Consider the following 272,746-nt stretch of genomic DNA (forward strand, 5'->3'; position numbering starts at 1 on the left):
TCACCTACAGCGGGCTCCACCCCGTTCCCCAAACAGGACCAGCTTAATCCAATTTTTGCCCCTGCCGTTCCCTGCCTGGATTGCCCATCCAACTCTGTACCTTTCAGACTTAAATGTCACCTCCCAGAAGAGGATCCCCTGGACAGCCCTATTTAAAGTAGCCACCACCCCATTCCCACCACCATCAACTATTCCATTCCCCTTTCAGAAACTTTATCAGGATCTAAAGTTATCTTGTCTATAATTTGTCATTTAATTGTCCATCTTCCCCACTAGGGGGAGGTCTTGTGCTGTTTACCATGAAAAATTCCAGGGCCCGGAAGTGTGCCTGGCACAGAGGGGACACTCCATAAATTATGTTGATGAAATGCATAGAGGCGATTCAGAATTTGGAAGCAGTGATATTACAGGGGAGATTGGGGGTATTAGAGAAACATATTCATAGTGGAGCTGGGGGACATAGAAGAGGAATAGATACCAGGAATTTAGGTGATAAAAGAGGAACTGGGGCTCAAGGGTTACATTAGAAAACAAATGAGGGGGTGGTAGAGGAGGACTTGGGATGTTCCATGGAATACATTGTTATTTGCAGAATTATTAAACGCCCAGTGCCTCAGTCTCCTCATCTGTAAAATGTAAATAACAGTAGTATCCATCTCATAAGTTTCTTGGAGGAATAACTGAGGTAACACATGGCATGTGTTTGGAAGACTGTCATCATCAAAATTATTACTGAAGGTGAAGCAGGAGTTGGGATACACAGGGTCCTGCCTCCCTGCCCCACCCCGTCCCCCAACTTGGCCTCATGCACCTGGGAAGAACTCTGGGTTCCAAAACAATGGTTTGAAATCCAGTCTGCTGAAGCACGCCATCTCAGACTATGGGCCTGTGTTTTTGTAGCAACAATTGGCAGGAGACGGGTAGCAGTAACTCTTCTCTGTGTGGATAGTAAAGAACTCTCTTTGGGGCTCCCCTGGTGGCGCAGTGGTTGAGAGTCCGCCTGCCGATGCAGGGGACACGGGTTCGTGCCCCGGTCCGGGAAGATCCCACATGCCACGGGGCGGCTGGGCCCGTGAGCCATGGCCGCTGAGCCTGAGCGTCCGGAGCCTGCGCTCTGCAACGGGAGAGGCCACAACAGTGAGAGGCCCGCGTACCGCAAAAAAAAAAAAAAACTCTCTTCATAGCTCCCCATATGGCCCTCTTCACTCATCAACATCCTATGCCTGCCCTCCATGGTGATATTTAATTAGCCCTGAACGACATTGTGCCAGGTGGTTTACCTAGAGGATCACCCCAAACACCCCATTGTGCCCGTTTTCCAGCTGCGGAAATTAAATGAGGTTCAGGAACTTGCCTAAGGACACAGCAGAGAGGAGGGTAGTTTCCCGCTCAAACTCCGCCCCTGCACTTTTTCAGTGGTTCTCATTTTAGCAGAAAGAGTGCTTGGATGAAGCCATGCACAGCAGGCTCCCAATACGGCTGTCACGCATTTGTTGACGCTCCTTCTCGCTGAACCTCAGTTTCTTCATGTGGAAAATGGGGATAATAGTAACTAACCAAGGCTGTTTTGAGAACTGAAAATAATGTGCTTATACTTAGCCCATGCTAAGTACATCAGTAACTGGATGTTACTATATATCTGCCCTTCCCGTTTCTTTTTGAAAGACTGAAGCAGTGGGTTGACGTTTGAGGGGAATTTGGTGACGCTGCAGAGGGAGTGAAGACTCCCCTTTTCAACCTCCTGAGAAAAACCAGCCACGGTACCCGAAATGCACTACGCATGCGCATTCAGGTGGCCGGAAGCGCCGCTGCCCCGAGTCCTCCAGTAAATGGAGACCCCGGTGAACCGGCAATATACCCGGGCCGAAAGGTGAGGCGGCGAAGTTTGGGAAGATACGGGTCGCATCTGAAAGGCACCGGGGGAGCCAGAGGTCTGGTCAGTCCCTAGTTGAAGGGACTCCCTTCATGCCTCTCCCCGCACACACAGACTCGGGTAATGGTCTCGCCCGATTCCCGTTCCCTTCTATCACTCCAGGACATACCAAGTTTCCAGCAGAGGGGTGGGAGGAGCGGGCCTGAGTGAGGAAGGGCCCATTTGGCGGGTGAGATCATTGTCACGGAAGTCAGGAGAAAAATGGGGGGAAGGGGGGAAAGAGGGTCCAAACAGTTGGGAGAAGAGTGGAGAGGCCTTCAGGAGACCCTTGTGTGCAGGGAGCGGGGCCTGGAAGACCTTTGCCAGGGAAAGAAGGCGGGGATCTCTGGATGGGCGAGTTCATTGGGTGGGGAGGTGGGAGGTTCTGATGACGAGTTCATTGTGTGGCCGACTGAGGGGGATGAATGGTTGGGAGAGACCATTGTTTGCATGGGGAGATTTGGGCAGTGCTTGGGAGTGACCTCTGCGTGTATGAATGCGGAGGGTCACGGTGAGTGTGTGCGCGGGTAACAGGTTTGAACTGTGCCTTGAAGCAGGAGTTAGATTCTGACAGAGGCTCTGAGATGTGGGCCAACAACAGGTGCAAACGCCCCATGATGGAAGAGTTAAGGATCCACTTGCAGAAGGAGGGTCTGCCCATTGGAATGTAAGGTCCGTGGGCAAATACATCGAGAGTGATGCTGGAGAGTATGCAGGGGACATATCAAAGGGGACTGGACTGCCAGGCTGAGGGGCCTGACGCTGTCCCACGATCCTGGGGAGCCATGGGAGGGTTGTGAGCAGGACTGGAGCAAGATAAGCTCTGGGTGTAGAAAGACCTGTCTGGGGCTGTGTGGGAGACGGACTGGATCGGGGAGGTTGGAGGTGAGAGGCCAGAGAGGAGGCTGGGGTGATGATCCCGGAGGAGAGGAGAAGACCTGAGCTGGGACTTCCCTGGCGGTCCAGTGGTTAAGACTCCGTGCTTCCACTGCAAGGGATGAGGGTTCGATCCCTGGTCAGGGAACTAAGATCCCACATGCGTGTGGCGCAGCCAAAAAACAAACAAACAAAAAAAGACCTGAGCTGTAGCAGGGGCCATGGGGACAGAGGGCAGAATAAAAGGCAGAAAACGTGGGAAGGTTGGGAGACTGACAGATCAGGGAGGGGGTAGGAAGGAGGAGGACGGAGGGATGAGAACTCCCTGGGAACCTGACCCAGCGACTGGGTGGCAGTGAGGCTGCTGGGACAGTGATGGGCACAGATGGGGACCCCAGGAGGAGGGGCGTGCTTGGAGGAGGACTCTGAGGTCTGCACAGATGTCATGAGTGTGAGGGGTCTGCAGTCATCCAGGGGGCTTGGAAGTGAGGTTCTGGTGCTGTCAGCTGTGGTTGGCCCTGGGTACTGTGAGGCTCATTGGGCTATCTGGGGAGAGGGAAGTGAAGTGAGGAAGACAAAGGTTCAGTCCAAGAGGCCATATTGTGAAGGGCCTTGAATGCCAGGTTGAGGGGCTCAATTTTTTTTTTTTTTTCTTTTTTAAAGATTTATTTATTTTTGGCTGCATCTGGTCTTAGTTGCAGCGCCTGGGCTCTTCGCTGTGGTGCACGGGCTTCTCTGTAGTTGTGGTATGCGGGTTTTCTCTTCTCTAGTTGAGGCACGTGGGCTTAGTTGCCCCGCGGCATGTGGGACCTCAGTTCCCCGACCAGGGATCGAACCGGGCGTCCCCTGCTTTGTAAGGTGGATTCCTTACCACTGGACCACCGGGGAAGTCCCGAAGGGCTCATTTTTCTACTGGGGGTTCTGGGGAGCCATGGGAAGAAAGTGAGCAGGGAAGAGGCAAGAGCAGCTCTGGAGGCCAGAAAGACTCCTCTAGGGCCACGTGGGAGATGGACTGGAGAGGGGAGACTGGAGGCAAGGAGGCCTGGAGGAGGCTGGGTGAGGACATGCATGAGCTGCTTTCAGGGCTATGGGGTTGGAGAGTACAGTGTGTAGCTGTTGGTGGAGGCCATGGGAATATCTGCCGTCCCTCCGAGGAGGGTCTTGGAGAGAGAGGGCCTCCCTGGGCCCCCAGGGCAGATGAGACTTTGGAGGAGACCTCTCTCCCAACTCCAGCAGCTTAGAGAAAACCCTCACTGTCACCTCTCTTCTCTCTTCCTCAGCCCCCTTGGAGCTGACCAACGGCAGCCCCACCTCACCCTCACTTCAGCCTCCAGAGCCAGGGACTGAGTCTGGGACAGACCGCACCCAATGAAGGCGGGAGGTGGAGAAGCGGGTCCTGGAGACCCCCCAGACTTTCTGGGATTCAGTCCATCTCAACTGAGGATACACCATGAGGAGCCTGAGGTCCCAGAAGAAGAGGTGAGCCCCCCGACGCCCACCCACCCCAGGAGTCAGGTCTCAGCAGGAATAGAGATTTAGGCAGCTGTGAATTTGATTCCCAGATCTATTGCTTCCTGGCTTTGTGTCTTGGCCCATGGACACGCTGCTCTGAGCCTTAGTTTCTGCTTCTGTGAGAATGAAACCTTCCCTGTTGTGGGGATGCCAGGAGATGGTGTCCGATTCACAGCAGTTGCACAATGAATGTATTCATTATTTCTGTAGCTAGAACAGTGATGGATGTATGATTGTGCTGGATCTCAAACTTGAGAGCCATTGGAGAAAATGAGGGCTCCCTCGCTCCCTCCTCCGTGTACATCTTTCAGGTCTTTGCTTCAGTGTCACCTTCTCAGCGGGCCCTCCCAGGCCATCCCCTTTAACGTGGCATTCCCATCCCACCCCAGGCATTTCCTATCCCCTTTCCCTCCTTTACTTCTCAGGCTTTCATGAAACGTTTGCCTTCAAGCTAGTCTTCATAAAAAACCCTAACTCTAGGGCTTCCCTGGTGGCGCAGTGGTTAAGAATCCGCCTGCCAATGCATGGGTCCCCATCTATCAAATGAAGATTCATTATTACAAGGGTATGATATTGTGGGTTCAAATCCCACCTCTGCCTCTTACCAGCTCTATGATCTGATCCGGATATTTCTTAACTTCTGAGCCTCAGTTTTGTCATCTGTCAGATGGGGATTATAAAAGTCCTCACCTCATGGAGTGAGTTCAGGGAGTTAATACACACAAATTGCTCAGAACAGTGCCTACACCCTCTAAGTATCAAATAAATATTAGCTAATAAGGTTATCTCTAACACCATCCCCAAATTCACAGATGAGTATGGATTTGTGAGGGCTGCTTTAGTGTTACTTTCCAGATTCAAATCTTGACTCTTCCACTCCCAAGCTCTGTGACCTCGGGCAAGTGACTCACCTTCTCTGAGCTTCAGTCTCCCTGCAGAAGACTGGGTTATTGTGAGCACTCAGTCTGGTGCCTAGTATCCAGAAGGTGCTGCATAAAGGCCAAATAAAAGGTGTTTTTTTTTAGCTGTGTCCCCTCTGTGGGGTCTTGGCTGCCAATGGCATGTATTGGTTTCCCATGAAACCAATCACCACAAATTTGGTGACTTAAAACTACACACATTTATTCACTTACAGTCTGGAGATCAGAAGTTCAAAATGAATTTCACTGAGCCACAATCGACGTGTCAGCAGGGCTGTGCTCCCTCGGAGACGTTAGAGGAGAAGCTATTTCCTTGCCTTTTCTATCTTCTAGAGCTGCATTCCTTAGCTCCTGATCCCTTCTTCCATCTTCACAGCCAGCAGCTTAGTATTTTGGTTCAGTAGTCACATCACCTTCTTCTTCTGCATCAAATCTCCCTTTGCTTCCCTCTTATAAGGACACTTATGATTACATTCACAGTCACCCAGATAATCCAGGATAATCTCCCCATCTGAAAATCCTGAATTTAATCACATCTGCAAAGTCCCTATTACCATTTAAGGCAACATTCACAAGTTCTAGATATTTAGGACCAGGATATATTTACAGGCCATTATTCAGCCTACCATATGACAGAAAACCCCAGCTCAAACTTGCTTAAGCAACAAAAGGTAATATATTGCCTCACCTAACCAAAGAGTGGAGGAAAGGATGCTTCAGGTGAAGCTAGATCTAGGTGCTGTCTAGATCTAGGAAGCTGTCTCTCTCTTTTCTTGGGACTGTTTTCCTCTATGGATATTTCATTGCCAGGTTGACTCTTCCCACAGGGTGCAAAAGATGGACACAGGCAGTTCCAGGCTCACATCCAAAGATAAGTGCTATGGAGAAAAGTAAAGCCAGGAAGCAGGTAGGAAGAATCGGAGGGGTAGCATGAGTTTTGATTTCAGACAGAGTGGTAAGGAGAGGCCTCAGGGAAAAGTGACATTGGACCAAAGACCTGACCAAGGTGAGGGAGGAACTGTGCGTCTGTGGAGGGGAAGAGGGTTCCAGGCACCAAGTCCGTTGAGGAGGCCTTGAGTGTGGCCAGAGCCTAGTGAGCCAGAGGAGAAGGCAAGAGATGAGGTCAAGGAGGGGACGCAGGCGGGTCATGCAGGGCCTCCTGGGTCGTGAGGACTTGGGCTTTTCCCTGAGTTAGAGGGGAACCAGGGGAGGCCTCTGAGCTGACTTAGGTGTTAACCGGCGCCTTCTGGCGGCTGCGTGGGGAACAGACCTGAGGGGTGGACGGCTGAGGCAGGGAACCCAGGGAAGAGACCGCAGCAATAGCCCGGGAGAGAGATGATTTTGGCTCACAGGAGGGTGCTGGCTGTGGAGATGGTGCGAAGTGGCCCGATTCTGCCTGTATTTTCAAGTTAGAGCCAACAGGCTTGATGAGAGATTAGATGAAGGTGTGTGAAAAAGGGGTGTCAGGTTTTTGCCCCGAGCACTTGGAAGGAAAGAAGGAGCTGCCTTTTCCTGAAATGAAGGCGTCAGGAGGGACGGGACGGGGGGGGGGGGAGTAGAATTTCAATCTTAACCCATTTAATCCGCATTGCCGCTCCAGGAGGGCGGTCCCGTTATCTGCCCATTTTACAGATGAGGCGGCTGCAGCCCCAAATCCACAGTCATGTCTGGGCAGGGGTGGGATGGGGGGATGACCCGAGGACTAAGCCCATTCTTCTCTTCCAGGCGCCCGGAGGAGACGAGGCGGAGGCTCCGGCCCTGGTGCAGCTCATCGACGAGCACGGGACGTACTCGACTGCGCGCCTGGTTCCCGACGTTTCTGCGGAGGAGCGCTCAGGTAAGGAGGAGCCAGGCTCGCTTCGCAGCGGCTCCGAGGGCCGGGAGGGGCTGGCGCGGCCCAGGCAGTTCAGCTGCGCGGCCTGCGGGAGGGCCTTCAAGCGCGCGTGGGAGCTCCTGAGCCACGAGGTGGTGCACACGGCGGCGCGGCCCTTTCGCTGCGGCCTGTGTGCGGCCGCCTTCAAACGGCACTCGGACTGCAAGGGCCACCGGCCGGTGCACAGCGACGAGCGGCCGCACGGTTGCGATGCCTGCGGCAAGCGCTTCAAGCGAGCCAGCAACCTGTAGGTGCGGAGAGGGGGGCGGAGCCGACGAGAGGCTGGGGTACGCGACAGGGGCAAGGGAGAGCGGTGGACCCGAGGTGGGCGGGGCCTGTTGCGAGGGGCGGGGCCTGCGGGGAAAAGGCAGGGCAAGGCAATGGACCTTAGGTACGGCCAGGTATGAAGGGAGGGGTGGAGGTTTCTGGGACCAGGTTGAGCAGGGCCTTGGACTGGGGGTGAGCGGGAGCCGGTGGGGAGAGGCAGAGCCCACCGGAAGAGGGAGAGCAGAGCTGGGCCTGAAGGGAAAGTGGGCGGGGTGACCAGGAGGCCGAGGCGGGGAGGGGTTAAATGTATGTGGAGGTGAGCTAGAAGGTAGAAGAATCCCAGGAAAGATGTGAGGGGAGAGGCTTAGAGAAAGTGGTCTTGGCACTCAGGGAGGTAGCAGCTGGGATGATCATGAGATGATAGGAAATTGGGGATGGGTTTTCGAGGAAGGTAAGAAGGAGATAGGGGTCAGATTTGGAGGAGAAGGTAATGGAAAGGGAGGCTTCCATGGCTGGGGAGGGGTGGGGAGGCGGGAGGTGTGTTGAGGGCCATGATGGGAGGAAAGGAGAGGCTGGGAGTTAGCCTGGAGGCAGCCCAGCTCTCAGAGCTACCCTGGATCTCTCCTGTTACTGGATGCTGCCGTGACCCTCTCCTGCTGCCCCTTCTTGTGTGGCCAAGGGGACAAGAGAGCCTGGGATTCCCTACCCAAGGGGCCCAAAGGCTGCTTCCAGGGCTCTCTGGATCCACCATCCCCAGGGTGCACTTTGCCCCACCTGTGTGCACAACCTCTAGGCTGGACGGGTGGAAGGGAGGCTTGGACTGGGCTGTCCTTTTGTGGGTGCGATATCCCCCGAGGCCTGGGAAACCCCCGCCAGCTCTCCTGAGCCACCAAGTTCTAGTGTGGAACTCTGAGGATTCCAAAGAAGATAAATTTGAACCTGGCCTTCCGGGTCATTGTGAAGGTCTATTTGTCAGAGGGGGGAGGAAGAACGTATTTTATTTAATAGTTTGGTTTGTAATTTTAAAAATTTTAGACAATTGGTATGTGTATCTTCATTTGGTCTCTTTCTCGGAGACCTGCAAGGAGTAGGGGTGAATCTACCTGGAGAGGCATGTCCTGCAGCACCTCACTCCCGGTGCTGTCCTCTTCCCCAGGAGCACCGCCGCCTCCACATGGGCGAGCGCCCCTTCCCCTGCCCGTCCTGCCCGAAGCGCTTCAAGACCCCCTACAAGCTGCACCACCACGAGCCTCTGCACGCCCCTTCGCGGCCCTACCCCTGCCGGGACTGCAGCAAGGCCTTCACGGCTGGGCCGGCCCTGCTTCTGCACCGGCGGCAGCACTGTGAGGACAAGCTGCACTCCTGCAGGGTGTGCAGCAAGCGCTTCACCCACCGCCACAGGCTGCGGGTGCACGAGCGCGTGCATATGGGCGATCGGCCCTTCGTCTGCCCGCTGTGCACCAAGGCCTTCAAGCAGTCCAACGCGCTGGCCTCTCACCTCTGCGTGCATTCGGTCGAGCGGCCCTACCCTAGCTGGGTGGCTAGCTGCTGCCATCCTGGACAGCACAGGTCTAAGGTATGAAGGCATGAAGGGTGCCCGGTAGTGGCTGTGACATTTGAAGAATTGCCACTGATGCCCATGTAAGCCACTTAATATACTTAATATTCTTGAGAAGGACTTTGCAGAGGGCCTTTAACAAAACCTTTTTTTTTTTTTTCCCCCTGCAAAGCCAAGACGAAAGTTTATAAATCTCATTCCAGGGTAGCAAGTGCACATACCCAACCGAGCACACTGGTTATGTGGTATAAATGTACATGGTGATAACTTTAATCAAATCAGAGCTGCTACCATGTATAACCTGTTAGGTGGCCCTGTAGCTGTGTCAGTGTTCCTCATTTACTAAAATGTCAATGTGGTAATGAGGTCATCTGGTGGTGAGGATGTCCCATTGGTGGCTTGTGGCATAAAGAATATGAGGGTAGCCACAAATGCAGGTAGGAGCTGTAGGAGCCTTTCTTGAATGTGAGCGCTTCTGGGTCCTCCTCCACCACCTGTACGTAGACCTTTGGTACTAAGGCCTTGCTGGTGACTCTTGTCAAATTTAAAGAAGTTCACAGATGGATGGATAACTGTTCACTGTGGACACCCTGGGTTATGTCCTTGCAGGCATAGCACAGCACAACCATTGGTGCTGAGATCTTCTAGTTGGTGGTGTATGGCGTTTTAGGAACAATCATTTTGCCAGACATGGGCGTGACCTGCACTTAAGGTGGGCGTCCCATCTCTGTTGGCTGCTTCTTGGTCCCCATCTGTCAGATCAACTTGTAATGGTTGGAGGCCTTTCCACAGCACCCACAGTGTTCCCTTCGACCCTAGCATCAGCTCCATGAGCCCTACCTTTGGATGGACATCCACTCTCATAGACCTTGCCTTGCAGGTGGCTGGAAGTGTGATAAGATAGCTTATGGGATGGTGGCCACAGTGGTGTCCACAATATCTGAGTCGTCCCATCCCAGCTCTGAGATCAGCTCTGCAGACAGTATTTTTTTAAGCCAGTAATAGCCCAGGTATCATGCAGCTGATTCCAAAGATGTCCCTTGGGTGCTGAAGAGGTCCCCTGGGTACTGAAGGTGTCCCCTGGGTGCTAAAGATGTCCCCTGGGTGGTTTGTGGGATTTTTCATGACATCAGTATTGCCTCCCACCCACCCACACCCTACTCTCAGCCCTTCACAGATGTGCTCTCTGAAGAGAGAGCTGAACTTACGAACAAAGTTCAGCCCAAGGAAGTGTGTTGCGGTCACTGGGGCTGTGATCTTGGTGATTTGGGACATTTCCAGAACACCTTCAACTCTCCCTCTCCCACCTCTTGGTCTGGCCTCAGCTCCATGGATTCTCACCTTCTGAATGCTGTTTCTTTCAAGTCCCCAGCTTCACCTCCATAATGTGCTAGAGGTCCCCCCCCCCCGGGAATTTATGTAAACGCTTAATAGCATTGGGGGAGGAGCTAGGGATTTGCCTGGGAGGCATCATAAGGTGGGTCCTATCCATGTGGCATCACAGTTTAAGGTCAAGTCCTTAAAGGTCTTAGTCCTCCCCGCCCTAATATGCAGCTGTGCCTTTGACAGGCTTGCATTTTAAATTTTATCAAATGTCTTATTGGCATCTATTAAGATGATTCTGATTTTTCTCATTTGACCTAATAATATGATAAACTATAGTACATTAAGAAGAGCAGAGATATCCTTATATTCCTAGAATAAATCTCACCTGCTTATAGTATCCTCTGTTTTAATGATTTCTCTTCACCAATATTTTATTTAAGCATCTAAATTCATAAGTGAGGACTTCCCTGGTGGCGCAGTGGTTAAGAATCCGCCTGCCAATGCAGGGGACATGGGTTCGAGCCCTGGTCTGGGAAGATCCCACATGCCGTGGAGCAACTAAGCTCGTGTGCTGCAACTACTGAGCCTACGCTATAGATCCTGCAAGCCACAACTACTGAAGCCCACGCGCCCAGAGCCTGTGGTCTACAACAGGAGAAGCCACCGCAATGAGAAGCCCGCGCACCACAACAAAGACCCAATGCAGCCAAAAATAAATAAATAGATAGATAGATAGTTAGATAAATAAATAAATAAATAAAAAAGCAGAAACCTGTTCTGGGGGAAGATATCATGTGGTACATTTACAGTCATTTTATCTATAACGTCAGACTTAAAACTAAAACTTCATCAGCAGGGGTAGAAGCAGAAAATTTGATAAATAATTAGGAAAAAAAAAACTGATGATGGAAAGAGATCAATATATTACCCAGATTGGAATGAGCAGGGAACACTTCAAATTAACTGTGGCTAAGCTGCTAAAGAAAATAGGGAAGATCAAAAAGCAGATGAAATAAGGGCACATTTCAACAGAGAATTGGAATCTAGACAAGAATCAAATCAAGATTTTGGGCAAATGCAAAATCTGAAACTAAAGTTAATTGAATAGGTTTAATTGTATACTGGGTCCTGAATAAGATGATAAGATGGGACTCATGAATACAATGACAGGTCAATAGGAAATAGCCAAATGGAAGCATGGAGAGCAATTGAAAAACAAAACAAAACCAAAAAACACACAGAAGAGAATAAATGATAAAAGATATAAGGAACATATATATATATGAATATAAGCCATACATACATATAACTTAAGTACCAAAATGAGAGGAGAAACACATTGAGGGAGAAGCAAAATTTGAAGTAATAATGGCTAAGAATTGTCCAAAACTGATGAAAGACATTAACTCAAAGATTCAAGAAACTCAGCAAAATCCAAACTGGAAATACACAAAGAAAACCACACCTGGGCACATCATAGTCAAACTGTTGAAAATCAAAGCAAGGACTAAATTTTTAAAGAAGCCAGAGGACATTCAGGTTTGTTTCCATGTCTCGGCTATTGTGAATAATGCTGCAATGTACATGGGAGAGCAAGTATCTCTTCAAGATTCTGATTTTAATTCCTTTGGAGAAATACCCAGAGGTGGGATTGCTGGATCATATGGTATTGGGTTGGCCAAAAGGTTCATTTGGGTTTTTCCATAAGATGTTACAGAACAATAGTTCTGTTTTTAGTTTTCTGAGAACCTTCCATACTGTTTTCCAAAATGACTGTCCCAATTTGCGTTTCCACTAATAGTGCACAAAGGTCCCTTTTTTCCATATCTGGTTTTGATTTGCATTTCCCTGATAATTAGTGATGTTGAGAATGTTTTCATATACCTGTTGGCCATTTGTGTATCTTCTTTGGAAAAAAATGCCTATTTACGTTCTTTGCCCTTTTTAAATCCGTTTTTTCTTTCTTTCTTTTGCTATTGAGTTGTATGATTTCCTCTGATATTTTAGAAATTAATATGCATACATAAAATTAATCCAGCTATTCACATACACTTGGTACAATTTAATGTATGGCTGTTACATCTCAATCAAAAGAAGGAAATGCAATGAACTTGTGCTAGCCCACTGGATAGACTAGTGACCTAACCTTTGGCCAGTCCCTTCTTTGTCGTGAATAGTATTTTCTTGAGAGAGGTGTTTTTCATAGATCAAAGAATCCTTAGGAAGTCTAACAAAATAAGTAGTTTACCTGTCCTGGAAGAGTGCCATTTGTCAAAGTTCATTAAGTATTTGTTTGTTGGTTTGTTTTAAGTTTTCTTTTTTTTTTCTTTTTTTTTTTTTGCGGTACGCGGGCCTCTCACTGTTGTGGCCTCTCCCGTTGCAGAGCACAGGCTCCAGACGCGCAGGCTCAGCGGCCATGGATCACGGGCCCAGCCGCTCCACGACATGTGGGATCTTCCCGGACCGGGGCACGAACCCGCGTCCCCTGCATCGGCAGGCGACTCTCAACCACTGCGCCACCAGGGAAGCCCTGTCAAATAAGAATTTTAAACACTGGGTTTAACAGACAGAGGCCCCTTCTAAGTACTTTACAAATATTAACTCACTTAATGCTCACGACAACCCTATGAAGTGGATGCTATTAGTCCCGTTTTGTAGCAGGGGAAACTGAGGCACAGGGAGGCTAAGCAAGCTGCCCAAGGTCACAGCCGGCTGGGGCCGGGCGAGATTCTACCTCGTGCCGTCCTGCACCGGACTAGGTGGGTAGGCTTCCCTGTACTGGTGGGGTCTTGAATTTGGGATCTTGTCCGTCCTCCCCCATCAGGATGTGAGCTCTGGGTGGGGGCACCTCGTCTGGTGCACACAGGCATTTAAAGAACATTGTGGAATCAAGAAGGGATGAGTGGATATCTTAGGATGGCCACATCCCTTCGTGACCGCCTGCGCCCTCCTGCCGTGCTCTGCTCGGGGAATTCTATTCGTGGTCAAGACGTTTAGTCCCAGTAAACTCGATCCTCGGGGCGAGGGGGGACCCCAAGGAAATCACCAGCTTGGGCTGAGTCAGGACGGAGAAGAATCCGCTCACAGCGGGGCACGGGCGCCACCTGGCGGCGGAGTTCTGCTAAGACAGAGCCGCTGGGAGACCCGGAACGTTTGCTTTGGGTGAAGTGGACTCGACATCTGAAAGGGAGTTGATATCGGGTGTTATTAGTGGGCGGTCGTCTGAAAATCAGTGTATGATGATGGGTGCCATCTACCAGTGGCTTCCAAACTTTTCTGGCCGTGACGCGCAGTAAGAAATCATTTCACATTAACATGGTTTCATCAAATACCACCCTGTACGGCATGATGTTTTTTATTCAACTGTATTCCTGTTTTTAAATGTCGGTCAGATCCCCTGATCACACCTCCAGGGATTCCCCCTCTGACTTCAAGATGAACGGAGCTCAGAGAGGTGAAGACACTTGTCCAAATCCACACAGGTTGTATGCGACAGTGCCAGTTTCTGCCTCAGTCCTAAAGCACAGAAATCACTAAATGCTCCAAATTTCACTGCTATTGAGTACAATTTAATTTAGTCCTTTCTCCATTTTGCCAGTAAGATTGAGCTGCACTGGTCTGCTTTTTCTTATTACTGTATAATGTAAATGAATGACATTCCCGAGCTCAGGCTTAAAAAATGCAAGTCTTCTTATGTTACAAAATGAATCTGAGACGGCAATAAAGAACCTACATTGAGGTGGCACTCGCAGCATCATTGCCAACACCACTGTCACCATCACCACCATCACCATCGTCACCACGGTCGTCATCATAACCGTCACATCCCCTTCTCTGTCACCGTCAGCATCACATCGTGATCATCATCACTGTCACCACCTTCATTCACCATCATCATCGCCATCCCCACTACGGCCATCACCAACATCACCACTGTCACCGCCACAAAAATCGCCCCACTTGAAAGCAGGTATCAGCAGCCCACACTTTTTGTCTCCTAGCTACAGCCTTGGCCCAACAAGCCTGCGTCCTCCATCCCTCTCTCCACCCTGAGCCACAGGGGATGTGACTATGACCCCGAGGGTAGTGCTGTCTTACTTGGGAACCAAGAGGATTCTGGGTTTGATTCTCTGACTTTTCTTTAAGTGACCTCAGTTCTCTTCTGAGCTTGTTGCCACAAGGTTGACCATCCATAGATGGTGAGCCCAGCCCCTGGACCAGGGGAGGCTCTGCCCAGTGTAGCTCTAGGACCCTTGAGGTGGCTGAGACTCGGGGTGGGGTGTTTAAGGCTGAACACCTCCTGCTATAGGGGTTTGAGACCACTTTGGGAGGGGACACCTGAGGGTCTGTGTTCTCTGTACTCATTGTCCTGCCTTAGAGAAAGAGGAAGTCCCTCTGGGATGGCAAACAGGGCAGGTTGTCATGACTCTGCCCCCTGCCAAGATGAGACTTCCCAGGTCCCAAAGGAGAAAGTGAGAATGACAGCCTAACTTCCAGAAGTCCCATCCTAGGGAGTTGCCATTTCCATCGCCTTCCTGAAATACCCGTTTTTAAATTTCTTGTTCACTGTTATATCCCCAGAGCCTAGTACCCTCTATGGCACATAGTAAGTACTCAATAAATGTTTGTCAAATCAACGGGAAAAGAGATGGAGCGTCCCCCTCCCCTGCAACTGTTAGGGAAGAGATGGGATTCTGCATCATATCGTTAATTCAAAGGATCTGATTTGATACGGTGTGAAGGGGAGAACTTTTACAAAATTATTAACTTTGTACTGTGCACTAAAGAGACTTTGAAAATTAATAATTCATTCCAACATCTCCTGTTCCTTATGAATATTTCTCAGAAATGATTTCAACAAAAATGTGTTCTACCATGCCCCAAACTGTAGGAGTTGTGGTCAGGTCCAGTGACTATTCCCTCCAGAAGAAGGCTTTCACCCTGCTGGGTTGTCTTGATCATTTGAGGCCCTGCTTTTAACATCCTGCCTGTAAACTGAATAAATACAGGTAAGCTTTCTCATTAGATCACAAGATCGATAGCCCTTTCCCTCACGATGGGAAACTAAATCCCATGACTCTGATGGATTAATTATCTTACAAACAGAACTAGTGAGCCCACGTTTGTACTAAATTAGCAAACGGTGCCAGGCCCACCGATGACAACTTCCGGGATGGCTGAGAGTAGAAGGTGGCGACCCCTGCTCGCAGCCCCGACAACACACAGGCGAGAGTCACCTCCAATTTTGTCCCATTTTTTGAGTCCAATTTTGAAGATGGTTTTGTGTTCTTAAAGCATTCTTATAAAGCCTGTGTGTTGAACTGCATTTGTGAGAACAAAATGAGTTCTAGGTCCCTTATTTTTCTTTAATACTTTCTTTCTGTTGTTACTATTTATATTGTTTGTATGTCTTGATAAAAGCTAATTAATCAACGACGTGGTGGGCAATTTGGAGTTTTTTTCTTTCCTGTGCAATGTTGAGGTAGCAAGGTTGACATGCTGCTTTCAGTCCCCTCTCTTGAGATATGAAGAATTCCAAAATATAAATTAAAAAATTTTAAAGGTACACACTGAGATTCTGGGGTTGCTTCTTACTGCAGCATAACCCAGCCTATCCTGACTGATACAGTTTCTGGTTCTCAGTAGAGCCTGAAATGTCCAAGTCTCAAAAAAAAAAAAAAAAAGTGAGTAAATGAATGAATGGCAGGGAATAGGGACAGGGTCATACATTTTCTCCTGGGCCAAAGGTAGAGGAAACAGTCATGTCTTATGCTCACTCACTCACATATACGCTTGTAACCAGGCTGGGGTAAAAATCAGACTCTGGCCTTTATTTCCTATGGTCACAGTCCATGCTGACCCTGATGTCTTTGCCCCCATCCTTCCCCCACTGGTCAGTACTGGGGACTCTTGAGGACAAGGAATGAGGAGCTACAGAGACAAGGACATGAGATGCGAGGAGGGCCTGGGAGATGGAGGAGAGGAGAGGGAGTTAGAAATGGGGAAGCCGAAACAGGAGGTGGGGGGGATAATCAGAGAGGTCAGAGTAGAGATGGGGAGACAAACATGGAGACAGGACAGAGACACACTGAACGGGAAGCCTAGAGAACAGAAGATTAGGGAACCGAAAGGGAAGGGCAGGTTGGAAACAGAGAGGGGGACCAGGCGACAGATGACGGGGAGCTGATGGGAAGAGATGCAGAGACATAGTGAAGGGGAGATGCAGACAGGTGTGCAGGCAGGTCACCCAGAGCTGGGTGAGAAAGATGGAGAGGCATAGGGGAAATTAAGAGGCAGAGACCCAGAGAAGGCCCTGCAAGGAGCCAGAGGCCGGGTTGGGGCTGGGTGCCCCTAGTATTTGCTCTGGGAATCTTTGCTGGTGGCGGAGACCCGGCCGGTGCTAGAGGCAGGGCCAGTGCTTGAGACTTGGCCTCTGCTGGACTTGAGGCCTCCACTCGATTCTGACTCAGGGCCTTTGCTCTCCGGGCCCCCAAAGCTCTCGTGGCCTCTGCTGGACCCCAAGTATCCAGTGGACCCCGGGTAGCTGCTAGAGTTGGGGGATGTGACGATCGCTCGGCCCTCAGTCGAGCCCCGGCTGGACATAAGTCCCCCAGTGACGGGTCTGGTGGAGCCGAAGGCCGCGTGGCCTGCGCTGGAGCTGGGGTCCCTAAAGCTGACACGGCCGACATTGGAGCTGGTGGCGCGGCCTCCGCTGGACGCCAGGATGCTGCTAGCCCTGTGGCTCGTGAGGGAGCCGGGGACAGCGCTGGGGCTCTTGGGCAGCAGGGGCAGGCTGGAGCTGGCCTGGGTGCTGGAGAGGGTCACGCTCGGGGTGCTGTCCACCTTCGTGACGGCCTCAGCCTGCTGCTTCAGGTACTGACCCTTCGCCTGCTCCCGGGCCTCCAGCTGCGGGGGAGGCGAGTTAGGGCCCCGGAGGAGGAAGAGCCGCCCCGCACCCGCGGGCACCCGTCCTCACCGACTTCACCACGTAGCTCAGCAGCTCCCCCTCGCTTAGCGGGTAGTCGTCGTTGGCCTCAAAGCCTGGGGGGTCCTCACTAAGGTGGGTGGAAGGCAGGAAGGGACTCTACTCCTCGACCTTCAGAAGGCCGATGGCGTCTCATTGCTAGGCCCTGAGACCCTCAGCCGTGCGCCGGGCTCTGAGCGCCCTTTCCCCTTCGGGTCCACCCAGGGCCCCATCGAATGTCCCTGGAGCCCTTACTCCTGATTCCCCCGAAGTACCCACTTCATCTTCTACTCCCCCCGCCCCCGAGCCCCACTCACCCTCCAGTCCCGGGGGCCCACCCACACCTGAAAACCCTCCCTTCCCTTGTCTCCTCTGCCCCCCGTGGAAGCTCCCTGACCCTTGCCCTCTGGCTCACAGATGGTCAGGGGGCTGAGGTGGGGCCACTTTCTTGGGAAGATCCTCGGGGCTCTGGCCCAGCACCAGGAGGGCAGCGTCAGGCAAGCTGGCAGAGAGGTTGTTCTGGAGGGTGGAGAAGCCAGTGGTCTGCTCAGGCCCGTCTCCAAGGCCCTGGCACCCTGTCCCCCCTCTGCACCGTCTGCACCCCAACCTGGGTTTCGAGGAAGGCCTGCACCGTCAGGAGCTCCACCAGCCGCTTCTCTATGAGGCCCAGGAAGAGGCCTATGTCCCGGTCTCTCATGTGGGTCTTGACCCCTAGGAGGTCATCGATGACCGTGCTGTCACACTGGGCCCTGGTGAAGAGGTGCTGGATATCTGGGGTCAGAGGGGACAAGCCATCATGGATCCGGTGCCCACGGGGTGCCACCCTCTCCTCTCCTCAAGGCCCTGCTGCCCAAGCAAGGCTCAAAGATGCGAAGGGACTTGCCCAAGTTCAGACCCACCGGGTTCCAGATGACAGAGGGCAAAAGCGAGGCAAGTCCAAGGAAAACGTGACAAGGGCACCTCCACACGGCCAGTCCTCTGCTCACGGCTCAGAGTCACCCAGCTTCCACCCAACCCAGCGAGTCCACAGCTCAGGATGTGCTTCTCCCACAGAAACACACACACGTGCTCCACGGGAGAAAGCGGAGGGAATTCACAGCAGCACCAAGGCTGTGACCCGCTCTCACAATTGGCCTGCTTGTATTTAGTTAACTGGTTATTGTGAATGAAATAAGATGCACCCATGACCTTGACAGAAATCTGCACCCAGCCTGTGGCATCCCTACCACCCTCCCCTGCCTCCCCCACCTGAGCTGCAGGCTCATATTCAGTTTCCTCCTGGGGTCCCTCTCCGAACAGTCCGCAATACCGCTCACACTGAGGTTAGGCTCACCCCCCAGAGCAGTTCCTCCTCCCAGGTTCCGCATTGCACCCTCACCGGGCCAGACCCCTGGTGCCTCAGCCCTCACACCCCTGACACCTCTGTGCTCCCTCTCTCCCTCTCCATCCTCATCCCTCTCCCTCCTATCCACCCCCCTCTCCTGCTCACAGCCCTCCCATGGCTCCCCAGCACCCCCAGGAAAAAGCCTCAGCCTGGCATCCATCTAGGATCTGACCCTCTTCAACTCCCACCCACGCCCTCTCTGCACGAAGAACCTGCCTTCCTTGCATGCACCTCCGAGCCTTGGCCCCGCCTGCTGGGAGCATCCCCTCTCCCCAGTTGTTTGGTTAAATACTCATCCTTCAAAATCGGCCTCAAGCATCATGGCTCCCAGGAGACCTCCCCTGTGAGCCCAGCAGAGCCAATGTCATGGGCACAGGGCCCTGTGCCGAGAAGGAGCCCACGTTTGGTTTGATGCTCTGCTCTTGTCTCTTGAAATTCTTGCCAGTTTGTAAACAAGGGGCCCCGCATTTTCATTCTGCACTGGGCCCCCCAAATCCTGGTCCTGCACTCCACTCTGAGTTAAGGCATACCCTTCCTCCTGCAGGGCCCAAGGTGTCCTCCCTCCCAGCCCCTGGGTTACGAGTATCCAGAGCCCGTGTCAGCATCTTCCCCGCCTCCCCCTGCCGGTCCTCACTACCTAGCACAGGGCTTGTCACCGCAGTCCCTACAACAGAGGGAAAGAGGGTCTGCCAATACCTGAGCTCCGACCGCGCAGCACGAGGTGGCCCTCCTGCTTGCTCCCCACCACCACTGCCACCTCCCAGTCTCTCTCCATCCCTCATCCCATCTAATTCTCATGCCGACCCTACAAACTAGGCACTGCCATTCCACTTCCGGAGGGGCTCCAACAGAGGAAACCACACACCAAAGTTCACAAGTGGTGGAGCTGGGATTCAAACCCAGGGCTGCCTGACTCTCATGGACTCCACACTGGAAGGATGAATGGATGATGGATGCAGGATGGCTGGATGAAGGATGGCTGGCTGGCTGGATGCAGAATGGATGAAGGATGAGTGAATGGATGGTCGGATGGATATGGGACAGACGACAAGGGAGTGCACAGAGTGGTCCGCGGAATGTCTCCGCGTGGCCGGCCCGGGCAGGGCTCTCCGCCTGCTCATCGCATCCTTCCAGATGAAGAAGCCGGGGCGGGTGCTCACCGGTCTTGAGCTTCTCCAGCTGCCCGCGAAAGTTCTGGAAGCGGGCCTCCAGGTTCTCGGCCTCCGTGTGCACCTCGTCCACGCGCTGCTGCAACTCGGCCAGCTGCTGCTCTTGCCTCGAGCGACGGTCCTCCTCGCTGCGGCGCCCGCTCTCCAAGGCCTCCTGCATCTACAGGGGCAGGGGCGCGACGCTGGGCCCAGCTCGGGAGGGGGCGCGAACGTGGGTGGAGGAGGGGAGGGGGAGGGGAGGGGAGGGGGAGGGGCGGGTCTCGCTCACCTCCTTGATCTCCTCCTGCAGACGCTCCAGCTCTGAGTTCTGCTCATTGATGAAATTGAACTCTGCGAAGTTCCGCTCCTCCACTGGGGGCGAGTCAGGAAAGGCAGGGTCCAGAGAGACAGAGACCAGCAAACGGAGAGACACACACAGAAAGGCAGAGAAAGAGATGTTGAGAAAGGCAACAAAGACACAGAGACAAAGAGAGACAGAGACGGAGAGATATAGGCAAAGAAATAGACACAGGGGCCAACAGAGAGAAATACAGGGCAAGGCAGAGCGACAGAAAGAGAGAGCGACCGAGAGAAAGTCACAGAAATGCCGAGAGAGACACAGAGAAACAGAGAAGTGAGGGAGAGCAAACGGTAAAGGTGAGTAAAGAGAGAACATTAGACACCGGGAGAAAGACAGCAACAGGGACACGGAGATAGGCACAAAGAGGCTGAGAGGAAGATTCCCAGGGTGACCCGCAGGCCCAGGAATGAGGGAGGCGGAGGAGGGAGGGAACGGGGAAGGGGGAGACGGATGGGGGAGGCGGGAAGGCAGACACGCCAGGGAAATTGGACAGAAAGAAAAAGACGGAGATACACTCAGTGAGAACAGAGAGATGCAGACGGGTGGAGACACACAGAGAAGGAAGCGGTCAGTAGGCCCGAGACGTGGGTGGGAGAGAGACTGGGGAGAAGGCGGGGTAGAGAGAGGGGCGGAGGCAGGGCGGACGGGAAGAGGCGAGTAGGGCGGAGCCTGATTCCTGGTCCCTCCAGCGCAGGTGGAGGAGTCCCCAGGGCCGAAGCGGAGGCCCTCGGTGACCGAGACAGAGCACAGTCTGCACTGGATTCCGGGGGGCTGGGCGCCGTGCTCCTGCCCCCCCCCTCCCCGCCCTTTCCATCCCCACCCCCTACCCCCAGGGACTCACACTCCAGGTACTTCTCCACCAGCAAGTCCGGGTCGCTCTCCCCGGTCAGCTGGGACAGTTTCTTCAGGGCGTCTTCGTAGCGCAGCACCAGCTTCTCCTGGGAGGTCTTCCGGAGGCCTTCGGCCACCTCCCGGGCTGGGGGGTGAGGGGGCAGTGAGGTCGGCGTCCGGGGCGGCCACCAGGGCGGAGGGGCCTGGCTGGGCACGCTGGTGGGGAGGGGGCAACAACACCGCAGCCGCGCAGACCCCGCCCCTCCAGCCCCGCCCTCCGGCCGGCCCCGCCCCGCGGCGAGACCTGGAGCGAGCCGCTCCGCCCCTCCCCTGGCCCGGCCTGCTGCAGGCAGAGGTGGCGGCCCCAGCCTCACCCCGTTGCTCGCGCTTCTCCACGACGGCGGGATCCGGCTGCCGATCGCTGTTCTTGAGTTCGAGGAAGCGGTGCAGCTGCTCCAAGTGCGCGATCTGCCGCTGCAAGATCTGCACCTCCGTGTCGTTCTGGGCCACCTCCTTCTCTGCCCTCTCCCGCAGCATGCCTAACTTGGCCTTCGCCTCCTCCCTGGGAGGGGTGGGGGGTTAGACCCGGGTCAGGGAGATTGGAGGTTGGATTTGGGTTCATCCTGGGGCCCAGGGAGGGGCGGGGTCAGCCTGGGGTTGGAGGGTGAATGGGGCAGGGTCAGTCTTGAGTCACAGGGACGCGTGGGGTCATCCTGGGGTTGGGGGTGGTGGTGGATGGGGCACAGTCAGCCTGGGGTCTCAGGGATGGGACAGAATCAGGTTGCCGTTACCCAGTGGTCACAAAAGGCAGAAAACTGTCTAGTTTCCTAGGGGTGGGTCAGGATGGGTTTATGGGGCAGAGTCAGGGGGCTCACTCACTGAAACTCCCCTGGCCTGCTTGGCCGAAGGTGGAGCTTTTAAGCTTTTAAACGTAGTGCAGCCAACTGTAAACTCAGAGTGCCCCAAGCCTACTTCACAGGTCACAGGATCAAAGGTCAGAGGGTCATTAGGTTGGGAGAACAGCAGGTCAGTCGCCTCAGGTCCCTGCCCATGGACCATTCTAGCTCCCCTTTCCACACCTTTGCCAACCTTGGTTGCCTCGACTCAGGGCACTAGCTTCTTGCTCTGTTCAAATTCCTCTGAGGCTTACTCAGGTCGGTCCTCCTTGGTGGGAGTCCTCTCCTGGCACCCACCAGCCCTAGCCCCCGGCGACCCCTCTAGCAGCCCCTCAGGGATTAGGACTCACAGTTCTTTCTGTGCCTTGGGCTTCAGGTCAACAGAAAGGCCAGGAAGAGGGAACCCAACTTCCCAAGAGCCTGGCCCTGCAGGAGATGCTCTAAAGCAGCACACCATAAGTCCCCACAGCAGCCCATGAGGTAGATACCATTATTGTTGCCATGTCACAGTAGAGGAAACTGAGGCTCAGAGAGGGGAAGTGACCTGCCCAGCTCAGCCAGCAAGGAAGCACTGGAGACAATGGCTGGTCTGACAGAAGTGTTGGTCCTGACAGCTGCCCCCTGCCTTTAACGGAAACCACCCTATCTTTGCACCCGGCTAGGCTGCCCACTGCAGTCAGCTGGAGGATTGTTGGCAGAGGCTAGATCCTGGTGATGCAAAGACAGACCAGCAGACCATCACTTGTGGGACGTGGCAGAAAAGATGAGCCGGACCAGTCAGATTCTCTCCTCAGAATCTGAATTGGGAAATGCTAAGAAGGGGACAGCGGGAAGCCGAAGCTAAAAGGGTGTATAGAGAGAAGCCACAAAAGGTCATGTTATGAAGGCCAAGTTAGGAAGAAGCCAGAGCTATGCGTGAACAGAAGCCATGAGTCAAGGCTCTGAAGAGGTCATGGAGGACCACAGGTAACAAATTACAGAATCAGCCATAAAAAGGCATGACGTACTGAGAGATGCTACAACGTGGGTGAACCTTGAAAGCACTGCACTGAGTGAAAGGAACCAGACACAAAAAGGACACGTTGTATGATTCCATTTGCATGAAACAGAAAAGTAAATTTACAGAAAGGCAGATGTATAGGTAAATCGTTGAGACAGGAAGGAGACTAGTGGTTGCCAGGACGTTGGGGAAGAGGGAAAGAGAGAATAACCGCTTAATGGTTACAGGTCTCCTTTGGGGGTGATGAAAACAGAAGTGATGATTGCACAACATTACCAAGGTACTAAATGCCACTGAATGGTACATTTTAAAATGGTGAATTTGGGGACTTCCCTGGTGGTGCAATGGTTAGGAATCCGCCAGCCAGTGCAGGGGATACGGGTTCAAGCCCTGGTCCAGGAAGATCCCACATGCCGTGGAGCAACGAAGCCCATGCGCCACAACTACTGAGCCTGTGCTCTAGAGCCCGCGCGGCACAGCTACTGAAACCCATGCGCCTAAAGCCCGCGCTCCACAGCTAGAGAAGCAACCGCAGTGAGAAGCCCGCGCACCACAATGAAGAGCAGCCCCCGCTCGCCGCAACTAGAGAAAGCCCGCGCGCCGCAACGAAGACCCAATGCAGCCAAAAATAAATAAATAAATACATAAATTTTTAAAAGGTGAATTTTATGTGCATCTTAACTCAAAGGAAGGAAGGAAGAAGGAAAGAAAGACAGAAGAAGGGAAGGAAAGACGGAAAGAGAGAGAGGAAGAAGGAAGGAAAGAAGGAAGGAAGGGAGGGAGGGAGGAAGGACGGAAAGAAAGAAAGAAAAGAAAGGAGGAGGGCTTCCCTGGTGGCGCAGTGGTTGAGAGCCCGCCTGCCGATGCAGGGGACGCGAGTTCGTGCCCTGGTCCGGGAAGATCCCACGTGCCGCGGAACGGCTGGGCCCATGAGCCATGGCTGCTGAGCCTGTGCGTCCGGAGCCTGTGCTCCACAACGGGAGAGGCCACAACAGTGAGAGGCCCGTGTACCGCAAAAAAAAAAAGAGGAACAAAGAAAGAAAGATCACAGAAACCATAAGGTAGATTTGGACTATAACCGATGTCATGAGGACTCATGAACCATGATAAGCAGAAGTCATGTGGTAGAAACAAGACACTGAATAGAAGGTAAGAAACCACTTGGAGCAAGAGAACAGGGCTGAAGCTCAGAAAGGAGCAGAGATGGGCTAAGAGAGAGCATGGAACCCAGGAGAGCCCAGAGGCAGAGAAAGACGTCCATGAGCAGAACAGCTGGGGCTTCTAGACTCCACACAACATGATCCTTTATCTGAAGGTGGCTTGAGAGAATCTCTGTCCCTTTCAACCAATACTGACAAATATCAATCTAATTACAGTCATTCACTGATGCTTCCTACGACCTGGCCCCCTGCTATGTGCACTTACTTAAGTCTCTCTATTTTTTTTTAATATTTGTTTATTTTTGCCGGCATTGGGCCTTAGGTGCAGCACACAGGCTTCTCTCTAGCTGTGGTGCTCAGGCTTAGTTGCCCCGAGGCATGTGGGATCTTAGTTCCTCGACCAGAGATCGAACCCGCATCCCCTGCATTGGGAGGCAGATTCTCAACTACTGGACCACCCGGGAAGTCCCTTAAGTCTCTTTATTTATTTATTTGGCCACGCCCTGTGGCTTGTGGGATCTCAGTGCCCGGACCAGGGATTGAACCTGGGCCATGGCAGTGAAAGTGCGGAATCCTAACCATTGGACCGCCAGGGGATTCCCCTTAAGCCTTTCTACATCCCTATGTGCTACATGCCATTAACAGACTGGGGTTAAAGAGGTTAATTCACACACCCAAGGAGAGGGACCTTGCCCGAGAAGCTGGGAAATCAGTGGAGGTGGGAGAGAAAGGGGCACCTTATAAAAAAAAAAAAGGATGTTCTGACAATCTATTTCTTGAGTTTGGAACCTTCCCACCACTTCCTTAAGAAAATGCATGGACTGAGTCATCTAGGATGCCTCCAGGGGCCCTACCTGATGGTGTAGGCAGAGGTGGAGGAGACCATGAGGGTCCTGACCGTGTCCCGCAGGTGCTGCAACTCCTGCCAAGAGAACAAAACAGATACCACTTCTAACACCCTCATCCCTGGACGGCCCTCCTTTAAGCCCCACATTTCCCCAATAAGAAGTGAGGCTCCTGGGCCTTAGAAACTTGGACCTTCCTCATTAGCGGCAATCGGTGAAAGGGATTTTAAACAGGTACCAAGTGAAAGGAAAGCCAGATTGATGAGTAGGAAGCAACGAAGACCCAACACAGCCAAAAACAAACAAATAAATAAATAAAAAAGGAATGCAGTGAAACACCCAACCCAGAATATTCCTAAGAGTGCTGACCTAACTTTGTGGTGAGGGTCAGAAATTTGTGCGAATTTCATGATTGTGACCACGCTAATCTGTTTTCTAGTCCTATGGAAGTGTCTTTGCACAGTTAGGCGTAAAAGGGTTATTTCAGGAGAAAGACAAGAGAAAATTTTATATATATATATATATATATATTTTGTACATATACATAATGTGTATATATGTATTAATGTATATAAACATATATACACACATACATATACGTGTATAATGTGTGTATATATTACTGTAATACGCACATACATGTATATGTATGTATAAATACATGTGCATGCGTACGTGTGCACGTGCACACACACAACACACAAACACATACACTTTTGTAACAAGAAACCTAGGACGGATAACCAGAAACTATGGGGGCTGAATGGGAACGAAGTGGAAGAGATGGTGAGGAAATGATGTTTCTGTGGCTTACCTTTTGGCATAGTTTTGATTTGGGAATCCCTGTCGACGGTTTCCATATTCATAAAGAAAAATTAAATCAACAAGGAGAGGGGAGAGAACTAAAACCAAATACAAACAGAAGCAAGTGAACCTAACTGTATTTCAAACAAAGAACAGAACCACAAAGAAGACCAAAAAAATAGGAACTAATCCCAGTGACTTCTGAATACAATAATGTGAGATAGATAAATAGATCGATAGATACCCAGGCCCTCAGAGAACAAAACAATCTGCAAACAAATCTTGAACGCTCAGGTTCAGGGGGTGTTAGTACAGCTATAGCAATTCTGAACCTCTCTTTTTTTTTTTTTTTTTTTGCGGTACGCGGGCCTCTCACTGCTGTGGCCTCTCCCGTTGCGGAGCACAGGCTCCGGACGCGCAGGCTCAGCGGCATGTGGGATCTTCCCGGACCGGGGCACGAACCCGTGTCCCCTGCATTGACAGGCGGACTCTCAACCACTGCGCCACCAGGGGAGCCCATGAACCTCTCTTATGTGTTTTGTAGGATTGAACAAGTGAGTACGTCTATAAACGCTGTTGGGAGCCAAGGTTCCCACTGTGGGGAAGAAAAAGATAAAATAGGGAAGGTTCAGGAATAACCCAGGGGTGATGGATTGGAATGAGAGGCACCGACATGAACTCACAATTTTAAAATATGTGCGCGTGTTTCCTAGCTCCAGACAAAGGGCCCCAAGGCAGGGACACCCCAGTAGCAGTGAGGACCCCTAGTGCCTGTAATCTGGTTTCTCAGCACCAAGAGAAGAAGCAGCAGGACTCCCCACTAGGAAGAATCAATACTCCATGGAGAGATGCTAACTTGAGAGGTAAGGCTGATCAAGTACAAGGGAATCTGGACTATCTTCCTGTGCCAGAAAGTAAGGAAGTGTTCAAAAAAAACAAAACAGATGGGCTTGTCAAAAGGACAGAGAAGCCAGCTCGAGGGGGCTCCCACCAGTCACATCTGAGACAATGCAAACATCATGATAAGCACTATGGACTATAACCCAGAGAATCAAGTAAGAATACATGAATGCTTCCTGGTAACCCATAAATATACTTAAGAAGTTCTTCCTTAAGTAAAATGCCATCTTATAAATGAAGAAGAAAGGAGAGAGAAGAATCACCATTTGGTAGCCATTACAACAATAATTATTCAGGCAAAAGTCACTAAGGGATGCTAGAACAATTGCGTGAAAATGTATCAGGGAACAGGATATTTACATAGTCTCAAAGAACCTCCCTGGACTCAGTCATTACAAAGAGGAAAACTCTATATTGGAGAAACCTGGCTGACCAAGCAATCGAGGTCAACGTTACTAGTTATGGGACAAACTTACATTATGTGCCTACTGATATAATGCCCGCAAATGACACAATACCACCTCTGTGATATTCCACCAAAAATGCACAACTTGAATCTAATCATGGAGAAAGAGCAGATCAATCCACATGGAGGGACGTCACACAGCACAGCTGGCCTGGATGCTTCCAAAATGTCAAAGTCATGGAGACAAAGAAGGGCCGAGGGGGACTTCCCTAGTGGCGCAGTGGTTAGGAATCCGCCTGCCAATGCAGGGGACACGGGTTTGATCTCTGGTCTGGGAAGATCCCACACGCCGCGGAGCAACTAAGGCAGCAAGCCACAACAACTGAGCCTGTGCTCTAGAGCCCACGAACCACAACTACTGAGCCCGTGTGCCACACCTACTGAAGACTGCGTGCCTAGAGCCCATGCTCCACAACAAGAGAAGCCATAACAATGAGAAGCCTGCACGCTGCAACGAAGACCCAACGCAGCCAAAAAAAAAAAAAAAAAGAAGGGCCGAGGGACTGTTCCAGATGAATGAGGCCAGGACAACCAAATGCAATGTGGGATCCTGGCCCAGAGCCTGTAGCAGATAATTAAATTAGCTATAAAGGACATTGTTGGAACAATCATGAACTTTAAATATGGACTGCTTAGAATTGTAACAATGTTCAGTGCCCTTGGGTAAGGGCACTTTGTTTATATAAGAAAATGGTCTCGTGCTTAGGAAATACACACTGAAGTTCTTAGGACCATAATGTCTGCATCGTACTCTCAAATAGTTCGGCAGTTGTGATAATAAATTATTGTCAGGAAAACTAATTACACACACACGGAGACAGACAGAGAGTAAATTTGGCAAATTATCAATCTTGGTAAAGGATATATAGTTCTTTGTACTATTCCTGCACCTTTTCTGCAAATTTGAAATTATTTCAAAGGAAAACTTAAAGAAAGAGAGAGGGAGAGAATAAAGGAAGGAAGGGAGGTGAAAGGAGGGAGGGAGGATTCTTCAAAGGACTTCAAAGGTTATTGAGAAACCCATGGAATGTAAATGGTCCTGCCTGCGCCTTGGTTGCCCTGGGTGATAACACTCAAAGTGACATCTCTGCTTTCTGCAAATCTCAATGAGGCTGCTTTCTTTGCTGGGGGTAGCCCGGAACATTCTCAGGTGTCCATTCCCTCCGGACTAAAGTAAACCTATGGCTCCGGGCGATTCCGTACTTGAGGCCCGAGTGTTGGAGCAAGTAGGGTGACTCTTGCATCCTCCCCTGCACTCCAGCTGGGCCAAGGGGTCCTGGGCTTCAGGGCCACTGACCTTCTGCAGCTTGTGGTCCACATTCAGATAGCGGTTCCTCTCGATCTGCAGGAGATCCAGCTCCTCCCGCAAGGTTGCATTCCGAACCAGCTGGTTGTCAAAGCGACAGGTGACCTGGAATGGGGGTGGTGGTGTGGGAGAGGATGCCAAGAGTCTGTCTGAGGCCTGGCCTGCCTCCCTCTTCCATTCTCAGCCGAGAAGGGGGCACTTGTCAGGTAGGGGGCCCATTCCCAATTTGGGGGCTCTGAGAGCATCGCCACCCCCCCCAAGACCCAAGCATCAGTCTCCTTTCCTGGGAGACCCTCCATCCCTCCAGGATCTTGTCTCCTAACCCCACTTAGGGAACGCACTATTTTAGGCCACTCTGCATCCAGGAATCTGGTCCACCGTTTCTAAAACTTGACTCCCATGCTCAGTTCTTCCCCCAAGAGTTCAGGTCGGGAGAGAGCCAAGAGGCTGACCCTCACCCTGTCCAACTGGTCTTCAAGGATCTTGACCCTTCGCTGGCTCTTGACCTTCTGATCCAGGATGCATCCCGAGGCCTTGACATCCTTCCCATGGGCAAAGATCCGGCTCTCCCATTCCTGGATCTGGAAGAAAGAACATGGTGCCTATTTGTAGACTGAATGCGGGAGAGATTGAGGGAATGAGGGAGATGAGAGGGAGGGTGAGTGACTGAGCGTGATTGACATCTGCAGTCCTTGTGGCCCCAGCCGTCTGCTGTACCCCTCTTCTGAGGTGAGTACCCAACCTTTCACGTGGATCTGACTTCCAACCATAACGAGCCGCCCTGCCGGCCACATGACCCAGGTCCAAACAATCCACTTAGAGATGGACGTGTGACCCAAGCTGAGCCAGCCTGACTCCTTTCCTGATATTTTGGGAGAAATGTGTGATCTGGATGGATGCGACGCCACACACAGTAGACAAAGTGGAGACAAGAGGCTGAGAATGAGACAGGCTGGGACCTGGGACCCTTTGCTGCAGTGCCTGCACCTGGACAAACGTCTCCTCGAGCAACAAAATACAAAGGAACTATAAGGGACTAAAAACAACTGCGTGCATGTGCAGTTAGGGCAAATTCTGGACAAGAATGTACAAAAAGACCAAAAAAACCCAGCTGCCACTTCTGAAGAGTCAGGAACAAAAAAAGGGGTTCAGGAGCAAAAGCAAGGTACTACGCGTGCCCCCTGCAGTACACCACCAGAGGGGTGGGCAAAACACCTAAGCCACTCCTCTGGCCCAACCCGTGGACACACCCCTACTGTCGCCCCATAGAAGGGACAAGCTCGCCCCACCTCTGGGAGCAAGCAAGGGAACCTGTTACTTGTTTTTGCTCCCTGCTCCTGCAGCAGGGGCCCCAGTAAAGGCCTGTCTGAATTTCTTGTTTGGCCTCTAACCAATTTCTTTTATTTTATTTTATTTTTTTGCGGTACGCGGGCCTCTCACCGTTGTGGCCTCTCCTGTTGCGGAGCACAGGCTCCGAACGCGCAGGCTCAGCGGCCATGGCTCACGGGCCCAGCCGCTCCGCACACGTGGGATCTTCCCGGACCGGGGCACGAACCCGCGTCCCCTGCATTGGCAGGCGGACTCTCAACCACTGTGTCACCAGGGAAGCCCAATCAATTTCTATTGACTGGGCAAGGCCAAGAATCCCGGTCTATACCAAGAGGAGGGGAAGATAAGCACTGATGCCTGAAACCAACTTCCAACCTGCCCTTCTCATTCCCGTATTCATCTTGACTTGTTTGGGGTATGCTGTCTTCCCAACTAGACTGGAAACTCCACGAGGGCGGATTCTTATCTTTTCTGTGCTTGACACAGAGTTGGCATGCAACAAAACATGCAGACTAAATGAATAAATGAATGGCTTGATACTGTGTTTCCCGATTTGTGCAGCACCATGGGTTGAACTGAGTCCCCTGTAAATCCGTATGTCGAAGTGCTGATCCCCAGAACCTCAGAATGTGACCTTATTTGGAGACAGGGTTTCTACAGAAGTAATCAAGTTAAAATGAGGTCACTGGGTTGGGCCCTAATTCTACACGACTGGCGTCTTTATAAAAAAGGGGAAATTTGCACAGACATGCCAACAGGGAGAATGCCAGATGAAGGTGAAGGCAGATGCGGAATCTTAAAACTATAACAAACTAGTGAAAATAACAAAAAGAAGCAGACTCACAGATATAGAGAACAAACTAGTGGTTACCAGTGCAGGGGGAGAGGTAATATAGGGGTGGGGAGTTGGGGGCACAAAGGATTGGGTGTGAAATAGGCTATAAGGATGTATTGTACAACAGGGGGGATATAGCCAGTATTTTGTAATAACTGCAAATTGAGTATAACCTTTAAAATTGTATTACAAAATTTTTTAAAGGAAAAAAAAGATGAACGCAGAGATTGGAGTGATGATTCTACACAAAAAGGAAGGCTAAAGATTGCCAGCAAACCAGCAGAAGCTAGACAAGATGCAGAGAACAGATTCTCACAGCCCTTAAAAGGAACCAACCCTGCCAACATCATGATTTTGGACTTCTGGCCTCCAGAACTGTGTGACAATAAATTTCTGTAGTATAAGCCACCCAAAGAAACGAATACATGCGCCAAGGCACCCCAGAGCATTGCAGCAAACTCAGAGGGGCAACCACGGGGATATTTTAAAATTTGAGGGAGACACATTGACATTGGTCAGACACCACATGAACCTGGAGCTCAAGGTAGTTCCCAGGTTCAACGTGAGACGGTGCTACATTCCTTTTGGTGACGTCCCATCTTTCTTTGTTGTTGTTGTTGTTTTGTTTTCTGAGGTTTTTTTTAAACCACGCCACATAGCATATGGGATTTTAGTTCCCCGACCAAGGATTGAACCAGTGCCCCTTGCAGTGGAGGCGCAGAGTTATAACCACTGGACCACCAGGGAAGTCCAATGTCACATCTTTCTTTCTTTTTTTTTTTTTAATATTTATTTAGGCTGCCCCGGGTCAGTTTCAGCACGCGGGATCTTCGCTGTGGCATGTTTCTAGTTGCGAGATGCGGACTCTTGGTTGCAGCATGCGTTGTGGGATCTAGTTCCCGGACCAGGGATCGAACCCAGCCCCCCCGCATTGGGAGTGCGGAGTCTTACCCACTGAACCACTAGGAAAGTCCAATGTCACATCTTTCTGAAACTGAGTTTTTAGCAGTTGCTGTAATAAAAATCAAATACCCCAAAACGGTACCATTGGGGGAAACTAAGCAAAGCGTACAAGGACTCTCTCTGCATTATTTCTTCAAACCACAGGTGAATCTACAATTACCCCAGGAAAATTTTCAATTAAAAAAAAAAAGCAAGTACTGCACAGAAATCAGTGTGGAATGAGAGTGGTGAGTCCACTCTGACTCCAAGATCTGAAAAGTTGCAAAGTGGCCAATAGGCACAAACGTGCCACAGGTAATTGTGGTTTTTAAGAACGAAACACAATTTTTTTCAATTTATGTATATTATTTTTTCAAATGGTTTCTAGGTTGTTAGGATGCAAACATTTATTGGGTTGTTTGGTCCAAACTGCTATAATAGAGCTGTTAGCAGTGCAATACTGGGGCCCCCTTGGACAGCTCTTGAGAGCTGATTGTTACATTTTCAGGAATTACATGAGTTAAATTGTTGGTAGTTTGAAATTGGCCATTATATCAGTTTTCCATTTCTGCAGAAAAATTACAGTCGCCCTTCAGTATCCACAGGGGATTAGTTCCAGGACTCCCCTCAGATACCAAAATCCAAAGATGCTCAAGTCCCTTATATAAAATGGCATAGTATTTGCATATAACCTATGCACAACCTCCTGTATACTTTAAATCATGGCTAGATTACTTATAATACCTAATACAATGTAAATATTATGTAAGTAGTTGTAAATACAGTGTAAATGCTATGTAAATAGTTGCTGGCCCCCCAAAATTCAAGTTTAACCTTTTGGAAATTTCTGGAATTTCTTTTTTTTTTAAAAAATATTTTCCATCCTTGGTTTGTTGAATCCACATATACAGAACCCGTAGATATGGAGGACCAACTGTACCACAAACCCTGTGGCTTAAAACAACACCTATTTATTATCTTGAAGATTCCATGGGTCAGGAACGTGACACAGCTCAGCTGGAACCTCTGCTCAGGACTCACAAAGGGGTCACCAGGGCCACGGTCTCATCCAGGACTCACCACGTGGTTGATGGCAGAATTCAGTTCCTTGTGGTTGCAGGACTGAGGCCCTCAGCTCCTAGGAGCCCCCAGAAGTTCCCTGCCATGTGGCCCTCTCCACAGCATGGCAGCTTCTTCAGTCTACTATGGTGCAGTATTAAATAGCATAACCGGGCTTCCCTGGTGGCGCAGTGGTTAAGAATCTGCCTGCCAGTGCAGGGGACACAGGTTCGAGCCCGGGTCCAGGAAGATCCCACATGCCGCGGAGCAACTAAGCCCGTGCACCACAACTACTGAGCCTGCGCTCTAGAGCCCGTGAGCCACAACTACTGAGCCCGTGTGCCTCACCTACTGAAGCCCACGCGCCTAGAGCCCGTGCTCCGCAACGAGAAGCCACTGCAGTGAGAAGCCCGCACGCCGCAACAAAGAGTAGCTCCCGCTCGCCGCAACTAGAGAAAGCCCGCGTGCAGCAACGAAGACCCAACACAGCCAAAAAAATATAAATAAATAAATAGCATAACCTCATCAAGGGAGGGACAACCCATCACCTGTGCCAAATTCTGCCGTCACGAGTTCTGCTGCCACTGAAGTGGAGGGGATTCTATAAGGGTGTGACTCACTGGGGGTCATGATAGGGTATGTTCACCTCAGCCTAGATGAGAACGTTGATGTTATGAAAATCAGAAAATGCTCATTGTAAATCAACTATACTCTAATATAAAATTTTTTAAAAAAGAAAATGCTACACATCAGGGTGCTTTCCCCCGCTAATTGCTGGTTTCCCAGCACACCCCTGTTAGATGTTTCTTTGGGGGCTAAAAAGTTTACTAAGAAATTAAGGGCTCCAGGAACAAAGAAAGTTTAGGTGAGATAGGCTGGGACCTGGGACCCTTTACTGGAGTGCTTGTACTTGGACCTGGACAAACGTCTCCTCCAGCAACAGAATACAAAGAAACTGTAAGGGACTAAAAATAACTGCATGCACGTGCAATCAGTGGGGCAATTATGAACAATAAGACAAAAAATGGCCACAAACCAACGGCCACTTCTGAGGTGCTGGGAGCAAAAGCAGGGTACAGCTCTTGATGCCCGCACACAGCACCACCAAGGGGGTGGGCAGACCGCCTAAGCTTCGCCTCCTGCCCCACCTACCCATTCACCCTACCCTCACCCCATTTAAGGAACAAGTTCACCCCACCCTTAGGGGAGCAAGCAAGGGAACCTGTTACTTGTTTTCGCTCCCTCATCCCAGACCAGAATTCCTGGTCTGGCCTCTTATCAATTTCTATGGATTAAAGGGTCCAGTCTTGGGAATTCCCTGGCGGTCCAGTGGTTAGGACTCGGTACTTTCACTGCCGTGGCCTGGGTTCAATCTTTGGTCGGGGAACTAAGATCCCTCAAGCCGCGTGGCACGGCTTAAACAAAAAAGCAAACAGATAATATGCATTTCAAAAAATAAATAAATAATGAAGATGCCAATATTTGGCCACTGAAAAAGCTTGTGCAGTGTTGGGGGAAAAAAAAAAGTCCAAGAATCCGAGTCAATAACATAGGTAGTTCAAGGAATTCTTCCCAAGATTAGAAAACACTCTCCTTCAATTTTTAAAAGTATTCAAATGTTGCTCTTTACATTTAAGTACCTAATCTAACTAGACTTGATGTTTTCAGATGATGTGAGGTAGGAAATTTTTTCTCAGCTTTGTTGAGGTATAAATGACACACAATAAAACTGCATATATTTAAAGCAGACAATTGGGTAAGTTTGACATAATCGAAGGAGTGAACATACCAATCACCCCCAAAGTTTCCTCTTTGCCATTCCCCCTGCCACTTCCTTCCTACAGCCCCCCACTCCCATGCAGTAACCCAGTTAGGCCAGTTTGCATTTTCTAGAGTTTTAGTTTATTTTTTTAATTTTTATTTTTTTATTTTTTTGCGGTACGCGGGCCTCTCACTGTTGTGGCCTCTCCCCTTACGGAGCACAGGCTCCGGACGCGCAGGCTCAGCGGCCATGGCTCACGGGCCCAGCCGCTCCGCGGCATGTGGGATCTTCCCGGACCGGGGCACGAACCCGTTGTCCCCTGCATCGGCAGGCGGACTCTCAATCACTGAGCCACCAGGGAAGCCCTCTAGAGTTTTAGCTTAATGGGATCACATAGTATATACTCTTTTTTTGAGGGGAGGAGTTTGGCTTCTTTCACTCATAACAATTATTTTGAGATTCATCAAAGTCTTTGGGTATATCAATAGCCCATTCCTTTTTTTTCTTTAAATTTATTTTATTTATTTATTTTTGGCTGCGTTGGGTCTCCGTCGCTGCACACGGGCTTTCTCTAGTTGTGGCGAGCAAGGGCTACACTTTGTTGAGGTGCACGGGCTTCTCATTGCGGTGGCTTCTCTTGTTGTGGAGCATGGGCTCTAGGCGCGCGGGCTTCAGTAGTTGTGGCACGTGGGCTCAGTAGTTGTGGCTCATGGGCGCTAGAATGCAGGTCCAGTAGTTGTGGTGCATGGGCTTAGTTGCTCCGCAGCATGTGAGATCTTCCCGGACCAGGGCTCAAACCCGTGTCCCCTGCCATGGCAGGCGGATTCTTAACCACTACACCACCAGGGAAGCCCTACCCTAGCCCATTCCTTTTGACTGCTGAGTAGTATTCCACTGTATGGATGTACCACAATTTGTTTATCCATTCACCTGTTGGTGGACATTTGGGTTGTTTCTGTTTTGAATTTTACAAATAAAACTGTTATGAACATTCACATACAATTTGCTGTAGGAACATGTGCTTTCTTTTTCCTAGGGTAAATACTTAGGAGTGGAAATGGCTGAATCATACGGTAGGTGGACGTTTAGTTCTTTAAAAACTGCCGAACTATTTTCCAAAGTGGTTGTCCCATTTACATTCCCACCAGCAGGGTGTGAAAGTTCCAGTTTCTCCACATCCTCACCAACAGTTGGCGAGATCAGTCTTTTAAATTTTAGCCATTCTAATAAGTGTGCAGAAGTAGCTTGTGATTTTAATTTGCATTCCCCTAATGACTAATATTTCAACGTGCTTGCTTCCACGTTATATATATTTGGTGAAGTGTGTGTTCAAGTCTTTTTGCCCATTTTTCCTATTAGGTCGTCTGTTTTCTTATTGAGTTTAAAACTACTTAATATATTCTGGATATAAGTTCTTTGTCAGGTACAGGCTTTGCAAATATTTTCTCCCCATGTAGGACTTGTCTTTTCATTCTCTGAACAGACCCTTTTAAGGAGGAGAAGTTTTAAAATTCTATGAAATCCAATTTATCAATTTTTCCTTTTATGGATCATGCTTTTGGTGTTGCATCTAAGAAATCTTTGCCTAACCCAAGCTCACAAAGATTTTCTCCTACACTTCTTTCTAGAAGTTTTATAGTTTTAGGTTTTACATTTACGTCTATGATGGGTAACATCTTTTTTTCCTTAAAAAATGTTATTGTGCACAGAAAAGTGCATAGATCACATATGTACAGTTTATTATATATATATGTATTTTTTGTGTGTGTGTGTGGTATGAGGGCCTCTCACTGTTGTGGCCTCTCCCGTTGCGGAGCACAGGCTCCGGACGCGCAGGCTCAGCAGCCATGGCTCACGGGCCTAGCCGCTCTGCGGCATGTGGGATCTTCCCAGACCGGGGCACGAACCCGTGTCCCCTGCATCGGCAGGCGGACCCTCAACCACTTGCGCCACCAGGGAAGCCCTATTATATATTTTAAAAGTGAACATCCTTGAACCACCACCCAGGTCAAGAACTAGAATACTGACAGCACTGCAATCTAATCACTACCATCTTCCCCTCCACAGAGGTACCACTCTCCTGTCTGTGTTAGTTTCCACTGCTGCTGTAACAAAATACCACAAATTTACTGCCTTAAAACAAAACAAATTTATTATCTTACAGTTCTGGAGATCAGAAGTTGGAAATCAGTCTTACTGGGTTAAAAATCAAGGTGTCAGCTGGGCTGTATTTCTCCTGAAGGTTCCAGTGGAGAATCCATTCCTTGCCTTTTCCAGTTTCTAGAGGTTGGATTCCTTGGCTTACGGCCACTCCAACCTCTGCTTCTGTTGTTACATCTCCTCTCTCCATAATCACATCGTCTCCTCTGACCCTGACCTTCCTGTCTCTCTCTTATAGGGACCCTTGTGAGTAAATTGGGCCCATTCAGATAATCCAGGATAACCTACCCAACTCAAAATCTGCAATCGTCACGGGGTCCAGAGATGATGACATGGACATCCTCGGGGAGTCATTAATCTGTCTGCCATACTTCCTTAAGTGAAATTCTTTATAGTTTTATCACCCAGGTATAAACCCCCTAAATAAAAGTTTGGCTTGGCCTGGTTTTGAATTTTATGTAAATGAAATAATGCTGTCTGTATATTTTATGCCTTGCTTCCTTCAAATGTTTGTGAGATTCATCCACAAACATTTCATTGTAATTTTTTATTGTTGTATACTATGTCATCATAAGAATATACTACATGGGACTTCCATGGTGGTCCAGTGGTAGGACTCCGGGCTCCTAATGCGGGAGCTCAGGTTTGATCCCTGGTGAGGGAACTAGATCCCGCATGCATGCCGCAACTAAGAGTCCGCATGCCACGACTAAGAGTCTGAATGCTGCAACTCAGAAGTCCGCACGCCACAACTAAAAAAAGATCCTGCATGCTGCAACTAAGACCCGGCTCAGCGAAAATAAATATTTTTCAAAAAGAGAATATACTACAATTTATTTATTCATTCAAATATTCATGAACATTTGGGTTATTTGCAGTTTGGAGCTAGATGATATGAATAATGCATCTATCAACATTGTTTTCATGAGTCCTGGTTCCAGGGTATAGACTCAGAAGTGGAATTGTTGGGTGGGAGGATGGGTTACTGACAAATCTAAACCATTTTCTACTGGGAAATGACTTTGGTTTACTTCCTTCTAACACCGTTTCCATGGAAACATGCTGGGCTAATGTAAATACGGAACGCCAGCTGTGTTCCCAGGCAACAATGCTGATTACAAAAATGGCCCCTGATTGGTGAACTATATCAGATTGGAAGGATTATGAGTGGACTCATAGACCCCAAAGGCCTACATGACCAGGACTGAATAGAAAACTGGTTTCTCTGTGGGGTGTTTCTTACAATGGAATACGTTCCTTGTGGGGTCTTAGAAGCTGCCCTGATGATCTGTTACAAGAGGTGGCTCATGTTGTATATAAAACTTCCCTATGCCAGGGTGAGCAACACCCACCCGTACAGTATCATCCAACTGAAGATGCTGAGAAGCAGGCCCTGGACGCTCAAGGAAGATGTACTGGATGCTGTTGTGCAAAGATGCTGTTGTTTCTTGTCCTCTTTCCTTCTACAGAGTTAAGTGAACCTGGTGCCAAGTGACAGCCTATTGGATCCTGTGAGTGTGATGGTCAGGTAAAGCCCAAGACTGCTTCTGGTGACCGTCCATGCGGAGTAGATGCAACCCCAGATCGCAGGGTATGTCTCTCTTCAAATTTAATAGATAATGGGGGAAAAATACTTTTCAGGATACTCATGACAATTTAGACTCCCACCAACTGGTGGGGTCTTAGCAACCAACACTTCATAAGAGTTCTCACCATTCCTTCTTTCCCCAGCACTTGGTATTTTTGGACACTAATTTTTGAAAATCTGGTGAGTGTGTAATGATACCTCCTTATGGCTTTCATTTGCCTTTCTCTGAATACTGATGAGTAATAATTCTTCCATTCATTGGACATCTGAATTTCTTACTTGGTGATGTGCCCACTCAAGTCCTTTGACTGTTTTTATTTCTTTAATTTTTTAATTTTTTATTTTTTTAATTAATTTATTTTTGGCTGCGTTGGGTCTTTGTTGCTGTACTTTCTCTAGTTGCGGTGAGCGGGGGTTACTCTTCGTTGAAGAGCACGGGCTCTAGGTGGGTGGGCTTCAGTAGCTGTGGCACGCGGGCTTCAGTAGTTGTGGCTCGCGGGCTTAGTTGCTCTGCAGCGTGTGGCATCTTCCTGGACCAGGGCTCAAACCCGCGTCCCCTGCATTGGTAGGAGGATTCTTAACCACTGTGCCACCTAGGAAGCCTTCCTTTGACTGTTTTTAAATTGAGCTGACTCTTTAATGATTTGTAAGAGATCCTTATATGTCCTTGACGCTAGGTTCTTTGTCAGCTATGTCTTACAAATAACCTTCAGTACTGTGACTTAGTTTGCACACTCTTTATGGTTCTTTTGATGAACAGGAGTTATCAATTTTAAAGTCATGGAATGTATCAATCTTTTCCTTTAAAAGTAGAGATTTCTGTAACTTAAGAACTGTTCTGCACTTTCACACATTTAGACCTTTGATTCATCTGGAATTAGTTTTGGGGACAGTGAGAAGTAAGTGTCTGGTTTCATCTAACAGTATGGATATCCAATTTTCACAGCACCATTATTAGAATCCTCCTTTTCCCATTTCTTGAAGTCAAATATCAAGTGTCCACATATGCATAGGTCTCATCCCCATCTCTCTGTTCTGTCCCATTATCCCACTTGATTAGCCCTGCATCAATTATAAGAGATTTATTTATTTATGTCGCATCGTGCTGCATGTGGGATCTTAGTTCCCCAACCAGGGATCGAACCCGTGCCCCCTGCATTGGGAGCATGGAGTCTTAACCACCGGACCACCAGGGAAGTCCCATAAGACCTTTATAATAAATCTTGATAACCGATAGAGCAAATCCTTCCATATTGTTCTTCTTTTAAGTAAATTTTAGTCATCTTGTTCATTGCACTTCTCTATAAACCTTAGAATCTCTTTATCAATTCCATCCATTAAAAATAAAAACTTTTAGTGTTTTGTAGGGATTACACTGATTCTATAAATCAATTTGGAGACCTGACATTTTACAACACTAACTCTTCCAATCCGTGAATATGGTATATTTCTACATTTATTAAATTCTTCTTCAATATCCCTCAATAAACTTTTACAATTTACTCTATCGAGGTCTTGCACACTTTTGTTAGATTTCTTCCTAGGTACTTCTTGTGGCTATTATAAATTTGTCTTTTCTTCTTCTATTTTCTAATAGTTATTGCTAACACAGGGAAATATTAATTTTGTATCCAGCCACATTGTTAAAATACCTTGTTAAGAATACCTTGTTAGGGCTTCCCTGGTGGTGCAGCGGTTGAGAGTCCGCCTGCCGATGCAGGGGACATGGGTTCGTGCCCTGGTCCGGGAAGATCCCACATGCCGCAGAGCGGCTGGGCCCCTGAGCCATGGCCGCTGAGCCTGCGTGTCCGGAGCCTGTGCTCCGCAACGGGAGAGGCCACAAAAGTGAGAGGGCCACGTACCGCAAAAAAAAAAAAAAAAAAAAAAAAGAATACCTTGTTAAAATACCTTGTCTCTTAGTACGTTGAAGTTACAAGACACAATCTGACTTCCAATGTTTCTTTTGAGAAATCAGTTGTCAGTCTAACTGTGGCTCCTTTGAAAGTAATGCCTTTTAACAATTTTCTGGCTGCTTGTATATTTTGGAAATTTCCGTATGTCCTGCATAAGCGTGGCTTTTTTGTTCATCCTGTTTTGGACTCTAAGGCATCCTTGAATCTGTGGATTCATTCTTTCATTGGTTCTGGAAAGTTCTCAGATATTATCCTGTCACACATTACCTCTGTCCCGTTCTCTTTCTGTTCTTCTGAAACTTTTATCAGACAACTGTTAAACCTTCTCACTAGATCTGCAATTGTCTTGACCACCCTTCCACATTTCTCATCTTTTTGTCTCTCTGTGCGAGATTCTGGGTGATTTCTTTGGAACAAATTCTTTCTTCAGTTTTTTGGGGGGTTTTTTGGGTTTTTTTTGGCTGCATTGGGTCTTCGTTGCTGCGCGCGGGCTTTCTCTAGTTGTAGCGAGTGGGGGCTACTCTTCGTTGCGGTGCGCGGGCTTCTCATTGCAGTGGCCGCTCTTGCTGTGGAGCATGGGCTCTAGCATGCGGGCTTCAGTAGTTGCAGCATGCGTGCTCAGTAGTCGTGGCGCACAGACATGTGGGATCTTCCCAGACCAGGGCTTGAACCCATGTCCCCTGCATTGGCAGGCGGATTCTTAATCACTGCGCCACCAGGGAAGTCCCTTTCTTTGGCTTTTATTTGGCTTATTGTCTATCTCCCCAGTAGAATGTAAACTACATGAGAGCAGACCCTTGTCTGTTTTGTTCACTACTGTGTCTTCAACACCTAGAACAGCACCTGGCACTTAGTAGGCACTCAACAAATATTTGTTGAATGAATGACTATCACCAGACAACTACATCCTTTCTTGAGCTCATGAGGAACTTTACAGAGCTCTATTCAGAGGACCCCACCTGACCTACAATTCTCCATAATCAAGTTTCTTAGGGCAAAGGAATCCATGGAGTCAAGATAATAAGATCATCCCGGTTGGACCTGTCTCTGGTGAGTTCCCATGAAAGACTAAGGAAAGCCAGCTCCGGCAGCCAACGCACACTAAGCCACTGTACTACCATGAAACAGCCAAAATTTTGAGGTGTGTAAATCAGACATAATTCAGCTTCCACAAGGCAGCTCAGGGTGATATTGAGAGCTGAACAAACGGACTGATTGAAAGTCAAATGTAATAAAACTATAGAACATGTAGTAGACAGAAAAATGCCCCTCACCCTCCTGCCCAGACGTCCACATCCAAATCCCTGGAACTTGTGAAGATGTCACTTAAAGTGGCAAAAAGGACTGTATTTGTGTGTTTATGAACTGTGTCACAATGAGTTGTGGTCCTAAAAACTGAAAAGAACACTGGCCTAGAAAAGTCACATTGTTTGCAGGGCCAAACAACAAGGTCTTGAAGCAAATAGGAAAAATCTGTCTAGGGAATTCCCTGGCAGTCCAGTGGTTAGGACTCCGTGCTTCCACTGCAGGGGGCAAGGGTTCAATCTCTGGTCAGGGAACTAAGGTCCCACATGCCACACGGCACGGCCAGGAAAAAAAAAATCTGTCTAGACTCTGCTGAGTTACCTACATCCTCTTTTTGCAGATGAAGAAACTACGGCCCAGAGAGGTGAAGACTTGCCCATGGTCACATAGCGCTGATGTGCCAGGACCAGGATTCTAATGCAGGTTTCACTGACTCCAGAAGGTGAATCTTTCCCCCTTAACCACCTTTTTTGAAGGTGTGGGGCTGTGCTAAGCACTAAATACTCATATTCCTACCGGAGCCTGAACACAACTCCCCCAGGGAGATGCTTTCAATAACCCCATTTTTCAGATGAGGAAGGTAAGGCTCAAAGAGGTTATGACACATGCTCCTAAGTAAGATCCACCAGGTCTGGTCTCAGAACCCACCTGCCTGTCCAGGGCTCTGGTCTGCTCCTGCAGCTCCTTGACCTCAGCCTGCGCCCGGACCTGGCACTTGAGCAGGTGACCCATGTTTTCCAGCTTCTTGCTGTCCTGCAGCCGCGTGACGTGGCTCTGGGCAATGCTGATCTGGACCTGCAGTTTGTCCCGCACCCCCTCCAGGCGCTGGATCTCCTCACTGCCCAGGCAGGGAAGTGGAGGGGAAGCCAGAAAGGGGCAGAGCTCGGCCTCACTAAAGTCCAGACACACTGGGCCTTCCCTCCCCCATCAGCCCCAGGAGGAGGCCAGCACCCACCTCCTCAACAGCCCCGCCCCAGCTCCAGGGCCCCAGGTGCTTGGCTCACAGTTGCTTGTTGATGCGCTGGTGGACCTCCTTGCTGTAGGCTCGCCTTTCACCCTCCATCACTTTGCATTGCCGCTGCAGTCTGCTCAGCTCCCAATCCACTGAGGTGGGACCAGGCCAGGGAGGGACTCCATAGGAATCCAGGTTCCAGCCCCTCCCTCCCCAGCACCTAGGAATTCTGGCTCCCTGAGGGTCTCACAAACTTCAACTGAACTGCAGACCCAGTTCCCAACACCACTCTAGGGCTGCACCTCAGTTCCTGTATCCCTCAAGCTCCCTCATCCCTTCACACTTCCTGTACCCCAAGCCGACCTTCGCATTTTTCCCCTAAACCCACTCCTACCCGGGGCTTGGGCACACATGTTTCCCCACTAGAGGGCACTCCTCGGAGGACTCACAGTCCTCAGGGACCAGAAGCACAGGACCTGGAACTTGGGAAAGCTGAGGACAGGTGTCAAGACCCCCGGGGCACCACTGCTGTTCCCTCCCTCCCCTTCAGCCCACTGCCCAGCCTTCCTCAGCCCCACCTCCCGCCTCCTCGCTCTCAGTCCATCCCCCTGGCTCAGGCCTCATCCTCCCCTTTCTGGACCGTCCCCCCATCACCCCAGCCTCCTCCCTAACCTCCTGGCCTCCCCTCACAGCTCCAGAGGTCTTTCTATACCTAGAGCTGTCACAGGCCTCCCTGGCGCGCCAGCATCTCCAGGACAAAGTCCCAGTTCTTCACCCTGGTGTTCAAGGGCCCACAGACCCGACCCTACCCACCTCTCGGGTCTCGTCCACTAGCTCCCCATCTCTCACGGCCCAGTGGTTCTCAACCAGGAGCAATTGTGCCCCCTTAAAGACATATGGCCATGTCTAAAGACACTTTTGATGGTATGGTGCGGGGGCAGGTTGGGGGGTGCTACTGACATGAAGTGGGTAGAGGCCAGGGATGCACTGAGCATCCTCCAACACACAGGACAGTCCCCCGGATAGCAGGGAATGATCTGACATCTGACCCCAAGGGTCAACAATGTGGAGACTGAGAAAGCTTGCTCTAGTCATATGCTGTTCTCTCTGCGGAAACACTCTTCCCTTCCTTCTCCTGTTGGTAATTCCTGAGAGAAGTTCTGGGCCCCGCTCAAACTTCTGCAGTAAGTCTTCCCGGCCGTTCCACTCCCCAGGCTTGGCCCGCCCATCTGCCCGGCTCCACCTCCATTCTGGAGCCTGTGCGTTTCCCCACTAGAGGGCGCTCCTGAAGTCCCTCCCTGTCCCCAGTGCCTTGTTGCACAGGACCTGAAACACGGGAAAACCGGGAAAAGAATGAATGAAATAAAGAATGTATGAATTACCCGTTCCCTCCAGGAAGGCCTCGCTTCCATGCTCGGAACGAGCGCTCCCAGCAGAGAGTCCTAAAGGCATCTTGGCCAAAGAGGGTGGGGCTCCTGTAGGGGTGGGACAGGACCCCTTCAGACGGCGAGCAGGAGAGGGCTATAGGAGGAGGGCGGGCGATGAACAGCGAGGGGCTAGGAATTGGAAGAGAGTGACCCCAGAACTAGCTCTGGCCTTTCTTTGAGTCTCAATTTCTCCAGTGGGTTGGAGTGGGACATCTCTAGGGTCTCTTCCCATGCCTCTCCCGACCTCCCACCTCTCACATTCTCTGTCTTGCGTCGCGGCTCTGACTCTGGCGGGGGGTCTTCTAGGCTCTCGGTATCTCCGAGGCGGGGCTGTTTGCGGAGGGGGCACAGAGAAGGGGAAAATCCCCCCAACCCCGTCGGCTGAGGGGAGTGAGGCCTGGTCCCTACCTGCTGGGCTGGAGTGCCTGACATGTCCTGGATGCTCCAAGCTCACTGTTGTGGTCTGGTTACTGGGGAGATGAGGGGCCAATGAGGCCTGAGGACAGCAGCCGGGGAGGGACCAAGGCCACCGAAGAAAGCCGTGGGAGGGGAGACTGGGGAGGAGAGGCCGAGGAGGCCACGAGACCTGCGGGGAGCTCGGGTGCTATGAGCAGATGAGTTAGGGGAGCCCTGCGAGGGGCGGGGCTAGAGGGCTGCGATGGGCGCGGCTTCGGGGTCCTGCCAGGGGCGGGACCTGTGGGGGCGGGACTGTAGGCCTTGCGAGGGGCGGAGCTGTAGAGGACTACGAAGGGCGGGACTGAAAAGGCCTCTGAGGAGAGGGACTGGGTGGGCCTGAGGGGCGGGGCTTCAGGGGACGGCAGAGCTGCCGGGGCCGGAGAGGGTTGGGGCTGGCGAACCTCAGCAGGGAGTCAGAAACCCGTCCAGGCCGGGGCTTCGGAGCCTTGAGAGGGGAGGGGGAAGGATACCTGTAGAGGGCGGGGCTGAGGGCATTGTGAGGGGTGGGGCTTCGAGGGCTGAAAGGGGCGTGGCTGGAAGAACACGGGAGGGGTCTGGTGGGAGGGCGCCGGAAGAGCGCGGATTCCCAAGACTTGTGGCGGGGGTGGGGGACGACTAACTCGGAGGCACTCAGGCTCAGAGATCCTGGGGAAGGAGGTCGAGATGGTCTATTTGGGGAGCACAGGGTTGTGAGGGCTGGGCTGTGTTTCCAGGAGGGAGAGGCAGTAGCTAAAAGAGCCTGTGGAGGCAGGGCTGGGAGGGAAACGTCTGAAAGGCTTTGGAACTGGGCCAAGGTCCTTCGGGACGGGGCGTGAGAGATGCGTGTCTTAAGCTGATTAAGACCACGTTATTTTGAGGATTCATCAGCAGGCACGCGGTGCCGATGCCGGAAATTGTGAGGGGGGAGGAGCGCTCACCGCCGCCTCAGGTCCTCGAAGCGGCTGACTACGCATGCGCGGCCAACGGCCTCGGGAGAGGCAGCCAAAAACCCACAGCCGCTTTAGAGGTCCGCGCACTGAGAGGCGGAAGTGGGCGGGGCCTAGGGCGCTCCGTGCCGCGCCTGCTTTCCGGCCACGCCCCCATGGCGGCGCCCCTAGCCCCGCAGGGCACGCCCTGTTGACGGCAGGCTGTTGCCCCCTTGACGACAGGCGGCTTACCCCGTGGGCCTCTACAGAGCGGCAGTAGGCACCGCTCCCTGCAGGCTGGGTGTGCCCGTTGCCTGCGGTTTCCTGTGGGAGGAAGCGGCCCGCGGGCGCTCAGCTCGTAGCTTTGGAGGCCCAGGAGGGGGAGATCCCCCCACCGCCCTCGGGTCCCCTGATTCTCCCCCTTCTATAGGGCCCTAGCATGGGGGACCCCCTGTCCCGAACACCCCCGGGGTGCCCAACTCTGGCGCTGATTCCGCTCTGGGAGCTTGATTCAGAGTCCTAGCCTCCTGTTCCCCACCTCCCCCCCTCAAATTCCATCTCCCTAGACCCTAGTCCCCAGACTCCTCCCAGGACCCAGGTCCAGTCCCCTTGCCTCCTTGAAGAGCATACGATCTCAGTCCCTCATTGTTCCCCCAGTGACCCAGGCTTTCTAACTTACCTGGGGAACTGATTTCAGACCTCCAGTCTCTTGTTCTTCTCAAAGATGTAAACTGGAACTTCTTTATTCCCCACCCCCAGGGACCTTCATTTTGTACCCCCAACTTTGTAGTCTTGGGACCCAATGGACCCAAGATTTTGCCCCTTCCCCAAATCCTAGAGACCTTGATCTTGGGTCTCCCAGTACTGAATCCACTCAGGGCCCCAGTGTCTGGTATGACAAGCACATAACAACAGTGCTTACTTGGTGCCGGGCACTCCTCTAAGAACTGCTCCATGATGTATTTACTATTATTATTTCGATTTTACAGATAAAGAAACTGTGGCATAAAGAGATTAGTAACTTGCCCCAAATCACAGCTAATGAGTAAAGCAGTTTCAATTTGAATCCAGCCAGCGTATCTCTATAGAGTCTGTGCTATTGTGATTTCCAGGTGTCCCGAGTACCCACCCAGTCACTGAACTGCCCTTCCCTCACCCCCTCAGGGAGCCCAGATGACCAGCCATTCTCCCTTCCTCTAGCTCTGGCCCAATCAGATACCCAGACATCCCATCGTTCAGTTCCCTTCCCTTGTACTGACCCAGGATTTCAGTTCTCCAGCTCTTAATTCCATATTCCAGATATCTGGTTCCCTGTCCCTCATTTTTCACCAAGCACCCAACCCTGCCAAGAGACCCAGGTACTTAGTGGTGATCACCCCCCACCGTAATTCAGTAACCCAAGAATTAAATAACAATGATAACAATAATAGTTGACATTAAGTCCCTGGTACTGCACTTCTGTTTAAAACCCTCCACTGGTTTCCAACTGCACTTAGAATAAAATCCAAACTCCTCCTCTAGGCTTCAAGGGCCCTCTTTGATTTCCCTTCCTACCACTCTCTCTCGTTCCCTATGTTCTGGCCACACTGGCCCTTCTGTCTTCTTCTCAAACAACCTGAACTTGTTCTCAAAGGCCTGTGCACGTCCTCTCCCTGACCCGCATTCAGATGACTCCTGTCTGCAAGTCTCAGCTCAGATGTCACCTCCTCAGAGAGGCCTGGCCAGATCACCCTTTTAAAGTAGCCTCCCATCATTAGCAGTCTATTTTATTTCCTTCAAAGCCTTTATCACTATCTGAAATCTATCTTCTTCACTGATGTTTTGTCTTTATCGTCCCTCTCCCTCAACTAGAAGGGAAACTCCATAAGAGCAGCAGGGCTCCCATCTGTTTTCTTCATTATTAACTCCTGGTTCATAATAGATGTCCAATGAATGTTTGATGAGGAAAGGAATAAACATGTTAGGTGTGTTAGTGTACTGGTATTACCTTATTCGTTTAGAATAAGTATCAGAATTATTATCAGTATTAGTATATTGTCAGTATTATGAGTAGTATTGTACCCACCTCATAGATTAGGAAACTGAGGCTCAGAGAGTTGAAATAATTGGTCAAGGTCCCCCGGGCAGGAAACAGTAGCCCTGGGTTCTTAACTTCCACCTCCTGCCCCCTTCTGGAGTTCCACACTTCCTCATTTCCCATCCCCTGACCCCCACCATGGTGCCAACGCCACCAGCCCTCACCTCACTCCACGCTGCAGGAATCTGGCCTCATCCCTCAGTCTCCCATCCCTCTGAGGATTCATTCCTAAGCCCCATCAAGGAAAGCAGACATCAGTCTCAGGACCAGTCCCAGAGCAGAGGCCTGAGAATCAAATCCTCCCATCCCTGATGCTTGCCCCACCTGAGGGCCCCAGCTCTGTTCCCTTCCTGCCAAGGACGCATCATCTCAACCGCAGGAGGGAGCCCCAGAAGATGCCTGTCTGGGGGCAGTGGGTGGGGGCCCAGAGAATGAGGAATCCGAGTGCCTGGGCCCTCCCTCTGGCTGCAGACCTCAGCTGGGTGTGGTGAGGGTGGGTATAAAAGGGTCAGTATATATTGAGAGGAGCAGAGAAAGAGAAACCAGGAGAGTGAGGAGAGAGAGGAGGAAGGAGGTACAAACAGTGAGGACAGGACCGAGAGAGACGAGAGGCAGAAGGAGAGAGAGAGGGAGAGAGGGAGACGGGGAGAGAAAGAGAGTTCCGGGATTGGAGGGGAGAAGGAGGGAGAGAGCAAGAGGGGAGAGGGAGGGAGGGAGGGAGAAAGGCGGTGAGAGGCGGGGGCCTCGACAGGGTGGAAGGAGGGAGGAGAAGGGCGGGGCACGGAGGCCCAAGCGAGGGACCAGACTCAACTCTGACTTTTTCCGCCGCGCTCGGTAAGTTTCCAATCCGTTATTCAGACTGGGATTCTTTCTTTACCTGGGTGTGCAGCAGTTTGGAAAGGAGACCCCCAGCTTGGGAGAAGCTTGGAAATCCTGGTAATTTAAGAAGTGATCTCTTTGCACTTGGGGTGGAGACTTGGGAAGGGGTGGAGCCCGGCAAAGTTTGAGGGTTCCCAACAGAGCCTCCCCACCCGAAAACTTCCTGCCGTTTTTTTCCTGTGTCTGTCCACTCCCCCCGAGGACCCTGAGGTCAGGGCTTCTCGTGAGAACAAGCAGAGTCTGGGGACCCTTCAGCCACCTCCCCTCACCCCTCTCCCGCCCTTTCTGGACACTTGAAGGGTCATGGGAAGCTGGCTCCTCCTTCTTGGGCCTCTCCCCACTCCCAACACGGATCTTGTCCACTTTCCCTACAAGGTGTCTAGTAGACACTAGTCTGGCAGCAGGGTGGGGTGCGGACATCATAGGCATAGCCAGGGGCTGGGGTTTCCCTGGTGTTTGGGAGGCAAGGGGGCGAGATGAGTCACCGACCAGATGACTCACCGGGTCCCCCTTCCTCCCCCCACCCCAGGAGAGGAGTGGGGTGACTCAAGTATGCCTGATTCTGGGGGCAGACCCCAGCTTCTGATGAATCTGAACAGGCGGCAATATGAATTTTCAGAACCTGGCCCATAGGTGCCCAGGGACAGGGCTCTGAGGAGATGGGGGCCACATTGCTAGTCTTACTCATTCCCAACCCGAGAGTCCATCCCTGGCCCCCTGCAGGCCCTGGGGAATTCAGGAGTCCGGGCCCCGGGCCCCAGCCCCCTCCTCCTTCAGACCCAGGAGTCTGGAGCCCAGCCTCCTCCTCTCTCAGACCGGGAGTCCGGGGCTCCTAGCCCCCTTTTCCATTAGACCTGGGAGTCTGGACTCAGCCCCCTTCTCCACCAGAATTCAGACATGTCCCCCGCCCCTGTGCCAACCTCTTGACGTGATGGTCTCCTGACGTCCCCACCCAGGCTTCCAGCGCAGCCATGTCACTCCTCCTGCTGGTGGTCTCTGCCCTTCACATCCTCATTCTCATCCTGCTTTTCGTGGCCACTCTGGACAAGGTAAGCTTACTTGGAGTAGGAGCCTCCCGCTCTCCTGCAGACTCCTGCCACGCCCCTCCGCTAGTCACTCTGGCCCCGCCCCCTTTCCCTAGCACTCACCCTTCTGAGCTCTGCCTCCACCCTACGTGCCTCCCCCCGGCCCCACTTTCCTACTAAATCCATGCTTTCCCATGGCACCTTGCCCTTTTCCTAACCCTTCCTAGTCTCCCTAACTTTGTCCTTGTTCCTCTGTCCATCCCAGTCCTGGTGGGCCCTCCCCGGGAAGGAGTCCCTGAATCTCTGGTACGACTGCACATGGAACAGTGACAACAAAACGTGGGCCTGCAGTAATGTCAGCGAGAATGGTGAGGGGTAAGGGGCATTGGAAACTGGTCTGCAAAAGGGAGGGGTAACCCCAAGTATCCTCCCGGGACCAAGGATTGGGAACACCCCAAGGTTTGAGTGGGCGGGTCTGGGTCCCCATGCTGAGTGACCGAAGCTGATGTATGATGACCCATCTATCTGGATGGTAGGGGGAAGTATGCTCATATTCTAAAGAGGATGGGCTAAAAGCCCCACTCCCTGTGATTCAGAAGGAATGGAGGCCACATGCTCTAGGTTTAAAGAAAGGGGGGAAAACTCCCAAGATTCTGAGAAGACATGATTATGTTTCCAAAGTTCTAAGGAGACAGGTGTTCTGAAGGGGTGGCTGGGACCAATCTTTCCAAGTTCCAATGGGGTGGACCACATTACGTTTCTAAAGAGGTGAGGCTGAATCCTTCAAAGGTTCTAAAGAAGTGGGGCCAGGTGCATCTGAGTTCTAAAGGGGCGGAGCTGCGTCCATAGAAATTTTGAAGTCAAGGTGAAAGATTAAATGCTTTTTGCCTAAGAGCAAGTAAGAATTTTTGCTCTCCTTCTATACAACATTGTACTGCAGGTAGCCAAAGCAACAAGGCAAGAAAAAGAAATAAAAGGCATAAAGATGGGAAAGGAAGAAGTAAAAATGTCTTGATTCCCAGTGAACATCTTTATATAGAAAATCCTAAAGAATCTGCAAACAGCTTCTAGAACTGATAAGGGAATTTAGGAAAGTTACAGGAATTGAGGTCGATATAAGTGATACTACTAAGTATCTAAGGTTATATGTCTCTAAATGGAAGAAGGGTTGGTGGGGGCAATGATGAGCAAGCAGGTGGAGCTGGAACTCTGGACCTGCTGTGACTTCCACCTCTGTCTCCTATTGCAGGCTGGCTGAAGGCGGTACAGGTCCTCATGGTGCTTTCCCTCATCCTCTGCTGTCTGTCCTTCATCCTGTTCATGTTCCAGCTCTACACCATGCGGCGAGGAGGGCTCTTCTATGCCACTGGCCTCTGCCAGCTTTGCACCAGTGAGCACTGTTCCCTGGGAATTCAAGGGAAGGGAGGAGGCCTGTGAGGATGTGGGGGGAGGGGGAGGAGCTGAGAATGGACATCTGATGAATGAAAACAATTCTCAACAACCCAAAGACCACCTGAGCTTCCTCCCTTGGCTACCTCTCTGCCCCAGGGACTTAGGGGAGTTGTAGTTTTCAGTGACTTGGTGGTTTGTGGTGTGCAGCTCTGAGTTATGGGGGAACGGGCACTTAGGGCTTCAAGGAGCCAGGGCTGGGGAAGGGGGTGTGGACAAATAATTTAGATCCCAGGGATGAAGGGGTGCCAGCAGGGATAAGTAGCTAATTAATACGCCAGGAGAGAACTCTGAATCATAATAGTAGTGGTTTTATAATGTCAGCCAGCTGCTGTTTCTTGTGGACCTACTATGTATCAGACACTTCAGGGAGTTTTATGTACTTTTCAGTTTTTTGACTTCAGGTGCAAAGGACTAAGTTAATCATAGTCATCAGTTTGGGGGAACATTATCTTTCTAGGTTCCCTCTCGTTCTATTAATTCACTATCTGTGCACTTGGCTTGTAGAAAGGTGCTCAAAAGTATTCCTTGAATGGATGGATGGATGAATAGGTATTTTCGTCCCATTTAACGGATGAGTAAGGGGGGCCCGAAAAAATTAACTAAATTGCCCAAGGCCAGTCTGCAGTGGCCCCGAGGCACGGCGCTGGGGGAGCGAACCACAACTCCCAGCAGGCAGCGGTGCTGCGCACTCGCCTTCCCGCGGCTTCTTTGGCCCGTGGGTTGTTGGGAAATGCAGTCTTCTTGTGAGGGTCCTGCGTGACGCGTGGTTCCCATCTCCCCACAGGCGTGGCGGTGTTTACCGGGGCGCTGATCTACGCCATTCATGCCGAGGAGATCCTGGCGGAGCGCCCATCAGGGGGCAGCTTCGGTTACTGCTTCGCCCTGGCCTGGGTGGCCTTCCCCCTCGCCCTGGCCAGCGGCATCATCTACATCCACTTGCGAAAGCGGGAGTGAGGGCCGCGCGTCCCCTCGTCTCCCCAGCCGGCTCCCGGCCCCTCCACCTCACCCCGAAGCCCCCACCCCGCCTCCAGAAAATAAAACCATTTAACCGCTCGTTCTACCTTTGCCTCCTTCCTTCCTTCCATCTTCTGGGACCCAGGCTGCTCGTGCCTGATCTTTCCTGAATGGGGACAGCCCCCATCAGCAGCAGCTTGGTCTTCAGAACGTCTAGCTCCAGGCCCCCATCTCTCTCTAACTTGGGATACAGGAGCCCGCGGTCCCAGCAGCCCTTCTTCCCCTTCCACAGACCCGAGGGCCCCGGGCCCTCCGGTCTCAAAACTCAGGATTCCTCCCAAGACTAGACCTTCAGGCACTTCTAGGTAAGAACCAGGAATCTGTGTTTCCAGTCCTCTCTCCTTGTCCAAGGGTCTCTCTCAACCAGCGAGGCTGTGTGTCTTGTTCTAGATTGCTGTTAGACAGGCTGGGACCTGGGACCCTTTGCTACCTTGCTTGCACCTGGACAAATATTTCCTCCAGCTACAAAATACAAAGAAACTATAAGGGACTAACTGCGTGCATGTGCACTTGGGGCAAATTCTGGACAACAAGATACGAAGAGACCAAAAAGCCCAACTGCCACTTCTGAAGAACCAGGAGCAAAAGCAGGGTACTGCGCGTGCCCACTGCACGCACCACCGAAGAGGTGGGCAAGCCACCTAAGCCACTCCTCTGGCCCAAACCCTGGACACACCCCTACCCTCACCCCATAGAAGGGGCCAGCTCACCCCACTTCAAGGGAAACTGTTGTTTGTTCTCTCTCCCCCCTGCTGCAGCAGGAACCCCAATAAAGCCTTGCCTGAATTTCTTATCTGGCCTCTGATCAATTTCTATTGATAAAGGAGGCCAAGAACCCTGGTTGGTAACAGTTGGGTCTCTTTTTTTTCTCCCTCTGACCCTTCCTCTGAGAAGACTCTTTTCCATTTCCCTCTTGGAACCCAACCCCTCTTCTTCCCCCACCCTCTCCAAATGCCACCTCTAATCCATATGACACCTTAGTAAAAATTAGATGACACCCCCGTTCTCCAGGCTTACTCAACCCCACATCAAGACACACGTGGGACGGGGAGAGGCTGGCTTTTACACCAACCCATCTCCTGGCTGTGTGTCTTTGTGCAGTGAACAATCTGTCCTATCTTCTGTGTTCAGAAGACTCAGTCTTTTGGGGAACCAGGGCTCTGCTCAGGGGTCAGGTCCTCCCTAAGATCCTCTTCTGTGACCCACAGCCAGTCTATTTCACCAACTCCAGGCCCAGTCTCTCTCTAGGACTACAGCTTTCTTTGCCCGGGACCCACCCAAAATGCATTCCCCCAAGACCCAGAGCCTCTTCTTTCCAGATTCCAATGCCTTCCTTCCCTCCAACCCCTGCGGCTACCCCACTCATCCAGATTTATGAAACATGATTTATTCCTTTGCGAGAGGGGACAGGGGAGAAATTGATAGACCAATAAATATTGCACAGGCCACTGGTGGAGGCAAGATCCAGGCTGAGGTAGTTTCTGTAGAAAGGCTGAGGGACCTGGGCAGGGAAGGCGCCTGAGTTTTGTTGTTGGGCCTGAGTGGACGTGAGCCTTGGGGTGAGGATAGTTTCTGGTTCCTCCTGGCCCAGCTTTCTGCCTGGCACAAGGCTCCCAACCCCTTCAGCCTGGACAAGCTGATCGACAGTTGACCAAATGGCCTGCCTTATAAGTAGCTGCAATTGATAGAAAGATCAGGTCTCCTCTAAAAATTCTGATTGGTTGCTTCCATGCAGGGACAACTGGCTGCCCTAGGTTGGTTGTGCCCAACAGCTGTCATTGGCGGTTTGCCAGAGAACCGGGCTAAAAGGCTCTCATTGGACGTGGGCTGGAGCTCCGCCTCGGTGAACACGATGGGCAGTCTGCCCGGTACAGGCTAAAAAGACAAGTGATATATAGCCTCGGGAGGGCACAGTTTAACAGCTGTGCCTGGTGGTTTGTAGCGTTGCAGAGCTGTGATTGGCTGGCACCACGTTTAAATGTTTGTGGGGCGGGAGACCAAGATGGAACAGAAGCAGGGCCTAAAAGCTTTGATTGGCTGTTCATCCGAAGAGGGGGCCTAGCAACAGCAGGCTGCTTTGATGGGCGACTTTGTTTAAGAAAACAGAGTAACGTTAAGTAGTAATGAGTAACTGGAAGTTGTGGAGTGGTGAAGCATCGTAGCCATGATTGACGGCTTGTCGAGGAGGCGGAGCTTAGTTCCCAGCCAGCTGGCTGGGCGGGGCGGGACAGAGAGGTTTCGATAAGGGGTCATCAGTGCTGGGTGGTGCGGCCTTGGGGGAAGTGATAGTAGCCAACGGGTCTAGTTTGGGAAAACCCGGGGGCGGGTACATCCCGATGCTGGGGGTCAGGGCTTGCAGGTGGGCCAGGGCCCGAGTTCCGTTGAAGGCCACGTCACAGCCTGACTGGGCTAGAAGCCAGTTCTCCACCTCCGACTGGAGCCACTGGGAGGTCTCTGCAGAGGGAGGCAGGTGTTGTGAGGAGGTCAGACAGACCTGGAAGGACTGAGAGGGGGCAGCAGGGAGGGCGCAGCACAACGAATAAGAGGGGTCTGGGTTTGGGAGAAGCCTAGGGGAGTGGGACAAAGCCTAGGAGGCTCAGCTTTGGGGCTCTCATCTGGGGACATGCCAGGGACTCTTGCTCAGGGCGCTTACACAGGTAACGGATAAGGGTGTCTTGTAGGAAGTGTTTGGGTTCACGTATAGGAAGAAGCGGACGGGGAGTGGGGAGCATGCCACAACAGGAGCCTGATCCAAGACTCCTATCGAGGTTGAGGTTAGGAGAGGGAAGTCACCCCAGGGAAGAGCAGAAGCTGGGTCAGGGGTCCCGAGTGCTGAATCGGGTTCACCAGTGCGAGCCGGGACTGGGAGGTGGGCATCGTGGGGATGGTGTCTCACTGGGGCAGGGCCACTTGGGACTAACGGTAGTCTCAACCCGTTAGGGGCAGGGTGGAGTTTGCTCCGGGTGGGGCCACGTCTGAGCCGGGCAGCATTGGGATGGGGCGGGGCCTCGCGGGGGCGGGGCTGAAAAGGGGCGGGGCAGTGTGGGGCCACCTGGCACTCGCAGTCCTACCTTCTTCCGGCTGGCCCTGCGTCCCCCGGGGCCGCCGGGCCAGGAAGCTATGCGCCAGCATCACCTCCTTGGTGTGCTCGTCCTGCGCGCGCAGGGCCAGGGCGCTGAGCAGCTCCGAGTTGTTGGACGTGCTGCGGTAGTAGAGCATGTGCGCCAGCTCCAGCGCCTGCACGTTGCGCCGCTGTCCGAACATCTGCAGGCCAGACGAGATCCGGGAGGGTCAGGGCCGTGCTGGGGCTCCACACACACACTCCCCCACCCACCCAGCACGCACCCTCACCCATATACACACCCCTGGGTCACTTACGCTGGTACAGTCCTTCCCGAGGGCTCCAGGGACCTCCCCAGACGTCTTCGGTTCAGGTCCCCAGGACTGGGGCCTGGGTATTTGGATGTTTAGCCCACATGCTCTCGCCCCTGGTTTGCTCATCTGAGCCACGTATTAATGAATGTGTTCGAGGATTTCCGGACCATAGGAGTTTTAGTGTCGGCACTTTTTGTTACAATGATTTTTTTTTTTTTTTAATCCTTATCGTCTAGACACATACTGAAGTGTTCCCAGATGACGCGTGCAGGATCTGCTTCAAAATAATCCAATGGTCGGGGAAGCGGTCTTTAGGTGAAACCTGATTGACCGTTACTACCTGTTGACGCTGGTGCTGGCTACAAGGAAGCTTATTATACTATTCTATTTCTGCATCTGTTTGCACTTTTCCATAATTAAAAAAAAAGGTTTTAAATGTTAAATTGTCAAAGAGAAGTGTTAACAGACAGCGAATACTTGATGAGCCGTTTTCAGAGAAGAAGGGAGGGAGCGCCAGGTCTGGGGCCCAGCTGTCTATTGGCTGCCCCCCTTCCCCACCAGGAACAGCACATGCAAAGGGAGAGAAGAAAAGAGAAGCGGGGGGGAGGAGCTACAAGTATATTTTGGTAGAGCTGAAGCTTAGAATTGTGTCAGATGAGGCTGGGGAAGCAAGGTCTCCGATGCCAAGTTGTGAGCAAGGGAGAAGCAGGGCCAGCCCCGGGGCCAATGGGGATGGGCCGGAGGGGACCAACGGGGGCGCTAGGAAGAGGGTCTGAGCTGGAGCCAGGATAGAGGAAAGGAGATGGGCACAGAGACTTGGAGAGGGGGGGCAGGAAGGATGGGCTGACGACTGACGGGTTGGGGGGCAGGACCAGGGCGACTTCCAGGGGTCTAACCAGTGACTGGGGGACAACGGGGTCAACCACAGATGGAGAACCAGGAGGAAGAGCAGGTGTGGGAGAGATGCTGCCCTCCACCTGGCCAACTTGGCTGCTTCAGGCTGAGCACAGAGCACCCCGATCTAGGAGATGATGGGGAGCTGCTTGTGGAAACCACGGAAGTGGACGAGATCTCTCGTGGGTGGAGGGGTGGAAGGAGAAAGAGGGACGTGTATCCTGCGGCAAAATCAGCCTCCCAGGTGTTTGATCTGAGCATCTGTCCCAAGACGGGGAACTCGGGAGGACAAGGGGGTTTAGGGGAAGATGGATGCTGTGCGGGCAGCTGGACAGAGGCCAGGGAGACCCACATTTAAGGCATGGAGGGAGTTCCCTGGTGGGCTAGTGGCTGGGATTCAGTGCTTTCGGCGCCATGGCCCAGGCTGAATCCCTGGTTGAGGAACTGAGATCCCACAAGCCAAATTAATAAATAAATAAATGATAAAGTTAAGGCATGGGGGCTCAGCCTGGGGCATGGGAAACTGTCTAAGGGATGCAGTAAATTAACTAGTGAACTGGGTTTAAAACCGGGTGCTTCAGAGCCCAAGAGGCTCAGGACCCTCCATCCCCACGGGCCACTGAGAGGTAGCACGGATGGTCCTCCCTGGGCTAGAACTGTGTATGTCCTCCCCAGAGCAGCTCGGCACCCTCCCCTCTGTTGTCCGTGGTTGCCACACACCCTCTATGCTTACAGCCCTTCCATAGCCCCCTGCCCTGAGGATGAAGTCCAGGGCCACTGCCTTGGCATTCAAGGCCCTCGCCACTCCCTCTGGGGCCTCGCTTCACCACGCTGCACCCCAGACTCCATCACTGTGAGATCCCCCCAAGCTGTGCTCACCCAGCCCCCTGAAAGGCTCAATCCCCGCCTTTCAGAGCTTCCCTCCAATCCCACCGGACCCTTGGTTCTAGGTAGGAAGTGCTCCCCCCACCCCTGCAACCCTCTCAGCCAGCGCAGGCTGGTTATTATCTGTGGGATTTATTAACCAACCAGGCTACCTACGAGCCCATTGGGATGGCTGAAAACAGCCTGAAAACCAAGGAGCCAGCAAGTAAGTGATCGGGCACAACAGCAACTTCATGCCAGTCCACGTTCCTGGGGCCAATGCCACCCCTGGGGAGAATCAGTAAAAGGCAGCCCCTTGAGGCCACCTCAGCCTCGAGACAGAGCTCGCGGCTCAGCAAGCAAAGCACAAGCTGGAGTCCAACCCCCAGCTGTCCCTTCGGCCACGCATCCTTGGATGGTGAACAACCTGCACAACTGGATGAGGCGGCCCTGTGCTCACATGTAGCGGAATCAGGAAGGGAGCTTGTTAATAATACAGGCCCTGTTCCCAGAGTTTCCAATTCAGTCCATATGGGCTAGAACACAGGAGGCTGCATTTATAAAATAGCTCCCCTGGTGATAGTGACACCTGGCCAGGATGGGGAAGCCCAGACTCAGGAGATAAGAGCACAGTCAGTAATAACAGTAATAATGGTAATGGCGAACTCTCATATAATGCCTTCTGTACTATGTGCCAGGCTCTGTTTTCCGCACTGTAGTATGCGCATCAATTCATTTACTCCTCACAACAACCCCCACTGTCATCTCCACTTTAAAGAGGCACAGAGAGGTTAAGCAGCTTGTTCAAGGTCACACAGCTAGGGACTTCCCTGGAGGTTCAGTGGTTAGGACTCCACACTTCCACTACAGGGGAATGGGTTCGATATCTGGTCGGGGAACTAAGATCCCACATGCCATGCGGTGTGGCCACCAAAAAAAAAAAAAAAAAGTCACACAGCTAGAACACGGTAGAACTAGATTCAAACCCAGGCAGTCTGGTTCTAAAACACACACCCTTCCCACGTCACTAAGCATGCAGTGAGTGGCCGTGAACACTTGTATCCCACTAGCCACATGCCAGCCCTGTATCCAGTGTTCCTCACAGATTCACTCATTTCCTCCTCACAACAGCCCTACCAGGCAGGTCTTGCTATTATACCCATTTTCTAGATGAGGAAATCGAGGCACAGTGAGATCAAGAAACCTGCCCAAGGTTGTGTTGAGTAAATAAGGAAAGGAAAGGAAGCACAGCATGAAGCAGGAATAATCCACAAAAAGAGAAATAAAACGATAGGGTGGCCTGACCTGGCTGAACACCAAGGAGCAGGCTTGGTGGGGTGGGCCGCTTACCTTGGAGGCCCGCAGGCCCATGAAGGCAGTGAAGAGCAGCAGCAGCAGGGAGGTGGCCATCTTGAGGTCGGAGAGCACCACCATGCCCACATTGACGAAGAACACCACACCCGAGACGACCAACGTGAAATTGAGCAGGGCCCGCTGTAGGGTGGGCGTGCGCACCTTCAGCTCGGGCAGCAGCTGCTCCAGGCCCTCCAACGGTATGTCCTTGAAGCTCTTCAGCACCAAGTGCCCCCGCTTCGCTCGGGCTGCTAGCACCACCCGCTTAAAGTATCTCCTGATGGCCAGAGATGGAGGGGCAACGATGGTCAGGACCACCCCAGGGCGCCCCACTCCAACCCTAGGACACTCTCTCTGGCTCTGTAGTCACATCATCATTTTAAAAGCTAATTAACAATGGTGGGAGGAAAGTCAGACATAAGTGTCCAACAATAAGGGGTCAGTGACATGATACAATCGCTTATTATTGGACACATAGGTTGCTTCTGATTTTAAGAACTTGAAAAATGAGAGCTAAGATTCTTTAGTTAATTATCTTTTTTATTATTTGTTAATTGAAGTATAGTTGATTTACAATATTGTGTTAGTTTCCTGTGTACAGCGAAGTGATTTAGTTGCACAGGGAGTTTATTACTTTAGTTAATTTTCAAATTCAAATTCTATACATATTTCAGAGTATCTGTTAGGTGCCAGGGAGTGCTATTTAGCTCTGGAGAGACAACACTGAATTTGTGGAGCTGCCTTTGTTGAGCTTATGGTCCAGCATGAGAGACAGATAATTAAACACAGAGTCTGCGCGTATAAGTATGTCCTTGGAATAGATTCCTGGAAGTGGAACTACTGGTTTAAGGGATATAAGAGACTTTTTGTCTTTGTTTTTTTTTGTTTTTTTGCAGTACGCAGGCCTCTCACTGTTGCGGCCTCTCCCATTGTGGAGCACAGGCTCCGGACGCGCAGGCTCAGCGGCCATGGCTCACGGGCCCAGCCGCTCCGCAGCATGTGGGATCTTCCCGGACCGGGGCACGAACCCATGTCCCCTGCATCGGCACGCAGACTCTCAACCACTGCGCCATCAGGGAAGCCCTTGTCTTTGGTTTTTGTTGTGTTTTGTTTTTGGATTCGTAACTGTATTTGATACACTGATTTCCAGAAGGATTGGGTGACTGACAGGTCCATTGGCTGACTGTGAGAAGGTCTGGCTCTCCTGACCCTACTCTGTATTTGAATATCTATTAAAAACATAATGTTCATCAGAATCCTGGCGGTACCACTTTTTCAGAATTTGGTCTTCCCTCTCTGAGCCTCAGTTTTCCTCATTTGGAAAATGGAGAAAAATGTCCTTACCCTTTCTCTTCCCCTGGGAATTGTAGTTCTTACTTCTCCTTAGAAAGAAAAGGCAGTATTTGATTCACCTCTCCCCCTTTCTTGGCTTCCCACCCGGGTCCCAGACACCCAAATCCAGACACTGACCTGTCAGTCCCCTCTCGACTCTAACCTTGCTCCCTCTCGCTGTAGCTGGGGAACCAAAGGCCGCCTCACCTCTCTGCAGGGGGCGACTTGAAGAAGCCATGCTTGAAGCCCACGCTGGACTTACGGGGCATCTGCCCGACTCGCTGGCCCAGGGCCCAGAACTGCATGTAGATATACTGGTCCAAATTTATCGTCACCTGCCAAGGGGGAAGAAGGAAACAGGGGCAGCTGAGCATAAGCTAGGGTGTGAGTGTGGAATACTCAAATTAGATGCCCCTGCCCCCGATGATCCCCTGCCCCACTTCCCAGGCTTATCATCACCCAGTGTGTAGGCAGAACAGCCATGTATGGCTGTTCATGTTGTATACTGCACAAGGGCACACCACCCAAGATGGTGCCATTCACATCACAGTCATCTTTATTACCGTATTTCCTAGAATCTAAGATGCCACTGATTTTAAGATACTCTATAATTTATTATTTTATGAAGCAACTAAAAGGGAAAATATATTGCCAATTAAACTATTTCACACTACCCCCCCCTTGTAAGTCACATCCCAATTTCAGAGACAGTAAAGTATGACTTCAGAAAAAAAGCACATCTTAAAAATCACTAAAATGTGGAAATCTGGAAGATTTTAGTATTTTTATTATAATTTTGTTGACTTTCTTTTTTCTTTTGGCCGCACCCCATGGCTTATGGCATCTTCTTAGTTTCCTGACCAGGGGTGGAACCTGCACCCCAGCAGTGAAACCGCTGACTCCTAACCACTGGACTGCCAGGGAATTCCCTAATTTTGTTGACTTTAATGGTATTTTGTACTGATATTATTTATTATAGTCAGCCCTCCATATCCGTGAGTTTCACATCATTGATTCAACCAACTACGGCATGGAGAAAAAAATTTTTTAATTCCAGAAAGTTCCAGAAAGCAAAACTGGAATTTTCTGTGTACCACCAACTACTTTACATAGCATTTACACTGTATTAGGTATTATAAGTAATCAGAGATGACAAAGTATGCAGGAGGATGTGCATATATATAGGCAAATACTATGCCATTTCACATAAGAGACTTGAGCATCCGGGGATTTTTATATCTACAGGGGTCCTGGAACCAATCCCCCCCATACCAAAGGACAGCTGTATTGGTTTTCTGGCAAATGGTGATAAAGTCTCTAGTCCTAAGAAGACCTGTATCTTATGATACTTTTCCAACAGATGGCAGTGAAGTGACCTGAGAAAGAGGCACCTTTTTCTAATTCACCAAAGGTGCCACAAGTGCTGGTGCCCTGTGTTCAGGACTACAACTCCCAGCAGGCTCTGCTTCCCAAAGACTCCACCCCTACCCCAAGGCATCCTGGGAGTTTTGGTTCTCCTCTGGAAGACAAGCACCTGGACCACATCCTGAGGGTGATGGACCACCAGAGCATAGGCCAGGATGTCCTCTGAGAGCGGGGAGAAGTTGGCCTGGGCCAGCAGGGGCTCCAGAGCCCGAAGAACCTCCTGTTCATTGGACAGACGCTGGGGGTCTGTAAGTGAAGGCTGCTCAAGGGTCTCCCTGTCAGGGTTGATGGGGTCATACAAGGCCTGAGGAGAGAGTCAGAGAGAAGAAAAATGAGCTAGGTCACTGCATGAGGGATTGTGGGTACACATAAGGATGTTCCTGGCCCCATCCTTTAAATGATGGGGTACCCCATGGCTTGATTCTAGGCCCTCTTCCCTTCTCTTCCCTCAAGCTCACTCTAAGTCGCCTCGCCATCCCCTTGCCCTTAAACACCACCTCTGCGCAGATAACTACCTAACCCACATCTCCATTTCGGACCTCTCCTCCAAGTTCCAGACCTAATACCCATTTCCAGTGCATGAGCTCTGTCCTCCCCTTCTGCCACAGTAATAGAGGTGAAGGTGGCCATGGGGCTGCCCAGATAGACTACATTTCCCATCTTCCTCTGAGAGGCTAGGTGTGGCTAGGAGAATTCATCAATAGAATGTGAGCAGAAGTGACAGGTACACCTTCTCCCTCACTTCTTGTCCCCCCTGCACTTTACACTATTTCCTTGTTCTACCAGCTTAGAATGCTCTTCTGCCTACAACCCAGTTCTGAGCCCACAGAGATGAAGACTGTGCCCTAAGGGGATGGCAGAACAACAAGATGGAAGGAACTTGGATCCCGGCATCATCTCATGTGGAACAGAGCTGCCTATCCACCTTGGTCCACTTACCACAAGGCTGTTAAGTGGGAGAGAAAGAATCCTCCACCTCCTTTAAACTATTGCCTTATGGGGTCTGCTTGTTATAGCAGCTAAGCCTTTATAGGAACTAATACAAACTCTCCACTTGACATTTCTTTAGGGATGTCACAGTTGCCTCAAATCCAACATCAAGCCCACAAAATAACATCCTCTAATCCCTATCTTCCAACAAAATAACAATTCGAGGTGTCCCCTCCCAAAGGTACCAGACCTAAATTGTACCATTGTAGATGCTGCAGACCTAGACATTTATCATCTTTTCATAAGGAAATAAAGGGTATAGAACAGCACCATCCAATAGAACTTCCTGCAATGATGGAAACATCTCCATGTGCACTATCCAATAGGTTGCAGCTGGCCACAGATGGCCACTGGGCACTTGAAACGTGATGGATGTAATTGAGGAATGGGATTTTAAATTGTTATTTAATTTCAATTATTTCAAATTTACACAGCCACGTGTAGATAGTGACTATCATATTAGACAGCCCCAGGCTAGGGTAAGGGGTGCTTTCTTCTAATTTGCACATAGACCCTGGTACAGACATCAAGGTCAGTGTGGACATCCACTCACACAGACCCTCGCCTTCACAGCCTGAATTCATCCCTGCACAGGGGGGGAGAGTGTCTGACTCATGACCGTCCCCACCACCCCGCTCTCAGGCCCTCTATGTCCCACACTGGGGTCCTGAAACTCCTCCCCAATCCCCTCCCCCACTCCACCCCACGGTGCCCCCCATCTTCTCCATCTCAGAAGAGGCCAAGCCCATCCTTCCAGGTGCTCAGGCCCAAAGCCTTGGGTCACCCTGGACTCCTCTCTTTCTCCAGCCCATCAGCAAATCCTGATGGCACCACACTCAGAATATTGATAGATCCAGAATCTGAGCACTTCTCACCCCCTGGACTGCTGTGGTGGCCTCAGTGCAGGACTCCCAGCTCCCAGCTCCCATCTCGCATCCTCACCCCCGTCTGTTCCCGGTACGGCCACCAGAGGGCGCGTGTCGTCATCTAAATCTGCTCACGCCTATTTTCTGCACAGAGCCCTCCCCTGGCTTCCACCTCACCTAGAGTCAAAGCAAAGTCCTCACTGTGTCCCACAAGGCCCTGCAGGATCTGGCCCCGGGTCCCCTCTTTGACTTCATCTTCAGCCCTGTCCCCCTTGGGCACTCAGCTCTAGCCCCACCAGCCACCTTGCTGTTCCTCCTTACACACCATGCACACCCCTGCCACAGGGCCTTTGCACTTACTATTCCCACAGATCTCCATATGGCTCACTCTGGCCTCCTTTAGGTCTCTGCTCAAATGTCACCCCCTCACTGAGGCCTTCCCTGACTACCCTACCTAAAATTGCAAAAATACCTCTGATTTCTTTTTCTTCTTAATTAGGGTTACCAGATTTAGCCAAAAAGAAATAAAATGCAGGACATCAAGTTAAATTGGATTTTCAGATCAACAACAAATAATTTTTTAGTTTAAGTATGTCCTATGCAATATATAAGGATTATATTACATGGACATAATTATACTTAAAAAAAAAAACTATTCATAGCTTATCTGAAATTCAAATTTAACTGGGTATAGAAGGTTGAATAGTATCCCCTAAATATTCATGTCCCCTTGGAACCTCAGAATATGACCTTGGGCTTCCCTGGTGGCACAGTGCTTGAGAATCTGCCTGCCAGTGCAGGGGACACGGGTTTGAGCCCTGGCCTGGGAAGATCCCACATGCCGTGGAGCAACTAATCCCGTGTGTCACAACTACTGAGCCTGTGCTCCAGAGCCCACGAGCCACAACAACTGAGCCCGCATGCCACAACTACTGAAGCCCACATGCCTAGAGCCCGTGCTCCGTAACAAGAGAAGCCACAGCAATGAGAAGCCCACGCACCGCAATGAAGAGTAGCCCCTGCTCGCCACAGCTAGAGATAGCCCGCGTGCGGCAACAAAGACCAAATGCAGCCAAAAATAATAAAAATAAAATAAATTTAAAAAAAAAAGAATACGACCTCATTTGGAAATAGGGTCTTTGCAGGTATAATTAAGGTAAGGATCAAAGTGAGATCATACTGGATTAGGGTGGGCCCTAAATCCAATGAGAGTGTCCTTATAAGAGACAGAAAAGGACACACAGAGCAGAAGGCAATGTGAAGATGGAAACAGAGATTGGAGTGATGTGTCCACAAGCCAAGGGTTGCCGGCACCCACCAGAAGCTGGGAGAGAAGCATAGGATGGTTCCCTTCCTCCGATTTTGGACTTCCAGCCTCCTGAGCTCTGAGAGAATAAATCTCTTGTTCTACGCCACCCAGTTGATGGTAATTTGCTATGGCAGCAGTAGGAAATGAGTAAACTTGGTGTTCTGTACTTTATCTGGCACCCCTATCCAGGGTACTTAGCACCTCTTAACATATTTTACTTCTTTACCTTGTCAAGGGTCTGTCTCCCTCACTAGAACATGACGCCATGAGGCAGATACACACATCTCAGGCTCACCGCTGTGTCCTGGGGGCTGGAACCATTCGGGGGACACAGTAGGTGCTCAGTAAATATCTAGTGAGTGAATTCAATGAATAAATGCGTAGGAGAAAGGAGGAGCAGAGAGAGGTCACCTACCAAGGTCACCCGCACGCCTAGTGAACGACAAAGCTGGCGCCTGAACTGGGCTCTTCTTGTTCTTTGCCTGGTTCCTCAACGGACTTAGGTCACCAGCAAATGGTCACCCGGTGTGTCTCACTCATCTTTGGTGCTTCTACCCAACCCTCTCAGTGTCTCCATTTAAAATCTGCTGCCTCAGTGAGAATGTCTGTCTTCACTGTATATTCTTTCTGTTTCAATATATTTAAATGTTTATATAATAATATATTTGTAAATAACTTTTTGAAAAAGTGCCCCGAAGAAGAGCTTGGAGGCCAGGAGACAGGGGTGCAAATCCGAGCTCTGCCGCTTGGGACCTGTATGATCTTGGGCACATCTGGGCCCTCTTGGAGCTTCAGTTTCTGCTTCTGCAAATGGGGCTGATGGCAGCTGCTCCTCGGTTCTGCAGGAAGGAGTTGATGAGCCTGACACAGAGGGGCCGATGTTGCCCCTCATCGAAGCAAAGAGGAGAGCTATAGAGGGGCAGGAGTGGTAAAGGGTTAACTCGGCAGGCCTGGGTTGTCCAAACCCTGCACATTCCAAAGAACTGGTGGGCTTCTGGGAGGGAACCTCTAAGCCCTTGGACTATCCTGCCTGATAGGAGTATCTTGGTTTACCAGGGGCTTGGGCCACACCTGATAGTCTGTGCTAACAGTGTAATTCATGGTGGGGCCATGAAGTAGCAGTGTGCTCTGGAGGGGCCGGAGACTAAGTAACTAAGATCAGCCACGAAGGCAGTCAGCCACGCCTGCCTGACCAACCACCATTAAAAACCCTGGACACCAAGGCTCAGGTGAGCTTCCCTGGTGGGTGATACCCTGTGTGTTGTCATGCACCACTGATGAGAGAATGAAGCACTGTTCCTGTGACTCTGCTGGGAGAGGACCACCGGAAGCTCTCACCTGGTCTGTCCCGGACCCCGTCTCCTTGCCTTTTTCCTTTGTGATTTTGTCTGTTCTCCTTTTGCTGTAATAAACTAGTACTGGGAGCGTAACAGCTTTACTGAGCTCTGTGAGCCCCTCGTGAAAATCAGTGAATCTGAGGGTGGTCCTGGAGATGCCCAACACAAGATCCTAGAGCAGGAGGAGGATGCTGGGAATTTGGCTTCCACCGTTTCCTGGAGTTCGGCTTCTCTCTGACTTCTCCTTGTTCAGCCCCCTCACTGCTTCCAGTTCCCCTTCCCGACCTCCGGACTGGCACTCACTCCTCAGGACTAATCCCCCTGGTGGTTGCATGCAGTACCATCTAGATACTTCCAGGGTTATTTCTTAGCCCAGCCCCTTCCCTTGACCTCCAGCCTGTGGGCATTCAAGTCCCTCTCTCTACTGGGCTGTCCAATAGGCAGCTTACATTTCTGAGTCCAAAACTGAGCTCTCAATCTTCCCCACAGACCTGTCTCCTGCCCCCGACTCTGTCTTCCACGTCTCAGTAAGTGGCAGCTGCATCCTTCGGGAGGAGCAGACCTGAACCGCTGGAGGCCCCCTTGACTCCTCTCTCTCTCAAGGCCCCACCCACACAGCTGAATGCTGATGCCTTCGGACCATTAGCAACGTCTGACCACTTTTCACCACTTCCACTGCTATTACCCTTGTGGGAGCTGCCATTATCTCTCACTTGGACAAACATAATAGACTCTTTAATAGATCTCCCTGCCTCTGACCGTCTTTTCCCTACATGGCAGCCAGAAGGATCCTATTGACACCCAAATCAGCTCGTGACCCTCCTCTGCTCAGAGCCCACCTGCGGCGGCTCCCAGCTCACTTAGCATAAAAGCCAAGTCCTCTGCATGGCCCACAAGGCCAGGCACAATTTTCCCCCACTCCTTCTCTGCTCTCACCTCTTGCCCTCTCTCCCTCCAGCCAGTGGTCCCATTGCCATTCCCCCAACACTCCAGGCCCTCTCTCACCTCAGGGCCTTTGCACTTGCTTTTCGCTCTGCCTGGAATGTCATTCCCCAGACACCCATGAGGCTCGCTGCATCGCTTCACTCAGGTCTTAACTCACCTGTCACCTCCTCAGAGAAGGCTTCCTTGACCACCCTGTCTAAAACAGGTGCCCTTCTCGTCCCTTTCTATTCCACCTTCAATAGCACTTACAACTCCTGGGTATCATATTTTACAATTATTGATTTATCATCTCCCCAACTGGAATGTCACTTCCACAAGGGCATGGCTTCATCTCTTCTGCTTACTGCTGCATTGCCAGTGCTTAGAACAGGGCCAGGCTCCAAGTAAGCCCTCAGAGAATTTTTGCTTAATGAATGGATAAGCAAACAAGGATGACAGGGCCAGAGGGGCCCTGTCCTCACCTGCAGCTGGGCCAGGATGTGATGGTAGTGGAACAAGGTGCAAAAGTTCACGTGGGCCACGAACTCCTCCAAAGCCGCCTTCTCCGCAGGACTGGAATGGAACTCCTGTTACCTCGGGAAGCAAAACTTCTCTTTAGGCCTCTCCCTACTTCCTCATGGGGAGGAATTCTTTCCTGGGCAACCCAGACAGACAATCAGAGCTCTGGGCTCTTTAAAATTTGGGCGTGTTTTAGAAGGGACAAGGGATGATCAATTTCACTGGCCAAGTAACTGAGGTAGCTCCAGAGAGTGAAAAACAGATGACTTGAAGAGCTAGATGTTCAGGTTCCCGCTTTGACACTTACTGGCCAGGAGTCACTCCTTATTTGTGTGCCAGGCGCTGTTTGCTGGCATGATATCATCCTCTAGAGGAGGCAAGGAGGTTGATGGAATTATAACCCTCATTATTCAGAGGGGACACTTAGATTCAGAGAAGTCACTTGCTGAGGGCTACACTGTCTGTATAAAGAAAAGCTGAGACTACAATCCAGGCCTATCTGACTCCAGAGCACACATACTTAACCACTTCTTTATGCTTCCTATCTCGGTGCCCGGGGTGAATGTCATCACTTCTCTGAGCCTGTTTCCTTATCGACAACAGAGGATCATACCCTCTTTCTCAAAAAAGCAATGGTGAGAATGTGATGTGATTATGTGTGTCTGTATATATACACGTGTGTTTATGTGTGTGTACATATACTTTTGTGTATGGATAAAGCCCAGCACAGGACTTAGTCCATACAGGTATTTAATCAATAATTATTAAATGAATGAATGATAATACAGGATAATCACAAGTATGATGGCAATAGTGGGGTAAGCTGTTAGGGTCGAGCAAGTGCCTACTTGCCTCACCCTTGTCCCCGCCCTGCTGTGGAGTCAGATCTGGGCCACTAGTCATGACCTTGGGTGAGTCACTGACCTTTTCCTGATTCAGATACCTCATTTGTAAAATGAGAATGATGGTGGTACCTCTCTTATTGGGTTGTTCAATAATTCAATAATATGTGGGAAATGTTTAGCACAGTGCCATATGATAAGAGCTCTGTGTGATATCATTATAATTATAGCTTCGTAGGTATAATAATTATTATTAGGCAGTAGTAATAGTAATGATGAGGATGATTATTATACCCATTTTGTAGAGGGAAAAACCATGCCCCAGTGAGTGCTTGTTCCAGCCCCCAGAACAAGCCGGAGTCCGGAACTGCTGCGGCACCTATCTGCATCTCAAAGGTCAGTCCCCTGCATTCCAACTCACTCCACGCCCACCTGGGCCTATAAAGGGAATAGGAACTACAACTCCCAGGGGGATCCAAGGCAGCCCTCTATAGCATGAAGGGCTGTACCGCCGCGAGGCCTGCCGGGATTCGTAGTTCCAAGGCTCTTGGACCCGGGGCGGGCTGTACCTTTATCAGGAGGCGGAGCAGCTGCTCTTTGGAGAACGGGATGAACCGCTCGCGGTACTGCTGGGACCAGTTGCGGGGTTCCGTAAGGTTCCACATCTTGCGGTACTCCCCCATCTTGGCCGCCAGCGATGACAGGGCCCGGGGGTGGTCGAGGAGCGCGGGCAACAGGGGCCATACTCGGACCCTGGATCCCCAGAATCCTCGGGTCACATGCAGCATGGCCAGACCCTTTCCCCGCAGCCTAAACGAGGGAAATGGGCATAAGTCAATGGTCATCTGGGGGTAAAGGCGCCCTCTCCACCTCCGTGTCCCAACTTCCAGGGGCCGTTTCTACCCCAGGAAGGGCGCAGAGCCCATCCGCCCGCCTCGTAGGCCCTTGCTGTGCGTCCCCTCCCACAGTGCTCAGTTGGCCTGAGTCCTAGGCAGGGGTCAGAGGTCTTCAAGTCCTGGAGCGTATTGCGGTCCCAGAAGCCCTGTGGTGGCACAACTAGTCTCTGCGGGGTCTAGGCGGCAGGTGGATCTTAAGCGCATAGGATATGCTCGGAAGGCTACATAGGGGTGCAGGGCCGCCCACCCCCGGCTAGGCAATCCTTCACCCTTTCCCTCACCTTAGCCAACGTTCAACTGTCATTGAGCCTCCTGCGCATGTGCAGAAAAGCGTCCTGGTCCTTCGAGGTTCGGCTTCAGTCCGCAGTAACACGCATGCGCAATGCCTAGGTAATTGAGAGAGGTCCATCTTTCCTTCTTCTAACGCCCTGTGTCGACTGCGCACGCGCAATCTGCCTGCCTCGCTCCACAACTCGCTTTCCTTGGACTCGGCGCATGCGCTGCAGAAGTATCTCCTTGTCCAAGAGCTTCAAAGGGAAAGGGGCGGGGCGGGCGCCAGACTCCCGGGACTTCCGGAACCGTGCAGGGCTTCCGCGCGCTGCCTGCCAACGGCGGGCGGCCCAACGTCCGCTGAGGCCGCGCCCCTGCTCCTGTCAGCTCCAGAGTAGGCGGGGAAAGAGAGGGGGCGGGGCTTTGGCTCAGCCAATCAGCTCCAGCAGAGAAGGAGCGAAAAGGCGGGAAAAAGAGGAACCAAAAGAAGGCTGAGGTGGTGCCAGAACCAGGAGGGGAAGGTGGGCGGAAGGAAGAGCGGTCCTCAAGGTGACGTTGACCCGGCCTCCAGAGTAGGGGTGACCCTTTGTCAGGCAGCATCACCCCCAAGTGTCACCACCCCCATTCCACGTCCTTAAAGGGAAGACCCCGATTCTCTGAAGGTAGCTTAGTGCCGGGGGCACGGCCTCCTCATTCTGAGGGGGCAGCTGAGTTCCGAGCCCATGTTCCCTACACATCTGAGGTCCAGACCCCCGACTTGAGGAAATGCACTTTTATGAAGATGGACCTGAACTCTAAGGGGAGGCCCTGATTCTAAGGCAATCACCCGCAATCACGAGGACAGCCTAAAATCTACCCTGAGCTGCTTGGGGTCTACACTACGGGTGCTGTCACCCCAAAGCCTGAAAGGGATCCCCCTGTTTCAGACCTCCCCGGGGTTCTGTTCGCCATTCCAGCACGCCTAGTCCCTCGAAAATCCCATTAACACAGTCCTTAAAATGGGCCCTCTGGCTCCTGTGTCAGGGCACCACCCCAGTATCCTGCCTTCTCCCCTCTCCTCCCTAGCCTGGCAGGCATCTCCCCACTCGGCACCTCCACCTCTGGGGCCCTCCTCAGCCTGCATTCCTGACTCCTGGGACCCCAGCAGCTCCCTCACCCTGTGCCCCTACCTCTGGAATTCTCAGAAGCCCCCTCCCCCGGCACCCCAATTCATGGGACCCTCTCATCCTGCGCCCCGATCTCTAGGACCCCTACCCCAGCATCTCCTTCACCCATGCACCGACTCCTAAGAACCCTCACCCTATATAACCCCATCCTGGGACTACAAGGACCCTCCCATCCCCTGCCCCCTACTCCTGGGACCCCTGGCAGCCCCTTTACCCCGCACCTTGGACTCTAACCATCCCCCCTCCATCCCTCTTGTCTTGCAGCAGCTGAGCCCCGGGGTGGGCCTAGAGCCTCTGGACGGTAGTGCCCAGCAGGCAGCGCCCAGCATTACTGCTCTGGCCTCCCAGGGCCTGGGCAGCAGAACAGCAGGCATGCACATCCCAGAAAGCCTCCAGGACCTGGCCAACAGTGAAGCCGTGCAGTTTCTCAAGAGGCCAAAGACGATCGCACGGAGCTTGGCAGGGGTGAGGCCCTCCTGTAGCCCAGCTGCCCCGTGGGTGACAGGAAGCAGGTGTCTCACCTCCCAGACCCAGTGCAGAGAGAGTAGGGGGGGGGGGAAGAAGGGGTTAGATGGGGAAAATGAAGCCAAAGGGAGCTCATAACGGAAGTCACCCTTTACTGAGCATCTAACTGTAGGCCCTGCGCTATTCTGAGCACTTATTAACTCTCACGGGAAGAAACAACCCTGCAAAGGGGGTGCTATGGAGCCCCATTTTTGAGAGAAGAAAACTGAGGATCAGAGAAAGTTAAATAATTTTTTTAAGGCTGTGCTGTCCGATTTGGTAACCACAAGCCACATGTGGCTATTCTAATCTAAACTAAATAAAATAAAATATTCAGGGAATTCCCTGGCAGTCCAGTGGTTAGGATTCCACACTTCCACTGCAGGCGGCCCAGGTTCGATCCCTGGTGGAGAAACTAAGATCCCACAAGCTGCATGGTACGTCCAAAAAAAAAAAAAAGAAAGAAATCATTCCTCAGTCACAGTGGCCACATTTCAGCCTGGCGGCTCTCATATTGGACAGTAAGGATCTAGAACATTTCCATCATGGTGGAAGGTTCCATTGGACAGCGTTGGCTAAGGTCACACAGTAAGAGGCAGGGAATCAGACTGGGGTCTGTGAGATGCCAGAGCCCATTCATTTCCACCTCTCAGACAAGGGACCAGGAGAGGAGCAGGGGCTGGGGCCTCTGGGGGGAAAGATGCACAGAGGTAGGAAGAGAATAAGAATATGTAATGTAGACCTAAGATGCCAGAGGGTAGGTGGTCACTATGGCCAGGCACAGTGCCAAGCAAGGGATTTACCTGCATTCGTTTCATCATTACCACATTCGCGAAGAGTCAAGACACCTGGGGTCAGATCCTCATTCAGCCCCCGACTTTGCTGTGTGACCTTGAGCCGATCACTGCTCCTCTCTGGACCTCAGTGCTTGAGGAGTTAAAGCTGTGACTGTGGGCTTTACGCTGTGCAGCCTCCACGGCACTCCTCTGACAGAGTTGGGAACCGAGGCCCAGGGAGATGATGAGATTTGATCGGGGTCAGGAGAGTAGGTGGGATGCCCGGGATTGAATGCAGGGTCCTATTCCAGAAGGATCGATCCGGCCTGACCGAGAATCGTGGTTCGACCACATGGTCTCCATGTAGAGCGACATCCTGCCCTGCTTGCCTGGGTTGGTCCTGGCATAATTATCAGCAGCACCTCCTTTGATTCTCAAAAGTGCCCCGTTTTATTTGATAACTTCCCTGGTGACCCCAGGTCTGTGTGACCTTGAGCAAGTGACTTGATTTGTCTGAACCTCCACACCCTCCTATGTATAGTCCTTCCCGCTCACCAGGAAAGACTGTGTGTGAAAATGAAATCAAGGCCCCTAAACTGATTAGTGTGCGCCTGGCAAGTAGCCATCTTTCCTTCGATAGCGATTATTATTGGGACCAACTTGTGATCGAGGAGAGAAGGATGGGTTTGGGGGCCATAGGGTGGTGGGGACTCGTGTCCATCGTCGTTCTCAACCAAAGGAAGAGGTGAAAAACGCATTCCACATCCCAGTTCCAAGTCCCTCGCTGGCCTCGCTCTTCAGCTCCTCACCACGACCCTATGGCGTGAGCATCATTACACCTGTTGGACCCAAGGGGAAACTGAGGCTCACAGAGGTTGAGCGACTTGCCCAAGGACGTCACCCAGCTGGAGAGCGAGTCAGAAGGATGCACGGGCTTGGCTTCTGATGCTTCAGAAGGAGGGGCGGGTGGCGAGGGAGAAGGGAGTGGGGAAGGGCTGGGGGGAAGGGCCTCCGACTGTGCCAGACGTTTCAGTCACGGACTTTGCCTGCCACCTCCCTCCTCCCTCCCGCCCGCCCTCTCCTCCTTCCCCCCTGGCCCAGTTCCTCGGCAGGGAGTCTCCGGGCAGCTGGTCCTCCCATCCTTGTCCTTCTCACGGCTGCCTGCCAGCTGGTGCTATAACTAATGAATCTTTGCTCCCTCCCTGGGGACAGGCCAGGAGGGGTGTGGAAGGAGGTCTGCCTCGGGCTTCAGAGGCTTAGGGTCCCTCTGGTCCAGCCAAGCCCCCTTCTTGCTTGTCCAAGGTTTTTTGGGTCAGTGGACAGACAGCCCGCGGGCCTGGAAGTCAGGGGGGCTGGATTCCAACCCCCTCCCCCCATGACTAACCTTGAGAGGACGCTTCCCCTCTCTGGCCAGTCATGAGAACTGCCATCAGGGCCAGGCGTCCGCGTCTTTGCAGCACAGAGACAGACTGGGAAACTGAGGCTCCAAGAGGTGAGCAATTTGCCCAAGGCCAGCCACCCAGCTGTCGGAGTCAGACGCGGCTGGCTCTTTCCACTGCACAGTCACGGCTTTCGATTTATCACCTGTGAAAGGGCGATGGCTTAGTAACCGCGACCACGCGGGGCCCCCGGGGCTGCAGGGAGGGGGCGAAGGTAAAATGAATCCGGGCTCAAAAATGATCAATGGGCCTTCCCGTCCTTGACCTGGCTCTGCCTCGGACCAGCAGGGCAAGACGCTCCCCTTCTGCAGACTCAGTGCTGCAGCCCTGAAATGGAACGGATGTGAATACCCTCCCTTAATGCTAAAGTGCTGGACAAAAAGAGGGACTAGTCATTATTATTATTATTATCTGTTCTTTTTATTCAGAGAAGGCAATTAAGGCAAAGGAGAGAGGAGAATGGGCAGAGGCTGTAGAGTTTAGGGGTGCATCCTCTGCCTCTCCCGTCCCCCCTCTGAAGGGCAGCGCAGGAGGAAAAAAGAAGGGCCAAAGTCATTCACTCTTTCAACACATTTGCAGAGGTCCAGTCTGGTGCTGGGTGCTGGTTGTAGAGAGAAGGGGCCCACATGCACCCTGTCCAGGAGGAATTCAAATTCTAATGAATTACCTTCCCCTTGTCTCCTCCCCTCCCTCCTGTCGCCAACACTACCACATCCAATCAATCACCAAGTCCACTGTTGCGTCCTAAATATCACTGGCTTCCCCAGAGCCCTGGCCTCAGCCTTTCTGCCTGGGCCCTCCCATCCATCATGACCAGGGAGATTTTCTCCAACTCCCTGTCTGACGCTGGCCATCCTCTGCTCAGAGCCCTTCCATGCATAAAATTAAGTCCAAGCTAGAAAATTAATTTTTGCCAGGGCTCCCAAGTCCAGGCCCCTCGGTGTGGTGTTCAAGGCCTCAGAGGGTCTGGTCCCTGTGTTTCCAGCCTCACCTCATACCAGACCCCTCAGATGAGATTTGCCTCCAGCCCCTGCAGGAGCTTCCCTCTGCAGCATCTGGCATTCGCACACATGGTTTGGCCTGCCTGGAATGCCCTTCCTCCTGTCTGCCTGCAAAACTCCTCATTCTTTTTTTTTTTTAAGTTTTATTGGAGTATAATTGATTATAGTTGATGTTGTCTTAGTTTCAGGTGTACAGCAAAATGAATCAGTTATACCTGTACATATATCCACTCTTTTTTAGATTCTTTTCCCATATAGGCCATTACAGTCTATTGAGTAGAGTTCCCTGTGCTATACAATAGGTCCTTATTATCTATTTGATATATAGTAGTGTGTATATGCCAATCCCAAACTCCCAATTTATCACTCCCCAAAACTCCCCATTCTTTAAGGTGCAGTTCAGGTCTCACCTTACTTCTTCCTAAATCCGGCCCCCTGACTTCAGTTCCTGCTCAAACCTTGACTCTCTCCCTGAGCGTAGGCCCCAGCCTCCTCCCCAGACTCCCAGCCTCCAGTCTCACTCACTCCAGTCTACCTCTGCATGGCCCCACAGGGCTCTTCATACACCCGGAGCTGACCCTGCCCCTCCCCTGCTCTCAGCCATTCCATGGCTCCCTACTGACCCCCAGACAAGATCCCACTCCATAGCCTTTCTCACCCTGCAGCATTCCTTACAGACCTCACCGCATCCAGAAAGCCCTCCTGGACCGGCTCCCACCCACATCACATACACACACCAGTTCCTTGCATATCTGGTGTGGCCCCTGCCACGCTGCATTGTGACCATCTGGGACAAATCGCTGGGGCTTCAGATCGTCACTGAATCTCATTGATGGGAACCTCTGCCCTCGGGGCTTCTGGTCCAGCCGGTGGCAGCATATACAGCAGGGGTTAAAGCAGACTCAGGAGCCAGACAACTTGGGTTCAAATCCAGGCACTGCCTGTCACTAGCTGACTGACTTTGGGCCACTCTTCACCCTCTGTGTGCCTCAGCTCCATTATCTAAGAAAACGAGGGTGTTAATAGTGCCCACATCCTAGGGTGGTTGTAAGGATGACACAGGCTAGTGCTTGTGGAGTACATCGGTGGTTTCATAAATGAACAGGGTTAGGTGGACAGTGGTACCCCCGTGTGCTATGTGCAGTGTGTGCACAGACAAAGGTGACAGGGCTAGCATATCGGTGAGGCTGCATTTGCTTTTTTTTTTTAAATTTTATTTATTTATTTTTGGCTGTGTTGGGTCTTCGTTGCTGTGTGCGAATACCTAGTTTCTCTAGTTGTGGAGAGCAGGGGCTACTCTTCATTGCAGTCGCAGGCTTCTCATTGCAACATCTTCTCTTGTTGCGGAGCCTGGGCTCTAGGCGCACAGGCTTCAGTCAGTAGTTGTGGCACACGGGCTCAGTAGTTGTGGCGCACAGGCTTAGTTGCTCCACGGCATGTGGGATCTTCCCGGACCAGGGCTCGAACCCGTGTCCCCTGCATTGGCAGGCAGATTCTTAACCACTGTGCCACCAGGGAAGCCCCGCATTTGCTTTTTTTTTTTTTTTTTTGGGCTGCGCCGTGTGGCATGTGGGATCCTAGTTCCCCAACCAGGGATCAAACCCGTGCCCCCTGCAGTGGAAGTGCGGAGTCACCACTGGACTGCCAAGGAAGTCCCAGGCTGTATTTGCTTTAAAAAAAAAAAAGCCTTGGGAGTTCCCTGGTGGCCTAGTGGTTAGAATTCAGCTCTTTCACTGCCGTGGCCCAGGTTTGATCCCTGGTTGGGGAACTGAGATCCCACAAGCTGTGTGGCGTGGCCAAAACAAAATATATTAAAAAAAAAAAAAAAAAGCCTTGAAGCAAAAGGTGAATGCTCATTAGGTACTGAGTGTTTATTACACTTCTCTCTGTACGTTTGGAATATTTCACAAATTCCTTTTTTAAAATGGAGAGGAATTAATGGAGCTGGGAGAGAGGAGGAAGAAGTGGCTGCCAGAGGGAAAGACTTGAAGGCAGAGATACTTATTGCCCTCTCTTCCCGAATCCCGGGCACGGTGCATTTCATATTGGTACTTGGGTTTGGGGGCAGAAGGTGAGCGTGAGCGAGGCAGGGGTGAGTGGGGGGGAGATGAGGGGCTGGGACTCTGTCCTGGGGGTGCTGGGGAGTCATGGGGGTGCGGGGCTGGGAGCTGGGAGGGGCAGGGTGTGGAAAGAGCCCCTGTGGGGCCGTGTGGGGAGACTTGGAGGCAGGGAGGCCGGGGAAGAGGCTGGGGCAAGGGCCCAGTGGGGAGGATGAGGCCTGAGCTGGGATGGAGGAGAGGGGCCGAGGGGCAGCGGGAGGATGGCTCTGGGAAGCTCTGAGGATGTGACCGGGAGGGAGGGGTCAGAACCACCGGGAGGGTGTACGGCAGGGCCCCCACGCCCAGTGATGGGGACCCGCCCGGGAGGATGAGCCGGTCTGGGGAGACGCTGAGCTCTGCTCCGGCCCCTGGGGACCCCCATCCCGCACCCACAGGTCTTCTCCCTCATCGTCTTCTCCTCCGTGCTGACTGACGGCTACCAGAACAAGACCAACTCTTCGCAGCTCCACTGCGTCCTCAATAGCAACAACGCGGGCTGCAGCTTCGCTGTGGGAGCTGGCCTCCTGGCCTTCCTCAGCTGCCTGGCCTTCCTCGCCCTGGACGCCCATGAGGGCCGCACCACCACCAGCCGCTTCAAGACGGCCTTCCAGCTCCTGGACTTCATCCTGGCCGGTGAGCCCCCCGGGCACTGCCCTTGACCACCCAGCCGGCCCCGACCGTCCTCCACACGTGACCCAAAGCTTTGCCCCTCACTTCTCAAAGCTCTTCTGCGCCCGCTGTTTCCTCCCGGGGAATCATTGCCCATCCCTTAGACTCAGGGTAAGGGTCATCTCTTCTGACCCCCAGGCTAATTCTAGAAGCCTCTCTCCTGCCCAGCTTTTTCCTCGCATTCACCTCCCTTCTTCACAACCTTTGTTGAAAAGCCACCAGTGGCAGTGGCCAGCGGTTGGGTGCAGAGCGCAGAGTCAGACAGACCCAGGTTTGAAATCTCACCTCTGGTGCCTCCTCAGTGTGTGGGTTTTCTCCCCTCTCTGAGCTTCTGCAGAAGCTGGGGTGAAAACTCCCACCTTCAGGGTTTTTCTGAGGATGAAGCTCGAGAAAGGACTCCTGCAGTGATGTTGATATTTACCAGGCATATCCCCTGTGTCAGGCACCGCTTCAAGAGCTCCCCGTGGCTCTCTCGTTTCTTCCTCAGAACCACCCAAGGAGGGAAGTCCTGTTCAGATTCCTATTTCACAGAGGAGGAAACTGAGGCTTGAGGAGGTTGTGTAATGGCTGCCGAGTGGCAGACCCAGGCTTCCAAGCCAGGCCTGGCCTCCTCACCAATGCCGAGCACCCTAGATAGAGCCCGGCACACAGTAAGCGCCAAATAAATGCTCGTTCCTTTTCCTCAGGCCCCAGGCTCCTTCCTCTCCTTTTCTGCACCTGCCCAGTTCCAGCAACTTAGGGCTGGGAGGGCCCCTAAAGGTCACCGAGTCCAGCGCTGTCCAAGAGAAGGTTCTGTGAGGACAGGAATGTTCTGTGCCTAGACTCCCCAACACGGGAGCCACGGGCCACGTGTGGCCGCCGAGCACTTGAAGTGTGGCCAGTGCCACCAAGGGGCGGAATTTTTTTAAATTCTATTTTAATCGATTGGAATTTTTGATCGAGTGAAACATAAAAAGCTGCAAGTGGCTGGCGAGCCCCGTAGTGGACGGCACACCCCACTCCAGGGGTTGTTTTGCGGCCGGCTGGGAGGGAGAGGCCACGGCAAGACCCGAGGCCCCAGCCACCCTTCCTGAGCGCTCTCTCCCCAGCTCACGCCCCTCCCACCCCACCCCGCCCCTCTTCTCTCCCTCGACCCCCCAGCCCTCTGGGCAGGCATTTGGTTCGTGGGATTCTGCTTCCTGGCCAACCAGTGGCAGCATTCGCCGCCCAGACAGTTCCTCCTGGGGAGCAGCAGTGTCAAGGCCGCCATCACCTTCGCTTTCTTCTCCATCCTCGTCTGGGTGAGGAGCCTCCTCCCTGCAGGGCGGGGTGGTGTGAGTTAAGAGGGCTAGAACCTTCCACCCAGCTCCCCAGGACCTCCGCAAGCCCCTTTTGTGACTTTGGGCAAAGAGGGAAGAAGGCGCCCCTTCCTCCCAGCAGACTCAGCCCAGTGTGGGCATCATGCAGTGAGCTGTGGCACAGCTCCCACCTGGGCCGACCCCACCCAAGCCAGCCTCCAGCTCGCCCTCCTCTGCCCACAGATACTCCAGGCCTACCTGGCCCTCCAGGACCTCCGAAATGATGCTCCAGTCCCCTACAAGCGCTCCCTGGACGACGGCGGCGTGGTGGTGACCTCTCTCTCCCCGCTGTCCGCCACCAGCCCCGTCAACACGCCCACCACCGGTCCCCACAGCCTGAGCTACACCAGCTCCGCCCTGTCCCCCCATCTGACCACTCCGAAGGCCCCCCGCCTCACTATGATGCCCGACACCTAGACAGCCTCATCCACACCAGTAAAGAGAGACTCCTCCCTCCAGAAGAGTTTCTGAAAACTGCCCTCTGTCCTTCTCATATCTGTTTCTCTCCGGTCCCTCGAGTGCCACGGGGAGGGGGGAAATCCTATGGGGTCTCCTCAGGGGTTTCTGTAGCGGGTCCCACTTCCAATCCACCTCCTGGACTCTCCCTCTGGGCGCCACCTTGATAGCTAGGGGCGGCGACGGGAGGGAAACCCTTTTTTCAGGCCTGTGACACAGCGAGCCCTTTACTCCTTGCACTGGCCACGGGAGGGAGGCACGAGGTGCCCCACTGTACAGCTGAGGAAGCTCAAGTTCAGAGACAAGATGCTTCCGCCCGTGGAGAGGGCTCTAAGGAGAACGAGGGCCAACACTGGGACTGGCCCTGTCTCCAGGGCCCACATCCTTTAACTCACCCCAGCTGACAAGGGACCCACTCAGACCCATGCGGTGGGAGGAGTGGTTAAAGGAACAGGGGATGGCAAGTCCATGACTGAGGTCAGGGGAGATCCTTGTCTTCAAATATTTGAAAGCTTGTCTTAGGGAGCCCCGAAACTAATCGGAGACTCGTGCTTGGGCCACAAAACGCTCCTGCCTGCAGGGACCCAGCAGGTCACTCCAGTGGGTGAAGTACCCATGAAGCAAGTGGGGGGGCAGGGGCCGAGCCTGGGAAGGGGCAGCCTTCACTCAGCACCCAGCGTTCAGTACCACAGCCCGGGGGTGTCCAGAGCAGCGCTGTCCAGGACTTTCCTAGTGGTCTGGCGGTTAGGACTCCACGCTTCCACTGCAGGGGGCACAGGTTCGATCCCTGGTTGGGGAACTAAGATCCCACATGCCACGATGCAGCCAAAAAAAAAAAAAATTATAGAGCAGCGCTGTCCAATGGAAACAAAGTGTGAGCCATGGGGGGCAGCATTTAAACTTACCAGCTGGCCACGTGAAGAAAAGTAGAATGAAACAAGTGAAATGAATTTTCATATATTTTATTTAACCCAGTATATCCAAAATATGATCATTTCAACATGTCATCAGTATAAAAAATTACTAGCCAGGTAGCTTACATCCTACTGCACTAAGTTTTTGAAATCCTTCGCCTGTTTTACAAGAACAGCACATCTCAATTTGGGGTCACCACATCTCAAGTGCTAATGGTCACTGTATTGGATAGTGCCGCTCTAGAACCTTCTAGTTTTTCTAGAACAACCGGACATCCGTTTCTTTTTATGTGGAATTAGTTGGCAAGGAATACAAAAAAAAAAAGCTTAATGTTAGGCTGGCCAAACCAAACACACCCACACAGGGGCCACAGTGGCTGCAGAGCGTTCATTTACAAACTGGGAAAAGCAGTGTGAGTTGTGGGGAGGCAAATGTGGGCTCCGTGGTCCCCTTTTTGGGTTTCCTGTGTGGCAGTGCTCAGGATGCAGAAAGAAGTAGGCCGTGGTCCCTGTGGGCACTGGAGGAAACGGCAGCCATGTGGTGGAGTGGGCAGGGTTCCGGCATGGCAAACGGGAGGACCCAGAGCTCTGGTCCTCGCTCTGTCACTAGCTGGATCACCTGGAACGTGTCACTGAATCTCTCTGGTCCTGAGCGGGGCTGGCTGTCAAACTAGAGACTTGGACCAGATTTAGATTGATGGTTTGAGGGCTGCGTTCAAAGAGGTGCCCCCTCCCGACCCTGAAATCAACCCAGGCAGCCCTGCTCCTGCATTTTCCATATGAGGCTTCTGGACAAATTCCTCTAAACAGAAGGTCCGTTGGCTTAGCTTACAAGAAAGAAAGAAAAAAAACCTTTGAAAAACCCCACAGCAGTGGCTAAACATACAGGATCCAGCAGCAGAAAGCCAGGGTACCAACCCCACCCCTGTGGCTCACCCGGCTAAGCCTCGACTTCCTCCGCAACAAAGTGAGGGTGCTCTGAGGGTCCCACGAGCTCACCCGTGTAACGCACATTGCCTGGCGCTTATGAGACGCTCGGAAACGCCAGCTACCTGCCTCCTGAAGCTTCCAGAGCCATCCTACGGCAGAACTGGAGGCGGCTAAGGAAAGTCTCAGCAGACATCTAGGGCATTTGGCGAAATCAGGGGGCAAAACTCCAAAAGGTTACAAGGGCCAAGCAAGTAAACCAAGTGAAGGAAACAGGCCAGGTGTGAAGCCAATCTGGAGGGAAACATGGAAAAGATTTGCCTTTCCTTTGAACTTCACAAAACCACAGAACAACAGCGTCAGCCCAGTAAGAGATGGTATCAAGCCCTCAGCCAAGTCCTGGGGACTTGGTGATGGAGGGAGGGGAAGTTCACGTCCCAGCCATTCACTCCAGCCATCTGCTGCTACCCAGACACGAGGACCTGGCATTGTCAGACTCATGGGGTTCTTTTCAAGAGAAGCCAGAAATCCCGATTTTAATGTGAAAATCTGGTTTTTAAAGGCTCTCTAGGGAGAATTGTCAGGGAAGTTCTGTGCCAAGATAAGAAGAATCTTCGAGATCTTTTTCCTCCACAACCTCTTCCCTGGTGGAGTCATGAGGAGTCAGGGTGCAGCTCAGAGTCTCAGGAAGCCCAGTTTCTCATCTCCCTGCTCCTCTCAGGCCTGGATCGCCTGCGGATGGCAGACGGGATAAAGCCGAGGCAGAGAGAGGGGCCGGGGTGCCGGGCGGACCCCACAAACGCCAGAGAGAGGGCAAGGAGTAGCCAAAGAGAGACATCGTTTTCCTCAGTTTATTTCAAGAGAACAAAGAATCAACCATCAATTCTGTACAAAAACATGGCCATAGAGCCACGGTGACCCTTGGGCCAACCCCCTTCCCATGCGCCCCTAAATTGCCAAAAAACAAGGACGTGACCAAAAAACCCAAACTCTGGAAAAAATTATTATGAAAAATCAGGGGAGAACTTCCCTCCCCTCTTCCCTCTCCCCAATGCAGAAGTTTGGGGGGGGGATGGGAGGTTGTGTCCTTGACAACGGTGGGAGGTCTGGCAGGCGTGTGTCATGTGTCCGCAGATTTAGTGTTTGGCAACCAGTGGGGCTGATGGGTTAGGATCCAGAAGGAAGCCAGGGGGCTCGGGGGAGGGAAAAGATCTCCAACCCTGCCGTGCCCCACAGGACACTCGAAAACAGTTTATAAAAATTGGGGCCAGAGAGTAGAAAAGAAAGGAGTCATCAGAATCAAAACCTAAATAGTGGAAAGATTTTTTTTTTTCTTCTCTAAAAGGCAAAAAAACTACAAACGGCCCAGGTCCTGAGCTGCCCCAAGACTTGGGTCCTCCACTGCCCCCTGAAACCTGGCAGGAGCAGGGCTGGGGAGTACCGAGAGGTGGGTTCTTAAAAAAGTTCCCCTGGATGGGAAGGCTCTTCGTCTTTCGTCGCCTTCCTCTGCCTCTCGCAGCTGCCCCGGAGAGGGATGGCGAGGACCAGGGCTACGCCGGCAAACTCAGCTTCTTCCCCTTGAGGACTGGGGGGAGAGAAAGGGGGGCGGGCATGACCAAGGGGTCCCTCGTGGAGGGGACAGCCTCCCACGCCCACAGCAGGGGCTTGGATGCTGGGCTAGGCAGAGATGCAGGAGGGGCAGCCCCAGGACTCCGGATTATCAGCTGGGGGTGGGGCCGGGGACCAGGCTCCCGGCTTAGGGGCTGAGCCATGGAGCCCCGGAGGAGGCCCCATTTCCCCTAATGCTGGCTGCTCCCCTTCCATCCTGGAAGGGCTGGAGGCCTTGGCTCTCAGGGGGCGCTGGGGTCAGAGGGCCTGGCAGGGCTGGCTGGGCGAGACCACCCGCTTCTGCCCTCCCAGCCTTAATCCTCAGGGGGCGTGGCTGCCTTCAGGCCTCTGTCCTCCTGTCTCCTCTTCCCTTCACACTGACTGACTGAACTTCCAAGGTCTTTGCTTTAATCATCGTCTCTAAAAGGCCTCCCCTCGACCACACCCTCTCCATGTAAAGTAACCCCCTCACCCTCCATCATTGTTCACCAACACATCCCTGGTTCCTTTCTGTCACTGCCCTTCTCACTGTCAGCAATCATCTCTCTTGTTTATTCACCACCTCCCCCGACTACAATACAAAGGGAGGGGAGGGCCTTGTCCATCTTTTCTCCTAAGCTCGTATCCCCAGAGCCTAGCCCCAGCCAGGGACATAGACAGTGCTCCATAAATTTGTTGGTTGAATGAATGAATGAATCTTGGTGGGCCTGAGTCCCTGAGGGTAAGGACAGAGGTCCATGAGCAGAGAGGAGGCCCTCCCTTCTCTGAACGCTGCTGGGGCCTGGGAGACGGGAATTCTGGATCTGTTACGGGTGTGAGACTGAAAGACTTTGGATCTGGAACCTTGGGGCAGGAGGAGGGCTTAGGACACATTCCAAGAGAGGAAAAGTCAGAGGCCACCCCTGCCTGCCCCTCTCTTTGTCCTGTCTTCCCTCGAGGGATACAGGGCTGGGGAGATGAAGCTGGGGCCCCAGGGAGGGTGGGAGCTGGGGAAGGAGCAGGCTCCCTACCGGCCGGCCCCCCACGCTGGCTACCTTTGGTGATGTAGAGGTAGAAGAAATCACAGTAGAGGACCGTCTGGACCAGGCCTGCCACGATGGCGATGAGGTCGAAGAAGCCTTCGAAGTGGTAGCGCCAGATCCAGTTGAAGAGATAGAGCGTGCGGTAGACCCCCAGCGCAAACAAGTAGTGGCTGGTGATGGTCTCCGCCTCGCCTGTCTTGCTCACCATGAACAGCTGCGGCAGGATGGCCACGGACTCCAGGTAGATGGAGAAGGTCCAGAGGATCTGCGGGGAGGCCGGGGCGTGGGAGCAGAGGGCAGGACGAGGCGGGAGGGGACAGGGCAGAGGAGAAGGGTGAGGATGGTGGACATTGTGGCTACAGGTGCAGTGATGTTGGAGAGTGGGTGACAGGTACCACAACGCCTGCCGGGCACTCACTGTGTGCCAGACACCGCTTTCCTGCCCCACCTGTATTCTCTCGTTTAATCCCCACGATGACCCCATGAGGGAGGTACTATTATCAGCATCCCCTTCTTTTTTGTTGTTTTGTTTTTCGGTTGTGCCGCAAGGCTTGAGGGATCTTAGTTCCCCGACCCGGGAGGGAACCTGGACCCCGGCAGTGAAAACACCAAGTCCTAACCACTGGACCACCAGGGAATTCCCAGCATCCCCTTCTACTGATGAGGAAACCGAGGCCCAGAGAGGGTAAGAGGCTTGCCCAGGACGTAGCTAGGAAGCGGCAGAGCTGGGATTTGAACCAAGTGTTCTGAGCCGGTGTTTGTGAGCACTTTGAATTTACACCCCTCCCAAGGGCAGCCCAGGTTGGGATCTTGGCTGTGAGATGTCCCTTCTATGAGATCTTGGGCAAGAGACCCAGATTCTCGGAGCCTCTGCTTCCTCACCTCTAAAATGGGGATGATTCTGGGAATTCCTTGGCGGTCCAGTGGTGAGGGCTCCGTCTTTTCACTGCTGAGGGCCCAGGTTCAATCCCTGTTTGGGGAACTAAGATCCCACAAACCACATGGCACAGCCCTGCCCCCCATAAAAAAAGGGGATAATTTTCCTGCCTTGGTAGGGGCGACATTCAATGTGCAATCTTTAGAGACATAAATCAGACTGTGTCACTCCCTGGCTTAAAACCCTCTTGTAGCTACTTCTTATCACATCCAGAATAAAACCCAAGTTCCTAACCTTGGCCTTCAAGGCCCTCCTCAATCCAGCTTCATCTTCTACTCCCTCCCCTCGCCCTCCAGGCTACAACTACCTGGGCCTTCCATCTGGTCCTCCAACACACCAAGCTCCTTCCTGCCCCAGGGCCTTTGCACTTGCTGTTCCTTCAGCTCTTCCCCCAGACAGTCACATTCTGCCTCTTCCACCTCCTTCCAATCTCAGCTCATCAGTCACCTCCTGAGAGAGGTCCTCCCTGACCATCCTTCCCCCTGGATGGTCACATCCCCTGTCTTATCTTCCTCCTGGCAGCTCTGACCAGACTGTGAGCTCCGTGAGGTCCAGGAGCCTACGTCTTGGGCACCCTGTGGGCCCAGCACCTGGCACAGTGCCTGGCACATATTCGATGCCTGGATGAATGCATGAGCGATTGGAAGCAAGGTCCCCAAGTGCTTGTCACAGGCCATCATTTAGGGAGCAGTGACAAGCATCATTCGTAAGCAGGACAGGGCATCCCAGGAGGGAGAGACGAAGAGATGGCAGGCAGCTGTCGGCCCCTTTTCAGTCCTCAGCTCCCTGAAAGTCCCACCTGGGGTGAGTTGTGATCTGTAGACCCACCGAACCTCTGCTCAGACAACAAAGCCAGCTGGCAGGTGTGGTTCCTCCTGGGTTGTTTTGGTTTGTGGGAAGGAAGTGGGGACCTTCAGGATGTATTCCTAAGAACTGACGTTTATAGAGCACTTACTACATCCAAGGCACTGTTCTATGCACCTTATGGGTATTAACTGGCTTATGCCTTAACCCTATGAGGTAAGTCCTATTGTTATCCCCCTTATACAGATGAGGAGACTGAGGCCCACGGGATCAGTAACTCGTCCAAGGCCACACAGCTAAGATGTGGGTGGAAACAGATTCCTACCCAGGCAGCTAGACTTCAGGGCTTGTTCCCATAATTACTCAGAATCCACCAGCGAGGTTCTTAGTGTATCAGGTTAGTTGAGGCTCTCGGGAAACATACCCATTAAATTGGTACATACCGATTGTTAGCCTTGGGGAGTAGAATCATGACGTAAGAGGAGAGGGAAGGTCTATTGCATTTTACTTTATCTATTTGTGACGTCTGAATTTTTAAAGAATTGTTTCCTTCTATGATTAAAAAATAATTTTTCAGCATGCACCTATTGATAGCATGGGCTTTGAAAGCAGGCAGACCTGGGTTCAAATTCTGTGAGGTCTCCCCTCTGAGCCTCACCTCAGTCCTCCAAGAAATAGGGATGAGTATGCCCACTTCCCCAAGAGGCCGACGGATCAGACGGGATGATGACGGATTTGGAATGGCCAGCTCAGAGCAGGACACACAATTGGTGCCAATACTTTGCACAAGTGACCTCCCCACCTCTGAATGAGGGAACCACACAAGCTGGAGTCAAGAATCCTGGGTCCTGGTCCGGCCTCCTCCACCTGGAGCAAGCCCCACTGCCTTCCCCCAGCCTCGGTCTCCCCATCTGCAAAATGGGCCCAGCTTAGTGGGTGCTCCATGCAAGGCGATGCTGATGATACAGTTGCAAAGTCCAGGCCCTGCAGCCAAGCTTGGGGTTCCTGCCACAGTGCAGTGCAGCCTCCCTCTGACATTTCTGGGACCCCTGGGTCAAAGTCACCCTCAGTCACCCTCAGTCAGATTTGTCTAGCCTGCAGGGTGCTTTTAGAAATAGATCTGGAATCTGTAGCCAAAACTGTAAAGTTTTCCCTCAGGAAAACTCCTGAATTGTGGCTTGTGTTGAAAACATCATCACATCTGGCTGCTCAGTGGCGGCTTGCAGAATCTTAGTTCCCCGACCAGGGATCGAACCCGTGCCCCCTGCCTTGGAAGTGTGTAGTCTTAATCACTGGACTGCCAGGGAAGTCCCAGGGCCAGCTTCTTACAAGGCAGGAGTGAGTGGTCCTGGGGGAGGAAAGACTGCTCTGAATTTGATTCCTGCCAGCCCCAGGAGGCAGATCACAGATTTAGCAAAGGCCCTCTCGAAATTCCTCCCAGGAATTTGTACAGGTCCCACCAAAATGCCATGCAATAAAAACCATGACAGCTAACATTTAGGAGTAAAAGGATCCACATGGTCCTAAACACTGCAAGCACTGAACAAACATGGACCGCACTTCCTACCTACTGCCAGACACTGCGCTTTACCAATATTAACCGCTCATCAAAGCCTATGAAGTAGGAACTGATTATCCCCATTTCACAGACAAGAAAACTGAGGCACAGAGAAATTACATGACTTGCCCAAAGTCTCACAGCTGCTAAGTGGGCTTCAAATCCCAGTTCTCTGGTTCTAGAGTCTCTGCGTCTAACCACTACATGATGCTGTCTAATCTCAGTAAATCCTCACAATGACCTGATCTCGACTTTACAAATAGGGAAACTGAGGCACAGAAAGGTCAAGTTCCATGCCCAAGGTCATGCTAATAGAAAGTAACAGATCCAAATCCAAGTAGCCTGGCCCCCAAGAGCCCCATTTCCAACTCCTGAACTATTCATTAGGCCAATGACTTTGGAAGAGTCATTTCAACTCCCTAAGCCTCAGTTTTCTCATCTATAAAATGGGGCTGCTATGAAAAGTAATGAGTTAATGTACGTGAAATGCTGAGAGCATCTGGCACATAGTGAGTGCTGCTGCTGTTACATTACTATCATCTGACTCCAGAACCCCTGTTTTGAACTTTATGTCCTAAAAGAAGGAAGTCTGAGCAAACCCTACAGAAGGAAGCCTCTGAGTCGGTCCACTGTCAACTGCTCTTCTCCCACAGCCCACCCCACCACTACAGACCCTGCAGGTGGCCTACCTCTAGAGGAGTAAAGTCATGGTTGACCAAGAACGCCAGGATGGCCGTGGGGACAACAAGGAACTCCACTCGGAACGTGTCGTGGTTCCCATCGTAAGTGGCTTTGAACTTGCTGTAAATCATCCAGACCGTGGTGAAAGAACAGGCGATGTAGACCACCTGTCGAAGGGGAGGATGCGGAGGGTGCTTCAGCTCCAAGCACAGGGTCCGAGCCCCCAGTAGACTTAGACCCAGCCCCAGGAGTCCAGGCCCCCAGCCTCTCCTCCCTCAGGCTTAGCAGTCTGGACCCCTAGCCCCATCCTCCCTCAGACCCAAAAGTCTGGGACCCATATTCCCTCCTCCCTCGGACCCTCCCCGGCTCCCCCCTCAGGAGGGCTCGGCAGGTTAGGAAAAGTCTTTACCTTCATGCACGTGTTGTAGAGTGAGATGTAGTTGGTGAAGAGGTCCAGGTAGCGGGCAGTGAACACCACAGCAAACAGGGCCTGGCTCTTCCCCGAAATCCCTGTGGTCCAGAGAAATGGGGATGGGGGAGGCTGAAGGTGGGCTGCACAGCCAATAAACCGAGGCCCAGGGCCCCGGGCGAGCCAGAGAGGTTCTGGAGTGCAGCTGTCCCTGGAGGCCTCCCCAGCTCCCCCGGCCTAAGCAGGGCCTTTTCCCACGGCCCACAGCCAGGGGGCAGCCCGGCCCCAAAGCTACTCCAGCCCGAGGCTCTGTCCCAGGCTAGGCCTCGTGGCCACCTCCGGCCCCCTCAGGGTCCTCCCACAGTCCGGATCCAAGGTGGAGCCTTGGGAGGACCCCACTTGACCTCAGCCTTCCGGAACAGGTCGCCTACCTCCCGCTCCCTTTCTGGCGGCCACAGTCCACGTCACCAACTCCCAGCCGCCTCCCTGCCTGCCACAGCTCCCTGTTCCCAGCCCTGGGAACCCTAAGGCCACCCAGATAGGGGCCGGGGGAGGCTGAACTGGGTTCCTGGAGCCACCCCCACCAAAATGGATGCATCTCCAGTTTGGGGAAAGGAGCTGACCCCCTGGTGACCCCGGACCTGGAAGGGGGATCCCCAGCAAGCAGTGGCGGGGAGGAACCCGTCCCCCTATGCCTCCAAACCCTTCCCCGAGTCCTGGACTGTCTCCCGCATTCTCCCCCCTTCTCCGGCCCCGGTGCGCGTCTCACCGGCACACGAGCGGGACCTCCAGATTTTGAGCAGCAGCAAGATGATGGCTAGGAGGTGGGAGAGGTCTCCCAGGAATCGGAAGAGATTCATGGCTGAGGGGATCTGGCAGGGCTGGGCTGGAGGGAGTCAGGCTGAAGGGGGGCTGCCCCCGGGGCTGCTGTTCTGGCCGGGCGGCTGGGCTGGGGGGCAGGAGAGGTGCCCTCGGGTGGGCTCCGCTCCGGGGAGGGGGCTCTGGGCGGGGTCGCCGAGGCCGGAGCTGGTGGCCGAGCCAGAGCTAGGAAGAGGGAGGCCGGCGGGAGGGAGGGGGAGGAGTCCGGGCGGGAGGCTCCGCCCCCGAGGGCGGAGTCCCGGCTCTCCAGCGCCCTCTACCTCGCAACCCCCCCCACCCCCACCCCCGCTTGCAGAGTTGGCGCCGAATTTACCCCCCTAAGGCCGCCTCCCAGGAACTTGCGGGGTCGCTGGGATCCGAAACTCGCAAATCCGGCACCAGTTCCCCCAGGCAGTCCGTGCCTCTCTGTAAAGGTTGCAGCCCAGCCGCACAGATTCTGCCCTTGACATCGATTCGGGAGGCAGATCTCTGAGATTTAAAAATCTTAGACAGGGACCCAGAGGCTGGCTTTTCAGGGGCCTCCAGCTCCAATGCACTCAAAAGACAAGAGAGCAGTCCCCAGTCCCCCTCTCAGACTCATAAGTCTGGGTCCCCAGCACCTTCATCCCCCAGGAGCCAGGAGTCCAGGACCTCAACCCCCTCCTCCCCCAGGACCCAGGAGTCCAGGACCCCAGCCCCTCCTCCCTCAGACCCAAGAGTCTAGCCCCCCTTCCTTGGGGCTTAGGGTCCCACCCAACAATCTTGTGTCTCAAGCATCCTAGACCCAGGAATCTAGATGCACAATCCCTTCCTCCCTCTGGGACCCACAAATTCAGGTGCCCAGTCTCTTCTTTTTCAGAAATGTAAGGCTTCACTCCTGCTCTCCCAGACCCTGGAGTCAGCAGCCCACAGCTCTGGCTCCAGCCCCTCCTCCAGAGCTGCCCCCTCACAGGCACACATACACACCCTCAGGAGCCCAGGTGTCCTGCGCCACACTCCACCACAGCACTTTATAGAAGCGCTGGGCTTAGCCTCTCTAGCAGGAAGGGCAGGAGCTGGACAGCTGGCCTTGAGGGCCAGGAACAGGCTGTGTCTAGGAGGGGACACACATTGCTTTCCTCCTGGATGTCTGAGTACCCACGGGTGATGGATGTCAGGGTCCGTCAGTAAAAGAAGGGGTACAGAGGTAGTAGTTTCCTCAGATTGCTGGATGGATTGGGTACCTGAGGGTGACATCCATCAGTCTTGGATTTTGGGCCGCTGAGGGTGGTTTGTGTTAAGGGGTCAGTTTGTCTGAGTGCCTGAAAGGGACTCAGGCCTGGAGGAGGGGGCCCAGATTACTGGGTAGCAGTGGAGAAGGGAGCTAGAGGCTTGGACTCCTGGGTCTGAGGGAGGAGGGGGCTGGGGGCCTGGACTCCTGGCTTCACGATGGAGACCTAGTTTGCAGGCCTGGCCTTCCGGGGCAATAGAAGCCAAAAGATGGGTCCTAGCATGGCGGAGAACCAAGTCTGGGAATGGCCTCCTGCTTCACAAGCGTCAAAGTGGGGAGGGGGCAGAGGGCGGCAGCCCCTGGGCTCTGGAGTCCAAGTCCCAATCTGATGTCTCAGTGCCGGGGCCTGAGTCCCTGCCTGTTCCCCACCCCTTCCTCCCCGTTTTATTTGCAGCCCCTCACTCTCTTGTCCCAGGAGGAAGGCAGAAGCTGGGAGCTGGGGAGGGGGGTGGCCCCCTCCCCCAGCCCTGGCAGGAGGAGGGGTCCCCAGGGAGGCCAAGAGGGGGGGCTGTGGGTCTCCCGGCAGGGGCGGACGGGGACTGAATGTTAATCACATCCCGAGCGAGTGTGTGTGTGTGAGAACAGAGCGAGTGTGCGAATCCCTCCCGCTCCAGCTCCTCCAAGCTGTGGCCGCCGCCCTCCGCCCACAGCCTCCCACGGCCACCGGTGCCCAGCTGGGGGGGTGTCGGCCCGGGTGGGTCCGCCCGGCCCCCAGGGATCTCTCATGCGTCTGCCATCTGCCCGGTGAGGATCTGTGTGTCCGGGTGTCTGGGGCTGGGCTGATGGGGGGGGGGGTGTGTCTGTAAGGGCTGCGGCGGCTGAGGGAGGGAGGGAGGGTTCTGTCTGTCCGTCTCGACCCTGAGCCACCTGCCTGGGTGTCGCGGGCCCCCCAGTTTCCTCCCTCCGAGCCCCCCCCCCCCAAACCCGGATGGATGGTGTGTACCTGGGCTCTGTGCCTCCTGCCTTCGTCCGGCCGGGCTTCTGGCGTCCCCGGCTGCCTGTGTCCTCCTGTCTGTCCGATCAGCCCCTGACGGCAGTGGCAGCCCGGCCCCATCAGACCCGTGTGTGTGTGTGTGTGTGTGTGTGTGTGTGTGTGTGTGTGTGTGTCACTCCTCAAGCTCCGGGGGTGTTGAGGGGAATCCCAGGGAAGTGAGGTGGTGCGTGTGTGTATGGTGTGTGTTTCTGCCTGTATTTAAGAGTGGGGGAACGAGGGGGGTCGTCTGGAGGTGGCCAAGCGAGGAAGGGGCGAGCAGTCCCCCCGACAGGCAGTCTTCCGCCCCTCAGGCGCACACACACACACACACACACACACACACACACACACACACGCCACCGGCTTCAGAGGTGACCCAGACAGACAGACAGACAGACACAGAAGCGGGAGGGGGGGAGCGCTAAGGGCACAAAGGGGGGGGGATGCGAATGAGCCAGGGAGAGGCGGGACCGGACACATGGACGGGGGGGAGGAGCCGGGGCTGAAGCGGCAGAGGGGGGCACCCCGGGTGGGCGGAGGGGGGATCCCCACGGGGTCGGGGCAGCGAGAGGACACCCCGACTGCCTCCGCAATGTCCGGGGCCCAACTTCCAGCGCAACATGTGTAGCAGCGTCCTCGCCTAGTCTGAGTGGCCGCAACCTTGGGGGACAGACAGGGCAGGACGGACCGAAGAAGAGGAGGGAGAGCTGGAGCCAGGGACGGGCAGGAGGTCCCCGCCACCGCCGCCGCCCCAGGGCCTGCCCCCCCACCCCCTCCGCGGCTCCCTGAGCCCTCCGCGGAATCTTCGGGTCGCTGGACTCCGGTTCCGTTCCTGGCACCCTCGCAATACCCCCCACAGAACAGGGTCATGAAAAGGTAAGGCTGGGGTAGGGGATGCAGGGGTGGGGGTGGGAACGCGGATCCCCAAATCTAGGACAGGGAAAGTTGGCCAGGGGCCTCCAGGAAGGACGGGGATTGAATGGGGAATAGGGGTCTCTGGGGGCCTCTTTGCCCCCTATCTCCTTCTCCCTCTCTGACCCCTTTTTCCCAGGTCTCTACACCTCAGGTCTCCTAACCCCCCATTTCTGACACTTTGATCCCTCTCCCCAGCCCCATACACCTGACGCCCCATCTCCCTCTCTATCCCCCATCTCTCCATCTCACCTTCCCTCTGCCCCACCCCACCCCCTGCCCGCATCAGTCTTCCCCCCACCTCGCCTGTCCTCCTCCCTCTCTCCTCTCCATCTCCCCTCCCTCCTCAGCTGTGAGTCTGCTATTAATACCTCTACCAAGGACCTTGAGAGCATCCAGGCCCTGGCACCCCTCGCCCCAAGCTACCATCCCTTCCTCAAGGTTCTGGCATACCCTTCTAGCCTCTTCCAAGCACCAGGATTAGGGTGGGGAGAGAACAGGGCTGGAGGGGGGGAACGGGATGCCGTCTGCAGCACGACGCGAAGGTGGGGGGGCGGGCTGTTGATCGAAGTGGCCTCTCCTCTCTTCTGTGATGGATGGGGGGGAGTGATGGAGACAGGGACACACCAGGAATCTCTGCACCCTCCTCCTCAGCTGAGGGACAGGCTGTACTGTGCATAGGACCTGAGTGGGGTGACTCGGGGCGACTGGAGCTGGGGGGTGCCCAGGATGATGGGACGAATGGGGCTTGAGACCAAAAGGGGTCCTTTAAGGGAGGAGAGGGCTATGGTCCTGGATTCCTGGGTCCTGGGCATAAAGGAGGCTGGGCAGCTGGATTCCTGAGTAGGGGGCAAGAGTGAGCCGGGACTCCTGGATCCTGGGAAAGGATGGAACTGAACACCAGGACTCCTGGGTCCTGGGGAAGGAGGGGGCCCAACAGCCAGGACTCCCGAGTCTGTGGGAGAAGTTGGAGGATAGGGCTTCTGTGTCTGAGGGAGAAGGGGGCTGTGGGCTCAGTATCCCGAGCCCCTGATGGGGAGGGGATGGTGGTCTGGACTCTTTGGCCCCCTGGGGACGGAAGTGGGGACAGAAACTCATGAGGAGGTGGAGATTGGAGGCCTGGACAATGTGATCCCTGGGGGTGAAGGTTTGGGGGGTTGGAACGCCAGAGTCCCTCAGTGGCTGGGGATACTGCTTCTCTATCTGTCCCTGGAGGGGTGGGAGACTGGCGGGAACTTGGCATCCAGCCTCCTAAGAAGGGTGGGGCTGGGGCTGCCTTCTTGGGCTTCAGCAGGAAGTAGGACCCCGGGGTCCCCAAGGCCAGAGGCCAGGCAGGGGTGAGTCTGAGAGAGGCAGAGGGGCTGAAGGGGTGAGCAGCCACCAGGAAGGGTGGGGAGAATGTGTGTTATCCTGGGGTGGGGGTGGGGGCGCCAGGCCACAGCTGTGGGTTATTTTGGGGCAGAGGGGGGCTATTCTGAGCACTGATTGAGCCAGCTGCTTGGGGAAGGGCAGCGGAGAGGAGGGGCGAGGGGGAGCCAGGATTTGGGCATGCTGGGAGCCCCTGCCCCCATCCCTAGGGAGACAGTGGCCCAGGGTCCCTGGGAAGGCTGGAAGGGTGTGGGGGGTGACTTCTCTAGGCAGCGGAAGGGGTGTGGGCCTTTCCCCTACCCTAGCTGTCTGTGGGGTGGATAGAGGCCTGCGCTACCATGGCAACCGGACAGGAGCCTGATTGACAGTAAAGAGTGAACACTCCTTGTCTGGACCCTCACCCCTTCGAGAAGCCCCTTCTGTAGGCTCTAAATCCTGAGAACCAGGAGTTCAGGCCCCCAGTGCCCTGCTCCCTCAGATCCAGGAGCCAGGAGTCTGGGCTCCCAGCCTGACCACCCCAAGCAGCTAGTATTCAACAGGGACACAGGAAGAGACGCTGTATTGCCTCTCATTTACTAAATTGCTCTGGGCTGGGAGCCAGGGACCCCCGCTCCCCCCAGCTCTCCACAGCTGTGCCCCCCAACCCCGCGGCTCAGACTGGGCCATGACTCTTTCTAGCTGTCATTGAGAATGGGGGGACAGGGACAGGAATAAGGGGCCAAAAGTGGGTTGGGGGTTGTGCTCAAATGGAGGGGTAAGGTCGTGGGGGGCATATTCTCTCCGCAGGATGCCCCACTAATTTCTTTTTCTCTCTCTCTCCCCCCACACACCTGACCCCTTTTCCCTTTCTCTTTTTTTGTTCCCCTTCACTTTTTCTTCCTTTTATTTTTGATCCCTCCTGCCACTCGCCTTCCTGGCCTTCCTTTCATGTCTGTGCTGGGCACCTCCCTGGCGGGGGTCTTGCTCTTTGCCTCGCTATTTCTGTCTTCCTGTGTTTTCTGTCTGCTCTGCCTGCCTTCTCGCGCGATCTCTGATTTTGCCTGTTTCTCCATCTCTTGTGTGCGTGTCTCTTGGTGGCTGTGGGGTCTCTGTCTCCGTCTTCCTGGGTTTCTTTCCATCTTCCTCTCTCTGTCCAACTTCCTCGTTCCTCTTATGTCTCCCACCTTCATCTATCTCTGCATCACTCCTGCCTCTCATTCCCTCCCTGTACCTGTCACTCCGCCTTATCTCTCTCTGCCTGTTACTCTGAGCCTCTCTATCCCTGTCTGTTTCTCCTTCCATCTCCCTCCTTCTCCCCATCACTCTCTCTCCCTGACCATCTCTCTGTGACTGTTTTCATCTCTTCCTATCTTCCTGGGTCTCTCTCTGCTCCTGTTCTGATCCCATCTCTGTGGGTCTGTTTCCCATCTGTCCTGTCTCATTGTCCTCCCCCTTCCTACCTTGTCTCTGTCTTCTCCCTACCACTATATCTTCTCTGTCCCCATTACCCACCTCCACTCTCTTTGCCTCTGTATCTCTCCCTCGGTCTCTGTCTCTCCTTTGCTTCTGTATCTCTCCCTTTGCCTCGTATCTCTCTGTCCGTGTCTCTCCCTCTATCACCCCAACCTTTCTCACTTCTACCTGAGTCCCTGTCTCCTTGTATCTCCCCTTCTCCCTGTATCTCTTCCTATACCTTGTCTCCCTGTCTGTCTTTCCATCTCTGTGTCTCTCATTCGTATCTCTCTCTGCTCCCCGTGTCTCCCCGTCTCTGCGTCCCACCCTCCTCCGTGTCCCTCCCCGCGTGCCTGCGTGCTTAGAGGCCGCCCGGCAGGGCCCGCAGGCGATGCGCGGCGCTGGTGGCCCCCGCGGCCCTCGGGGCCCCGCTAAGATGCTGCTGCTGCTGGCGCTGGCGTGCGCCAGCCCGTTCCCGGAGGAGGTGCCGGGGCCGGGTGGGGCCGGCGGGCCTGGCGGGGGCCCCGGCGGGGCGCGACCTCTCAACGTGGCGCTCGTGTTCTCGGGGCCTGCGTACGCGACCGAGGCGGCGCGACTGGGCCCGGCCGTGGCGGCAGCCGTGCGCAGCCCGGGCCTGGACGTGCGGCCGGTGGCGCTGGTGCTCAACGGCTCGGACCCACGCAGCCTCGTGCTGCAGCTCTGCGACCTGCTGTCGGGGCTGAGGGTGCACGGCGTCGTCTTCGAGGACGACTCGCGCGCGCCCGCCGTCGCGCCCATCCTTGACTTCCTGTCGGCGCAGACTTCGCTGCCCATCGTGGCCGTGCACGGCGGCGCCGCGCTCGTGCTCACGCCCAAGGTGCGCGCAACCCGCGGGCGGGGCGGGGGCCAGAGGCTGAGGGGCGGAGCCGGGGCCCGTCGTGGGTGGGCGGGGTTGTAAGGGGGCGGGGCCAGCCCTGAGTGCCCCCATCGGGGATGCGGTGGGGACACGTGTAAGGGTCAGGTCTAAGTAAGAGGCGGGGCTGACTTGGAGGGGCGTGGTCTATAGGCGGAACGGAGTGTGCCGGGGAATCATCTAGAAGCAGGGTCTGGGGTGATCAGGCTACGGGAAGAGTTGAGAGGCTGCAAGAGAGGTGAATCAGGGGAGGGGGTGGGATCTGGGGAAGAGGCGGGGCCGGCCAGTGAGGGGCGGGGACTGGGAACGAGAAGGGACACGCCTGGGATGGCAAGGTCGGAGTGAGGGGTGGGCTCTGGGATCAGCGAGGGAGAGTCAGTTGAAAAGGAATGGGGTTCAGAAATGGGTGAGGGCTAGAGAGGAGGAGGGAGCCAGGAAGGCAGGAACAGGGACCAGGAAAGAGGGGTATCAGGTACTGAGGGAAAGGGAGGTCCCCGGCCAGCTGGGCATGGGGTCTAAAGGTCAACGAAGGAGGACAGAACCATCTGGTGAAAGGACGAGTATGAGAAAGAGAGGTGTCCTAAGTGAGAGGGCGAGGGAGGGGTAGAACCCTGCAGCTAGGAAGTGGGGAGAGGCCAGTCAAGGAAGGGGTGAGTCAGGGAAGGGGCGGGGCTAGCCGGTGAGAGGGGAGGCCAGGGAGGACAGGACCCCTGCTCTGTACTAAAGGGGCGGAGTCTAGAGAGGAAGACGGTCTGGGAGTGGGCTCACCCAACTGTAAGTCTTGGAAAGCAAGAATCCAGGGGGTGGTCCTGGAAAGATGAAGGCCCCCCAAAGAGGTAGCCTCAGCCAATGAGAGGTCAAAACCAGGAGCCTACAGGGAAGGCGGGGGCAGAGGCTGGAGCTGGCTGTGGCCTGGAGAGAGGCCTGCCTCCCGAGGGCACAGGAGGGGCCAGCTGGAGTGGACTTCTGGTAGGGAAAGGCAGAATATGAACAAGCCTTGTGTGCGGACTAAGAAGTGGTCAGTTAAGAGGAGGTGCCTGAGAAGGGGCGGGGCCTATTCAGAGGTGGAGCCAGTGTAACTGAGAAGTGGGACTCGCCTGAGGATGGGGCCACCTGAGTGGGTGGAGCCTAAGTCTCCACCAATTCCCTGCTGTGGGGGCCGGCGGCTTTGTGACTAGATCACTATTGGAGGCTGGGACTCGCAGTTCTCTCGTGTCCAGGGCACTCTGGGAAGGATCTCTGTCCAACTTTCTTCTTCTCTTTGGCATGGGGTTGTCCAAAGATTTGAAGGCAGATCATCTGAGAGATGAACTTATTACTTCCTGGCTGCCACCTCCTTGGCATACGGAGAGACGTGGTCCCTTGTACCTCCATTGCTGCTTAGAAATGTGTGCCCCTCTGTTTCACTGTCTGCTAGGTGCACACACATTGCCTTCTGGGAAATATAGTCCCTTTAGTGTTTCTGAATGGAAGAGTGGTCCTCACAGCTGCATCTGTGCCCCCATTGAATACTGGGAATGTGGTCCCCTGAGCACACCTCCACCTGCCAAGGGTGAGGGCCCCTCAGTGCTCTCATGGCATTCTGGGAGGCCTCATCCCCTCAGGACAACAGCCCTAACCGGTACACATTTAACCACAGGCACATGTCTAGGGAGAAAGTACACTTGCTTTTCTTATCGCATTACTGGAAGATTTATTGGCTGATTCTGTGCCAGGGCTGTTTTAGGTTCTGGGGAATACAGTTATGAAAGGTTAAAAAAAAAAAAAAGACAAGGTCCCTGCTTTTACAGAGCTTGTATTTCTAATGGGGAGACAGAAAAAACAAATAACAGAGAGTTGAAATCGGTCCTGAAGGAGAGGTAATGACCGAGGACATGGCTTCAATAGATGGTGGTCAGGGGAGGCCTCCCCAAGGAGGTATAACTGAGCTGGACCTGAGGACGGAGGAGGGGAGGAGCTGGGGGGAAAAGTGTCCCCGAGAAAGGTGACAGTGAAGGGCAAAGCCCCTGAGGCCAGAAGGAACTTGAGGTGTCTGAGGAAGAGCAAAGAGGTTGGGGTGATGGGAGATGAGGTCAGAGAGGCGACGGGGACGAGGTCATGCAGGGCCTTGTGGGCCACAGCGAGGACTTTGGCTTTGATTCTGATGTAGAATTATTGGAAGGTTTTCAACCAAGAAGGGAGGCAATCCAATTACTATTTTGAAAAGATCACTCTGGCTGCTGTCTGGAGAATGGAAGTTGCGAGAAAGGAAGTCGAGATGGGTTAGGAAGCTGTTGTCGTCTAGGCAAGAGAGTGGTAACCATGAGGGCCGTGACAGGGCCCGTAGTGAGGATTGAACAGCTGGGGTCATGTTTTGAACAGAGCCGAGAAGTCTTGAAGATGGTCTGGATATGGGCCCGAGGGCTGTCCAATAGAATTCTCTGCAATGATGAAGGTGGTCTTCATCTGCTCTGTCACATATGATAGCCACAGCCATGTGTAGCTGTTGAGCACTTGACGTGTGGTTAGTGCAACCAGGGAACTAAGCTTTATTTAACTTTAATTGATTTTAATGTGAATAGTCATGGGTGGCTAGTAGCTACCATATTGGAGAGCACAGGAGACAGTGTTTAAACCCATGGATTTGGATGAGATCACCAGGGAGAGAGGACAGAAGAGGAAACAAGGGCACCCCTATGTTTAGAATTCTGACTGAGGAAGAGAGTCCAGCAAAGGAAACAGAAAAGGAGGGGACAGGAAGGTAGGAAAAAAAGCAGAGAAGGGCAAGTCTACTCAGCAAAGCTTCCTCCAGTTGGGAGAGACTACCTTCAGCACCCTCATGGCCTGCTGGGAGATGCAGTCCCTCTCAGTGGATGCTGGGAACTGTAGTTCCCTCCCAGGATGCTGAGTGTGTCCACTACAGTAATGTTAGCTGCTGTAACAGATAAACCCCGACTTCTCAGTGGCTTAACCCAATAGAAGGTTGTTTCTCACTCATATAAAATCCAAACAGGTGTTCTTGTTCCAAACAGTCTCGCCTCCAAGCCGTGACTCAGGGACTCGGGTTCCTCCGTGTTGTGGCTCTGTAACCCCTTAGGTTTCTCCTCTGGGGCCTCTGCATCTGCCCTCAGACAGGGAAGAGTAAAGTGCATGGGGGGAGAGGTTTTTATGGATGAGCCTAGAACGCAGTCCTGTGGTTAAACATAACCCAGGTCTAGCTCTGTGCCCCAGCAAGGAAAGGAGATGTGTTTGCCGAACGGCTAGTCAGCCTGCCATGTTGAGAGCTGTGAGCTGCCTTTGGCCGTTGGGAGCTGTGATGCCCTTATCAGTTGCTGGGAGATGAGGTCCCCTTTGAACCCCTGGGAGCTGTGAACCCTTCACTGGTCGCTGAAGGCCCCTTATTGACTGCTGGGAGCTGAGGTCTCCACGTGGGGTGGCCTGACATCTTCCTCCTCCTCCCCTGCAGGAGAAGGGTTCCACCTTCCTGCAGCTGGGCTCGTCCACAGAGCAGCAGCTTCAGGTCATCTTCGAGGTGCTGGAGGAATACGACTGGACGTCTTTTGTAGCTGTGACCACGCGTGCCCCCGGCCACCGGGCCTTCCTGTCCTACATTGAGGTGCTGACTGATGGCAGCCTGGTGGGCTGGGAGCACCGCGGGGCGTTGACGCTGGACCCTGGGGCTGGCGAGGCCGTGCTGGGCGCCCAGCTCCGTAGTGTCAGTGCGCAGATCCGCCTGCTCTTCTGTGCCCGTGAGGAGGCTGAGCCGGTGTTCCGGGCAGCCGAGGAGGCTGGCCTCACTGGGCCTGGCTACGTCTGGTTCATGGTGGGGCCCCAGCTGGCTGGAGGCGGGGGCTCGGGCACCCCTGGGGAGCCCCTTCTTCTGCCAGGAGGCGCCCCACTGCCTGCCGGGCTGTTTGCAGTGCGCTCGGCAGGCTGGAGGGATGATCTGGCCCGGCGTGTGGCAGCTGGCGTGGCCGTAGTGGCCAGAGGTGCCCAGGCCCTGCTGCGTGACTATGGCTTCCTGCCTGAACTTGGCCATGACTGTCGCGCCCAAAACCGCACCCACCGAGGGGAGAGTCTACACAGGTGAGTGGGGCTGGGCTGGGAGGGCTGTGGGAAGATTCCTGAGCCTGAATACCTGGGGTACTTGTGCCTGAGTGGCCTCAAATGGGTCACGTCCCCTCTCAGAACTTCAGTCTCCTTTTCTGTAAAACGAGCGTAATTGGGTCTCCTTTCTGGGGTTAAATCAGGTGATTTGGAAAAAAGCACCTGAGATACGGTGAGTGTATTACTATATTTCCTGATTCTAGGATGCGCGTTTTTGCATAGTTTAATGTCTTTGAAACCAAGACATGTCTTACAATTGATAGCCTACCAAGGTTTCATGGGCAGTGCATTTTTTTCCTTGTGGTAGGTGAAAACTGTGACACGTCTTCTAGTTGATAGCATCTTAGATTTGGTGAAATACCCTAGTTAGAGTAGGAGTTGAACTTCAGTAACAAAAAGACCCGACAATCCAATGTCCCAAACAAGGTAGAAGTTTGTTCCTCTCTCACTTAACGATCCAGAGGTGCACGATTCAGGCTATCAGGAGACTCCATCGCTCCATGTGGTCATTCAGGGACTCAGGACCCTCCCACCTTGTTGCTCTGCCATCTCCTTTCCGCACAGTCGAAGCTGGGTGGTAGGCCATGTCTGAATTCTAGCGCATGAAAAGGGGGAAAGTGAGGAGGTGAACAAGCCATTTCCTTTATGGCCAGTGAGGTGGAAGGGACGAGTCTTACATCCCATCGGTGAGAACGTAGTCACTGGGCCAGGACTGACTTATTGGTTGTGTACTGCCACATCCATGCAGATTGGCTAGACATCGATTCTGATTGGGTAGTGCCTGTGCTGCACTGATGGTTAGAGTTTGAATATCACCTGCCCATGCCCTGGGCTAGCTGCAAGGAATTTCGGGGAATGTGGGAAATGTCAATTCTAGCTGGGCAGGTGTGTGCCCAGCTGACACATGATTGTTTTAGAAGAGGAGACCAGGATTTGGTGGGAAACAGCATCTCCACCCCAGGAAGCTTTGGGAGTGAGAACTTGATGAGTTTGGTGACAGACAGTGGAAGGAGAGGACTTTAATGCTGAAATGAGGATGGGCTGAGTTTGGGAAGGGGCGATGGGTGGGGAAGAAAGCCTAAGGGAGGAGAATTGAGAAGTGGGGAGGTGGGGAGTTGGGAATCGGGATCCAGGGGCAAGAGGATGAGAAAAGCATCCCTTGTTCATAAATACTTACTGAGCGCCCGCTAGGAACTAGGGCTCATGCTGGGCACTGGGAACGCAGAGATGAATAAGACCATGGACTTCTCTTGAAAGAACACAGGGTCCTGTAGGGGTAGCAGACAGGGATGGGATAATGACAACACAGCATGTTATTTGCAATAATGGAGGTTGCACGGACTTTGTGGGAGCACTGGGGAGAGTACTGAAAAGCCAGGACATTTTTGGTTGCAGGAAGCAGAGTCTCATTCAAGTTTCCTCGGGGAAAGAGGGGTTTATTGGAAAGATAAACATGCACAGAAACCCAGACATCAGGAATTGAGGCCAATTCCTCAATTCCAGCTACTCTTTTAATTCATTCTGATTCTCTCTTTCTGATCTTCTCTGCTTCTGTGTGTGTGTGTGTGTGTGTGTGTGTGTGTGTATCTATCTTTCTCCCTCCCCTTCTCCATCACCATCACCATCTCCATCTTCATCACCATCTTCATCTCCATCTCTATCTCTATCTCTGTCTCAGGCTTGCCACTCCCAGGGGCTGTCCAGTTCTTCTGCTTACCCAGAATTTCTGTTCCTTCATGATACTCATCATTTCAGCCCATCCTGTCCATCACCCATGCCTCCAAATCTCACAGCTAACTTCCTCCCAGGAGAGGAATTGTGTTGGTCCCAGTCAACCTTCCAAACTAGGCTATACAAGTCATGGGTCACGCTATGGAGTCAGGGAGGTTTCCAGGAGGAGGTGAGACCTCCTGGAAAGGAGGTCTTCTAAGCTGAGACCTGAAGAATAAACTGCTCATTCATTCATCCACTCATTCATTGAAAAGCCCTTTGTCAAGAGTCTGTGGTGTGCCAAGCCCTGCTTTATGAACAGGGTATAATGTTGAACAAGGCCTCTGCTCTCACAGAGCTTACAGTCTCATAGGTGAGACAATCAGTGCACAGACAAGAAAAGAAAGGAAAAAAACATCAGCAGGTAATAAGTTCTGAGATGATAATAAAGCAGGTAGAATGTATAACAAACGTCTATGGTGCTAGGTCAGGTGACGTCGTCAGGAAAGGCCTTTTCAAGTAGGTGAAATTTGGAGGTTAAAAAAAAAAAGAGAGCTTCCCTGGTGGCGCAGTGGTTGAGAGTCCGCCTGCCGATGCAGGGGACACGGGTTCGTGCCCCGGTCCGGGAAGACCCCACGTGCCGCGGAGCGGCTGGGCCCGTGAGCTGTGGCCGCTGAGCCTGCGCGTCCCGAGCCTGTGCTCTGCAGCGGGAGAGGCCACAGCAGTGAGAGGCCCGCGTACCGCAAAAAAAAAACAAAAAAGGATAAAGAGAAAGACCCAAGGGAATTCCCTGGAGGTCCAGTGATTAGGACTTGATGCTCTCACTGCCGAGGACCCAGGTTCCAATCCCTGGTTGGGGAGCTAAAATCCCACAAGCCGCGCAGCACAGCCAGAAAAAAGAGAGAGAGAGAGAGAGAGAGAGAGAGAGCCAACTATCTGAAGACCTGAGTAAAGAGAGGGAGGGGAAACAGCAGGTACAAAGGCCCTGAGGCTGGAATTGCCTGAAATAAAGCCAGTGTGCCTGGAGCACAGTGGGCAAGTGGGCAGCGTATGGTGGAGTAACAGGGGGCCCAGCTCAGGTAGGGCATTGAGGCCAGGTTAGGGGTTTAGATTTGATTGCAAGGGCAGTTGGGAGTCCACCAGAAATAGATAATCCAGGCAGGGGGGAGAGCATTGGGCAAAAGACCAGAGGGGAGAAAAACCTGGGCAGGTTGATGAGACCACAATAGCTCAGGGTGGAGAATTAGGGGTTGGGAATGATGAGGCTGGTTAGGTGGAGAGGCCCAGGCCGCGAGGGCCTTGAATGCCAGGTTGAGAGGCTTGGACTTTGTTCTGGGGCACTGGGGAGCCATGGGTGGGCTATGAGCAGGGGAGAGGTAGAGTCAGTTTGGGGTATAGAAAGACCTCTCCGGTGTGGGGTGGGGACAGACTGGAGGAGAAAGATTGGAGGCTGGAGGCCAAGTAGGAGGCTGGGGTAGGAATCCAGGAGGGCTGTGGGGACAGAGAGGAGGGGATGGGGCAGAGATATCCCAGGGGCAGGAAGGACGGGGCTTGGGGACTGATGGCCTGGGTTGGGGGGAGCGAGGAGGCAAGGATGGCAGCTGAGGGTCTGGTCCAGTGACCCGGGTGATGTGACAAGCATTCAGCGCACAGGGTGCCATTGTATAATAGAGATACCTGGGAGTCCAGAGACCTCCCGGGGCTTCTGTCCAGAATAAGGGACACGTGAGCTGAGTCTTGAACACCTAAGAACTAGTCAGGATGAGGAGGGAGAGAATAAGGGTTTTTTTCTTTTTCTTGGGCCGTGCTGCCACGGCATGTGGAACTTCCCTGTCCAGGGATCGAACCTGTACCCACTGCAGTGCAAGCGCAGAGTCTTAACCACTGGACCACCAGGGAAGTCCAAGGGTTTTTTTCTAGGCAGAGAGAAAAGCACCTACAAAAGCCTAGAGATAGAAAACCACTTGATATTTTGGGGGACACCCTGCATTCAGTATTTGTGGGGCAGAAAAAGGGTTTGGGCGGAGAGAGTTTGATGGTGGGCAGTGATCAGAGATCGGGCTGCAGAGGCAGGTGGGTCCCCTAGAGCCTCAAACCCAGGCTGAGGGTCTGGGACCTGGTCCTGGAGGCACCGAGCTGCCAAGGGAGAGTGCCTAGCAGAGGAGAGGCGTACTTGGGTTTTCCAGAACTTAGAGGAGAGGTTCACACTGGGCGCTGGGATTGGTCAGTAGACAGGGGACTTTCTCGGCCTTCAGCTGCCAAGGTGCAGTTCAGGCCCCCACGTGTCCCCTCCCTTCCTGCTGGGCAGGTACTTCATGAACATTACCTGGGATAACCGGGATTACTCCTTCAATGAGGATGGCTTCCTGGTGAACCCCTCCCTGGTGGTCATCTCCCTCACCCGAGACAGGACGTGGGAGGTGGTGAGTCCTGGCGCTGACCTCAGGCACGGGAGAGGGCCTGGATTCCTGGGTCCTGGGGAAGAAGCAATGAGGACCTAGACTCCTGGCAGAGGTGGGGGCTGAGGCCCTGCATTCCGGCCTCTGACAGAGGAAGGGGCTGGGAGCCTGGACTTCTAGGTCCTAAGGGGAAGGACTGGGAATCCAGACCCCTGGATTCTGGTAGAAGAAAGCCCAGACTCGTGGGTCTGAAGGAGGAAAGGGTTCCTGGGTCCAAGGGACAGGTGGGGGAGGACGCCCAGACTCCTGGATCTGAGGGAGAAGGAGCTGGGAGCTTGCGGCTACGAGGAAGGCAGGCCATGGAGGCCAGAACATTCTAGAAAGTCCCCCTCAGGAAGCCTGAATCCCCTGCTCTTGGCCAAGGTGGGCAGCTGGGAGCAGCAGACTCTCCGCCTCAAGTACCCGCTGTGGTCCCGCTATGGCCGCTTCCTGCAGCCAGTTGATGACACGCAGCACCTCACCGTGGCCACGCTGGAAGAGAGGCCTTTCGTCATTGTGGAGCCCGCCGACCCCATCAGTGGCACTTGCATCCGAGACTCCGTCCCCTGCCGGAGCCAGCTCAACCGCACCCACAGGTGACAGCCCCGGATCCAGAAGTTCCAGCTTCAGAATCCTCTCTTGAAGCCTAGTAGTCCTACCCCAGCCCCCTCCTCCCTTGGGACCCAGAAAGCCGTCCAGCTTGGTGACCTTGGACAAGTCATGTAATTCGTTTGAGCCTCAGTTTCCCCAGAAAGCGATGCCCACCATAGTTTTAGCAGCTGCTCGTCCCTCCCTCCATAAGGCGGGGGGGGGGGGCGCAGGGATCCCCAACATCCCCAAGCCTGCTCGCTCCCCGCAGCCCTCCGCCGGACGCCCCCCGCCCAGAAAAGCGGTGCTGCAAGGGCTTCTGCATCGACATTCTGAAGCGGCTGGCGCACACCATCGGCTTCAGCTATGACCTCTACCTGGTCACCAACGGCAAGCACGGCAAAAAGATTGATGGTGTCTGGAACGGCATGATCGGGGAGGTGAGGTGGGCGGGGACAGGGTGGGGGCGGGACAAGACAGGTGGGGGGCGGAGTCGGGACCAGGTCAGGGCCGAGAAGCGGCTGGGTCAGGCTTCTGAGGGGGCGGGACTATGAAGGGGCGTGGCCGAAGGTGAGAAGCCTGGATTTGAAGGGGCGGGGCCACGAGGAGGACCCACCTTGACGGAGGGGCCGGGCCAGGAGGAAGGACACTTGGGGCGGAGGAGGCGGGGCTCGGAGGGTGGCACTATTAGAAAAAGGGGGCGGGGCCTGGAGGATGGAGCCCAAAACTTTCAGAGGTTTGCTGGGGGAGGAGGATACAGCAGGAGGTCACTTCTTCCCACTCTTGTTCTCGACACTTACCTCCACCTTTCCTGCCCCATTCTGCCTGCGTCCCCCTCATCCACCCCGCCACCCTCCTAGCCCTTTCTATCATCCTGTCACTGGTCTCCTCCTGGGACCCGTCTTTGTCCTGAGCCAGCCGTGTTCCCTCACTCCCTCCCTGTCCTCACTCCCAGGTGTTCTACCAGCGCGCGGACATGGCCATTGGCTCTCTCACCATCAACGAGGAGCGGTCCGAGATAGTGGATTTCTCCGTCCCCTTCGTGGAGACAGGCATCAGCGTTATGGTGGCGCGTAGCAATGGCACTGTGTCCCCCTCGGCCTTTCTCGGTGAGCCCAGGTCCTGGAATGGCAAGGGGTGGGGTTTGGGGGCAGCTGTGTGTCCATTTCCCATCCTGCTATTGCTTGTACCAGCAGGGTGACTCTGGTGAACTGAGGGCCTCAGTTCCCTAACCTGTAAAATGGGAGAATTTCCCCCACAAGAAGCAATTTTACAATGAAGCTAAGAAAGTCTGAGCTTCAGAAGCCTTCTGCACAACCCCTTCAAGGCCCTGTACCTGGTCTTGTATTCATAATTTTATTTTCTTGTTTCTTAAAGAGAACCCTCCAAATTGTATAAGCGGCAGGCCCCACAAAAACCATATTCCCCTGTACATAAGTATGAGATGAGGAAAAGAGATGAGCATGGGCCCCATCAAACAATGTTTACTGAGCACCTACTATGTGCCAGGCTCTGGGCTGCACAGGAAACCTTGCCCTTTAAGAGCTCTCCCAGGGCCTCATGGGGGAGACAGAAAACAATCTCTTAAAGATATACATGGGCAAGATCATTTCATATGGTGGTGAATACTACGAGAAATTAAGCCGACGGAAGAAACAGAGAAGAATAGGATCGGTGTTGCTGTGGGTGGACAGGCGGGTCCCTCTGAGCAGGTGACCCGGTCCTGCATAGATCTGGCTGGAAAAGTGTCCCAAGCAGATTAACATTAAGGGCAAAGGCCCCAAGGTGGGAATGTTCGTGGGGTATTTGTGAACTATTGGGAGGCCTGTGTGACCAGGGGAGGGGGCAGTGAGTGATCATGGGAGAGGTAGGAGGTGAGGGCTGAGAGGGAATCAGGTGGTGGATCGAGCAGGGCCTTGGTTGCTATGGTAGGAAGGTTGGGTTTTACTTTTATTGCAATGGCAAGGCTTTTAACTGCAGGCGGTGGTGTGAGGATATACGATCAGATTTAGGCTTTTAAGATATCCCACTAGTGGGTCTGCGGATGCAGGAGGCCCATGAGGAGGCTACTGCAGAGGTCCGTGCACAGTGAGTTTGGGGTGCAGGATAGGAAGATGGCCAAGAGGGTGAGACAAGTAAACAGGCTTAGGATGCGGTTAGAAAGCTGGCACACAATGGGTTGGTGGCTTTGAGGTAGATTGGGTAGAGATCTCATTTACTGAGCTTGGAGAAGACAAAAGGGAAAGCGTACATCAAGCCAAGGGCAGCAGTTCACGTCCGTTCCCTCCTGCTCTCCAAAGTCTGAGCAAAGCTCCTGGGAGGGGGAAAGGCTGAGAGGAGAAGGGACAACCCTTCTCTGGTGTTTTGTTTTCTGTCTGTTTCCCCAACGGTGTCTCCTGTGGCCTCCTCTTTGCACCAAGGTCTCTGCAGGGCACCCTGACAGGCACCACATGGGGCCCCTGCTTTCAGAAAGGGAGTGACAAGGTCATGTTTATGCCCCATCACATGGCCCAGTGGAGGCGACAGGCGTGTCCCCAGATACTGCTGTGACAATCCAGGCTGTGACCCTACTGTGACAGGGGCAGTCCTGGCCGCTTACACTTGGCCCAGGAAGGTCAAATCCCTGATCTCAAGAAAGAGTGATTTGGGTTTGTTGTCAGTGAACTCCCGGAAGCAGTGTGAGGAGGGGATGCAGGAACTCAGGTTTGGCTGATGGACAGGTCAGGGTGGTGCCTCTGGTAGGGGAGCTATTGAGAAAGAGGCAGAGAAGATGTAGCTTGTTTGGGGAACTGTGAGTTCTGGGTGGTTAAAGCAATGGGTTCTTGAAAAAATGATCAGTCCAGAGACGAGAGTGGAAACAAGTCTGAGAGGCAGGGACTTTGTCCTGGGGGCACTGGGGAGCCACAGAAGTCTGTGAGCTGGGGAGAGGCCAGGTCATCTCTGGGTGTAGAAAGAGCTTCTAGGGCCGTGGTGGGGGGAAGGGCTGGAGAGGAGAGGATGAGGAGATGGTCCAGGGGACAGGATGTGGCCTGAGCAGTGTTGGCAGAGGGAATGGAGAGGAAAGACCGAGGTGGGGGTGGGTGGAGGCAGGACAGGAGGATAGGGCTGGGGACTGACAGGATGCTGGTGAGGGGGAGGGAAGGAGGGAGTGAGGGTGGCAAATGCGGGAGGGAGGGTCTGGGCGGTGACTGGATGGACAGGGAACTCCCAGGGTGGGGAGCCTGGGAGTCGGTGCTGGGCTCCGTGTGGGATATGAATGGCCTGGAGGGATTGCCAGGGGGAGGTGGAGAAACAGGTCTGGGGCTCAGGAAACATAATTAGGAGATAGTTTCTATATGGTGGTTGAAATCACAGAAATGATTGAGATGATTTTCTTTGGGAGAGACCGCCCCGCCACCCCTGCCAGGGGTCTGGGTGGGCAATGAGTCTGTCCCCAAGAAGGGGGCAGAGTAGGACGGGGTCAGATCTGGGCTGTACCTTGTTCACATGTCTGTGGGCACCCAAGACTTGGCTTCGCTGAGTCATGGCCACACACCCCCTTGCCCTTAGAGCCATACAGCCCTGCCGTGTGGGTGATGATGTTCGTCATGTGCCTCACTGTGGTCGCCGTCACCGTTTTCATCTTTGAGTACCTCAGTCCCGTCGGCTACAACCGCAGCCTGGCCACGGGCAAACGTGAGTCCCCTTCCTCCATCACCCTACCTCGGAGTGCCTGGACCACAGATAGAACTACGTTTCCCAACAGCCCCTGGGATAGAGTTATGGTCTCCTGAGGCAACAGGGGCCTCAGGGGCCACTGGGAATTGTAGTTCTTTCTGCTCCCTCATTAAGCATAAGGGATTTGGGGTCCATGTCCCCCTCCTGGCCCCCTGCAGGCCCTGGCGGCTCAACTTTCACCATTGGGAAATCCATCTGGCTGCTCTGGGCCCTGGTGTTCAATAACTCGGTGCCTGTGGAGAACCCCCGGGGGACCACCAGCAAAATCATGGTGCTGGTGTGGGCTTTCTTCGCCGTCATCTTCCTCGCCAGCTACACAGCCAACCTGGCCGCCTTCATGATCCAGGAGGAGTATGTGGATACCGTGTCTGGGCTCAGTGACCGAAAGGTATGTGTGTTTGGGGAGGGAGGGAATTGGCTGAGGTTGTAGGTGGCAGATGGCGGGGGAAGGGGGGGGATTCGTGGGGGGTCTCTTCCTCGAAAGAGTCCCAGAATGGTAGAATGGAATACTCTGGAGGAAAATGGTTATGTTTCACAAAGAACTATTTAAATATTCCAAGGAGAAGAGAGTATCCCCAAATATTCTAGGGGCAGGAGTGCCAAATGGAATATTCTAGATCAGTGCTTCTCTCAAACTGTGATGAAGGGCTAATTTTTGACATTTCTAATCCAGTGGAGACCAGTGCTTTTATAAAATATGATAGAAAGGAATTACTGGAAAAGTAAAATAAAATTTAAAACCAAGACGTGCAAAATTCCAACCCACATCTTTATTAGGTTCAACAGACGTAAAATTATTCTGTCAAATAGCTTGACTCTCTCGGTTTCTGTACTTACCTCATCACGGATCACAGTTCGTTCATGGACTGGTGGTCTGCACAGCACACTTTGAGACTAACGTGGTTAACTGGGTGTCATGACCTATTAGAAGGTTGAGGAACCAATTCAATGGATTACAACAGACATTTTTTTTTTTAATGGAATGGATTAGAATAGAATAAAAAATATGTTTGACTGCATTTTAGGTAATCAGGGTGAGTATGGTTGTATGAAACTTTTGTTTTAGTCATGTAGACACCCGACATTAGGCCAGCACACACCTATCTGGCTGGGTCTGTTGTTAAAATAGTGAACTATTTCTGAACAGATTGGGAACTGTTAGCAACGGCCCCCAGCCGATGCCGTGCCAGCCCCTGCCCCGGGGACCTCTCATGATCCAGCAAGTTAAGGGTTAATGCCTGGCCCATCAAGGGCCTCTGGGACCTGTCTGGAGATTTGTTGCCTGTGTCTTTTCTGATTGGACCATGATCAGCCCATACTGGGGATTAAATATTTCAATATTACTCCTGACTGTGTGTGTGCATGTGTATGTATACATATCTGCATACATACGTACTGATAACTGCGGATGTATGTGATGGGTGAAGAGTAGTGTTTCCATGGGTCATGGCGAGCAAGTGTGAGAAACACTTCTGGACTGGGGTGTCTGCCAGTGTCCCCCAGAATGGAGCAGCTGGTTGAGGACATCTTGACCCAAATGCCCCCTGGGGGGGTGCCCTAATGACTCCCCATTCTGCCCCAGTTCCAGCGGCCCCAGGAGCAGTACCCGCCCCTGAAGTTTGGGACGGTGCCCAACGGGTCCACAGAGAAGAACATCCGCAGCAACTACCCCGACATGCACAGTTACATGGTGCGCTACAACCAGCCCCGCGTAGAGGAAGCGCTCACTCAGCTCAAGGCAGGGTCAGCGCAGACTGGGGGCCGGGAGGTGGGGGGTAGGGAGTGGGGCTGCTGGGGCCCCTGAGGAGGCTTGGAGATGGCAAGGGGTCAGGGGTTGTTCATCAGCCTCAGAGGTCAGCCCGGGGTGGGTCAGCTTGGAGGGCAGAGGTCATTGAGGGTGGGAATGAACTCCCCCTTCTGGGAGTAGGAGCCTTAGGATATTTTCAGAGAGCCAGTGGTTACGAATTATGGAGCCAGACTACCAGGGTTCAGATCCTGGCTTTGTCCCTTCTTGGCTGTGTGACCTTGGGCAAGTTACTCAACCTCTCTGAGCCTCAGTTTCCTCCTTTGTAAAATGGGGATGACAAGAGAACCCACCTCATAAATTTTTTATAAGAATTGTTATAGTTATTATTATTAGTTAATATATTATTATAGTCATTACTATTAAATAATATATATTATTATAGTTATTATTATTAGTTAGTCCATGCAAAACACTTAGAACAGTGCCTGGCACACTGTAGGTATTTGCTGTTATTATTATTATTACTACCATCATCATCATCATTAGATCTGAACTCACTGGAATCAATACTTGTAGAGATATATATATACATATATATATATATATATATGTATATATATATATATATTTTTTTTTTAACATCAGTTTCCCAAATCATGGGGAAAAGTTCAGTTCTGGCCCCAAAGTGCAGTCCAAGATTACAACAGAGCTAAGCACAATGACTCCCTCTCCCCGTCCCTCATTGATTTAGTCATTCAGCATGCATTTATTTTCTTAGCCTCAGCTCCATGCCAGGCAGTGAACAAACAGATCACAATTCCTGCCCACAGCAAGCTTAAGACCTAGAGGTAGGAAATTAACAAGAAACATGCAAACAGAAAAATCAGCATGACCATTTCAGAAAGTGATTGTGAGCTAGAGTGTGACTGAGCTGGGGTGTATTCACCAGGGTGTTGAGGGCAGTCCTCTGGGGGAGGTAACTGGAACAGAGCCCAGAAGGAGGTGAGGGACTCCTCCTTAGCTAGGTGGACTTGCCTAGCCTTGCAGGCAAAGGGTCTGAGCCCCGAGCGGTCTTGGCTTCTTAGAGGAACAGCAAGAAGCCATCATGGCTGAAGGGTGGTGAGCTCAGTTAGAGCTCAGTTTGGAGGGTAGATGAGAGTAGAACACAGGGTGTGACCCCTGAGGCCAAGGTCAGTGCTGGGTTTTATTTGAAGGGCAGTGAGAAGCCATGGGAAAGGGGGACATTAAGTAGGGGAGCGATGTGATCAGATTTGTTTGTAAATGCCCCCTCTGGCCTCCACGTGGAGAATGAATGGAGGGAGACATCAGAGGGACCAGTTAGTCAGAAGCTGTGTTGCCCTCCTGACACCTTTCCCCCAGGCCCACTCTCTGCTGACCCCTGCAGGTGCCAGTTGTAACTGGATCTTTTTTACCCCTCAGTCTTGATTAGAATTGTTGGGACATGTCACGTGGTTCCCTGCTCCACACAGGTTCTCAAAGATGCCCGGGAACCTGTGGGGAACAAAGCCTCAAGCTTGTTTCCAGAACACCCTTCCTCCTGTCTTTCCTTCAGCTGTGAAGCCCGATGGACCCCCTCAGCCCCCTTCCCAGGGCTCCCCTGACTGAGGACACCCCCTTTCTCTGCCTGGCACCCTTTGCCTTCACATTCCCAATCTTCATGAACGAGGTTTCCCCTTCCCAAATCTCTTTCCCCCTTCTCTTCAAAGGTTTTATTTACCTAACACACTTGTTAAAAATAATAAGGTAAAAAGTGAAGATCTCTCCTCTCCCCCTCCTTATTCATATTTCCAGGCATTTCCTCCACCTTTTTTCTGGAGCAGAGCTGGGGAGCCACATATGTAATATTTTTCTTTTTTTGGGGGGTGGATGAGTGATTTTATTTTTTTCATTTATGAAATATTTTTAAATTGTATTTATTTTTAAAAACAGGCACATATACAGAATGGGTTTTTGTTGCGGCATACGGGATCCTAGTTCCCCAACTGGGGACCGAACCAGTGCGCCCTCAGAGTGGAAGCGTGGAGTCCCAATCACTGGACCACCAGGGCAATCCCATGAAACATTTTTTTTTAATTGAAGTATAGCTGATTTGCAATGTTTCAGACGTACAGCAGAGCGATTCAGTTGTATACACATAACTGAAATATATATACTTTTTCAGATTCTTTTCCATTATAGGTTATGATATTGAATATAGTTCCCTGGGCTATACAGTAGGTCCACATATGTAATGTAAATGTATCCAGGAGCCACACTAAAAAAAACAGGTGATATTAATTCGAATGGTACATTGTATTTAACCCAGTAGCTCCAATATATTATCATTTCAATATGCAATATCAAAATTAATGATGGGGAATTCCCTGGCAGTCCAGTGGTTAGGACCCCACGCTCTCACTGCTGAGGGCCCAGGTTCAGTCCCTGGTCAGGGAACTAAAATCCCACAAGCCGTGTGCCATGGCCAAAAAAAAAAAAAAAAAAAAAAAATGAATGAGATGTTTCACTGTTTTGGCAGGGGGCAGGGTGGGTGCTTCAAATGTTACAATCACAGCTCATCTCAATTCACACATGGTCCAGTCTGGCTAGTGGCTGTCATATCGAGTTCTAGAACTCTGTCTTTTTACCTCTTTTGTTGTTGTTTCCTTCTTTTCCTCTCTTTTTCTTTTTTCTTCTTTTCCTCCTCCTCTTCTTTCCTCGTCCTTCTTCCACTTCTTAATCCCTTCCTGTACTTGCCCTGACCCCCAGATGTCATCTGGAGTTTCCCACCCCTTAGCATCTAGATACCTTTAGCCCCGTAACCCCTTTCCTAAAAACTGTGCAAATTCCTGGGCTTCTCAGGGTCACCCTGGCTTCAAGCTCCCCTTTGCCAGATTGAATTCACTTTCTGGACCATCTCACAGGCCCATGTCTTCCAGCTCTGGAGCCTATTAACTAAAATTAGAGCCCATCTCTCCCTTAATCCCCACAGAAGCCCAGACCTCAAGCCTATGTGTGCGGGATTGAAGATTGGAAACGTGAAGGGCGTCAGTTTGCCTGCACTGTCCAGCAGAAAGGAAATGCAAGCTACTGTGCAATTCTAAATTGTTAGTAGCCACGTTAAAAGACACAAAAAGAAACAGGTGAAATTTGTTTTAATGATGTATTTTACTTAGCCTAGTATATTCAAAATATTATTGCAACACATAATCAGTTTAAAAATGGTTGCGACCTTTTACATAATCCACCCCCCCACCCCCACCAACACACACCTTTTGAAATCCAGTGTGCATTTTATACTCACCACACATCTCAGTTCAAACTTGCCACCTTTCAAGCGCTTAAACCAGCCACAGGGACGTGTGTAGATACCACATTGGGCGGCCCAGGTCTACATAATCTAAATGCCAAAAGTTTCATAGTGAAGGTCATGAACATGAAACATAAAAGGGCTCTGAAAAAAAAAAAAAAAAGGGCTCTGGCCACCTCCCCACCCCCCTGGGAATTTTCACTTCCTTACTCACCCCCAGAGTATCCTCCCCAGCCAGCCAGCTGACTCATCCCCGCCCCCCCTACTTCACAAGTATCAAACGCCTTCCTCGGGAGGCAGGGGAATTGCCTTCCTCTTTTTTTTTTTTTTTTTACTTCTACAGGGAACCCTCACATTCCCAGTCTATCTCATCCTTATATTTGGAGAGTAAGAATTCCAAGACCTGGGTAAGGGTAGGACCCTCATGTCCCACATCTACTTGGTTCCTGAATTTTGGAGAGCAGTGAGAGTGTGACCAGCAAGGGAGACCAGCCCCACCTCAAAAAAATGAATCCAAATCTATCCCACCCCTGAGTTAAAAGAAGGAGGGATACCTGTATTCTTCTTTTCATCCAAATGTCAGCCACAATCCCAGCCCTTCATAAGAATACCTTGAGGCTTCATCCCGTGTCTTTTTATATTGCATCTTTTTTTTAAATTGAGCTGTAACATACACAGATCTTTTTCTCTTTTTATTGGAGTATAATTGATTTATTTTTTTTTTATTTTTTTTTGTCGGTGAATAAAGTTTTATTGGAACACAGCAGAGGCCGTTTCAAGGGGTCCCCAACACACATTCTGAGCACAGAGGAGCCATAGATGCAGGAACTGTAAAAAAAAAAAAAAAAAAAAAAAAGCCTCTCTGCTAAGCCACATATTTCCTTGTAACATGGGGGTCAGTCTCATGTTAAAGTGGCCACCATTTCCTCCAAGGGAAATTTGATGTGGTCTCTCTATCTATGTATTACGTATGTAATATAAATATAAATGTGTATATATACTAGTATAGTTGATTTATAATGTGTTAGTTTCAGGGGTACGGCAAAGTCATTCATATATATATATATATATATATATATGATTTTTTCAGATTCTTTTCCATTATAGGTTATTACAAGATATGAATATAATTCCTGTGCTATACAGTAGGCCCTTGTCGATCTCTTTTATATATAGTAGTGTGTATCTGCTAATCCCAAACTCCTAATTTATCCCTCCCCTGCTTTCCCCTTTGGTAACCATAAGTTTATTTTCTACGTCTGTGAGTCTATTTCTATTTTGTAAATAAGTTCATTTGTATGTTTTTTAAAGTTTTTTTGATGTGGACCATTTTTAAAGTCTTTATTGAATTTGTTACAATATTGCTTCTGTTTTATGTTTTGGTTTTTTGGCCTCAAGGCATGTGGGATCTTAGCTTCCCAACCAGGGATTGAACCCGCACCCCCTGCATTGGAAGGTGAAGTCTTAACTACTGGACCGTCAGGGAAGTCCCCTGTATTTTTTTAGTTTCCACATATAAGTGATATCATATGATATTTACCTTTCTCTGTCTGACTTACTTCACTTAGTATGATAATCTCTAGGTCCATCCAAGTTGCTGCAAATGGCATCATTTCATTCTTTTTTATAGCCAAATAATATTCCATTGTGTGTGTGTGTGTGTGTGTGTGTGTGTGTGTGTGTGTGTGTGTACACACATACATACCACATCTTCTTTATCCATTCATCTGTCGATGAGCATTTAGGTTGCTTCCATGTCTTGGCTATTGTAAATAGTGCTGTTGTGAACACTGGAATGCATGTGTCTTTTCAAATTCGAATTTTTTTCTTTTCCGGATATGTGCACAGGAGTGGGACTGCTGGATCATATGGTAGCTCTTTTTTCATATTTTTAGCTTTTCAAGGAAACTCCATACTGTTCTCTATAGTGGGTGCACCAATTTACATCCCACCATATACAGATCTTAAGTGTGAGGTTCATTGATCAGCTATACATTCATGTGACCATACCCAGGTTAAGGTATGGAAAATTTCTAGTTCCCCTCTGCCCTTCTAGTCACCATAGATTATCACTGTAAATTAGTTTTGCCTGGTTCATTGAATATTACATAAACAGAATCAAACAGTGTATATGATAGTTTTTGTGTCTAGCTTGCTTCATCCAGCGCTACTACCAAGTTTGTTCACTGCAGTATTCCATTGAGTATACCAATAGAGGAATATATCAGAATTCTTCCACTCTCCTGATTGGTGAACATTTGGGTTGTTTCCGGTGTTTGGCCGTCGTGAATATTCTACTATGAAGATTCTTGTACAAGTGTTTGGAGGACATATACATTCATTTTTCTCGGGTAAATTCCCACGGGTGGACCTGCTAGGTCATAGGGAGGTGTCTGCTTAGCTTCAAAAGATACTGCCAGACATTTTCCAAAGTAATTGTACCAGTTTACACTCTCATCGGCAGTGCAGGAAAGTTCCATTTGTTCCACATGCTTGCCAAGGCTTGGTATCATTCCCATACCTTTTTAATTTACCATAGTGTTTATTATACATCAAGTTCTGTTCTCATTTAAGTTCATTATTGGTTTGCTAGGGCTACCATAACAAAAATTTATTGTCTCACGGTTCTGGAGGCTAGAAGTCCTCCTTGGTTCCCTCTGAGGGCTGTGAAGGAAGGATCTGTCCCAGGCCTCTCTCCTTGGCTTTATAGATGGCCATCTTCTTCCTGTGTCTTTTCACATCATCTTCCCTTTGTGCATGTCTCTGTATCTAAATTCTCCCTTTTTATAAGAACACCATTCATACTGGATCAGGGTCCACTTTAATGACCTCATTTTAACTTGATCACCACGGTAAAGACCCTTTCTCTGACTAAGAGCACAACCAGAGGCACTGGGATAGGACTTCAGTGTATAAATGCTGGGGAACACAATTCAACCCACAACTCTTTATAGGTGAATATTATTATTCCTATTTTATAGATGAGAAGACAAACGCAGAGCAAGACCCTATAGCTGGTGAGGGGCAGAGCTGGGATCTGAACCCTGGCAGTCTAATTCTCAGTCCAACCTCTCAACCACTGTACTACATAACCTCACTCGCCCAGCGAGAAACCCAGAATCACCCTCCTTGTGCCCCTCATCCAGAAGCTTTGTAGGTTCACAAAGGATACCTGTGTTTCTCACTGTCACCTCTTGCCCTGATTTCCTGCTTCTGCTGAATTTTTTTTCTCCCTGGTATTCCTTTTTACATTTTTTTTCTAATTTTTCATCCACTTTTTATCAGAGTTATATATCCACATAGTTTGAAAAATCAAACACAAGATTTTTGTAGAAAATGAAAACCACCAGTGCTCCCCCATCTCTTTACCCTCCATTTCTCCCACCTCAGATGAATCTGCTTTCACCTCATTTATTGTCTCATTTTGCTACTTACCCCCCTGTCTCAAAATACCATGTCTCTACGGCTACCTCTTGCTTCTTCAATCTTAGGCATTTTGCATTCACTTCTCACTATGGAAGACACATACTCATACTGTTATTTAAGTTGTCCAAGCTCCCACACTGTGATTCTGGTTAGGTGAATGTTCATTGTTTACTTGTTGACTGTGTAAATGCTCCCATAGATGCCACACATAGTAAACCATGATTCCTTTCCTCTTCTACGCAATTCTTTGTTTTTCCTGGCATTGATATTGTCTTTTTTTTTTTCTCAATTGCCTAGTGGCTGAGTTTTCCTTGTGCTTCACTAATTCAAATCCAAATTCTCCACTAACTGTATGACTCTCTTCTTCATGTGTTCAGATGCCTCAGGTACTCCATTAATTTCATCTTATTAAAGAAGTTTCTCACGTGGCCTTCTGACCTGCTCCAGTCTGGAACACAGCTGCCATCTTGAGCCCATCACCTCCCTCCTGGTTCAGATCCTGTGGTATCCCATTTCTTACTCTTCCTGTGTTTTGCTCCCTTGTTCTTTTGAGCTTCCTGACAAAAGGCACATGGGAGATACATTTTGGAGACATCGCATACATGAAAACATCTTTACTCTCGATGGGCCATCTGGCTTGGTATAAAATTCTGGGCTGGAGATCACTTTCCTCCAGAATTTTGAAGGCATCACTCCACTGTCTTCTAATTTCCAGTGTTATTGTTGAAAAATCCAGCCATTTGGATTCCTAAGCCCTGTATGTGACCTGTTTTTCTTTGCCCTGTCCTCAGTGTGCTGACAATTCTCAGCAATGTGTCTTCATCTATTTTCATCACTGGACCTTTCAGTCATATCCTGAGGTCATTCATTCTGGGAAATTTTCTTGAATTCTTTCAATTACAGTTCGCCTCTTCCTTCCATTTCTGGTTTTACTTTCTAGAACTCTTATTAACTTGATATTGGGCTTCTTGGACTATCCATTTCTTTTATTCTCTCTCTTATTTTTCTAACTCTTTCTGCCATACTCCCTGGGAGATATTCTTTTTTTTTTTTTTTTTTTTGCTGTACGCGGGCCTCTCACTGTTGTGGCCTCTCCCGCCGCGGAGCACAGGCTCCAGACGCGCAGGCTCAGCGGCCATGGCTCACGGGCCCAGCAGCTCCGCGGCATGTGGGGTCCTCCCGGACCGGGGCACGAACCCGTGTCCCCTGCGTCGGCAGGTGGACTCCCAACCACTGCGCCACCAGGGAAGCCCCTCCCTGGGAGATAGTCTTAATATTATCTCCCACTCTTGTATTAAGCTTTTTCACTTCTGCTAGTATATTTTTAATTTCTAAGAACTCTTTTTTGATCTCTGAATTTTTATGGTATTTTGTAAATTTTATAGCATTATTCTGTAGTCTCCTACTTTATAATATCCTATTCATGGTTCAAAGCTGCAGTATCTTGTCCTGTTTCTCTGATGATATTAATGATAGTTGTTGGGTTTTTCTTTTTTACATCTTCTACTCTCTGCATGTCTGCATGTTTCCTCCAAGTCCCCCCCCCCCTTTGTTTTGTTTCTGTCTTTCTTTCTTTCTTTTTTTTTTTTTTGGCCATGCCACACGGCTTGCAGGATCTTAGTTCCCCAACCAGGGATTGAACCTGGGCCCTTCCTTGTTTCTATCTTTCTTGGTAGAGGCTTTATCTGATGTCTAGTAATCCTTAATAGTCGGTTCATATTTGGGAGCGGGCATCCAAAATTCCGGAAGTGGTGGGCCTGTGAGCACATAAGCAGGGTTGTTGACTGTGAACTTCACTGTAGGGTGAGCTGTCTGGACCATTTTTGTTGGGGAATCCCCAATGTCAGTATTTTTTTGGTCTCTTTTCCTGGGTTAGTCATATATATATATATATATATATATACACACACACATACATATAGATGTATATATTTGTATATGTAGACATACTATATATATGTTTTTAAAATAGAGAGGACCAAAGAAGAAAACAAATAATGAATCATGATCTCCCTGGCAAGATACCCCTAACCATATGCAAGTTAAAAGGCACTCACTCATTCATTCATTCATGCATCCAATAAATGTTTATTAAGGTCTTCTTGCACCAGACACTGGGCTAGGCACTGAGGGTATAGCAGTGAACAAATCAAAGTCTCTGTTCTCCTAGCGCTTCCATTCTAGTCTAGAAGACAGACACATGTGTGCCTAGAGCAGCGCTCTCCTACAGCCCCTTCTGCGATGATGGAAATATTTGAGATCTGAGCAGTTCAATATGGTAGCCAACAGCTCTCGATCACTGGACATGAGGTTCGTGTAACTACAGAATCGAATTTTAAATTTTAATTAAAATTGGAATTCAAATAGCCACCTGTGGCTAGTGGCTACCACCTTGGACAACACTAGAAAATTCCATCCTCACAGAGAGGTACAAGGGATTGGCAGCCTCATGGCGTTGGCTAGCTCACATTCCAAATGTGGGCTTACCCTACCGCTGAGGGCAAGCAACCTCACAGGAAGAGAAAGGAAATGCATCTCTTAAAAAGAAATAAAGAAACACAGCTTCTCCCAGCCAGTTCTGGAAGCCCATTCCATGAGAGAGGTTCAATTTCTCACTCACTTACGAGGGCCGAAAAGGAAACATCAAGTCCCCTTTCCCTAAAGGAAGCATTATTTTTCAGATCAATTCAACCATATATACACACACATCTTTATACATCCCTCACTGAAAGTACACACTGTTCTCTCGCATTTTCTGTGGAGGAAAGCCTCTTGGCATTTTTCCCTATTAATGAAATCTTACCTCTCAGCACCGGTGATTGGCACACAGAATGCTGGTCTCAAACCAGCCTGAATTCATTCATTCAACCCCTCTTTATTAAGCACGTGTTGTATGCCAGGTGCTGTTCTAGACCCTGTGGATACAGCAGTGAGCCCGGCAAACAACGTCTGCTCCTTCACGGAACTTAAATTCCAGTGCGGGGGAGGGGGGGCGGTGGGGAGATGAATGATAAAGCTAATAACTAAAGACATTTTATAGTTACAAGGAGGTAAGTGCTATGGACAAAAATACGGCAGGGTGAGAGAGTTTGGGAGACCCAGGAAGGAGGCTACAGGTTGCAGTATTAAACAGTGTACCAGGGAAGGTGCCTTTGGAGCAAACACTTGAAGGAGGTGAGGGGGCCAGCCAGGCAGCTATCTGGGAGAAGGATATTATTCCAGCAGAGAGAATGGCCAGTGCAAAGGCCCTGAGGCAGGAGCAGACTGGAGCAATCCAGGAACTGCACAAAGCCCAGGGTGGCTGGAGCAGACTTAGTGAGGGAGGCGTGCATGGGAGACAAGGCAGAGGGGTAAGGAGGGGTGTGGGGGTGTTTGCTGACAAAGAGCCTGGTGGGGAGTGAAGTGGGGAGACGGCGAAGCGCAGTGAACTGAGGACGGACGGGAGTCAAGGAGGGACGGGAGCTGACTCAAATGTCAAGATCCCCCTGGCAACAGGGTGGGAATTTTTATTTTTCCCAAAAAAAGGCTGGCGGACATGGCTGAGTTGTACTAGAGGTTTAGGATCAATGCGGGGTGGGGGGGGGGTGGGTAGGGCGTAAGGAGGTGGGGAAAGAGGCAGGCATTATATCTCAGAATAACTGAGCAAACGATTAAATTCAAAGCAGATTCTCAGCTCCCCTCTTCCTGAAAGCCCTGCTCACCTTCCCACCATTGGAAGTCTTGATTGTTGACTCTAAAATACCTCTCCATTCTTTCCTCCCACACCTCTCCCTTGTACATGTCCCCCTCCCAGGACCCCTGAAGACCCTCCTTCCATCCAAGGGCATTTTCCTAAACAAAGAGACACCTCGAGAGCAATTACAGTTTGCCTACAAGGCAGCAGTGCCCGCAGGTAGTGCAGTATTTTTCTCACCTATGTACTGTGTCTGTTTCCAGATGTCAGCTGGGCTCTCCCTGCCTGTTAGGATCTGTATAAGATGAATTCAAACCCCATTCTCCAACTACGGGGTGGTGAATGCCCTCCCCACGTTCCAGAGCTTTGAATTCCTTGCCCCACCCCAAGTTGTTGCTTCAGCTGGATTCTGGGGAATCCTCTCTCTGTCTCCCCCTTTGGGGTGCAAGGACTAAGTCTGTCCTTTTCCTTAATTTCTATGCAACCAACCATGCACACAAGGCATTTATATGCACTTATGTGAGTGTGTGGACGGGGCTTCACTGAAGGTTTGGGGACACAGAGGTATTTACATCAACAGATAGACAAACAACTCAAGACTCCAGGTGATGTATTCACATCAGGAAGACCCTTCGCCTTCTCCTCACCAAGCATCCAGCCACATGCCTTGATGTCTCTTGTTTTCCCCAGACCTGAGCTGTCCAAGACTATTTAAATTTAAATTAGGGACTTCCCTGGAGGTCCAGTGGTTGAGACTCCGTGCTTCCAATGCAGGGGGCAAGCGTTCAGTTTCTGGTTGGAGAACTAAGATCCCACATGCCTTGGTGTGGCAAAAATAATAATAATAATTTAATTAATTAAAATTAAATACAATTTAAAGTTACATCCCTTTGTCGTACTGATCACATTTCATGTGCTCCAGAGCATGGGTGGCTGGTGGCTGCCATGTTGGGCTGCGCTGATGCAACATTTCCATCACCCCAGAATGTTTTTTTGGACAATGTTGGACTAGAAAGGACAGATACCTCCCTCTAAGAACTAGTCTGGTGTCTACTTAAGATGACCAAAACTTCACTCCACAAAATAACTATGGAGCTATATTCTATCTAGGATTCCAGGACTAGTGGGTTTTTGTTTTTTTTTCATTAATACGCCCTGGACATCTTCACAGGTCAGATCATGAGTACTTATCTTATGTCATAGGATAGTTACACAGTGTGGAATCCACAGAAGTGTGGATTCCTTTATCCATTCATTCATTTACTCCACAAATATTTACGACCACCTTGTATGTGTCAGGAACTGCTGGGTCACAGCCTAGAACGTGACAGTGTTGGATCGTGCCCTAGAGGGGCTTGCATTCTGGTAGGAGAGGCTGAGATTAATCAAGTCCTCACAGAGATAACTGTAAAGTGGCAACAGTTGGGAAGGAAGTGACATGTGGCGAATGCCACAATGTATGCACCAGTGAGAACTACTAATTCTGTATCCGTGCTTATCTTCCCACCAAACTGTAGAAATTAGGGCCTAGAGAGAGAACCCAAGCAAATTAAGATGCATGTCTGAGCCTGCGCTTCCCCAGTCTGAATAATGGAGATAATAGTTTCTATCTCATCGGAGTGTTGAGAGAATGGAGTTATTACAGTAGATAGAACAGTGCCTGGAACAACAGAAGTCATCATTAACACTATGATTATTTGTATGATTCTCCTTTCTGAGCTTCAGTCCTCCTCTTTAAAATGGAGGAGTATATGGGACCTTCTCTGGAAGATTCCAGTAAGGACTGAACCAGTAGTTATTTCACTAACAGTCACAGCTAACCTTCTCTGGCACTTCCTTTGCTCCGGGGGCTATCCATGCAACAACGCTGGAAGGGAGGTATTGCCGCTGTCCCCATTTGACAGATGTGTAAACAGAGGCACAAAAAGGTGCAGTTCACCACTAGTTAGAATCTGGAGCAGTTAGGAGGTAGAGGGATTCTGGGTTGCCCATTCGGGCATCTGCGTGGAACTGACCCTGCCCTTCATGCCCCTGCCGGCAGGAAGCTGGATGCCTTCATCTACGACGCGGCTGTGCTCAACTACATGGCCCGCAAAGATGAGGGCTGCAAGCTCGTCACCATCGGCTCGGGCAAGGTCTTTGCCACCACAGGCTACGGCATCGCCCTGCACAAGGGTTCCCGCTGGAAGCGGCCCATCGACCTGGCACTGCTGCAGTTCCTGGGGGATGGTGCGGTTGCACGCAGAGATGCCTACAGGGGATGGGGAAGGGAGGGGAGGCAAAGACCCCTGGGTACTGGGGAAGGAGGGGATGAGGACCTAGACTCCTATATCAGAGAGGAGGGTCCTCAGAGGGTGCCCACGGAAGGTGACCTCCCACATTCCTGTCCCCAGATGAGATCGAGATGCTGGAGCGGCTGTGGCTCTCTGGGATCTGCCACAATGACAAAATCGAGGTGATGAGCAGCAAGCTGGACATCGACAACATGGCGGGCGTCTTCTACATGCTCCTGGTGGCCATGGGCCTCTCCCTGCTGGTCTTCGCCTGGGAGCACCTGGTGTACTGGCGCCTGCGGCATTGCCTGGGGCCCACCCATCGCATGGATTTCCTGCTGGCCTTCTCCAGGGTATGGAGGAGAGAGGGAGGCGGAGGGAAAGAGATGGGAGGAAACAGGCTGGGATGCCTAGAAATGGAAGGGAGCTGAATCGAGGTGCTGGAGAGGAGGGAGGGACGGAGGGAAGGTAGACGGTCCGCAGCATCCCGCGCTGACCGGGATTATGCCGCGACCCCCGCAGGGCATGTACAGCTGCTGCAGCGCGGAGGCTGCCCCGCCGCCCGCCAAGCCCCCGCCGCCGCCGCAGCCGCTGCCCAGCCCGGTGTACCCGGCGGCGAGGCCCGCTCCCGGTCCCGCGCCCTTCATACCCCGCGAGCGCGCCACTGTGGACCGCTGGCGCCGCGCCAAAGGTGCAGGGCCGCCGGGGGGCGCGAGCTTGGCCGACGGCTTCCACCGCTACTACGGCCCCATCGAGCCGCAGGGCCTGGGCGTCGGCGAGGCGCGCGCCGCGCCCCGGGGCGCAACTGGGCGTCAGCTATCTCCGCCGGCTACGCAGCCCCCGCAGAAGCCGCCGCCCTCCTACTTCGCCATCGTGCGCGACAAAGAGCCGGCCGAGACCCCCGCCGGCGCCTTCCCTGGCTTCCCGTCGCCGCCCGCGCCCCCGGCCGCCGCGGCCACAGCCGTCGGGCCGCCGCTCTGCCGCCTGGCCTTCGAGGACGAGAGCCCGCCGGCGCCCACGCGCTGGCCGCGCTCGGACCCCGAGAGCCAGCCCCTGTTGGGCCCCGGCGCGGGGGGCGCGGGCGGTGCGGGGGGAGCGGGCGGCGGAGCCCAGGCCGCGCCACCCCCGTGCCGCGCCGCGCCGCCCCCCTGTCCTTACCTTGACCTAGAGCCGTCGCCGTCGGACTCGGAGGACTCGGAGAGCCTGGGCGGCGCGTCGCTGGGCGGCCTGGAGCCCTGGTGGTTCGCCGACTTCCCCTACCCGTACGCCGAGCGCCTCGGGCCGCCGCCTGGCCGCTACTGGTCGGTCGACAAGCTCGGGGGCTGGCGCGCCGGCAGCTGGGACTACCTGCCCCCGCGCAGCGGCCCCGCCGCCTGGCACTGTCGCCACTGCGCTAGCCTGGAGCTGCTGCCGCCGCCGCGCCATCTCAGCTGCTCACACGACGGCCTGGACGGCGGCTGGTGGGCGCCGCCGCCCCCGCCCTGGGCCGCGGGGCCCCCGCCCCGGCGCCGGGCCCGCTGTGGGTGCCCGCGGTCGCATCCTCACCGCCCGCGGGCCTCGCACCGCGCGCCCGCAGCTGCCGCGCCGCACCACCACCGGCACCGGCGCGCCGCAGGGGGCTGGGACCTCCCGCCGCCCGCGCCCACGTCGCGATCGCTCGAGGACCTCAGCTCGTGTCCCCGCGCCGCCCCCGCGCGCAGGCTCACCGGGCCCTCCCGCCACGCGCGCAGGTGCCCGCACGCCGCGCACTGGGGGCCGCCGCTGCCCGCCGCGCCCCACCGGAGACACCGGGGCGGGGACCTGAGTACCCGCCGGGGCTCGGCGCACTTTTCCAGCCTCGAGTCCGAGGTATGACGCGGCCTGGGGGGCCCCGCCGCCCCCTCGGTCAGCGCAGGCCACAGCCCGAGGGAGCACGCGGGGTGGACAGGACCCGCACGGGTTGGGAAGGAAGGAAATTGAACTGGCCGGACCCCGCCTGGAGCAGCGTCCTGCGCCCCTCGCTATGGGGGCACCTCGAGCCGGGGGGGATTTGGTCCCTCAAATCTCACCCAGCCTGGGAACAAGGGGATAGGGGTCTTGGAGCCCACTGGACTTTTTTTTAAACCCGACAAGGGCTTTTTAACGTCACCAGATGGGGCAGGAGGTGGTGGGGTCACGCCACGCCCGCGTCACTCCCCCACGCCTGGGGCCGTGGCCCCCACATCACTGTGCAGCTCCCCGGCCCCAGCCACGCCTCCGGGGAAGCCCGTTTTTAACCTTTCATCCATCGGGACTCAAAACTGTGAGACGCGTTCGCCAAACTGTGACCCCAGACCTTGGACCCCGCCACACAGAAACCCCTGACCCCAGACTGTGACTTCCGACCCCTAAAAATGGTCATCCGACCCCAGACTGTGACCCCTGACCCCAAACTGTGACCCGAGCCCCAGACCGTTCCCCGACCAGACTCTGTCCCTCGACGTCAAACCGTTTCCCCCTCCTCCTTTTCCACCCGCGGTAGCTTTCCCCTCTTTCGACCTAGCACACGCCCCCAACGGAAGCCCCGCCTCCACTGCCCCAGCGTTGATCCCAACCTCCATCAGGCCAAAACTTCCCACCCTGTCGCACCTCACTACCAGCCCCAGGTGCCACTAATCACATGCTCTCCAAAGCCAACCCTTATTTGTGACCTTTCAGTGAAGACCCAGCAGACCCTCAAAAGCCTCCTCTTCCCAGATCTCCAGCCGGGTCTGGAGCTGGGTTGTGGAAGAGAGGGGTCTGGGAGTCCACACTTATCACCAACCTCCCTTCCCACTCTCCTGTCCCATATTGCAGTGTTTGGAATAAACCATGTTTTTATGCCTCCTCAAGCCCAATGTGAGCTCCGTGTCTGTCTCTTAGTCCCCCTCAAGCTTCTCTGGAGGAAATAAAAACAGAAGAGTCCCACAGAGGAAGAGGGTGCAGAAAGAGAATTCCGGCAAGAACAGAGACCCTGGAGGGGTGTGGGAGGTAAAGACTCAAAGAGGCAGTGAGAAAAGACCCTAAGAAGAGAAGGGCTGAGAAGGGGTTGGGGTGGAAGGAGAAGTGGGACAGAGAACTCAAGAAAGATCTGGGATCAAAACTTTTTTAGGATCAAGTCTAGGGTCCCATTCCTATGGCAACAGGTAATGAGGCTTGCTAGGTTCTTAATATCCTGTTCATGCAAGTGAGGAGCGTGTCTATTATACCCCAGCCAATCCACATATCTTGAATTCCGTTAATCTCACCAATGAGAACCTATTTCTAACATGTCATTATGCCAATTAGCCAAACCTCTGGTGCTGATGGGCAATAAAAAGAGCGGAAGCACTTGTAATAGCTGCCTCCAGAGGGTGGACTTTCTGATTAAGTGCTTGCTGACCAGAGCTGCAAGGTGAACGCCTGGGGAGGCAACTGCCTGCCCCTAGAGGGTAGATTCAACCAGCTGATTTACACATATCATCCTGTCTACACTTAACCATTTTGAAGTAAATTAAAGCCTTCATAACAAGGAGGGGAGAAGAAACCGGCTTTATGGGTCCTCAGGAAGCAGAAACCTAGTCTCCTTGCCAGTAAGGGCTCTTATTTGCATACACGAATAATTAATTAGGTGGAAAGAAGGGGCTGGGAGTCGAAGGTGGAGGAGAGAGTCGGGGCTTGGAGCTCCTCTAGTTGATGAGGAAAACAGGCCTCCTGCAGAACTACAACTCCCAGGAGGCCTTGCCGCTGCTCTGCGGCAGAGCGCCCCAAAGTCATGGGGAGGGTATACTTTCCCCGGATCTGCAGGCCTCGCTATCCAGGCCAGGACGCAGTTACCTTAGCTCTCCTTCACCCCTCTCCCCATTGCCCTCTCTAATTGGTGAACCAGGAGGTTTCCAAGGTAACCGCGCAGTAGGGAGGATCCTCACAAGAAGGGAAGAGAGACCCGGAAGTGACGCTCTTACCTCGCGCCGGCGGCGGGAGGTTCCAAAGATGGCTGCGCGCAAGGGTCGGCGGCGCACGTGTGAAACCGGGGAGCCTATGGACGCCGAGTCCCACGACGCAGGGTCCAAGGGCCCGGCCCAGGTCTACCTACCCGGCCGGGGACCCCCGCTGCGCGAAGGAGAGGAGCTGGTCATGGACGAGGAGGCCTACGTGCTGTACCACCGAGCACAGACTGGTAGGCCTGGGCACCTGGAATCCTGGGTCCTGAGGAAGGAGGGGACTGGAATCCTGGGTCCTGAGGGGGCAGTTGGTTCTGAGCTTTTAACTTAAGAGGCACTCTGAAAGAGAAGATTGGGGTGTAAGAGGGTTGACATCACACTCAAGAGGACTGAGCTCACTCTGTCCCATCCTAATTTTCCAACTTCTCCTTCCATCCCCAGGCGCCCCCTGTCTCAGCTTCGACATAGTCCGGGATCAGCTGGGAGACAACCGGACCGAGCTTCCTCTTACACTTTATCTGTGTGCTGGGACCCAGGCCGAGAGCGCCCAAAGCAACAGGTGAGTAAGACTGACGCTTTCGCAGGACCAGGGACCTGAGCCTCCAGCTCCCTCTTCCTCAGGACCTAGAAGTCGAGGTTTCCAGCCTCCTCCCACCCTCCTTACTAAGGATCCTGGCACCCGGTGCCGCATTCATGCCACACCTCCCCCAGATTGATGATGCTTCGGATGCACAATCTGCATGGGACAAAGCCCCCGCCATCCGAGAGCAGTGACGAGGAGGAGGAGGAGGACGATGAAGAGGATGAAGAAGAGCGGAAGCCTCAGTTGGAGCTGGCGATGGTGCCCCATTATGGCGGCATCAACAGAGTTCGGGTAAATACAGCACCAGCAGCCTGCCCTGCGTTTTCTGGAGCACACCCCCGCGCACCCACGCCCTTCAGCTCTTAGAAAAGCACCTGGCACATAGTTTTTTTGTTTTTGTTTTTGTGTTTTTGCGGTACGCGGGCCTCTCACTGTTGTGGCCTCTCCCGTTGTGGAGCACAGGCTCCGGATGCACAGGCTCAGCGGCCATGGCTCACGGGCCCAGCCACTCCACGGCATGTGGGATCCACCCGGAACGGGGCACGAACCCGTGTCCCCTGCATCGGCAGGCAGACTCTCGACCACTGCACCACCAGGGAAGCCCTGGCACATAGTTTTATATATTATAGTAATTGTCATTATGTGCTGGATGCTATAAGGTGTTTTTTTCCAGGAAACATCATTTGTACTAATATTATTTATTTACTTATTTATTTGGCTGTGTTGGGTCTTAGTTGCGGCACACGGGATCCTTCATTGTGGCGCGAGGGCCTCTCTCTAGTTGTGGCGTGGGCTGTAGAGCACGCGGGCTCAGTAGTTGCAGCAGGCAGGCTCTCCAGTTGAGGCGCGTGGGCTCTGAAGAGCAAGCGCGGGGGCTTAGTTGCCCCGCGGCACGGGGATCTTAGTTCCCCAACCAGGGATCGAACCTGTGTCCCCTGCATTGGAAGGCAGATTCTTAATAGAGGGGTATTTTTTAATGTTCTTTTCTCTTCTGTAAAACGGTGAGAGTCACAAAGCTTACGTGATGGGGCCGGTGTGAGGATAAACTGAAATGACACAAAGCGTTATTTCAATAACTGAAAGTTATTCAGGTGTCTAGAAACAGCACTTGGCTATAACTTGAGATATATGTTTTCTGTTATTGCTCAGGGACTCTTGTGGGCTTGGGGGTTACTTTTGTGCTTCAGAGTTACAACCCCTTCTAATCAGGTTGATGTGAGAATTAAATGAGATGCTGTGTGTATAGTACTTGGAGCAGTGCTTGGCGCATAGTTCTTGAGAAGCATTTCCATTAAAGTATTACCGTGTCTCGGGTACTGTTTTAGACCGTGGGGAGTTAACGGGGTGCAAAAGGTCTCTGGCTCCTTGAAACTTACATACCAGTGGGAAAGGGAACAAGAAGAAACTAAGCATATGTGTGTATGTCCAAAGATGCCAAGTGTTGTGGAGAAAAATGAAACAAGGTAAGGGAGTTAGAGTCTTCTGGAGTGGGGTTGCCTCTTTAAATAGTGTGGTCAAGGAAGCATTCACTGATAAGATGCCATTTGAACAGAGACCCGCAGGAAATGAGGGAGTGAGGCAAGGATATCTGTGGGAAGAGGTTTGCGGGCAAGGAAATAAGTGCAAAGGTCCTGGGGCGTACTGAGGAGTTTTGAGGGAAGCTGGGGAGAACAGTGCTGAATGGATGAGGGGGAGAGTGACAGGGTTTGGCAGGTGGGCACAGAGGAGACATTGTTTAGGGCCTTGTAGGCCAGTGTAAGGACTTGGCTTTTACTTGGGGAGAAATTGGGAACCGTTGGAGGGTTTAGAGTGAAGGATGGCAGGGATCTGACTTGTGTTTTAAAGGGATCCCTCTTACTGCTGTATTGAGAATAGACTGCAGGGAGGCAAGGGCAGAAGGACAGTCCTGTGAGGAGGCCAGTACAGGAATGCAGGGAAGGGTGACTTTGGTAGTAACACGAGTGACAGCAGCAGAGGTACTGAGGAAGGATTGGAAGTGTGGCATTTTGGGTGGAGCCAGCATAGGTGGTGGGTGTGAGGAAGGAGAGACAAGTGGGGAATGAGTCCTGCCGTTTGGGGCCCAAGGTGGGACCTCCAGGGAGGAGTAGGTGGCAGTGGGCGTTTAGGAACTTGGCTTTGGCCTTGTGATGTCTAAACAGTCAGTTCGATGTGAGCCTGGAGTTGAGGAGAGAGGTCAGGGCTAGGGGCTACTGGAAACCTTGAGGCTGAACAGGATCTCCTAGTGAGCAAAGGTAAACAGGCAGAGAGATCCGGAGACAGGCCTGTGAGCAGCCTACATTTAGACAGTTACAGAGACCAGGAGCCTGAACACACTTCCGGGGGCTTGTGGAATAACAGCCTCGATTCCTGGGAGTCCGGAAGGAGTTTTGTCCTCCCCGCACCATCATCTCTACCGCAGGGTGGGGAGTTGTCCCGGGTACCAAACTGCTCTTGCAGGCCCTGATTCCATTCCCGCAGAGGTTTCTGGGAGTTGTAGTCCCAGCCCTGGGTGGAGGGCGGGTCTGAGGAGCTGCAGTTCTGGTTCTGGGGGATGTTAGGGGCTGTGCTTGCCACCTGGAGCCTCCTGTCCCTCTCACCTCCGCTCCCCTTCTCCCTCCCCTCCAGGTGTCGTGGCTGGGTGAGGAGCCAGTGGCTGGGGTGTGGTCAGAGAAGGGCCAGGTGGAGGTGTTTGCACTGCGGCGGCTTCTGCAGGTGGTGGATGACCACCAGGCCCTAGCGACCTTCCTCCGGGACGAGCAGGCCCGCGTGAAGCCCATCTTCGCCTTCTCTGGCCACATGGGTGAGGGCTTTGCACTCGACTGGTCCCCTCGTGTGCCTGGTGAGTCCCTGGGGTGTGCAGTTAGCCCTGAGGGCTGGGTAGGAGCAGGGTCTACAGCAGGGGTGGGTGCTAAGTGGGAGTGAGCTGTGGCCAGGCGGGACAGGGTCGTGTCCTGACTCCCCTTCGCAGGGCGCCTGCTGACCGGTGACTGTCAGAAGAACATCCACCTCTGGACGCCTACGGACGGCGGTTCTTGGCATGTGGACCAGCGGCCATTCGTGGGCCACACACGCTCCGTGGAGGACCTGCAGTGGTCTCCAACCGAGGACACGGTGAGGGAGGGCCGGGGGTCTGGACTCCTGTCGTGGGGAGGGGGGCAGGTCCTAATGAGGGGGTCACTAAAAGAGAGGGTAGCCCACCACTGGACCCCGGTCTCCAGAGTGGGGCGGGGGTGCACCAGCTTGCCTCCGACTCTGCCTGGTCCAGGTATTTGCCTCTTGCTCAGCCGATGCCTCCGTCCGCATCTGGGACATCCGGGCAGCCCCCAGCAAGGCCTGCATGCTCACCACCGACACCGCCCACGATGGGGATGTCAACGTCATCAGCTGGAGCCGCCGGGAGCCCTTCCTGCTCAGCGGCGGGGATGACGGAGCCCTCAAGGTCTGGGACCTGCGGCAGTTCAAGGTACTGTCCCAGCTGGACACCTGGGGCGGGAGAAGCCCCTGCTACCGGAGGCCGCTAGGATTTGTGGGTTTTCCCTCCTGAGATGGTTTATACACGAGAGCTGGGAAGGCTCTCTGAATTGGGGTCCAGATGAGGAAACAGGCTCAGCGAGAGGAAGGCTTGGGGCTGCTGTGGAGTCGCTCCCTCTACCATCTGGAGATCTGACACGAGGGAAGGGGCTGGGTGGCGGAGACTACGGTTCTCATCTGCCCGCAGGGAGCCATGCACCGGCCGTGCTGCCCAGGGACTCAAGGGCTTCAGAAGACGGTCATTTTTCTTTCCGTGATTTTATAGCTGAGAGCAGAGCCCAGCTCACTCATTTTGGGAGGGGGAACTGAGGTCCAGAAAGGACAGGAGCAGGTAGGATGTGACCACCCAGCTAAGCTTTGAGTCTGCAGAGCTGAGAGGGTCTCCAGGCAGGAGAAGTTGCAGCTCCTGGCCTCCCTCCGGACAAAGCCGTGACTTCATACACCTCTGGGCCTTCCCGGGATTGTCTTTTTACTCCCCCCAGTGTAATGAGTTCTACAGAATCAGCCCTCGGGAAGTTTCTAGAAATGGATTCCAGCCCCCCAGGCACGTGCATGGCCAGGTCACAGGGCCAAAGTGGATTGGCCACTGGAACATTGGAACCACTTCTCCAAATGAGAGAGACACTAATCCCCACCAGCACCTTTGCTTTAGTAAAAGTGTCGTTCTTTACCTCAGCTCCCTCTGGAGCCTGGGAGTCATGCTGCTGCCCCCTTTAAGGCCTTCTAGAACCAGCGGGCAGAGAGCACTTGCAGAACCACGCCTTCCTTTTATAGGGAAGGAAACTGAGGCAGGCCCAGGGAGGAGCAAGGGTTGGGGTTTTGTGGCCTGGAGCTGGGAGGGGCTTCTTTGCAGGTGAAACCAAACTCCCAGCAGCCCCTGGGACATCACAGCTTTATTACCAGCTGTACTTTGCGCTCTATCCCTTTCGGAGAACCTGGGTTTGTGGGGGGCACAAGGGGTGGAGCCCTGGTTGAACCCTAAGGCTGGAGAGGGGTGGGAGTCTGTGCCTGGGTCACCCCAGGCATCAGGCTGAGGGGCTCAGAGGCCCTGACTCCCATCTTCCCATAGTCTGGCTCCCCGGTGGCCACCTTCAAGCAGCATGTGGCCCCCGTGACCTCAGTCGAGTGGCACCCCCAGGACAGTGGGGTCTTCGCGGCCTCGGGTGCAGACGACCAGATCACACAGTGGGACCTGGCGGTGGAGCGGGACCCCGAGGCCGGCGACACGGAGACTGACCCTGCGCTGGCAGACCTTCCCCAGCAGCTGTTGTTCGTGCACCAGGGCGAGACGGCTCTGAAGGAGCTGCACTGGCACCCGCAGTGCCCTGGGCTCCTGGTCAGCACCGCCCTGTCAGGCTTCACCGTCTTCCGCACCATCAGCGTCTGAGGCCAGCCAGGCCGCATCTATCTGGCCCTCCACTTGGGGACTGAAGGTGAAGTTCATTCTCCTGGAAGGGACTCGTTCAGATCCGTTGGCCAGCGCTTCTCCAGCAGGACTTAGTTTGGCCCATCGGCTGCCGTGATGGATTCTGTCTGACTTACTGTTTTTTGAAAGGACTCGGTTTGGTCCGGTGCCCCCCTTGCCAAAGGATATGGTTTGATCCGTGGCTCTAAAACTAGGGCTTGGTTTGCTCCCACGATTCCTCCAACCAAAGGACTGGGTTTGACCCATGGCCCTATAAGACCAGTGGGTTTGACTCTGGTGACCCCTCTTGCCCCAAACCTTGGTTTAGCCCAGTGACCCCCTCCCCCCCGACCTGTCAGAAGAATCCGTTGGCTTTTTCCCTGACGGGCCTGGCGTGGCCTGTGCTGCTGTGGACACTTAGTCAGCTGCAGCACTTGGCGTGACCCTTTGACCTCTCTGCCACTGGCCTCCCCCAGGGAACTCAGCTGCTTTACGGTGGATGGACCGAATTCAAGGAGTGGGTTCCTCCAGCAGAAGTTGGCCCTTGTCTTCCTGCCAACTGGGTTTGGCCACGACTTCCCAGGGAGAGGCCGCGTGGGGCCTTCTCCCCTCCTCCCAAAGGCAGGCACCGTGCAGCGGGGAAGAGATGGGGGCTCCTGAGGGGCAATAAAGGACCAGAATGAGGCCTGGAGTGTGTGAGACTCGTCCTTCTGCCCGCTGCCTCATGAGGAGGAGGGAGGACCTGGCCCCCGGCTGTCCCTAGGCCACTGGGTCCGACCCCCAGCCCATTGGGTGCTATAAGGTCCTGCCTTCCCGATGTCTTATTCCGTCTGGAACTCACTCTAGGTCTCTGGGGGGGGATCTCAGGTGTGCCTCCCAACTTTTTAAGGCTTCACCTCAGGCGGAACGCCCCCCGTGTCTCTTGTCTTTCCACCACTGCCCTCATGATCGCTTTCTCACCATGTCTTTGTTCCCTCATCTGTGTCCCCATCTTCCCGCATCTCCTGGCCCCTAAGCTCTGTCTCCATGCCCCCTCCCGCTGTGTCTTTCCTCTGCCACCGCCTCCTCTCCAGCCTGCTTGGGCCGAGGCCCAGCCGCCCTGCCTGGCCGTCCTCCCTGGCTCCCCCTCTGCAGCTCGGAGCTGGCCCCACCCCCTGCCCCCCCTCGGGCCAGGCCTCTGATCCTCCTGTGGACACAGAGGTCGGCACCCGGCACAAGGCCCCTGGGGCCGAGGACGGGCCGCAGCACCTCAGCACCCACAGAGGCTCGCGTCGGCCCGAACAGAAGAGCCCCCGGCAGAGGGCATGGGGGTGGGCTGCCCCATCAGGTACGTGTCTCCGCACAGAGCCCCAGGGCCGGGGTCCTGGCTCGGAGAGCCGTCCCCGCCCCCAGCTTCCTTGCTCGGGGGTCTGCCCCGGCACCTGCAGCCCGTCCTCACCGTTCCCCACTCAGTGACACGTTCCAGCCCCAGAGCGATCTCCCCCGCCCAGCTTCACTCCCCCCAGCTCTGAGCCCACCTCCGTTTTCTGCCTGTTTTCACTGTCTCCCCCGTCCCCCCCATCCTGCGTCTCGTCTCGTCCCATCTCTCCCCCATCTGGCTCTGTCACCACAGCTCCTGTGTCTCCACTTCTCTTTGCTCGGTTGCTCCTAGGCTGCCTGCCTCTTTTCTGTCCCCCTCTCTCTCCGGGCCTCTGTCCCCTCTGGGTTCCTGTGACCCCCTGGGGGGGGGTCTCCGTCCTTCCCTCCATCTCAGGGCTGCCCCTCCACCCTCGCCCTCCCTGCCCATCTCTGAGCCTCTGTACCCTCGTCTGTCTTCAGTCTCCACACCACATCCCCTCCTGTCCATCTCTGCCCTCCAACCTGCTGCCCAGACCCCACTAGTGAGCGGGGGGTGGGGGGCTTGTGAGGGGACAGCCAGGGTCTCAGGGAGCGTGTGAAAGTGCTTCTGGGCGGAGGGGGGGTGGCACCTGGGGCGGGGCTTCTCAGCCCCAGATTAGACAGTGACTTTGACGTGAAGTTGATGCATCTTAAGCCCCGTGTCGCCTTTATATGGAAACATTAAGCTGCTCTCCCAGGTCAGGGGGAGGTGGGGGGGAGGACTTCAGGCTCTGGGTCCTCTTCTCTGGGGTCCTGCCGTTGCTGGTGGGAGGTGTGTGTGCCCTGAGGCCGAGTCCCATGTGCTGCCTGTGAACTGGGCCGCGTTGGATGCAGACAGGACCCCCCCAGAGGTGAAGGCCCCTCCTGTCTGCTTTATGAAATGGACGAGATCACATCTGCCTCACGGGGCTGAGGGTGGCACAGGAGGATTTAGGAAAGCAGAGTCCTGGGTTGGAAAGGCTCAGGACCAAAGCAGCAGCCCACCCCTGGCACTTTGTGGGTCTGGCCAGGTCTCTGAGCCCACTCCCCAGCCTGTGAACCGGAGTGATGATCCTGACCTCCCAGAATCCTGAGCAGCCAAGGTGAGCGGCGGGGTCTGGTGGAGTGCAGCGGGCGGGCTGCAGATACCTGGTGAGCTTGGCAAGGCCTGGGACATCGGTGCTCAGGAAATAGGAGTGTGCGATCGGGTAGTCTGCGGTCCGGTCTGTCACTCAGGCTTTGGCACCGAGAAGGCTGGATGGGAGTTCAGGGTTTGCTGTTCCTTGGCTGAGGGACCTGGCACAAGGGATGGACCTCAGCGCCTCAGTTTGCTTTACTGTGAGAAGCAAAGCCCCTGCATCCAAGGGTCCCTGCATCAGAGATGGGTGACTGCGTGTGAGGAGGCCCCTCCGGTCCCCCACGGCCCCTCCCCCATCATGTCATCGGGTGGCCCCTGAGAGGAGACTAGTGCATAGTGGGGACTTCCAGGCAGGAGAGGGCTGCAAATGTCGAGGTCAGAGCCTGGATTCTGACCTCAGACCTGCCCCCTTCAGCGACGAGCCTCAGTTTCCCATTTCTGGAAGAACGATCTCTAATGCCCAGAATAGTTGAGGCTGAAAAAAAGAGAGTTGGGGCACATCATGGGCGCTGAACACAGCCAGGCGCGGTCCACTCTGATGTGAGCCTCAGCTTTGCCTCTGCAGTATGGGCCTAAGAAAATCCCACGTGGCGGAGCTGTCTGGGTGGTCAAGGACAGCAAGTGCAGAGCTCTGGGCAGGGGAGTGGGTACCTGTCGATGTTGAACTTGACATCAACTAACAACTCGCTTTCCTTGGAGTGAGTGCCCCCAGCCCTGCTAAGAAGCCCATGAGGATCCCCAGAGCCTGGCACAGGGGGCTTATAGCACCTAGGTGCTTGGTAGGTATTGATGGAACTGATGTGCAAAACATTTAACCCCTAGCCCAGACAGGTCCCGGAAGTCCCTCCACCACAGGGCCAGATGTTAACCCTGCAGCTGCTGGAGGGCAGTGAGGTCTGCAGGTCCATGCCTGGCCCCTCCCCTCTTCCTCTCCCTTCTCCTAGTTCAGCTGCTAAGATTCCCTCCATTTCTCAGATGAGGCAACTGAGGCTCAGAAAGGGATGTGACTTGCCACCAGTCATATAGCTAGTAAGTGCCCGAGCTGGGATTCAACCTACAACTGCCTGATTCAAAAGCCCAAGTTCTTTCTTCTGGATTCCTCTTCCTTTCAAGGTTTTTTTTTGTTTTTTGTTTTTTAAATCCCCATTCCACAGATGAGCAAACTGAGGCTCCAGAAAATGAAGCCAGTGGTCCCAAGGCACACAGTGGGTCAGCAACTGAGTCAAGGTTGAGCCCTGGGTCTATATGACTGAAAGACCGTTCCTGACCTTGATGAAATCCAATTTCCCCGTTTTACAGCTGAGGAAACAGGTTTAGAAAGGTTTCCCCACGATTTGAGAGCCAGGGCCAAGCCTGGGTTTTACTGTATGTTTTTGTTTTTTTGTAACAGCTTCATTGAAATATAACCCACATACCATACAATTCACACATTAAAGTGTACAATTCAGTGTTTTTTTGGTATATTCAGAGTTGTGCAACCATCGCCACAATCAATTTTAGAACATTTTCATCACCCCACTAAGAAACCCCATTCCTCTGGCTATCGCTCCCCATCCCCCCATCTCCCCAGTCCTGGGCACCACTAGGCTTATTTCTCAGTTTACAGATTTGCCCATTTTGGATATTTCATATAAATGGTACTACACAATATATGGGCTTTAGTGATTGGCTTCTCTCACTTCGCATGGTGTTTTCAAGGTTCATCCATGTTGTAGCATCTATCATGCCATTTTTAAAAAAATTACTGGGTAGTATTCCACTGTGTGGACAGACCACATTTTATTCATTCATTCATCAACTGATGGATGTTTGGGTGTTTCCATCTTTTGGCTATTGTGAATAATACTGCTATGAATATCTGTGAACAGTGTTTGTGTGGACACTTTGTTGTGTTTTGGTTTTTATTCTTAATTTTTGGCTGCACTGCATGGCATGCGGGATCCTAGTTCCCTGACCAAGGATCGAACTTGAGCCCCCTGCAGTGGAAGCACAGTCCCAACCACTGGACCGCCAGGGAAGTCCCCTGGACACTTATTTTTAATTCTCTTGGGTAGATACTTAGGCGTGGAATTGGTAACTCTATGTTTAACCATTTAAGGAACTGCCAGACTATTTTCCACACCAGCTGTGTAATTTTACATTCCACCAGTAGCATAGGAAGGTGCCCATTTCTCCACATCTTTGTTAATGCTTTTCTGGTTTTGTTTTTTCTAATTTTTAAGCCATCCTAAGTGGGTATGAAGTGGTATCTCACTGTGGTTTTGATTTGCATTTCCCTGATGGCATAATGTTGTCAATTATCTTTTCCTATACTTATTGACTATTTGTACAGTTGACCCTTGAAAAACATGGAGGTTAGGGGTGCTGACCCTCTGCACAGTAGAAAATATGAGTATAACTTTAGAGTTGGTCCTCTGTATCCATGGTTCTGAATCCAAGGATTCAACAAACTGCAGACCATGTAGTACTATTGTAGTATTTATTGAAAAAAATCTGTGTATAAGTGGACCCTTGCAGTTCAAACCCATGTTGTTCAAGGGTCAACTGTATATCTTTTTGGAAAAATGCCTATTCAGATCCTTTGCCCATTTTAAAATTGGGCTTTTTCTTATTGAGTTATAAGGGCTCTTTATATGTTTTAGATACAAATTTCTTAGATACGATTTGCAACTATTTTTTCCCATTAGTGGGTTGTCTTTTCACTTTCATCTTAGTGTCCTTGGAAGCACAAGAGTTTTTAATTTTGATGAAGTTCAAGTTATCTTTTTTTTTCCCTTCTGTTGCTTGTGCCTTCTGAGCTTTTGAGCTATAGGTGACCTCAGAGCCCGGTCTCATCTCTCCAAGCTGGAGTCACAGCAGCAGTTACCACTTAGTCTTTTTTTATTTTATTTTATTTTTTTTGCGGTACACGGGCCTCTCACTGCTGTGGCCTCTCCCGTTGTGGAGCACAGGCCCCGGACGCACAGGCTCAGCGGCCATGACCCACGGGCCCAGCCGCTCCACGGCATGTGGTATCCTCCCGGACCGGGGCACAAACCCACGTCCCCTGCATCGGCCATCGGACTCCCAACCACTGCGCCACCAGGGAAGCCCTTTTTTTTTTAATTTTTAAAATTTTTATTGCAGTATAGTTGATTTACAATATTGTATTAGTTTCAGATGTACAGCCGTGATTCAGTTATATATGTATAGTTTTTCAGATTCTTTTCCATTATAAGTTATTATAAGATATTGAATATAGTTCCCTGTGCTATATAGTAGGTCCTTGTTGTTTATCTCTTTTATATATAGTAGTGTGTATCTGTTAATCCCAAACTCCTATTTTATCCACCACCCCCACCTGCCCCTTTCCCCTTTGGTAACCGTAAGTTTGTTTTCTTTGTGACCGCTTAGTCTTTATTTTATGAGCATGGACTCCAGAGCTGGACTGCTAGCACTCAAATCCCAGCTTATTTCTGTACCTCTGTTTCCTCATCTGTAAAATGGGGGTGATAACGTCTACATTGTTGAGGTTCAAATATCTAAATTTATGTAAAGTGCTCACAACAGTGTCTGGTGCTGTATAAATGTCCGCTCTAGTTACTGTAGTGCTTGCTGTAACACAGTATTGCTATGGCTATAGTTGTGTTCCTGTTGTTGCTACACAACCATCTCCTATAGTATTACCATCAGTGTTTTTGTTTGTTTGCTTTGGCCGCGCTGTGCGGCCTGCGGGATCTTAGTTCCTCGACCAGGGATGGAACCTGCGCCCTTGGCAGTGAAGGCGCACGGGTCCTAACCACTGGACTGCCAGGGAATTCCCCCACCAGTGTTGATGCTGTACTGTTCTGATTTTCCACCCATTTGCCAGATGAGGCCACTAAGGCCCAGGGAGCATGATGGCCAATGAGCTCCCCCATTTCCGGCAGCCCTGATGTGGCTGCCCGTTTCTTGTCCCCGCAGGTTCGGGGCGCCCGCCCCCCGCTAGGCCAAGTGGAGGGGGTGTCCCCGCCCAATGGGCCTGGCCAGGGCCCTGCGCCGCCTGAGCGGCGCCCTGGAGTCGGCGAACAATCGGGCGGGAGATGAGGAGCAGGCCGGGCCCGAGTTGTGCCGCAACGGGTGGGCGCCAGCGCAGTCGCAAGTGGGGCGGCGCCGCGGGCGCTTCGTCAAGAAGGACGGGCACTGCAACGTGCGCTTCGTGAACCTGGGCGGCCAGGGCGCGCGCTACCTGAGCGACCTGTTCACCACGTGCGTGGACGTGCGCTGGCGCTGGATGTGCCTGCTCTTCTCCTGCTCCTTCCTCGCCTCCTGGCTGCTCTTCGGCCTGGCCTTCTGGCTCATCGCCTCCCTGCACGGCGACCTGGCTGCCCCACCGCCAACCGCCCCCTGCTTCTCGCAGGTGGCTAGCTTCTTGGCCGCCTTCCTCTTCGCGCTGGAGACGCAGACGTCCATTGGCTACGGCGTGCGCAGCGTCACCGAGGAGTGTCCGGCCGCCGTGGCCGCTGTGGTGCTGCAGTGCATCGCCGGTTGCGTGCTGGACGCCTTTGTCGTGGGCGCCGTCATGGCCAAGATGGCCAAGCCCAAGAAGCGCAACGAGACACTGATCTTCAGCGAGAACGCCGTCGTGGCGCTGCGCGACCGCCGCCTCTGCCTCATGTGGCGCGTCGGCAACCTGCGCCGCAGCCACCTCGTCGAGGCCCACGTGCGGGCCCAGCTGCTGCAGGTGCGAGACAGTCCCGGCGGGAGACCACGCCCCCTGGTGGGCGGGCCCTTTCACGAGTTCGGGGGGTAGGTGTCCTGGGGGATGGTGGGAGTTGTAGGTCTAAGGGACAGGTGTGCGTGGAGCCTGGAGGGGATCTGGACTACAATTCCCAGCAGCCTCCTGGGGGCAGGGCCCCTTCCGCCCACCTTGTGGGCTGAGGATGGCTCCCCGAGATGCTGTAGATGTAAACCCAAGGGAAAGGTCTCTGATCATTTCTTCCTGGAGGCCTAGACTTCAGACAGATTTTGAGACTTATGGAGCTCCCTGTGGATTGAGGATGGGCCCTCTATCGAATTGTGGGAAATCCAGACCTGCGAGGTCCACGCCTGGACGGTAAAGGCTCTGAACTACAATTCCCAGAAGCTTCTGGGGGCAGGGAAATTGCCCACCTGGGGTGGTCTGAGGAGGCGTTGTAGTTTTGTGGGTGGTGTAAACCACGGCTCAGGTTTACGATTCTCAGCAGATATTGTGGTACAGAGAGAGACCTGTGACTGAGGCCAGACCCCTATGGGCTTGTGGGAGATGTAGGCCCGAGGACGGGGTGCAACTCAACTCACACCTGCTGAGTCAGGGAACACAATTCTCCATGGCCTCTGGGCATCATTTGTGAGAGACTTCATTCCCCACCTCAGGGGCCCAGACTCTCGCACCAGCCTCCTGCTCAGAGAAGTACAGGGCAGTGTTTGGGAAACTCTTGAATTTTAGCGTCTCACCAAACAAAGAAAAACAAACCCAAAACAAACAAAAAACTACAATTCCCATTGGTCCTTGGGGCAGCGACTCCTTCCAGCGCCCTGATGAAGGTGCCTTAGAATTGTGTTTCTAGAATTGTGGTCAAACCGCCCAAGCAAATTCTGGGGCAGCAGCTGCCCTTGCCTTGCAAGTAAAGACATTTAAGAACTCTGGTCTGGGGCTGGACTGGGGTGAGAGGGAGGACGGGGTTGTGGTGGGAACTACAACTCCCAGCAGCCTCTGGGGGCCCTCGGAGACAGTGGCAAGAGAAGGAGTCCCCAGCCCCCCACCTCTGTCTCCTGCTTGACTGAAACACCAGGATTCACGACCAGGAGGGACACTGTCTCTCCCAGAAGTCTTTGGGGTGCTGACATGGCCTGGGAAATGGGTATGGAACCAGTGGGTAGATGGGGTGAAACTGCCAACACCTGGCCGGGGCTTAGGCCCCCACCCCACACAAATACACAGACACACAAGGGGATGGAGGCAGTTGGTTTGGGGGTGTGGGTAGATAGCCCAGAGGCCAGCCTGAGGCAGTGGTGAAACATAGGCTGTTGGACCTAGATTGCCATGCTGGTTTATCTTTCTCTGGCCATATATTGAAAGCCATTTCTCTATCCCTCTCCTCCTTCTCCAATTGCTGGTTGGATGTCATTCTTATCTTCTGTTGCCTCTTTAACTCCGTTTCTGTCTTGCTGATTTCTGTGGGTCTATGTGAATGTCATTCTGTCCCTCTCTTTTTCTCTCCCCTGTCTTTCTCGGATTTCTTTCCTCAATCCCTGTCTGAGTCTCTGGGCCTCCGTCCTCTCCTCCCTGGACCTCCATCTCCCTCTCTCTGGGTCTCTGTCCTTCTCTCTTTCTGGCTTACCATCCCCCTCTCTCTGGGTCCATGTTCTCCCCACACCCCAACACCTACTGGTCTCTGCCTTCCTCTTTCTCTGCATCTCTCTCCCCTCCTCTCACTGTCTCTGTCTCCATTTATCTCTCTGCTCCCTAATGTCTGTCTTTGGCCACTCGCCTTTTGCTACAGCCTCGCGTGACCCCGGAGGGTGAGTACATACCGCTGGACCACCAGGATGTGGACGTGGGCTTTGATGGTGGTACCGATCGCATCTTCCTTGTGTCTCCCATCACCATCGTGCATGAGATCGACTCCGCCAGTCCTCTGTATGAACTAGGGCGTGCCGAGCTGGCCCGGGCTGACTTTGAGCTGGTGGTCATTCTCGAGGGCATGGTAGAGGCCACAGCTATGACCACACAGTGTCGCTCTTCCTACCTCCCTGGTGAGCTGCTCTGGGGACATCGTTTTGAGCCGGTCCTCTTCCAGCGTGGCTCCCAGTACGAGGTTGACTATCGCCACTTCCATCGCACTTACGAGGTCCCAGGGACACCCGTCTGCAGCGCCAAGGAGCTGGACGAACGGGCAGAGCGTGCTTCCCACAGCCCCAAGTCTGGCTTCCCTGGCTCTCTGGCAGCATTTTGCTATGAGAATGAACTTGCTCTGAGTTGCTGCCACGAGGAAGAGGAGGAAGAGGAGGAGGATGCGGCAGAGGCAGAAGACAGGGCTGCCAGCCCCCGAGTACTCACACCAACCCTGGCGCTGACCTTGCCCCCATGATACAAGCTGGTACCCCCCTATTTGTACCCCTTTCCCAGAGGTAGCAAGATGGAGAGATTGGGCCCTCTCCTGGAATGAGGGCAGGTGTTTCCTAAGACCAACAGGCCTGCTGGGTAAATTATTAGCTGGTGATATTCTGCCACATCTAGTGGACCTACCAATGAACATACTGGACCTTAATTCCTCTGAATTCTGTGCTCCCTCCTGAGACCCCTTTGTCAGCCCAATTCCTGAGTCTCCCCAGAGATAAGGGATCCAGAATTCTAGACCACCGAAGAGGCAAGGACTGGTATTTCTAGATTCCTCTAGGTGGCTGGTTTGGTTTGTCAAGCAGGATCATGAAATGATCGTACAGCCCACCTCCAGGGGAAGAAGTCATCTGTTCTCAAGCAGCAGCAGAGATGAAGAATTTGTTGGTCTGAATTGACCTAAGATTCAAGGGACTGTTTCTTCTCGACTCAGCCAACCACATAGCAAGTCATTTTTTCTAGACGACCTAAGGAGGGAAAGTTATGGAATGCCCCAAGAATTCAAGACTATATTGATTGACCAATGACAAGGAATGTTGACTGCAAGTCAGGAAAAGACTTTGCGGTTGCAGAAAACCCCAGTGTTGAGATTCTGTGAATACAGATTGACCACAGAGGCAAGCACTGGGGATTCTAGAACAGCTGTGACCAGAGATTGGACTACTCCAGAAACTAAAGAGTTATGTTTCTAGAATGCACAAAACAGTTGGAGAGTCTGTGGGTCTAGAAGGACTAAAGTGACAGATTGCGAGTTCTTGATAGGCGATAACTCCAGACCACTGGCTCTAGAACATCGAACCGAGGGGGAGAATCAACGCTCTACATGATCCACAGGCTTTGTGTCTTTTTTAAGTGCCATTCTAGAATGTCCAGAGGAATCAAGATTCTGTGGCTCTAGATTGATCACAGAGTCAGGGAAGGATTGGCAATTCTGATGTCTGAGGTGTGCTGGTTGCAGTTTGCCCAGTGGAGTGGAAACTCTCAATGAGGATAGATGACTGCTTTGTGGTTCTGTAATGCCAAAAGGAATCAAGGCTCCAGGGATCCAGAGTTGTCCGTTATCAAAACCCGGAAGTTCTAATCAGCTCCTAGAACTTGGCAGTTTGAGGAGGTGGACTTGGGACTTGACGGGCAGCATTGCTGGGCTGACCTAGAAGGTGAGGGCTCGGGTGAGACCCTGTGGGTGACAGGGCTAGTTATTGGGCAAGGGAAGGGAGAGGCCCAAGGCTGGTGAGTCTGCAGTGCTCTGGAATCTTCCACCTAGTGATGTGTGTCTATTTCTTAAAGATGTTATATATATGTGTATTATATATATATAATATAAATAAAGATATCTATCTATTTTTTCCTGTGTTCCTACAGTAGGGTTAGAAATTGAGCTTGAGTTAGTGGAATGGAGTGCTTTGCAAGGATCCAGGAAGCTTTGCTCTAGACCCCAGCTCTGCCTCAACTAACTGTGTGACTTTGAGCAAATCACGTCCTTCTCCTCATCTCAGTTTCCCCATCTGTAAAAACGAGGTATTGGAACTTGAAGTTCTCCAAGGGCCTTTCCCCGAGGATGATTCCTCACTTCACTGAGCGTTGGATGGGGGCGAGGGTCCTAGAGATACCCTAGCTCTCCCTGGTGCTGGAATGCCTGGTCTTCTGGGGGCAACAGGGATGGGAGATGCTCTCAGAGGCCAGGTCTGAACCTGGATGTCTGAATGACAGGGCAGGCAAGGGGGAGGGAGGGTTGTGGCTCAGGGCCAGAATCACCTCCTCTCTGGTCCAGCTTGGGGGCAGGGGAAGGAGGAGGTACCTCTGAATGTCAGGGGAATGTATGTGTTTAGGGGGAGACTTGTCCCCCAGATTAGGTCATTGGGAGCCCTGTGATGGAATGGTGTGTCTGGGAGTGTGCTTCTGGGGTACATACAGGTCCTTGGATCTGGCCCCTGCCCATGCTGCTATCTACCTAAGTGCCCAGCAGGCTAGAAGCCAGCCGCAGAAGGAGCCAGTGCCAGGGAGGACACGTTCCCACCCCTGTGTCCCAGGATTGAGGGCAGGCACTGTCATTACCCATCAGCCTGCCCCAGTGCTGCATCAACCCAGGTCCCCCTTCTGGTTTCCCCACCTCCCTTTATCCTGAAGAATCCCCACATAATAACCGGATGGGATTAATTAGCTGGCTGCTACCCCAGCTCAGGGTGGCTGGGGTAGGTATCGGGGGCAAAGGAAACCCAGGCATGAAGAAGGGTGTTAAGTTGGGGGTGAAGGGACAGGAAAAGGGTTCTGTTTGGAAGGAGAGAGAGTGGGGTCAGGGCTGGTGCAACCTGGGTTCCTGCTAGGGAGGGCAGAGCTTGAGCCACTCATAAAGGTCACTGAGGGGATTAGGAGGCTCCGTGGCTAATCTGTCAGCTTAACCAGGTCCTGGCCCGGAATGTGTCCCCACCTACCTAGCTCAGGGAAGGCGAGTGAGGACCAGGCCCAGACACCACCTCAGACCTGATAAGGGACCTGCCCGTTTCGGGGGTGCCCAATATCTCCTTCCGAGCCAGACCCCTGCACGCGCTTTGCCTGCAAGGAATGGGAATGAAAGGTGGGGGAGGGGAAATGTCCTCAGATGCGAGAGAACTTGGAGAGGAGGGAGGATTTTAAGAGCAAGAGTATGAGAGGAGGGGGAAGCGAGTCACAGAAGACAGAAAGGACTCTGAGAAGAGGGAAGGAATCAGAGGTGGGAGGATGCTGAGGAAAGGGGAATTGTAGCGGAGAAGGATGCTAAAATAAGGGGAGGACTTTTGGGGAGAGAGAGAGGAGACTGAGAGGCAGCCTGAGGCAGGAAGGCGGAGCCTGTGCTTTCACTGTATTTGGCCTTCCTCTGTTGTCCCGTTCTCCACGACTGAGACTAAAAAGCGCAGCATTTGGAAGAAAAAAATAAGTCTTTTGTTTCACCACTCCTTGACTCTGAAGAGGCTGAGGTGGATGGGGAGGTCAAGGGAGAGGGTAAGAAATGGGTCTGGAGATCGGAGGAGCCAGTACCCGGAGGAAGGAAGCCAAAAGAAAGCTGAGCCAAAGCTACTCCCGGTTGCGTGGCAACCGCTGCAGTCAAAAGCCAGCTGGGCCGGCTAGGAGGTGTGGCTCACGGAAATAACCGAGGGTCGTGGCCCCGCCCCCTGGCAACAAGCCCAACAAAGGACCGCCCCTAGCAACGTATTGCTAGAGGCGGGGCTCGGTTGACCTGGTATCCTAGGGCCCAGAGCCCTTGCGCAGGCGTAGTTCTCTCTGCTTCTGCTTAGTCCCACCTCCACGCAACTCCTTTCCGAGGCTTCTCATTGGTGAGCAAGCCAGCCAAGAGCCTTCTTTAGTTTCGGAGGCGGGGCCCGGCCCCTGCTCGCACTTCGATTGGCCCCACAGACCGTCTACCTCCGACAGGACATTGCTACGTCTACTCCTTGCGCGTCTATTGGCCCTGGAGGACGATTCTTCGGTATCGGAGGCGGAGCAGACGAGAGGGCCCGCCGTGGATTTGGCGGTGTCAAAACGAGGGGCGGTCCCTACTGGCGGGGCGGTTGGGAGGCGAAGGGAGAGTCTTTTCAGCGCTGAGGACTGGCGCTGAGGAGGCGGCGGTGGCTCCCGGGGCGTTTGAGCGGGCTCACCCGAGCCCGCGGGCCAACGCGGATCCAGGCCCGACCGGCGGGACCGCCCCGGACTCCCCGCGGGCCTTCCTAGCCGCCATGGAGGACGGTGTCTATGGTAAGTCGGGGAGGGGCGGGGCCGTCTGGGAGCGGATGGAGCGTTTCGGCCCCAGCATTCTGCCGCGAGCGTTCTTCCCGGCGCGCGCCCTGCAAAGCTGTTCGGCTCCGTCGTCGCTTCGCTTTTGTGGGGCACGGGACGGGCTTCCGGCGGGGCAGGAGAGTGGGGCGTTCCAGGCCATTGTTTGGGCCGAGCCTGTTTCCGGTGGCAGCGGGAGGGGGTGGGAGCGGCGGAGGCGAGGCCGGGGAGGAACCATTCCCTCTGGAGGGGCCGGGCGAGCCCAGTGCCTGCTGGGAGAGGGGAGGGGGCTTTTGGGGACGCTGGGGTGAGGAGAGATCTTGGAGGCTACAGATTCCGCTAAGGCGGGGACGGGGGCCTTCGATGCCCCGCCCCCTTCCTCAACTCTTGCAAGCTGTCATCAGCTTCGCCTGCCATAGTTACTTTCCATGGACCCAGGAGTCCGGACACCCAGATCCACAGCTACCTCGCCAAGAATGGAGGCAGAAAACCAAGGCCTCAGCCTCCTTTCAAGTAATGGACCGAAGTTCAAGCTTCCAGCCCTTTTTTCCCCACAGACCTAAGAGTTCAGGCTCCCAGTCCCCTTCTCCCCCAGGACTAAAGAGTCTAGGTTCCTAGTCCTTCGTCCCCTGGACTGAGGAGTCCAGGCTGTACCCCGTCTTCCAGTAGACAGGAGGCTGGACTCTCATTCTCCTCCTGCCCCTGAACCTAGGAGCCCTGTCCTCCCCCAGATTTCAGAAGTGCACGCTCCCAGTCCCCAGAACTGACCTCCCACCCCTGATCCCCTCCTCCAGAACCCCCGGACCTGACTCCGGAGGAGCGGATGGAGCTGGAGAACATCCGGCGGCGGAAGCAGGAGCTGCTGGTGGAGATCCAGCGCCTGCGTGAGGAGCTCAGCGAAGCCATGAGCGAGGTGGAGGGTCTGGAGGCCAATGAGGGCAGGTGAGGGCTGGAGCAGGGAACCTGGGGGTCACGAGGCCAGGCCAGGGCCAGGGATGCCCAGGCATTGACCCTCCACCCTCCGTTCTCTGTCCCTGCAGCAAGACCTTGCAACGGAACCGGAAGATGGCAATGGGCAGGAAGAAGTTCAATATGGACCCCAAAAAGGTGCTTGGGGCCACAGGGCTGGGATCAGCCAGGCAGACATCCAGACGGGGGATTCTGGCATCTCTGTTCAGAAGTATAGTGGTTAAAGGTCTACCTTAGGTGCACGGACTTGGTCCTGATCCCTGGATTCAGATATTGGCTGCATTTGTTCCTGGGCTGGAACTTCCGCCCCGGGGGGGTCTTCTTCCCCTTTTTGCTCATATTCTAGGGCCCGCTTCTGTTGTCACCTGGAGTCCCCAGGTGGAGCTCGATTGAGTCTGGTAGGGAATATGGACAGAGACGTGTACAGAAGAGGGTTGACGAGTGCCATGACAGAGAGAGAGAGAGGTACCAGGGCTGTGGACACTCAGGGCAGCAAGCCTGGTGGCATCAAGGAGGGCTTCCCTGAGGAGGGTATATTCGGGTCAGGTTTGAAGGATGAGTTAGTGTTCACCAGGTGGAGGAAAGATGTTTGTTCGTTCATTCAGTCATTCATTTTACACCCATTTCCTGAGGCCTTCCTCGGGCCTGCCCCTCTGCTAGGCAATGCTGAGGACCCAGAGAAGAGTTTGACCCTGCCTTGCCCTCAGGGAGCCCCTAGACATGGATACCATGATCCAGAGTGAGATAGACACAGTGGTGGTCCTCGTGGCATCAGGAGAGCCTGAGAAAGCCTTAGTCCAGCCTGAGGCTTGGCCCTCACAGCCCTTGATGGACTGCTGTCTACTAACAGTTTCCAACTTTATTCTTCTTGTCCAAAGCAATGGTAGTTTGTTCAGTCATTCAGCAAACATTCATGAGCTGCTGTTCCTTGCCAGACCCTGCTTCCGGGGGGGCTGGAATTAACCAGGCAAAGGCAGAGGGAACAGTAGATGCAAAGGCTAAGACGTGGGAAGGATGGTATTTAAGGACCTGGGAAAAGCCTGAAAGTAAAACTCGGCCCTACTCCGTTGAGGGTGGGGGTGGCTTTGGAGGCTCTGGTTTCTGAGGATGTGGGGGGAGGGGCGTGGCTTTCTGAGTACCCAGCCCTGAGACCCAGCTCCCACCCCCCAGGGGATCCAGTTCCTGGTGGAGAATGAACTTCTGCAGAACACACCCGAGGAGATCGCCCGCTTCCTGTACAAGGGCGAAGGCCTGAACAAGACGGCCATCGGGGACTACCTGGGGGAGAGGTGAGACCTGCCCCCTTCCCCCCCCCGCCCCCCCACCACCTCCTGCTTGGCTTCTCACCTCGGCCCCATGCACCCAACTCCTCCCGAGAAGAGGCCCTGATAGATCAGCCTTATGACTGGATTTTGACAAAATGGGCTGACAGGAGTCTGGGGGAGCCTGGGACCTTCTGGGGAACCTGGGGACCATCTGTGAGCATCTGGGGGGTGTGGGACCTTTGTGGACATCTGGGCAATGTGGGGACCTTCCATTTAGGTCTGGGGACAGTGGAGAACATCTGTGGGTGGCGTGGGAGCGTGAGAATGGTGTGTAGACAACTGGTGTGCATGGGAATGATGCGGACCGCTAGGAAGTGGGGGGGTCATCAGTGGATATCTAGGGAGCACAGGGGGCCCATGGACATCTGAGAGCATGAGGGCCACGTGTGGACGTCCAGGGTGTGTCGGGACCACCTAGAAGGGTAGGGTGCCTGAGATTGGATGTTGGGAGTGTATGGGGACCAACTGTGGATATCCGGGGGGTACCTAGGGATTTATGGACATCTGGGGTACATGGAGATCATCTGTGGATGTTGGGAATGTGCGGGGACCGTCTAGACATCCAGGGTGCATGGGGACCTCCTATCTGTGAGCGTCTGGGGTGTGTAGAGACTGAACGGCTGAGGTGCACAGGACCATCTGTGAGCGTCTGGGGTGTTTAGAGACTGTCTGAACGGCTGAGGTGCACAGGACCATCTGTGAGCGTCTGGGGTGTGTAGAGACTGTCTGAGGTGCACAGGACCATCTGTGGACGTTTGGGATGCTTAGGGATTGTGTGGACATCTAGGGTGTGTGGAACTTTCTGGATATCTGCAGTACAGAGACCGTCTGTGGACATCTGGGGTGCATAGGGACTGTTTGGGGAGTCTGGGGGTCACCTCTAGATTTCTGGGGATTGTCTGTGGACATCTGGACTGCATGGAGATGGTCCGGATATCTGGCATTGTGGGGATCGTTTTGTGGACATCTGTAGTGCACTGGGATTGTCCATGGACCTATGGGGGATGGGGGACCATCTCCACAGGGCATCTGTGGAACCTGGGGCTCATCGGAGAGAGGTGATGGCCAGCAGAGCACGTGTTTGCTGCATTTCTCCCCACTGAATAGAGGTCCAGCCACACCAGGGTTCTCGAGGCAGACAGTCCTCCCAAGAGCCTTCTGAGTATCCCTGCCCTGGTGCCAGGCCTGTGATGGGGGCTTGGCCAAAACTTTCACCGGCTACAGGGGTAGCCTCTGTGCAGAAGAGGGGGCGCAGCCTCCCCAATCCTTCGCCTCCTGTCCACTCCCACCTCCCCACGCCCCTTCCTGCACGTGACTTTGTCCCTGTCCTCCCAGGGAAGAGCTGAACCTGGCAGTGCTCCACGCCTTCGTGGATCTGCATGAGTTCACCGACCTCAATCTGGTGCAGGCCCTCAGGTGAGAGGGACGAGGCTGGAAGGGCAGGAAGGTACCTGTCAGGGCTTTCTTTCCAAGTGATGATCCCTACTCAGAACAAAACAACAACAAAAATTAGGGAATGGATTGCCTTTACATGACACCAAAGTCCACGGTGGGGCTTCCTCCCGGCATACCTGTATCCAGGTGCTCAAATGGTGTCAGAAGGACAACTTTCTCTTTCTCTTGATTGTGCTCCCCATGGTGTGGGCATTGCTCGCCACAGACCCTCCTCCCACATGATAGCAGAAGGCCCTAGCAACCATCAGACCCGTTCAGCAACCTTAGTAGAAAGAAGGAGGGTGTTTCCATATAAATCCACCAAAAGTCTCATGGCCGATGCTCAGTGGTCAGATTGGCCACAAGCGTGGAGCTCTCATTGGCCAGTTCCTATCACGGGGACTGAGAATGGGGAGGGGGTCCTGCCAGTCCTGGCATCGACACCCGGCCCCTCTCTGACGCAGGCAGTTCCTCTGGAGCTTCCGCCTCCCTGGAGAAGCCCAGAAGATTGATCGGATGATGGAAGCCTTTGCCCAGCGCTACTGCCTGTGCAACCCGGGGGTTTTCCAGTCCACAGGTGGGGGCGCAGGCTCCTGGGTCCTGGGGAAGGAGAGAGCTGGGGGCTTGACCTCTCGGGTCCTGGGGGCCCATATGCCCCAGTCATCACCCCCTGACTGTCCAATGCAGACACGTGCTACGTGCTGTCCTTCGCCGTGATCATGCTGAACACCAGCCTTCACAACCCCAACGTCCGGGACAAGCCGGGCCTGGAGCGCTTCGTGGCCATGAACCGGGGCATCAATGAGGGCGGGGACCTGCCTGAGGAGCTGCTCAGGGTCAGGCCCCCCCCCTCCCCCAGCGCCCTCAGCCCTGTCCCTCTTCCTGCCGCAGACCCTCCTCCCTGCGGGTCTCCTAGTGCCTGAGCTCCCCGCCCGGGATCATCGCCTCGTCCGTGGACAGCGTGGTCATGCCAGCATGTCCATTTCTTTCCTCTTTCTCTCTCTCTGGCTGTCTGTCTTGTCTCTCTCTTTCTCTTTTCTGTCTCTCTCTGGCTCTGTGCCTCTTTCAGGGTCTTGGTGTGTCCCATTCTCCACCTGCCTGTCGGTCTCGCTCAGAACCTAGCAGCTCTTCCTATGTCTGTGTTTCCACATATTTTTTTAATCTTTCCTCCTCTTTCTCCTTCCTGGGGCTCCCTCCACTCTTCTGCCTTCTGCTTCCCTTTTCTCCCGGCCTCCTCCCTCCCTGCACCATCCCATCTGCCGTCCCACCCATGGTCTCATTGGCTCCCTGGTTGCTGGAGCCCCCTCCCCACTGCCAGGTAGCCCTGGGAGGGTCCCAGGAGCCTGGAATTGCTGACCATGCCTTCGCCCCTCAGAACCTCTACGACAGCATCCGAAATGAGCCCTTCAAGATTCCTGAGGATGATGGGAATGATCTGACCCACACCTTCTTCAACCCGGACCGGGAGGGCTGGCTCCTTAAGCTGGGTACGTCCCTTGCTGACTCTGCTGGCTGCCTCTGCAGGGGGGAGGTTAGTGGGCCCCAGGCTGTGGACTCAGCTTCTCACATACCCGCTATGTGACCTTAGGCCAGCGATTCCACCTCTCTGAACCTCAGTTTCCACATCTGAAAAATGGGCCGAAAATGAGTTCAGCCCTGTGTGCCGGGCCCAAGCCCAGGGCCGGGCTTGTATTCAGCGCTCCCTAACCCCTGTGTTCACCCATGCATGTTTACGGAACCCCTTCTTTGTGCCAGGCCCTGGTTTAGGCACTGAGGACACAGCCGAGAACCAGATCGCCCAGTCCCCATCTGGGGGGAGCGTGTTCACTCGGGATGCTCTCAGCTGTAGTGAACAGAAAATAGCCCAAGGGGTTGGGATGCCTGGGAGCCTGTTACCTCACTTGGAGGGAACTCCTGGGGGTCCGAGGCAGACCGACTATGACACTCTTGCATTTATCCCCATGGTATGTTACCTCCTTATCAGCCCAGTAGCGTAGTGGCTGTTCTAGGGGCGTCGTACCTCCCCAGAACATCTCCCTTAGTCAGAAAAGAGCCTGCAGAAATGAGGAAAAGGGTCTCAGAGTACCCCGGTGGACTTCTCAGCTGGTTGGATTGGTTCCTGGTGGGGGGCGGGGCCGCACCCAGGCTGGCTTAGGTGAATCGGGAGCCCCTGGCCCCGATGGGGTGGATGGGGCAGGGGCCAGCGACCCTTGGAACACGTGGCACCGGCAAATTCAGGGTTAGTTAGCGGAGGTCTGACAGGTACAGCTGGCTGAGGACTGGAGTGGTTCTCAACCCTGGCTGCCCAGAGATTCACCCGAAAACCGCAATGGCCAGTCCACAGACTTGTGACTGCTGGGGGCAGGATAGGCCATCAGTCATGTTGAAAGCTCTCCAGGTGGTTCCAGTGCATGGCCCAGGTTGAGAGCCATTGGCTCGGAGCTGGGCCTGGTTGTAGTAGGTGCCCTGGGAGGGTCAGCGGTGGCTTTTTTTTTTTTTAATTTGGCTGCGCCAGGCGAGCTCCTTATTTGCGGCATGCATATGGGATCTAGTTCCCTGACCGGGGATGGAACCCGGGCCCCTTGCATTGGGAGCGCGGAGTCTTATCCACTGCACCACCAGGGAAGTCCCAGCGGTGGCTTTTTAATGGAGGAGCAGTGAGTGACTGCCCCAGGGAGACAGAGAATCTGGTGAGGAATTATAGTCCGGCGTCGACTGAAGGCAGCCCAGACAGTGGGAGGGCCCAGAGGAAGCTTCCAACCTGGCACAGGGTCAGGGCAGGACTTTGCTCCGTTCACATCTCATCATGCACACTGCCTCCCCCGCCGCATGGAATTCTGCTCCTAAATGGAGGAATCGCTTCTCCAGCCACAGTAGCAGGTCCCTGGTGCATAAAAAATGCGAACCACTCCTTCCAGACAACTTGCTGGGGTGGAAGGATTCCTGAATCAGCTCCGAAGGAGGTCTGCGGAGTCTGGGAGGAATTTAGATTCTTCAAGGAAGGCCAAATGGTGCCCCTGGCAGTGAGTGGGTGGGAAGGAAAAGCAGGAGGGGCAGCTTCCTGAGGAACTGGTTCTCTTCCAAACCGCGCCCAGCAGTAGGAATCCTGCCCATTTCTTGGATGAGGAGATTGAGGCTCGGTCACTGTCCAGCAGCCACTGGGCAGAGGTGGCCTTGGACCCAGATCTCTGACCAGAGCACGTCACAAGGTCATTAGAAGAAGGCACCTCTTAAACACTGAAATACAGGAAAGGGAATCTGTGGTGGTTATATTCACAAAGGTGGTTAATAGAAGTCATTATTACTGCAGTTTAATCCTTGCGGGATCATAGGGAGCCCAGAAGCGGGTCACTTGGAAGCAGGAAGGTGTGGGCTGGAGTGGGTCTCTAGACTGGAGTCCACAGAGGGCAAGTGGTTGTCCTAAGGTCACACGGCCAGTTTGTACTGGTGCTGACATGAGTCCCCAAGCCCACCTTGGCCCACCGACTGGGGGTTTTGTCTTCTGCCTCGTGGGGATGACTTCCCTACAGAGACATCTTCACCGTGACAGTGGAAGGCCCTCCTGGCCTGGGATACACGCTAGGGGGTGGGCCGGAGCTGGGCACTGGCGCAGGAGGTGCTCTTGGCCGCCTCAGCGCGGTTCAGCATCCTCAGCCTCCCGGGGTGGGAGAGGGTCAGGCCATTCCTCCCTCATGTGGATGTAACTGGTTTTCTTCCCTCTCTCTCCCTCCCTCCCTCCTTCTCTGCGTGTTTCTCTGCTGTTTCTGTCAATCTCTGTGCCACCCCCTGCGCATCCCTTCCCTCCCCAACCCTGCGGCTCTCGGGGGCACCCCATTCTTCCGCCTTCCCTTCTCGCCTGGTCCTGCCTGCTTTCTCGCTGTCTGCCCCAGGAGGTAGGTACAAGGCCGGCCCGTCCTTGCTCCCCGACATGACACAAGGGGAGGGGGCTGCCCTGGCCTCGGGCCCATAGCTGGGGGGCTGAGGGCCCTGACCCGAGTCGACAGACAGGCTTAGAGAGTGTAGAGCCGCAGGCTGGGGGTGGACCGGTTCCCGGGGCCCCGACATCACGCCCTGTCCTGCTCGTGTTCCCACGCATTGCTCTGTCCGAGGCCGTGACAGCCGCACCTTCCCTGTGCTCGCTCTGTCTCTCACCCCCCACCCGCCCCCGTCCCCGCCCTCCCAGAGGCCCCATCCCCCTGTTGAGCCCAGGCCCCCTACCCCCCTTCCCTTCCAGGGGGCCGGGTGAAGACGTGGAAGCGGCGCTGGTTTATCCTCACGGACAACTGCCTCTACTATTTTGAGTACACGACGGTGAGGGCGGCGCCAAGGGGCAGGGGGCCGGACTCCTGAGTCTGCGGGAGGCAGGGGCTGGGGGGTGGGGGGGAGACTGGAAGTCTGAATCCAGTCAAACTCGTCTCAGGACAAGGAGCCCCGAGGAATCATCCCCTTGGAGAATCTGAGCATCCGCGAGGTGGACGACCCCCGGAAACCAGTAAGACCCTCCCTGTATCCCGTCCTGCCGTGTCGGGGGGTCTCCCCTGGCCCCAGGGCTGGCTCTTCCCAGCTGCCCATCGTCTCGTGTCTACCCAGAACTGCTTCGAGCTCTACATCCGCAACAACAAGGGGCAGCTCATCAAAGCCTGCAAGACAGAGGCAGATGGCCGGGTGGTTGAGGGGAACCACATGGTGTACCGGATCTCGGCCCCCACACAGGAGGAGAAGGACGAGTGGATCAAGTCCATCCAGTGAGCCTGCGCCCCGGAGTTCTTGGGGAGGGGGTGTCCGGGGGCCCAGGCCCCTCGGCCCTCACCCTGGGATCCCGCCCCTTCTGCAGGGCCGCCGTGAGCGTGGACCCGTTCTATGAGATGTTGGCTGCGAGGAAGAAGCGGATTTCCGTCAAGAAGAAGCAGGAGCAGCCCTGACCCCCTGCCCCCAACTCTATTATTTATTACGGAGCTGCCCTGCCCGGGTGGCCGGACCCCCGGGCCCTGGGGCTGCGGATCCCGGTTCCCCGTTTGGAAAACTCATCTCCTCTAGCTCCTCTTTCATTATTTGTAATTAATACGCTGTTGGTAATCTTATGAATTATTTAACCATTCGCGGCCTGCGGACCCCTCATCTCTTGGGGTTGGTGGAGCTGAGGTGCTTGGTGGAGCTGGCCTGGTAACGCGTGAAGAAAGGATGCTGTCCGTGCAGCTGAACGAGCCGGGCGTCTCCTGGATGGCTCAGTTCTGGTTTCACCCATAGCCCGCGGGGGTGGAGTAAAGGAAGAAGTTTAACTGGGTTGGCGTGAGCGTTGCATTAGAACTGAAGGGTGCTGAGAATGCAGGTATGCAGAGCTTCCGGGACGAGGTCTGCCATTCATTCTAGACATTACTTGACAGCCAGGCGCCGGGCAGACACTCATCCCACCTTTGCTCTCATGGGCTTGTGGTCTTTGAGGGGCAACAGATAATATCTGATCGGCTGGGCTAGAGGTCAGTGGTGTCGGGAATAGGTTGCGACCAGTGTAGGTGGGGCGGGGCTTTGGGGCCAAGAGGGTGGGACTCTGGGCCAATTGAACCGGGTTTCTCAGCCACTAGAGGATCATCCTTTGGAAGACATTTTACACCACGCAGGGGTAGTGCTGAGAACCGGCATTTTTATAACATCTCCTTTCCCGGGAATCTGACAGCTTACAGAAGTGTAAGGACCGCATTCTTTGAGGGTGAAACCTTGGGGGGTGGGGTACCCTTGAGCCCCAGGTCCAGGCTTGTCCCCCTTTGCCTTCCAGCTTGGGGTGTGCGTGGTGTCCCCAAGGAACAAAAGCACGTGGATCCCGAGAAGGGTGTCGGGAGACCCCGTCTCTCTCCTACGTCCAGATCTGCAGCTGAGGAGGATTTAGTACGAGAAACCACAACTCCAGACAGGCCCAGGACCAAGCCCCTGCTGGAAGGGAAGCCTGTTGTCCCAGGGCGTGCCTGAACTGCAGTTATCCTCCGTGTCCCCAAGGCATCTAACTCCTAATTGTTGAGTGCTGCCAGTGGGGTGTGGAAGATCCCGGGTCTCGGGCGTTGACCCGGCCCGCCCTTGGCCACAGACATCAGCGGGTGTGAAAGCTCCTAATCGCTGTAACAACTCCAAGGTGGTGCACCCAGCCCTCCCGGGAGACTGCCAGACTACAATTCCCAGCAAGCTATGCGGCGCTGGCCGCCCCACTGTCGGGAGAGCCATTCTGGAGGTCTCCTGGGAAATGTAGTTTCTTAAGACTCTCATGTTGGGTTTCCCTTCGGCTGATCCCCTGCCCCCAACTTCCTCAGGTTGGGAAACAAGGCCCTGCCTGACCGCTTCCACCCCAGGGGCTGATGGGGAATGAAGTTCCCAAATGAGGAAATGGAATTCCCAACTCCTCAAAAATTCCACAGAAATGGAGTCCTTGACCCAAGAAAGTCATGGGAAATGAGGTCCTGGGTCGATGGAGGGTCCCACCATCTCCACCAGGGGGAGATGGAGTGTCTCCCCCTGTGTTGCTCTCCTCCATGGAATGAACCCATAGGTACCGAGTGCCTGTTGTGGGTAAGTAGCTGGCTCAGTGGAGATGCCCCAGAAGAGCATTCCAGGCAAAGGCAACAGCATGTGCCAGGGCAGGGAAAGGCACATTGTGTCAGAGTAGCTGACAGCATGTTGGTGTGCCTGTACGGTGCTGGTGGAGTGGGGCTGTGGTGATGGGAAATGGAGGAAGTGCCTGGGCCCAATCATTTGGGGCCTGGACAGCCATGTTAGGACTTTGAATGTCCTCTTAGCTGATGGGAAGCCATCCAAGGTCATGACACAGGAGAGTGATGTATTTGGGTTGATGTTGCAGGAGGGGGCCTTTGGCTGTTGCAGGAGAGTAATTTGGAGGTGAGCAGGGGCAGTAGCAGGGAGGTAAGTTAGGAGGCTGTGCTGTCATTCTGGTGTAAGAGGGTGTGGCCATAGACTTGGAGAGACCCGGACCCGCAAGAGTCCTCTTGGAAGAGGAGCCAGCAAGACTTGCTGAGGGCTGGGTCAACTCTGGGATTCTAGCTTGAGCAGCTGGTGAATGGCAATGTCATTTACTGAGATGGCTAAAGAGGGGATTTATGGGGGGAGAAATCAGTGGTTCTGTTTTAGCCAAATTAAGCTGGAGATGCCTGTGGAACATTAAAATCAGACTCCAGTCTCCTCAGAATGGTCCTTCAGTTTTGCCCCCAATCCGTCTTCTCCCCAAGGATGGAGAATTCTGGCTTTCAGCTCCCTCCTCTCCCAGGACCCCATACTCCCAACCCCCTTGTTAGGGGTTGAACCGTGTCCCCCACAAATCCATATATTGAAGTCCTAACTCCCAAAACCTCAAAATGTGATCTTATTCCAAAATAGAAGCATTGCAGATACAATTAGTTAAGATGAGGTCATTAGTGTGGGCCCCAATCCAACTTGACTGGCGTCCTTATACAAAGGGACATTTGGACACAGAGACACACATGCAAGGAGAGAAGGCCATGTGATGACGAAGGCAGAGATCGGGGTGATGCTTCTGCAAGCCAAGGAACACCAAAGATTGCCAGACAGCCACTGGAAGCTAGGAGACAGGCCTGGAACAGATTCTCCCTTAGAAGGAACCAACTCTGCCGACACCTTGATCTTGGACATCTAGCCTCCAGAACTGACACAATAAAGTCTGGTTTAAGCCACTCAATTTGTGGAACTTTGTTACAGCAGCCCTAGTGAGCTAATACACCCCTTCACCCTCAGACCCAGGAAGTCCAGGCCCCCAGCCCCCTCCTCCCTCAGACCCAGGAGCCTAGGCTCTCACTGCCTAACCTGGCTGGGTTCCATGCAGCACCCACCCTGGGCAGACATGTTACAAGATCAGTTCAAGAACCACCAGATCTATCAGAAGTGGCAGTAGGGGACAGAGGCAAAACCTAATCCTCTCATTCGCTCTTTCTCCATCGCCCACAACTTACATGTGACCCTGATGCTCTCATCATCTTAATTCCTAAGCCAGGAGTCCACACAGCATCCCAGCTGGGTCCCCACTCCTGCCCCCTTCCCTCCTCCCTCATCCAAACTGCTTCCTTCCTATACACAAATGAATCTGGTACCAAGGTGACGGCGGGTGGGGGTGGGAGGAAGACAGGTTGAAGCCAGGAGATCAGAGATGCAATGACAGACCCAGTCAGAAGAAAAAAAGACAAAGATGGAGACAGAATCAGTCAAGAGACCAGGACAAATTGAGAAAAAAGAAATCGAGACAAAAAACCCGTGGCAGAAAGACATAATAGAGACAAGAAGGTGACGGGGACACGCAGACAAGGAGAAAGAAGTAGAGATGGGGTGATACTCAGACGAAGAAATAGATGAGAAGAAAGAGGCTGAAGACATGGGATGGGAAAACAAAGACAGAACTGGGACCGGGTGAAATAGGGAGATAAAGGGACAAAAAACAGAGAGAAATTTGAATGGAGAGGTTCCATTAGGGGGAAGGCAAGAGAATGTCAGACAGGTGGGTGGTCACATGAAGAAACAGGTAAACTGAGGCACAGTTACCATGGGCAGGGAGATAGATTCTGACCCTCGAGGCAGAGGGTCTGTGCCTCGAGGCACAGGCAGTGCCGTTCTGAGGTGTGTGGGATGTGGCCATGATCCAGTGTGGGTGCTGGCAGGTCATTTCTGAGCATTTTCCTCACCAGCACTGGCCCTGGGACAGCTTCTGGCCACCTTGCAGAAACCCAGCTCTGACCATAACCTGCCACCTTCCCGAACCCTCGCCGGCTCCTCGTCACCTCCTGAACTGTAAGTTGAGGCTGCAGCAGAAGTTGGTGATGCCGACACCAGACTGAGATCCAGAGAAGCGGAGAAGCCGGGGGTCTCGCTGCCACACAGGCATTTCTGCCTTTCTGAGCCTCGATGTTCCTGTCAGATGGGGCTGTGAGGATGGCCATATCTCCTGGACAGCACCCGGTCCCTGCAGCCTCCCCTCTTCATCTCCCGAAACACACACATGCCCCACGTTCCTCCAAAAAGTTGTTTTTTGTCTTTTTTAAATAATGTGAAAATGCCACGCGAAGGTTTGAACCAGAGGCCCCTCCAGGGGCCAGGCTGGGGTGGGAAAGGGGAGACGCGAGATGGGAGGGTCCAGGTCCCTGAAGCCTTCGGCCCCTGTCTGGGGCTGGGAGTGGGTGAGGAGGGGCCTCCACTGTGCAGAGGGGCTCCAGGCCCTAAAGAGTTCAGTTCAGTTCCGAGAAAGGCGGCTCTCCAGGGAGGGGTGAGGGGCTTCCTGCCTCATTTGGCACCGAGGGGGTCAAGGGGCTCAGGGGAGCCGTCTGGGGGGCTGGGGGGCGGAGGGCCAGGGCCTCCTGTTTGGCACATGGTGGGGGAGGGGGAGGGCCCGGTCTCGGGGGCCTCCCCGGAGGCGGCGTCTGTGGTGGTGGCAGTGGCTCCATCGTCCACAGAGGATTCTACTCTCAACCCCTCTTCTGGGGGTGCAGGGGGGTCAAGTCTTCGGGGAGTCAGTTCTCCACGGGGCCTGAGGATGGAGGGAGAGGAGAGAGAAATGGAATTACTGGGCAGAAAGGCTCATGGCTTCTGGCTTGCCGATGGGAGTGAAAACCAAGCCCTCACCATGGGGAGCGCCCCACCTGATCTGCTCTGTCCTTTTTCTGTCATTTACTCCCGCCCCCGACTCACTCTGCTCCAGCCACAGTGCTCTGCTTCCTTGCTCTTCCTCCAAGCACAGTCCTACCCCAGGGCCTTTGCACTGGCTGTTCCAACTGCCTAGCATGCCCTTAGCCCTTCCCATAGAACTCAGGCCTCCGTTGCCATGCCCCCTCTTCAGGGGTCTTCTCCGGGCCATTCTCAGTCAAGCAGTCGTCCCCCTCACCCCCCAAGGTCATTCTATCTCACTGCACTATAGTGGGGGGAGGGGTTGTTTGTTTTTTTTGGCGGCGCCGCATGGCTTGTGGGATCTTAGTTCCCCGACCAGGGATTTCACCTCGGCCGTGAAAGCACTGAGTCCTAACCACTGGACTGCCAGGGAATTCCCTTCCACTATAGTTATTTTCTTTCACATTTCTCCTCTGGGATAATCTCAGTCATTGTCCAAGAGCTAGCTTCCTGTCTGCTTGCCCCTCTAGACTGGAAGATCAGAGAGGATGGGACTGCATTTGGTCACTGCTGCACCCCCAGCACCCAGTAGAGGCCCTGCAGAAAGTGCCGTCCCACCAGACTTTCCCACCATGATCCCTTCTCTCCCGGCAGAAGGAGAGCCTCCCACCCATACAACAGATCCAGAAAACCAAGGTCTGTGGGGTGGAGACTCTCAACCAGGGCTGCCCACCGGGCACCCTCCCACTCCACCTCCCACTTCTCACCTGAGTGGCCTGGGTCAAGTCATTGCCCTCACTTCCAGTCCCTGAGCCTCGGTTTCCCTCCCTTTAAATGGGGAGCATGACCCTCGTGTCCTTTTCAAAGGAGGAGGGAAACTCTGAGATTCCTGGCATCACTCAGCACCCAGGGAACGTGTGTGAAGTGGGCAGAGCCACCCCCCAGCCGTGGTCTTGAAACCGGCTCAGCAGCTTCCCAGCCCAGCTGCGGAATAGCTAAGGACTGAGTAAAGGGATTTGGGATTTTGTGTGATCGGGCCCTCCCTCTCCTCTCCAGGTGAACAAAAAGGTGAAGTCATCCTGGATTGCTGGCCCTATGGGCCTCAGCCCTGACTCAACACTTGGCTGGTGTCCCCACGCCCTGGAACCCACCTCACCCTGTCCTCTTGGGGGCCTCTGAGAAGACCTCTGGGAGGAAGTGACATTTGGGGGTGAAACCTGAGGATGTTGCCAAGTGAAGGGTCAACCCTCAGCCCATCCCTCCTGCCCTTGACTCTGTATGTCCTCTCCTCTCCCCCCTGGAGCCTTGCCTGGCCTCCTCCCCAGCCTCCCTGCCTCCACTGGCCCCCACAAGGCCCGGGAGAAGTCTTCCTACACCCGGGGCTGATGCTGCCCCTCCCCAGCTCACACTCCTCCCGTGGCTCCCTAGTGCCCCCAGGACAAAGTCCCCACCCCTCAGCTTACCCTCAAGCCCTGTGGGGTCTGTCCTGCTCTCTCTCACTTCCCACACCCACCCCCCTCCACCCAACTCTGCAAGTAACCTCCAGACACACCCGCTTCCCTTCTGTTCCATGAATCAGCCAAGCTCTCTCCTGCCTCAGGCCCTCTGCAAGCTGTCCTGTCTGCTAGCACGCTGTCCCCTTCCCCTTCACCTAGTTAACGACAACCAACCCTTCAAGTCCCCGGTTAAAGGACCCTTCCATCACCGAGGACACAAAGCCCTTTCCTCTTGTCATCTGCTTTCTCAGCAACCCTGAGTTGGCACTTATTCACTTACTGTGGGACTGTGGGGCAGTGCTGTGGGTAGGGCGGAGGGGGGCTCATTGATCTTGCCCAGCACGGAATCCCACAAGCCCAGTACAGCCGATGCAAGCATCTACTTCATTAAACGCAGTAACAGCTACCAGTTAAAGACCACTGCAGCTTGCAAGGGGACGATTAAGCCATTCAATCCCCTTAACAAACTTAGGAGTTAGATCCTGTTATCCTCCTCGTTCTACAGAAACTGAGGTACTACAGAGAGGGAAAGCGACTTGCCCTAGGTCACCCAGCCAAGAAGTGGCAGGGCCAACACCTGAACTCGGGCACAGTGTAGGGGAGCAGGTATGGAGTCCCCCCTGAAAAGAGCCAGTTGCACCTTCCCTCTACTTAGTTCTGTCCTCTGGGAACACCTCCACCCGCCTGGCCCAGTGCAAGCCCTGTATGCAGGGATGTTCTCCTAAGGTGGTGGTGAGGATTACCATTATGGCGTAAGTGAAACGCAAGAAAGGTACCTGACAAATGCTGACTACTGGAGTGGACACAGACTCAGAGGCCAGGCAGCCAGGGTTTGTGCCCCGGCTCCTCATGCCTCTCTGTGCCTCAGTTTTCTCTTCTGTAAAATGGAGATGAGACTAGAATACACCCCATGGAATCATAGGGAGGATTAAATGGGGTAAGATGTTGCAAGCACATTCTAGGGTCTGTGAGAGTGCTTGCTGTTATTGCTATGGTGCTCCCTGGCCATGTCCTCTCTGCTCTGGTTCATGCTAACCAGCTTTGAGCCCCCTGGTTTCCTCTGGCTTCTTGTCTGCCTCTGATCAACCTATGCCCCCCAAAGGAGATGGGATCAAGACCCACCAGGTACCAGACAGGAATCTTAGCACAAAGATGGGGCAAAGAGCGGAAAGAAAAAGAAAGAAAGAAAGAGAGGGAGGGAGGGAGGGAGGGAGAGAGAGAGGGAGAAAGAAAGACAGAAAGAAAGAAAGAAAGAAAGAAAGAAAGAAAGAAAGAAAGAAAAGAAAAGAAAAGAAAAGAAAGAAAGAAATGATTTGGGGCTTCCCTGGCGGTCCAGTGGTTAAGGGGGCGCGGGTTCCATCCCTGGTCGGTGAACTAAGATCCCACATGCCAAGGGACGTGGCCAAAAAAAAAAAAAAAAAAAGATGGGCAAGACTCAGAGGGGATCCTTACAGAAGGGAAACTGAGGCTCAGGGAAGGGCGTGATTGCCCAAGCCCATCTGATGGACACCTCTTGGTCTGAGCGGGTTCCAGAGGTGGGTGGGGTTTCACTGGTGAGCAGCCAGACTGAGAGAGGGGAAGGAAGAAACTGGGAGAGAGGCAAAGAAATTCAGCGAGATGGGGACAAGAAAGTGGGAGAGACAGATGGGGAGAGATTGGCAGACGTGGGGCAGGACCAAGGGTCTGAAGCACGATACCTGCGGGCCGGGCGTCGGGGGCCCGGGCGGGGGGCCCCGGGGTCTCCAGCGCAGGCGAGACGGAGAAGCGGGAGAAGCACAGGGGGGGGCCTGGAGGGGGGAGGAGGGGGAAATCCTCCGCCCACTCGAAACTGCCTCCTAGCATTGGGGGCGGGGGGGGTGAGGAGGGAGAGGAGAGGACGCGGTCAGACTCTCAGTCACTTCTTCAGCCCTCCGACCCCGCCCCTCAGCAGGCCCCGCCCCGACGCTGCCCTTCCCATAGACCCCGCCCCCAACTCTGCCCCGCCCCGGCCCTCACCAAAGCCGCTGTCGTTGCTGGGAAACCCATCTCCGGGGGTGGCGGAGTGGGGAAGCGTCGGGGGCGCTGGGGGCGTTGACGGGTCCGTGTCCCCCTCGGGGGGGCCCTGGACACTCAGCTCGTTGGTTGGCGTCTCCTATGAAGGCATATTAGGGGAGGCAAGAGGGGGTGAACCGTCACATCGCACTCACTACATCCCAACAAGCAACAAACCCCGCTAACATTTCTGGGGCTTCAGGCATCCCAATTTACAATCGCTCTCTCTGAAGATCCCCTAATCTGCCTTCGAAGCCTCAGGCCAGCTTTAACCTCCCCCGGCCTGAAGCTCCTCCCCCGACCACGGAGTCCCGCCCACAGCTAAGCAGTCCACTGCAGGAATTCTCTCCCGGCTCCTTAACGCGCTGCCTCCACGGAAGCCCCTAACCCAGGACTGTCTCCGTAAGTCCCGTCCCGTCTCCATGACCCTTACTCACGTCCTAGATCTCGGCCACAGGCGTCCAAGTGCGGGCCCCACAACTACCTGTTCCTATGGTCCTCCAAACCCTTAACCCATTTGGAGCATCTCCGGACCCTCCCGCGAGCCCCTAAGCCCCGCCCTCTGAAGAGGCCCCGCTCCAGTTTGTTTCAGTGCCCTAGGCCTCAGCTCTTGACCCTGTTCTCACTCATCTCAGAACCTTAGTATGCCCCGCCCCAGGTTCATCTAGACACGGCCCCAGTCCACAAGCACTACACCGCCCTGTTTTTCTCTTCAACACTAACCTCCCAGGCTAGTTACTTTTAACACAATCCCCAACCCATCTCTCTTAGCCCCGCCCCAGTTCATTAGCTGTGTCCCATCCCTGAACCCACTACTGCACTTAGTATCTTAACACTACAAGCAGCATCTCTTTAAGCCCTACCTGCAGCTTATCCATGGCCCACCCCTAGTGGATAAGATCCCCTCCATCCTGAGCCGGCCCCTCGGCCTCCACAACATTAGAGCGCTGGTGCAGAAACCTCATCCCGAACTTCACTAGGCTCCGCCCCCACTTACAGACCACGCCCTAATCCTCTCACTTTCTCCTTAGCCTCTGACCACCAGGTACCGCGCTTTCCTTCCGGATCCGTTCTCATCTCCAGGCCTCTCCCTAGCCCTCCAGCACCTTCCCCCACCCCAGGCCCCACCTCTGCTCTGGACTCGGCCCTTCCCCTGGCCCCGCCCCATCCCCAGGCCCCGCCCTCACACTCAAGGACTCATCCTGCCCTGTTTCCCTAGCCAGTCTCTCCCCAGGCTCCGCCCTCACCCTGCAGGCCCCGCCCCTACTTGAGGCGCGGCCTTCCTCCAGGCCCAGCCCCATTCCCTGGCCCCGCCCTTACACTCAAGGCCTCATCTGGTCCTTCAAGTCCCGCCCCATTCCCTGGCCCGCCCTCACCCTGTAGACCCCGCCCCCAATCTAGGCGTGGTCTTCATCCAGGCCCCGCCCCTCCCTAGACCCAGCCCCGGGGTCCTGCGCGGGGGCAGCCCACCTGGTCGAAGAGGTAGACGGTCACGTCCCCGTGGAAGGAGACCATCTTGCGCTTCCTCTCCAGCTCGCTGTCCTCGGGTTCGTCGGCCCCGCGTGGAGACTTGAGCAGCCCCCGCAACGGGCGGGCCGCGTCCGTGTCGGCGCTGCTCACCACGACGGGCACCGGGGCTGCCCGCGCTCTCCCGGGGCCCCGCGGCCCCGCCAGCGCGCCCGCCGCTGCCGCCTCCTCGTCCTCCTCCTCGTCCTCGTCCTCGTCCTCCCCGTCCTCCTCCGACGGCCCCGACGCCCCCGCCCCGCCGGCCTCCCCGCCAGCTGCCCCGGCGTCCACGCCCTCCCACGGGGGTCGCCGCGGGCCCGGCCCCGGGAACGGCGTGAGCGTGAGCGGCGGCAGCGCCAGCGAGAGCCGCGAGAGCTTGGCTGCGAGGGGAGACACCCGGTGAGCTCCTGTTCCTGGGGAAACTGAGGCATGCCCTCCCGCCTAACTCTGTGTCCTTAGGTAATCTCAGCCACAGTCTGGGCCTGTTTCCACCCTTGTGAACCAAAAGGCTGCACTGGGGGTCTCCAAGCAGAAGGGTAGCGGTCTTCCCCCTACTCCAGTGCTTAACCCTCCCCGTGGCTCCCCAGTTCCCACAGCACAAAGCCCCAGTTTCTCCCGGGGCCACCAGGCCCGAGTGCCCTGGCTGTGCTGACCTCCCCTGGTTCTGTCCCCACCTCATTCTGGCTTGACCTCCATCCAACCACATGGGCCACATCCCCATTCCTCCCACCTCTGAGCCTTTGCATAGGCTGTTCCCTCTGCCTGGAACTTCCTTATCTAACTCAAGTCCTATTCATCGTCCAGCTCTGTCTGGACTTTCAAAGCCTTTGGAGATCTACCAAGAGGTCAGGCCAGGCAACCCGCTCTGCACCCCATAGTACCAAGCACCTCGCCTTCCTAGCGGTTGATCTCAGTATAGAACTGTAATTCTGTGGCAGTGTGATTAATGTTTGCCTTGCCACAGAACAGAGACTGAGTTGGGCTCATTCTGGCTGCGTTCCCAAACCCCAAGCACATAGAAGTACTCAGTCAATATTTGTGAATAAATGTTCCCTGCTACACAATGTTGACCAAGGTACCTACTTTCCCTTTTTGGCCCTCAATCGCCAGAAAATTGGGGTGTCTAGCCATCTCCAGGTCCTTTCCCTGCCCTAAGACTCCTTGATCTCAGCCTGCTGGGGGGGAAGGACTTCAGGTCCCTGGAGGAGGAAACCTCACTTCAAATCCCAAGCCTACCCTGCTCTCTTGCTGTGTGTCCCTGGGCAAGCAGATCCACCTCTCTGAGCCTCTGTTTCCTCACTGGTAAATGGAGGGGCCACTCATTCCTCCATTACTGCATAAGTGAGCTGTGTGCCAGGCCCTGTGGGGGGCGATGGTGGGGATGAGAAGAGGGTCAGGGCAGGGCAAGGAGAAAGATGTATGTGGACTGAGTCACTCTCCACCCCTCATTCACTCAACTCCAGCTTCACCAGCCTTTTGCTATTCCATGAACATGCCAAGTTAATGCCCATCTCAGTGTCCTCTACCTGAAACATCCTTCTCCCAGATGTCAACCTGGCTCACTTCCTTCATGTCTGCTCAGAAGTCACCTCCTCATTGAGGCCTTCCCTGACCACCCATCTCAAGGTGATGGGGTGGAGTGGGGCTTTATAGAGGAAGCTATCAAGGGCTGTGGATACCCAGAGGAAGGACAGGGTGACAGTCTTTTGAAATCAGGAAGGCTTCCCAGGGAAGGGGGAATTTGAGTGGGGTCATGAAGGATGAGTAGGAGTTCACTGGATTTAAAAAAAAAAAAAAAGAAAAGCATGCTATTCCCAGTCTCTTCGCACCCAACAACACCGACCCACCCCACCCCCGCTTCAGATCCTCTGAGGCATCTTAGTTGCTCATCCCCTGTCATTTTTATGCTGCCCAGGGTCTTTCCTGACACAGCTGGTTGCAAACTCCCCACAACAACCTTGAGGAAGTGGTAGTGTTCTAATGCCATGGGTTTGAGGAAGGAAGGTTCTGTGCTCAGTCCCCTTCCTGACCTTTCCCTCTTCAGCCTCAGGCTCCTCTGGCAAACAGAGAGAATAACCCTTCCCTCAAGTGTGGCTGTGAGGTTGCCAATATAAAACAGTCCCAGTCATTTATAACTTTCATACCAGTATTTAAGGAAATCAGGCCTCTGGATGATTCCAGTGGAACCACAGTCCCTATGTCCACATCTAAGCAGGGGCTGTTTATTTTACTCTCCATTTATCTTCTCTTAAATTGTCCCCTCTCTATGACAAACTATTTCCTGTGTTCCTATCAAAACTCAGTTTCCAGAAAAGGCCCTTCTACTAGGCTTTCAAGCCACCAGTACTGGGGTGGGCAGGGCAGGGTCTGAGGCTCCCTGGGTCTCAGCCCTGGACAGCTCAGGGCCTGGTGCACAGGAGGCCTGGCACAATAAATAGATGCCTCAGCTTGTTGGAAAGTTTAAACCAGAGATTACGCACTGGCAGCCCAGCCCACAGAAAGGCTTCTTTTGAGTGGTTTCAACCATTAATACACCCAGAACTCTGGCTTAAAGGGGGAAAGCAGCAGATTTGGCAACACCAGGTGGGCATTCCTGAATGGAGCTGAGAAGTAGCTGCATTTCCTCCCCAACTCCTACCCCACGTCTCCCAGCTCTCATTCATTCATTCATTCCCACCTGTCATTCATTCCCTTATACTGTCTGACCCCTGTGGGCATCTGAGTTTGCATCCCCTAGTTGACGTGAATTGTGATGTAACAGCAGGTGCTTAGAAGTGCCAGGCGTTGGGCCAAAGGCTTTGGAAGTCCTAACTCATTTAACCCTCGCAATCCTATTAGGTAGGCGCTATCCTTGTCATCCGTTTTTGGCAGATGGGGAAACTGAGGCACAGAGAAGGTCATCTGTCCAAGATCACAGCTAGGAAGGGGCAAAGCCAGGATTTGAGCCCAGGGAGTGTGGCTCTAGGGTCTGCACTTGTCACCATCAGGCTGACCTGTCTGGTACCTGGGAGCCTGAGCTTCTCAACTGCACCCTACATCTTGGAAGGAGCTGGGCCTCGGCCCCCAACCGCGCTCCCGTGCTCCCAGCAGCCTGCTCACCTTTGATCTGCTCGCTGTTCCCCTGAGGGGGTCCCAAGTCCAAGAACAGTCGTGGCATCTCGGGGCCCTTCCTCTCGGGCTTGGGGGGGTCCCCGTCTTCGTTGGGTGCTGTGTCTCCGCCGGCTCTGCTGTCTGGGACCCCGGGCTCTCCCTCGGAGGCTGCCTCCGGCCTGGCTCTCTGGGGCGCTGGCTCCGGCCTCGTCGGCTGTGCTTCCAGTGGTGGTGGAGGCGGCTGTGGCCTCGTGCTGTCGACCCATCCGGCCTTTGCGTCCACGCCGCTTCCGAGGCCGCCGCCGGGGGCCATCCCCATGCCCACTGGGGCTCGGACCCCACTCCCGAGGTCCAGCCTCCCAGCCCCGGGGGCTCTCGGTGCCCCCCCAGTCTCGGGGGCTCTCCTCTCGGTCCCGGGTTCCAGCACCCCGCTCCTGGGGGCTGGGCCAGTGGGGCCAGGGGCTGTCTCCCCGCCGTTCAGGGCCAAGACCACTGCGCCAGGTGCCAGGGCTCTCTCCAGCGAGGTCTCTGGGGCTGGCTCCCCGTTCATGGGGGCTGGAGCCCCACTCTCGGGCATCTTCTCCCAGGGCCCTGGGGCTCTCCAAGGCCCAGTCTCTGGCAGCCTCTCCGGGTTCCTGGGGAGTCTCAGGCCCCCATTCTCTGACACCTCCTCGATCTTTGGGGGTGTCAGGCCCCCATTCACCAGCACTTGCTCTTCTCTCGCCGGGGACCCCAGGCCCCCATTCTCCAGCACTTTCTCCTCCCTCCTTGGGGGTGGCAGCTCCCCATTCGCCAGCACTTGCTCTTCTCTCTCTGGGGACCCCGGGCTCCCATTCTCCGCCACCTTCTCCTCGACGCCCAGGGCTCTCTGTTCCCCGTTCTCCAGCACTGTCACCCCGTTCACGGGGAGGCTCGGGCCCTCTTGCGGGCTTGGGGCTTGCTTCCCGCTGTCCAGGACTGTGGGGCCCCTGCTTGGGCCCGGGGCTTTCTCTCGGTTCCCGGGGCCTCTCGCCGCCCTCCTGGGCCCTGTCTCGCGGGCGGCTGCCCCCTTCTCCCCCAGGAGCTTCCTTGTCACGTCCTCCCGCAGGGACATCAGCAACTGCTCGGTGCTCACTTGAACTACGAAGGTCGGCTTCTCCCGGGCCCCCAGGAGCGGGAGGGGACCCGGGTCTGGGGGTGGCCGGGGCGCTCCCGGGTCGGGGGGCTCGGGGGGAGCCCGTGGTCGAGGGACCCCTTCCTCCTCTGCTGCCCCCCCACCGGGGAAGGCTCCCTCGGGGGAAAAAGGGGTCTCGGTCTCGTAGCCGCTGTCGCCCGGTTTGGGGCCCGGAGACGACAGGCCTGAGCCGGGACTGGCCACGGCCGAGGGGGGGTCGGGGGACACGGCCGGGTCCGCGGGGGCCCGAGGAGGTGGCGGCGGCGGGGGGGGAGCGGGAGGTGGCCCCCGCCCGGGGTACTGGGGCGCCGCCGCCCCCATGAGGGGGTCCAGAAACTCGGGGGGGGCCGAGGCGGGGGGGTTCAGGGGCAGGTCGGCCAGGGAGCCCCGCTCCGCCCGCAGGGACGAGTCGTCCTCGGGGGGATGGGGGCAGCCAAGAGCAGGGTGGCCGCCCCAGCCGGCGACGGCCTCCCCCCGCTCCAGGGGCAGGCAGGAGCAGGCCCCCTCGCGGCTGCACAGGGGACAGGGTAGGGGGCCCCGGCGGCTGGGGCCCCCCCCAAGGCTGCTGCTGTCTTCCCCCGGGGAGCTGCCTTCCTCCTCCTCCTCCTCCTCTTCGGCCCACGGGGTGGCCCCCCGCTCCCCCAGCACCTCGGCGGGGTCTCCTGCCAGGGTCTCCCCGGCGCCCCGGCCCTCGGGGTCCCAGCCGCTCAGGAGGAAGCTGCCGGAGGCTGAGGACTGGGCCGGGAAGGGCCGGGCCGCCGGGAAGAGGGGGGAGGCCCAGGTCTCGGACACCAGCTGGGGGACCTCGGGGGGGGCCTGGGGGGCCTGGGGGGCAGGCACTCCTGGGTCCAGGGGGTCCCAGTCATTGGGGAAGAGGGGCTCTGGCGGGGAGCCATGCTCCTCGAGGCGGATGTAGTATTCGCTGCTCACGGAGGGGCTGCGGGCGCTGATGACCGGCAGCACGCTGGGCGTGGACAGCGCCTCGTAGAAGGGGTTAGAGGGGTTGGCGTGGGGGGCCGGGGGTGCGGACGCTGGCTGCCAGGTGGGTGCCCCCCCGCCCCGACCGGCCCCCCGCCGCGCCTTCTCCCACAGGCACTCAAGGTTGAGGCCACGGCTACTCTCGGTGACCGTGAGCACGTCGTCCGGGTCAGCCCCAGGGAAGCCATCCAGAAGGGGGAACGGAGAGGACAGGGTCCCCGGGCGGGGCACGCTGTGCTGCGGGGGCCAGGGCCAAGGGAAGGGACCATCTCGGGGGGGCGGCGGCGGCGGCGGGGGCCTTGGGGGCCGCTCGGAGAGCAGGTAGGTGAGCTGCAGTTGCAGATCAGAGGCCGAGGGGCGCTGGGCAGGCGGCCGCCAGCAGGACTGCAGGATGTCGTACCTGGGGGAGGGGGAGGAGGCAAGAGTGAGTAGGGCAGAGTCCTGGGGGGCGGGGGGGTCACTGGGGGTGGGCAGAGACCAGGAGAAAGTGGGGGGCAGAGACCCAGGGAGAAGAGGACCAAGACCCAGAGAGAGGGGGGAACAGAAACCAGAGAGAGGGAGACAGAGACCTAGAAGAAGAGAGGACAGCAAGGCACATGTGCAGAAATGAGGGTTAAGGTGGCCTTCGCGTTTGGGTTACAAGTTTTGGAATCAGAGACAAGCAAGCAGCAGGGGTCTTCTAGGGTTGGAGAAACCAGGTTCAAACACCAGCTGTCACTCCATGCCTCAGTTTCCCCGTTCCAAGTAGCAGATGCTGGTGGAAGGGGTGGGGACGTCCCCACTCCATTCTAGGGCTGGCAGCAAGTGGTGCAGTTGTGGAGGGGGGAGAGTGTGGAATGACGCGGAGGATTCTGGGATCATCCTGGGGTGGGAGGTGGAAGGTCAGGGGTCCGGGGTCAGGCCCCGCCCTCACCAGTAGTCCCCGTAGGGCAGCTTGAGCCTCGGCCTGGCCAGCTTGACGTGCTGCTGACGGACGACGAAGGCGAGGACCTCCTCGTCTGATAGGTGGCGGTAGGGCTGTGCCCCAAACTCAAACAGCTCCCATAGGGTCACCCCTAGGGACCTGCGGGGAGCAAAGGTCAGAGGAAGGTCATAGCCCTGCCCTGACGGGCCAGAGGGCCTCCCCTCCAGGCCTCAGTTGCCCCATCCGTAGAACCTGTGACCCTTCTGCCTTCCTTGCCCTCCTCGGCCCCCCCCCCCCGCCCCCGGCCCGGGCCCCTCACCAGATGTTGCTCTCGCGGCTCTGGTCCACCACCATGAAGGTCCCGTGCAGCTCCCCGAGGAGCTCGGGCGCTGCCCAGCGCAGCGGGATCCACAGGCGTTCGGGGGTCAGGTAGTAGTCCTCCTGGGTGTGGGCGGCACGGGGCGCGGTCAAGCAGGCCGGGACGCCCCCCGCCCCCTCCCAGCTCTGATGGAGGCCAGCCCTCACCTTGTAGTTGCTGTGCGCCAGCCCGTAGTCTCCGATGCGCACGGTGAGGTCGGAGGTCAGCAGGCAGTTGCGCAGGGCCAGGTCGCTGGGGGCGAGAGGGGCGAGGTAAGAGGCGGGTAGCTTGGGGAAGCCCGCCCCCCCTTCCTAGACCCCGCCCACTTTCCCGCACTGCTCCCCTTCCCTCTTCTTTTCCTCCCTCCTCCTCTCCTACCTTGACTCCTCCCCCTCCCCTGACTCCTCCCTCTCTTCTGTGACCCCCTCCTCCCTTCCTGACTCCTCCCCTACTCTCCTGACTCCGCCTCTTCCCCCTGACCCTCCTGGGCTTTCCCCCCTTTTTGTGTCTCCCACTCAAGCCTCCTTCCATCCTTAAACCCCTCCCCTGTGGCCTCACCATCCACCCCCGTAGCCTGGCCTCTTTCCCCTAAGTAGTCCCCTCCCCCCCATTCCTCCCGGTGGCTCCCAGGCTGCCACCTGTGCACATAGTTGTGGGAGTGGAGATGTGCCAGCCCGCGGGCGATCTCCAGGCCCATCCTCTGCAGTGTCCGCAGGTCTCGAGGGGGCAGCTCAGGGGACAGGCCCTCGGGGGGCCGCTGGGCCCGGAGGTAACGCTTCAGGTCCCCCTGGGAGAGAGGGCAGGGAGGGGTCAGCACCACCGCCCCCTCCCAGGCACCCACACCAGGCAATCCGAGGCGAGGATGGGATGACCTCTGCCCTCAGTGGGCAGCCCCCTCTGGGCCTCAGTTTCCCCTGCTGCTTAGAAGCGCACAGGAACAGCACCCACCCACCTCATGCGCTAGTTCAGGGTGCACCACCTGGGGAGTGAGTACTCATCTACAGAGATGGCAGTGCTTGTCACAGGTGTTGCTATGATGATGATGATGTCATTGCTGCAGATCCCTAGGAACTGCCCTGAGCCCTCACCCTGCCCAGCTCCCGGCTCTGCCTCCCCTGCCCCAGACCCTCACCAGTTGACAGAACTCCATAATCAGCAGAAAGGGCAGTGTCTCCACGCAGACGCCCAGGCACTGAAGGACGTTGGGGTGCTGCAGGCTCCTGCGAGGGGAAGGGGGTTGCCTGGGTCAGGAAACAGCCCCTTCCTTCCCACCCCAGCCCTCTGTCCCACCCCAACCTCCCAGCAAAACCAAACTGTTCCTTCAACCTCTTTGGTCTCAGTTGCCTTACTCCTTCCCCACATCCCCACCTCAGGACCACCCCACTGTCTCCCAGTCCCTGAGCCAGACCCCCAGGCACCTCCTTGCCCCTCCTTCTGGCTCGCCACCCCCTCAGCCTTTCTTCCTGCCCCCTGACTCTTCCCCCTCCCCTGCCCTCCCTACAGCCCCAGCTCAAGCCTCCTCACCTCCTGGACTCTCTTCTCAGCCTCCTGCCGGCCTCCCTGCCTCCAGTCTCTCCCTTCCAGTGTGTCCCTGACCTGATGCCCACCTGCTTATGACCCTCCATGGCTCCCTGGTACCCTGGGACAGAGCCTGGCTCAATCCTCGGTCTTTCCTGCCCCTCTGCCTTCCCCAGTATCATTCTTCACGCCTGTGTACCGCTCTCCAAACGCACAGGTGCCTGCTTAGGCTCCAAGCCTTTTGCATGTACGCTTCTCTCTGTGGAGAACACTCTCCTCTCATCAAAGTCCTCCTCATCCCTTAGTTTCAACATCATTTCCTCAAGAATTGTCACTGTCCCCTCCAACACTGGGGGATACCCCTCTTTTATCCTCACATTGTGGGTAAGAGTCAGGCTTGGGGGTCTGAATCCTGTCTCCTTCTTTCCCAAGTGTGTAACCTCACAGAAGTCATTTCACCTCTAGATCTGATCTAACACGGGAGCCACCGGCCATATATGACAACTGAGCTCTCGAAATGTGACAGAGGTAGCTGAGGAAAGACATTTTGAACTTGGTTACATTTTATTTAAGACGAATTTAAATAGCCATATGTGGCTAGTGCGTGCCAGCACGGGCCTAGAGAGAGACAGGCAAGGAAGCAAGTAAAAGGATGAAGTAATGACAAACTAGGATACGTGTTATGCAGAAAATACACAAGTTAACGTGACGGAGCATTCCAGGGTCCTCCTTAGGTGGGGGAGGGAGAGAGGGAGTGTGTGTGTGTGTGAGTGTGTATGTGTAAGGGAAGGCCTTTCTGTTCTGAGACCCAGGAAGGGCAAGGGTTCCCACCATCTGAAACTGGGGCTGGGTGAGGCAGGAGTGATATTCTAGACAGAGGGAACAGCAGGACGGCGGTCCTGTGGCAGGAAAGAAGCTGCCATGTGGGAGGGTCAGTGGGGAGACCGCGTGGCAGGGGGTGAGAGGGCTGGTGGCAGGAAGGGAACAGGGCTTGTGGGCTGTAGGGACCAGTGGGATTTTGTCCTGCAGGCCGCAGAAAACCATGGGAGGTTTCAGAGGAAGGGGCTAAGAAAATCTCTGGGCAAAGCTCACTTTTACAACCTTCTGATAAGAGGTCCCCGTGTATGCGCCCTTTCCATGACAGGGCACTCACTACCCCACAGGGCATTCATGTAACAAATGTTTATTTAATTCTTGTCTAGAAGCCCTTAGAGTGGAGGGGAGACCAGGCAAGGGAGGGACAGGGTCCTGCCTTCCCAGACCTCCCAGTCAAATGGGGGCAGAGGTGGGAGGACCCTGGTCTGTGATTCTGATTCTGTCCTTCCTCACGCACAAGCAGGGGCCTGAGGAAGGGAACCACCATGAGGTACCCAGTGCCTAAGACAGGGTCATCTCGCATCCTCTCAGCTGCCCTCTACATGAGGCTGCTCAGACTTCCTGGACTCACTTTCCAGATGAAAATACTGAGGTTCAGAGTGGAGAGGGGCAGGTCTCCAGCTCAGCTTCTGTGCTGTCCCCTCGCCTTCATCACACTGCCTTCATTTCCCCGGCTCTGTCCCAAGGAAGAACCTGAGGCTCAGGGAGGGAAACTCTCTGGACTGAGTGGCACAGCCAGGAAAAGGTAGATGGACGATTCGAATCCAGATCTGACCCCACACTGCACTCCTCCCACTTCCCAATGTTACCTCCCTGAGGCACAAACTCAGATATTTGGGCCTTCCGAGCCCCACATCCAGCGAGAAGTCCCCATACCTGTACGGCTGTGCTTCTGAGATGAACTTGCGCTGCTCCAGGGGCCCTGCGCTGGCTCGGAGCTCCTTTACCACCACCTGGGCTGGGGTGTAGTCCGAGAAAATCTCTCCCAGGATCACCTGATCAAGGGGGACCCAGGAGGCAGTGCCTGTGGTTTCCCCAGCCCCATCCCAGGGACCACCCTCCACCCCACCGTATGGCTCCCATCTTCCCCCTCTTTCCAGCCTCTTCCTTCAAATCCCACCACCCTCGTACTCCCACCAGAGGCGGGGTTAGAGACTCACAGGCCCAGAGTCCGATGGACGCAGGGACGGGTGGAAGGATGGACAGACGGACGCGTGGAGAGCCGGATGGCGAGGCGGAGTGGTCAATGGAGTGAGGAGGGAGGCGCTGACCGACAGGTGGCGGGGGGATGGAGTGGACGGGAGTGGGTGAGAGGTGAACAGAGGGGAGGGCAATGGGTGGGCTGAGGGGGGCAGGGGGACGAGGCAGGGGGCAGATGAGTAGTGGTGGGAGCAGGGGGGATGACACAGAACAGGAGCATCGCCCTGGATCGTATGCACCCTCCACCGCCCACCCCCAGCCCCACTTAATTACCTTCCCGAACCAGCCACTCCCAATCTCTTGCAGGTAGCTGAGGTGCTGGCGGCTAAGGCCCAGGGGGGTGGTCATGTCTGGTGGGGGGCAAAAGGGAGAGGCACCTGAGCCTCTCTCCCCTCCCAAGTGCCAACAACACCCCTCAATTCAGTGGGGACTGGGGTCAAAGCAGACACAACAAATCTGTTTTCATTGGCTGCCCCAACATTCCACGATGGGATCTCTGCCTCCTCATTGGCTGCCCACAAGGTTCCAACGTCCAATCTGTCCTTCCCTTTGGCATCCCAAGCTCCTATGACATGACTTCAGCCTGCCATCGGCTACCTCTGACATTAAGATCTAGGCTGACCTTACCATTGATTGCCCCACAAGAATCCCCAAATCTGGTTGTGGATGAAGCAATGGCTTCTACCAAGATGTTCTCTGACTTCCTTCAGGCTGCTTCCAAGATTCCGGGGCTCCCACCTCTGCCTTTCCCCTTGGCTGCCTTGGGCCTCTGCTCCCTGTTCCCTGAGGGAAAACTCTCAGGGCCTTCCACCCTGTCCCGTGGGGCCATGAGGCCCTAGTCAGGGTGCGGGGCAGTACCTGAGTGTGATGGCTGCGGGGCAGGCATCGGCAGGGAGACCTCGGCCAGAGGGAGAATGTAGACATCAGGCAGCGACTGTGAAGAGGAGGTCTCTTCGGCGGGGGGAGTGTACTCTCCAGAGCAATCCTCCCCTTCTGGGTTCTCAAACTCCTGGGGCCGGGAGGGGGGAGGGGGGGAGAACACAGGGCTGAGACATGCCATGGTCCTTCTCATCAATACTATCCCCATCTTTCTCATAACTGTCCCCCAATCCCAGTCCAATTCCCATCCCAAGGCTCTGGACCTTGCCATAACTTCAGGCCTGAAGGGCTCTCAGACTCGCTACGCCGCTCCCCCTCCTACCACCTGGATTGAGGGGGAAAGGACTTGCTGGCGTCTTCCTCCCGACCTTGAATCCCCTCATGCACCTCACCTTGAAGCCGACATCGCCCCGTTTGCAGCACAGACAGGTGAGGAGGAGGAAGATGAAGGCCAGCAGGCCAGAGCAGGAAATGAGGACCACGGCATAGGGAGGAGCCAGAGGGGCCCGGCCCAGGGCGAATCCATCTGTGGGCACAGGACTGGGCTGGGGTCCCGGCTTCAAGGCCCTGGTTCCCGGATTCCGTGCCCCTCCTCATCTAGCTAGTCTTCACTACAACTCCCATGATGCTCTGCAACCAGGGCCCCTTGGCAGAGGAGCCGGATGGCCCAGGGCATTGTGGGAGTTGTAGTTTGGGGCCTTCTCAAGTGGTTGGGTTGGGGGTGGGGTCCCTCCTCTCGCCCCAACCTGGGACTCCCCCCCATCACCTCACCCCCAGGCTTGGATGAATTTCAGTGAGGATTGAGGGAAGGAGGAGTAATAGTGGAGGCTGGAGCTCTCAGAATTTAAAATACGCTCCCACAACAGCCTTCTTACCCGCTGTTTGGGGAAGAGGATGAGCCCCCAACTGCAGGCTGGGAGAAGATTCTTGCCCCATGCCGGAACCTCCTAGTTACGGGGGTTGAGGCTTGTTTCTTTTAGGGACGCTTGGAGCACACACATGTCCTCTGTTCCCAACCCAAACCCCTGAGAAGGCAGCTCCGCAAGCCTTGGGTCTCCCCCAAAGCTAGAGACAGCCTCCAATGCTGTGTCCCCCTTAGAAACAGTATTCCTCCCCTCTGTCCCCAATTCTCCCAGAGGCCCTGTCCTTCCCCGGCTCCCTGCACACACCTGCACACATGCGTGTGCACACACACATGTTGCCCGAACGGACCCCCTCCCCACCCAGCCCCCAGCCTTCCTCCCACAGGCCCTGCTAACACAGGCACCGTCCCCGCGGCTCCCCAGGCCCTGGCTCGCTGCGGGAAGACGCCACACAGGTGATGGAGCCAGAGCCCCACAGACAGACCTCCAGGGCAGGCCGGGGTGGGGGTGGGGGCCGCTGGACAGCCGGATGGCCAGACAGACTTACCTGGGTGGGCCGGGGACGCCAGGCAGCCGGAGGTGGAGACGGCCGCGAGGAGGATGAGGGCGCCGGGGGCAGGCATCTTGTCGAGGATGGAAGGGAGGTGGAGGTGGTGGCGGCTGGGGAGGAGGGGGGGGCGGGCCCTCAGCCCCCAGCCATGGGGACCCGCGCGACCCTGGCCTCCCCCCAGCCCAGGAGAGGGGCAGGAGACTCAGGACAGGGGGAGGGAGGGGCTGCTTACTGGCTCAGGTACCCCCCTCCCCCTCTTTGAAGGGACAGACAGATGAAGGGATGGAGAGGCGGACAGGAGAGGAGCTGGGGAGCCGGGGTTGCTGGGGGGGAGAGGGTAGGATGGGGGGGGAGAATGAGGGCCCCGCCCCCGAGGGCAGCCGGGATTGGGGGAGCAGAGAGCCTGTCAGAGGAAGGGTGGGAGGAGGGAGGATGGAGGGAGGATGGAGCGTCGTCATGGCAACTGGCTCCCCAGTAGCATTGGCTGCCAGGAGGGAGGGGAGGGGGAGGGACAGACAGGGACCAGCAGACCCTTGTGTGGGGGGGACACAGGGCCCACAGTGCCTGGCCTGGACACTGCTGTGACATGCTACCAGCAGGGACACGTGTGCTCCGCGCCACGATGCAGATGTCAGGCAGGCACACACAGCCCACACACGGCTGACACACGTCGCAGAGACCCTCATAGACAAGCACATCACATACAAAGGTGGACAGCTATCGGCAGACGGGGACACGTACACGTCACACACAAAGACGCAGGGATGATAGGCTGCACTAAGAACGCACAGGCAGGCCGGCCCCCTGCACAGATGCACCCGGCCACGCAGGAACGTCAAATGCATCACAAAGACCCACACATGCCACAGACAAAGTAAAGCCCCAAATCCACAGACACACACGCCACAGACAAAGATCCACACAGACACCACGGTGACGTGTCAAGGTACAAAGTCACGAACACAGACATTCCACAGACAAATGGGCAACAAAGAAGACCCACAGACACACGCATCACAGACACAGATAAACACACACACATGCACATCATACAAATACTCAGACATCACTTGCACGGAGACATACACGTGACACACACTAACACAGACACAAGTATACCATGCACGAATATACACAGACACACAGCAGATACATGGAGAGACCTGCACATCACATATGCAACTACACACACACAACACACACACATATATAGATACAGATACATCAAAGACACACACGTCTCACACAGACCCATTTCACTCACATGAATACACAGAGACACATGTCACACACCCAGATACACATGTACAAGCACAACTCACACATGGATATAGACGCACGGCACATTCAAAGACTATACAAAGCTACAAAAGTCACCTACAAAAATACACATAAATATATTACACTGATACATACATATTACATACACATATACACAGTGACACACATTTTACATACAAGAAACACGCAGACACACACAACACAAGCACACACATTGAACACACAGATACACACATTGCGTACCTCAACATACCTGGGCACACACATCACAGATGTACACAAATTTCACACAAGGTTACAAAGACACAGTACCCCACCGTGGTCACATATCACATACACACAGGCATACAGAACACATACAAAGATACACACAGACACACGCATCACAAATACCCACATTTCCTATGAGGTTACATAGCCATTACACAACATAGGCACTTGCCTCATACAAAAGATACATGATCATAGTTTATTTATTTATTTTATGAGCATTTACTGCGAGCCAGGCATTGTTCTCAGCGCTTTACACATATTACTTTTAAATCCTGACATCTGCCTCCGAGACAGGTTCTTTTATCATTCCCATCGTACAGATGAGGAAACAGGCACAGCGAGGAGCAGACATCTGCCCCAAGGCAGCCGGGAAGTGGCAGATTGGGGACTGGAACTCGGTCCGTCAGGGACACAGACAAAACAGACAAGGACGCACACATCACGTGCCAGGCCGCCGCCGTCTCGGGGTCACCCTCCCCCACCCCCGCCCCCGCACAGCACCCCGAGCTGCAGACACACCGGAAGCACGGACGCCCACCCTGCGCGCGGACGTCTCTGTAGTCAGTGAGCCCCTGCGATGCGTCCCTCCCGGCTGAGGCTGGGCGGGAGCTGCGCATCTCAGGCGCAGTCTCACTACACACAGCGGAGGCGACCCAGACACCCCATCCCCAGAAGGCCCACCCCCGCCCCCCGCCCCCAGTAGGGGTCGAGGACCCACCGGGTCCAAAACGCGCAGCCGGCGCGCTCAGAACAGGCGACCCGAGGGGAGGGGGAGGGAGAGAGGTTCAGTGAGGCTCATTGGAGAAACTGAGGCAGGTTCATCAAGCCAGGAGGGGTGCTAGGGAGGGGGTGCCGGGACCAGGGCTGCAGGGTGGACTGACCATATGCAGGTAAAGAGTACGGAAGTGGGGGCTGGGGGATAAGGAAAGATGCAATTATCTGCCAGGGTGGCTGAAGGGCACAGACCCTGGAGAAAGCAGAGGCTCATGGGAAATGTAGTCCCAGCCCTGAGACTTGTGGGAAATGGAGTTCTGGTTCATCCAGAAGGGAGACTCGGGTTAATCGTCACCTTCCCCCGCCCGCGCCCCACCCAGAGGAAGCAGCGGGTAGGTGAAGGTAGCAGGAGGCGGGTCACAGCTGCCTGAGTCTTTGGAAATGACGTGGGCAGAACTCTTGAGTCCTAGGGAACGGCACAGGTGGGGTTGAAGTCCTAACTCTGTCCCTGGTTTGCTGTTTGTTCATTTATTCACTCAACAGACGTTCATTAAACCCACTGTGCTCAGCCAGACCCTATGCCAGAATTTGGGGGTGCAGCACGGAAGAAGTCAACCCCTTCCCTGCGTTGACTTTGGGTGTGGGTAGGTGCATGTCACAAGGACTTGTGGAAAGTCCTCTAGAGTTTTTCAGACTAAGAACAGTAAGCCATTACCGAGGGCTGGCATCAAGCTTTTGGGTTGTGACCAAAGTTTTTTGAAAAATAAGATAGAATAATCTAGAACATCTGGAGGAAATATATATATATTCCTCCTGCCCCCCTCCCCCCGCCCCTCCATTGGTCACAGGAAAAGAAACAAGAGAGTACACGATAATAGCTGAAATACCATCTGAGAGAAAGTGACATGAAACTGAGGCCCGTGGGAATGAGCCAGAGAAAAGGAGAGGGAACAGTGTGTTTGGGCAGAGGGAACTGCAAGTGCAAAGAGGAAGGTAGAAGGTGGCTATTGGGGAGGGGGAGGAATGAGCACAAATATTTAGTTTGTTCTCATCGCAGGCCAGACACTGATGCACACCCGCCCTCACCGGCCCCTTCCTAAGATGGAGGCAGACCCAAACACACCAGCCTCCTATTCACTTCTTGAGACCCGAAGGGCTGTCCAGCCTCAGAGCCACCCCCAGTGCTATTCCCTCTGCCCTAGTACTCTTTTTTTTTTTTTTTTTTTTGCCCTAGTACTCTTTGCCTTGCTCTCCTCCTACCTCTTTCCTTCCCCTCACATATCTGGGCTTTACTGTCACCTTTCAAGGAAAGCCTCCCCTGACTCCTCCCCCAACCTAAATTACATCCCTCCCATCCTCTTTCTTATTGCATTTAGCACTGTTAGAAGTTGCATGTCTGTGTTCCAGTTCCAGGGAAGTCCAAGAACTATACAATTTAAATGGGTGAATTGCATGGTATGTGAATTTTGTTTCAATAAAGCTGTTGAAAATTGCTTCAGAGGGCTTCCCTGGTGGCGCAGTGTTTGAGAATCTGCCTGCTAATGCAGGGGACACGGGTTCGAGCCCTGGTCTAGGAAGATCCCACATGCCGCGAAGCAACTAGGCCCGTGAGCCACAACTACTGAGCCTGCGCGTCTGGAGCCTGTGCTCCTCAACAAGAGAGGCTGTGATAGTGAGAGGCCCGTGCACCGCGATGAAGAGTGGCCCCCGCTTGCCACAACTAGAGAAAGCCCTCTCACAGAAACGAAGACCCAACACAGCAAACATTCTTGGGGGCCGTCTTGGAGGCTGCCTGCTGCAATCTGGGACCAATATCACATGGGGTGCAAATGGCTGAATATTATCCAGCCCTGTTTGTCTGTGACACTCAGCTTTCAGACCTATGGCTGAAATGTTCCCAGTGGCCAGTGACACTCCTGACAACCCCCGGGGGACCTGCTCTTTTCCCGTGACCTTGATGCCCTTTCTACATTCATCTGGCTGTCCCCATGTCATCTGGCTTTGAGCTTGGTGTGTTTTCACGTCTGCTATTAATTTAAATGAGTTAACATTTAAATGTTTTAAAAATTTAAATATGTTTTAAAAATTGGTTTAAAATTTAAATATTTAAATTTAAAAATTAAAAATTTAAATATTTAAATTAAATATTAATTTAAATGAGAGTCTATCCTCTGAATGCAGAGAATGAAAAGTTGTGGGTTTTGGGGCTTCCCTGGTGGTGCAGTGGTTGGGAGTCCGCCTGCCGATGCAGGGGACGCGGGTTCGTGCCCCGGTTCGGGAAGATCCCACATGCCGCGGAGCGGCTGGGCCCGTGAGCCATGGCCACTGAGCCTGCGCGTCCGGAGCCTGTGCTCCAAAACGGAAGAGGCCACAACAGTGAGAGGCCCGCGTACCGCAGAAAAAAAAAAAAAAAAAAAAAAAAAAAAGTGTGGGTTTTATGTACCTTTAGTATAAAGGGAAAAGAGTGCCTGCCTACAATGCTCCATTGGTTTGACAAAGGCACCTCGTCAAGTATGCCTTTCAGGAATTCAGAGCTGGCAGTCAAAACATGATTAGCAGCAGATAGGAGAATTCAGGGGCATGATTACATTGCTGGGTGGGGCTGCAGGGCAAAAGGGCCCCGGTTTTGTTTTGTTCTGTTTAAATCTGGTGCTGGATAATTGGTGTGTGTACTTAGAATTAATTCATGAAACTGTTCGCTTCTGAAATGTGTTCTGTTACATATGTACTTGGTAGTCCAAACTTTATAAAAAACTTTATTGCCAGGGAAGCAACTTATCAAGTAAGATAACTCATTAGTGTCTCAAGTATTTTAGAAACAGAAGTGCCTGGTGGTTATGTGAGGCAATTATACTCCAATAAAGATTTTTTTTTTTAAAAAAAAGAAGGGCCTGGTGGTTAAGAGCCTGGGCTGTCTGCTTTTGAATCCCTGCTGTGCCACCAAGGCTGTGTGGCTTTGGGTAAGTTACTTAACCTCTCTGACCCTTAATTTGTGTATCTATAAAATGAAGGTAATGCCTTTCGGGCAAAATTGCCTGAGATAAAGAGAGGAAAGCATTTAGTAGAATAGCTGTCACAGAGCAGATGTTGAATACACATACCACTGTTTTGTTTGTCATAGTTGTGATAAACGGGTAAAGAGATGGAAAATGCAGAACCACTATGCCAATAAAAAATGGTCAAAGGACATGAACGGAAAAGTCACAAGGCAGAAATACAGTGGATTACAAGGCTGTGGGAAAGCATTTACCCTCAGTATTAATTGTCTTAATGGTACGTATTGCTTTCTGAAATGCCCTATCCACTTAGTTATTTACTTATTTACTGTTCATTCATCTCCCCTCCCTTCATCCACTAGAATGAGTCTGTTTTGTTCATTGCTGCCTCTCCAATGCCCAGAACTGTGCCAGCCTTGTAGCAAGTGGTCAATAAATATTTACTGACTCAATGAATGAATATAGAAATGAAAGCAAGACTGAACTTTCTCTGACCAATAGTCAAGCTCTAATAAAATTATAACATTCAATAGGGAAGATGTGGTGACGCAAACTCTGCCTTACTGTGCTTATTGTAAACAAGTGGAAATTATTTTAATCTTTCTAGAAACTGAGTTGGCACTCGTACCCAGTAATTCCGTTTCTGGGACTCTGCGGGAAGGAAATAATGTAAGATCTGCACAAGAGTTTGTGCACAAAGGTTTTCTCTGTTGCATTATTTGTATCAGTAAAAAAAAATAGGTACAAAAGATATTTATAATACATTTATATATTTATAATAATAAGCTTTAGAGGAAAGGCTCTGTAAATCATGGAATAGCAATGTTATGGAATATTATGCAATCATTTTAAAGGAAAGGGAAACATGTTTTTGTGATATATTAAGTAAAAATAAGCAGAAAGTGGAAGTGCTGTGTAATGTATTCTCAACAAGAAATGGAAGAAAACGTTTCAATTTTAAATTATTGGAAGTCTCCATAGCCAGTAATGGGGTCAGAATCACCAGTGGTTTTGCTTTTCCATCTTTTGCTTATCTGTAGTTTCCAAATTTTCTACACAAACATGGATGCGATGTTTTTGGTAACCACAAAGAAAGAAAATCATTTTCAGAGAGAAGTCTTTACTTCCTCTGACCAGTCAGGGATTCAGTTCTGGTGATGGTGGAAGGAATCCAAAATGCAGAAACAGCGCTGGGCACAAACATAATTATGCCAGAGAAAACTTGGCAATGAACCAAATGTCCAACAAGAGGGAATTGAGGAAGTAAGTCATAATCCACCCAGAGAAACCTAGGGAGGCATTAAAAGTTATGTTTATGAAGAGCCTGAAGCAGCACGGCAAATATTTGTGTTGAAAACCGTGTGTAAAATAGCAAGATATAAAATGACACATGCAAAAAAGAGAAAAGAAAAAAATGACATAGGTAGTATCATCCCCTCTGTGTATGTTTGTATATACACTTATGTGTGTGTGTGTGTGTATATATATATATATATATATACACATACCCACACACACGTATACATACATAGTGTTTTTTATATACATATACACATACGTAACATAGAGGCACAGAGGGGATTTTATATACACACATACAGAGGGGAATGAACATATATATATAATGTATATATATATAATGTAAACATAAATGTATATACAGTTTTATATTATAAATTTATATTATAATTTTATATTATATTATACAAATTTATATTATAAATTTATATTAAATGTTTGTAGATTTATATTAAAAATTATATTATAAATTTTATATTTATATAAAATATTCATATGTATATATGAAATTAGGAGACAAAAACATGATGTTAACAATATAATTTTACAAAGATAAAAGCTTTAAAAATAAATATGTCAGAAAATGACTCCTGGTTATTTTTTGGTGGAGGACCCCTGGGGGTTAATCTTGCCTCTTCAACTTTATAGAGAAAGTCCCTTGGCCACTCCACGTCTTTCCTGGGGGACCAACTCTTTTTTTTTTTAAATAAATTTATTTATTTTTGGCTGCGTTGGGTCTTCGTTGCTGCCCCCGGGCTTTCTCTAGTTGCGGAGAGCGGGGGCTACTCTCCACTGTGGTGTGCGGGCTTCTCATTGCGGCGGCTTCTCATTGCGGCGGCTTCTCATTGCGGCGGCTTCTCATTGCGGCGGCTTCTCTCGTCGCGGAGCGTGGGCTCTAGGCGCACAAGCTTCAGTAGTTGTGGCGCACAGGCTTGGTTGCTCCGCGGCACGTGGGATCTTCCCGGACCAGGGCTTGGACCCGTATCCTCTGCATTGGCAGGCGGATTCTTAACCCCTGCGCCACCAGGGAAGTCCCTCCAGGGGGACCTATTCTTGTCTGTAGGATCAACCGTCTCCTCACGGTTTTTTTTCCCCTAGGTATTTCCCACATATTTAAATCTTCATAAATATACATTTTTGTAGGGTTTTTTCCACCTAAACATTGTATGGCGTCCTGGATGAATTGTCCTGCAACTTGCTTTTTTTTTTATTTTATTTTTTTAATTTTTTTTTCTGCAACTTGCTTTTATCACTTAATAATCCTCAGAGAACTTAATCTATCACCAGCACCATCTTGCGATTTTAACCTGCTGCATTGCATTTCATAGAAGGGCGAGTATCAGTTTATTTGATTATTCCCTTATTGGCAGCACCTAGGTGGTTTCAAATGCTTTTGCTGTGACCAACAGCAGCTCAGTTAACATACTTGCACATCCTGCCGTGGGTTAATGTTCAAGTACGTCTCTAGGGAGATTCCAAGAAATGAAAATGCAGGTTGGAGGGGCATGAAACATGAAAAGGTTCAGGGGCCATACCAGCGGCCCTCCAGGAACACTGCCCTTTCCTCTTCCTCCTTTTTTGTAATTGTCCGATTTTCCATTTTAAGCCTGTGTTTTCATGAAAACAAAAATAAGGTGTGATTTGGAAGAATGCAATTTGCACTCCATTTTCTGGGAACCAGTCGAGGCTATCCCTAGACTGATGGACAAAGTCCCTCTATCCCCCTCTGGTGACTCCCCAGTGTGTTGAGTGTGATCTGGTCCTGTGTCAGGTCTGAGGAGGGGGATTCAGGTCCCAGACACATTGCCCCAACTCCACCCACAGAGAGGCTCAGAGCAGAGTCTCAGGAAACTGAGATGCGGCTGGGGCTGTGTCTCTCCTTAGGTTCCAGGACTGGAGTCCCTCAACCACATTGCAGAGGGGCAGTAGGTGAGGGGGCAGGACCCTTGATTCCAGAGTCTGGGAATATCATAATTAAGCTTGGTCTCCCCAACCCATCGCTGGTTCCCTGCTTCTCACTCAATCTTGAAAAAGACCAGCTGTATTAGTTTCCTATTCCTGCTGTAACAAATCGTCTCACACTAAGTGACTTAAAACAACACACATCTATTCTCTTAAGAGTTCTGGAGGCCAGAACCTGAGGAGAGGGTCGTGGGAACCCCCGATTTATAGCTGGCTGGTTGGAAGTACAGGTGACTAGTGATTGGTGTCTGAAGTCAGGCCAGTCTTCTGGGACTGAGCCCTTAACCTGTGGGGTCTGTGCTGACTCTGGGTAGCTGGTGTCAGAATTTAATTGAATTGTTGAACACCCAGTTGGTGTCTGTAGAATTGGTTGGTGTGGGGGTGGGGGTAGGAATATATATTTGGTTCAGAAGTATGAGTAGAGAACGTTTTCCTTTACCCCTTTTTTACTCACATTAATATAAAATATTTCAAACTCAGAAAAATCAAAAGGATTATACACTGAATATTCCATACCCACCCTTTATATTCATTGTAGAATTTTCACTCCATTTGCTTTATGGCTTGTCTTTCCACCCACCTTTTTTTTTTTTTTTAATTTATTTTTGGCCGCATTGGGTTCTTCGTTGCTGTGCGCGGGCTTTCTCTAGTTGCAGAGAGCGGGGGCTACTCTTTGCTGCAGTGCATGGGCTTCTCATTGTGGTGGCTTCTCTTGTTGTGGAGCATGGGCTCTAGGCACGTGGGCTTCAGTCGTTGTGGCTCACGGGCTCAGGAGTTGTAGCTCTTGGGCTCTAGAGCTCAGGCTCAGTAGTTGTGGAGCATGGGCTTTGTTGCTCTGTAGCATGTGGGACCTTCCCAGACCAGGGCTCGAAACTGTGTCGACTGCATTGGCAGGCGGATTCTTAACCACTACACCACCAGGAAAGTCCCTCCATCCACTTTTAAAAAAATTAATTAGTTTATTTATTTTTGGCTGTGTTGGGTTGTTCATTGCTGTGCGCGGGCTTTCTCTAGTTGTGGCGAGCGGGGGCTACTCTTGGTTTTGGTACACCGGCTTCTCATTGTCGTGGCTTCTCTTGTTGCGGAACACGGGCTCTAGGCATGCAGGCTTCAGTAGTTGTGGCACGCAGGCTCACTAGTTGTGGCTTGCGGGCTCTACAGCTCAGGCTCAGTAGCTGTGGTGCACGGGCTTAGTTGCTCCGTGGCATGTGGGATCTTCCCAGGCCAGGGCTCGAGCCCATGTCCCCTGCATTGGCAGGCGGATTCTTTTTTTGTTTTGCGGTATGCGGGCCTCTCACTGTTGTGGCCTCTTCCGTTGCAGAGCACAGGCTCCGGACGCGCAGGCTCAGTGGCCATGGCTCACGGGCCTAGCCACTCCTCGGCATGCGGGATCTTCCTGGACCGGGGCACAAACCCATGTCCCCTGCATCGGCAGGTGGATTCTTAACCATCGTGCCACCAGGGAAGCCCCCTCCATCCACTTTTTAAACTGAGATATAATTGACGTATAACATTGTGTAAGTTAAGGTGTACAATATGATGATTTGATACATTTCTGTGTTGCAATATGATTACCACTGTATCGCTAACATCTCTATCATGTCACTTGATTATCATTTCTTTTTTGTGGTGGGAACAATTAAAATCCAGTCCCTTAGCAGCTTTGAAGCTGATAATCCAGTATCTTGTCTGTAATCACTCTGCTCCACGTTAGAGCTCCAGGACTTATTTATCTACTAGTTGCAATCATTTGTTTCAAGTCAGATTTATTGAGGTATAATTTACGTAATAATCATACAATTCCATACAATAAAACACACCCTCTTAAATTACATGGTTAAACATTTAAAGTATACAGTTGAATGAGTTTGTTTCCATTTATTTACTTACAGCTTAATTGATGTATAATTAACATACAATAAACTGCCCATATTTGAAAGTGCACAATTTGGTAAGTTTTGACATGTGTGTACCCCTGTGAAGCCATCACCACAGGCAAGATAGTGAACACATCATCACCCCAAAAGTTTCCTGTGCCCCTTTGTAATTCCTCCTTCCTACCCGACTCCCCCATTCCCAGGCACCCATTGACCCGCTTCCGGTCACTCTAGATTGGTCTGCGTTTTCTAGACTTCTATATAAATGGAATCATACAGAATGTTCTACTTTTTGTCTGTCTTTTTTCACTCAGCAGAATTATTTTGAGGTCTGTCCACGTTTTTGTGTGCTTCAGAGGTTCATTCCTTTTTATTGTTGAGCAGCGTTCCACGGTCTGGCTCTCCTACGCTTTGCTCGTTCATTTGCCTGTTGATGAACATTTGGATTGCTTCTCGTATTCGCTTATAATAAATAAAGTTGCTATGACCATTCACGTCTGGGTCTTCCTATGGACATTTGCTTTTATTTCTCTTGGGTAAAGACCTAAGAGTGTAATTGCTGGGTCATATGATAAATGTAAATGTAACTTAATAAGAGTAGGGAGGAAAAAAATTTCCTCCATCCTAGGTTCTTTTGGCTGGTCCAATCGTTAAATTCAATGAACACAAATCAACAGGAGAAAAACCAATTTAATTCTGTGTGTTCGGAAGCCTCACATAGACAAAGGCAGTCAGGCAATTAAGGCTTATGTGCCATCCTGAGCTAAGGAGAAGCGGGTAGGGGCCTGAGGCTTCAAAGGGAAGGAAGGTAATTCACGGGAAGATGGGAGATGTTTGGTTAACATGTTTGGAAAGACAATGGGATACAGAAAGGAATTTGAACAAACAGGCCCTGGCCGGCTCCCCCCAGCTTCCACACTTACTCTTACCCTTTGTAGTTATCTCTGGTGATAGCTTTCCTCCTGGACCAGGCTCCCTATCTGAATTCTTTTAGACAGTTAAGGAAGAGGTAAAAAGCATTTCTTGGGTCTGTTGGGCCTCGATTTTCTTCAGCTTAAAATAATCTACGTACCAAAGTGGCACATTCTGGGGCAGCCTGCCCTGAAACTTCCTTGGAAATTTCACATACAAAAAGCTGAACCGGTAGAACATTCCATTATTTCATTGAATGAATCTTTTAGTCTTGAAAATAGGTCAGTTCGGTTAAACAGTTGTATCTCGTTTTTAGGAGGTGGTGGTACAGCTGGGCTCGCAGTTAGGCCTCTACTGCATGAGAAATTGGGTATTTAATAAGGCGTTTCTATGGAAACAAAAGAAAAACCATGGTTAATGATTGGAGAAGATTATAATCCCTGTTTCTGAGTTCTGAAGTCAGACAATTGAGAAGATTTCTACATGTTGGGCTCAAAGCATCTTCAGATGGAGTGGGGACAGGCCGTGGCAATCTGACAGGTTTTCTGGTTTGTAGCTTGAATGTCTCTGGTGATCTTTCTGTGTGGTCACATTGCTACAAGCCTGAAGAGTGTCCATATGTGAGCTGTTGTGGTTTTTATATTAAGTTGTCCAACTTTAGTTGGCATGGCTTTGGGAAAAGGACAGTTTTAGTCTTCAGTGATTCCAAGTCAGAAGGATAGGAAGAAAATTGGAAATGTTAGTGTGGAGAGTAGTCAAATATTGGAGGAAACTAGATGAGTTCAGGCTCTAGTTCAGTGTACAGGTAGAAAACAAAATATCAAAGACAATTAACAGAACTAGAATCTAATATCCACACTTGTGTATTATAGTGTCTACTGAAATATAATTTTTCTCTCTACAATCACTCTCATTTCTATCAAAGATAACCATAGTGAGGGCTTCCCTGGTGGTCCAATGGCTAAGACTCCATGCTCCCAATGCAGGGGACCCAGGTTCAATCCCTGATCAGGGAATTAGATCCGACCTGCTGCAACTAAGAGTTTGCATGCCACAACTAAACGATCCCTCACACAGCAACTAAAGATCCCGTATGCCGCAACTAAGACCCAGTGCAGCCAAATAAATAAATAAATATTTACAAAAAAAGATAACCATAGTGAGACAAATTAAGTCTAGTTTAAAAAAACTTGGATTATTTACATAAGTGCAGCAAGAACAGCGATTGACCATATAGAATCTTTTAATCTGCTTTGCTTGAACTTTTTATAAGGAATCTCATATTGGACTTTTTTATTTTATTATTTTATTTAATTAATTAATTTATATTTTTTTGCGGTACGCGGGCCTCTCACTGTTGGGGCCTCTCCCGTTGCGGAGCACAGGCTCCGGACGCGCAGGCTCAGCGGCCATGGCTCACGGGCCCAGCCGCTCCGCGGCATGTGGGATCTTCCCGGACCGGGGCACGAACCCGTGTCCCCTGCATCGGCAGGCAGACTCTCAACCACTGCGCCACCAGGGAAGCCCTCATATTGGACTTTTAAAAGCCTCTCAAGGCTAGGAAGTCAAGCCAAAGACTTACCATCAGACTTTGCCTGCCAAACTTATAGATTTGGGTCAATTCCTCTCTTCTCAGGGTCCCCAGAATAGCCTGAGGTTCCTGCCCTTGCCAGGAAGTGACCTTCCTTACTCAAGGCAATACCAACTAGAGGTAGAAAATACCACACTTCTGCAACACATATATATAGACACACATGACCATGCAGACAGATGCAGAGACCTCATAGCTTCTATTTTAAACTTTCAATCATGAGATGGGTATTTGTGGAGAAGATATTTAAGGTTTTGTTACCAAACCAGGTTTGTTTGCCTGACACAGAGCAAGACAAAATGTTGAGATGCTGAGGTTTCCATCAGAGAAAGAATTTATTCACGAGGCAGCCAAGCGAGGAGACAGGAGAACAGGTCTCAGACCCACCTCCCCAAAGGTGAGGGGCTTGAGATATTTATGGAATAAAGGAGCAGGGTGGTCTTGGGAGTGGGGAAGTTTACTGGAGCTAGAGAAAAGTGAGATAACTGGTGTTCCGTGCAGGCATATCTGAGTCACATGCTTCTTCATGGGATGTATGTTAAAAAATGGAAGTGCTTAGCATGATGTGAGGGTGGAGTTTTTGGCTTGCTGATGTCAAAAAGTCATTCATCAGACACCTGCATAGGCCCAGTTTTAGGGTCAATGGTCCCAACCAGCCGGCTCCAGGTTGAACTAGACACAGCTGACTCCAAGTTCCTGGAAAACAACTCCAACAAACATCTTATTGTTTAAGCTATGTGAAGCTTAGAGGGTATGTAATTTATAACAAAATAATTAAGGCAAGCTTGCTCAGTGAAGGTGGGCTACAAGCAAAGGGGTTTTCAGCAAGCTGTAAGAAAATCTCAGGAATGTCTGCTAACACCTAACTGTGTTAGCACACATGTTCAGGATGGATTATTTAACTCTATGGGGCATGGGTTTAGTTTGTTTTTTTGTTTGCTTGTTTTTGTTTTGAATTCTAGACAAAAATTCCTGGAGAAGTCTAGGTAAAACATTTACATCTCAAAGGCACAGAGGAAGAATGCAAGCACTTCCTAGAAGGGCTCTTGTTCCCTTAAGGCCAGAATTTGTACAATATTTATAAGCCTATTGAGATAAGTGGGGAGACTTGGGGAGTGATAAAATGGGTAAGTGGTCTTTGAGTTGCGTCTGGAGCCTCACCTCTGATACCGTAAAGACTAGATTTGTAAAACATGGACAGTTTTTTAAAATCCCTTGAAGAATTCTGTTGCTGCCAAAATGACATCAAAGAACTGATAAACCCATTCACCTATGTTGGAATGTTTTTCTTTCTCTCTGGAAACATTTAGCTTAGGGGAAATGGCCAAAAAGAGTCTATCAGTTTCTGAATGTCAGCTTCCAATTTGGCCAAATTTCTGATCATAGAGTTATGAAATCCTCGTCAGGTTTCATCTGGGACAAACAGTAAATATTTGTGGCAGTATTTTTTTTAAAATTTATTTATTTAATTTATTTATTTTTGTCTGCACTGGGTCTTTGTTGCTGTGCGCGGGCTTTCTGTAGTTGCGGTGAGTGGGGGCTGCCCTTCGCTGCGGTGCGCGGGCTTCTCATTGCAGTGGCTTCTCTTGTTGCAGAGCTTGGGTTCTAGGCGCAGGCTCAGGAGTTGTGGGGCATGGGGCTAGGTGCTCCGCGGCATGTGGGATCTTTCCGGACCGGGGCTCAAACCCGTGTCCCCTGCATTGGCAGGTGGATTCTTAACCACTGCGGCACCAAGGAAGCCCCTTTGTGGCAGTATTGAAACTGTGCCACTCAGGTGGGACTTGAACCCACGGTCCGCGACTCGAACCCAGCCAAAACCCAGATTGGGACTTGAACCCATGGTTTCCTTAATTGAAGTCACACACCTGGTCTCAAGACTTAAAAGGAAGCTCAGGTTCTTGATGTCTCCTTGTGGAAAGAATTCAGTGAGAGACAAAGTGATAGGTAAGAAGTGGATTTATTTAAAGAGATACACATTTCATAGACAGAATGTGGTCCATCTCTAAAGGCGAGAGGCCCCGAAATATGGGGTGGTTAGTTCTTACATGCTGGGTGATTTCACAGGCTAATGAGTGGCAGGATTATTTCAGCTATTTCAGGGAAGGGGTGGGTCGCCACCCATTTTTTGGCCTTTTATGATTGACCTCTGAACTGTCTTGGTGCTGGTGGGTGTGTCATTTAGCATATGCTAATGTATTACAATGAGCATAGAATGAGGCTCAAGGTCTACTGGAAGTTGAATCTTCCGCCATCTTGGACCTAGTTGGTTCTAACCAGTTTACGGCATGTCCTATGGCTACGTCATTCATTTAAAGGTTGTGCCCTGCCCCCTTCCCTCCTGTTTCACTATTAAACAACCCATGGACTCAAGAGGCATCCTCAAAGAGTATGTACAAGATGATACCTTCACAAGTTCTAGAGTCAATCCCAAAGATAGCCAAGAGGAAGAACTGACAATGTGTATGTTCCAGGCAGGCAGAAAGCCAAGCTAATTTCCTAGGACACAAAACAAGACAAACAAGAAGGCAGTAAATATCCCTGGGAGAGAAAAGAACAGTAACCAATGGGTCCGGATTTGGAAAGAAAGTGGCAATATGAAATTTTATTCTCCTCTCTTGACTGGGCACTACAAGTAGAGATTCAGGATGATCTTGGGTGGCCTCAGCCTGCAGTGGTTGGAAGCAGGAGTTTAGTTCCCTGGCCAGAGACTGAAGTCAGGCCCCGGCAGTGAGAGTGCTGAATCCTAGCTACTAGACCACGAGGGCCAACAGCCAGTGACAAGGCTCTGGCCCATCAGCTTTGTAGAAACGAATTTCCACAAAGAGATGGAAATCAGTGAAACAAGTAAAGTGTTTATTAGGAGGAAACAGAGTACAGTGTGTGTGAATAGGCACACACCAGCGGGCTCAGAGAGAGAGTCGAGCCCTCGTGGTAGTTTGAATCATTTATATGGGGCATTTCTTCTGGGTTTCCTTTGGGCAATCATCTTGCTTTGTCTGGCTCTGAGTCTGTATTTGGTGTATCTCAGGGTCCTCCCATGTGTGTGTGTACATCTCAGCCAAGATGGATTCTAGCAAAGAGGCCTATGGGTAGGTGGACATCACTTACTATGGGGTGGTGCCCTCTCCCTTTTTGACCTCCGAGGAGCCTTTCTATGCATGTGTAGTTGGGAAGGTCTCCTTGACCTTGAGAATGAGAAATATGTGGTCTCCTTATCTCTTCTCTGGGCAGGGCTCAGCTCGTCTCTCCTGTTATTATCTTCATCTTGGATTATCTGTCCACAGGGTACAGACTCCAGCTGCTCAGCCGGGGGCCCATCTAGCTCCTGCCTCAAGGAGAACTAACTCTGGGAATTCCCTGGTGGTCCAGTGGTTATGGGAATTCCCTGGTGGTCCAGTGGTTAAGACTCAGGCTTTCACTGCCATGGACCAGGTTTCTATCCCTGGTCGGGAAACTAAGATCCCACAAGCCATGTGGTGCAGCTAATAATAATAATAATAATAATAATAATAATAATAAGCAAGTAAGGAGAGCTAACTCTGGTAAGAATTCTAAACCTTAGTTGTCTTCTGCTAGTTCTCCCAGAATCCCATCTGCAGGCTCCAGTAAGCTACCAGAAGTTGGCAAGGTTTTGTTAGGAGAACCACTGACAGAAACTGCCTGCCCTGGACAGCCATGATAATAATCACTTGCATGGGTTATCTTAAAACAGGAGGTCCTGGTAAGGAACGTGGAACTAACAAGCTACCACCAAGTGGAAGAATTCAGGAAAGGTCAGAACGAGAGAGGAGACGCCCGTCCCTATGTCCTACCAGCCTCCCAGAATCCTTTTCGCCGGAATCCATCTTGGCTGAGCGCAATGCACGCGCCACCAGGAAGGACCCTGAGTCGGAATGATTGGCCAGAGACAACCGGGAAACTAACCCCATTGCTGAAACTGTGCACCTCAGATTGAGACTTGAACCCACGTGCCTGGGACTCGAACCCGGCCAAAACCCTGACTGGGACTCAGAACCACAAGGCCAGGACTCGAACCCGGCCAAAACTCAGATTGGGACTCGAACCCACGTGGCCAGGACCTGGCCCAAACCCACGGTCTTCCAACTGAGATCACACACCTGGTTTCAGGACTTAACGAAGCTCAGGTTCTCAACCTCTCATCGCAGAAAGAATTCAGTGAGAGACAAAGTGATAGGCAAGAAGTGGATTTATTTAGAGAGAAACACACTCTACAGACAGAGCCTGGGCCATCTCAGAAGGTGAGCAAGGCACCAGGGTACGGGGGTTGTCCGTTTTTATAGGCTAATGAGTGGGCGGAGTATTCCAGCTATTTCAGGAAGGGGTGGGGATTTCCAGTAATTGGGCCACTGCCCACTTTTTGATCCTTCTGGTTGGACTTGGAACTGTCATGGCACCTGAGGTGTGTCATTTAGCTTGCTGATGTGTTACAGTGAGCATATACTGAGGCTCAAGGTCTAGTGGAAGTCGACTTGTCTGCCAGGTTGGACCTATTTGGTTCTAATCACTTTATGTCATGTCCTCCGGCTATGTCATTCTTTCAAATGTTGTGCCCTGCCCCCTTCCCTCCTGTTTCATAACCATAAAACCTGAGACTGTGATCCACGTGGCGGAGCCGTTCTCCTGGGTTCCCTTACTATGCTGCTGTCTGGCCAGGCACCCCTTTCCAATAAAGTCTCTTGCTTTGTCAGCAAAGAGACTTTGTGTGTCCTTGGACAATTCATTTCTGAGTGTTAGACAAGAGCCCACTCTCAGGCCCTGGAAGGGGGTCCCCCTTCCTGCAACAGTTTTCCATTAATTTTAATTTTAGTCTCCCCTTGGCTGTTTAAGGGAATAGCAGAGTAGCTCACCAGAAAATACCTCAGAGTCCCATCAACTCTGGGAGGCGCCCATACGGGGACCGTCTTTTGAGGGTAGATACGGGAGCATCTGTAAGGCAACGAGCTTGACAGACTTTTGTTTAGCGTCTTGTAGTCTCTTTAGAGTGGACAGACAATTCAGACAGAGGATTAGTAGAAATGAAACTGAGCAGAGCTCTGAGGGGCCCTCCTGGGTACAAAAGCCCCTCTGTGTCCCCCAGTCCTTGTTTGTAAAAAGAAAGAAAAAAAAAAAGCGGGCTTTAGACTCCTAGGCCTTCCCTTTGTTCCAATGAGCAGACCAGCAGGTACTAATTAGGGAAGTGACGGAATGCAGAAACAAAGGAAAAACAGTCAAGAAACAATAGTTCAGTGATAAAACAGAGCCCTAGTTCCTCCTCAAGGGATATACATAACAATCTGATACGTATCTTTGGGTCCTGCAGGAACTAAGGTCCCCACCCAGGTAGAGGATGGTAAGTATTGAGACCCCAGACTGGTTGGAACCAGAAGGTTGATGACAGTAATGCAATGAGTCTTCTGCCCCACTAACAGAGCAACGAAGGTTGAGATGACAAAAACCCCTTTTGCCCTGGGACCCCTTATGATAAATCCCCCAAGAGCCGGCATAACCAAACAAAGAGCATGCTGCTTGTGACTTTGTGTCTCAGAACCCCAGTATATTTGACTAGCCACCAAGATGCATGCCATACATGCACTTTCCGGGTGGTGGACCCCAGAGAGAATATTCTCACTGGTCACAACGCTAAGTACTCAAGACATAGAACGAGACAAAAGGAAAACCTCATCGGATTTTCTTTATTTTTAATTAATTATTTATTTATTTGGTTGTGCTGGGTCTTCGATGCGGCAGGTGGACTCCTTAGTTGCAGCTCATGGGCTCCATAGTTGTGGTATGCGGTCTCCTTAGTTGTGGCATGTGAACTCTTAGTCGCGGCATGCATGTGGGATCTAGTTCCCTGACCAGGGATCGAAACTGGGCCCCCTGCACTGGGAGTGTGGAGTCTTAACACTGCACCACCAGGGAAGTCCCTGATTTTCTTATATGTACATAAACAGGTTTAGCTAAACCTTGGGTTTAATACCTGAGAGGGATGTGCCACTGGGCTGGGGATTGTGTGGCATTTTACAGTGTAGCTTGTAAGGTCGGATCTTAACAAAGGGCACCGCGAAACAGAGGAAAGCTTCAAGTGAGCTTTATTAGGGAGCGCTCCCGGGCGAGGTTCACTGGTCCGAGAGAAAGGGGCCAGAGAAGTCGTGCCCGGGTGAGGATTGGGCAAGAGTTTATAGGGGAAGAAGGGAAAGGGGTGTGGTGAATCTGGGAGGGCGCAGGGTATTCCTTATTTGGTGGTCTTTTCGGGTATCCTGGGGGACCGTTAGTCCCGCCCCTAGAAAGGTGGCAAGGCTGGGCTGGTTTCAAAGTCCCCAGGTCAGTTCCTGGAACTGGGTGGTCCGGAATGTCTCCAGGGCAGTTTCTGGAACTGGGTGGTCCGGAGAATTTCGTTCTGATGCAACCTGTGAATCTGATTGTGTTCCCCTGCCTCGGGCCAGTTGGCCTTATACATAGCTCACTGCACGGAAATTTTCTTGAGGTTGATGGGTGACCTAGTGTTAATCTAACCCATTTTGTGACCAACTTACCCTAACACAGGAGTCTTTGAGTTAGGTGGCGAGTATTCTAGTAGCTTTTTTTTTTGGCTGCGTTGGGTCTTTGTTGTTGCACGTGGCTTTCTCTAGTTGCAGTGAGCGGAGGCTACTCTTCCTTGCGGTGCACAGGCTTCTCATTGCCGTGGCTTCTCTTGTTGGGGAGCACGGGCTCTAGGCGCATGGGCTTCAGTAGTTGTGGCTCACGGGCTCAGTAGTTGTGGCTCGTGGGCTGTAGAGCGCAGGCCCAGTAGCTGTGGTGCACGGGCTTAGTTGCTCCACGGCATGTGGGATATTCCCAGACCAGGGCTCGAACCCGTGTCCCCTGCACTGGCAGGCGGATTCTTAACCGCTGCGCCACCAGGGAAGCCCTCTAGTAGCTTTTGAGTGCTCAACCCATACCCACCAATTTCACGGCTTTGGCTTGCAAGATGTCCCTTAGCAACAGCCTTTATCTCATGTGTGCATTAACCCAGAACTAAGTTTGCCTAAAGAGACACTGGTCTGGTGAGAAATGTGACCTCACCAGTCTGTGAGGCTGGCTCAAACGGCGGGCTTATAGGGCTTATGCCCAGGTTTTCCTCCTTATGACAAATGACACAACAGACAGAGGCAAAGAAAAACAGTGACTGTGGTGCTCCAAGGACATGGTGCTTCGAGGACAACCCTGCCTGAAAATGTTACACCCACTACCGGACTCTTAATCGCCCTCCCCATCATGTTGTAAAGGCTACGAAATTCCTGAGCCCACTTGGGCGATGCCCACCTGGCCAACGGGGACCTATTCCCAATAAGGAAAGGCATCTGGCCTGTCCCACTCTCAACCTATAGAAGGAAGGTATATGTGCCTCGAGCAATCAGTAAACAAAATTTTCACCTCGGACCATTCTTTTGTTTTCTGGCTATAAAACCTGATCAATAGCACACGTTTGTGCTCGACTCTCCCAGGTTCCTAGAAAGTAGGCCCGCTGTTCTGGCAGCGACCCTTCCCTCTAATAAATTCTATCTCCTTTACATTCGGCCTGGTGTCTGGAAATTCTTTTCTAACCCGCATTCAGACCATGACAGTGACCATTTCTGGGAGGAAAAGGATAAATAAAAACCAAGAGTAAGTGTAATAAATCTTCACCAGTGTCTCTATACCCAAGAAACTAGTTCCACAAATATTTTCTCCTGCTAATCTATATTTAGAAATTAAAAAAAAGGGGAAAAAAAGATCCTCACTGGACCTTCAGACAGAGATCTGGGAGACTGACATGGTAAGAATTCTTACCTTCTGCCGGATTTCATTCTTTCTTAATTCTTTCTTTCTTTCTTTCTTTCTTTCTTTCTTTCTTTCTTTCTTTCTTTCTTTCTTTCTCTCTTTCTTTCTTTCTTTCTTTCTTTCTCTCTTTCTCTCTTTCTTTCTCTTTCTTTCTCTCTTTCTTTCTTTCTCTTTCTTTCTTTCTTTCTCTTTCTTTCTTTCTCTCTCTCTTTCTCTCTTTCTCTCTTTCTTTCTTTCCTTCTTTCTTTCTTTTTTAATATTTATTTATTTAGGCTGCTCTGGGTCTCCAGGTTTTAGTTGTGGCGTGCGGAATCTTTTAGCTGTGCCATGCGGGCTTCTTAGTTGCGGCACGCACGCAGGATCTAGTTACCCGACCAGGGATTTCGAGTGTGGAGTCTTACCCACTGGACCACCAGGGAAGTCCCTTTTTTATTTTATATATATATATATATTCACTAGTTTGTTGTGTTTTTTAGATTTCACATATAAGAGATATCATAAAGTATTTGTCTTTCTCTGTCTGACTTACTTCACTTAGCATAATGCCCTCCAAGTCTACCCATGTTGCTGCAAATGGCAAAATTGCATCGTTTTTATGGCTGAGTAGTATTCCATAAACCACATCTTCTTTATCCATTCACCTGTCGATGGACACTTCAGTTGCTTCCATGTCTTGGCTATCGTAAATAATACCCTTCTGCCAGCTTTCTGTGCAAGGTCCCAGGATCTCTCAGCTATAGGAGTCTCAGAGCAAGCAGGATCCAGGGAAGGAAAAAAATTTCTTCTACCCTTCTGGGTTCTTTTGGCTGGTCCAATAATTGAATTGAATTAAGATAGATCAACAGGAGAAAAACAAATTTAATTTTGTGTGTACGGGAGCCTCGCATAGACAAGAGAGGCTCAAAGACAGGCAATTGAGGCTTAGATGCCGTCCTGAGCTAAGGAGAAGGGGGTAGGAGCCTGGGGCTTCAAAGGGAAGGAAGATAATTCACAGAAAGGAGGGAGATGTTTGGTTCACAAAAGTTTGCCATGCCATGGAAAGCCAGTGGGACACAGAGGAATTTGAACAAACAGACCCAAGCTAGTTCCCCCCAGCTTCCATACCTACCCATACTCTGGTCATCGTTCTTTTCCTGGACCAGGCTCCCTATCTGAATTCTTTTAGGCAGTTAAGGGGGAGATGAAAAGGTCTTGTTGGGCCTTAATTATCTTCAGCCTAAAATAATCCATGTGACAAAAAGCAGCACATTGTGGGTCGGCCTACCCTGAACCCCATCCCTGACAAACTGTTTTCCGAACTGGCTGGAATATTTTGTACCGCCTCTAGCAGTATAGGAGAGCTTCAATTACTCCACATCCTGGCCAGCTCTTGGTCTTTTAAATCTTAGCCATTCTAGTGGTTATGTAATAGTCTACCACCAGTTCCAATTCCAATGTGTGGGTTCCCCCGCACCCCACCAAGCAATTCTCAGACACTAACTGGGTGTTCTACAATTCAGCTCAGTTCTGACACTGTCTACCTGGTGATAGTGTCAGATGCCACAAGTTAAGGATTCAGTGCTACAAGATCACCCCCCATGCCCACTTCAGACACCAGTTGAAAGCCTAGACTGCCACCCGTGCTTCAACTAGCTGATCAGAGGTTCCAATGACCCTTCCTTGGGTTCAATTAATTTGCTAGAGCAGCTCACAGAACTCAGAGAAACATTTTACTGACTAGAGCACTAGTTTATTATAAAAGAATGTAACTAGGGCTTCCCTGGTGGCGCAGTGGTTGAGAGTCCGCCTGCCGATGCAGGGGACACGGGTTCGTGCCCCGGTCCGGGAAGATCCCACATGCCGCGGAGCGGCTGGGCCCGTGAGCCATGGCCGCTGAGCCTGCGCGTCCGGAGCCTGTGCTCCGCAACGGGAGAGGCCACGACAGTGAGAGGCCCGCGTACCGCAAAAAAAAAAAAGAATGTAACTCAGGAAGAGCCACATGGAAGAGATGTATAAGGCAAGGTATGGGAAAAGGGCATGACGCTTCCAAACTCTCTGTGAGTACATCACTCTTCACAAACTTCCATGTATTCACCAACCCGGAAGTTCTCCAAAGCCCATCCTTTTGGGTTTTTATGGAGGCTTCTTTACATAGGGGTGATGGATTCAACCATTGGCCACTGGTCATTGAACTCAACCTCCAGCCGCTGTCTCCTCCCACAAGGTCAGGGCTTGGATGAAAGTTCCAACCTTTCAATCACATGATTGGTTGCCCTGGCAACCAGCCTCCATCCTTAAGTGCTTTCCAAAAGTCACCTTATCAACATAAACTCTGGTGTGGTAGAAAGAGGTTTATTATGAGTATTAAGACAACTTTATCATTCTTATCACTTAGGAAATTCCAAGGGTTTTAGGAGCTCTGTGCTGGGAACAGGGACAAAGTGCATATTTCTTATTATAAATCACAATATCAAGGTATATGATCATTCTTTGATGCATTTCAGAGTTGCAGAAAAGAGTACACTCACATCTAACCCTTCAACAAGTATATCATTAACTAGGGCTCAGTGTTCACAGTTGTATTTGTCAGAACAGGGTGAAATTTACATAATGTGAAATGCACAAAACTTAACTGGAGTTTCAAGAAAAATCTGACTTGTGTGACTCTTCCCTTTTGCTGTTCCCCATCTGAGGCACTGAAGAGCCTGGCATATTGTCCTGTTTGGGACGTCCCACCTCCTGGAGTTATCTCTCTCCTTGTAGATTTCTTTAGCTTGGACCCTCCCACTACCGCCACCAGTTTTGGGGGGAAACTGGAAGTTGTGTCTGGAGTAGGGCTTCTCACCCTTCCCCAGTTGTGACAACTAAAAATATCTCCAGACGTTGCCAAACGTTGCCAAGCACCGCCGGGCTCAACATTTGTGTTGTGAATTCTTCCTAGTTTGTTCTGAGAAGAGCTGTGGGTTCCTGGTGGTGAGGGCGGTGGACAGGATCCCTCCTGCAGGGACCACCAACCAACCAACAGGAGAGACAGACAGTTACACTAGGATTCTGGATCTTCTGACTTAGCCTGGGGAGTGGCTTTTAAAAAGTGTCCAGAGGATTTTGATGGGCAGCCAGGAGGAGAACTGGTGACCCGGAGCTACTATTGATTAAGCATTGATTGTGGGCCAGGAAATGTGCAAAAACGTTTTTCTCCTCCAGCCCCGTTCACGCCTTAAGGTAACAGCACGGGCTGTCAGATTCAAATCCAAGCTGGACAAGTGATGTTAGCCCTCTGTGTCTCGGTTTCCTCATCTGTAAAATGGGCTTAATAATAGTGCCGGCCGGGGGACTTCCCTGGTGGTCCAGTGGGTAAGACTCTGCACTCCCAATGCAGGGGACCCAGGTTCGATCCCTGGTCAGGTAACTAGATCCCACATGCATGCCACAACTAAGGGTCCACATGCTGCAACGAAGATCCTGCATGCTGCAACTAAGACCCCGTACAGCCTAAACAAATAAGTAAATAAAGAAATATTGCCTTGGCCAAAACGTTTGTTCGGGTTTTTCTGTAACGTCTTATGGAAAAACCCAAACAAGTGTTTTGGCCAACCCAATAAATAAAAGTGCCGGCCACCTAAAGTCATCACAAGGATCAAACGAGGATCTGAGTAGATCTCCTGGCTCTACCCCAGGCACTAAGTGCTACATAAGGGTTTGACAGATACATTAAAACTATGATTGTGTATCTTGGTATCACAAAAGGGTGTCCTTGTGCCTTGGCAAGGCGTGTCGGTTTCCCTGAGCTGGGAGAGAACCTGCCACACCACAGGGGACCCAGCTCCCTCCACCTCTCCATTCTGCTTGACAGGCACTGTCCCACCTCCGAAGCTTTGCCCTTGCTGTCCTCTTCGTCGTTTCTTCCCTTTTCTCTTCTAAGTGCTTGCTCAGATGTCACCATCTGGGTTTGAAATTGCAATTCAACTCAATTCCCAACCCACGGTCTCCTAGTCCCCCCCACCCCCGCTTTCGTTTCTTCCATAGCACTCTACTGACATGTTTATTGGACAGCTCTCCTTGCAGGGCAACCACATACCATTATTAAGACTGTTCAGTAATATATTAATATTTAAAAAATTTCATTTGAGAAAGGGAGATGTGTCTTTTTCTAATTGACACAAATAGATACTAGATGCAGGGGACACAGGTTCGAGCCCTGGTCCGGGCAAATCCCACATGCCACAGAGCAACTAAGCCCGTGTGCCACAACTACTGAGCCCGCGCACCACAACTATTGAAGCCGGCACGCCTCGAGCCCGTGCTCCGCAACAAGAGAAGCCATCGCAATGAGAAGCCCGCGCACTGCAACAAAGAGTAGCCCCGCTCGCCACAACTAGAGAAAGCTTCCACGCAGCAACGAAGACCCAACACAGCCAAAAATAAATAATAAATGTATTTTTAAAAATGGGTCTTCCTAAGCTAAAATCAAGGTGGTTGTTTTCTGGAGGTCCTAGAGGAGAATACGTTCCTTTGCCTTTTCCAAATTCCAGAGGCCGCCTGCATTGCTTGGCTTGTGGCCCCTTCCTCCATCTCCAAAGCCAGAAGCATAGTGACTTCAGCCTTTCTCTAACTCTGACCCTCTTGCCTCCCTCTGTCACTTGTAAAGACCCTGGTGATTACACTGGGCCCACCCAAATTACCCAGGGCCGTCTCCCCATCTCAAGACCCTTAACTTGATCACACCTGCAAAGTGCCTTTTGCTGTCTGAGGTCACATATTTTGGGTTTTGTTTTGTTTTGTTGTGTTTTGTTTTGCCCATGCTGGGTGGCTTGGGCTTGTGGGATCTTAGTTCCCTGACCCGGGATGGAACCCAGGCCCCCGGCAGTGAAACCGCCGAGTCCTAACCATGGGACCACCAGGGAATTCCCGACATATTCTGGGATTAGGAGGTAGGGTCACTGTTCCGTTTTTGTTCCCACTGTATCCCCAGTGCCTGGAACAGCACGTGGCAGAGAATAGGCCCTCTGTAGGAACTGCTGAATGAATGAATGGGACAGAAAGAGCAGGAAGGGCAGGATGGATGTTTGGTGGAGCGGGTTGTGTGGGGACTGAGGGTCAAGGAGGAAGTGCTAACCTCAGAAGGGAGTAGGGGCAGTGCCTGTTGCCCAGGGCAGGATGAGGGAAGGAGCAGGGATGAGCTGGACAAGCAGGGCAGGCAGGGCAGGAAGGAGGCGGAGAAATGAAGCAGCCATTGGGGCGTCCTGTTCTCCAGGACGTGAGCCTGCCTTCCATCCACCTACTCACCATCCTCTCCCTGGAGCTGGGCCCAGGCCTCCCTGGGGCCATCTTAGGGAAGGGAGAGAATGTGGGGAGTAGGTCACGGGGATGCCCAACTGGCACAGCTGGTTTGGCCGGTCCTGGCATCTCAGCAGAAGAGAGCCCTGGGGACAGGGGAGGATGCTGCTAGGAGCTCCACCAAAAGTCGCGGGGGAGGGGCCGCTCCTTTGTTCTTGGATCCATCCCTGTGGACCCCAGACTCCCATACCTAACACCCCCACCCCGGGAGGCTCACTTGGCACTGTCCGTCCCAGCCTCAGGAACCAGGAACCTAACCTCTCCATCCCTAACCTCCTCCCCACTCAGACCCAGGATCCAGATCCCCGGCCCCTCCCCCCTCAGACCCAGGATCCAGGCCCCCGGCCCCTCCCCCCTCAGACCCAGGATCCAGACCCCCAGCCCCTCCCCCCTCAGACCCAGGAATCCAGACCCCCGGCCCCTCCTCCCTCAGACCCAGGATCCAGGCCCCCGGCCCCTCCCCCCTCAGACCCAGGAGTCCAGACCCCAGCCCGAGCATCCCTCCCCAGTCTCTGTCCACCTCCAGGACCCCAGAGTCAGGGTCCCCAACCGTCCACTCCCCGGAGGAGCCGAGGTGTGGCTCCGCCCCCGCCAGTCCGGGGTCCAGGAGCAGGGTGGGCGGGGCGCCTGCGTGCGTGCGTGGGGTGGAGCTGGGTCTACGGTATCTGCCCTGGGGCAGGCTCCTCCATGGGGATGGAGCAATCGGGGTGCGGAGCAGAAAAGGAGGTTTCTGCAACGCTGCACACCCCGAGATGGACCCACTGATTAGAGGGCTGGGGGGAGGGAGCCGTGCCGGCTTGAGGTGTCAGCTGCCCTCTTCCCACCCCACCCAGCATGATTCTTCGTTTCCTTCCCAGAGAGGCCCTTGGTAGCCCTGGGGACAAGGGCACCCTCCGCCATCCATGACCCACCCCTTCCCCAGGTCCAGATGTCTAGGTGTCCCAGTTTCCTCTCCGTCTGGGTCACAGGAATCCCAGCCCCCATCCCTTCCTCCTCCAGGACCCAGGAGTCCAGGCCCTCAGCCCCTGTACTGTCTTCCTTCCTCATCCCATTCAAAGTCCTTGTTCCCAGCTCCAGGATTTGGGAGCCCTACCTCCAGCCTCTGCCCTCTGGGGAACCCAGCCTATAAGCGCCCTCACTGGCTTTTCAAGGAAAGGTTGGGCTCTGGAGGTGACAATGGCCCCGACTCTGTGGAAACATGACCTCGTGACCCAGTGACCTTGCTTTGCCCATGTCTGAGCTCCAGGAGCAAAACGATACATCTTGGGGCTTCCTGGAGCCCAAGTGGGGAGCCTGGGGGGGAGGCCAGGGAATTGGCATGGGGGGCCCAGGACTGGGGTGGTGGTGGCACACTTGAGAGCTCCCCATCTCTGCCCTCGGCCCTCAGCCCCAGCGGGGGGAGACCAGTTTCTGCTACCCTTTCACATTCAGTCCCTGAGGCTGCGGCAGAAGGGGGCACTACGTGTTCAGTGACACATGCAGATGGCGTGTTCATCTTCCTGGGGGCTCCCAGGAGCAGAGGGCATGTCCTGACCAGCCCAGCCCAGCCCTACCTGGCGTTGCTCCCTGTGCCCTTAAGCCCCCAGGGATGGGTGTGAGTTCCCACCCATGGACCCAGGAATGCGCCCTATCCCCGGATGTCCCCTCTTTGGACTAGAAGGAATACCTCCCATCCGTCTGCCCAGCCTCTATGCCTTTGCCCCACCAGGCTCTCCATCTGGATGCTTTCTTCACTCAGGTCACTCACCTGGTGTGTTCCCCTACTGGGGCAGCCTTGCCCCTGGGAAACCATCCTCTTCCTCCCCAAGAGACCCGTATCTACCGGCAGGTTACCAAGCAGACAATGTCTCCCAGGCCAGCAGAATCAATTCAACTATTATGCTAGCCACGTGTGTCATTTTAAACTTTCTAGTAACCTCATTTAAAAAAAAACAGTGAGATTAATTTTAGAAATGTGTTTCATTCGATCCAATATATCCAAAATATCATCATTTCAACGTCATCAATACAGAGATTACCTGCGAGATATCTTACATACTTCTTCTCAATTCCGATGCTCCGTTTCCCAGGGTTAAGTGAAATACAGTCTTTCCAAAGCATTCATGTTGTATTTAAGAGGAATTACATTGCTTCTGTTTTTAAAGTTAAATTTAAGTTGATTAAAATGAAATGAGGGCTTCCCTGGTGGCGCAGTGGTTGAGAGTCCACCTGCCGATGCAGGGGACATGGGTTCATGTCCCGGTCCGGGAAGATCCCACATGCCATGGAGCGGCTGGGCCCGTGAGCCATGGCCGCTGAGCCTGCGCGTCTGGAGCCTGTGCTCCGCAACGGGAGAGGCCACAACAGTGAGAGGCCCGCGTACCGCAAAAAAAAAAAAAAAGAAATGAAATTGGAAATGTTCATTTCCTCGGTTACAGGTGTCACATTTCTAGTGCTCAATGGTACATGTGGCCAGTGGCTTCTGTGTTGGACAGCACAGCTCTATAAGCTGTTTCTACACACCTGTCTCATTTGTGGACGCAGTGCCAGGTCCTGATCTAGAGGAGGCTTCCCCAGATATTAGTCAGAGGGGTGGATGGATGGATGTTTGGAGGACAGATAGACAAATGGATGCTGAATGGAGGGAGAGATGGATGGAAGGAAGGACAGCTGGATGAATGGATAGATGGATGGATGATGAATGGATAGAGGGTGGATGGTCAGATGGATGGATGGATGGACAGTTGGATGGATGGATGGGTGGATGAGTGGATTGATAGGTGGACAGTTGGATAGATGGATGGATAGATAGACAGAGGAATGGATGATTAAACAATCCCTGCTCCTCCCAGAACCTACCCACCCCCGTGGCGGCTGGCACTGGGTTTCCCACTCTCTCCTTCCCAACCCTTCCAATTCTCTTCCCTGTCCCCAGATGCCTAGGTTCCCCCCGCCAGATCCATTTCTGTGGGGTCAGTGGTCTCCATTACTGTCCCTCCCCTCCTGTCTCTGGGTAAGATGGTAAGATGCTACTCTGGTACCTTCTGGTTCCTCTTGCCACCTCCTTAGGAGTCTGGGCCCCTCTCCATCTATAATCAGGCTTTTCATCTCCCCATGCCCACGCCCATGTTCCGAAGAGACTCAGCCAACTCCTCCATCACCAATGCAACCCGTCACTCATTCCCCATCACCTGTGACAATTCACGCATTCCGTCAGCAGTGTTTATGGAACATCTGCCACATTCCAGGAGCTCCGCCAGGCACTTCCCTTGGGATACAATGGGAGACAAACAGATAACAAGCCCTGTCTTCATGGGGTTGACAGTCTGATGAGGAGACAGTCAACAAGACCAAAGATTAAAACATTGAGAATGTCAGATGGTGATGTGCGCTACTGGAAAAAACAAAACAGGAAAGATGGGAGGAGAGGTTGGTGGGCAAGCTCGGAGGAGGTGAGACAGGGCAGACTTGGGTAAAGGGAGACAGTGAAGCTCGCAGGTGTCTGGGGAACAGCATGTCAGACGGGGGAGCAGCAAGTGCAAAGGCCCTGGGGCGGGAGCATTGTGTATCTGGGCCCCCTTACTTTCTGGTCCCTTGCCCACTCTGGCACAGCCTCCAGGCCTGCCTTCTCCCTTAAACATCTTCCTTGAAATTCTCATTGGGTCTTCCTGGATCTCCTTGTTCCCCAGGGCTGCGCCCCCAAGTTCCCCCCGCCCAGTCTCCCTCAAGGATCTAGGCGTTCTGTACCCCCTAGACTCTCCCTCTCCTCTGGAACTTGAGACTTCTGGCTGGCACACATGCTCTTCCCCTCTGGTTCTGTGGGGCCCCTGGGGACGGGGTTCAGGAGAGGTTCCCACAGGAGGGACAGGGCAAGGTTGTCACCGCCTCAGAGCTAGGAACAAAGGATCACTGAAGGCAGAACAAAGGTCAGGCAGTCCAGGACGGAAGGCCAGGCGGGATGTCTCGCTCAACCTCCCACAACCCCAACGTGGGAAACCCACTCAGCCCCAGACAGAGAGAGCTGGCACTCTTGATTTTCCCCCCTCCCTGTGAGGGAGCCCTTTTCACAGATGAGAACATCAAGGCTAATTCTGTAAGTGGCTGAGGCATGGGAACTCCCTGGCGGTCCAGCGGTTAGGACTCTGCGCTTTCACTGCCAAGGGCATGGGTTCCGTACCTGGTGGAGAACTAAGATCGCACAAGTCATGCAGTGTGGCCTGCCCCCAACCCCGCCAAAAAAAGTGGACAAGGCAGAATTCGAACTCAGTTGTGGTGGTGTGAGGTAGGGGGAGGCTCCTCATATCACAACATCCTAGAGATGGGCCTTTGGGCAGATAAACTGAGGGGGCGTGACGCCCCAGGACATTTGTCTTCTGCCTGTTTTCGGAGTGAGGGTGGGCAATGCTCTGTGACCTTGGGCAAGTCACTCTACGTCTCTGAGCCCCCTTCTACATTGATTACATGAGTCTGACATGCCCCACCCCCCTCACCTACACAACATGGCAAACTGTTAATTGGTCAGTAAATAAGAGTTGTTTTTTTTTCTTTTTAAACAAACTTTTAATTTTAGAGTAGTTTTGTTTGTTTGTTTGTTTTTGTTTAAGCCCATTTATATGAAGATCAAAAGCCGGCAAAACTAATTTGTGGTTATAAAGGTCAGGATAGTATTAGCTTTGGGGAAATATTGATTAGAAGGGCATAACGGAGCGTCCTAAATAGAGGTGTTTTTTTAAATTTTATTTTATTTATTGTTTATACAGCAGGTTCTTATTAGTTATCTATTTTATACATATTAGTGTATACATGTCAATCCCAATCTCCCAATTCACACCACCACCACCACCCCCCGCCACTTCCCCTCCCTTCTGGTGTCCATACGTTTGTCCTCTACATCTGTGTCTCTACTAAATAGAGTTTTAAATGATGATATTTTTGTATTTATTTATCCAACTGAAATTTCTCTGGCACATAGTAGAAAGATGAGAAGTTTCTCGAAAGAGTCTGTCAAAACGTTGTTTATCTCTGTGGGTAGAAGGCGGGTCCCAGGTATGCTTATTTTCTTTCTGGACTTATCGGCTCAGATAATTTTTTTTTTTTAAAACAAGGTACACACATTCTTTGTCCTATAAAAAGCAGTCACGGTTGAGAGTGGTTGAGAGTCCGCCTGCCGATGCAGGGGACACGGGTTCGTGCCCCAGTCCGGGAAGATCCCACATGCCGCGGAGCGGCTGGGCCCATGAGCCATGGCTGCTGAGCCTGCAGGTCCGGAGCCTGTGCTCCGCAACGGGAGAGGCCACAACAGTGAGAGGCCCGCATACCGCAAAAAAAAAAAAAAAAAGCAGTCATTTCTGGTGAGATTAGGTTTGGGGACCAGATGCCAAGTGTCTGAAGGGTCAGGAGACCAGCAGGTGGAGAGGAGCTGGGTTTGGGTGGGGGACAGAGCAGAAGGGGACGTGGGCTTTGTGGAGCCTCCTGTGTGTCAGATTCTCCGCAAAGCATCTGAGAAACGTCTCATCCGGTCCTCACAACAGCCCGATGACGTGGGTACCATTTATGGGAGGAACTGAGGCCCGGGGGCTGATGGGACTAGTTTCAGGCCGCACAGCTGGGAGGCGCTGGAGCTGGGACTCAGACCAGGCACTGTGAGTTTCAAAGTCCCACACCAACCAGCTCTGGCCCTTATCTGTTGCACCTCTGTATCTCTTTGTGTCTCTCAATGTCTCTCACTATCTCTGACCCTCAGCGTTTCTCGCATTCCCTCAGCTTCTCCCTGTCTCTGTCGCTCTGCATATTTCTCTGTCTCTTCCTCGTTCTCTTTGTGTCTCTGGCTGTCTCTGACCCTCTCTCAGTGGCCCTCTCTCTCCTGTTTGTGCCCCTGTGATCCTGGCTGCGTCTGTCCCCGTCTTTCAATCTGTTTTGACATGTGCCCCTTACAAGTGTCAGCCCGCCAGGGCAGTTTCTGTCGGTCTGGTTCCCAGCAGTGTTCCAACCCTTAGAACAGCGCCTGGCAGACAGGAGGCGCTCAATCAGTATTTCTTGAATGGATAAAGGCATGAATGAATGAATGAACTCTCTGAGATGAGACTAGCTCTTTGATCAGATGAGCAAACTGAGGCTCCAGATGGGCACAGACATGCCCACAGCCACCAGCACGGAATGTTCCGGTGTGGGATTGTCTCTGACCCCCTGGACTCTGTCCCCAGCCACTGGCAAGATGCCCAGGAGGTGCCCATCACCCCTCCTCTACACCCTCAGAGAAGGGTGGCTCCCTCCTGGCCTCTCCCCACTGTCGGAGGCGTGGGTAGCAGCTGGGAGAACCGGCTGGATGCTGCCCCTCCCCTTGGGCGTGGAGGTAGGCACCTGGCGGGCTCCCTGCGTGGTAGACGCCACCGCCACACACACCTGCTCCCTGTGCCATCTGCTCCCAGCGCGTCCTCCTCTCCCCACCCTTGCCCTCCTGCCATGGAAGAGCCTGCCGAGCCCGGGAACCAGGCTGCGTGGGACCCCTATGAGAAAAACATCTCGGAGATCAGGTGAGGCCCAGACCTGGGCACGTGCCGGCAGCGCCCCCGGAGGAGGTGGCCTGGGGGAAGAGCCAGGGGCCTCTGCAAAGGTGGCCCCCGGCCTCCTGGAGCCTCAGAACCGTCTGGGCTGGGCTGGCTCGTCCACCCTGGAGTGCGGATCCTTCCTGCGAAGGGATTCGAGGACCCGGGCTGTGCTGAGTCACCAGTTGGGATTCTTGGGGTGTCTTGTCCGTCTCAGGGCCTTAGTGTCTCTGTCTGTCAAAGGGGTCCAGAAGCAGTTTGTCTGCCTGAGGTAGGACTGGATGAGAGAAGGGGCTTGGTGCATGGCGGTTGCCCGGGAAACAGGAGGGCATTTTGTACCCGCTTTCCTCCCAGACGCGACCAAAAGCCCTTCAGATGGGGGTGCTTGCCCTCAAGGGGCTTCTGTTCTGTTTGGGGGGGGAGGATGGGAGAGCAGAGGTGGACTGGGTTTGGGATACAGCTGAGTCTCAGAGTCAGAGTCTGTGGCCCTGGAGGACTTGGGGACCCAAAGGATGGGTCTCCAAGACAGAGCTTTCCCTACCTCAGAAGTGTGACTCCTTTGTTCCTAGGAATGAGTCAGACGCTTTTATAGTACCCACTTTCCAGATGAGGAAACTGAGGCTGAGAGGGAAAGTGATGGGACCATGATTACACAGCCAGAAGCAAATCTGAACCCTGTCCACCTGACCCCAAAGTCTGTGTTTTCCCCTCTCTTCCACAGCCTCAGTGATACCCCCTCCCCACGGCTCCATTTCTCAGAGGGGAAAGTGGAGGCTCAGAGAGGGCAGGCAGCCTGCCCAAGGTCACACAGTGAGCTGTTTAGATGATCCCAGCCCTCCATATCTTGCATTCTGCCAGGCAAGTCTCTCCTGGCCTCCCGAGCTCCTCCAGCCACCCCTGACTGTACTGTTCCAGGCTCGCCACTCCCCTCCCTCACCCTCATGCCCCAGACTCCAGAGACGAACAGTTAAATTCTGAGTGTTGTGTGACATAGACAAGCCTCCTGGGTCTCTGGGCCTCTCAGGATGAGAGTGGCTACCAGGCTGGTCCCAGCTCTGTTTGAAGAAACTCCCAGCATTCTCTCTTCAGCATTCTTTTCTTTGGGCCTCTGGGTTCTGCCATTTCTCCCTCCTGAGATAAACTGGTTCCCTTCCTGGGTTCCCACATCTAGGAAGCCTTTTCTTCCCACCAGGCCCTGGGAGCCAACCTCTTCTTTGCTCCCGCACAGTCAGTTGGCCATAAAATCCCCAGCCCTTGCTCAGTGTGTGACCTTGATTCAGTCATTTGGCCTCTCCCAGCCTCAGTTTCCTCATCTGAAAAATGGGAGTGAATAACCCTCACCTATAAGACACTTCTGGACCGAAATTCTGCAGCCCCCTGGGAGGTGGCTTAAAATCTTCTTTTCCATGAGCTTCTGGAATCCCCTGGACCCAGAAGGATGCCTCTCATGAGGGCCCTTAACATCCCTTTTGGACTCTCTGCTGCAGGCCCCTCAGCCACATAACGTCCCCAGCATTGTGTGGGAAGTCAGTGGCTCCCCAGAATTATTCCTCCTCCCAGGTTGCCATCTCAGGGATGGCCCCATCGGTCACCAGGTCAGAACTGCCTCCCCCTCAACTGTCTTTGTCCCTTCCTTCCTCTCCCTCCCACGGCCTGTCACTCCCCAACCCCACTCTCCTGACCCCTGACTCTCTCCATTCTCATGGTCTATGCTCAGGCTTCATCTTTGCCCTTGGGGCCTCTCCCTGGCCTCCATGCCTCCAGTCTTTCCCAGAGCTGCCCCTCCCCTCCTCCCAGTCCAGAGGCCCTCCAGGCCTTGGCACCCTGGCTTCTCCAGGTCAATCCCCTCCCTCACTTGCATTCCATCTACCCCAGCACTTCAAATTCCCTGGTTATACCTCACTATTCTCTGCCCCAGTGCCTTTGCATACATGGTTTCCTCTGAAGGGATTCCCAGAGAAGTCTTTTCTAAATCTTTAAATCTATCCTTGGCCACCCCCCTGCTCAAGTCCCTTCCATGGCTCCCCAGGACCCACAGCGATGGTTTCCAAAACCTTTTTAAGATACAGATTCCTTTGTCCAGGAGAAATCTTACATCCAAACAGAAATACATAATAGAGATCAAAACAGAGCTGCTCTGGTTTAAAATGGGGGAGTGGGGCTAGGGTCTTGCTGCTGGCCTTTCTCCCTCGGTGGGAGCGCCTCTCTGCCCCCCAAGCCCCCTCCCCACCTTCCTTGCTCCATGGGCCCCACCTGGCTGCTTCCGCATCCCCTCCAGCCCAGATCTCACACCTTGAAGCCTTTGCACCTGGAACGACCTCTCTCCTTCACCTGGAGAACTCCTCACACGATTTAAGATTCTTGGCCACCACAGGTAGGTCCCTGATCACACTTCTGGCTTCAAACCTGTGCCGTGGTACCAAAAGGCGGAACTGTTCACAGACAGGGACAGAGTCGGGACCACCTCTGCAGTCCTCTGCTCGGGGACCCTGTGAAGGCTCTGAGAATGATGTCAAGGAATGAATGGAGGAGAGATTAGGCAAGCTTTGAGCTGGAACTTGCAGGATGAGTCAGGGCTGGAAGACAAGTGAGGAGGGGCAGGGCATGCAGGGGAGGAGACAATAGAGGAAAAGGACAGCGGCTGCTGGAAGTGACATGAATGAGTCCTAATGTCAAGGGCAAGAAGCGATTCCCAGGACACTAACTGCAGCCCGACTCCATTTTTAAGCTCCCCGCCTCCCCCAAAACAAGAAAAGCTAAGCAATATATCATTTTAAAAATACAAGCATAGGGACCTCCCTGGCGGTCCAGTGGTTAAGACTTCGCCTTCCAATGCAGGGGGTGCAGGTGAGCTAAGATCCCACACGCCTCAGGGCCAAAAAACCAAAAAAAAAGCAATGTTGTAACAAGTTCAATAAAGACTTTAAAAATGGTCCACATCAAAAAAAAAAAAATCTTTTAAAAAATTAATAAAAAAACAAACTGTCTTTTAAAAAAACAAGTGACCGACAGGGATTTAATTCGGATGGTGGGGAGGGGGAGAGGCCAGTGGGACAAGAAGGAGCTCAGAGGCACCTGGGAGACATATCACTTGGAACGTTCTAGTTCATTAGTTCATAATTCGTTACAAATTATGGTTTCGATGTGTTAACTGTGTTCCATGGAGACTTGTATGTATGCAAAGGACTAAAAAGGGATCTTAAGGGCAAAACCAAAAATTTAAGAGGAAAAAGTTAGAAGCAGGAGGTAAGCAGGACCCAGGCAGTTATACTAAGTTTCAGGAGGCAGAGGTGACACAGAGACAAACCCAGAAGATGTTAATCCCTAGAGAATCTTTTTAATGCTCACCTTGCTTAGCGTCTTCCACCTATTACCTCATTTAATCCTCACAACAACTGTTCGAGATTAAGCCACGAGAATGCTTAACTATTATCATTCTATTTATGACGAAAGCCACTGAGGCCCAGAGAGGTTGAGTGACTTGTCCAAAGTCACACAGCTGTCAAGTGAGCTGTAGTCAGGATGTGAACCAGGACAGCCTGACTCTATCACAGCCTGGAAAGGGTGGGCAGATGTGGAAGGAATTTGGGGATAAGCAAGATGAGGGGGTAGGCGGGTCAGGAGGGAACCCTGCCCAGACAGGAGGCTTAGTAGGTATCTTGTGCTCTGCTGCATCTCCTGGAATACCCCGTGCACTGGGCTGCACCTTGACCAGCCCTTTCTGGAGAAGGTCAAGGCCAGGAGAAGCCGAGCCAGCATTTGGACCTGTGGTTGCTGCTCCTCCCCTACCTCTGATCTTGGAGAACCCCAAACAAGGTCTTTTCAAATCTCACCGTTTTTATGGCTGAAGTCACCAACACTGGTTTTACAGCCCTGGCTCCTCCTTCCCTGGGGAGGCCAAGCTACTTGGATGATTTTATGGCTATAGTCCTTCCAGTCACAGAGCTGCTTTTCCCAAGGGGAAGGGTGCCACTAATAAAAAGGCAATAAACAAATAATTCCACCTGCGTGGCATTTGGGCAGCCAGAGAGGAAGTGGGGTTCTGGACCTCCACTAATAAATCAGGCGCCCTGGTGAGGATTAGAAAAAGATGCTCACAGCCCCACCTTCCCTTCTCCCCACCACTGGTCTCCCTGCAAGGGACCCAGGCTTGGAGAGTGAAGGGAAGGATGTGTTTCCGTTCCCTTGCTCTCTAGAGGCCGGGGAGGGGGCGGTAGGATGTGCGCCCACATCCCACTTATGCCTGCGGTCCTGCATAGGGATCAGGAAGTGGGAACATCCAGGACACACTTGGAAAGAACCAGAGCAGCCCAGTTTGCTGAAGGCAGGCTCTGGGGGATGCAGAGCGGGACCCAGTGGGCCATCAGTGGCATCGAATGCTGAGGCAAGAAGGGAGACCCTGGTCTCACTGGGAGGCCTGAATCAGACACCCCAAGAGTGGCGTGGCCGGCTACTCACAGGGGGACCTGGACCAGGGACCCCGAGGTCTCTGCCACTGCAGACAAGAATGCCCGCGTCACGAGTCAAGCTACCCGCAGGAAGTCAACCCTGTGTTCAAATCCCGCCCCTGTCACCCGCCGGCTGGGACCCACGCCGGGCAGACAGGGTTCGGCAGATAGCTGTGCATCAGTGAAACGGGTGTGGTGGGTGATGCCCCGGGACATGTCAGACTTGCCGTTCTCTGCTGAGTCAGGGATCACACGGTTTTCCTTCCTCCTTCTCTAATTCCCGTTCCTGAGCCAGGAACCCAGGTGCCAGGAAGGGTGGGGACGGGGTGAAAGATGGTAATAATTACAACTTTCCTGAGCGTTGGCCATACACCAGGCTTGTGCTCAGAACTTTGTGTGGCTGAACCCCTTCCGTTTCCACAACAGTCCTGTGAGGGTGATGATGTTAGGATTCCCATTTTACAGATGGGAAAGCTGAGGCCCAGAGAGGACTCGTACATCTGGGATTTGCTCCGGAGACCCCTCTCTTTACCTCCATGCTAGAGAAAGGGATCAGACAGGGGCCTGGAACTACAGGGAGGGGCTGCCCCTCTGTGGCCCCGTCACCTTCATGGGGTGGGGGTGGACGCTGGTCACCCCAGATGGGATCAATGAGTCTGTGGTCTGTCCACCCTCCAGACCAACACTGCCCCATAGATACATAACCCGAGCCCCCTAGGTAAACATTTTCTTAGTCCCATTAAACAAAAAGTAAAAGAAACAGTTGAAATTAATTTTAATTAGAAGTTTTATTTAACCTGTTATATCTGAAATATTCTTTCAACCTATAATCGATAGAAAAAAATATTAATAAGATACTTTAGTCTTTTCATAGTAAGCCTCTGAACACAGTGTGCACCTTCTCAAATCAGGTGCTAACCTTACATCAGAAAGATCTGATTTGCATTCAGTTCTCATCACCATTACAGCTGACAAAAGTCGATTCTCAGGCCTGAGCTTTTCCAAACCTGCATAAAAAAGTATTCTAATAATTGGGCTTCCCTCGTGGCGCAGTGGTTGAGAGTCTGCCTGCCGATGCAGGGGACGTGGGTTCGTGCCCCGGTCCGGGAAGATCCCACATGCCACGGAGCGGCTGGGCCCGTGAGCCATGGCTGCTGAGGCTGCGCGTCCGGAGTCTGTGCGCCACAACGGGAGAGGCCACAGCAGTGAGAGGCCCACGTGCCACACACACACACGCACACAAAAGTATTCTAATAATTGAATTGAGTGTCAGTGTTTCAGTTGAAATCAATAATAATTCAATAAAATTAAAAGTTGTGCCCCCCTCCGGGTTGCATGGGCCACATTTCAAGGGCTCAGTAGCTACACGAGGCCAGCGGCTGCCATGGTACAGAACAGTACGTTTCCATCGTCAGAGGAAGTTCTATTGGATGGCATGGCTCCAGGCTGCAAAGGCCTCAAGGGTGGGGAGAGGTACATAGTAGGGGCTTAATAAATATACGTTGGAAGGGAGAGAGAGAGAGAGAGCATAAGGGAAGAGAGAAAAGTCGAGAAGAGCCTTCAGGCTAAAGGCACAGCACATGCAGAGTTCCAACGGTGTGGTGGAGCATGGCGTATGCAGGGAACAAGTTGAACTTGACAGTGGGAACAGAACAACACTGGCTGTGCTAGCGTGGGGATCGAGGGGAGGTGGGGCAGTGCAAGCTACCAGGCCCACAAAGAATCTGCTGGGCTTTGAGGGACAGAGCCAGGGATGCAGGACAAAGAACCCTGAGAATTTGAAGAAAGTGATTCATTTCTTCAGCTAGATTGTTCTCTATCACCATCATCATCATCATCATCAAAGTAATAAATCAAAAAATCATTTAAAAGTGTGTATAGATTTTAAATGTGCAGGAATAGCCAGGGAAGAAAAAAAGAAAAAGAATGGGGAGGGAGAATTGACCCTATCAGAACTTAAAATCTATAAAGTTACTCTAATCCAAACAGTATGACATCCCACCCTATGACCCTGCAATTCCAATGCTACTTATTTGCCCAAGAGAAATGAGCATGTAGTTTCCACACGAAGACAAGTATGGTCACAGTGAGTTTATGCATATTAGCGGCACCCGGAAACAGCCATGAACAGGAGAATGGGTCAACACACCGTAATCTATTGATACAGTCGAACTCTACTCAGCCATGAAAAGGAACAAACTCTATAATGCACACACAAACATGGGTGCATGTCAAGAGTATTATGCTAAGCAAACGAAGCCAGATGCCAAGAGTACTTTCTATAAGTTGACAGCCCTAGAAGGCCCGAGACCAGCCAAGTCAATTTATGTGGAAAAACTCAGAAGAGTGGTAGCCTCAGGGTGGAGGTGTGAGCTAATTGGGAAGAAGCACCAGGAAGTGTTCTGGGGTGATCGACTATTTTATATTATGAGAGGGGTTTGGATTGCATGGAGGGATTATGCATTTGTCAAAATTCACTTAAAAGTAGGAGGCTTTGCGAGACAAAGTTCTAGCTGGCTGTCCACCCATCTCTACATCATGGTCATTTCTATGTGGGGGAATTGCAGGCGATATTCATTTTCTTCTCTATTATTTTTTGTATCTTCCAAATGTTCTATATGTAATTTTCATAAGCAGAAAAATAATGATTCCAAAACTTTAGGTGATAATAATTTCCATCTGTTATTAAAATAACTGAAAACACGAAAAAAAAAAAATAGGACGTTTCCTCAACAGGAAAGTAATGTTCAGGATGGAAATGGGATATCTCGCAGCTATTAAAAACATTTTTTTTATTGAATGAAAGATTCTTTAAATTCTATAGTGCTTTAAAATTTTCAAAAGTTTCACACACATGATTTCATATAATCCCATAATAATAACCCTTTTTTTTTTTTTTTTTTTTGCGGTACGCGGGCCTCTCACTGTTGTGGCCTCTCCCGTTGCGGAGCACAGGCTCCGGACGCGCAGGCTCAGCGGCCATGGCTCACGGGCCCAGCCGCTCCGCGGCATGTGGGATCTTCCCGGACCGGGGCACGAACCTGTGTCCCCTGCATCGGCAGGCGGACTCTCAACCACTGCGCCACCAGGGAAGCCCAATAATAACCCTTTTTAAAAAATCCCCTACCCCTATGTTGTTCCTCCCCCCTTCCCTCTCCCCCATGGTAACCACTAGTTTGTTCTCTATATCTGTGAGTCTGCTTCGTTTTTGTTTTATTCACTAGTTTGTTGTGTTTTGGGGATTCCACATATAAGAGACATCAGGCAGTACTGGTCTTTCTCTGTCTGACTTATTTCACTTAGCATAATGCCCTCCAAGTCCATCCATGTTGCTGCAAATGGAAAAATTTCCTTCCTTTTTATGACTGAGTAATATTATATATATATATATGTATATACATATCACTTTTTTTTTTTTTTTAAGTTGCGGCATGCGGGATCTTTTAGTTGCAGCATGCGGACTTCTTAGTTGCGTCATGCAGGCGGGATCTAGTTCCCCGAGCAGGGATCGAACCCCAGCCCCCTGCATTGCGAGTGCAGAGTTTTACCCGCTGGACCACCACGGAAGTCCTTATCACATCTCCTTTAGCCATTCATCTGTTAATGGACACTTAGGTTTCTTCCATACCACGGCAGTTGTCAATAATGCTCTGGAAGCTATTTTTAAAAACAAGGATTGTAGATCAGCTATACCCCAATAAAAATTAATTTAAAAAATAAGATAAAAACAAGGAGATAGCTGCAGAGAGATAGCTGCAGATTTGAAAAGACTGCCATAGTAGAGTAACTAAAAAATAAGCAAGATGCAGAGTAAGGTCTGATATCAATATTGCTTAGAAGGAGGACCGGGACTTCCCTGGTGGTCCAGTGGGTAAGACTCCCCACTCCCAATGCAGGGGGCCTGGGCTCCATTCCTGGTCGGGGAACTAGATCCCACATGCCTGTCACAACTAACCTGGAGCAGCCTAAATAAATAAATAATAAATAATTAAAAAAAAAAAAAAAAGTCGGACGAGCAGGAACAGAGAAGGAAGCTGAGTGTCCACACTGTGCTCGCACGTACTTCTACAAGTGCAGTTAAGGTACGCACCAAGCTGGTAGTATGGGCATCCCCAGAGGCTGGTATGGCCGTGCTGGGGGAGACCATTAACTTGTTAACAAGCCCAGATGATAATAAATACATATAACTTATTAATAAACCCAGATGATCAATAGATACAGAGAGACAATCCAATAATTTGTGATTTTCCCTTTTTTTTTTTTTTAATTTTTTTTTTTTTGGTCCTGCCGTGCAGCTTGTGGGATCTTAGTTCCCCAACCAGGGATTGAACCCAGGCCACGGCAGTGAAAGCACTGAGTCCTAACCACTGGACCTCCAGGGAATTCCTGTTATTTTCCTAATTAGATCTTCTAAAAAGAAGGAAAGGTACACATGTGCCGTATTAAGGCAGTCTAGCAGGTGTTAAAAACATCCCCCACTTCTGGATCTTAAGTCGGTAGAAGTTCATTTCAAACTCACATCCCAGCCCCACGTGGGCTCTCCTGGTGATGTGATGCCAGGCCCGGCTCTGCCATCCTCCACCCGTGACTCCCAAGTCCCCGGAGAAACCTCTCTGGTCCCACCAGCAACGGAGGCAGAGGGCTAGCACGTGGCAGTCACTGCCACTGTGTTCACCATTCAGAATTCAAGATGTGCAGAAGGGCATAAAATGGAAAATTCTGGTTCTCACAAACACCCCAGACCCATCCCCAGAGTAACCACTTCTAATGCTTACCTGCCAGAAAATTTTTCTCTATGTGTGTATCTTGTTTTTACTTGCTTTTTTGTTTGTTTGTTTTTGTTTTTGTTTCTTGTGGTACGCGGGCCTCTCACTGTTGTGGCCTCTCCCGTTGCGGAGCACAGGCTCCGGACGCGCAGGCTCAGCGGCCATGGCCCATGGGCCCAGCCACTCCACAGCATGTGGGATCTTCCCGGACCGGGGCACGAACCCGTGTCCCCTGCATCGGCAGGCGGACTCTCAACCGCTGCGCCGCCAGGGAAGCCCTACTTACTTATTTTTTAAACATAAGTGAGATACTACTTTATATCTGGCTCTGCCCCTTGTCTTTTCACTCTCTGTAATATCTCAGACATCTTCCCAGATAAATGCTACCTCCTTACCCCTCCGATCTTTTGGAATTTTCATAATGAAAATTCCAAGACATAGAAAAACGTTGGAGGAATTATTCAGCACGCACACCCTCTATACCCACTACTCCTAAAATTTTATTATACTTGTTTTATCATATATCTGTACATCTTTCTATCCATCCAGCAATCTGTATTGGTGATGCATTTCAAAGGAGTGATTTGCAACCATCAGAACATTTCACCTTAAACATTCCAGGCTGCATATTATGAAATAGAATTCAATACTTGTTTATGGGCTTTTTTTTTTAATAGATGATGTTTATGTACAGGGCACTGCACAAACTTATGAAGTGTGCCATTTTGAGAAATACATGTGTAACCCCAATCCCTATCAAAACATAAATGCCTCCTTTTGAATGGCTGGATTCCAAGGTTTGCAGGCAGTGATTTATTCATCCAGTCCTGATTTATTTATCCAGTTCTCTGTTGTTCAGGTCCCTCTTACAATGTTGCAATTAGCATGGTGGTCCATATATCACCGGGCACTTCCTCAAGGTCACCCATCCCATAAATTTCTGGAGGTCACGTTCATTTGTGCATCCAACAGATATAATGGAGCGCTGCCTGCCTGTCTGATGCTGGTTCTTGGAGGTGGGACATGGGAGAAGCAGAATTTCTGTTCCCTTGTAGCTACTACTAGTGGGGAAGATTGATTTCAAGAAGTCAATAGACAAAGAAAATAGTTACTAAGTATTAAAAGGGCTATGAAAGAAAAGAACAGAGTGCTGAGAGGGGTAAAAATGCGCATGGACCGGGTGTCCTCTGCTTGAGTGGAGGTGGCCTGTATAACTTAAAATGTTGCCAAGTGATCTCCCAAAGAGGTTATTCTAATGTCTCCTCAGCGGCCCCAGATGAGAGCAGGAGAGTGAAAGAGCCCGGTTCTCTGCGCTCTGGCCAAGGCGTGAGTCATTCCACTGAGGTGGAGGTGGCCAGAGGAGATGGGGACGCTTGAGGAGATGGGGACGCTCGCCCAGATGGGCTCCAGGCAGTGGAATTTCGGGAGGTGAGGGAAGGCACTCCTGCAGGCGAGAGCAGCTCAGGCAAAGGAGGGCGGCTGCCACCGCACAAGGTGCCCTGGGAATAAGGCGCACTGAACCCAGCTCAGGCTTGAGGAGCCTTGAAAACTCTCTCCCGAGAAAAGCAGGCGAGTTGACCACAGGCACCTGCTGTGAGTCAGCAGGACAGCGGGGCTGCGGAAAACCTCCTCATGCGGCCGGATCGCATGCATGGACGGGCGGGGCCCTCTCAGAGCAGTGGGGGTCAGTTTCAGTCCCACAAGACCCCTGAATGCCAGCAGCCTGCCCTCTCCCCGCCTTTGTACACACTATTCCCTCTGGTACACACACTCACAGCTCTTCCCTCACCTCCTTCGGGTCTGCTCAAATGTCACCTCCTCGGAGGGCCCTCCCCTGATTCCATCGATCTCAAATTGCAAACCCTCCCAACCCCAGACGCTTCCTGTCCCCCACCAGCTTCATTTTTTCCATCACCATCCGATACACTACATTTTGAACATTCTGTGTTAATTTTATTGTTCATTCAAACATAAACTGCAATAGGGATTTTTGTTTTGTTCTGATGTTTTTTGGTTTTGTTGTGTGTTTTGTCAGTTGTACTCACTTTCCTATCCCCCAGGGCCTGGCACATAGTAGGTGCTCAATAAATATCTGTGGGCCAAATGAATGAATTTGCCCCATCTTAGGCAAGATGGCCTAAAGCTCCTGGATGGGGAGCTCTCTTTGAACATCAGACTGGGAGGTCCCTGGAAAAGAGGTCCCTGGTCCCTGCCCACCCGTCACTGCTCGTTCATCAAATGAGACCAGAGAGGTTTTGAGAGTGACCTCGGGTTACACGGCAAATCGAAGGCAGGTCTGTAATACAGGCAAGGGTTGCTTCTCTGCACAACCCTGGGTAGCCAAGAGGGACGCTGGCCAACGGGATGTCTTGTTATAATAATGGTTAATGGGCGTTAAGTATTGACATTTATATGAACGAGGTTTTTTTTAAAAAAAAATCAATCAGTAAAATTGATTTGTGTGGGGGTGTGTGTGTATAGCTTTGTGAATTCTAACACATGTATAGATTTGTGTAACCATCACCACAATCAGAATACAAAACTGCACCATCAGCCCTTTGTAGTCACACCCTCCCCCATCCCTAGCTGCCCTCTCCCCTCCCACCCCTCATCCCCACAGCTACTGATCTATTCCCTGTCCATATACTTTTGTCTTTTGTCAGAAATGACATATTAGTTTCCTATTGCTGCTGCAGTAAATGACCACAAATGCAATACAAATCTGTGCTCATACATTTCTGGAGGTCAGAATTCTGAAATCAGTGTCGCTGGGCTAAAATCAAAGTGTTATCAGGGTGGCACTCCTCCCGTTCCCTTCTGTGCCTTTTCCAGCTCCTAGAGGCCCTGCATCCTTTGGCCCGTGGCCCCTTCCTCTGCCTCTTCAAAGCCAGCTGCGTAGCCTCTTCTGATCTCTCTCCTCTCTGACGTCTGCTTCCATTATTATATCTTCTCTCTCTGATTCTAACCCTCCTGTCTCCCTTTTACAAGGACGCTTGTGATTACATTTAGGGCCCACTGAATTCTCTCCCCATCTCAAAACCTGAACATAATCACAGCAGCAAAATCCCTTTTCTGGTGCAATGGATCATATTCGCATGGACCTCTTTGGGGGCTGGTCATCATTCCACCCACCACAGACATTAAATGGAATTGTACAGACGGCGATCTCCTGAGTCTGTTTTCCTTCACTCCACCCAATGCCTTTGGGACCCATCTGTGCGGTGGTGAGTATCCAAGGTTTGCTTCTTGTCCTTGCTGAATAGTACCGTGTGGTGTACATGTACCACTGTTTATCCACTCACCTGCTGACGGACGTTTGCGCTGCTCCCAGTTTCTGACGATTATGAATAGGGCAGCTATAAACATGTGAGTACAGACGTTGGTGTGAAAAAGAGTTTTTGTTTCTCTTGGGTGAACTCCCAGGAGAAGGAGAAACTCTGCTTTAAAATCTGTGCTTATCTTAAGATATTTCATTGAGGTTTATTGATATACAATATCGAATATAATACAATATAATGATAATAATTATAACATACACCTAGGAGTTAAATATTCCTGTGACCAAGGGGAAGGAGGTGGACACTGAGACTCAGAGAGGTCATGTAAGCTGCCTGAGGTCAAACCTAGGTCTTCCTGACCGCCCCCCACCCCCAAGACCCCAGAGCCCCTGCCCAGAATGAGCACACCTGAGGACAACTGTATGACGATTGGCGAGGCGCTACCCCATGGCACTGGGTGGGTTCAAAGCCCAGCTCTGCCGTCTGCCGCTGTGTGATGTTAGCCAAGTGACTTTGCCTCTCTGTGCCTCTACTTCCTCATTTGTAATGCGGGGATAGAAATACTATAGTGGGTAGCCTCCTAGAGTTGTTGAGGAAATAAACGAACTAAGGCACATAATGTAGTGAGGAGTGTCGGGCCAGGGGGCACTGTGAGTGTTATTTGTATTTCTTCATAAATATTGATGGAGGCCCTCCGTGTTTTGATATGTTGGCAATCCAGACAGAACGCCCCCCCGCCCAGGCTACAGAGGGCCTTGAGCTCTGGGCCACGTGGGGGATGAACAGGAAGGAGAAACTGGAGGCCAAGAGACTCTGGAGGAGGCTGCGTTGAGGGTCCAGGGGGGCGAGGAGGAGACCTGAGCTGGACAGGGGTAGTGGGGACAGAGAAGAAGAGCTAAGGCCTGGTGGACTGGGGGGCGGGGGGATGGGAGGAAGGAGGATCGCCAGGTTGGGCCATTCTCAGAGTTTTATGTCCTGGGGTCTCCCTAGCAGAGCAGGCCAGGCCCCTTCGAGGAGGCTAAGTACGTCCTTGGCCCATTGCCCGTCATGTGGGCTGTAGCTCTGTCCGCTGTTCCTCCTGCGGCTGGTCTCTGCCCCAGTCCAGCTGTCACCTTCATTCCTCTGCTCCAACCAAGCAATAGCCGCATGCCAGGCCCTGGACCTGGCACGGGAAAAGAATAGGCTCGGAGCCCAAGGAGAGGAAAGGTCACCCCAGGGCCAGATTTAATTTACAAGGTGGGGAGAGAAGACACACAGCACCTGTTTGGGGACACACAGTAAGATTCAGCCCAGCAGGAATGCAGGTGGGGGTCCCCCCTCTCCAGCCTCCTGGCAGGAGGAACAGCTGATGCAAGGCCAGAGGCTGGAATAGTGCTTGGTGCACTGGGGGGCTTTGACTGGAGTAGGGGGATGTGGGGAAGGAGGGCCTGGAACAGAACTGTCTACGGGGCTGAGGTTCAAATCTCAGCTCTGCTCGGTACTTGCCGCATGGCCTTGGCCAAATCGCTTCCCCTCCCTCAACCTCCATTTTCTCACCTGTCGCCTCAGAACATGCAGGGAGATCCCAGCTCTCCCCCAGTCACGTCTCGATTATTTATTAAACGTTGATGCTCAGTCATTTACTGAGCAATAGTTGTTCTCGGCCCAGAGGGCGCATGGTAAGGTCTGGACACGGTTGACCTGGAATGAGGCCAGGCTTTGGAAGTTTCTAAAGTCCCCAGAGGGGATTCTAAAATGCCTAGGGCTGAGAACCACAGAGGCAGGTGTTAGGAGGTAACAAGTGCTCTTTGAGTTTCCTTAACTTTTTTCCTGGTAACCCCTTCATTCATTCACCCATTTATTCATTCAAACGTTCATTCATCACACATTCATTTATTCACACATTCGTTCAATCACACATTCATTCATTCGCACATTCATTCAACCACACATTCATTCATTCACACGTTCATTCATTCAGTCAAATACTGGTTGGACACCAACAATGTGCCGGCACTGTGGATTCCACCCTGGCCTCCACCCTGGCCCCGCAATTTGGAGATTGTAAGTGCTGAGGAGGATGGCAGGACACCCTCATATTTATTCATGTATGCATTCAGTGACTATTTCAAGGACTCCTGAAGGGCACAGTATCTTTTCCTGGTTGGCAACCCCATTTTCCTCTCCGGTAAGCTGGGGAGAACACTTCTCCTTCAAGGAGCTGTTGGTGAGATCAAAGACAAAAATAGCGCTGCACGCTAAAGGGCGCTTCAGTGTCCTGAGCATTTATTAGGAGCCAGGGGCTTAATGTATATTATCCCTTTTAATCTTTAGGTAGGATTAAAACCTTGAGGTTGAGATTACTGTTATCTTCATGTGTCAGAAGAGGAAACTGAGGCTCAAAGAGGTGAGATCTGCTGCCCAGGGCACAGAGGGAGCACATGTGACCCACCAGAGCCAAGACCCAGGCACTTAGCAGCTAATCTGCCTAGTGACTGATGGCCTCACAGCCCCGCCCACTGGCCTAAATCCGCCTGGCAACTAGTGACATCACTAATTCTGCTGCCTGCGCTCAACCTATGACATCACTGAACAATAAAGTAATTACAATAAGCTGAGGGCCTACTGTGTGCCAAAGGCGGTGCCAAGCAGCCCCTCCTCTGGGCTCACACGATGCCCGGTGTTGCCTCTATTACTAAGTATAATCATAACGATAATTTTAGCCTGGATTTATCGAATGCAGACCACAAGCCAGGCTCTATTTTAATCATTTTTATTTCTTTGGGTGCATTAAACCCTCCCACTATCTCTATTTTTTAAAAATTAATAAACATTTATATAGTGTATATTCCTATGTCAGGCCCCGTTCTAAGCACTTTTTACATGCTCACGACCATCCTATGAGGTAATGTTTACTTATTATCCCCATTTTATGGATGGAAGGACTGAAGCGCAGAGAGGATGAATGACTTGCCCACAGCCACATGACTGGAGAGAGGTAGGATTCAGACTCAGGTATTCCGGCTCCAGGGTTTATGCCGTTAACCAAGACACCATGCTACTTCTCCTATCTCCTATTTTACAGTTGAGGAAACTGAGGCCTAGAGAGATTAAGCCCCAGGCCTCAGCTCTGCTAGAGAGTGCCAAAGCCAGACTCTGAGCCTGCAATGTCCAGCTCCAGAAACACAATATTTCTCACATCTGTCTTACTTAGGTTACTTAGAAACAGGGCCTGCAAAGCCCCTGCCACCGCCCCTCTGAGGTGACCAGCGCTTCCTTCCTGGTCCCCTGGGGAACATCCCCCAGCCAGGAACAAAGTCTTTTCCAACAGACCCTAGACCACATGCCAGCTTCCTCCGTAGCCTCCCCACGGCCCCGCCTTGGGACACTGCCCTTTGGAAACCCTGGCTGGGCTGAGCCTTACCTGGGCTCCCCAGAGCCCTCCTTTGACCCCAGGCAGAGGAAACAATTCTCTAGCTTTTGTCCTTCTCCTGCAAGCCTGAACCTGGTGCCAAGCCTTGGAGAAATTCCCCATCCCTCAAATCTCTGAAGCTGGTGGAGGCCTTCAGGAAAGACACTGGGAGATCCCTGGGCAAGTCACAGCCTTCAATGGGCCTCAGTTTCCTCATCTGTCAACTGGGCGCACAAGGGAAAACTAACAGAAAAGGCCTGTGCAAGACAGCTGGGGTTTCACCTTCACTGGGCCCAGCACCTCGTCTCCATTTTTTTTTTCCCTTGCCTCATTTTTATTAAAAACAGTTGTTTTAGTGGGAAGCATAATTTTTTCCCTTTAATGTTTTATTCATTCATTGCAAGTTTTTTTTTAACATCTTTCCTGGAGTATAATTGCTTTACAATGGTGTTTTAGTTTATGCTTTATAACAAAGTGAATCAGCTATACATATACATATATCCCCATATCTCTTCCCTCTTGCGTCTCTCTCCCTCCCACCCTCCCTATCCCACCCCTCTAGGTGGTCACAAAGCACTGAGCCGATCTCCCTGTGCTTCCCACTAGCTATCTACTTTACATTTGGTAGTGTGTATATGTCCATGCCACTCTCTCACTTTGTCCCAGCTTACCCTTCCCCCTCCCTGTGTCCTCAAGTCCATTCTCTAGTAGGTCTGCGTCTTTATTCCCTTCCTGCCCCTAGGTTCTTCATGACCTTTTTTTTTTTTTTTTAGATTCCATATATATGTGTTAGCATACAGTATTTGTTTTTCTCTTTCTGACTTACGTCATTCTGTATGACAGACTCTAGGTCCATCCACCTCACTACAAATAACTCAGTTTCATTTCTTTTTATGGCTGAGTAATATTCCATTGTATATATGTGCCACATCTTCTTTATCCATTCATCTGTTGATGGACACTTAGGTTGTTTCCATGTCCTGGCTATTGTAAATAGACCTGCAATGAACATTGTGGTACATGACTCTTTTTGAATGATGGTTTTCTCAGGGTGTATGCTCAGTAGTGGGATTGCTGGGACCTATGGTAGTTCTATTTTTAGTTTTTTAAGGAACCTCCATACTGTTCTCCATAGTGGCTGTATCAATTTACATTCCCACCAACAGTGCAAGAGGGTTCCCTTTTCTCCACACCCTCTCCAGCATTTATTGTTTGTAGATTTTTTGATGATGGCCATTCTGACTGGTGTGAGATGATATCTCATTGTAGTTTTGATTTGCATTTCTCTAACGATTAATGATGTTGAGCATTCTTTCATGTGTTTGTTGGCAATCTGTATATCTTCTCTGGAGAAATGTCTATTTAGGTCTTCTGCCCATCTTTGGATTGGGTTGTTTGTTTTTCTGATATTAAGCTGCATGAGCTGCTTGTAAATTTTGGAGATTAATCCTTCGTCAGTTGCTTCATTTGCAAATATTTTCTCCCATTCTGAGGGCTGTCTTTTCGTCTTGTTTCTGGTTTCCTTTGCTGTGCAAAAGCTTTGAAGTTTCATTAGGTCCCATTTGTTTATTTTTGTTTTTATTTCCATTCCTCTAGGAGGAGGGTCAAAAAGGATCTCGCTGTGATTTATGTCATAGAGTGTTCTTCCTATGTTTTCCTCTAAGAGTTTTATAGTGTCCAGTCTTACATTTAGGTCTCTAATCCATTTAGAGTTTATTTTTGTGTATGGTGTTAGGGAGTGTTCTAATTTCATTCTTTTACATGTAGCTAGCTGTCCAGTTTTCCCAGCACGACTTATTGAAGAGGCTGTCTTTTCTCCATTGTATATTCTTGCCTCCTTTATCAAAGATAAGGTGACCATAGGTGCATTGCAAGTTTTATTAAAGTAAAACACAAGTGCTGTGAGCAGAGCTTCAGTCAATTGCCCAAGGAATTTTGCAGAGGGCGCGCCTTGTAACCAGCTCCGCCCCCATCTGCCCCCACTTCCCAGGGGTAAGCATCTTCCTGCCTTCTAACATCATAGGTGATTTGTCCCTGTGTTTGAACTTCCCCTAATTCGAATCATATCATCTAGACTCTCTTGTGTCCTTCATCCCCCGTTCAACATTTTGTTTCTGAGTTTTACCTGTGTGGTGGGACCCTAGCCCTCTTTATAAATCCTCACAATATCTATAAATCCTCTTCACTACCCCGAAATGAAATCCACAGACAGTATAATCCACTTACACGCATAATTTTTCCCCCAGTTCGATGTATTGTCCTAAGTGTACCAGAAAGGACCGCAAATGGAAATTAGCACCGAGTAACGGCTAAGAATGGGCAAATCCGTGTTTCATGGGGCCTGAAGCTTATACTGTTTTGAGGGGATTCCCCTTAAGAAAAAGAATCAGGGGCATTCCTTGGCGGTCCAGTGGTTAGGACTCTGCGCTTCCACTGCAGGGGGCCCGTGTTCAATCCCTGGTCTGGGAAATAGGATTCCACAAGCCACCTGGCGCGGCCAGAAAAATAAATAAATAATTTTTTAAAAAAAAGAAAGAAAGAATCAGTACGTGTGACTGCAACATTAGGAAGAAGGAATGTTTGTTTAGAACGAGAAAAGAAATTACAGTGACTTGTCTCATTCTGAAAGCTGGCAAACACTCCAAATATTCCAGAAAAATAACACACCGGCTTCTGGCTTCAAACCTGAGTCTCCTCCTCCACCCCATACTTTTGGTGCCAAGCGCCCCTGGGCATGTGATAGCGTGATCCGACTTCCGTGTCCCCAGCCTTCCTGTCATTACTTGCGCCCAACTAGTGTCCCGGAAGCAAATCCTGCACCCAGCCAGCTCGCCATCCCATAACTACACACAGACATGACCGCAAACCTTGTAAATATCCCAGGAAAGTCCAATGAAATGTATCCCCAACTCAGCTTTACCTTAGCCAGGTCCCCAAAACACCTATCGCTCTCCCACGCCAGGGTCAGGAGATCTCGAGGGAGGCTGCAAAGGCAAGAGTGATCGAATTAAACGGATTGTTCTCAATACATCTCACTTTGGAAAACTGTACTTCCTTGTATGGTTATATGAACACATTGCAGGGTTTTGGGAAAAGCAGCTTGAGTGAGGGGTTTGACGCTTAAGACTGCCCCAGCTTCCCAGGGACTCCACATCTGGTTTTCGCAGGTGGCCCTGCCGCTCTGTGGCCGCTTAGGAATGGGCAGGGCACCTGACTCTTTGGCCTATGTCTGTAAAATGGGGGGTGCTGCCTTTCTGGAGGGTTGGGGTGAAGAGTAAACATGTGGAAAGCGCTTAGTCCCACTTTGCAGAGGTGAAGCGCTGCTTGTCCCGCCAGCTGTGTGGCTTTGGGCAAGTCACTCAACCTCTCTGTGCCTCGCTTCCTTCATCCAGAAAATGGGGATAATAATCATTGTCACCTCATAGGATTGTTATGGGGTGTTAGTAAACCATCCTCACTTTGCAGATGAGGAAAAGGGCGCAGAGAAAATTCCTTGCCAGCGTTCCACCAGCGAGCGGGGTGCACCTCGCCCATCTCCTTGCTTGCCCTCCATCACCTGCCCCGAGATCCCTCCGCCACTTTCTGCCGCCATCTGTCCTGGAGGCCTCAGCTGTAAAGCTGGACCCTTGTGTAGGCTCCTGGGACCTCGAAGGACACTCAAATGCAGGCCCCGTGGGACTTCCCTGGCGGTCCAATGGTTAAGACTCCGCACTTCCACTGCAGGAGGCACGGGATCGATCCCTGGTCGGAGAACTAAGATCCCGCCTGCAGCCGACCTTAAAAAAAGAAAAAAGCAGGCCCCCTGGCCCCCCACTCTCCCAGGGGTGACACCTGTCCTCGCCTCCTTCCCGGTCCTTACGGTGTCTCTCCCCCACCCTCCTACAGCCAGAATTTGTCAGGCGAATACTTCAGGTATAAAGGCATCCTCTTCCCCGTCGGCATCTACTCACCTGAGAGCATCAGCATCGCAGAGAACTCGGAAGTGCAGGACGATGACATCTTCATCATCACCTACCCCAAGTCAGGTACCCGCTGGGCCGGGGCAGGGGTGCTACGGAGAATGTTGTGGGTGATGAGAAGGGTACACTAAGGAGAATGGAAGAGGAAAGAGGGAGGGGGTGGGGCGGATGGGGGACGCCTTGGTCCGTTGAGAACCGAGGTGAGCTTGGCCTTTGCACTGGCAGGTCCCTCCGCCAGGGGGCACCCTTCCCACCAGATCCCTGTGGGCCTCGCTCCCTCCCTTCCACCGGGCTGGCTCTCACACCCACTGGGAGGCCTTCCCGGACCTCCTTGGCTAAAATAGCGTCCCCATCCTGTCCCTCTCTATCCCTTAACGCCCCTCATATTTTTCTTCACTGACGGCCACTATATCGTATTTTCATTTGTTGATTTAGTCTGGCTTCCTCACTAGAACATGGCTCAGTGAGTACAGATATTCCGGTTTGTCTTGATCGCGGCTGTGTTCTTTCAACCTAAAACAGTGCCTGGAACTTATTCAATAAATATTTCAGGAAGGAAGGAAGGAGGGAAGGAAGGAAGGAAAGAAAGATCTTAATTTTCTCCATTCGGTTACTGAAATGCTACTTACTGTTTGTCTACCACGTGCAGAGACACAGCTCTGAACAAAGGAGACATTTGTTGGGAGATACAGGCTTCATTTAAACATGCAGTCGCCTATATTACTATCTAATTAGAGTTAGGGTGGGTCCCCTCCCCCCCAAGGAAAGGTGAAGAGAGCATTAAGTGTAGGTAATAAGAAGGTCTGCGGGATAAGGGCAGGCTTCCTGGGGAGAAGATGTTCATGCAGAGAGTTGGAATCTGCAGAGCAGTTTGAGTGGGAAAGGGTATCCTAGACAGAGGGACAGCATGTGCAAAGGCCCTGAGGTGGGAGGTGGCTCGGTGAGTTTGAGGAAGCAAGAGAAGGTCAGTGGGACTGCGGTGGAGGGAGTGACAGGAGAGGCCCGGTGGCAGGGGGTGGGGGAGTTCTTCTCTAAAATGTTGGAGCTGCCTTCTTAATGTTTTTCAAAATATTTTTGAAAATTTTCAAAATATTATATTCACCTTTTCCAGCATAGAGTTCGATGAGGGTTTTTTTGCTTTTTGGTAACATTAAAAAAAATAATTCACATACCATACAACTCACCCATTTGAAAGTGTCAAAATCTATGGCTGTAGTATATTCATCAAGTTGTGCAACCATCACTACAGTCAACGTTAGAACATCTTCATCACCCCTAACAAGAAACTCCGTACCCATTAGCCATCACCTCCCAATCCCATCCACATCCCTAAGCCTTAGGTATCTGCTTTCTCACTGTATGGACTTGCCCGTTCTGGACGTTTCAGATAAATGGAATGATACAATATACGGTCTTTTGTGTCTGGTATCTTTCACTTAGAGTAATGATTTTGAGGTTCATCCAAGTTGTTGTCAGTGCTTCCTCCCTTTTTATGGCCGAATAATATTCCATGATATGGTTATACTATATCCTGCTTATTCATTTATCAGTTGATAAACAATCAGTTGGTTTGTATTCACTCTTTGACTCTTATGAATAATGCTTGTAGGAACATTGATATAAAAATCTGTCTGTGGATGTGTTTTCATTCCTCTTGGAGTTCTATGAGTTTTGAGAGACATATACAAGATACACCACAATCAAGATATAGAGCAGTTCAGGGACTTCCCTGGTGGTCCAGTGGTTAGGACTTGGCACTTCCACTTCAGGAGGCCTGGGTTCAATCCCTGGTGGGGGAACTAGGATCCTCCAAGCCATGTGGCATGGCCAAAAAAAAAGATATAGAACATTTCCATCACCCACCTAAAACAAACAAAAAAACCCTTCATACCTTTTGTGGTCAGCTCCTTCCTCAACCCAGCCCCGGGCAACCATTGATCTGTTTGCGGCCCCAATAGTTTTGGCTTTTCCAAAATGTCATATACATGGAATCGTACCCTATGTAGCTTTTGAGACGGACTTCTTTCACTCAGCATAATGCATTTTAGATCCATCCAAGTTGTATATTTTTATTGCTGAGGAGTATTCCATCAGCTGGATGGACCACGGTGGGTTTATCTATTCATCTGTTGAAGGACACCTGGGTATTTTTCCAGTTTGGGATGAGTATGAATACAGCTGCTATGAAGCTTTGTGTACAAGTGTCTGCATGGAAATACGTTTTCGTTTATCTTGGGTAAATACTTAGAAGTGGGATTGCTGAGTTTATGGGAATTATGTATGCTTAACTTTATGAGAAACTGTCAAACTGGTTTCCATAGTGGAAACCATCTTGCACTTTTTGGCAAGCTGGTTTACCATCTTGCATTCTCTCCAGCAACATAGGTGGGCTCCAGATGCTCTGCTTCCTTGTCAGCACTTGATATTGTCAAGTTTTTTAAAAAGTCATTCTAACAGATGTGTTCTAGTATCTCATTGTGGTTCGAATTTGCATGTCTCTAGTGGCTAATGATGTTGAGCATCTTTTCAGGGGCTTACTAGCCATCATTATCTTTCTTGGTAATGTGTCTGTTCCACTTTTTTTTTTTTTCCTCTTTTTAACTGGGTTGTTTGTTTTCTAATTATTGAGTTTTGAGAGTTCTTTATATAATCTGAGTACACATCCTTTATCAGATATGCCTTTTGCAAATATTTTCTCTGAGTCTGTGGCTTGTCTTTTCATTTTCTTTTCAGTGTCTTCTCAGAGCAAAAGTTTAAATTTTGATGAGCTCCAATCGTCAATTTTTTCTTTAATGGATCAGACTTTTGATGTCACAGCTATGAAATCTTTTCCTAAACCAAAGGCATAAAGATGGCCTTTATATTTTCTTCTAGAAGCTTTACAGTTTTCGATTTTACACTAAAGTCTATGATCTATTTTAAGATAATTTTTATGTGTGGTATGAGGTATAGATCAAGGTTCTTTGTTTGCATATGGTTGTCCAGTTATTCTAGCTATTTTTTAAAGTTTAAAATATCTTAATTTCTCTCTTAGAAAGTAATGCATTCATAGTTCAAAATTCAAGAGGTACAAAAAGGTTTACACTGTAACATCTCTCTTCTCCCACAGTCACCAGTAGTCTCTGTGTATCTTTCCAGAATTTGCATGTACAAAAAAAAGTGTACATAATTTTTTTTAACTTTTTTCCCACAAAGGTTAACACGATACACGCCATTTTGCCTCATGTTTTTGTTTTGTTTTGTTTTGTTTTATGGTTGTGCTTCTTTTTCCTTGTATTTTGATATCATCCTATCTTAGAACTGTAAACAAAAGCTTCCTGGTTTTTGTTTTTTCTTACAGTTCCATAGTATTGCATAACATTAGATGTACAAGAATTCTTGTTTAATTAGTTCCTCACTGATTAGCTTTTCCTGGTTTCCAATCTTTTGCATTTATTTATTTTTTTAAATTTATTTATTTATTTTTGGCTGCGTTGGGGGTCTTCCTTGCTGCACGTGGGCTGGGCTTTCTCTAGTTGGGGTGAGCGGGGGCTACTCTTCACTGCAGTGCACGTGCTTCTCATTGTGGTGGCTTCTCTTGTTGCAGAGCAGGGGCTCTAGGCACACGGGCTTCAGTAGCTGTGGCGGCTTAGTCGCTCCGCGGCATGTGGGATCTTCCCGGACCAGGGCTCGAACTCATGTCCCCTGCATTGGCACGCGGATTCTTAACCACTGCACTACCAGGGAAGTCCCCGGTCTTTTGCATTTATACACCATATAAACTTTACACACAATGCCACATCTTGTGCAAGTGTCATTTGCACACGTATGCGTTTATCTGTAGAACAAATTCCTAGATATGGATTGCTTGGTCAGAGCCTCTGTGCGTTTGCAATTTTGATGAATATAGCCAAATTTCCCTCCACAGAAGTTGTGGAAATCTGTTCCCCAAACAGCAGGCTTTGTTTGAAATAGCTTTGGTGATAGACGGTAGTAGTGATGTTTGCACAACAATGTGAATGTACTTAATGCCTCAGAACCGTACTCTTAAAAATGGTTAAATTGGTAAATTTCATGTTAGGTATCTTTTGCCACATACCCACAAAAAAAGAATTATTAAGTGGTAACAGGGGATTAAAACACCAAGGGGTAAAGAGAACCCTAAACAATACAGGAAGAGCCAATACGGGGCTAAGCCCCTCCCTCTAGGACTGAAGCAGAGAGCACCCAAGGAAATTTGCTTTGGGATGCGGGGCGGGGTGAGGGGGAGTAAGTGTCACTGGGGTCTACTGCACTGCTGGCCGCTGTCCATCACAAGAGCTGGCTGGGAGAAGCCCAGGAGAACCACGAGGAGAAATCCCATCCTTCTGCAGGGTTCCTCTGCGCCCTCTACTGACACAGCTTCACATTGCGCTAGGTGGCAAAGGAGATCCGTTTACACAGCTCCAATGGCACAAAGCAGGGCAACCAAGAGTGGATTTGGAGCTGAGAGGCGATACACTGGGAACTGGCACGGGGTAGTTCTTAGAATCCAGAACAATATAATACTAATGCCAGGTGATTGTTCACATTACGATGATTTCTCATCTGACCTACCTGTAATTTCCTGGAATCCAGACCTGTGAACTGGGTCATGGATGAGATCCCTTCCTACTATGTGACGTTTGTGGTTCCCTCGAGAAATCAAGGGCTTACTCCCATGAAAGGGCAGTGAAAAGAGCTGAGATTTCAAGTCTAGCCACCTGAATTCAGTTCCAGCTTCCTCTATGTATTAACGGAGTGCTTCAGAATCTCAGAAGCTGGACCCAATAGCAATTTATTTCTTGGGAATTCCCTGGCAGTCCAGTGGTTAGGACTCCATGCTTTCACTGCCGAGGGCCCGGGCTCAATACCTGGTTGGGGAATTAAGATCCCACAAGCTGCGTGGCGCCGCCAAAAAAAAAAAAAAAGAAATTTATTTCTCATTCCTGTAAATTCCAGCTAGTGCTGGATAGATGGGGGGAAGTGGGGGGGGGGAATCCATGCAGTCTCCAGCATCCTGGCTCCTTCCATCTTATGGCTCTGCCATCCCCAGGAGCCCCAGTTTCCACTGGCATCTCTGCACTCAGCCAGCAGGGGGAGGGGGTGGGGGTGGGGGTGGGGGGGTGGAGAGGAGGTGTCACGTGGCCGGTGTTTATGGGCCAAGTCTGGAAATGGCTGCACATGGCTGCCACTGCACTTCCTTGGCCAGAACTCAGTCCCACGGTCCCACATGTAGCTTCAGGGGAGGCTGGAAAAATGTCGTCCTGTCATATTCCCGGTAGAGAAACGAAATGGGGTTGGGTGGACAGTTGCCACTTCCAAGCTTTGCCGCCTTAGTTAGCAACTTTGTTTCTTTGAGCTTCAATTTCCTGCTTTGAAAATAAAGATAACCAACCCTAAGTGGGAAGAGGGAGGGATAAATTAGGAGTTTGGGATTAACAGATACACACTACTATATATAAAAGAGAGAAACAGCAAGGACCTACTGTGTAGCACAGGGAACTATATTCAATATCTTGTAATAACCTACAATGGAAAATAATCTGAAAAAGATATATATATATATATATATAAAATATCTGAATCACTTTGTTGTACACCTGAAACTAACACAAGATTGTAAATCAACTATACTTCAATTTTAAAAAAACATAACCAATCCTAACTTCTGTGCTGTGTGAGGAATCCATGCATTAAACATATGTAGCAAATTCTACAATACATGCAGCCATTATGAATTTGATTGTATCCCCCCTTCACCCCTCCCCACCTCTGATTAATTTGCCCAATTCTTCCAACAGGCACAAACTGGATGATTGAGATCCTCAGCTTAATCCTAAAGGACGGGGACCCCTCCTGGATCCGCTCAGTGCCCATTTGGAAGCGGTCGCCCTGGTGTGAAGCCATCATGGGTGCCTTCAGCCTCCCCGACCAGCCCAGCCCTCGCCTCATGAGTTCTCACCTCCCCATCCAGCTCTTCACCAAGGCCTTCTTCAACTCCAAGGCCAAGGTGTGGGAGGATGGAGGGGAGTGTGTGTTGGTGGGGCAAAGTATAACTAACTGAGGAACTCAGCACTTATTTATTGAGGACCTACTGTGTGCCCGGCCCTGATCTAGAACAGCAGCAAATACACACACAAGGAACACCTGCCTTATGAGCCCACATTCTAAAGGGGACAGACAAAGAATAGATGGAGTAAATAAGGAAAAGATTGAATACATCCAAGGTGATCAGTTCACATCGAGAAGGAGGGGAACGTGGGGGTTAGAGTTAGGGGTACGGGTTGCAATTATAAATAGGGTGGTCAAAGGAGGCCTCAGTAAGAAGGCGTGGTTTGAGTAAAGACCTGGGAGGTGAGGGAAGGAAGACAAAGGGGGTGTCTGGGGGAAGAACATTCCCAGCAGAGGCACGAACAGGTGCAAAGGCCCTGGGGTCTATGTGGCATGCCTGAGGTCCAGCAAGGAGGACTGTGTGGTTGCATCTAAGTGAGCAAGGGGGAGAGGAAGAGAGATGAGGTCAGAGGGGTATCAGGGACCAAAATGTGCAGGGCTGTGTGGACTTCGGTGGGGAGTTTTCTTGTCCCTGATTGAGACAGGAGCCAGGGGAGGGCTCAGAGCCAAGGAGAAACAGGATCCAACTTAGGTTTTCACAGGCGCCCTCTGGCTGCAAGTCAGGGAACAGACCATCAGGGTGAGGGCAGAAGCCAGGTGCCAGGGAGGAGGTGACAATGGAGGCAAACAGGGTGGTGGCCACAGGGAAGTGAAGAAAAGGGCTGGGTTTGGAGTGTATTTGGAAGATGGAACCAGGAAGAGTGGCTGGCAGGTTGGATGTGGGTGTGAGAGAAACAGATGAGTCAAGGGTGACTGCAGGGGGTTTGGTTTAAGCAACTGGGAGGATGGAGCTGCCATGAACTGAGATGGAGAGGTTGCGGAGGAGAGGTTTGGGAGGAAGATGGCTCTGCTGTGACCCATCGACACCCAGGTGGAGGATGCCAATGGGCAGTGAGATAGACAAATCTGGATTTGACAGGAGAGATGTGGACTGGACACATCTATTTGCAACCTATTGAGATGTGTATATATATATGGAGAGAGACAGAGACAGAGAGAAACAGAGACAGACAGAGAGACAGAGACAGAGAAATTAAAGCCAGGAGACTGGTGGGATCACCAAGGAAGGAAGTGAGTATAGACAGAGAAGAGATCAGATTGCAATCTAGGGGTCCCCAAGACCACCTTCAGGTTCAGTGATTCACTAGAAGGACTCCAGAACTCCGCAAAGCTGTTATACTCACGATTCTAGCTTATCACGGAGGAAGGATGGAGATTAAGGTCAATGAAAGGAAGAGGTGGGAATTCCCCGGCGGTCCAGTGGTTAGGACTTTGTGCTCACACTGCCGAGGGCCCGGGTTCAATCCCCAGTCCGGGAACTAAAATCCCACAAGCCGTGTGGCGAGGCAAAAAAAAAAAAAAAGATGAAGGGAAGAGGTGCCTGGGGGAGGGTGAGACCAGCCACCAGCTTCAAGTTATCTCTCTCCCAGTGGAGCTGCATGGACAGTGCTCAGTCCTCCAGCAATGACATGTGACAACACACACGGAGTATCACCAAGGAAGCTCACCCGAACCTCGGCATGCAGGGTTTTTGTTGGAGGTTGGCCACATAGCCATGGCTGACCACCTGGGTGGCTGACCTTGGTCCTGGGGAAGGACAGATCTGATGCGGCTGGAGTGGGGTTAGTTGCGGACTATCAAGCCGGTAAACAGATGGGAACGAGGTCATCAGGGCCTTGAATGCCAGACCCAGGGTCTGGGACTCCAGTCTGGGGCGCTGGAGAGCCGAGGAGGGCACGGTCAGCTCTGGGTACAGAAAGACACTCTGGGGCTGTGTGGAGGCTGGGGGGCAGGGGAGGAGGCTGGGGCCTCCTCTGCAGGAATGGGAAGGAAGGGTGGCTGTCCTTCTCTTGGTCAACACCCCTCACCATGATCTCCCCTACCCTGAACCCCAGGCCTTCCTCTTCCACTCTTTATTTCCTGAAGCCAAATTGTCCCTCCACCTGGTCTTGAAACAGTCCCTCTCTTTTCCTAGAATGTGGTTGGAGGGAGCTCTCCCCTCCTGTGGATTGAGGTGAACTGATCTGAACTCCCATTAGCTAGGAAGTCCCTTGAGAAGTCTACCCTGAGTCCGTCCTGCTGCAGGATCAGAAGAGAGAGGTCTCGAGGGCACGAAACCTCGGGGTCTGACATCTTCTCCCCTCTTCCCAACACCCACACACAGGTGATCTACATGGGCCGGAACCCCCGGGACGTGGTGGTCTCGCTCTATCACTACTCCAAGATCGCCAGGCAGTTGAAGGACCCTGGCACGCCTGACCAGTTCCTGAAGAACTTCCTCAAAGGCGAAGGTGAGGACTGGGGCAGAGTGAGGTGGGGGGAGCCCCTAGTGGACAGAGGAGGGATAAGAAGGAGCTGGGGAGAGGCAGGGATGGGGAGCTTGGAGGGAGGCCTCCAGCTCTAAGGGGCCAAAGCCTGGGGCCATGTGGGGCTAGTTGGGCCCCTCTGAGCCCCAGCGGGGGGTGGCCCAGCTGCCCATCCCTCACCCTGACTGTCTCTCTGCCCTCAGTGCAGTTCGGCTCCTGGTTCGACCACATTAAGGGCTGGATTCGGATGCAGGGCAAAGAGAACTTCTTGTTTATCACCTACGAGGAGCTGCAGCAGGTGATTCCCCCTCCCGCACCTCCACCCAGCGCCCCCTCACTCCTCCCTTCTTCACGCCCTCCAGCTCCCCTTCCCAGATGGCAGAGAGCTAAGGAGAAAAGGCAAGTGGGGAAGGAGGATTCGGAATGTGTGTGGGCACGATTTTCAGAACGGTGGTCAGGGGAGAGCCATGGAGCTATCTGGGGAAAAGTGTTTTGGGCAGAGGGAAGAGCCAGTGCAAAGGCCCTGAGGTGAGAATGTGATTGATGTGTTCCAAGGAGAGCAAAGAGGCTGGAGTGGCCAGAGCTGAGAGGGGGTAGGGTGGGAAATGAAGGCACAGAGGGGATGGGACCCACAGTGAGGATTTTGGCTTTTCTCTGAGTAGGTGGGAGCTACAGGTGGCCTCTGAGCAGGGGACGTGATAGGTTAAATGAGACGATACAAAACTGTGACCCATGGGAAGTGATGATGGTTTCACTATGGTTGTGACCTGAAAGGCAGAGGGAAGCAGTGGAAGGAGACAGCCTTTGGAGGCAGACGGGGAGCCTGTCTGGACCCCGTCAAACATCCCTGGGGCAGGCACCTGGGAGAGAGAGGCCTTCTGGCTGGGGCAATCAGGAAGGGCTGCCTGGAAGAAGGGACCATGCAGAATGACTACGACTTTGCCCGGCTGTAAGGAGGACGCTGGGCTTCCAGATGGACCAATCCACAGTGAACGTGTCCAACTCTTCTGTGTTCTTAACAAAGATCTGTTCTGAGAGGCTGGGAATCTAAGCGGTTCCCAATACGTGTTCCTTCACCAACGGCCCCAGACATGTTCTCTTCCTGTGTGTGCCTTTCATGTATTTTTCGTATCCTCCTTTTTGTTGGTACTTTGTGTAGCAGAAAGAGCCTGGATTTTGGTGTTCAAAAAGCCGTTAAAACCCTCTTTAAAATCTCAGAGCCTCAGAGGTCTCATCCTTAAAATGGGTGGAAAATGCTGGCTCAGAGGGTTGTTACGGACCACAGTACCTGGCTTTGGCATATTGTAACCGTCTGATAAGGTACAGCAAAGTGTGAGTATAGTGTGCCAAAGTAAGAGTAATTAGGTTCTGAGCAAGGGCCTATCTGATTAATAATAACCATAATAGCCAATGTTTCCGCCTCTCAAACTGCAAAATATGGTAATTTTCAAATGGTTCACCCCAATATTATTATCGCCCCCATTTTATAGAGGAGGAAAGTGGGGGCTTATAACCTCGAGAGAGTTGAGAAACTGCCTGAGGCGCACAGCTCTTCACTGCAGACCCCATGGGTTTGGTTTTTTTTTTTTTCCACCCTGGTAAATCTCTTTTGATGGAAACATCTAGAAAAGATTTCGGCATCACCCCTCCCCTCTGTTTTCCATCAAGCTTTGTTCTCTGAACCAAAAACTGGGCCACGCAGCCTGACCGAGCTTCTGGGCTGCCCCTGAGTGTGAGGAGCTGCCAACATGTTAGAATTTCTGGGACACGTCAGTGGTTCAAGAGAATAAAGGGATGGAGGCTTATGAAACCAAGAATGACCTGGAAAATCTGGGCCGTGGGGTCGGTGGAACTGACCAGAAGGCTGACTGTGCCGGGCGCTGCGTATCAGGGAAGTCAGGGAGATAGAAGAGAGGATTGTGGGCTTTGGAGACTCAAATCTGAGCTCCTCCTTGGCTGTGTGACCCTGCAAAGTGTCTTCCCCTCTCTGGGCCTCCAGTTACTGATGGGGGTAATGACACCCCCTGCCAGGCTATTGGGAGGATTGGCAAAATACACATGAGGGGCTTGGACTAGAGATCGGTACACAGTAGGTGCTTAATCCACAGTGACTGGAACCATCAGTCATGAGGGAGGTGATACTTGAGCTGCATCTGGATGGGTAAGTTCGTCAGGTGGAGAAGGGTGGTGCAGGGCATTCCTGGCAGCCCCATGCCAAGGCCTGCAGGGAGGAAAGCACAGGGAAGGAGCGGAAAGACCAGGCCACGCCTGTCCTTAAAAGCGAGGCCTGGGGACTGGGGCCCTGGGAAGCCACAGGAGGGCTGGGAACAGGGGAGGGGCAGGGTGAGCTCTGGGTGTGAGGGACTGGAGGCAGGGAGGCCGGGGAGGAGGGTGAGGCGAGGGTCCAGAGGGAGAGGACAAGGCCTGGCCAGTGCTAGGGGCTGTGGGGACACAGAGGAGGGGATATGGCAGAGAGGTGAAGCAGGAGAGACCGGGCTGTTGACTGACAGGGGCAAGAGGGGGAAGGGGCAAGGGGAGGTTAGGCCGGGCCAGGAGTCTGGCTCTGGGTGAATGACGGGGCTGTTCTGGGATGGGGACCTGGGGTGGGGGGCAGTTTGGGGCACAGACCAGTTGACACCCGTTTCAAACCTGAAAGAGGGTGACTCTCCATAAGATGCTGGACTGACCTCTGCCCCCTGCTGTGACCTCTGACCCAGGCCCACCCCTTCCCTCCCACCCACAGAACCCTCCAAAACCCCACACTGTCAAAAACCTTCAGAGGCCATAGCCCAACCCTTCGGCTTGGAGGTGAGGAAACTGAGGCAAAGAGGCAGAATCACCCAGATTCCAGGTCTGGGTTGGGAATCAGGCAAATAAACTCTGGGACTGATGCTCCTTCCTGGTCTGGGCTCCCCTCCCTCCGCTGACTCATCCCCTGACCCCTCTCCCCTGCCCCCAGGATCTCCACAGTTCCGTGCAGAGCATCTGTCAGTTCCTGGGCCGGCCGCTGGGCGAGGAAGCGCTGGAGTCCGTCGTGGCGCACTCGGCCTTCAAAGCCATGAAAGCCAACACCATGTCCAACTTCTCCCTGCTGCCCCCCAGCCTGCTGGACCAGAGCCACGGTGCCTTCCTCCGGAAAGGTGAGGGGACTCTGGCGTTCCAAGCCCCGTTAGGCCACTGCCTGGCTGTGTGTCTTGGGCCAGTTATTTAACCTCTCTGGGCCTGTTTCCCCAGCTGTTACATGGGGATGCTCCAACAGAGCTGCCGTCATGGGGTCACTGTGGACCCATGAATCCACACACAGGGCTTAGCACGGGGCCTGGCACACGGCTGGTGCTGCGGATGTGCCTGCCGTCTCAGACCCACCACTCCCAGAGAGCTCCCCGTGGGAAGAAGACGCATCAGGGCGTTGCCATAGCCAGCTCTGAACGCTGTGAGGCTATCCGGAGTCCTTGGGAATCCTTCTTAGCGTTAAAGTTCACCCCAGAAATATTCAAGTGTGGGATTACAGGCTGAGGGTGGGAGTGTATTAGTTTTCTATTCCTGCTGGAACCAAATACCACAAACTTTGTGCCTTAAAAAACCACACACACACACACAAAAAAAAAACCACACACATTCAGGGCATTTCCTGGCAGTCCAGTGGTTAGGACTCACTGCCGTGGCCCCGGTGTTGGGGAACTAAGATCTCGCACGGTGCAGCCAAAAAAAGAAAAAAAAAAAAGAAAAGATTAAAAAGAAAACCACACACACACACATTCACTCCCTTATCATTCTGGATGTCAGAGGTCCTAAATCAGCCTCACTGGGCTAAAATTAAAGTGTCAGTACCGTGTTCTTTCTGGAGACTCTAGGGGAGAATTGGTTCCCGGCCTTTACAGTTTCCAGACCCGCCTGCATCCCTTGGCTCGTGGCCCCTTCCTCCACCTTCAAAAACATCTTCTACTCTCTGACGCTGACCCTCCTGCATCCTCTTATAAGGATGTTTGCCATTAAGTGTCAAGATCTTTAACTTAATCACATCTGCAAAGTCCCTTTTGCCGTGTCAGGTCACATATTCATAGGTTCTAAGGGTTAGGTCGTGGACATCTTGGTGGGAGCTCATTATTCAGCCCACCACAGGGAGCCCCCCAGACCTCACTAGGGGTGTCATGTAATGTGGTATATTTGTTAAAATTCAAAATACTGTGATCCACAGGGAGGGGGAAGGGTAAGCTGGGATGAAGTGAGAGAGTGGCATGGACATATATACACTACCAAATGTAAAATAGCTAGTGGGAAGCAGCTGCGTCGCACAGGGAGATCAGTTCCGTGCTTAGTGACCACCTAGAGGGGTGGGATAGGGAGGGTGAGAGGGAGGGGATATGGGCATACATGTATACATATAGCTGATTCACTTTGTTATACAGCAGAAACCAACACAACATTGTAAAGCATTTATACTCCAATAAAGATGTTAAAAAAAAAAATACTGTGATCCAAATGACTTTGGCCCCAGGATTCCAGGTAAAGGCTAGTGGCCCTGGTTATCCCATGCGATAAGAAACTTGAGGGATCTGAGTGCTCACCTCGGGGCACAGAGAACTAGCAAAGTCATGCCCCTTACCTTCTTGGTTGCTGTGAGGGGCTAAGGAGTGAATCCTGGCAAACAGTCAGCATGCACTTTCCCCACTAAGTGCAGGGAAAGCACTGGTTCCCAGTGTCAGAGCAATACTGAAGGTAGTGGAGGCGTTGGAACACTGGAGCGAGGAAGCCCTGTTCTAGCAAGGGAGGTGAGGGACAGGGCCCAGGGGAGGTGATACAGGGGCTGGGAAGGATGTGCAGGAATGCTAGGCGAGGAGGCGGATGTTCTGGGTAGAGATTTAAGAGGTCGGTGGAGGAAGGTAGGAGGTCTGCTGGAGGGAGGAGTAGGGCAGGAGGAAGCTGAGGGAGGGAGGGGGCAAGAATGGCGCCCAGGGGTCTGGCCAGGCGACTGGTTGCCAGTGTAAGTAAGTGTCAGCCATCATCGCAGGAGGGAAAGGGGCAAAAATGGAGATGGAGGGCGCCGGGGGAAGGACAGCGCTTCTTGCAAAGGGAACGCCATAGGCAAAGGCCAGGAGGTGGGAAAGAAGGTGCTGGGATCTTGGGGGCGGGGGACGATGCTCTGGATACTCCTCACCTCGGCCGTCCCTCCCTTCCCTCCAGGGATCTGCGGTGACTGGAAGAACCACTTCACGGTGGCGCAGAGCGAAGCCTTCGACCGAGTCTACCGCGAGCGGATGCGGGGGCTGCCGACCTTCCCCTGGGACGTGGACCCCGAGGACGCCGGTCCGGACCCCGACCCCAGTCCCGACCCGAGTCCCAGCCCAGACCAGGCCTCCGAGCCACCCCACCCGTGACCCTGAGAATAAACGCATCGCTGCTGCCCCGGCTCCTCGATGCGCCTTGGAGGTGGCGTGCCGCAGGCGGGCGGCAGGGGGCGCGCGAGGGCGGACGGGGCGCCTCTGCCGGCCACCGAGGCCGGAGTGGGGACCCGAGCAGGGCACCCAAGGCCTGGGGAGGGCGAGGTCCGCTAACCCACCTGGCACGCCAGCGGGGTCGGTGATTCAGAAGCCTCTCCCAGAGGCAAAGGTGGGGGAAGGGAGGCCAGCACTGGGCACCTGACCCCCCTAGGGTCAGGGTGCTGCAGCCCAGACTCCTGGATCCTTGGGAAGCAGAGTGATGCCGACCAGGGCCCCTGGCTCCTTGGGGAGGAGGGTGTTGGCGCCCCGGACTCCTGGGTCTGAGGGAGTAGGGGGGCCAGGTCTGGACTCCTGGGTCTCCCATGAGACTGTGGAAATGCAAGTTTCTGGCACGAAGCAGCTTTATTCTGAGCAGGGGTAAAAGGCAGCCCTAACAGCTCCCCCCTTAGCGCCCACAAAACAGTTCCAGCACCTGCTGGGTCCCTCTCCATGGCCCTGACCTGTTCCCCAACAGGCGTGTCCTCACCAATTTCCGGTCCCTCATGATTCAGCTCGGCTCCCCTGGTCGGGTTCTCTCCTCTCCTCGGCCAAGCTGAGTTTACCCACAGCTCCCGAGCATGGCAGGCGCAGGAAGCCCCCCCTCAGCCCCAGGGACGCCCCATCTTCACTCCACACAATTCCAGCATGGGGGCCACTCAGCCAGGCCTCTCCTCAGAGAAGTTCTGACCCGGCCGGAACACGATGTGTGCTGTTCTAGGATGCCAGCTACTGGAGACCTTATGCCCATTTTCTAGGCCGTGACAATGAGGTCTAGAGTGAGCACTGGGCTTGCCCAAGTTCTAGAACAAGTGAAAAGAAAAAGAAAAAGAAAATCCCTTCCACTTCCCAGACACTGAGGTCAGAAGCCTTGTTCAAGGTACAACAGTGAGGCAGGGGGACTTTGAGCAACAGTTGTCCGACTGTCTTGGGACGGGGCCAGCCCCATTTGGCTTCGGCTCCTGTCAGCGCCGCCCCCTGAGTCCTGGCTGGGCGGCCCGGTCTGGCTGCCGGATGCCTCTGGGTTCTGGGAGTTTGGAGGCAGCGTCTTCACCAAACCGCCTTCGGGTCGGGGACGGATAGTGGAGGCGGCGGGCAGGGATGAGAGGCAAGGGGCCACCCCAGGGCTGGGACGGGGCCAGCGGACCGGAGTCCGCCTCACCACCGGGGGCCCCTCCAGCGCCCCGCTGCCTCATCAGAGCCTTGGCTGGGGTGTCCTTGGAGCCCCAGAACTTCTTGAGCTGTGGAGGGAAAGAGAGGGAGGTGAGAGGAGGCACTTGGGGGCCCAGAGGAGGAAGGAGGTGAGACCGGAGGGAGGTGATGACGGAGGGGAGGGTGTGAAACTCCGAGGGGTCTCCAGAACCAGGAAGGAAGTGAGTGGGGAGGCCAGGGACGCCCAGACCTACAGAAGGGGCAAGGAGCTGCGTCCCCACGCGCAGCTTTGCAGTGGGGGAGGAACAGGAAGCAGCCGGCAGCTTCATGGGGGGAGCAAATATTTGCCAAGGGAGTTGATGCTGGGTGAGGGCGGCTCAGGACGGGGGAGAAGCGAGGACCTGGCCCTTGCCCATCCCTCTTCTCCCCTTGACCCGGGTGGAGGGAGATGATTCCTGGGACTTTCTCCCTCACTCTCCAGAGAGTCCTTGAGCTCCCACTTAGCAGATGGGGAAACTGAGGCTCAGAGGGGGCACAGCTCACAGAGGAACTGACCCCAGGTCTGTCTGGATCCAAGGAGAATCCACCGGTTTCTCCCACGTGGCTCTGCTCTTACCCTCTCCATAGCCCACTTCACAGCTGAGGACACCGAGGGCCCGCCCAGGGTTCCCCAGAGAACTGGGGCAGGCTCTGCCGGAACCCCAGTGTCTAAGCAGCTGGGGGAAGGGAGAGGAACCCCCCCTGACCTTCCCTAATCCCCTCCCCAATACCCCTAGCACACTCGAATCTAGGAAGCCAGCAAGCAGAGCATTTAAAAGTCTTGCCTGGGAGGCAACCAGGGCTAAGGTCCAATTCCTCCCTGGTGCCTCAGTTTCCCCATCTGTGAAATGGGTGGGTGGAGAGCTGTAATCACATCCACCTCATAGGGTTACATTTAACCACCTCTGTGAAAGCGCTTGGCACGGGGCCTGGCACGTGGCAAGGTGCCCGCAAAAGATCGTTGCTTTGACTTGGGCAAGTTAAACACAACCTCTCTGAGCCTCAGCTTTCCCATCCATAAAAGTGAGTGTAATAAGAGTATCGCTTCATTGCCCTGGGAAGATATCAGGAAATCAAAATAAATTCCACTTTGGGAATTTATCATAATGATGGTGATTATTCTATTTCTTTCGATTTCATTGACTCCTCCTCCCAAGCAAACTGAGGATGGGGACACTAGCTCAGCCCATTTCCTTGATGAGAACACTGAGGTTCAGAGAAGGCATTTCTCCCCCTCCCATGCCTGGAGCTCTCACAGTTGGTGTATCTTGCCAGGTTTCACACCCAGGGCTCTCGGGGTCTCTGCCCAGTGTTACCAGGCGCTCCCCTGCCCAGCACACAGTAGGGATACAGGAAGTGGACGATGCGATTATGAACGCAGGGGAGCAGTTTTTTTTTCCCCGCCCCACCCCACCCCCGGGGCCAGGCACATCGCAGGCGCTCACATGCCTCTATCCTCTTCCAGCTATTCTCTCTCAGGCCAGCCACCAGGTCTCACCTCATTGTCACCGTCACTAGAGCCTGACAGCTGGGACAGGCGGCTCAGGTCCCATAGGGAGCGGCTGTGCTGGGCCAGGGGGCCACTGGGGGTCCGGGCTCGCTGTACACTCCTCAGGATGTCGCTAAGAGCTGGCCCTGGCTTGGCCAGGGTCTCCTGCCTGTCCCCATCGAAGACTCGGCAGGCGGCCAGGCGTTGGGCCAGCGAGCCATCAGGCAGTGGTGGCGGCAACAGGGGGGCCACGGAGCAGCGGCGGGCCACGTGATGCGGGCTGTAGGCCAGCTGCAACTCCCCCAGGGCTCTGACAAAGGGACCCGGGGTGGGCGCAGGCGGGAGCGGCCAGGAGGCCGCATAGAGTGTCCGGAACTCTCGGCTGAAGGCATCGGCGATCTCACCGGTCAGCAGGGTCACCAGACCACGGTGCAGGCGTGAGTCACTCCATGTGAAGCTGGGGGGCACAGAGGTGGGGGTCAGGATCTCCAAGCATCCCCAGAAGCCTGGTCTGGCCCCCATCACCAGGCCCCAACCTGGTCCCAGGGCGGGCTCTGGGACCTCTGCCAAGTCCTGCCATCCCTCTGGCCTCAACATGCACCTCTGTAGAATGGGAACAATGAAGTACCTACCCCGGAGGGTTGATGTGAAGACAACATCAGTTAACATACTTAAACGATCATCTGGAATCAGACTCGAGTTTAAACCTGGCCTCTGCCTTGTCCCCATGGAGGGATGCCTCAGTTTCCCCCTCTGGAGAGAGATGGGATTCTGACACCCTCAGGGACTGAAGACTCAGCTGCTTCCTACAGTGATTGCCATTTATTAAGTGCTTGCTGTGTGCCAGGCTCTAGGTGTGCCTGCTCCCTGCCTCAGTTTGTTCATCTGTAATATGGAGCTAAAACGTAGGAAGATTAGAATCAGAGAACATGGGTCAGGCCTCCGGCCCGGGGCCTGGTAGGTGCCCAGCATTAAAAGCCTGCGAGCCGTGGTGAGCTGTGCCCTTACTATCGCTGTGACCACAGTGGCTGTGATTTAAAGCATTGAGCACAGGTCTTGGTACACAGCAGGTGCTCAGTAAATGCTCTCTTGAATTAAATGAACCTGGACCCTTGTCCTGGCTCAGGGGACCTTGGACGTATCAATTTTCCTTCCTGAGCCTCATTCGGTTTGCCCATCGGAAAAACAGGCTTGCCCCGGGCTGTGTATCTTGCACGTGGTGGGACAGCACCCAGCGCCCAGCAGAGCGGATGAGTTCGCAGCCGAGATGATGAAAGTTGGTCTGAGCTTCCTTACCTAGGTGGAGCGGCAGTGTCCTTGCTCCCGGGCAGGTCGGCCGGCCAGCCTGCCCCTCAGATTGTGACACCCCTCCCCCACCTATGACCTCACCCCCAGAGCAGTCAGTGGGAACCCTGGGTGGGGTCTGTGAGGTCACCCCATTCCGCTCCACAAAGTCTCTTGTCAGGCAGCGGCCACTGGCTCATCTCCATCCCGGTGGAGTTTCTGAGACCCAAGGACCGGAGAGCCGTGGTCACAACAGAGCTTCCGAGAGGGATGCGGAGCACTGGGAACTGAGGACACGCCAGGTGCTGATCCTGGGAGACCAGAACCAGGGGTACAAGCCTTGCGGGCGTGAGGAGCGCCATTCAGCAGTTCCGGGAGGCCCAGGAAGCCTACTGCCTGGCTTGGGCACCGTCACCGCCGCCAGGCCACCATGGTCCTCGGCTGGCTGCTGCTTCTGGTGATGGCTCTGCCCCCAGGCACGACGGGCACCAAGGACTGCGTCTTCTGTGAGCTGACCGACTCCACGATCTGTCCCGGCATGCACATGCGCTGTGGCGATGACGAGGACTGCTTCACGGGCCATGGGGTGGCCCCCGGCGTCAGCCCCATCATCAACAAAGGCTGCGTGCCGGCCACCTCGTGTGGCCGCGAGGAGCCCGTCAGCTACATGGGCGTCACCTACAGCCTCACCACCAACTGCTGCACCGGCCACCTGTGTAATGGGGCCCCCCACCCCACAGGCGGCCGGATGGCACGGGCCACCACCGGCCTGGCGCTGGGCGTGCTGCAATTGCTCCGACATTTGCTGTGACTAACCTGGAGGGCAGGGCCCAGGACTGGTCTCTCGCCTGCGCTGCCCCCGCATGCCCCCTGCCTCCATCCCCTTCCCCTGTCAAATGGCCAGAGGCCCTGGACAGCCCCTTGTGGCCCTGGCCTCGTCGATCTAGGGCTGTCACCAGAGCCCAGCGCCCGGCGAAGCATTCTCAGGCCTGATTTAGTGGTGGGGAACCAGGCCCTATGGGTTTGACTGTGCTGTTGTATTTCATTGCTTCTAAGACGCGTATCATTTCACATTCTGATCTTTGCTTTGGTGGTACCTTAGAGTCTATGAAATATGGTAAAAAAACAAATAATAAACGACAGCTGACGTTTATGGAGCACTTCTTATGTTCCGTGCCAGGCATCGTTATCTCATTGAATCCCCAAGTGAAGCTGGGAACGCGGATTCTCTTCAAAACCTCCCAGTCTCGGGAATTCCCTGGCGGTCCAGCGGTTGGGAATCTGCGTTTTCGTTGCCAAGGGCCCGGGGTTCAATCCCTGGTTGGGGAACTAAGATCCCGCAAGCTGCGTGTTGCAGACAAAAAAAAAGAAAAAAAGGGCTTCCCTGGTGGCGCACTGGTTGAGAATCTGCCTGCTGATGCAGGGGACACGGGTTCGAGCCCTGGTCTGGGAAGATCCCACATGCCGCGGAGCAACTAGGCCCGTGAGCCACAACTACCGAGCCTGCGCGTCTGGAGCCTGTGCTCCGCAACAAGAGAGGCCGCGATGAAGAGTGGCCCCCACTCGCCGCAACTAGAGAAAGCCCTCGCACAGCAACGAAGACCCAACACAGCCAAAAATAAATAAATAAATAGATAGATAAATAAATAAATAGATAGATAGATAGATAAAAGAGCCAAGCATTTGAAGCCCCTTAAAAAAAAAAAAAAAAAACAAGCCCCCAGTCTCGGTGCTAGCGGTTCTCAAAGTGTGGTCCCTGGGCTAGCAGCATCAGTATCATCGACCGGGAACTTGCTAGAAATGCCAATTCTCGGGCCCCATCCCAGCCCGGCTGAAAAGGAGCAGGGCTCAGAAATCTGTTTCCTTTTTTTTTTAACAAGTGGTCCAGGTGATTCTGATGCCTGCTCAAGGTTCAAAGTCAGCAGCCTAGAGCAAAGGTAATCAAGTGGGCACTTCCGCCCCTCAGGGGCCACCGGGCAAAGTCTGGAGACGGTTTGCGTAGTTGTACTTGGGGAAGGGGGAACGCTACCAGCATCTCCTGGGTAGAGGGCAGTTCAGCCCAGGAAAGCCCCCCCACAGCACAGAGTCATCCGGTTCCGAATGTGAGTAGTGCCTCTGTTGAGAAACCTTGCTGTAGACGCACTAACTGAACCATCCCATTGTCTAGAGGGCGAAACTGGGGCACAAAGAGGGGAAGTCAGTTATGCAAAGTCACACAGCCAGTAACTGTCCGAGCTAGGATTTGACCCCAGGCCATCTGACCCGGAGTCCACGTGCCCCCTGACACGCTGTTCCCAGGAAGTAAATGCTGCTATTTTCACACTTTCCAGGTGGGAAAACTGAGGTTCAGAGTGGGGAAGGCCCAATGTCACGGAACTAAGAAGTCACGGAGCCAGGTTCCAGGGTCAATCAGACCCCAAAGGGAGCAGAGGAGGGACATGAGATGGTCTGAGGGCTGGGCCATTTGCATAGCAGCTCTGATTTTGGTACAGATGCTCAGAGAGGTGGAGTTACTCCCCCAAGGCAGAGCTCAGACTTCAATCCAGGTCCCCCCGGCTTGGAAACTCCCACACACCAAGTGAGAGCCCAGTTTTCCAGATGAGGAAACACAGGGGTCACAGAGATGAAGACTTACCCCCAAGCCACTAAACAGCCCAGCAGCAGGGCCAGTGCCAGCCTGTTCTGCTACAGGACGCCTCCTCTCCCGAGCAGGGGGTTTAGACCCATTTTACAGATGAGGAAAGAGAGTCTGGGAAAGGGGATGCCAACTGCTGTCTGAAACCACTGAGGGAGAGTTGGGGACAGGAGACCGGGCAGTGTGGTGGGGGGGGGCGGGTAGCCACACCTGTAGGATCCTGAGATGACCCTCTCGCCGTCCAGCAGCACAAACTTTTCCCGCACGTTGCCGCTCACCTGCCGACACCAACGGCTCTGGAAACTGCAGCCCCGCACGACTCGGATGTCCAGGTTCTGGGGTGGGGGAGGCACGCCTTTGCTCAGGCCGACCCCCCAGACCTCCACCCAGTGCCGAGGGCTCAGGATCCCTACAGGCTGGTCTTACCTAAGTGGCCCATGACTCTCTGGAAGGTTCTGTCCCAGCTTCCCCAGGGCCTCAGGGGTCTGTTGCAGATATTCCTGACTCAGAGGGACCCCATGAGAAGGCTGACCTCAGTTTCACCCCTGTCATGGGCATCACATCTCAGGGGACCCTCTCAGCTGGCATCCACCTCGATGACCCAGGGTCCCATGGAAGGGTCTTCGTCTGATGCTCCCAGTGCCAGGGCACTGGGGACTCAGGGGTCCCTCCTGCCAGGCCCCTACCTCAGTGGCCCAGGGGTTCACCCCCAGTTGCTGGGCCAGAATCAGGAAGGCAGGCAGCTGCTGGTGGTCTAGGAGCAGGTAGACGGGCACCCAGCGGCGTGTGGCAGCATCCACCAGGTCCGAAAGCAGGTCTGGGTCAGTGAAGACATCCATGACCACGGCCACCAGCTGAGGGTGGGGAGAGGGGCTGTGGGTGGAGCCTAGGGCTTAGGGGGACATGCAGAGGGTGACGTGCTCTGGAGGGTTTAAGGGCCCAGTCTCCATGGGATGTTCAGGGAGCCTGAGGGGGAGGCCCCCCAGACATGCACTATGTTCATGCAGTGCCTACGTGTGAATGAGAAGAAAACAGCCCTTCCTCGAGACCCACACCTCTAACTGCTTGAAAACTGTTATCATAAATCACACGTCTGCAACCGTATCCCTTGAGCTGTGACACTAATACATGGCTGCCCTGCTCCAGAGGTCAGTGGGCTGGAGGCCCTCGCAGGGCACTGTGGGCAGCTGCCCACCTGGGTCCTCGGGAGGGATGACCTGCCAGGCCACCACGGCGAGCTCTGGGGACTGGGGGGTGCTGAAGGCCTGGATCTTGCAGGCGGAAAAAGGTAGTGGTGATGAACCCTGACTCACGGGCCAGACAGCCTTGGTTCAGATCCCCACTCGGCCACGTACAGGCAAGAGACAATCTGCAATGCCTCAGTTTCCCTATCTCCTCAATGGGCACATTAAGTCTCAACCTCACAGGGTCCTCCTGAGGATTAGGCAGGTTAACTCATACAAAGCACTTAGCATGGGAGCAGTAACAGGAAAATTGTTAAAGAATCGGGGGGACTTCCCTGGTGGCGCAGTGGTTAAGAATCGCCTGCCAATGCAGGGGACATGGGTTCGAGCCCCGGTCTGGGAAAAGCCCACATGCCGCAGAACAACTAAGCCCGTGCACCACAACTACTGAGCCTGTGCTCTAGAGCCCGCGAGCCACAACTGCTGAGCTCACGTGCCGCAACTACTGAAGCCCGCGCGCCTAGAGCCCGTGCGCCACAACAAGAGAAGCCACCGCAATGAGAAGCCCGCGCACCACAACAAAGAGAAGCCCCCGCTCACCGCAACTAGAGAAAGCCCGCGCGCAGCAACGAAGACCCAACGCAGTTGAAAATAAAATTAAATAAATAAATAAAATATGTAACTAAATAAACTGTTAAAAAAAAAAGTGCTGTCCAGGGGGTGCTGCAGGGGAGACATCTGGGCCCTCCCCGAAAGGAGGATGGAGACCTCCACCCTGGTGGTGGAAGTGGTAGAGGAGATGACTGAGACCAGGGGGGTCATAAGTAGGTCCAAGGGCCATGGATGCCTAAGGCACCCAGGTCCTGGGGAGAAGATGGGACCCCCCCCATATGTAAGAGGGAGAGGATGAGATCTGGGGGGTGTGGATGCCCAAGTCCTGGGGGCTGGGAGGTGTGGATTCCTGGGTTCCAGGGATGTGGACACACAAGTTCCAGGAGGGCACAGCTCAGAATGCCTGGCTCCCAAGTGATGTGTACTCACTCCCACATCTGGGGGCTGGCACGTGAGGATGACCGGGTCTGAGGAAGGGACATTAGGCCCTTGAGGCCCCCACCTTATGGGCGGCCTGGATTTCCTGGTGCACCAGCTCCTTGAGGGACGGTTGGCCCTCGCCAGGTGGCTGCGTGTACAGCTGTGCCCGGGTGATACCCTTCCAGGCTGAGTCCTCCGGCCAGCCCAGCCGCAGCATGGGCACCGGCTCCTCTGACTGTCCAGGCCAGTAGGTCAGGCTGCCCAAGTCCCCATCGGTGGCGGTGGCTCCCTCTGCTGCCCTGCTAGGCTCCTGCTTCGCTGCTGTCCAGTCCTCAGCCGTCGCCACCAGGCCCCGGAGCTCATCTCCACTCAGGAAGGGCCGCAGCCCCTCGCGCTGCACGCAGGCCTCAAACGCCTCCGCACCCTGGCTCAGCAGAGCCTCCAGCGCCAGCCTCTGGCCCTCGGAATACAGGAAGCTGGGAGTGGCCTTGGTCAGGGGCAGCTGCCCGGCCCCTGACTCTGTTCCTCCCAGTGCTGCCAGCTGGGAGGCTGCCATCAGGCCGTTCACATGGGAGGACGGAGAGGCTGGATGTCCAAGGGCTTGGCCGTCTCTGGGCACTGAGCATCTGGGGGTCTCCCGACAGAGTCTGTGTGGCCGTGCAAGGCAGGACAGCCCTAAGTCCAAATGGCTCCCTGCACTGTCCCTGGCTTGCCGTCCTGATAATCAGACTGCCCAAGTGACTAACCACCGGCTGCGTGGCTCTGCTCAGACCAACAGCCCACCGGCCATCTGAGCTTCCTGCCAGCCTCTGATGGTCTGGCTGAGCCTATGACTGGCCCTGCGTGTTGGTCAGGCTGACCACCTGACACTGTCTCCAACTGTGCGATCCATCAGCTGCCCATCTCTGCTCCGTGACACATCAGCCACCTCCAGCCCGCTGGCTACATGATGCCCCAACTGACCCTTCGGCTGGCTCAGGCTGACTTCCCCATCTTCAGGCAACAGGCTGTCTGCCCGTCTCTGAGCACCCAAATGTCCCTAACTAAAGGCAGAGCGAGATGCCTGCTTCTCCCTGGCAGTCAGCACATCTAACCGACCCTCTCTGGCTGTCTCTTTGTCTGGAAGACACCGATTGCTTCCAACTGACACTCTCAGTATCTGAGCGCCCAGTGGGGCACCCAGCTGGCTCCGTTAGAACCGGTTTCTCCCGACAACCAGCTGGCTGGCTCACCAGCGCTCACGGGCTGACCATCCCGGAAGACTTCTCTTTGAATCTCCCCTGTCAGCCTCGGAAGAATGCACTCCAGCCCTAAACCTCGGTATCACCTTCCCCAGCTGGGGAACTAGGTCTGTCTCCTCCGCCGGTTGAGGACTCTGCTCCCTGAGCGTTCACACCCACTCAGGCTGCTGCAGTGGTGGATGCCCTCTACAGGGGGTTTGATTATCATGGAACCAGCCCATCTAGATTAAGGGGCCGACTAACTAGCCACAGTTCCTCAGACGGCTGCCCCTGCCTGTCTCCTGGGCCACCGGGTTGTTTCTGGCTGTCCTCTAATCAATGCTGACTCCAGCCTGGATTTCTGCCTTAATCCCACTATCTCCTGCTATCGGACCATCCACTTATTCCTAAACAAGGAACACCCTGCGTCTCTCCCTCCCAAGACGCCCCTTTGAGGATCCTGACCCTGCCTCTGGTGGGTGGACCCCTGATCCCTGCCAACAAGCAGCCCTCCTTCCAATCCCAGCACCCAGTCTGCTCCCTTCCTCCAGACCGCAGCGACCAGCCCTGCGAAGAGAAGGAAGGGGAATAAAGCCAGGCCACTCCCTCTCCCTCCTGCCCTCCCCAGACGCCCCCACTGCGTCCAGGTCTCCAACCCCTACCCCTCCTTCTCTTGCCTTTTCAGAGGACAGTCAGATCAAGGGCCTGGAGACCTCCTTTCATTTCTGCGGCTCTTCCGGCCGCCTCGCCTTATTCACCGGGTTTCTTCCCGGGATCCGGGGACCACGGCCCCTTGTGCAAACACAGGGGTAGGGCTGACACAGGCCCCTGGAGACAGAGGACAGTAAGGTCCCAGCTCCAGGAACACACTCAACAGGCTTCGCCCAGAGACTGACGGCCCGCCTGACTCAAGCTTCGGGGGAGGGGGAGCGCATCACCTATTCTTACGTGCCCCCTCCACCACAGCGGCCCGCCCCATTTATACTTCCTGGTCCAAGCCCCGCCAGCCATCCCGAGCAGAGATCCGGGAGGGGAGTGCGGTTCCTTTAAGAGTAGGCGCGGCTAACTGGAGAAAACAGCAGGTGCTTCACCACACACCTGGGAAAGAGGTGGGGCTTCGGCCTTAGATGGCTGCCAGGTCCCAACGGTGCAGCGGTGCAGCGAGGTCCAAGGGAGCCAACAGGCTTAGGGCAGTGACCACACACACCTGGGACGGTAGGCTCCGTCCCCCAGCACAGGTCCCCCAGCACAGCGGAAGGGGTTCACTCCAAAGGCTGGTCTCCCCAGAAAGGGGCATGGCAACCATTCCCCCAAACAAAGGCGTTCTCACTGCCGGTTCTGATCCTCTCCCTCCCCCAACCCCGTTCCCCAATAATACACAAAAGGCCATTAGCATCCAAAATCTTTTTAATAACAAGGTAGGATCTGGGGTTAGTTCTTGTAGCCACGGCTGGCCCGTCGGCCTCTGGCGCGCTCGAACTTCCGGCCCTTGGAGCGTACATAGGGTCTGCAGAGAGAGAAGGGAGAGTGAGAAGAGGCACACGTTACAGACAAGTGAGGGACGCCCCCGCCACCTGTCTGGCTGGGAGCTCAGAAGAGAGCTGCTTGCTCTAACAGAGAAGCACAGGGACACCAGAAGGGGGCTTCGCTCAACCCAAGCAGCGTCAGTGGTGACACCAAGTCCGCTGCTGGAAGAGCCTGGCAGCGCAGGAAGCAAAACTGGCAGGAGTGGCTGCTGAAGCGCCTGCACTAGGCCCTGGGGCCATCCACCTGGGCGCCCCAGCACTGGACAGAATGCAGGCCCCACCACAAAGACGGGGACAGACCCTGGGAAGCCTGCATCTGTGATGCTGGCTGTGCAGGGAGCTCAACACCCGAGGAACAGAACTTTAGGCAGTCTTGAAGGAAAAGCGGGTAAGAGGGTGGGGGAATTCTAGAGAGACCTGAGGCTGGACTAGTGGGAGAAACAGAAGCAGCTGGAAGCGTGGCAACGCCTAGACCTGCAGGCTGGGGTCCAGGGCTAGGTATACTCACTTGGTGTGGCTATGCGGGGTTCCTGGGGCTTTGCCGAAATGCCGGTACACCTCTCGGCCCTTGCGAGGACCTGGGGAAGGGAAGGAAGCGGTGGCTCAGGCTGATCTGGGGGGGGGTGGGAGTGTCACTGACCGCCCAGGCCTGGCAAGGTAAAGGCTGCTAGCAGCCCCACAGCTCTTGACAGACCCCTCACACCCCCCTACCCCCTCAAGCCACTAAGCAGCACTCACCAGACAGGAGGACAGTGCCACAGCCCTTGGGCGAGTCCAGCGCCAACTGGTCGAAGGTGAGGATCTTGCCCCCCGCCTTGAGGATGCGGCTCCGGGCGCGGCTGCTCACTCGAAGAGCACACACCTGGGGACACAGAGGACAGGTGTGGCCAGAGCCCCCTGGAGGGCGACCCAGGGGCTGCTGGGACTTCCTGTCCACTGCCCAGGCCCAGCAGGAGTCCCAGCTGCTTCCTCGGCCCAATCACCACACCACCAACTACTGGAGGCAGCTTCCTGAGCTCACGACAGCCATTCTTACCACTTTACTCCTAGAAACCCCTTTAACACCGCAACCTGAAGCTATTATGTATAAGGAAACTGAGGCACAAAGAAATCCAGGACTTTGTCCAGAGATTACAAAGTGGCAGAGAAATCCAGGTCTGAACTCTGGCTGTCTGGGTCCAGAGCGAGTACCATCAGCTGGGCCCCAGAAGGGGCTTGTCCAGGGATACCTGCTATCAACAATGTGAGGGACAACCCCCCCCCCACCCTTCAACCCAGGCACGACGCCTGCCTTACCCAGAGGTGAGATGAGCCTGCCGGCGGCACGAGAAATTGAGCCGGGTCCACAGGAGCTCACCGTGACCCACCCAACACGCTCCTGAGCCCCCTCCCCGCTCACCTTCAGTTTGGGCACCTCCTGGACACGCACGTCGTCCGTTATAGTCCCCACCACCACAGCCGTTTTGCCTTCCCGGCCAGGAAGCTTCATCTTCCGAATCTGGGGCGGTGGGGATGAAATGCACATTAAACAAGTCCCTTGTGGTGGTTAAATCCAATCCCACCCATTCAGGCATCCCAAGAACCAACAGTTGTGTCCCGTTTGGGCTAAACCTACCCATGCCACACCTCTCAAGCTAGCACAAGCCTAATCTCAGGTCCAGTCTGGGAAAATCTCCAAAGATAATACAAACAGATTCCTCCACGGTTCTCTCCTACAGAAAGCTTCTGACACAGAAGATGCTCTATAACTTGAAACCTCAGGAAGACCTCATAAACCCACTGTAACCCACCCCCAGACACACACAATGAGAAGGAAAATGAGACCAAGAGGCCAAGCCAGTCCCATGCCCCCACTATTCAGCTACAATCAGAGGGTAAGAGCTCTGCACCCACCACTGGATGAGGTTAAGCCAGCTGATAGCCAAGCCGCTACCAGAGAGCTCCAAGCCCGCCCTTCCACCCGAAGTCCAGCTCCAGACACGATCCAGTCGCTCCCCAGGCTGGCTATGCCCTCCGCCTCAGCCCCTCACCATCCGGGAAAGGGACAGAGGTGGCCGGTTGCTGCGACTCATGAACAACCTCTTCAGCACAACTTGATTGAAGGTGGAGTTGGTTCGCCTGGCCAGAAACCTGTACAGCTGGAGGGGAAGGAAAATGAGCATTAAACCCGGGGCAGCCCACCCGCCCCCCTCCCTCCCTCTCAGCTTTCTAACGAAGGGGCAAAGAAGTGACTTAGGGCTTTGCCCCATCCCGTTAAGCCCACGGGAAAGAGCTGGCCTAGGTCCCTCCTGGCCAGGGACCCAGAAAATCCCCCTCCCCACTGGTAAACCAGCCCAGAGGCTGAAAACACTGGAATCTCCAGAAGCTAAGGGAAAGCAGCAGAGATTTGAGCCTGCCCTGAAGGCCCCTGCAAGGAGCCCGGGACCAATACCAGCACGGAGGCTCTAGAACTTGTATTGATATCTCCAGGGTGGCCTTGCCTAGAGGGCTTAGGCCCCAACCTCACCTTGACCAACAGCCTTAAGTAGATGTCCTGGCTCTTGGGCTCCTTGCGTCGAACCTTTCGGTCCTTGTTGTGGCGGATGTCAACTCCCTGCAGGGGTGAAGGGAAGACCATGAACCCAACTCTGATCCGGCAGATTCCTCACCCCATAAACAGTTATTCCTCACCTCTAAGAAACAGCTACAGCCCCAGTCTCTGGAGACAACAAATCCCAGATCACCACTGGGAACCCTCTGGGAAAATACTTAAAACTCCCCGGGCCTCAAGTGACTTTGTTTAAAAAAAAAAAGGAGGGGGACGCCTAATTCTACACAAAAAGCCTTCAACACACGGCACACAGCACCGTGAAAGACCTTAACACAGCAGCCGCATTAACCCAAATTTTTACTTCTTTAGAAACTATATTTTTCAACAATGTAAGTATTATTTAAGCTCCCAAACCTTGCTCCCATGCGTGGAGCGTTATCAAAAACATTTAAACCAAGGGCAGACTCCAAGTTCTTATAAAGGAAACGACCCTTTTTTCTAGAACTTACTCTGCACAGACCAACCCTAGAACGACCTCCTTATGAAGTATAGTTTCCCACAGTAGTGCTAAAACTGAAGGGAGCCCACGATTTCCACTACACCTCCTGCCTGCTTTCCTCCAAGTTTTTCAGGCTGTGTCAGGAGTTATAAAGAACTACCTAATTATTAATTGTTCTCATTTATCCAGCACTTAATGTATGCAGGGACCCGTGGTGAGCACTTCCTTTGACTTATTTCTTCTCGAACTCACATCTTTGAGGCATAATTACTGGGTCTCCAATTAACAGATGCTTTCTGCGCACAGGAATGATGATACGGTGGGTAGGGAACTGAGACTCGAACGGAAGCCTGCCTGGCCCCCACACTCGGGCACCGGACGCTTGACACCCCCCCACCCCGCCCCAGAACCCAGCTTTTCAGGCTGGGGAGTGACGGATCCAGGGACAGCACAGGTAAGAGTGGCTGTGGGAGCAGCGCCTGGGTCCGAATCCTGGCTCCGCCACTTACTGGCACTGTGACCCCGGTCATATTACTTAACCTCCCTGCCCCTCGATTTGATCACCTATTCGATGGGACCTATAATACAGAATTATGGGAGGGGCGGGAGGTTGAGAACGCCCATCCCTGGTCTTCGGGCTCCCAAAATAGCTCCCCACAGCGGGAGTCGCCTTCTTCGAACACCCCGAAACCCCTGCCTCACTCTGGAACGTCCCCAGCGCGAGACCGCGGCGGATGGCAGCGGATGATCAAGCCCCGAACGCCGCAAAGCGCGCTCACCATGATGGCGCCTCCTCCTTAGCCAGGTCCGGAAAGAGAGAACAGAACTAGAATGGGCGGGGAAAGCCTTCAGCGAGTGGCGCCTACGTGACGTCACATGGGCGCGACGCGGCGCTCTACCTTGACTCATGTCTCTCTATGGTGAATCGGAGGACCAGCTAGATGGGCGATTCCGGAATTGGGTGGAGGAACATCTAAAGGGGAACAAGCGCTACGCCAAGGAGGGAAGGGCCAGCACGTCGGAGGCCTCTCTGGCCCTATCCAGTCCCTGTTCTTGATAGTCTTCCGGCAGAAGGGGATCTCGGAGCCAGAGAGATGTCGCGCGGAGCTAGGAAGACGTGTCGTGCGGTGACGCTCTGGCCCGACGCCGAAGGCCTCTCTGTGGCTCCCGGAGGACCTAGAGGGCCGAGTATTGGAGGTGAGGAGGCGGGGCTGGCGGGGCTAGTCGGGACCTCGGGAAACCTCTGACCTCAGGCTTTGGGCGTTTCCTTATCAGGCTCACATCTGCCTTATCTCGTGCTGCGCTTCCCAGCTTCGGCCGCAGCTCGGGAAGTCTTACTTGAGGTCTAACCCGAGATCTTCTTGCTGCAGCCCAGTCTATGGCATTCTGTATTTGCACCTTTTAGGTTCAGCTTCTCCCTCTGCCCCCAGATGGCCCTTCCCTGAACCCTACTCAGCCTCTGCCACCTGGAGGCTGCTTTTCCCAGCCGAGAGATTCAAGTGGCCCAGCGGGTTCGGTTTGAGGGACGTGCAAGGTACTGGAGCACAGAGGAGGCAAGCTGAGGCCCCCGGGGCTTGGGGGATGGGGTGGAGAGAGGGATGAGTAAAAAACTCCTGAAAGAGAGGGGAGGAGAGACTCAGAGAGAGGGAGACAGAGATTCAAAGAGGAGGAGGAATGGAGACCCAGAAGGGGAGTGGAAAGAGACCAAGGGTGGCGAAATGGTGACCCAGGGAGTTAGAAGACCTAGAAAGAGAGGGAAGGTAGAGATCCAAGGAGGAGAAGAGACAGAAAGATGGTGATACCATCTGTAACCGAATTCAGTTCTTGGCTTTGCTACTTACTAATGGTGTGACCTTGGGCAACCTCTCTGTGATTTGGGGCAAGTCGTGTAACTTCTCTGTGCCTTACTTTCCTTATCTGCAAAAAGGGGCGTCTATTGCTGTTATTAGCCTTTACTGGATGGGACCAGATGGACTGGTTGGGGCAGTGATGAAGCTGACTTGTCCACTTGTTTTCGTGGAAGCCCTGCAGCACTGCTAGCTTGGCCTCCTTTCCTCTGCCCTTCATATTGCTACAGGCCAGGCCTGCACCATGAGGCCTGACTCCTTGTCCATACCACCTTCCCATGGCCTCCGATCCAGGGCCAGGGTCTTACTGATGTGATAACACAGCAGAGGGCCTGCAGATGAATGGACACCTTGAAGCAGAGGAGCAGCAGGACCAGGTAAGTGTCCATCTGAAAGTCCAGATCACCATATGATGGAACACAGTTTCCTTCTCTCCCCCTTGACCCTGTTCCTTGGTCTTTGAGTCCCAGCCTCTTTGATTACTGTATCTGTCTTTCTTTCTCCTGGAGCCCTAAGCACACGCACTGTGTTTCCCTGTCTCTCCATCTTTCTGGGTTTCTGTCCCTCTCTCTGGGTTACTTTTTGGCACATGTTATCTGGTGCTGTTGTTCTCAGTTGAACACTAGGTACATTGATTGGTCACCTGATATTATTCTTGCCATGATTTCTTTCAATTTCATCGTGTCTTTGCCTCTCTGTATCTCTGTCAACATCTTTGCTTTCTGTCTCTTGGCTTCAGTTCCTCTCAGCCTCTAACATTCTCTCTGTCCTTCACCCCTGACCTAGAGGTCTCTCTCAGATACTCCCAGTCTCTCTCCTGAGTCTCCGTCTTACCGTGTAACTGGGTCATTCACTGGGCAGATATTTATGTCATGCTGCCCCCACGCTAGCTTGTGCCCAAGGTAAATAGTTTGTGAATTAATGAGCCTCTCCTCCCTGGTTTTCATTCTGAAAGTGTCTGTCCCCATGTCTCGCTGTGTCTATCATTTTCTGGGTTTTCTTATGTCCTTACCTTGCACATTTTTAAAAATCTATTATTTATTTAATTTATTTATTATTTTTGGCTGCGTTGGGTCTTCGTTCCGTGGGCTTTCTCTAGTTGCCGCGAGGCGTGTAGAACCCATGGCTCGAACCCGTGTCCCCTGCATTGGCAGGCGGATTCTTAACCACTGCGCCACCAGGGAAGCCCACCTTGCACATTCTTAATTCCATTGTCTTTGCCTCTTTGTTTGTATCTCTGCTTTTCTTTATGTCTATCTCTCTGACTCTCTGTAACTGTCTGAAAAAGAGAACACTCTCTCTTCAAGTCTCTTATTGCCTCTGACTCTGGTTCACTGTTCCCTTTTACTGTTTTTGCATATCTCTGGGTCTTTGTTAACTGTGTTAGGGTCATTCTCTATCTGCAGTTAGAGACCTTCTCCCCCTTGCCCCTTCTCTTTATAAAGTCAAAGGATGGGAGAGGCCCACTTGCCCTCAACAAAGATGGCGACAGGGGCTCTGGCCATGCTTCCGTGAAGCCGCCTCTGCTGCGCGTGTGCCCTCACCTACAATGGCGGCTGATCTCGCGAAGCGCGCTACCCCGCCCAGTTCTCCCGCTCTCCCGCGGCAGGCCCCTGCGCCAAGCTCGCGAGTCTGCTGGCCCCGCCCCCGCACGCTCTTATTGGTGCAACTTAGGCCGGCCGCGCGGCCATTGGCTGAGCGGATGCACACCCTCCCCCCCACCCCTGGGTCTGATGGGGGGCAGTTGGTGCTGACTTGAGTGGCCGCCTGGAGGAGGATCCGGCGTGTGAGGAGGGTCTGGGGTGTCGGGACAGGGACCCGAGTCAGGACGACTGAGGGAGCAAGAGGAACAGATACGCAGGCCCGGGACTTGGGTACTAGGGGTGTGGGATGGAGATGGAGAACCAGAACCAGGACTGAGGGATCCAGGAATGAAAACCCAGGTCTGGAACTGGGGTGGGGATGGAGGGCCGGGACCCGGGGAACCGGAGACAGAGACTCAGGCTTATGGATTGGGGGGACCTATGGATGGAGACCCAGGCCCTGGTCTGGGGTACATGGAGGTTGGAGAGAATGGAGACCAGGCCAGAGACCTGGGGACCTAGGGACCAAGGCGCAGGCCCCAGAACTGGGGGAGATCTAGGGCTCTAAGTGGGGGGGAGGAGTCAATGCAAGTTTAGGGGTGGGGCTTGAAGAGCTGCCCAGGGTAGGGGGCAGAGGTGGCTCCTGAGAGTGAGTCCACAGATGGGGGTGTGTCTGGGGCAGTTCTGCGCCTGGGGAAGGTGAGGGGCAGGACTGATAGGTGACTGGGTGGGCGGGGCAGTGGGGAACAAAGGTGAGCTGGAAGGAGGAGGCAGAAACTGGGCAGAGGGCAGGGGGAGGGGACCTCAGGCCCAGCTCCCACTCTCTCCCTGGAGAGCAGGCGGCCAGACACCCAGGTCAGTGCTTGAGGTCCAGCTCTTGGCTCCTGTCCCTTGCAGGTGCCTGCATGTGGCTCCTCTACCTCTCTGACCCCTTAGTTGCTCCATGTCACACCCCTTTCTCAGTTTCTCCAGCTACTACATCCCCTACCTCTTGCCTCTCCTGTCTGCGCTTTCTCTCCTAACTCTGTTGTCTGACTCTCAGAGGGCCTCTGGAGCCCCTAAACTCTCACTCTGCTCCCTAAGTATCTTTCATTATATTAGGTTTCATCTCACTGAAGCTGTTTGTCTCCTCTCAGTGTTTCTCTGGCTCTCAGACCTTTTTCTTTGTGTCTGAGTGCCTCTTCCTTGTTACTTTCTCCATCTGGAGTTGACTGTGTGTAGGTGTGTGGGGGTGTTTGTGTGTGTGTGTGTTCTGTTGTGTTTTTCTCTACCTTTGTATGTCTATTTATATGTCTCCACCATCCTGATCTCTCTCCTTTGCATTATTTTTCTCCAAAGTCCTTAATTGTCATCCAACACAATATGTATTTTATGTCTATCTTGTTTTCCTGTCTTCCGATTGGAATATAAACTCCACGAAGGCAGGGATTTTTGTCTGTTTTATTCCCTGCTGTGTTTGCTGGGCCTGGCACCATGATTGGCACATACTACTGAATAAATATTTGGGGAATAAAGGAATGAATATTTGCATGCCTGGGTGTGGACCCTCCAGGATGACCTCTGCCCTGCGTCCTCAGTCTTCCCACACTTTGTCTGGGCCTGTCTGGTGCTCCCATCTTGCCTGTCAGCACCCCTCATTGTCTCCTCTTATCCACAGGCCCTGCCCCTGCTTCCCTCTGCCCACCATGGGGGTCCTGGACTCTGACTCCTACCCTCCTTCCTCCCCACAGAGGCCAGAGCAGGACCTGACCTGGAGCTGGGGCCACAGGCCTAGGAGCGCCCTGGACAGGGTCAAGGCCATGGCCCCCCCACCGCCACTGCCATTGACCCCCAGCACCCCACTCCTGCATGGCGAGTTTGGCTCCTACCCAGCCCGAGGCCCACGCTTCGCCCTCACTCTCACACCACAAGCCCTGCACATACAACGGCTGCGGCCAAAGCCTGAAGCCCGGCCCCGGGGTGGCCTGGTCCTGCTGGCTGAGGTCTCAGGCTGCTGCACCCTGCGGAGCCGAAGCCCCTCGGACTCAGCAGCCTACTTCTGCATCTACACCTACCCGAGGGGCCGGCGGGGGGGCCGGCGCAGAGCTGCACGCACCTTCCGGGCCGACGGGGCGGCCACCTACGAGGAGAACCGTGCTGAGGCCCAGCGCTGGGCCACTGCCCTCACGTGTCTGCTCCGCGGACTGCCACTACCTGGGGACGGGGGTGAGGCACTGGGCGGCCTCTCTGTCCTAAGGCCACCTTGGTGTCTCCGCAGATCTCCCTCTGCGGCATCTCTGTGGGCATCTCTGTCTCTACTTTTCTGTGTGTCTGTCTGTGTGATGTGTCTCTCTGGGTTCATACTGAAAGAGTGATGCACAGACAGGGATGGGCACAGAAGGCAAAATCCCAGGCAGAGAAGGATTTGGGTCTGCTGCTCTCATGAGATTTCTGTCTCTGTCCCCTCCCCCCTTTCATGGGTCCGGACCACAGATGAGTCAGAGGCTCCCGGGCTGGTGAGAGCAGCCAAGTGAGATATGCTCAGTCACCACCCTGGATGACAGGCACTCGCAGAGGTCCCCTGGGGCGTCTCAGGAGCCCAGAGGTGGCATCTAATCCAGCTGTGGGGATTCAGAGGAGGCTTTCAGGCAGAGGCCCCCACCTAGGGTACTCAGTTGGCACAGGAGGGTAAAGGTTCCAGGGTCCCCAGCCGGCGGGCCTTCCTTGGTCCTGGCTGGCTGGGGGTGAGGCCCTCACAGTGGAGTAACCTGTTCCTGGGTTCCAGGTGTTTGGGGGTGTGGAAGGTGGAAACCGCAGCTCCCCCCCCCCCCCCCCCCCCCCGTGAGTCCAAAGGGCTCTGGGATTAGACACCGGATCCCTGCCTTTGTCTCAGCACCTGGGAGGGGGGTGGGCTGTACACCTGGGCCTGAGCTGGTGAGGCCGGGGAGAAAATAACTTTCAACTCCCAGCAGGTTTTGATGCCAGCCCTCCACCACCTCCACTGGAGGCTATTTGCAGTTACTGGTTCTGAGGTGAGGGGCTTGGTGCCCTGACCTCTGTAGACTCCTTCTCCTCTCTCTGCAGAAATCGCCCCCGACCTTCTGCCAAGGCCTCCCCGATTGCTCCTATTGGTCAATCCCTTTGGGGGGCGGGGCCTGGCCTGGCAGTGGTGTAAGAACCATGTGCTGCCCATGATCTCTGAAGCGGGGCTGTCCTTCAACCTCATCCAGACAGGTAAGGGCAGTGTCATGATAGAGGCGGGAGCTGGGGGCTAGGACTCCTGAGTCCTGGGGAGTGGTGGTGGGTCAGGGGTGGAACAGCCTGCCTCACTTCCTGGTTCCCCACCTTAGAACGACATAACCATGCCCGGGAGCTGGTCCAGGGGTTGAGCCTGAGCGAGTGGGATGGCATCGTCACCGTCTCCGGAGATGGGCTGCTGTATGAGGTAGGGTAGGACCACCCTGCCCCAAGCCTGAGCCCTGCGGGACTGCGGAGGCCAGGGCCAACACACAGGTGTCTGGTCTCCCACCCTCCAGGTACTGAATGGACTCCTAGAACGCCCCGACTGGGAAGAGGCCGTGAAGACCCCCGTGGGCATCCTCCCCTGTGGCTCGGGCAACGCACTGGCAGGAGCCGTGAACCAGCACGGGGGGTAGGTGGGAGGAGCCCTCCTGGGATAACAGGGACCTGGTACATCTGCGCCACATCTTCCCCTCAGCCAGGTCAGTCTGGCTGAGGGATGCTCCCCACACCCCCCAGACATTTTTGCCTGTCTTGTTCTTAGCTGTCTCCCTAGTGCCTAGAACTGTGCCTGGCACACAGGAGGCACTCAGTGAATGCTTATGGAATGAAAGAACTGACAGGGAACCTGGCTCAGTAAGAAGAGTCCGTCTGGAGGTGGCCAAATGGCTGCGGGCAGGCCCCAGGACATGCCCGGCCTCCTCTCCCCATTGTCTGCTGCCCCACCCGTCTGTGTGTTTCTCCTCCCCACCTGGCACTGTGTATCTCACCCAGCCTGTTTGCTCTTTCCCACCGTATCCGTCCATGTCTGACTGTGAAGGTTTGAGCCGGCCCTGGGCATTGACCTGCTGCTCAACTGCTCCTTGCTGCTCTGCCGGGGTGGCAGCCACCCGCTGGACCTGCTCTCCGTCACTCTGGCCTCCGGCTCCCGCTGTTTCTCCTTCCTGTCTGTGGCCTGGGGCTTTGTGTCAGATGTGGACATCCAGAGCGAGCGTTTCAGGGCCCTGGGCAGTGCTCGCTTCACGCTGGGCACGGTCCTGGGCCTCGCCACACTGCACACCTACCGCGGCCGCCTCTCCTACCTCCCTGCCACGGTGGAGCCCGCCTCACCCGCCCCTGCCCATGGCCTGCCACGTGCCAAGTCAGAGCTGACCCTAGCCCCCGGCCCAGCTCCACCCGTGGCCCACTCACCCCTGCACCGCTCAGTGTCTGACCTGCCCCTGCCCCTGCCTCAGCCTGCCCTGACCTCCCCTGGCTCACCTGAACCCCTGCCCATCCTGTCCCTCAACGGTGGGGGCCCAGAGCTGGCTGGGGACTGGGGTGGGGCCGGGGATGCTCCACTGTCCCCAGACCCACTGCTGCCCTCGCCGCCTGGCTCCCCCAAGGCAGCTCAACTCTCACCCATCACCGAGGGGGCCTCAGAAATGCCAGCATCTTCTGGGCTCCCACCTCCCACCCCTGATGCCCGGGTAGCCATCTCTGCTGGGGGCCCACCTGACCACCTGCTCCCTCCTCTAGGCGCTCCACTACCCCCAGGCTGGGTGACAATGGAGGGGGACTTTGTGCTTATTTTGGCCATCTCACCCAGTCACCTGGGGGCTGACCTAGTGGCAGCGCCCCACGCGCGCTTTGACGACGGCCTGGTGCACCTGTGCTGGGTGCGCGGTGGCATCTCACGGGCGGCGCTCCTGCGCCTGTTTCTGGCCATGGAGCGCGGTAGCCACTTCAGCCTGGGCTGTCCGCAGCTGGGCTACGCTGCGGCTCGTGCCTTCCGCCTTGAGCCGCTCACGCCCCGCGGCGTGCTCACGGTGGACGGGGAGCAGGTGGAGTATGGGCCATTGCAGGCGCAGGTGCATCCCGGCCTCGGTACTCTGCTCACGGGTCCTTCAGGCTGCCCTGGGCGGGAGCCTTAACTCCAACCAAGCTTGGAACTCGCCCGGAGCGGGGCTTACATTCCTGAGGGGGCGGAGCCTGAGCTAGGGGTCGTGGTGTGGCTGCTAGAGTCAGGGCGGAGGCTACAGTGGTCCTGCCTGGTCTCAGGATTGCGCCCTACCCTAGGGGACCAGAGGTGATGCTGGAGGATGTCCCGAATTCCGGGGGTTGGGGTCCTGACGGTCATGGAGAAATGGGCTCGCCCCAAGGGTAGTGCCTGATCAACGAGGGCGGGTTCTCCAGACCCTCGAGAACGGCTCGTAGAAAGCCAGGACGGCTGAGGGCGGAGCCTGTCTTAACGCGTAGTCCAGTGACGTGACCTGGAATGTACGGGCTGGGGAGGCCTTAGATAACCGGCCCCGTCTACTCCGGTGTCTCCACCAAGCTGGCCAATCAGCCCAGGAGGGGCAAGTTCCCCGGGCGGCGCTCCGATTTGCACTAATGTCCCTCCCCCCGTGGGTGGGGGCGGGGAAGTTCGTTTCCTCCGTCTTCTGTGCGTCCCCCAGCCCCAATCTTCAAAGCAATTGAAAAGGTCTATGCAATAAAGGTAGTGGCTTCATTCCTCTCAGGCCCTCGCCCCTTCCTCCATCCAGCAACCCGTGGGAGGGAACAGACTCTAGGCACTTCCAGCAGCTCCTGCCTTTTATGGACCGAAGCCCAGACCTGCCCATGGACTGCGGCCAGCGTGACCCGCTGGCCTTGAACTGGGGCCAGGGAGCTGCCTCCTCCCCCACGACAGCTGGCTCTGGGGTTCTCAAGATTTATTCAGGATCGTGTTAACGGAGGCGGTGGGAGGATGGGGTCCCCGACGTGCCGGGGGGCACACACTGAGGACCTTCCCCGCCCCCGCGAGGGAGCGGGGAGGCTCACTTTTTCTTAAAAATATAAATGTATTTATCTGCATCATCACATCCCTGGGGCACCCAGCTGGCCGGCCCGTGGGCCACAGGGCGGGGAGGGAAGAGGGCGTCAGGGCGCAAGTCTGAGTGAGGCGGAGGAGAGCTCCACCTGTTGGGGTGGGGGCGGCCTCACAGGGCTCCGTGCTGGGCCTGGTAGCGGGACAGCACGGCGCGGTAGTGGGACAGCTCCTGGCGCACGGCCACCACCTCCTGCCGTAGCAGGGCGTTCTCCTTCTCCAGGAAGGCCGCCCGCACCGATATCTGGTTCTCCTTGAGCCTCCGGGCGTCGCGGGACCGCTTGGCTGCCTCGTTATTCTTGTACCGCCGGCTCCAATACTTCTCATCCTGGATGGGTGGGAAAGCACTGAGGTCCAGAGGGGCCCCGGCCCAGCGAGAGAAGGGAGGAGCAGCTTTGCTTCTGACTTCAAGGACCAGAGTGCACCTAAGAAACCTACCCCCCACCCCCACCCTGGGCTGCTGCTCACCCAGCAGTGGGGCCTAGAGGATACCCGATCTCCCCTGAATGGGTACCCAAGGATCTGGCCTTCTAGGGCCCCGGCTGCTATGGACAGCAGGCCCCTAGCAACAGCTAAGGCGTGAGATAGCCTCCCACCCCAAGCAACTGAGCTTCAAGTCTCCACTGTGCAGAGGAGGCCCAGCTCTTCTCACTTGACAAAAGGCCTGCAGTTAGCTCCTGGTTTGCTAAGGATTCTTGTTCCCTAGCAACAAGACCTTCAGGGTCTGAAGACTTCTCCCATTGAAAAGCACTGCCCTATACATCACCTTTCCAGATCCTGGTTGCTAAGGAAAGCCTAGGTTCCCTAGTGATGGGGTTTGGTGTCCCATAAAATCCTCTCAGAGCTGGGCCCTTCTGACCTTGCTGCCAAGGCAACCTCACCCCTCATTAGCAAACAAAAGTGAGGTGTAAGCGGTCCCAGTGACCACAGCCAGTCTCTGACCCACTGGCTTTGAATAGAGGCCAGGGAGCTGCCTCCTCCCCAACAGTCCCTGGTTGCAAATGGGCCTATCCTGAGACCTCCCCACACCATTATGTTTAGAGTTCTCCAGTCCTGGAATTGGGCTGTGGAGGAGGACCACTCCTTAGTACAAGGACGACCCAGAGCTCTGAAAGATGCCCCTCCATCCCCATTTCATTAAAGCCTGGTCCCTGCTAGCTAGGGTAAACCCACCCCCTAGCAACAAGGCCTCATGGCAAGAGAAACCACTGGTCTAGATTTGGTTTACAGGCCAGTACTCACTGCTTCAAGTAGTTGTGTCTTACACAAGGACACGCCAAAGTCTGTGAGACAAGCCCAGGTACTTCTTGTTAGGGAAGAACCCAGGACTGACAAAGACAGAATGCTAGAGAGATGCAGTCACTGCCCAAAGCACCCCAAATCAGAATGTGGCTCTGGCCGCTAATGAGAACCTGAGGCCTCTTTAACAGTGAGTCCAGAAAACAAGGCCTAGAGGAGCTGGCAAAGCTTCATCCTAGGCAGATGCAGTTGCCCTGAAGGATGCCCCAGCTCAGAGATTCAAGGACCAACCCCTGCCTAGTTGGCTGCTCAGAAGAAACAAGCTGATATCACATTCCTAAAGGATGCTATCCTTAGCAACTGGGCCTGGTAGAGCCCGAAGCCTGCCCCAATGAGGGTGTTGGGTCCAACCGACAGGAGAAGCTCCAAGCCTGTAAAACTGTCCCAGCAGTGCTGGCCGAGTCTGAATCCCACAACGATACGGTTTTCACAAATCTCAAGCCCAGACCTCTGTCCCTGTGCAGCCCCTGGCCAAGGAGGACTGGTCCTTAGCTGTAGGTTAGGAGAATGTGAGCTAATCCCAAGTGAGAAACCCAGGTCTGACTAAAGAAAGGGCCATCCCTGGCTGTGGAGCCAGCACCCACAAAGCCTGCGTCCTACACCCAGCAATGCTCACCTTCTGCTCCTCTGGCACCTGGATCTTCCGTGCCTTCTTCATGATTGGCTGGGGCTTAAGTTCCTCCTCTGAGAAGCGATGTCTCCGAGGGTCAAAGGTCTCATGGCCGGGAATACTTGACAGGGCTAAATCAGCTGGGTCAGGTTCAAAGGTCATCAGCACCTCCACCGTGTCTGGGTCCACAGGGCTGGGTGTGTCCCGAGAGGTCAGGCCTTGGGGAAATAGAATGTACCACCTGAGTGTGTATTTATTTTGGGGAGGGGGTTCCCAGAGGCTACCCCCTGCTCAGGTATCATATCCACCACAAGGAAGGCCCTTATGGGGTTTAACATAAAGCCTGCCAGGGATCAACCTCCCTAATATAAAATATGAAGGTTCCTTAAGCCACAAAGATGCTTAGAAATCATGAAACCAGCTCCACTTTTACACACAGGAGAACTGAGGCCCAATCATACGTGACTTGCCCTAAGTAGCACAGGAACCTGAATTATTGCTTCTAAAACCTCAGGACTTCAGAGTTACAGTGTTAGCTTCCTTCCCTATAGTCCTACCCTTCTTAACTGAATCCCCAACCAAAGCCTAGACCCCCCGCTGTTCAGAGAAAAGGAATTTAATGCACCGAAAAGACCTCAGGTTAGCTCCTTAAGAGCTGCTGAGTCCAAAGAGTTAGGGACAAGAAGCATAAAGGGCTCTGAGATTCCAGGTTGGTTCAAGCGTAAGAGAGGCCTGTACCTTTAAGAGAGAGCCAGCTGGGGCCAACCGAGGACACAGGTTCAGGGCCGAGTCACGTGCTGGCGCCTGCTTTCCCGCCCCGCCCCCCTGCCGCCAAGGGCGCCCTCCTGTTCCCCAGTCCCGCCCCCTCCCGCGTGACCGCGCGTGCGCGAAGCACGAAACACGGAGGAGGGAGGAGAGGACTCACGTGGCGCGGGAATGTGCGACTGGGAAGGGGAGGGCCCTGGTCCTGCCCGGAGGTCGGACCAGGAGCAGGTGTGTCCAGGAATCCCCAACCTGCAGTCCACCCCTGGCTACCCCAAGGTGCCAGATGGAGCACACCTTTCCTCTTGCTCCCTGGGGTCTCCCAGCTCGAACCTTTCAACCGCCAAGGATCCAGACCCCTCTGCTCTCTAGGGAACACTCGAGAACCGACCCCCTCGATATTCTCAGGCCCCAAACGTCCTCGCCACTAGGATATACACGATTCTGGGACCCCAAGCCCCTACCCCAGGAATATAGAAAGCTCGGTCCTTGCCCCAATGGAAGACCCAGGATGAAGGTCCCTTCTGAAGGACTCCGGGACCCGGGGCGCCAGCCCCTCTCCACTGGGATGGGGGGGCCGAGGAGGCAGGGCTGCCAGTCCCTTTTGTCCTGGGGAAACAGAAGTCTGTGTCCGGCCCTCGTCTTCCTCCCTCGTAGAGGGCCTAGGATTTCCGGTCCTACCCCAGTTCCACCGCTTCCGGGTCCAGATTCTGGGGTGCAGTCCACTGCCCAGTAAATAACTCCACTGTCCTGGGACCCCAATCCCTACTCCTCGAGTATCCAGAGCCTCTGTCCTCATGTCCCACGTAAAATTCACACGACCTCACCACTGGGCAGGCTTCCTGGAACTTGGGGTCCCAAGTCCCTCATCTCCTATAGGTCCAGGATACGCAGTTCCTGATCCATTAGGGGACACAGAATCCGGACTCCTCTCCCGACATCTCCCAATTAGGGGACCCGGAATTCGGGCATGCAGCCCCAGTCCCACCGTCCTGACCCCCAGATTCTCACACCCCCGCCCTCTGGAGTCCAAGCCCCGCCCAACCAGGGCCCTGCCCCGCCCTAGCCGTCGCACCTGCGCGGTGGCCGCCGGCGGCCCCGAGGGCAGCCCGGGCGGGGGCGTGCCCGGGCGAGGAGCGAGGGGAAGCCGAGCCGCAGGAGCCGGGCCCTGGGGAGGGTGCAGGTGTGCGCACGGGCGAGGGCGCTGGCGACGGGCCGCCGGGGGGCGGCGGGCTGGGAGGGAGCCCATGCTCCAGCAGGAAGGCGTCCAGGTCCACGTACTCCACGTCGCCGAACGGCAGCGTCCGCTCCCACAGTAGCGGCGCCAACAGACCCGGGCCGGGCGCAGCCCCAGGGCGTCCCCGTGGGGACCCGCCGCCCACTACCGCCCCAGCTGAGGCATCCGCAGGTCCCGCTGGCTCCAGGCCCGGCCCGGGGACCGTGGCTGCCGGCGGGGCCGCCTTGCGCTCCTTTTCCTTCAGCAGACCTGCGGGCCAGGGAAAGCGGGCAGGGTGGGGAGGAGGAGAAAGACGGAGATGAAGAAGCGACTCCGAGAGGAGAGAGACACGAGGAACGAGGGGATGGAGCCCCACACCGCAGAGATCCGGGGGGGGGGCAGGAGGGAAGTGGGGGAGAGACCCGGGAGGTAGGGCAAAGACCCAGAGAGAGGAAGGGACAGAGGCTCAGAGAGGGAGAGAGACCCAGAGAGAATAGACAAGAGACGGGGGTGGCGGACCGAGAAAGGGATAGAGAGGAAGGGAGACTCAAAAAGAGGGGAGGACAGCGACGCAAAGAGAGAGATGGGGACAGAGACCCAGGAAGGGATAGACACACAGAAGGGGGATGGAAGTTCAGACAGAGGTAGGTGGAGGGTTGGGCAGGAGAGATTTTAAAAATGACAGCTCTGTTAATTCCTCTGTAATCTACAACCCCCCCACTCTCTGCGCACTGTACCCCCTCTTCCCTGCCCCCACACAATAAGGGGCAGGAAGGGGCTCTATTCCTGGGGCACATTCCTCATCCCTAGACTCCATGTGACCCCAGGAGGCCCCGCCCAAGCCCGTGTAACAACCGTGTGAGCATCCGACACACCCCCCTCCCTTCTCCCTGGACCCCAGGGGTCCAGACTCTCGGAACCAAAAGGAAGAGGGGGCTGGGGCCTAGAGTCTTGAATCCTGGGAGTGGACAGGCATGAGAACCGGTACTTTTGGGTCCTGGGTGCTGAGGGATCTAGGGGCCTAAACACCTAAGTATAATATTTGGGTAGCTAAAGGTTGGGAGGATGGACTCTTGGCACGTAGGAGGTAGCTGTGGACCCTCCCAGCACTAAGGGAGTAGGGTGTCTGAGTTGGGCGAGATGGGGGCTAGAACTCACAGCTGGCTGGCTCTTTGGGCTTGCTGGTCCCCTGCAGAAGGCTCCGCAGCCCAAGCAGCGCTCCCCCGCCAGGGGGGGCCCCGGTCGGGCTGCCCAGCAGCAGGGGGGCCGGAGTCCTGTCGCTCACGGGCCGCGCCATCGCCCGGCACCTGCCCGCAGGCTCACGGGTTCATGGAGAGGCGAACAGCTGGCTTGCCAGTCAGCAGCACACTCCTGTGGTTCGGGCGAGTGTCTGCCCAGGGGCGGGCGAGCGTAGCTTGCAAGCCTCCAGTATCCAGAACACTGCAAATCCTAGGAGCGACGGGGATTTGCAGTCCTCGGTGCAGAAACGTGCAACTCAAGAGGGTCCCAGGAGACCATACAGTCTGGGTGAGGGGCTGATCAAATCAGGCGGCCGGCTCTTTGCAACCGAGGGTTCAAGGGGACACAAGGCGCTCCTTCTACAAGGTGGGTGAGCCTGGCTCTTGTAAAATCTGCAGCCCTCTCCTAGGAAGGAGGTTTGCAATCTGCACCAAGAGGTGTGCGCGGAGGGCCGGGGAGAGGGCAGGAGGAGGCGGCTGCCTTGAGGCGTGGCCAAAGCAAACTTCTTTCGCGGAAAAAAAAAAAAAAAGCCAAACCAAAACACCCGACGCCACAGAGCGCACCCCTCCTTTCGGCCCCCGCCAGACTCCGGCCTTGCACCCCAGCCGCGTGCCTCCCTCCGGCTGAAAGCGCGGGCCAATGGCGTCTTGACCCCTCTAGACGCACAGCCAATGGGACCCCTGGATCCGCCAAGTCCTGGGAGTGCGAGAGAGGGTCTCAGTGCGTGAAGTTACCTTGCCTTTTGGAGGGAGGCGGGACCCTGACCTACATTCACCCAATGGGAGACGGTGTTGGGGGCGGGACCGTGACCCAGTTTGGGCCAATGAGGCAGACGGGAGGGGGAAGCACATGGCTTTGCGCGTGCTGCCTGACGGGGAGGGTGGGTAAAGGGGTGGGAGGGGAGAAGAGCCGCTTAAAGGAGCCGCGAATCCAAATGACGGGAAACGGGAAGCCAAAAAACCGAGTAGTGGGGTTTAGGAAGACGGAGATTGGTTTCTAGAAGAAGGCTGCTATTCTTTAATACCCAAATATTTCCCCGCCGCCCCTAGAATCAGACCACTGAGATACAGGAAGTATTCTGTCCCTTTAATAGCTTTGTTTTGGGGGTGACTCCCCCCCTTGTGGGGAGGCTTGGGAAAGGCAGGCGCAATCCTCGATGGGGAGTCTCAGCGACCATGGGGGGTACCATCCACTGTAAGATGACACGGGTGGGGGGCGTTAGTTTAGGGCACGATAGGATGGACCCTGAAGGGAGCATGCAGGGGGCGGGGATGGGGGTGGGTGGGTGGGCCGCCCGGGGCTCTACCACAGGGAGGGCTGCGAAGGGGGAACCGGAATGTACCATTGTTGAGAAGCTGGGGGAAATGGTTATACTGCACTGGGCTGAACCATAGGGAGGCAGCAGGAGGGTGGAATAGGGACATCCGGTTTCAGCATTAGTGGAACTACGTGAAGGTATTCATGGGTGGGGGGTATGGGCTGTACCATGTTGAGAAGCCAGAGAGGTAGACGTTAGATCACTGGGCTGAACCACGAGGAGGCAGTGGGGGGGAGAGGGGATTGTACCATGCTGTTTCTCAGTAAGGGAGGTGGGTTGTACCACATGAAAACAGGGAAAAGGATTCGGGCAGTACCATTTCGGAAAGCCATAGTAATAGGCACCACGGACCAGTACTTGATCGTACCATAAGGAAACCAGGGGGCTCGGGTTAAACACCAAGTTGCAAGCAGCGAAGAAGACAAATCATGGACCAGCAATGGTCTATGACCGGGAGGTGGGTTGTACCACTTTGACACAAAGGGGGAAGGGAGAAAGAGCGAGTGAGAGCTCAAGAGGCTGGATCATACAGAGCAGCAGAGGGGGGTAGGACTGTATCATATTGAGACACCAAGGGGAGACACATAGGCGGGTTAGACCAAGACGTGGAGGGGGTGCAGACTGGATCATACCATGCAGACGGTAGTTGGGGCCTCGGCAGCGCCTCTCGGGGTGCCGGGGGTCCCTGTTGCCCCTCAAGGCCCTGTGGGCCAAGGGCTGCAGGGGCCGGCCGTTACCGCTGAGGCTCTGGAAGATCTGGGACGGAGGATTCTGGCTCAGGAGTCTCAGGGAGTGCATCTGCCGTGGAAGCGGGGTGGGAAACTGGGAGTGAAT

The 272,746-nt window shown here is 53.2% G+C and overlaps 18 protein-coding genes and 1 non-coding gene across 55 annotated transcripts in view; 10 read left to right on the top strand and 9 right to left on the bottom strand.

Annotated features, from left to right (window-relative positions):
• Window positions 1–1,416: 1,416 nt before the first annotated feature.
• Window positions 1,417–13,987, top strand: LOC117201784 (zinc finger protein 689-like). Of its 8 annotated transcripts, none has more exons than XM_049703662.1 (5): window positions 1,727–1,993; window positions 4,069–4,267; window positions 6,946–7,057; window positions 8,517–8,936; window positions 12,628–13,987. In XM_049703662.1, the coding sequence occupies exons 2-5, from the start codon at window positions 4,239–4,241 to the stop codon at window positions 12,805–12,807; spliced, it is 741 nt and encodes a 246-aa protein (XP_049559619.1). In that variant the 5' UTR covers window positions 1,727–1,993; window positions 4,069–4,238; the 3' UTR covers window positions 12,808–13,987. The 8 variants fall into 8 exon arrangements, with proteins under 8 accessions (XP_033286491.1, XP_049559619.1, XP_033286489.2 ...); XM_033430598.2 differs by having other exon boundaries at window positions 1,727–1,936; XM_033430596.2 differs by having other exon boundaries at window positions 1,727–1,870.
• A 1,897-nt stretch (window positions 13,988–15,884) lies between these two features.
• ODAD1 (outer dynein arm docking complex subunit 1) lies at window positions 15,885–48,832 on the bottom strand. Of its 10 annotated transcripts, none has more exons than XM_033430580.2 (15): window positions 43,990–45,431; window positions 43,537–43,629; window positions 42,207–42,306; window positions 41,851–42,040; window positions 28,768–28,890; window positions 28,301–28,414; window positions 24,843–24,910; window positions 21,307–21,494; window positions 20,943–21,077; window positions 20,030–20,112; window positions 19,753–19,921; window positions 17,816–17,979; window positions 17,624–17,727; window positions 17,221–17,299; window positions 15,885–17,150 (listed from the first exon to the last, which is right to left on the bottom strand). In XM_033430580.2, exons 2-15 carry the CDS (start codon window positions 43,604–43,606, stop codon window positions 16,596–16,598), a joined length of 2,142 nt encoding a protein of 713 aa, XP_033286471.1. In that variant the 5' UTR covers window positions 43,607–43,629; window positions 43,990–45,431; the 3' UTR covers window positions 15,885–16,595. The 10 variants fall into 10 exon arrangements, with proteins under 10 accessions (XP_033286471.1, XP_049559616.1, XP_033286478.1 ...); XM_033430591.2 differs by having other exon boundaries at window positions 17,011–17,150; window positions 17,221–17,340; XM_049703659.1 differs by lacking the exon at window positions 43,537–43,629.
• Window positions 45,479–51,432, top strand: EMP3 (epithelial membrane protein 3). Of its 3 annotated transcripts, none has more exons than XM_004271099.3 (5): window positions 45,479–47,853; window positions 48,787–48,947; window positions 49,189–49,291; window positions 50,173–50,313; window positions 51,160–51,432. In XM_004271099.3, exons 2-5 carry the CDS (start codon window positions 48,870–48,872, stop codon window positions 51,327–51,329), a joined length of 492 nt encoding a protein of 163 aa, XP_004271147.1. In that variant the 5' UTR covers window positions 45,479–47,853; window positions 48,787–48,869; the 3' UTR covers window positions 51,330–51,432. The 3 variants fall into 3 exon arrangements, with proteins under 3 accessions (XP_004271147.1, XP_004271148.1, XP_033286484.1); XM_004271100.4 differs by having other exon boundaries at window positions 45,484–47,853; window positions 48,855–48,947; XM_033430593.2 differs by having other exon boundaries at window positions 47,823–47,955; window positions 48,855–48,947.
• A 1,328-nt stretch (window positions 51,433–52,760) lies between these two features.
• TMEM143 (transmembrane protein 143) lies at window positions 52,761–68,855 on the bottom strand. 4 transcript variants are annotated; one of them, XM_004271098.4, is made up of 8 exons: window positions 68,597–68,855; window positions 67,989–68,229; window positions 66,541–66,645; window positions 60,742–60,936; window positions 59,415–59,542; window positions 57,873–58,152; window positions 54,461–54,653; window positions 52,761–53,843 (listed from the first exon to the last, which is right to left on the bottom strand). In XM_004271098.4, the coding sequence occupies exons 1-8, from the start codon at window positions 68,722–68,724 to the stop codon at window positions 53,584–53,586; spliced, it is 1,530 nt and encodes a 509-aa protein (XP_004271146.2). In that variant the 5' UTR covers window positions 68,725–68,855; the 3' UTR covers window positions 52,761–53,583. The 4 variants fall into 4 exon arrangements, with proteins under 4 accessions (XP_004271146.2, XP_012389050.2, XP_012389051.2 ...); XM_012533596.3 differs by lacking the exon at window positions 66,541–66,645; XM_012533597.3 differs by lacking the exon at window positions 60,742–60,936.
• A 52-nt stretch (window positions 68,856–68,907) lies between these two features.
• On the top strand, window positions 68,908–79,106 carry SYNGR4 (synaptogyrin 4). 2 transcript variants are annotated; one of them, XM_033430592.2, is made up of 5 exons: window positions 68,908–69,134; window positions 70,016–70,216; window positions 75,966–76,203; window positions 77,380–77,519; window positions 77,760–79,106. In XM_033430592.2, exons 2-5 carry the CDS (start codon window positions 70,124–70,126, stop codon window positions 77,991–77,993), a joined length of 705 nt encoding a protein of 234 aa, XP_033286483.1. In that variant the 5' UTR covers window positions 68,908–69,134; window positions 70,016–70,123; the 3' UTR covers window positions 77,994–79,106. The 2 variants fall into 2 exon arrangements, with proteins under 2 accessions (XP_033286483.1, XP_004271388.1); XM_004271340.3 differs by having other exon boundaries at window positions 70,019–70,216.
• Window positions 79,107–80,710: 1,604 nt separating this feature from the next.
• KDELR1 (KDEL endoplasmic reticulum protein retention receptor 1) lies at window positions 80,711–87,957 on the bottom strand. The gene is made up of 5 exons (XM_004271097.2): window positions 87,662–87,957; window positions 86,893–86,993; window positions 86,492–86,650; window positions 82,516–82,768; window positions 80,711–81,458 (listed from the first exon to the last, which is right to left on the bottom strand). The coding sequence occupies exons 1-5, from the start codon at window positions 87,750–87,752 to the stop codon at window positions 81,424–81,426; spliced, it is 639 nt and encodes a 212-aa protein (XP_004271145.1). The 5' UTR covers window positions 87,753–87,957; the 3' UTR covers window positions 80,711–81,423.
• A 4,094-nt stretch (window positions 87,958–92,051) lies between these two features.
• On the top strand, window positions 92,052–124,416 carry GRIN2D (glutamate ionotropic receptor NMDA type subunit 2D). Its single transcript, XM_033430579.2, has 12 exons — window positions 92,052–94,560; window positions 98,042–98,661; window positions 102,701–102,815; window positions 103,215–103,426; window positions 103,690–103,858; window positions 104,374–104,527; window positions 106,968–107,093; window positions 107,294–107,523; window positions 108,718–108,878; window positions 121,330–121,517; window positions 121,682–121,914; window positions 122,084–124,416. The coding sequence occupies exons 1-12, from the start codon at window positions 94,096–94,098 to the stop codon at window positions 123,413–123,415; spliced, it is 4,005 nt and encodes a 1,334-aa protein (XP_033286470.1). The 5' UTR covers window positions 92,052–94,095; the 3' UTR covers window positions 123,416–124,416.
• On the bottom strand, window positions 102,219–102,291 carry TRNAA-UGC (transfer RNA alanine (anticodon UGC)). The gene has a single exon. It is a non-coding gene; the product is annotated as a tRNA-Ala (tRNA).
• Window positions 124,417–125,499: 1,083 nt separating the features above from the next.
• GRWD1 (glutamate rich WD repeat containing 1) lies at window positions 125,500–131,684 on the top strand. Its single transcript, XM_004271095.3, has 7 exons — window positions 125,500–125,717; window positions 125,923–126,040; window positions 126,193–126,355; window positions 128,690–128,903; window positions 129,033–129,175; window positions 129,330–129,527; window positions 130,665–131,684. Exons 1-7 carry the CDS (start codon window positions 125,531–125,533, stop codon window positions 130,980–130,982), a joined length of 1,341 nt encoding a protein of 446 aa, XP_004271143.1. The 5' UTR covers window positions 125,500–125,530; the 3' UTR covers window positions 130,983–131,684.
• A 132-nt stretch (window positions 131,685–131,816) lies between these two features.
• Window positions 131,817–141,142, top strand: KCNJ14 (potassium inwardly rectifying channel subfamily J member 14). The gene is made up of 3 exons (XM_004271094.3): window positions 131,817–132,327; window positions 137,437–138,196; window positions 139,998–141,142. The coding sequence occupies exons 2-3, from the start codon at window positions 137,489–137,491 to the stop codon at window positions 140,583–140,585; spliced, it is 1,296 nt and encodes a 431-aa protein (XP_004271142.1). The 5' UTR covers window positions 131,817–132,327; window positions 137,437–137,488; the 3' UTR covers window positions 140,586–141,142.
• A 2,967-nt stretch (window positions 141,143–144,109) lies between these two features.
• Window positions 144,110–153,187, top strand: CYTH2 (cytohesin 2). Of its 3 annotated transcripts, none has more exons than XM_004271093.4 (12): window positions 144,110–144,343; window positions 145,156–145,303; window positions 145,402–145,468; window positions 146,501–146,619; window positions 147,991–148,071; window positions 148,554–148,666; window positions 148,777–148,925; window positions 149,465–149,576; window positions 152,324–152,400; window positions 152,510–152,581; window positions 152,680–152,834; window positions 152,924–153,187. In XM_004271093.4, the coding sequence occupies exons 1-12, from the start codon at window positions 144,325–144,327 to the stop codon at window positions 153,009–153,011; spliced, it is 1,200 nt and encodes a 399-aa protein (XP_004271141.1). In that variant the 5' UTR covers window positions 144,110–144,324; the 3' UTR covers window positions 153,012–153,187. The 3 variants fall into 3 exon arrangements, with proteins under 3 accessions (XP_004271141.1, XP_033286468.1, XP_033286469.1); XM_033430577.2 differs by lacking the exon at window positions 144,110–144,343 and adding an exon at window positions 144,712–144,874; XM_033430578.2 differs by lacking the exon at window positions 144,110–144,343 and adding an exon at window positions 144,714–144,874 and having other exon boundaries at window positions 145,156–145,274; window positions 149,465–149,577; window positions 152,322–152,400.
• A 3,916-nt stretch (window positions 153,188–157,103) lies between these two features.
• On the bottom strand, window positions 157,104–175,442 carry LMTK3 (lemur tyrosine kinase 3). 2 transcript variants are annotated; one of them, XM_033430575.2, is made up of 15 exons: window positions 175,095–175,442; window positions 174,077–174,210; window positions 173,664–173,814; window positions 173,079–173,155; window positions 172,482–172,600; window positions 170,344–170,431; window positions 169,850–169,998; window positions 169,379–169,463; window positions 169,173–169,294; window positions 168,863–169,012; window positions 165,828–168,349; window positions 162,693–163,108; window positions 161,187–161,322; window positions 160,889–161,026; window positions 157,104–157,618 (listed from the first exon to the last, which is right to left on the bottom strand). In XM_033430575.2, exons 1-15 carry the CDS (start codon window positions 175,168–175,170, stop codon window positions 157,602–157,604), a joined length of 4,380 nt encoding a protein of 1,459 aa, XP_033286466.1. In that variant the 5' UTR covers window positions 175,171–175,442; the 3' UTR covers window positions 157,104–157,601. The 2 variants fall into 2 exon arrangements, with proteins under 2 accessions (XP_033286466.1, XP_049559613.1); XM_049703656.1 differs by lacking the exon at window positions 160,889–161,026 and having other exon boundaries at window positions 157,459–157,618.
• A 32,020-nt stretch (window positions 175,443–207,462) lies between these two features.
• Window positions 207,463–241,308, top strand: SULT2B1 (sulfotransferase family 2B member 1). The gene is made up of 7 exons (XM_004271090.2): window positions 207,463–207,633; window positions 227,414–227,553; window positions 233,289–233,497; window positions 235,763–235,889; window positions 236,108–236,202; window positions 238,864–239,044; window positions 241,089–241,308. Exons 1-7 carry the CDS (start codon window positions 207,563–207,565, stop codon window positions 241,280–241,282), a joined length of 1,017 nt encoding a protein of 338 aa, XP_004271138.1. The 5' UTR covers window positions 207,463–207,562; the 3' UTR covers window positions 241,283–241,308.
• A 551-nt stretch (window positions 241,309–241,859) lies between these two features.
• On the bottom strand, window positions 241,860–252,544 carry FAM83E (family with sequence similarity 83 member E). The gene is made up of 5 exons (XM_004271339.3): window positions 250,279–252,544; window positions 248,667–248,834; window positions 248,191–248,315; window positions 244,071–244,518; window positions 241,860–242,622 (listed from the first exon to the last, which is right to left on the bottom strand). The coding sequence occupies exons 1-5, from the start codon at window positions 250,750–250,752 to the stop codon at window positions 242,347–242,349; spliced, it is 1,491 nt and encodes a 496-aa protein (XP_004271387.2). The 5' UTR covers window positions 250,753–252,544; the 3' UTR covers window positions 241,860–242,346.
• On the top strand, window positions 245,543–246,903 carry SPACA4 (sperm acrosome associated 4). The gene has a single exon (XM_004271089.3). The coding sequence runs from the start codon at window positions 245,776–245,778 to the stop codon at window positions 246,154–246,156; it is 381 nt and encodes a 126-aa protein (XP_004271137.1). The 5' UTR covers window positions 245,543–245,775; the 3' UTR covers window positions 246,157–246,903.
• A 119-nt stretch (window positions 252,545–252,663) lies between the features above and the next one.
• RPL18 (ribosomal protein L18) lies at window positions 252,664–256,854 on the bottom strand. 3 transcript variants are annotated; one of them, XM_033430573.2, is made up of 7 exons: window positions 256,751–256,854; window positions 255,449–255,535; window positions 254,973–255,080; window positions 254,342–254,440; window positions 253,681–253,804; window positions 253,451–253,555; window positions 252,664–252,923 (listed from the first exon to the last, which is right to left on the bottom strand). In XM_033430573.2, exons 1-7 carry the CDS (start codon window positions 256,751–256,753, stop codon window positions 252,679–252,681), a joined length of 771 nt encoding a protein of 256 aa, XP_033286464.1. In that variant the 5' UTR covers window positions 256,754–256,854; the 3' UTR covers window positions 252,664–252,678. The 3 variants fall into 3 exon arrangements, with proteins under 3 accessions (XP_033286464.1, XP_004271135.1, XP_033286465.1); XM_004271087.3 differs by having other exon boundaries at window positions 252,806–252,923; window positions 253,451–253,520; window positions 256,751–256,821; XM_033430574.1 differs by lacking the exon at window positions 256,751–256,854 and adding an exon at window positions 256,481–256,516 and having other exon boundaries at window positions 252,806–252,923; window positions 253,451–253,520.
• A 129-nt stretch (window positions 256,855–256,983) lies between these two features.
• SPHK2 (sphingosine kinase 2) lies at window positions 256,984–265,120 on the top strand. Of its 6 annotated transcripts, XM_049703603.1 has the most exons (8): window positions 256,984–257,168; window positions 257,377–257,505; window positions 258,049–258,195; window positions 261,132–261,606; window positions 262,465–262,614; window positions 262,731–262,825; window positions 262,917–263,032; window positions 263,441–265,120. In XM_049703603.1, exons 3-8 carry the CDS (start codon window positions 258,157–258,159, stop codon window positions 264,531–264,533), a joined length of 1,968 nt encoding a protein of 655 aa, XP_049559560.1. In that variant the 5' UTR covers window positions 256,984–257,168; window positions 257,377–257,505; window positions 258,049–258,156; the 3' UTR covers window positions 264,534–265,120. The 6 variants fall into 6 exon arrangements, with proteins under 6 accessions (XP_049559560.1, XP_033286453.1, XP_004271131.1 ...); XM_033430562.2 differs by lacking the exon at window positions 257,377–257,505; XM_004271083.4 differs by lacking the exon at window positions 256,984–257,168 and having other exon boundaries at window positions 257,194–257,505.
• A 178-nt stretch (window positions 265,121–265,298) lies between these two features.
• DBP (D-box binding PAR bZIP transcription factor) lies at window positions 265,299–271,329 on the bottom strand. Of its 2 annotated transcripts, none has more exons than XM_004271086.4 (4): window positions 270,514–271,308; window positions 269,215–269,625; window positions 267,384–267,595; window positions 265,299–265,796 (listed from the first exon to the last, which is right to left on the bottom strand). In XM_004271086.4, exons 1-4 carry the CDS (start codon window positions 270,650–270,652, stop codon window positions 265,581–265,583), a joined length of 978 nt encoding a protein of 325 aa, XP_004271134.1. In that variant the 5' UTR covers window positions 270,653–271,308; the 3' UTR covers window positions 265,299–265,580. The 2 variants fall into 2 exon arrangements, with proteins under 2 accessions (XP_004271134.1, XP_033286460.2); XM_033430569.2 differs by having other exon boundaries at window positions 265,687–265,815; window positions 270,514–271,329.
• Window positions 271,330–271,659: 330 nt separating this feature from the next.
• The window catches only part of CA11 (carbonic anhydrase 11), a 6,588-nt gene continuing 5,501 nt past the window's right edge, over window positions 271,660–272,746 (bottom strand). For 2 of the 4 annotated variants that reach the window (XM_049703607.1, XM_004271082.3), the window contains exons 8-9: window positions 272,545–272,710; window positions 271,660–271,786 (exon numbers count right to left, since the gene is read on the bottom strand). In XM_049703607.1, coding sequence (XP_049559564.1) covers window positions 271,761–271,786; window positions 272,545–272,710 — 192 coding nt within the window. In that variant the 3' untranslated portion in view covers window positions 271,660–271,760. Of the gene's footprint in view, window positions 271,787–272,544; window positions 272,735–272,746 lie in introns of all 4 variants that reach the window. The other 2 variants (XM_049703606.1, XM_033430570.2) reach the window with 1 other exon arrangement.

The sequence above is a fragment of the Orcinus orca genome, chromosome 20 (assembly GCF_937001465.1).
Source record: "Orcinus orca chromosome 20, mOrcOrc1.1, whole genome shotgun sequence".
NCBI classification, from domain to species: Eukaryota; Metazoa; Chordata; class Mammalia; order Artiodactyla; family Delphinidae; genus Orcinus; species Orcinus orca.

Bases quoted from the DNA above. Each gene is read 5' to 3' on its own strand.
- SULT2B1 (XM_004271090.2), top strand. From the start codon at position 207,563: ATGGAAGAGCCTGCCGAGCCCGGGAACCAGGCTGCGTGGGACCCCTAT. The intron at 227,554-233,288 runs GTACCCGCTGGG...TTCTTCCAACAG, and splicing joins CATCACCTACCCCAAGTCAG to GCACAAACTGGATGATTGAG. The intron at 239,045-241,088 runs GTGAGGGGACTC...CCTTCCCTCCAG, and splicing joins CGGTGCCTTCCTCCGGAAAG to GGATCTGCGGTGACTGGAAG.
- SPACA4 (XM_004271089.3), top strand. From the start codon at position 245,776: ATGGTCCTCGGCTGGCTGCTGCTTCTGGTGATGGCTCTGCCCCCAGGC.
- CYTH2 (XM_033430577.2), top strand. From the start codon at position 144,790: ATGGACCCAGGAGTCCGGACACCCAGATCCACAGCTACCTCGCCAAGA. The intron at 145,304-145,401 runs GTGAGGGCTGGA...CTGTCCCTGCAG, and splicing joins CTGGAGGCCAATGAGGGCAG to CAAGACCTTGCAACGGAACC. The intron at 148,926-149,464 runs GTCAGGCCCCCC...TTCGCCCCTCAG, and splicing joins TGCCTGAGGAGCTGCTCAGG to AACCTCTACGACAGCATCCG.
- FAM83E (XM_004271339.3), bottom strand. From the start codon at position 250,752: ATGGCAGCCTCCCAGCTGGCAGCACTGGGAGGAACAGAGTCAGGGGCC. The intron at 244,519-248,190 runs GTGTGGCTACCC...TGTGCCCCCCAG, and splicing joins GTCATCTCAGGATCCTACAG to CTTCACATGGAGTGACTCAC. The intron at 242,623-244,070 runs GTGAGACCTGGT...TTCCCTCCACAG, and splicing joins CTAGTGACGGTGACAATGAG to CTCAAGAAGTTCTGGGGCTC.
- SYNGR4 (XM_033430592.2), top strand. From the start codon at position 70,124: ATGCACATCCCAGAAAGCCTCCAGGACCTGGCCAACAGTGAAGCCGTG. The intron at 76,204-77,379 runs GTGAGCCCCCCG...TCGACCCCCCAG, and splicing joins CCTGGACTTCATCCTGGCCG to CCCTCTGGGCAGGCATTTGG. The intron at 77,520-77,759 runs GTGAGGAGCCTC...CTCTGCCCACAG, and splicing joins TCTTCTCCATCCTCGTCTGG to ATACTCCAGGCCTACCTGGC.
- GRIN2D (XM_033430579.2), top strand. From the start codon at position 94,096: ATGCGCGGCGCTGGTGGCCCCCGCGGCCCTCGGGGCCCCGCTAAGATG. The intron at 103,427-103,689 runs GTGACAGCCCCG...CGCTCCCCGCAG, and splicing joins CAGCTCAACCGCACCCACAG to CCCTCCGCCGGACGCCCCCC. The intron at 121,518-121,681 runs GTGCGGTTGCAC...TCCTGTCCCCAG, and splicing joins GCTGCAGTTCCTGGGGGATG to ATGAGATCGAGATGCTGGAG.
- TMEM143 (XM_004271098.4), bottom strand. From the start codon at position 68,724: ATGGACCTCTCTCAATTACCTAGGCATTGCGCATGCGTGTTACTGCGG. The intron at 59,543-60,741 runs GTGCTTGTCTTC...CCCCCTTGGCAG, and splicing joins ACCCTCAGGATGTGGTCCAG to GTGACGATAAATTTGGACCA. The intron at 54,654-57,872 runs GTAAGCGGCCCA...TCTGGCCTGCAG, and splicing joins TGGGCCTGCGGGCCTCCAAG to ATGTTCGGACAGCGGCGCAA.
- GRWD1 (XM_004271095.3), top strand. From the start codon at position 125,531: ATGGCTGCGCGCAAGGGTCGGCGGCGCACGTGTGAAACCGGGGAGCCT. The intron at 126,041-126,192 runs GTGAGTAAGACT...CACCTCCCCCAG, and splicing joins GAGAGCGCCCAAAGCAACAG to ATTGATGATGCTTCGGATGC. The intron at 126,356-128,689 runs GTAAATACAGCA...CCTCCCCTCCAG, and splicing joins GCGGCATCAACAGAGTTCGG to GTGTCGTGGCTGGGTGAGGA.
- EMP3 (XM_004271099.3), top strand. From the start codon at position 48,870: ATGTCACTCCTCCTGCTGGTGGTCTCTGCCCTTCACATCCTCATTCTC. The intron at 48,948-49,188 runs GTAAGCTTACTT...TGTCCATCCCAG, and splicing joins TCGTGGCCACTCTGGACAAG to TCCTGGTGGGCCCTCCCCGG. The intron at 49,292-50,172 runs GTGAGGGGTAAG...CTCCTATTGCAG, and splicing joins CAGTAATGTCAGCGAGAATG to GCTGGCTGAAGGCGGTACAG.
- KCNJ14 (XM_004271094.3), top strand. From the start codon at position 137,489: ATGGGCCTGGCCAGGGCCCTGCGCCGCCTGAGCGGCGCCCTGGAGTCG. The intron at 138,197-139,997 runs GTGCGAGACAGT...CTTTTGCTACAG, and splicing joins TGCGGGCCCAGCTGCTGCAG to CCTCGCGTGACCCCGGAGGG.
- ODAD1 (XM_033430580.2), bottom strand. From the start codon at position 43,606: ATGCCTTTAGGACTCTCTGCTGGGAGCGCTCGTTCCGAGCATGGAAGC. The intron at 28,891-41,850 runs GTGGGTTCTGAG...TCTTTCTTCCAG, and splicing joins CCAGAGCCCTGGACAGGCAG to ATCCAGGAATGGGAGAGCCG. The intron at 19,922-20,029 runs GTGAGCGAGACC...CTGCCCCTGTAG, and splicing joins TGCAGGAGGAGATCAAGGAG to ATGCAGGAGGCCTTGGAGAG.
- RPL18 (XM_033430573.2), bottom strand. The intron at 254,441-254,972 runs GTGAGGGGCTGA...CCACCGCCCCAG, and splicing joins CTCTGTCCCTTTCCCGGATG to ATTCGGAAGATGAAGCTTCC. The intron at 253,556-253,680 runs GTGAGTGCTGCT...ACCCCCCCCCAG, and splicing joins TGGCACTGTCCTCCTGTCTG to ATCAGCCTGAGCCACCGCTT.
- KDELR1 (XM_004271097.2), bottom strand. From the start codon at position 87,752: ATGAATCTCTTCCGATTCCTGGGAGACCTCTCCCACCTCCTAGCCATC. The intron at 86,651-86,892 runs GTAAAGACTTTT...CCCCTTCGACAG, and splicing joins TCTACAACACGTGCATGAAG to GTGGTCTACATCGCCTGTTC. The intron at 82,769-86,491 runs GTAGGCCACCTG...GCCTCCCCGCAG, and splicing joins ATGACTTTACTCCTCTAGAG to ATCCTCTGGACCTTCTCCAT.
- DBP (XM_004271086.4), bottom strand. From the start codon at position 270,652: ATGGCGCGGCCCGTGAGCGACAGGACTCCGGCCCCCCTGCTGCTGGGC. The intron at 267,596-269,214 runs GTGCGACGGCTA...TATTTCCCCAAG, and splicing joins CGCCGGCGGCCACCGCGCAG to GCCTGACCTCTCGGGACACA. The intron at 265,797-267,383 runs GTGAGCATTGCT...CCACCCATCCAG, and splicing joins AGGTGCCAGAGGAGCAGAAG to GATGAGAAGTATTGGAGCCG.
- LMTK3 (XM_033430575.2), bottom strand. From the start codon at position 175,170: ATGCCTGCCCCCGGCGCCCTCATCCTCCTCGCGGCCGTCTCCACCTCC. The intron at 172,601-173,078 runs GTAATTAAGTGG...CCCCTTGATCAG, and splicing joins GGAGTGGCTGGTTCGGGAAG to GTGATCCTGGGAGAGATTTT. The intron at 169,464-169,849 runs GTGGCAGCCTGG...TCTCGCCCCCAG, and splicing joins TCCCACAACTATGTGCACAG to CGACCTGGCCCTGCGCAACT.
- SPHK2 (XM_049703603.1), top strand. From the start codon at position 258,157: ATGAATGGACACCTTGAAGCAGAGGAGCAGCAGGACCAG. The intron at 261,607-262,464 runs GTGAGGCACTGG...CTCTCTCTGCAG, and splicing joins GCCACTACCTGGGGACGGGG to AAATCGCCCCCGACCTTCTG. The intron at 262,826-262,916 runs GTAGGGTAGGAC...CCCACCCTCCAG, and splicing joins GAGATGGGCTGCTGTATGAG to GTACTGAATGGACTCCTAGA.
- LOC117201784 (XM_049703662.1), top strand. From the start codon at position 4,239: ATGAGGAGCCTGAGGTCCCAGAAGAAGAG. The intron at 4,268-6,945 runs GTGAGCCCCCCG...CTTCTCTTCCAG, and splicing joins CTGAGGTCCCAGAAGAAGAG to GCGCCCGGAGGAGACGAGGC. The intron at 7,058-8,516 runs GTAAGGAGGAGC...CCTCTTCCCCAG, and splicing joins TTCTGCGGAGGAGCGCTCAG to GAGCACCGCCGCCTCCACAT.